General features: G+C 40.5%; 6 protein-coding genes and 1 pseudogene across 7 annotated transcripts; 6 read left to right on the forward strand and 1 right to left on the reverse strand.

Moving 5' to 3' along the window:
• The first annotated feature begins 12508 nt into the window (after window positions 1–12508).
• Window positions 12509–19000, forward strand: LOC106482644 (serpin B10-like). The gene is made up of 7 exons (XM_013940253.1): window positions 12509–12676; window positions 13970–14083; window positions 15730–15864; window positions 16273–16390; window positions 16775–16917; window positions 17489–17644; window positions 18518–19000. Exons 1-7 carry the CDS (start codon window positions 12509–12511, stop codon window positions 18920–18922), a joined length of 1239 nt encoding a protein of 412 aa, XP_013795707.1. The 3' UTR covers window positions 18923–19000.
• Window positions 19001–20839: 1839 nt separating this feature from the next.
• Window positions 20840–30367, forward strand: LOC106482632 (heterochromatin-associated protein MENT-like). The gene is made up of 8 exons (XM_013940245.2): window positions 20840–20879; window positions 22284–22460; window positions 23696–23779; window positions 24169–24306; window positions 24828–24945; window positions 25683–25825; window positions 26993–27160; window positions 28790–30367. Exons 2-8 carry the CDS (start codon window positions 22293–22295, stop codon window positions 29198–29200), a joined length of 1230 nt encoding a protein of 409 aa, XP_013795699.1. The 5' UTR covers window positions 20840–20879; window positions 22284–22292; the 3' UTR covers window positions 29201–30367.
• An 8402-nt stretch (window positions 30368–38769) lies between these two features.
• LOC106482021 (heterochromatin-associated protein MENT-like) lies at window positions 38770–46237 on the forward strand (annotated as a pseudogene).
• Window positions 46238–47173: 936 nt separating this feature from the next.
• LOC106484034 (serpin B6-like) lies at window positions 47174–58780 on the forward strand. 2 transcript variants are annotated; one of them, XM_067290779.1, is made up of 8 exons: window positions 47174–47312; window positions 49800–49912; window positions 50370–50547; window positions 53611–53748; window positions 53977–54094; window positions 54289–54431; window positions 56348–56515; window positions 57432–58780. In XM_067290779.1, the coding sequence occupies exons 3-8, from the start codon at window positions 50380–50382 to the stop codon at window positions 57834–57836; spliced, it is 1140 nt and encodes a 379-aa protein (XP_067146880.1). In that variant the 5' UTR covers window positions 47174–47312; window positions 49800–49912; window positions 50370–50379; the 3' UTR covers window positions 57837–58780. The 2 variants fall into 2 exon arrangements, with proteins under 2 accessions (XP_067146880.1, XP_067146881.1); XM_067290780.1 differs by having other exon boundaries at window positions 49803–49912.
• A 1054-nt stretch (window positions 58781–59834) lies between these two features.
• On the forward strand, window positions 59835–70258 carry LOC106482624 (leukocyte elastase inhibitor-like). Its single transcript, XM_067290781.1, has 7 exons — window positions 59835–59878; window positions 62413–62588; window positions 64885–65022; window positions 65957–66074; window positions 66779–66921; window positions 67749–67916; window positions 68648–70258. Exons 2-7 carry the CDS (start codon window positions 62421–62423, stop codon window positions 69047–69049), a joined length of 1137 nt encoding a protein of 378 aa, XP_067146882.1. The 5' UTR covers window positions 59835–59878; window positions 62413–62420; the 3' UTR covers window positions 69050–70258.
• Window positions 70259–79316: 9058 nt separating this feature from the next.
• Window positions 79317–107270, reverse strand: WRNIP1 (WRN helicase interacting protein 1). The gene is made up of 7 exons (XM_067290782.1): window positions 106698–107270; window positions 96469–96660; window positions 95152–95396; window positions 87961–88172; window positions 81265–81420; window positions 80577–80656; window positions 79317–80084 (listed from the first exon to the last, which is right to left on the reverse strand). Exons 1-7 carry the CDS (start codon window positions 107205–107207, stop codon window positions 79809–79811), a joined length of 1671 nt encoding a protein of 556 aa, XP_067146883.1. The 5' UTR covers window positions 107208–107270; the 3' UTR covers window positions 79317–79808.
• Window positions 107271–111839: 4569 nt separating this feature from the next.
• MYLK4 (myosin light chain kinase family member 4) lies at window positions 111840–180865 on the forward strand. Its single transcript, XM_067292160.1, has 14 exons — window positions 111840–112043; window positions 160521–160584; window positions 161114–161570; window positions 162431–162660; window positions 165416–165521; window positions 166380–166473; window positions 167572–167681; window positions 168846–168987; window positions 174709–174779; window positions 175528–175656; window positions 176187–176339; window positions 177407–177412; window positions 178422–178497; window positions 180773–180865. Exons 1-14 carry the CDS (start codon window positions 111840–111842, stop codon window positions 180863–180865), a joined length of 1935 nt encoding a protein of 644 aa, XP_067148261.1.
• Window positions 180866–288358: the final 107493 nt, after the last annotated feature.

A 288358-nucleotide genomic window follows, 5' to 3' on the forward strand; every position in this document is an offset into this window, starting at 1 on the left:
ACAGAACTGTCTGAAAGAACTACTCCTTTGAGAATAGCCAATGCACATTTCCACCTCAGAGAGATGTTGATTTTCTTTCTAATATTGACAAAGTTCAAACCCAAAAGCGAGCTGGTCATGCCTCAAAGGCTTTTGTGTTTGAAAGTGATTCTTGCCTCACTTTGGGGACCAGAGGGGAAGCAACTAAGGAAACAAAAGAGAGAAGCAGCTCAGAAGACTCACTCTATTCAAAGTCCTCAGCTGCCAAAGGTTCCCATTCTGGATTACAGAGTTGCTGACAGGGCTGCAGGTGTGACAAATTCTCATCATCCTAAATGAAAAAGATGATTGGTGGGAAGGCCAAGGAAACCACTGGTGTAACACTTGGGCTAATTCTCTCAGACAACACCATACAAATGAGGTGATGTAGACCTCAAGATTTTTGAATTGCTATTGCTTGATACCATGCCTCAGGTGCTACCTGAACACCACTCAGAACAAAATGGAATAACACAGTCCTGCTCACAGAGAGACAGTTCTGAAAAGGAGAGTGCCTTTAGATATTTTGACTCAGCCTGAAGGATCTGGGGAAAGGTGTCATGTAACAAACCAAATTGGACTCTAAGGATGGTTGTCCTTAAGCCCACAAGAACCAGTAAGAAGCAGGAAGTCCTGTTTCTAAATTAGAAATCTCCTGTGCACAATACATGTTCCAGCTATGAGCAATGGGCTTTGTTTCTCTTAACTTTAGGCATCTATGAGCAAACCAGTCACGCTGGGTAGTGAGCAGAAAGATACACTTATTGCATGGGTCAGCTGATCCTAAAAACCTGTTGGATAAGTCTTGCACTAGAACAGCTTTTTTACCTTCGTTAGCTATAAAATGAGACTAGCACCATGTCTACAAGGTATTCACTTATCTGGCTTTTCAGTGCTTGTTTTCTTTGGGCAGAGCTGGCTTACTGCCTGGAGAGAGATGAGGAGTGGGAGTCTATCCTAACTCTGGGCTGAGATGCAATATGAAGAGGAATTTTCTGCTGGAAGGGAGCAGTATAACCCCTTAGCCCAGGTACAGACAACTCCAACTAGTCAGAGATCACAACACTTTCAGCACATCATCCAGTCTCCCTGAAAGTGGAGCTGGCAAGCAGCTTGGGATACATGCAGAACCACACTGAGACGGAAGACTACTTTGGAGAATACAGAGGCATGGAAAATGGAAAGGTGTTTTCCAGGTCTTCTGGTGGTTTATGTATAAAGCTGTATAGGCTCTTGATTTGTGATTAAAAAGAATAGTCACAGTAAGAGAAACAATTTCTGTGGTGAGTTCCAGTTTCTCCCTCTAGAATGAAGTGTTCACAGAATCACAGAATCGCTGAGGTTGGAAGGGACCTCTGGAGATCATCTAGTCCAACCCCCCTGCTCAAGCAGGGTCACCTAGAGCATATTGCACAGGATTGCATCCAGGCAGGTTTTGAATATCTGTGGAGAAGGAGACTCCACAACCTCTCTGGGCAACCTGTTCCAGTGCTCTGTCACCCTCACAGTGAAAAAGTTTTTCCTCATGTTCAGATGGAAGTGTCTGTGTTTCAGTTTGTGCCCGTTGCCTCGCGTCCTGTCGCTCGGCACCACTGAAAAGAGTCCGGTCCCATCCTCTCGACACCCTCCCTTCAGATACTTGTACACGTTGATAAGATCTCCTCTCAGCCTTCTCTTCTCCAAGCTAAACAGGCCAAGCTCTCTCAGCCTTTCCTCATAAGAGAGATGCTCCAGTCCCCTAATCATCTTTGTAGCCCTTCGCTGGACTTGCTCCAGTAGTGCCACATCCCTCTTGTACTGGGGAGCCCAGAACTGGACGCAGTACTCCAGATGTGGCCTCAGCAGGGCTGAGTAGAGGGGGAGAATCACCTCCCTCGACCTGCTGGCAACACTCTTCCTGATGCACCCCAGGAGACCATTGGCCTTCTTGGCCACAAGGGCACATTGCTGCCTCATGCTTAACTTGGTGTCCACCAGCACTCCCAGGTCCTTCTCGGCAGAGCTGCTTTCCAGCAGGTCAACCCCCAACCTGTCCTGGTGCATGGGGTTATTCCTCCCCAGGTGCAGGACCCTGCACTTGCCGTTGTTGAACTTCATGAGGTTCCTCTCTGCCCACCTCTCCAGCCTGTCCAAGTCTCTTTGAATGGCAGCACAGCCCTCTGGCGTATCGGCCACTCTTCCCAGTTTTGTATCATCAGCAAACTTGCTGAGGGTGCACTCTGTGCCTTCATCCAGGTCATTGATGAAGAAGTTGAATAAGACTGGACCCAGTACTGACCCCTGGGGGACACCGCTAGCTACAGGCCTCCAACTAGACTCTGTGCCACTGATCACAACCCTCTGAGCTCTGCCATTCAGCCAGTTCTCAATCCACCTCACTGTCCACTCATCTAACCCACACTTCCTGAGCTTGTCTATGAGGATGCTATGGGAGACAGTGTCAAAAGCCTTGCTGAAGTCTAGGTAGACAACATCCACTGCTCTCCCCTCATCTACGCAGCCAGTGATTCCATCATAGAAGGCTATCAGATTGGTTAGGCATGATTTCCCCTTGGTGAAGCCATGCTGACTACTCCTGATCACCTTCTTTTCCTCCACATGCTTGGAGATGGCCTCCAGGATGAGCTGCTCCATCACCTTTCCAGGGATGGAGGTGAGGCTGACTGGCCTGTAGTTCCCTGGGTCCTCCTTCTTGCCCTTTTTGAAGACTGGGGTGACATTGGCTTTCTTCCAGTCCTCAGGCACCTCTCCTGTCCTCCATGACCTTTCAAAGATGATGGAGAGTGGCTTAGCAGTAATGTCCGCCAGCTCCCTCAGCACTCATGGGTGCATCCCATCAGGGCCCATGGATTTGTGGGTGTCAAGTTTGCTTAAATGATCTCTAACCCAATCCTCCTCAACGAAGAGAAAGTCTCCCTTTCTCCAGACTTTCTCTCTTGCCTCCAGGGTCTGGGGTACCTGAGGGCTGGCCTGAGCAGTAAAGACTGAAGCAAAGGCGGCATTCAGTAACTCTGCCTTCTCTGTATCCTTCGTCACCAGGGCACCCACCCCATTCAGCAAAGGGCCCACACTTTCCCTAGTCTTCCTCTTGCTGCTGATGTATTTGAAGAAGCCCTTCTTGCTGTCCTTGGCATCTCTTGCCAGATTTAATTCCAAACGGGCCTTAGCCTTCCTCGTCGCATCCCTGCATACTCTGACAACATTCCTATATTCCTCCCAAGTGGCCTGTCCCCCTTTCCACTTTCTGTATACTTCCTTCTTCTGGTTGAGTTTTGCCAGGAGCTCCTTGCTCATCCGTGCAGGTCTCCTGCCTCCTTTGCTTGACTTCCTACTCATAGGGATGCACCGCTCTTGAGCCTGGAGGAAGTGATGTTTGAATATTAACCAGCTCTCTTGAACACCCCTTCCTTCCAGGGCCCTCACCCATGGGATTCCTCCAAGTAGGTCCCTGAAGAGGCCAAAGTTTGCTCTCCTGAAGTCCAGGGTTGCGATCCTACTTGGTGCCCTGCTGCCTCCTCACAGGATCCTGAACTCCACGATCTCATGGTCACTGCAGCCAAGGCAGCCCCCGACCTTCACATCTTCCACCAGTCCTTCTTTGTTCTTTCCTTGGTCACTGAAACAAGCAGAGGAAATTGACCTGTGAGGAACTGTCATGGAGAAGCACCAGCAGAGTGACAGAGAAGGGCTTTGAGAGGTGAAGTTCCTGCAAGAAAGCTATGCTCTTTCCTAATTCCCGTATTAACATCATGGGACCAATGCTGGGTTGTCTGTGGTGTTGTGTTTGTCCAGTTCGACCACACAGAATTTGGCTTGTTATACTTATTTGAACTATTTTTTTCACATGAGATAACACACCTAGGCAGCTATGCCTAGATGGCATAACTTGCTGTTAGGAAACAAGATCTTGCAAAAGAAGGAAGATACCATGACACCACCTTTCCTGGTGTATAAATAGCTTGAATATTTTCCTTCGCTTTCCCGTATCTCAGTCAATTGCTGGTCAGCAGATAACAAGCAGAAGAAATTATTACAAGAGAGATATCCCCGTGTTTATTATTGTCCTGCAGTTTCTGTCCATCTGGTCATGGAAACAGGGCACTCAAAAACTTCAGATGAACAGGGTTTTCAGGTAGTTTTCAGCAGATTTCTAGGCCATTGTAGTTATTAAAAATTAAAATATATTTCTTAGCACACAAAATTGCAAGAAATGCAAAAAAATGCTTCTGCATGTAGACAGATAGATTCAGTCCTCCCTCTTGATTTTTGCTGACTTCTTTTGTCGGCATGGCAATGAGCAGTCAGGCTCTTAATTTAGTAGTCACTTCCTCAACCAGCAGTGCAGTGTGTCCATGTCTAATATACAAATGGAAAAAAGTACAAACACGCATTCTTAGTCCTATGTTTTCAGAGACTGAAAATTTTGGAACTGTTTTGAGACTCAGCAAATCACATACCCACTGAAGAATGGATGCTGAAGCCCTCCAATCTCAAACATAGAAATATTTGTCTAAGTCAAACCATTCAACAGCTTTCCACATCTGAGGCACTGTAGCTTCTGTAACAACACAAAGCACAGGCCTGGATGTAGCAACAAGACGGGTGACAGATATCAGGCCTCCAACACCAGCATGGAACAAGTCCTCTCCTTTGTGCTAATAGAGGAGGCTACAGCTTTCTCTGTCCATACCCAAAAAAGCAAAACAGCACCACATCCCAGAGCCTTTGGCTCTTCAGCTATGTCACAGAGTACAGCTGAATGCCGACCCCTTTTACCCCCAGGATCACTTTCTGTGCAATTACAGAACAAGTCTCAGAGTCACATCTTTAGGACCCATAATAAGACGCTTTTACTGCCCTGCTGCCACACCTCATATATATATGTGTGTAATTTCACACATGCAAAGAGACAAAATTAATTCAAAGGATTAGTGAGCTTCACAGAGGCAAGAATACACTTGTTTGACTCTCTACAATCTTACCCTGGTAGGAAGGTAATTCATATAATGAATTTGCATAGGAATGGAATCTGCCCCTGGGGTCCTATTGTTTAATCCAGTCCTAATTCTTCAAATATATAAGAATGTAAGTAACTTTGTTCATTTGAACAACGAATGGGAGAGGGAGAACAGCAAGGTGTCAGATAAGTTTCTGTAAGAAAGTGGGAGATAGGGGAATTAAAGGTTAACAAGGTAGGCTGGGGACAGACCATTAGGCTTCAGGGGACTGTGTGTAACAGCAGTTCCTCTTTCCATCTCTTCCTTCCTATCTCTCTCTTTCTGCCTCATTGCTCTTGGGTACAGTTCATTGCTATCCAGTAACTCTTTCCCCAAGCCAATACCAATCTCCACCCTCACCATATCCTCCACTTTCCTCCCCTCCCTCCAGCAATCTCCATCTACTTCTTGGGACAGTGGGGAAAGAGGGCAGGACTGGGGCCAAGTCCTGCTTCAAGGAGGAGAAATGGTAGGGAAAGGAAGGTTTGGGACTAAGGAAGGAAGCAGGAGGAGAGTGCTGGGGAGGAAAAGCTTTCTGCTCCTCCTACTGCCTAAGGGAGTCAGTCACCCACCACACAACAAGGCTGTGTGTTGCTCAACTAAAGAGCTCAAGCTGTATCTCAGCTGCGTCATCAGGAGAAGGGGTGAGGGCAGATGAACACCAGTGCCCCAGTCACAGAGTGATTGCTCTGCCTTTCCTTACACTCGGTCTGCTAACTTTCCTTAGGCCTCATGCTGCCTCTGTACCACTGAGTTCAAGTTAAACAGGTTTGGTCTATGTTTCCAAACAAGGAATAAGCAGCCCCAGAAGCAAGGGATATTGAGAAAGCCTCTGAAGATAAAGCCAAAGCTCTAGAAAATGGAGATAGACCAAAAAGAAATAAGAGTCAAAAGCAGCTGAAGGGGACAATCATGCTAGTTTCAAACCACACAGAGTGTTATGCTTTTGACTTTGAAAAAGTTAAAAAAGCACATGATACCAGTCCAAAAGATAATGCAGCCATCAAAGTTTGTATGACGATGAATCTCAACTGGAAAGAGCAGCTGCAAAGAGGTTGAAAATGCTTTGGTAAAGATCTGCAATGTACAAATGTCTCTAATGAAACACCCTGCAAGTTCACACTGCTGCAGGACAAAGAGCAGGGAGATGCAACTTTTACTCACAAAGGCTTTGCAGGAACAAAATCAGAACTTTCCATCTCATTGTGCCTGAGAGCAGAAGGGAACATGAGATCATCTTATCTGGCTTGGTGTGTATCAGATGTCATTAATTTCCACTCGGTTTCTGCTACGCAGAGCATACTAACTTGAGCCATGTTAAAGCACCAAAGGTCTCAAGAGATTAAGCTGCTTTGTGCAACAGGCCTAGAGAACATGAGAGATGGAAAGAGAGAAGGATCTTGCAATGGCAAAGGCATAACTGGGAGGTGTTCAAAGGATGCTAACAAATTATATACCCTCCAGTTCGCCCAAGGTCCTTGTCAGTCTGAGGGGGAAACTGCCTTCCAAGCCCCCTTTGTGGGGTTACAGTATTCCAGCAAAAGGCTTACTGCATTTGTATATGCATTTAACCAGGTAGTTCAGATCAGTCCCAATAATAGCCTAAAGAATGTGAAAATACAAAAGGCCACCGGTTGCCAAGTAGATCAGTAAACAGCAAAGGTTTCCAATAAACTTTCACAGGTGAATGTCTGGGAAATTTTCCCTCTGAAACTTTTGCAGGAAAATGCCAGCTGTCTGATGAAAACCTTGTCATTCCGAAAGGCAAGAATATTCGCTGTTAAGCAGTATGAAGAAATAGCAAATGCTTAAATCAGTTTCTTAAAAAGAGCCCTTCTTCCATACCCTGTTCGCACACATCAGCACATGGCTCCTCTTTTGGATGCCCCCTTGTTTAGAAAAGTGTTTTGAAGATGCATTAACTTGATATGCACATTCTTCATCCCACAACACACTTCATCTTGCGCTACAGCACTGCAACTTGGGAAACTCTCCCATTACCATAAAATAGGTATCACCTTTCTGATTCAGCAGTTGGGCAGCTGACGTACAGCTACACCCTTTCAAAGATTTGGAAAAAATGATAAGTTTCTGCTTAAGTCGATACAATCCGTATACATGTCATTACTCATAGTGTAGTACTTTGTATTGTGATTGAGAAATTCAGGCTACTCTTCATATTTTTGACATTAACTGCTACCTGGAATACTTCAAAAATGCTCACCAGCTGATTCATTCATGGGAAAACTGCACCCTTGTATACGTGAAAAGTGTGCCTATTCATTAGCAGATAAACTAGCTCTTTGCAGATACTGAGATCAGCCCTTCCTCAGAAGTGTTGCACTTGTTTACAAAGCTGAATTCCTCAGGACAAACAATACCTTTATTAATTACAGTGTCTAACCCAAAGCACATAGAAGTGATAGTGAAGTATGATGAATTGTGCCAATAATGTCAAATTGCACCACACCTTTGGTTTTTGCAGGTGTGGAGCAATATGCCTCAGTAATATTTATACAGGAACCTCACCACACCCTCTAGCAACTCAAAACGTTTTAAGTACTGTTAGATTATGTCAGCCAGAGTTGCTTGGCAAGGGAATGCTTGCAAATGTAGTGGTAGGATGTACATAATAGATAGCTATCTAATCTGTTTCAAAATAAAGACACGTGTGTTCTCAACCAAACCTTTAAAGAGAAAAGAAATCCAAAGGACTATTCTCTTATGAACTTAAAAACTAATTGATGGTGCAATATTTCAGGATAGTGCAAATTTACCCCACATAAAAATCTGTTATAACATAAACCAAAATCTATTATAAGCATTCTAGGTGAAGCACACAAAATACTATTTTCTGTTAGTTGCCAAGGAAGGTTAGAAAAAGCTCACAAGGTGCTCTCAATTACCGTATGACAGAAGCATCACCCAGAATAGAGTTCTCCATAACACAGAATATTTTCAGTAACTACTCACTCAGCACTCTCTGTTCCCTCTGTGTCCCTGCCCTCCATTCAGTTTTGGCCCCTCTCAATAACAGGACTGTTAAGAAACAACATTAAAATTTTAACCTTAAATCACACAGAGGTTAAAAAAGAAGGTATGTCAGACCTCCAAAGAGATTCCAGTATCCTCAGATTTCAAAACTCTTCCCTCCACCCCTTTTTTTTCTCCTGAAGTCTTTATAAAGGTTTGGGAATATTTAAAATCCTTGCATGTTTAAAATCTATTGGCCTGTTCTGACTGAGCCAAAAACATGAATAGAGTGCTCTGCTGGCTGAACTAGAAATCCTTCTCCCCCAAGTATTAACAGTGCTTATGCTGGTAAAAAAATATTTGAGATGTCAGGGAAACTGAACAGCTCTTTCTTTCAAACATCCTTTTTCTTTTGATCTACCTGAAATCTAGAATGTTTTTGAATTAAATCAGATTTCCAAGATGTAATAAATGTGTTTTGTTTTTATAAAGTCAAGAACTATACAGAGTTGATAGCTAAAATAAGTTACTGATTAACATGAAAACCAGTCATGGAAAGTTGTATGCTAAAATATTGTATGAAAGCAGAAGGTACTGTTTTTCTATGAGAAAAAACCTTTCTCTCAAGATCCTCAAAGAGTCTTTGAAGAACACTTTATAAATGTTCTGTATAGAAAGCAAGAATTTCACCTGCTCCTGAATCCCAGTTCTAATAAATAGATCAATCAACAGTGTAGAAAAGCCACAATGACTTATACTAAGTTACACTGAAAGTGGAGGGAAACAGAATGCATTTATATATAGCTGGGGTTTGGCCAAGACACTGATGTCCTTAATATTTATTCTGCCCAATGGAAACATGAATGACTACAGTGAACAAGACCACAAGTTTACCTCCCACAGGAAGGATACTACTAACACAAATACAAGTTTTTTGGTGTGCTGGTGTGTTAACTCAGTATAGAGTGGGAATGACAGTACCACTGCTACTGAGTCAGCAGTAGCACCTCCTATGGAACTGTGTCCCCTCTGAGGGTGATAACCCAACAGGATATTGAAAAATGTTATCACTCCATCTCACTGATTTAGCATATGTTGTCCTTGAGGCAAGTATAATTCTAGTTACTTTGTATGCTTTCTAGCTAATGCTATGCCATGCCAGAGAAGTTTAAAAAGGCAGCCTTAAAACCTTGTCCAAACACACAAGCCTCTCATTCAGTCTAATCCAGGACTTCTGTGTATGCAGAACACCCCAGCCATTTCTTATGTAGCAACAAGCAGTATTACAAGTTAGCAGATTAAATTTGTCCCTGCTTTAAAACCAGCAAATCCACAGTAATTGCTCAAAGGGATGAAGTCAACCTGGTCTATCTATCAGTTGTTCAGCTACAGGGCTAAACTTGCAAAGATGACTCAAATCATCATTTAGGCTTTGGAAATCATTTACAGGCCAATATAAACAGATTATAACTTTCCCAGGCTCAATGGAAGCAATTAGTTTCTGCAGTGAACACCTCTCCTACACTATGGTGCTCTGTGGAAAACTTAAGATTTGCATCTAATTACAGCTTTCACTGAAACATGCTTTTTTGTGTAGCTACAATTTCAAAAGACCTGGGAGGCAGGAAAACACCATCCTATTAAAGTTATGTGGTTCCTCACAAGTAGGAAAGCAACTTTAGGAAAGCTTTCAGTCCCTAAGCTATATTGCTGCAGAAGGTACACCATTGGTAAGGGGTCCCATGCAGCTTCCCCCACCACATGCTACATCGAATTTTGTGAGTACTCCCAGGGTTCCTTTCTCAGCATAGGAGCCTTTGTGCCAGACACTGCCCTACAACATCAGCCCATGTTAAAGGTGTGTTCATAAACAGCAGGGCAGAAGAAAGGTCTCAGGAGGCAGTTCATATGGAGGATACAGAGACCTTGGAAGTAGTCTTGCTCAGCATCCAGGAGGCAGTACAGGAGAAACAAGCAGCTGCTATCCTGGTGTTCAAGATTATATTATCAGCACAGCAGGGAGGTAAAGAATCAAATCAAGGACAAGGATAAGATTACACAGGCTTTGTAGTCAGAGGTGAGTGAAGATAGACAGCAAGAAGAGGGACAATAGAGAAAGGGAGATCATGGCTGTGAGGAGGATCTAGGAAGGGGATGTTTCCTTAGCCAAGGCAAGAGGAAAAAGAGGATTTGTGATAGTATCAATTTCTGGAATGGCAAATAAGGAATATATCTCTGAGGTGTTACATAGGTCAAATAGCATCTCTCAGATCAGGGAGGGAAAAGAGAGGCAAGAGAAAAAATAAGTCTAATCTAAGACCCCTACCAGGTTTTAGTGAGGTTGCCAGTGATGATAAAAGCAAAAGTCTGATGCCTGTTTCTCAACTTTCACCATCTAGTAGTGACAAAATTTTCCTGGTTGTACTTTTCTTAGAATCATCCAAGATTAATAAAATCCATTTTGCTGAAACAGAAACCTACCAGGAGTGAGAAATACTTTCTCAGTAGAAACCAAACAATAGAAAAGACACATATAAGAAGTCACTATCCTTTCTCTCATTGTCTGGTCCTCAGAAATCATTTCCATTAGAGGAATCATAAAAGAAGTAGATCAACCACTACATTTTTTTTTTAATCCTCCAAATACCAAGACAAATGTTATTTCAGGTAGTGTTGGCTCAAATTGTTGCTAGCCTGTTGCCACAGAAATGTTTATAGAAATATTTCTGCAGTCAGTTTTGTAAGGTTCTTGTGTGGTATCATTCTCACCATCACTTCACATCCTACTCCTATAAGATGATTCAGCTCTTCCATAGGGATGTTACCTTCAGGGTAAAATAAATTGCACAGTCATGAGTCATAAGAATCTATGCAGAACTGGTCAGACACACTATAAATTCAGCCTACACTTCATGTAAACTGCAGAATCCTTGGAGACACACAGAGGAGCTGTTACTTCCCACACAAAACAAGGTACTGTAACTATTTCTGGAGAATATTTATTTCATATACTCTTGGATTACGTTGCTTCATTGATAAATGATTAAAAAAAGGCAGCAGGGATCTGAATTGAAAACAACAAAGGATTGGGAATGTATTTTACTAAGATGATCACAGAATGATCTAGAAGTGGGAGATCTTAAAAATATACAGGGAAAACAATTTATTGTACAGAGTTCTATAATTTCTAGAACTCACTGGCCTGCATGTATATCATAGCAGAGTAGGAACCACTGTGTTTGCTTAAGTTAGGTAATTTGTTCCTGTGTTCTTTAGTTCTTATATCAATCAGGTCAGTTCCTGCTTTCCAAGCTACTCAGGGCAAAAAAATCTCTTTATTCTGTGGCCATCCTATACTGACCATAAGAGCTCCTAAGCCATGCCTAGGGCTCTCAGCTACCCCTGCAATGCGAAGGAAAATGGCAGCACTTGTAGTCTACTGAATATGGAAAATTGTCCTGCAGACAAGCTGGGAAGCAGCCTGCAAACTGCAGACGATCTGGGCTAGCACCATAGGACAGGGTTTCAAGAAGTTTTTGAAAGCCAAAAAGGGAATCTAGGACACTTGGCATACAATAGTTGGAGCAATGTTTACCCAGTGCATCAGAAAGTGTGTTTTCTCCTGTCCTAAAGGAGTAGTTTGACTGTGTTTGTTCTCAGTGTATTTGCTCACTGCAATTATGAGCATTAAGAGGCTCCTGCACAAACTGGAGCATAAAAGTTGTCATAAAAGACTGTATCTGAGTATTCTCTAGTGCAGGCATCAGTGTCTAACATTATCAACTGTCACTCCAAGATGCTGTAAAGGATGGTGTCTGGTGAACAAATACAAGAAAGGTTGGAGGGAGCTTTTTCCCTAACCCAGATGATAGCTAGTGTCATCAGTGAACCAGGAGAGGCTACCTTTTAGGAGACTTTATAATACATGTCTATATGAAGAATGAGGAAGATTAGCTATGTTCTTTCCAGACTTAAGTTCTTTTTGACTCCATTACATTGTTTACATAGAATTTCACTGGACAGTTATGAATTACATGTTTTCTTTATTTAGTACAACAATGTCACCATCCTGTTTCAATGAATTTTCATTTGTTCCTCCTGGTTGTCCCTTGCGCAGGTATCTGTCTTCCTAGGTGAACTTCTGCTCAGCCTACAAATATTCACACACTATGAATAACAAACACAGCTGGCAGGAATGAACAGTCTGCAGGCACTGACAAGTCAGAACACTTTTACTTAGTTCCTTGAGATCAGACAAGAACCAAAGAAAATACTTGACACAGTCCAGATTTTGCCTTTGGACTACCTTGCATACATTATCAGCAAGTCTCAGTCATACAGAGGATTACTGTGCTCCACCGTCAACCTTCTGAAAGATGGAAGTTTTGAAAATACTTTTAGAAAGCCTCTAAATCATGAAAGAAACTTCAGAAACTGAGAGAAACTTGGACACACATAGCAATCACTATTAGTTGTTAGCTTACAGTATCTATTCTTCCTTTCTGTGCAGGTTTAGAACAATGGAAGCTGTGAATACAGCAAACACGAGCTTTGCTCTCGACTTTTTCAAACATGAGTGTCAGGAAAATGATGACAAGAATATTTTGTTCTCCCCATTGAGTATTTCATCTGCCCTGGCTACTGTGTATTTGGGAGCCAAAGGTAACACTGCAGATCAGATGGCAAAGGTGAGTCTGGGCTCCAAAATGTGGTTTTCTAAAAGGTCGATCTCTTGGATTAACATCCTCTATGCAATAAATTTGCTATGATGGATCAAAGAAAAACCGTAAGAAGGCAAATTAATCTAACCCAAACCCTACACTCACACAGGGGAGACTAATTCATCTTACCTATCGGAAGATATAGCCTATCACAGTCTACCATAGCTTCTGCAGAGGCTCCCAACAAAGAGGAGAGGTGGCAGTGGTGGCATTGCCTCCTTTTAAATTACACCAGAAGAAATAAGGGATATTTATACCAGAGCTCAGTAACTTGAGCATTCACCAGGGAATAGGAGACCAGGATTCTCCTTCTACCGTGTCACAGACAATTCTAATTTCCTTGGAGATGACCCAATGCAAAAACACTCCCCCCTGCAGCTCTTGCAGATGTTGCACTTGGCTAACATAAGTCAACATCCACAAGGTCAGAGTAGAAACACTGTTGGGGTGAAATTACAATTCCTTCTTTGGGGGTGTGTATTTTAAAGGAAAAATCACCTATTGAAATGCCTAAACTAAACCAAACCCTACTTGTGTAAATGTCATAGCTTCAATAGGTGGCAGAGAGAACAGCTCCAATGCATAATGACCTAGCTCCTGTCCTAGGAGGTGAGGCTTGTGAGCTGGCATCTGCTGTGACAGAAAAAGTTCCCCATGCTAAGGCAGTGATCTATCTACTGAGCTATAGGATTAAAGAGGGCCAGCAGAGTTGCAAAGGACGGAAAGATCTTCTGTTAAGAAGAAGGAAAAACAAAGAAAAACAAGGCATAGGTCTTTTGAAGAATTTTCCAAGTTTTGAAGTCTATACTGAAGGACATATCCCTTTGTAGCCTGGGTAAGGTGCACATGCCCAGAAGAAGGGATTTAGGGTACACAGCTGTCCCCAGTGTTTTCCTGCTGGCTGACGTATAGTAGCTCTCCATTTATACTGCTGTTTTGATGGCTTCCACCTGGAGATAACTGGCTCTTCTCACGTTTTACCTGGTCAGCCAAAGGGCTAACTCAAAGCAGACTAATTCCTCTAGAAAGGCCAGGCACCTAAGAGTTTTGCCCAGCAACCCTCAACTTAGCATGCTCAAGCCATGTTGTGCACATGGGCCTAAAAGCCTAACCTAAGATCCCATGTTCAATCAGGAAGGCACGCAAGAATAAAATTTGAGCCTGACTATCCTCTTCACCAGTCCCATGACACCATTGCAACATTTTACTGAAAGAGCACATTTTCTATCATCGTATTTATTATCACAATTTCCACTATAGGTACTTCACTTTAACAAAGCTGAAGGAGCCAGGAATGTCACTACAACCATAAAGGTGCAAGTCTATTCCAGAACAGAAGAGCGTCTATCAAATCAATGTGCCTGTTTCCAGAAGGTATTTCACCAAGTCTAGTGACCAAGCTAAGGGAACCATCACTTCCTCTCTTGCTTTTATTTTCCTTCCACATTTGCATTTGACCAGGTTTACCTTCCTCAAAAATAGTGTACACAATTAATTGGTACAGCATCCCGAGAGACTTCCTGTAATATCTTCACCTAATGCAATACTTAAGACATGTTTCCCCTTTTTAGGCAGAATTGCAAAATTTAATCTCAAATTTGCAGAATTTAAAATTTAATGTGGCCACTCTCTGTCACTGAGTCTCTTGATCTTTTTCCTTTAGCTTTGAGGAGGGATCTCTTTTTTCATTATTACTGTTCAATAAAAAGCTATTTAACAACATATTCTTTGAACAGTCATCATCCCTATCTCAAAGAGCTAATCACAAGACCAGAGCTGCCTCCCACACATTTAGTTGCAGTATCAAGACTACAAAAACCAGAACATTAACTTGTGCAAGCTACTTATGCTTGATACATTTCAGAAATTAGTTTCCTTTTCAGTGAAAAAATTAACAAAATAAACTGACATATTGGAATTTCCTGAGGTAGACCAGTTTCTTGCAGTAACTGAGAAAAATGAAAATTATTATATTCACGAGGTATTTCTTTAACAGACTTTGACAGATATCTTTTATTAAAGTATACATAATTTAACATAGCAGAAAAGTCTGGAAAAGCAAACTGCATTCCTCTGAGTCAATAAAGGCATTTTTTTCTCGTTGACAGTCCAACTAAGATGGTGTGAAGCTCTTCTCCCTCCTCTTTACTGCCATTCTTATTTTTATGGGAGTGAGCCATTCCCCTGCAGTCTGCCCACAGAACCCCAGTGGCAGGGAGTTCTGACAAATGGGAATTTGGCTCTGCATCCCACCACCAAATACCACAATGGAAAAACTCATTTGGGAGGGGCTATGTCAACAAACCATTTACACTGCACAAATGTTCTTCATAAGTAATGCTTGTCTGAATCCTAAGAATTACAGAGCTCTGCCGGTTGAACAAAGGGACCATTCTAACTGTTTAGAAATTTCAAATCTCTGTCCATGCCTCTGATTCTGAAGTAATGATGAGATTAATACAGCACAGGTCTAAATTTTTAGTTTGCTAATTCACAGCTTGATTTCCTTGATTTGGTTTGAGAGTTCGAGTCTACATTCATTTAATCCTGTTACTTCCTCTGCAATATAAAGAATCTTCAAAATCAGAAAATAAAATTAAGAGTAAGATTTAGACATTTAGGGGCAAACTTTCAATGTAACATATTCAACTTTCATAAATGTTACGAGGAGTCACACAGCTAAGTCTTCATGTATTGTGCAACAATTACATTCTCTTGCTCTCTGGATATACTTAGTTTGGCAGTCGCCCTTTAGAAACCCTTAACTGTCTTACAAAGTTCAGGCTCTTACCACTTGTGTACTGAGGCTCATAGAGAGCCTATGCTATGTCTGCAAATTTTAATATTTTCAAATGATACTTTTAATAGCTCTCAGGTTTAGAACAGCTCTTGTGTTGCTATGTATGTAACAGATCACCTGAATATCAATACTTTACAAGGAGCTGAATGAGGGAAAAAATTAGAAATTCTGAACTATTTTACACAGCAGATGAATAACATTTTTTCCCCTTTTCTTCAAGACAGAAAATGACAAATCAAGTTATATCCATACTGGATTTAAAGCACTTAACTTTGAAATCAACCAACCAACTAAAAATTACCTGCTTAGAAGTGTCAACCAGTTATACGGAGAAAAAACACTGGCTTTCAGTACGGTAGGTAGGCCATTTACCCAGGTAACACAATGCCATTCAAATTTTATGATCTATGACAACATACCATAAAAGGTATGCATTTAAAAATTGTCATTACACATGCAAATTGTGTTGTTATTCTTAACATAAATATTTTCTGTGAGACTCTTCCTGAGTCTTCAGACACTAAAATTTTATTTTTATGGGGTGTGTATCTAATTTCAGTGTGATTTCTAAGTTTGCAGATATAGTTAACTGAAAGCACTTAAGTATTTCCCACTGAAAAAATACTTTGTTCCTTTAACAAAATGCTGTGCTTGTAGTCTATATCATATTAATGATGGATTCTCTTTACTTGGCTATAGTTATTTATTGGCATTCATATTGGCAGGCAACAAACATAAGGCAGGTGTCTCTCTTGCCCTGCAGGAATACTTACAGTTAGCTAAGAAATACTACAATGCAGAGCCAGAATCAGTTGACTTTCTGGGAACAGCAAATGAAATCAGAAGAGAGATCAACTCCAAGGTTGAACACCAGACTGAAGGTAAGCTTTGGTCTGTCCTTTTCCAATTCAAAAAGATGCCATGTTAGCATTGAAAAAAAGTTTCTATATAGGTGCCCAAGGCAGGCAAATAATCCACTTCAGAAAGGTACATTAAAGCAATTTTCCTGAAGTATTCATCTACTGACAAGCCCTCATTAAAACTAGTGTCTTCAATTTAAACACGGGAAGAATATGGCTTATTCCTCTTTATCAGTCAAGGTTACTCCAGAATCCAGCCCATGTGTTTGTGGATAATTTCAAGCTAGAGGCATGCTATACCAACACTTACAATTTCCCTGGCTTATATCCGCAGAAACTAGGCCAACATTTACTCTAAAACAGTAAAGCTGCACAAATATGTAAATGTCATTCTGTTTTCTATAGGTAAAATCCGAAATCTGCTGCCTCCTGGATCCATTGACTCACTCACCAGGCTAGTCCTGGTAAACGCACTCTACTTCAAAGGAAATTGGGCAACAAAGTTTCAGGCTGAAGCTACCAGGCAAAGGCCTTTCAGAATAAATATGGTATGGGAATATACTGCCATATATCCTAGACTGGAGATGGCAAAAATAGTGAATAAGATGGGGGAGAGAAAGTCCTGTCAATCTTTAGACCTCCATAGCATGAAAGTTATTTCCTTTAAAGAATACGGTATATTTTCCTCACCATATCTTCAGTACAAAGACTGCATACACATACTAGCACTGCAGCCATAAGTAAAATTGTCAGAAACTGACTCAAACAAACGTCTAGTCTTCTCTCAAGGTGAGAAAAACAAAGATGTGAACAAAACTGTATGAAGTAGTTCTGTACATTTTCATTTTTAACCATAAGACAAATCAGAGTAGAACACAGCTTCCTATAAATAGGTATCAGTTTAGACAGCATAGATATACTAGCCTCCAACTGCCTTTCCAGAAGACTGGGGGTCCTCTATAGATCCTGTGTCCCACCTCTTAGAGCCATGAGGGTGTCTCAGACACACTGGACAACTTATGTAGTAAACAGAGTAAACCTCTACTGTGCTATTTTAACTCAGTTCTTTACTGTTCAGTCAGAGTACAAATGGCAAACATTTCATTTTATTTGTTGCAGAATACAACTAAACCAGTGCCAATGATGTTCCTGAGTGATAAATTTAATTGGTGCTATGTTGAATCAGTCCAGGCTAACATTCTCGAACTTCCATATGTCCATAATGATCTCAGCATGTTCATCCTGCTACCAAGTGACATCACCGGCCTACAAAAGGTAAAGCAACTGAAAACTCAGATCATGTGAAAAACAAGAATGTCGTTATTTACTTATTTTTTGCACATCCGAAGTAAAAGACCAGGCTGCAGTCTTGTTTCTAGGAAGGAGGGTACTGATCAAGCTCAAGGAAAAGGAAATCCCGAACTCAGTCCAACATTTTGTGAACTTGAACCTCTTGAAATTTCGACTAGACTTTTAACTCTAGCAGCTGGCACTTTTGCATTTCCTAATGTTGATCAGTCCTGGAAACAGGTACCCCAGGACCCACAAATAGCTCTTCTTCCAGCCAAACAAAAATAAGGATGTGGTGGCAAGTGTGAAAGAAAGCCAGCCCTGGTGAGATTCACTGTATCTATTGACAGACAATTTCATTCTAAAAGAAAAGCGCAAATTGGATAGCCTCCATGACTTTCCAGGATGTCCAGACCTAATGTATATGGACTCTGCCATCTTCTGTGGGACTGATCCTACAAACTTTAATAAATCATGTAACTCATCTACATTAATAGATGTTCTGTAGAAAAAAGCTCTGTTCAGTCAATGCTAAGATGTAGGGAAGACAGAAGTGTCAACAGCAAATCAGCCAGAGTACTGCTATATGACACTGCTGTTATTGTACTACAAATATTTAGCCCTGAAAATACAGCTATATTCCCTGAAAATTACTGGGAAGAGTTCAAATACTGTGTTTACCACTGTGGAGCAGTATACTCCTTTCTGGTAGAAATGATCTCCAAAGTTGTCTTTCACTGCTGTTTTTTGTATTTTTAGAGCAGCTGAAAAGTTCTCTATTTAGGAAAAGAAATAGCCCTTAGGGCACAGGTTTTTGTATACTCTATAATTTTCTGATTCTGTTTTTACTAACTGCAGCTGGAAGGAGAACTGACTTTTGAAAACTTGTCTGGATGGACCAGCCCAGAATTAATGGAGAAAACAAAAATGGAGGTTTATCTGCCCAGGTTCACGTTGGAAGAGAAATATGACCTCAAATCTACTTTGAGCAGGATGGGGATACAAGATGCCTTCATTGAAGGCCAAGCTGATTTCACACGGATGTCAGAGAACAGTGATCTCGTTTTGTCACAGGTTTTTCACAAGTGTTATGTGGAGGTCAACGAAGAAGGCACAGAAGCAGCAGCTGCCAGTTCAGGAGTTTTGGCATCACGAAGTCTTGGTGCTACTGTTATTTTTGCAGCAGATCACCCTTTCCTTTTCTTTATCAGGCACAACAAGACCAAGTGTATCCTCTTCTTGGGAAGGTTCTGCTCCCCCTAGAAACTCAGCTATTACTAAACAAGCCCTTGCAACAACAATAACAAACAAAATACACATCACAAAGAGTATCTAAATAGTTTGGACTGTTTTTCTTCATTTTTCTGCACCTTTGATACATTTCTGTATGTTAGAAGAGAGCACATATTAAAAATAGCCTAGAATTCAAGTCTCTGGCTTATTTTCCTGGCCAAAGAACCTGAAAATGGTAATACTACACTATAAACACCAAACTATGCACTGAAGGACATTGATGCCTCTTTGCAGAGCTTTCAGAACCAGAACTGCCACAATGAAGGAAGACTAGGCTTAGTTCCCAAACTTAAAACAACACACTTGCTTTGGCCCACAAGAAGTTATGAAACAGGAATAATTCCTTCCTACAGAACACTGCTACATCTGCATTGGTTTCAACCCATCAACCTGGTCATCTGGCCATCTCACCCATACTCTTGTCAGATTTATACCAACTTCATAGACAGGCACAGCCAGTAATGAAATAACTTGTAAATTCCTGTGCGTTCCTGATTCTGTTGCTTCTTCCACCCTTGGAAGTTTTCAAGACTCAGCTAAACAAAGCTGCAACTGACCTTATCTACTGATGGTCCTGCTTCAAGCAGGAGGTTGGCCTCTGGAGGTCCCTTTTAACCAACAAGTCTACGATTCTCTTTCTTGTTCCTCTGTTGTCGAATACAACACCCATTCTGCCTTTCCACCTCCCCTTTTCACCCTCTGTAGCATCCTTGCATCTCAACTAGCAAATAAATTTAGCTCGCTTGCTCTCAACATACTTCTTTGGGACTTGGAGTCTCTCTGGTTTCTGTTTTACCACTGCCTAACCATCCAGCAGACCTTTCTCCTACCCTGCTTTCTTGATGACTCCACTCATCTTACTAAAACCACTGCTTGTTCAATTTCTGGCATTTCTTCATTGCCTTACACAACACTGATTTCTGCCACTTTTCAGAATACTTGACCCATTCTGTTCCTGTAATCAGGTTTGCAGCGAGGTCCTTAGCACATAGCACAGCATATACTTCCCTTCTTCCATCCCCCCTCCCCTGACCCCAGGTTCTTACAACTTTTGCTACTGCCTCCTCCTTCTCCTGTTACCCAACTGCAGCCCCCCTCTCTTCTCTTCTGGGATAGTACCAGTGACAAGCATTGGGCTATGTTTCTCCCTTGGTTGTATTATTTCACTCTATCTTTGCTTGAGCCCTCCCAGTGAGGTTGTTTTAGTCCTTGCCCTCCCTCACCACATGCAAGTACTGTGCACCAACTCAGTGTTTGGCATTATTTCTCTAAGTATTTCCCACCATGGTTGCAATGAGATTTCTTCACCAGCAGATTGGGTGTCCAGCCATTATCCTGAATGCTCCCTCCTGACCTTGCTTCTGCTCATGCTTCTAGCAGTCTTCAGTTTTAAGCTGGACTTGAATTCAGTCACTGGGCTCTTCCTGTTTCACACTCATGTGCCTCATTCAGAACTAAGGAGTCACAGCCATGCAAAGCTGGAGAATCAGGCCTACATTATTTGCTTATGTCTAGAAACCAAAATCATGTGTCCTAGTTCTGTGACTTTTTCATTAGATTCATGTATTTTTAACAACAGACTAGTTGTCTCCACAATACCAAAAGACCTTTGGAATGGATGAATCCTACCCAAGAAGTGGACTACTGTGGTGTTACAATAGAACTGAGATTATAATTCATATTGTCCTTTTGAAATGTCTAAGACTAAAAAGTGACCATCATGTCAACAGGGAGGGCAAACTTGCATAAGATCTTTTGGGGATTTAGTAGAGATGAGCTTCGGGTAGGCGGGAACAGCCTGGATATAGGGGAGAAGGAAAGGGAGGTGCAAGCTGTACTATATTTCTAAATTTATTCATTGCTTAACGCACAGACAGAGGACCTGACTAAGGACAAGAGTTAAGTCTTCTCTCTCACAGGATCAGAGGTAAATATTTAAATCAATTTAAGTAAGTTTTCTGATGCTTTTGTAAAAGTGATCTGTGGCTATATGACTGCATAGATACATTATAATATATCAATGTTATAGTGCAATTGCTGTTCTTGTCTCATGTTTTTCTGGATGTCAACCCTTAGAGAAAATGAACCTGTGAGACTACAGAAAACTGCTAGTTCAGGGCAGAATTAATCACAGGAAGAAACATTTTTTTTTAGGGCAGTAACTGCCACACTAATTAAAATCTTAATTTGATAAAGGAGTCCTATACTCCAGGTGAAGCAAGGCTCTTTTCATTCTGCAAAGGCATAGCACTGCACATTATCAAGTCTGGAACTCAGAGGGTTATTCATTGGGGGGAAAACAGAGAGATTTCCATCATGATGTTCTTTTAGTCATATTCTCCAAAGAAAGGAATCAAATATGTGGTACAGATTTGGGTACTCATTGACAGCACACTGTCAGAAAAACTGTAGTGATTTTGGCAACCAAACATGCCATAAATACACATAGACTTTCAGAGATCCCCCAGCAATTTCCACAACTCCATTACATAGATATCAATCTTTGTTTACATAATAATAATAATAATAATAATAATAATAATAATAAATATTTTCTGGTCTCCATAGCAGAGAAGACTGAGAATCAACATCAGGCAGATCCTACTGAGCAGATATCTTAAAGAAATCTGGAATACTCACAACCTCAAGGAATCTGCCAGTTTCTGAGAAAAATAAAATTGCCAGAACATAAAGAAGAGGTTGTAGCTAGACACCACTAATAAAACTCTAGCTCTCTAAAAGCAAATAGCATCTTTGCTATACACAGTATTAGATGGAATGGCCAGGGAAAATAAAAGAGCCTGAGAAATATGTTATATTTTGTTATGTTATATATATGTTATATTTTAAATAATTATATTTTTAGAATTGGTGCACAATTCTATACAGATCCAAAATGAGGTAGTAGGAAATTCAGATATTCTGCAGTGCCATGTACTAAAATTGCAGAGATATTTAAATTCCCCTGGGAACATTATTTTGAGAAATCATTGGTTAAGGAAGAAATAGAAGAAAATATGCAGTTTAGGAATCTGCATGTTTTTGAAAACCAAAGGCAGAAAGAAACCCAAAGAAAACTGCAGCTGCACACAAGAGAATCCATCTAGAATTATAAGGACATATTAGGTAGACAACAAAAACTTAAAAGAAACTGCTGATCCTAACAGGTGGCAAACAGTATCTCTCTGGAAGAGAAAACATACAGCTAGGCTATTAGCTTTAGTGGATGCCCAGGCAGCATATTGTACATGCAACATTTTTCACTGGTATGCACTGCATCCACCATTTTTAACAGTCAAGTTGTAGAATTTTGTTTGTTGCCTCTTTCCAGGCTGTAGCAATGGAGCTGCTCTCAGCATCAGTTGGCAACTTTACAGTTGATCTTTTCAACAAGTTGAATGAGACCAATAAAGGCAAAAACATTTTCTTTTCTCCTTGGAGCATCTCAACTGCTCTGGCCTTGATGTACCTGGGTGCAAAAGGTAACACAGCAACGGAGATGGCAGAGGTAGGTTGCTCTGTAAAGCATGTACCCTGATACAATGCCTGGTTCCTGTATTGGCTGCAAAATCTACTGTGTTAAATAGAAAAAAACTTGCCACCACAGTGACAGGGAAAAAAGGCAGACGAGAGAACATAACAAGTGAACAGCAAGTTTTATTTATTTCATAGCAGGTCCCACCTTCCTTCAGTAGGAGAAAGCATCCTGTGGTTATCACACACTCTGAGCACATTGAGCTTCTCTGAACCTGACTTTTTAAAAATTATTCTACATCTTCTAATTTATCCTATGATCCTGCCACAGATGGGATGTTTCCTTTGAGAAAGGGGCTCTCAGGTAGCAAACAGCTGGTGTCAGCAGCTCCTGACTCAATTAGCAAGAGGCTTGCAGATCCCAGCACTATCTCCTGCACCCTCCCTCGCTCCCCTGGCAAGAATGCATCTTTCTATCTTGACTTACACTTTCCTAAACATCTCCCTGACAAACCAGAAGGAAAACAAGAATGGCATACCTCCCAAGGGCTCTGGTGTCTCCACGTTTCTCGACCCAGTCCCTACTCTAATGCTGCACTGCCACAGACACATTGCAGGAAGATGCAAAGTGAAGGAACCAAGGCTTCAGCTGGGAGATCTCAAGATTAGAAGTGCACATGACTACATAACCGACATCTAGACAGTTAACTACCAAGAAGCACTTTCCCCAGCTCGCTGGACTCTTGTGCTTCCCATCAGGAAAAAGCCGAGGTGGCACATTTCAACTGCCAGCAAGCAACCAGTGGCCCCTAATCAGCTGAGGAAGTACTTGTCAACCCAAACCTTCCCACCAGACAGCTTCAGGCAGTGTATCTGCCTCTAGCCTTGGAAAGAAAAGCACATTGCAGCAGGTGAAAGCATCCAGACAAAAGTAGCTGTGGTGCTCAGCACTGCCCAGCACTCCCCTCTGGGTCACCACACTCCTGTTCAGAAGCCTTTATACATTTGCCCTGGGGAGAACCATTTGGGTTTGCACACATGCATTGCTATTACTGAGAGCAACAGCTATGGAAGGGAGTTCGGCCTTGCAGCATGTAGACTGGAGTGCTGCGTTGAATTAGCCACTTAAGCAACAACTAGCACAATGAGTTATCACAAGGAGCAAAACAAGACAGGGACAACACTAAAGGCCCACTTGATCCCCATTTGGTTTTAAAGCATACAAGTTCTTTTATGCCTGTTTCTTACCTTTGGAAAATCTGCTTGCAGGTTCTTCATTTCACTCAAGCTGCAGGTGCTGAAGGCTCTTCTGTGGCCAGACCTTCTCGGGGAAGACCAAAGAGAAGAAAAATGGTATCTGTTAGAATTAAAATCCCAAGAGAAAGAATCTTTGGGAACAAAATGCTCAGACACAGCTTTAGGAGTCCAGTATTTCTTGTCTGCATCACTCTATATATTTGAAGTAAAAAATCCAAAATCACAGCAAGTTCAGGTTCAGTTCCCTTCACACACTCAAACCCAAAGGACATGTTAATGGGATAGTTTGGAAGGTTTGCTATATGGCGAATCAGTTAATCCAGTGATAAACAGAGCCCTGCAAACTGCAGTGATGGTAGACTTGGAAAATTGAAAAGTAAGGGAGAGGAATCCAACTCCCTCCTCATCTGCATCACTTAGCATGTTTTGAAAACTTCATGCAAAAATGCAATTGCTAAATATATGGAATGGTGTCTCTTTCCAAGGATCCTGAGTACAAGCAAGCTGAAGACATCCACTCTGGCTTCAAAGAGCTCCTGGCTGACATCAACAAACCCAGAAATACCTACTCACTGAAAAGCGCTAACCAAATCTTCGTGGAAAAAACCTACCCATTAGCGCCTGTAAGTTGAATAGTTTTATCACAGAGAGGAGCAAAAAAGTTTTAAAACATATTTCTCATTTTAATTGCTTGTCATTAATAGAAGCTCTCCTTGAATACAGTTTTCCCCTGCAAATGAAGAGCTCTGGATTCCAGTGATAAAGTTCACTGGAAAATACCAGTTGGTCTGCCCACAGTATTTAAGGATGTGTTCCCCTTTAACTGCAATGTAGGAATTCCTTTTAATGCAATTTAGCTTTACTATTGGAACCCTCAAGATACACAGTTGTAAATGAGACATGAAAATAAGCACATCCATTGGATGTGCACAGTCTTCTTCCCTTTTCCAAATAAATGTTGGAACAAGGGCAGGGAATTTTCTGTTATTGTGTTATTTCTTAACTATCAGCTCAGCCCAGTGCAGAGTGAAATGTTAAATCCTGCAGTTTTCCATGCTATGGGAGGCTCAGGAGCTAAGAACTTCCCTTTCGGACTGAAAAATACAGTATAGTACAGAACTTTCTTTTGTATGACATTTTTCAGAGGTACTTACAGTTCAGTAAGAACTACTACAATGCAGAGCCACAGAAGGTTAACTTTAGGACAGCATCAGAACAAGCCAAAAAGGAAATCAACACCTGGGTTGAAAAACAAACTGAGGGTAAGCTGAGCTCAACCCCAACATCTTTTCTCTCTTATTAACTCAGTCTGCTGTTTCTTTTGGGCAGGTGGCCTTGTTTCCACAAGTGTTAATGCAGCAGCCAGGTCCTGAAGGACCTGATGGTGGAAACTGGGGAGATGGGCAGCAGGAGGAGGGAGAAAGAGCAGCACTTGGACAGCTTCAAATACCTGATCCAGAACTCAGTGAGTTCCCTGGGAAAATTCCCATCAACTCTACTGAGCTCTGCATCAGCTGCCCCTCAAACAGGACTGCCACCCTGGTACTGCACCCACATACCACAGGCATAGCAGAGAGAGGGGAGAAACACCTCAAGCTATCATCTTGGGTGCTCACACTCCAAGGCGGGTGGGAATGCCTACCTAACTGTACCATCCTACATAGGCCAGAGGTGCAGACCTCTTTTCACCTGGCATAACCAGCTGGCAGGGGAACTATCTAGCTTTCTTCTTCCAACTGGTTGCCATGAAGGTGTGACATTTTTTCACAAAGTAGTCAATTCCTGTCAGCCAGCCAGAAGAACTGGACAGGAAACAGCTTTAGAAACAGTAAACAGACCAATTCATTTGTGCCAGGGAAGCAATTCAGGGAGTTATGTACTGAAGCATGGATCTTTTTACTAGGGAGTTGAATTGAGGGAAAGCCCAGCTGAAACATGCCATGCACTGACATATATATACATATACTAAGATAAAACCTGACTCTTCTGATTCCAAAAGGCAAAATCAAGAATTTGGTGAATTCACGAGATGTGACAAGCTCCACCATGTTGGTCCTGATAAATGCTATTTACTTCAAGGCAGAGTGGGAAGAGAAATTTCAGGCAGAAAACACAGATCTGCAACCCTTCCGACTGAGCAAGGTAAGCTTCTCTGACATCCTTCTACAGTGAACAGCCTGGTGACAGCAGCCACTGCTGAAATCTTTCCATTTCATAAGTATTTTAGTTATCCCTGTGGTAACTAGACTCTCTGTGAAAAGCTAGTTACTATAAAGTGTGTCAGTGGTCAGCTCACCAATAACATTTATGCAACTATATGATAGCATGACTTGTGACTGCTGGTCACTAAATACTCATAAATTTTAGAAAAAAACATTAAGATGCTGCTCAGGTAAATGTTAACCAGCTCCAGCTAACAGCTACAGTTTCCAAAAGCACTAGAGTGACTTCAGACCTTTTTTGTAAAATGGTGCTAGAGGGATAGATTGTAAAAATATGATTTGGGGAGTCCATGCTCCATGGACAATCAAAAATACTTCAGGAACAACATGCCATGTCATAGTTGAGTACAGTACTCAGACTTCTGTACTGCCCAGTCTGACTAAGCATGAACGTACCATCTCAGAAGAGATGTAAATGTACCATCCAGAAGAGATGTAAATGAATTTACACCATAAGAGCTCTGTACAATTTCCACCCAACTGAAACTTCTGCCTTCTGAATAGCACTTATACATTGGCTGTTACCTGAATGAAGGGAAGGATATACTAAGAGATGTTACATACTCCTGCAGAGGTGACTACCTACCAGAAATTCCCCTCATTGTCCCTTTGCAGACATTAGTGTTATCTTCTGCCAAGAACTGTGAGGTACAGAGCCATCAGCCAGTTGCTTTTTATTGCCAGAGAGAGAGGATCACAGAAAAACTGTGCAAAATGCTCTCATGTTCTTAAACCATAGCTGGTTTTCTGCCATAGTGTTGAAAGTTCATATCCCATACCCACTCCATCCTCCAAATCCTTGCAGACTTTTCTAACTCTCTTCTTCCCTCCTCTGTGGGTTGCTATGCACACTCTGGGAAGAAAAGAAAATCAGGCTGTTCAGGCCATAACAAATTGGTCTGGGACAAACACTCAGATAAGCAATATTTTCTGCTCAAGAAAAGCTCTGGAAAAAAAATGACAAACTACTATTATAAAAGCTGCTTCCAAAAGTTTCCTCTCTTTCTACTGCCCTGAGTCGTCTTCATCCTTCATTTCAAGGAATAATTTCTTACTGCTTCTAAGTCAATAAATAAATAATTCACAGAACAAGACCAAGCCTGTGAAGATGATGTTTATGAGACATACATTTCCAATTCTCATCATGGAAACAATGAGTTTCAAAATGATTGAGTTGCCATATTTGAAACGCGAACTCAGTATGTTCATCCTCCTTCCCGATGACATCAAAGACAGTACTACAGGTCTCGAACAGGTAAAAATATATATATAACTTTCTCTTTGCTACATCCAAGACAAATTCCATATTTCTTTAAATGATGTATTTCCACACACAACATTGTAAATACCTAAACTGAAAGGTGCATCTTCAGCATATATATACCTTCTGGTGAGTAGTATGAGGACTAGCAAAGTTGACTTATTTTCCCAGCCAAACCACAAATGGTACAGTGTTATAGGGTTAGCACCAGCACCACCTTTTGCTCACATATTAACAGTGTCCAAAACTGAAATTTATTCCCACAGCCAATAGGAGAACTGTGTTCAAAATTTCATGAAATTTTTTGTCCAATGCCAGCTGTGTCCTAAGAACAGAGAAACAGAATATAAGGGGGCGAGATGAGGGAGAAAAATCCTTGCAGGAGTAATATGGGTGGTTTGACTACAGATATATCCTCTTGGCTTGATGAAATTTTGACAATATTAAAAGAATGAGTCATCAGGAGGAGACTGAGAGAAAGGAATTTACTGTCACATGGAACTGTAGAGTTGGCTGTTTTTTGACAGTTCCCCTGGACAGATAATCTACTTGCAAATGAATGGTCTGAGGCAAATTTGTTCATTTTGTATTGCTACCTAGTCACTAAAAAAAAAAAGAAATAAAGAAATGAGAGACTGGAGATCATATCTCCTCCTCTTGGCTGTGGGTTTTAATCTCCTCCACTAGCTGAATTAACTCCCTTTAAAACCTACCTAATTTTGTTCCTGACATCCTAAGAAGGTTTGTCCATATTGCATACCCTTAGTTTGGTAAGAATGGAACACAGCACTGTGCATAATCAGATGCTTAGCTCTGCAACAGCCCAATGCTTGTCACCCAATCCTACATGAACTGCAAGAGATAAATGTCCCTTCTCTGCACATTCAGGAGGGACAATACTGCACAAGTAGTCAAAGCCTCTTCCTGAGATAATGTGTGTGGAACGGATACCTCTTCTCTCTGACCTGGAATTTTGTTCACCCTCTCGTTCTGATACTGTTGGCTTCCAAACACATACATCTATCGTCTCAAAAACTAGAATTTGGTGAGACTGCAGTTGCTACAATAGTAGGATCTGCCATTGTAGTTACTAAAATTGCAAGGTTGCTAAATTCTTGGATCTGTCGTGTCAAGCATACCATTCATTGCTCTCCTCCATTTGATATGAGTTGAACCCTGGTGGCACAGTGCCCAGGAAGGAGAGTTGCAGTGACAGATCTTGCTGGAAGCAGCTTCTTTTAAAATTTCCAAGGAAATATGTGAAATAGCTGGTTCTATGGAACTGGACCAAACCATCTGCCAGACACCCAGGAATCTCCCAGCAATTTTGTTCACATTGAGAGAAAAGAAACATTCCCGCTCAAGACTGAATCAAAAGAGAGGAAAGAACTACTTCAGGGGCTGGCAGCTAAGGGCAGTTAAGTGCCCTGTCTTTCTTTTGCAATGAATGTAGCAGAGGTGCTACTCAAAACCTTGCAGCAGTAAGTCTCACGCTTGTTGCAAACCAAGCTTTTGATCATCAGTAATACCAATTTATATTTCATGCTTTCAGTTAAGTGTTAAATTCATCTTTTAACTTTTTTATTTGTAATTATTAAATCCCTCCTCTTTCTTAAACTGTAGCTGGAAAGAGAACTGACATATGAGAAGCTGTCTGAATGGTCTGATTCCAAGAAGATGACAGAAACTGTTGTGGATCTGTACCTGCCTAAGTTCAAAGTGGAGGAGAAATATGACCTCAGAGATACTCTGAGCAACATGGGAATGAAAAGTGCCTTCAGCAGTAACGCTGATTTCAGTGGAATTGCTGAGAAGGGTGGTTTGGTGATCTCCAATGTTTTACACAAGTCTTTTGTTGCAGTTGATGAGAAAGGCACTGAGGCAGCAGCTGCTACGGCTATATTTGTAGAACTAAGTTCACCTCTCACGGAGGCTCTGAAATTTAAGGTTGACCACCCTTTCCACTTCTTCATCAGACACAACAAATCCAAGAGCATCCTCTTTTTTGGCAGAGTCTGCTCCCCCCTAGAATGAGTTATTCCTTACTCCCAGACAGCACCCAAAGTTCTTTGTTCTATGGGAGAATGTAAACTGCAGCCTTAAAAGCTCAGCCTTAAATCATGTAGCCATAGGTACTGAAAATATATATCCTTATGTCTTTGCCCCCCATGTATGGCATCACACAGAGATGACCCCATGTCTCAAAAGCCGTCACTGTACTGCCCCTTTCCACTGTTCTGATGAGATGGTCCGTCACAGAAGCAGAGAGCAGAATTTTGCTCTCCTGCATCAAATCTGCTCTTCTGGCTTGTTATTTGAGAGTGAGGTGGAGGCATAGAGACTCTCTGCACACAAGCCATCAGCTAGCCCCAGGTCTGCAACTGAATTAAGGGAAGTGCAGTCCATCCTCTTAAATCTCCCAGAGAGGAAAAAATCCCAGAAAGGAAAAAACTTATCAAAATCCATATGCTCTCTTCCTCAATGGGAAAACTATATTTGAACTGCAATTGTTTCCTTATGTTCCTTTCAAATTTAAAGTCTTTTGGAAATTACCAAACTTTAATATAAATTCAGAATCATCTCAAAATGCCACTTATCTCCCTCTGACTCCCCTATATACACAGACACATGGCATTCATTCTCTGCTGCCCTTGCAGCTTCATACAAAATTGAGGCAGCAAGGGGAAAATGATCCAGCCCATGATGTTCACTTGCTGACTTCTGATCACCTTGAAAGATTCAGTATACTGGTATGACCTCACAACTAATGGTTCATCTCTGTCTGATGCACAGCCACTTGTCATCATGAGCTGCTAAGAATTTTTTTTTTTGGAGAGGTGGTACAGACCCTTCACACCCATTTTGTCCTCATTTCCCTAATCTGTATAGGTTAAGACTGCTAAAAGTTAAGTGAGCAAAATTGCTAGGAAATCTACCAGCGAAATGCTTTCTTGCTGACCCTTATAGATATTCAATCCAAAATCTCAGTATACAAATCTGCTGCTTCTTTTTAATTTGACCTAATTATACCTGTTTCCTGGCTAGTATCTGCACATTTTCCTTGCTACCTGTATCACTGTTCACAGTAAGATTTGTAATTTAGGAGTGCATCTCAGCAAAGATAGTCATAGTGTTGACAGGAACACCCATGGGATTTGGACAGATGCTTTACTTCATAATTTTGCTGTGATCTGCATTCAATCCAATAAATGAAATTTGAAGTTGTGTTTGTGCTATTCAAGACACCTGGTTCTCTTAGGGCATCCTGTAAGCTGCATGGCTGATGCAGGTTTCCATTCCTGCCATTCCAAATCAAGAGCCACATCACACCAACTGACAAGGAGCCAAGGCACTCTAACACACCAGTGTCTTGTTTCCATCAGACTCCAAACAGCATATGCTGTCTTAGACATTTACTAAACATACCAATTAAATTATACTCTGTGATGAGCAAGTTTTTGCTCACTGAGTTGAGGCATTTGAACTTTTCTTTCCATTTAAGCATTCAATATGCCATTTTGAACCAGTGCTTACTGCACTGCTGGCCTCCCTAGGAGCTACTGAGAAGGCTTACTTTCCTGTCACAACACATTAGAAATACAAAGTCTGACTAGAGCCTGCAGTCCAGAAGAGTGGCTTCCAACAAAGCCTTTTCCCCCTGCACAATAATGAACAAGAAATGCTGTATTGGCAACATCAGTCCTTTGACTTTTCCACTGACTTAAGTTCCTGATACAGGTGACAGAGGAGCCAATGAGAAGAGGTGCTCTGCTGGATCTTGTACTTAGAAACAAGGAAGGGCTGGTTGGAGACATGAAGGTTGGGGGCAATCTTGGCTGCAGTGACCATGAGATGGTGGAGTTCAGGATCCTGAGAGGAGGGAGCAGGGCAAAGAGCAGGATCACAACCGAGGACTTCAGAAGAGCAGACTTTGGCCTCTTCAAGGACCTGCTTGGAAGAATCTCATGGGATAGGGTCCTAGAAGGAATAGGGGTCCAAGAGAGCTGGTTGATATTTAAGGATCACTTCCTTCAAGCTCAAGAACGATACATCCCAATGAGCAAGAAGTCAAGCAAAGGGGGCAGGAGACTGGCATGGATGAACAAGGAGCTCCTGGCAAAACTCAAACAGAAGAAGAAAGTGTACAGAAAGTGGAAGCAGGGACAGGCCACTTGGAAGGAATATAGGGATGTTGTCTGAGTATGCAGGGACGGGACTAGGAAGGCCAAGGCCTATCTGGAGTTTAATCTAGTGAGGGATATCAAGGACAAAAAGAAGGGCTTCTCTAAATACATCAGTAACAAAAGGAAGACTAGGGGAAATATGGTCCGGCTGCTGAATGGGGCGCAGGGGCCCTGGTGACAAAAGATACAGAGAAGGCAGAGATACTGACTGCCTTCTTTGTTTCAGTCTTTACTGTTAAGACCAGCCCTCTGGAATCCCAGGCCCTGGAGACCAGGCAGAAAGTCTGGAGAAAGGAAGACTTTACCTTGCAGGAGGAAGATCAGGTTAGGGATCACTTAAGCAAACTGGACATACACTAGTCATGGGCCCTGATGGGATACACCCATGAGTGCTGAGGGAGCTGTCTGATGTCATTTCAAGGCCAATCTCAATCATCTTTGAGAGATCACGGTGATCACGAGAGGTGCCTGAGGAGGGGAAGAAGGTTAATGTCACTCCAATTTCAAAAAGGGCAAGAAGGAGGACCCAGGGAACTACAGGCCAGTCAGCCTCACCTCCATCCCTGGAAAGGTGATGGAGCAGTTCATCCTGGATGCCCATTCTAAGCATGTGAAGGATAAGAAGGTGATCAAGAGTAGTCAGCGTGGATTCACAAAGAGAAAATCATGCTTAACCAATCTGATAGCCTTCTATGATGGAATCACTGGCTGCGTAGATGAGGGGAGAGCAGTGGATGTTGTCTACCTTGACTTCCGCAAGGCTTTTGACACTGTCTCCCATAACTCTCATAGGCTAGCTCAGGAAGCGCAGGCTAGATGAGTGGATGGTGAGGTGGATTGAGAACTGGCTGAACGGCAGAGCTCAGAAGGTTGTGATCAGTGGCAAAAAGCGTAGTTGGAGGCCTGTAGCTAGCGGTCTCCCAGGGGTCAACACTGGGTCCAGTATTGTTCAACTTATTCATCAGTGACATGGATGAAGGGACAGAGTGCACCCTCAGCAAGTTTGCTCATTGATATAAAACTGGGAGGAGTGGCGGATACACCAGAGGGCTGTGCTGCCATTCAGAGGGACATTGATAGGCTGGAGAGATGGGCAGAGAGGAACCTCATGAAGTTCAATTAAAGCAAGAGCAGAGTCCTTCACCTAGGGGGAAAGAACCCCATGCACCAGTACAGGCTGGGGGCTGACTTGCTGGAAAGCAGCTCTGCGGAGAAGGACCTGGGAGTCCTGGGAGACAAGCTGACCATCAGGCAGCAATGTGCCCTTGTGGCCAAGCAGGTCAATGGTATCCTGGGCTGCATTAGGAAGAACATTGCCAGCAGGTCGAGGGAAGTGATCCTCCCCCTTTACTCAGCCCTGGTGAGGTCACATCTGGAGTGCAGTGTCCACTTCTGGGCTCCCCAGTACAAGAGAGACATGAAGCTACTGGAGAGAGTCCAGCAAAGGGTCACCAAGATGATGAAGGGACTGGAGCATCTCTTATAGGAGGAAAGGCTGAGAGAGCTGGCTGGGACTGTTCAGCCTGGAGAAGAGAAGCCTGAGGGGGGGTTCTTATCGGTGTGTATAAATATCTGAAGGGAGGGTGTAAAAAGATGGGGCCAGACTCTTCTCAGTGGTGCCCAGAGATAGGACAAGAGGCAACAGGCATAAACTGAAACACAGGAAGTTCTGTCTGAACACAAAGAAAAACTTCTTTACTGTGATGGTGACTGAGCACTGGAACAGGTTTCCCAGAGAGGTTGTGGAGTCTCCATCCTTGGAGATATTCAAAAGCCACCTGGACAGGATCCTGGGCAACATGCTCTTGGTGACCCTGCTTGAGCAAGGGGGATTAGACTAGATGATCTCTAAAGGTCCCTTCCAATCTCAGCCATTCTGAGGTGCTCTTTTGTGCCCATAAGGAATGGCACAAAGTTTTGTAGCCACTGTGGTACTCAGCAACCACATGTGAGAGAACATTATCTTAGGCAACAAGATTTGAATGCAGGAGAAAAATAGTGTAAAAACATTTACTCTGCACAAAATTCCATCTAAAGTTATAGTTCACTGTCCACCTCAACCAAAGGTATCCCATTTGGAAATATAGCTCCACCCAACAAAGTATACCCGCCTCTTGCTCCCTATACAAAGTGCTGCTTCTAAAATCAGTGCCCTCTCTTGCGTGTAATTTTCAGCTCAGCATTCAGCCGTCTGTCATCCAGAACCCAGATGGCGCAGTGCAGCTGCATGCTATTGACTTAGCTTTATTAAGAAAATTGTTGTTAAGATGTGGGAAAGCACACAAGATAAGGCTATGCAAAATAAGAAAAGTAAAAACAAAACCAGAATTTTTTGTCAGGACGGAATAGTCAGAATAGCAAGGATTCAAGGGGAAAAATACTCAAGCAAGAAGATAGATATAAAACCCTAATTAAAAAAACAAAATCAAGACTTGGAAGGCAGCAACAAGCAACACTGAGGCTCGGCCTGTTCCAGGGAGCAACAAAGACTTCTCCACTTGAGTGGTCTGCCTGGCCAGCAAAGACTCATCAGGGTTGTGAGCATATTAATTCTCAGCCTTGTTACATGTTAGTCCTAGCTCTCTGCTGTATGTATTAGCCAGCAACTACAGAAAACTCTGTGTACAAGTGTGTATACCTTGTTTGCAGAGTCACTTTGTGTAACAGTTGCCCAATGGAATGCAAAGAGTTCCATGCAAAACCAAATGAAAGTTCTTCCTATGCTAATTTCACGCAACCCCTCAGTCATACCATGCTACTGCATGCTACAAAGTAATACCTCTCAGGCTATCTGAGGAACTACAGCACAGCACCAGCCAGTTGGTGAAGTGCAAGGGGTCAAACTGTCTGGCCCTGGTATTGAGCTGGTCCTGGTCTCAGTTGTGCTTGGGAGATGCCACAAAAGAACACACTTTCCAATAGTAAGACATATTAAGGATGTGGGGACAATGGGGTCAGGAGGAGGAAGTGAAAAGAGCCAGTTTAAGAGAACGCTCTCTAGAGCTCATCTACTGTCAACACCACTGGAAGCTGCTTCATTTCTGTCTCCCTGTACTATTTTCACGGAAATCAGGATCAGGGTCTCAACTCAGGCTAACCCTTACCTCCACTTCCCACACTTGTCAATGGCCTTTGAGATCTGAAGGGTGTATCTGCCAGTGCTGGAAGATAAGTTATAAGCCCTTCAGTTTCCATTATTTCAGAATGATTTAATCCTGCTGGTTTGGGATGCCACACTGGATACAGCAAGGGAGGCAGTCCTGGGAATGTGAATTCCCAGTTCAGCATGCTCACCATGCTTGCTATGGTTTTTGCAGGAGGTCTGTATGCTCCTGGAGGTGACAGGCTGGCCAACTACAGGCTTGGATGGGGGAAGGGAAGAGGAGACAAGTCTGGGGCAGGGCAGCTCCTACAACATGCACAGGTCCTGGTGTTCCAATGCTCTTCTCAGCAAGGCCTCTCCCAAGCACTGTAATTCCTCTAGTGTCTGTCACAAAGTGTGGCTTGATGCTCTTGAAAGACATCTCCATTTTACTCTTCCATATTGGGGATAATGCTATCTAATTACCTTTCTAAAATACTTCAAGGGAGCCAGCTGATAGGTTCTACATAACAACGTTTCCAAATAGCTTCTTCCAAGACGCCCTGGGTTTGTTCTGCATAATCAAAATTTATAACCCCAGGTGCACAGACCCCTTCCTGAAAGGTTCCAGGACTCAGAATACTAAAGAAAGATGCACCTACAGAAAAGTGCTAAGATAAGCCTCAATAGAAACACATTGTGTGCATGGACTGCTTATTACACAGTGATTTCCTGCCTGTCAAAACACAGCAGATAACATGCTTTCAGTTTATCCTGCGCTGAAAGATAGGCCTTTGTCTCCCAGTGCAAATCTCAGTTTCCTAAAATAGTCCCTGGCATCTCTGTGGTACACTGATTTCATGACGAGCAGAAATGGCAGACACAAAACACAATAATAAAGACAAGGAACTTTACAGTGCTGTTGTATAGTCAGTATCCAAGAGAAGGATGCAGAAAGAAAAAAAAAAGAAAAAAAAACTGCTTCAGAAATAAAATGAAAATTCATCAATATTTTTAAGGTCTTATTTTGCCATCAGTAACAGACACAAGAAAATGACATTTAAAATCTTATTTATACTCTGATCCTGTCAGACTCTATTGCAATAGATGTGATATTTGCTCTCATTTTCTTCCTGAACCTGAACATGATTTCTTGTAAACAATGTAATGAAACCTAGTCTAGCACTGATCTAAACTAACGTTGAGGCAACTGATTTTTCACTGTGCTGCTTTTTAACCAGACATAACTGAAAGAGAACTGATCTTCAAGAAATGCTCAGATGATCCACCCAGACTACAGAGTAAACTGAGTATTGGTGCAGGAGTAAAAGAATCAAACAGGCAGAGAGATACAGCCTCACATCGATGCTGAGAAGGATGGGGTGAGAGACGGCTTCAAATGAGGCCAAAATGACACCTGGACATCAGGACACCTGCATAAAAGGATATAGGCTTATCACAAGACTTTTTTGTCAAAGCTCTATGCACCTAGAGCCAACAGGTCAGGTGTTCTGATGCTGTGAAACCTTGTTTCTATCATTCTGTTTGCAGCAAGTTACCATTTTTCTCCTCCATCTGGCACAGCAAAACCAAGAGCACCTTTTCTTTGGCAGACTTGCTCCTCTTTGAAACTCTGCTCTCTCTTACTAAACAGGATCTTGCAGCAGCTGGAATATACCACAAAGAGTGTCTACACAGTTTGGGTACTCTTTCACCATTTTCCTGTATTTTTGGCCAATCTTTGCAGCTTGTGGTATAGTCATTTTCATCACTAACCATTATTTTCTTCTATTAATTTAGTTAAAGAACAGATAACAGTAGTTTCAGATATGTAGCAGAAACATTTCTTAAGCATATTTACCTGATGCTGTTACACATTTAGTGTAATACTGTCAAATACAATATTGAAGTAAGAAAATAAGATAGATATTCCAGGCACAGAAAATGCACCTACTTAGAAACAGAAAATGTGAAAAAAGAGGTACATATAGCATTCTTGAAACCTCGTGTGGCATACATAGCAGTTAGATTCAAAGTGAATATATGCACAAAAATATAATTCCAGGTCAAAATATGGGCTTGAACTCTTGACACTGGTGCTTTTTCCTTTTATGTTGACTGCATTCTAGTAAGTGTTTTACTCTGCATGTGTCAAGCGGCCACTCAAAAGTAACTGTAAGTATAGTAGAAAAGATACAAAATGATTGCAAAGGATATTTATCAATGCAGTTTAATCTAAGTCCCAAGGATAAAAGCAGAAGAAAACAATGCAATTGCTAGTTACTCTGGTTTAAAGTAAAACATGTGTACACATAACTGCCTTGTATTATGCTTTTGCTGATCTCTAATTTTACACATTCTGCTGTTACAGGTCTCTAGTCTGGTACAGCAGACAGTTCCAGTAGAATAAATCATTTCAAGAAAAACTTACAGGTAGTTTTGCAACTTTTGATGGATGATCCTAACTCCCTCAATTGAGAACAGAGAAACAATAAACTGGGTACAGTGTTGGGCCTACAGGTATCTAAAACACCTTCACCTTCAGAATTTCTGCTAGGACCAGTGTTTTCTTAAAACAACATCCACCAAGTCAAATGAGTCAAGTGTTCATTTACATTTCATCATTTATTTTAGGTGACTGTATAAGTACCTTCTGAGCTTCAAATAAGATCTGCTTTCTGAACAAAAGAGCACAAATGTAAAATATCACAAAATAAGGGCTTTATGTGACCTGTAGGTCACAAGGATTTAAATGAACACTTCCCTCTGAAATCCCACAACAGGATGAATGGGAGTAACAGCCTATTTCAGTATTCCTTTTCAGCCATATCTTGGAGATTAGTTTCTATCCATTTCCCTGTTTGAAAAGAAAAAAAGAAAGTTTTCAAATTACTTCAACACGTCCCTTGTCAGTGCAGTGTGGTTGAATTTTTTTCTACAACTTCTACATTTTTCCAGGCCAAACATCAAGGGTGTGGAGAAGGGCATATTGCCCTTTATATTTCAGAACACACCAGCTGACAGTGGCCTTGAACTGAGAGGCGTGCTCTCTCTCTCTCTCTCTCTTTATTCATCTTCTAGAGTTTCTGCCCTAAAAGCCATATAGCAGGTCAGCAACCTACTTATGCTCTGCAGTGTAAGTTCTGAAAACAGATGATGGAGAAGAAAAGTAGGAATAAGTGAGGGAGCATGCCCATTAATACGAGAAGAGGATATAGAGGAGAAAAGGGAGGTGCAAACAGTTCTGTATTTCCAAAAGTATTCACAGAATCATACAGAATCACAGAATCGCTGAGGTTGGAAGGGACCTCTGGAGATCATCTAGTCCAACCCCCCTGCTCAAGCAGGGTCACCTAGAGCACGTTGCACAGGATCGCGTCCAGGCGGCTTTTGAATATCTCCAGAGAAGGAGACTCCACAACCTCTCTGGGCAACCTGTTCCAGTGCTCTGTCACCCTCACAGTAAAGAAGTTCTTCCTCATATTCAAATGGAACTTCCTGTGTTTCAGTTGCCTCACAGATAGCCACAGACCCTGACCGAGGAAACATCTTAATTCTTCCTTCTCTCAGGATTTCAGGTAGGGTACCTATTCATATCAAAATAACTAGCTTTATTCTGAAAGTTTTAAAAATTCATATAAGTCCTTTGGAACTGAGCAGTTTAATGATGGCATAAATGTCAGGCAGGGGAAGGAAGCATTCATTATTTAGCATAAACTGAAGTCCCTGGGAAAACAGTGTGCCAAAGCACAGTGATCAGAATGCAAGCCTAGGTTAGGCGAGACTTGAACAGCCTGAGAGGGCTGAAAGTTTCAACTCCTACCTGTAGGAAGGGTGCTTTAAACACCAAGCTAATAGTTGACTTAGGATCAGAGGACTGAATACAGAATGTAGGAGAGAGTACTTTCCATCTCTTCCTACTGATGTTGAAACTGAATGCACAAGATGCATGACTCTATAGTACAGCGTTTTGGACCGTCAGCATGGAGTAAATTGGTTCTAGTCTCTGCTTTATCAATATCAAATAACTATTGGATAAGGCATCTAGACTTTTCTTTTCCAGGATGAGTGATGTGGCCAGTAGACTGGAGAACCTCACACACACACATGCGCTCAAATTCTCAAGCCTGAAGAATGTTTGATTCCTCCATGCAGATTCGATTCAGGTATTGTCTGGGAATAACAGAGATGCTGGTTTGAAATTCTTCAGACAAAAACATTCAGCTCAGCTCTGTTCCCTCTTGGAGGGAGGCGGGACTGGGGTGGAGGTTTTCCGGGTTTTTTTAAGGCGTGAAGAGGAAAAGTCATCATCTCTCTCTGACATTCATTTTTCTCAGGCTGTAAGAATGGAGTCCCTCTCAGCATCAACTGGCAGCTTCACTCTGGACCTTTACAAAAAGCTGAACGAAACTTCCAAGGACAAAAACATTTTCTTTTTCCCTTGGAGTATTGCAACTCCTCTTGCCATGGTCTATCTAGGTACAAAAGGTGACACTGCAACCCAGATGGCTGAGGTAAGCTCTGAAATTAGCAGTATATGACCTTACAGCTAGTTGCCACATAAATTGCATTATTCTTCTGCCTATGTGAAACAGAAAGGAATAACACAGGAAAACAGTGACCTGCCATACTGTCAGGTACAGGAAATAACCCTGTTCATGCTGCCTGCAGTCCTGCAGGTCATTGTTCTTCCTCATTATTCCTAATGATATCCCTGCTCCACTACTACCCCTCCATTTAGCTTACACTTGTAATCCCCAGGGCAATGCAAGTGCCAGTGGGAAGTTACTGATCTGTTATTAAGCTGTAAATGTGACTAAAATCTGTATAATAACCATGCAGTGATAGAGTATAAATCAAGAGTAAGATCTTGTCTTCAGTAGCTGTAACAGACAGGTAACATGACTGGTAAATTATTCTAAGGAGGAAACCAATATAATTACATCACTGTGGGGCAAATTTATGTTCAAAAAAACAAACTGTCTTTATGAACATTTATCATCACTGCAGGTTCTTCATTTTCATCAGACTGCAAGAGAAGAAGGTTCTTCTGAGATGACAAGGCCTTCTTGCAGGAGACCAAAGAAAAGAAAGATGGTATTTATTGCAACAAAAGACTGAGAGAAGCAAATCTCTGAGAACAGAAAAGTTAAACAACTACTGCTTTACCCTTATAACATTTGCTTGCTTTCAGTCTACATGTATGCCTCACTTCAGTAAGAATTATATATAGAAAGAGTGAACAAGTAGATCCATTACTATAAAATTCATGAACTCAGACCTTCAAAAGCAGAACAGAGGCACTAACTGATCCTAACAATGCATTACTTGGTTTTAGCTGGTCTATGTCAAGAATGAACAAGTAACATGCTTAAGACAACTCGATCAGCTTATTTTTTTTTCTGCAGCAAAAAACAACCCTTGCATTCACACCTGCTCAACCTGACTCCAGTCCCAACCAAATACTCCCTTCCATCTTTCTCATGCATGAACACACCAGGCAAACCAAATTCCCCTTTAAACTCACACATGCTGATTCACCACTGTTCAACAGCTCCCCAAAGACTTGTCACCTGGAGGAACTGCCCAGACCTTCTTCTTCAGATGAACTCCCTAAGCACCCAAAGGCAGGTAAACTCAAACAAGCCAGGTTTCTTTTGCACAGAAACTTTAAGCTCAAAGAAACTACATCAGACAGACTAGAAATAAAAAGGGGGGTTATATCGTTCTCCCTCTGGATGGAGGGGGATGAATCTTGACGAATGATTCAAGACGAATCATTACTTCCACATTAATTCAGCAATTCACTGGCTTTTAGGCAGAAAAGTCTGCCTAATCAGGTCCTTCAGACATTTCTCTCTGTTTACTTCTTCAAGTCAGTTTCTTGTTTCTCTCAGCTCACTCTTTCCAACCCCACAAGAACTATAGGCTCCCAGCTATGCTTCATGCCTTCTCCTTCCTGCCGTACCCTTCCATGGTTGGCACCCTTAACCCCTCCTGAGCACATTCTGTTGCTTCCCAGGAAAGACACAAATTCCTTCCTGCTTTGAAAGAGGTCTATCTGACCTGGCTATTCTCAGAGGAATATAACTTACAAATAGAATGAGCAAAATCAAGCATATCATCTACCACAACTACTTTATTCTAAATCCGGGTGCCCCCAGCCTCAGCTCTCCCAAATCAGGACCTCTCCCATTTCCTCGCAAAACCCAGCCTCTGCAATCCTGTGTCCTCTGACTACCAAATTCTTTTCCATGTGGCCTTACAAGCAGCCCGTGCCTTAGCATGAGTGAGAAAAGACTGGAACAAGGAAGGCTGCCTGACCAACCTTGGGACAAGTCACCATAATTCAGCAGCACATTTTCTCACTGTCTCACATGCACAGCACAGTATACGCCATGAAGTAGGAGACTGCACCCACGTAGCTAGCGGGGAACAGCTGACAGATAGCAGTGTATTCCTCTGTCAGCGAGGCAACAGTTGGCAACAGCTGGCAACCAAACTCCCTATAACCATCAGCATTTTCATCCAGGACAAGTTCCCTCCAAAATCCAAACAGCAACAGCAAAATTCATGTGAGACAGAGAAAATCTGAATAGTTGGAAAGTCTATGCCCTAACATTAATGATTTGTCAGAAATGGGCATCTCCTCAAAAGCTGCAAGACTGCCTCGCTGGATCCTTGTGAAACTGAAAATTAGGCCTGATCATGAATGAAATGACAAGTTCCAACTTTCTGGGTGTACCATCAGCTGATGTCCCCAAAGGCCTCCACAGCACTGCAGAAACAGACATCTCCTTACAGAGACAAAACTATTTTGTCCAGTTATACATGGTGCTGCAAATATGCAACATACTAAAAAAGAGCTCCATCCCTGTAACTCTTTTCTAATTACAATAACCTGAGGCATTTTAAATAACTACAAAAGGTTCAATACTTCAGACAGAAAAACTATTTTTCCATATTAATTGCTGTCTCTTTCAAAGGATCCTGAGCACAAACAAGCTGAAGGTATTCACTCCGGATTCAAAGAGCTCCTGGCTACCATCAGCAAACCCAGAAACAACTACTTGCTGAAAAGTGTCAACCAACTGTATGAGTAAAAGACTTACCTGTTACTGCCTGTGAGTTGAACATTTTTACTTAAGCATATTTTGACACAAAGAGGGATTATCTAAAGAGCTGGTCAAAATTTTCCAAATGATAGCACTGTGGTTTTAGTAAGAACATTAGGACAGCCATCCTGAGCTAGCCGTACACAGACAAAAGGTCCATCTGTCTCCAACAGCAGGCAATAGCAGACATTTATAAAACATATGGGAATAAAGCACGTTGTGTAGTGACACTTCTCCAGAATCCCCTCTGGTCACCAAGTGATTTGTAACTCAGTGACTTCCTGTGCCAGAGGGAATGCTGCTTTATTTAATAGCTCTTAATGAGATTTTCTTTCATGAATTTTGCTGGTTTGCCTTCTGAATTTACCGCAGCCTTTAGCACCCAAGCATTCCTGAGCTGAAGTAAATTGTAGGAAGCTCCTGTTTCTCTTGAACCTTCCCCCTGCTGGTATCGTTACTGGTTCATTTTTCCTCTAAAGCAAGCTTCTCCATTTTTCTGGTCATCCTCGTCCCCCTTCTCTGTATCTTTTCTACTCTGTCATTTCTGAGATGGGGAGACCAGAGCTGCACAAGAATCCAAACTATGGGAGCACAGAGCTTTGCAGAGTGGAATACTGATATTCTCTTTGTGTTCCCTGCTCCTTTACCTATAACATCTAAAATTATATTTGCCTTTTTTGACAATAACTGGGCATTTTTTTTCATGCAACTGTCTATTATAGTTTCAAGATCTCATTTCTAGACATTAGTATCACCCTATATATACTCACCCTTTTATTGGATCATTTATAAATGTTGTAATATTTGTATTTCATTATAAATATTTATATCTATTCTTTATATTCTAAATATTTTAGCACAGATTCCAGCACAGATCCCTGTGCAGCTCCAATGATAATGTCCCTTCACTGTGAACACTATTTCCTCCTACCCTTGGTTTCAAATCTTTTAAACAAATGAGCACTTTCTCTGTAGTCCCATGGATGCTTGTCTTCTTCAAAAACCTTTGGTGAGAGGTCTCACCAAATGCCTTTTGGTAATCCAAATAGACTGCACAGGCTGAACCATCTTACCCATATGCTTCCTGACACCTTCAAAAACATTCCGACATATTGGTGATGTAGGGCTTCCTATTACAAAAGTGCTGTTGATTCTCCTCCAATAAGCCATGTGATCCATAGGCCCACTAAACCTATTCTATTCATTTGCTCAGTAAACTTATGAGTTTGCAATTCCCTGTGTCTTTGAAATCTTTTTAAAAACTGTAAGCATATTAATCATCTGGAAGGTGGTTTTAAATGAGAGAATACCATTCTTTCATCTTTGAGTTCATTTAGATCTCCTGAGTGATTACTAATTAGTCCTGGCAAATGCTTATCTCATTTCCTCCATAATCTCTTGTATGTATGCTTTGAGACTGATCTAGAGGATTTCCCACCGAGAATCTCTATGAACTCTTTTACAGAAGACAGCAATGCAAAAGTTAATTCAGCTTTTCTGCTATAACTTTATCTTACCTAACATTCTCTTTATACCTGACCCTCTACTGTCCTCACAAACTCCTCACAGGTTCCTTGACTCTAATCTAATCTAAACACCTTGTTTCAACTTTATATTAGACTACTCTTTTCTCTTGTACAGGACTCTACCTCATAAACCAGAAAAAAGTACTTTGATGTTATCAAAAAGGTTGTTTTGAGAAATCCAAAACAAACTTTTGAAGAACGTTTGTTTCATGAGATATTTCAAAATTACAGTTTTCCATCTGGAATTTCAAACACAGAAAACTTTCAAGTATCAGTCTCCATAAGGCACAAATTTTGAGTTTTGTTCAGTCCTTACTTCATATTTAGGATGGAATGCCTCAAACCTTAAGTGCGATCTAATTTCAAATGAATTGTTTCTTCTTATGTATTAGTAGATTGAATAATCTGATGAAGTGATTATATCTACCATTTTTATAACTTAAATTTAAATAAATAAGCATACACTTTCCAATTCTATCTTTCAGGAATTCGTACAGCTCTTTAAAAGGTATTATAAAGCAAAGCCACCAGTTGTAAACTTTAAGACAGATGTAGAACAAGCCAGAAAGCAGATCAATTCCTGGGCTGAAAATGAAACTGAGAGTAAGTTAAGTACCACTCTGATGGCTTTTTTCTTCTCTCACTTCCGTATCAATTGCATTTCCACATGTATTGCTTTTGCAGCCTTGGATTCATAGAAGAGGGAAACTCGGGAATGTAATGAGCAAAATGCAGTTAAACAGCTTGAAGAATGCCACCTTCCAAACCTGACTTCTGCTCCTTACAAAGTCCTTCCCTTGATTCTTCACATCGTGGCTTCTTCTGCATTATTTCTGTTCAGAGGGAGGCAGAAGTAGACACAGAATGGCTCTACTCTGATTAGGGAGGGTTTTACTTCTGTGTCCACCAGCTACTTGCAATCAATTTCACAGAACTTGCAAGCAATTCCAGTGCACCCACTTTATCCACTTTCCAATGCATCCTCTAGTACCAAAACTGCAATAAATGCAAAAATTTAAAAACAGGTATAGAAATACCTCAAAGGCCATTTTGAGAAAATTGCACAGGAAAAAAAATCTCCCAAGTACAAACACTTTTGCTGGATAATTAGGCACAAACAAAATTGGCCAGTCACATGTCACAAAATCCTATTTGTCTGATTTTGAAGGAAAAATTCAGGACCTGCTGCCTACAGGATCTCTTGATTCTCACACTGTATTGGTCTCGGTAAATGACATTTATTTCAAAGGAAACTGGGAAAAGAAATTTTTGGAGGAAAATACTTCTGAAAGACCCTTCAGACTGAGCAAGGTAAATTCCTTCAATATATGTATTAAGGAAGAGCAAGAAGCTTCCAAATATTTCACCCACATTTCATATGCCATTGTAACACTAGTGGTAGCTAGGCACACAGTATAAACTCAGTTAGAACAGCAGTTGTGAAAATAAGACAGCATTCTCTTATCTATGCAAATACATGACAACAGGTTTTTACTTCATTAACTCTTTGATACTAAATACTTCAAATACTTGAAAACACCATGGTTAAGTAGCTTAAGGACAAAATTACTGCCAAAAACAAGGTCCCATTTTCAAAAGTGACTAAGTTGCTTTTGAGAGCAGTGCTTAGGCATACAGTCTGAGTTCAAGCAAACTGTTCTTTCCTAATGTAGTCTTGGTGTTGTGTAAAACCTCAGATGGAATTTTCATTAGGGTTTGTCATTATAGCCAAGTGTGTGAGGACAACACATGCAGCATACATTGAGGGCACATGACTGAGCTACCAGAATTTAAATCGGTTGTGCGTTAACAATATACAGTAGCTGACCGCATGCATTGGATTGTGTCAAAGGTAAGTAAAATGATTTCTCAGTAGAAACTTATATCTTGTTTGACATAGATTACAAGTGCAAACACCTTTTGTATGTCAGGTAATGTGAAACAAGTGTGCTGATACTGCAACTGTGCATCTGAAACCTACTACATTGTTTGTGCGGTTTTAGGATCTGTATGGTAAACAGTGCACAGATAGAGTTTAATTCCGTTTAATTAAACTACTGTCCTAGCCTAATTTGTGTCCTCTTTTCTATTGCCAGAGTAGCACAACAAGGAAAGCAGGGATCAAATCTGAATCCCCATGCCCTACAGTTAATCTTCTAAGAGCTGTATTAATTCATTTCTATGTCATTAGCAATCTAGATTTGCACCTGACATTTTGAGGTGAGGTTTTTCAAACTAAGTGCTGACTACCCTGACCCAGAATGTGTCACAGGCCACTCATGACCATGCCAAGATCAGTTTCAGAATCTAAATGCATCAGGACAAACATCCTTTTATTTGTACCTGAGATCCCATGCATTCCACTTATTTACCATTTGTAAGAGAAGGTCTTCCATGTACAAACATATCAGGTTCCTGCTAACACTGTTGAGTCACATGTTTTAAAAAAAGCAATACTCTTCATATTAGAAAAAACAATGAACTGCTATGAGGGTTCAGGCCTATCCCTCAACACCACCTTTAAGGATGAGGCACTCAGAATTTTGCAGGATCATATCCTATGAATATAGAGCACATCCCAGCTGTACAACTGGAAGCTGGGCTTTGTTTTATGTTTTCTTAATGAACATTAGACACTGGTGTGTGCATGTCTTGTCTTTGTCCTTTTCATTCCGACTATTTTCTTTCTCACTGTAGCTGGAAAGAGAGTTGACCTACGAGAAACTGGCTGAATGGACCAGACCAGCCAATATGATAAAAGCTGCAGTGGAACTGTACCTGCCCAAGCTGAAGCCAGAAGAGAATTATGACCTTAAGTCCAGTTTGCGCAGCTTGGGAATATGAGATGCTTTTGACCCAGTTCAGGCTGCTTTCACAGGGATATCCGTGAAGAGGATCTTTTCATCTCATCAGCTATTCACAAAGCTTTTGTGGAGGTCAGTGAGGAAGGTACTGAGGCAGCAGCTGCCACAGGTGTCCTGGTGACAAGAACAAGTGCAATGACTGCAACATTTAAAGCCGACCACCCTTTCCTCTTCTCCATCAGACACAACAAATCCCAAACCATCTTCTTTGGCAGACTCTGCTCACCCTTGGCAGAGTTATTCCCTGCCCTGCAGAGCAGGAGATGCTTGCTTGCAGCTGAGACAAATACCAAAAGCTGAAGCTCCCCCTGCAGCTGAGAGGGACCCAGACCTGTTCCCCGTCATGCCGCACACCTCAGGGCGTGCAGCACGGCTTTGCCTGTGCTTCTCTCCTACCCTGAGGGGACAGTCCTCCACTGCAGCACATGGAGGCGTGCAAAATGCCTTGCATTGACAGAGCGGTCCTGGCCAGTATTTGGGTCAGGCCATCCAGGATAGTTCTGTCCCCTATCCACTATCAGCTATGGGCATTTCTAACCCTTTCTTTCACTGCAATATGCTAACATCGGCCCTGTTCTCACCCTCATGACTGGAGCCCATCATTCGAATGTGAGTCTTAACACCTACTACTGCCCCACCTCAGACCCTGCCTAAGCTCCCGTTTAGCACTTTCTTAGCTCCTTGCATTACACCTACTGGCACACCCTCTAAGGAAGGGTGACAACCCTGGGGCTACCATATGCCTTGCTTACAAAGCCATGGTGTAAGACTGAATCAGCTCTGAATTTTGCATCAGTTAGCGTCACGCTTATTTTTAGGGATTCCCTTTGTATGTATGTATTATGTATGCATGTATGTATATATATGCACTTCCACTCAGAGCCTCAGGTACATGAGGACAGGCCAGAACCGTGTGGCTCTGCCACTGCCCTCCAGCCACCAGAGAATCTCCGGGTGGCCCCGGCCTCCAGCTAGCAAACAGCTTGCCTGTGCTTGCAACAAAACCCCTTTTATAAATAAACAAATAAACCCCTCGCGCCCGGCTGCTATTTTCAGTCAGCTCTGCCCGGGAGGGGCGCTGAGGCGGCTGATTACGGCCCGCGGCCGCAGGACGCTGGCGGCTGCGGCGTTGCCCCGCCCCGCCGGGCGGCGCCCGCCGGCGGTTAACGGCCCTTTGCCCTCTGGCCGCCGGCGCGGCCCGGGGCGCGGCTGCGCGGAAGCCCGCCTCGGGGGGCGGCCTGGCTCCGGCACCCCTCCACGGCCGTGGGCGGCCCCGGGCGCGGCGAGGAGGCTTCCGGGTCGAGGCGGGCAGGGAGCGAGAGGGAGGGACGCAGGGCCCCGCCGCCGCGAGCCGGGGAGCGCGGCGCCTGGCAGGGTGAGTGCGGCAGCGGCTCCGCCGGCCTGAAATTTTCGTTTTCATCGGGAAGCTGGGTTTGTTTTGGAGAGAGCGGAGGCAGGGCGCGGTTTCTTTCCTTCCCTCCCCCCCCTCCCCCCCGCTTTCTTTACTGCAGTTGCTTCTTTTTGCCAGCTGGCGTTGCACCGATGTGTAGGAAATGCTTTTATGCGTTTCCGACGTCACTCCTTACTGCGTTACAAATAAATCTGAATAGTAACGGTGTTTATTGCGCTGTCCCCTGTCTAATTCCAGCACGGGGTCCGAGGGGGGTGTTGTTGCAGCTTCCTCATTCTCCAGCCTGCTCCCTGAGGGTCCTGATGACATGGCTGCCTGGGCTGGCCTTGCTGGGGCGGCGTCAGATCTTAGGCATGTTCGCTTCAAGCATCCTGCCTTCCCCCCATCCCTGAAAAACGCAGGGAGCAAGAGGCTGCTCTGGTGGGGAATAGCAGGGCTCCAGCCTCCCCGGCTTCGCACCAGCTATTCCGGGAGAGATGCGACGTGGGACGCCGCTGCAGGAGCTGGTGCCTGGCAGGCCGGTGGCTGTCAGGTTGCCTTTTGAATGCTGGCTTTGAGGGCCGCAGGCACCCAAATCCGCAGCCTGATGCCGTTCAGCATAGGAAACGAGTTGTAGGTGCTCAGGTGGATGAGTGAAGCCGTGGTGGTTGTCAGTAATTTAATTCTGTGAATGTTTGGTTGCTATTGCGCCTAACTTCAAATTCTAAACGAAGCCCCTCTCCTTCGGGGAAGTTCATTTATTTCCAAGCAGTTTCAGTCCCGGGGAGGCATGTGCTGCAGACCCTTAGGACGCTGCTTCCCCCGTGGTGTCAGGTGCTACCAGAGGTTCATCAGTGTGCATCTCCCCTCTGGCTGTGTCGAAATGGGTGGACCTGTGGGCTCTTCTGAGGCAACGGAGCAATGGTGGGGAGGCTTCCACATGTGCCAGCCACTAATCCACCTCGCGGTTTCTGAGGGAAGCATATCTGGGAGTGCGGGTCAGAGGAGAGCTGCAGGTTGCTCTGGCCTGATCCCCTCATGGCAAAACCAATAACTGGAGAGATGCAACAGCATGCATCCTCTGTTTAATCTAGATAGAGCCTTTGGAAGGTCCTGTTTTTTCAGAACAGCCTTTCTCTCCATAAAGTCTGTTGTAAGAGTAAGTGTCTACTGTAAAGAATATATGAATCAAATTCATAATGATATGAGCATGCAGGGTCAGGTCATCCAGAAACCTTTGCTCAAGTGCCTTGTCAGTGACCTGCAGAGCCCACAGAGAAATGGGAGTGAGGAACAAGCTGCTGCAGGTCGAATAGTTAATCTAGCCTCTTGTTTGCAGCTTTACCTCTGATCTCTGAGGGTATTGTGGCAAACAATGTAAAATCAACTGACAAATATGTGCTTATATTATGGGGAAGGGGGTTGTTGTTCCATAAAAATGTGGTCATTCTGCATCTTCTCTGTAACCACTTTGAGGAGAAAGGTGTCAATAGTTATGTTACTATTACTAAGCCACAGAGAAAGTGGGGATTCCCACTCCTAACCTTGTGTTTCCGTTGCTGAGATGTTACATGCAATTTGGTTAAATTCACTGATTTTCAGGCAGGCAAAAAGTGAGTTGTGTCCTTTGTTCTATAAATTCTTACTTGTCATGGAAGCCCTACCAAAACTTCCTAAATAATACTGCTCAGTGCTATCACTAGTGCTGTGTTGTAGATCAAAAGACTATTGCTAGTGGTTTGGCAGGGATCAGGACAGTAGGAAAATTCTGCTCTTCAGGATAGCTAAGGTGAACTTAAAACGCTAACTGCCTCTGGTTATGCTGAGCAGTAAGTATAATTAAATTACTGTGTTGTTTCAGATGGAACTGGGGGATTGTTTCCATCTAAGTTTTCTTTTCTGGAGTTCTGGGAGAAGAGAAACATAAGAAAAGTTGCTACCTGTATAGTCTATAGCAAAGCTGTTAGCAAGAATTTTTCTTAGGTGAAAAATCAGGCATGCAAAAACTTGTTCTTTCCACCCATTTGTTTGATATAATGTGTCAGTAATATAAATTAGACATTAGGTTTGTATTTTGTAGCAACAGGCCAACACTAGGCACTGCCTTAAGGAAAAAAAAGCACAGAAACCTTCCCTGTTGGCTGGTATCTTAGAGTGTTTGGTATCAGCATTTAACTCAGCATTTTAACGTTTATTGTTCCAGTTATAGATGTGTGCTCTGTAACCTCAGGTTAGTTAGCTACCTACCCAGATGGTGTCTGTAGGGTTTGACAAGTCTTTGAGTTATACATATTGAAGCGTGCATGTACTATAATGTTCTGTCTTTTGTGGTGTGTGTTTCTGGGGTGTAGGCAATAAAATGAAGCTTGAAATGGACTTTGATTTTTTTTTTTCTTTTTACTGCAACAGGAAATTACAATAATCTGTTGCCATGATGACTAAACAATAACTGTTGTGGTTTTTTTAATCTAGTAGGTCAATTCATTCTGCTGACTTCTGCCAGACACGCTGTTAGGTATAAAACACAGCCTGCACACTTACAAGTAAGCTGAAGATAATACTGAAGATAAACAGACTTAGAGAAGGTAAGAATTTATAATTCTGCCATTCTGACACTTAACTTCTGGCTCCTGTTTTTCTCTAAAGGCAAATCATTTTCCTAGAGAAGTCAGAGGGGACTTTTTTTATTTAAACAAATTCTAAACAAAATGCTCACTGCCATATATGATCAGCTCAAAAGATGTAATATATTTACTCACTGAAGAGCCTAATGAGTCCAATGGGAACTGCTGTCTCTGCTAAAAATATGGTACTGTAATACAGAAATAAACAAGAAATCCATAAAAAGAACCCTCAAGCGCCTAATAATGGGATTCAGGATGTTTGTTCCACCAAATCAGTTTTTCAGAGAGGTGATAATTTTCCAGCCTAATCATGACATAGACTGCAGAGTTTACACTGGGAAATATAAAGACAAAAACAATTTGTCAGTTTAGATTGAAGTAAATTTGAGGCATTCTTGTTTTGTATTTTATCTCTCAGGTTCTGAACCATGGACAGCCTCAGTGCAGCAAATACCACTTTTGCACTTGACCTCTTAAGAAAGCTATGTGAAAACAAAAGCACGCAGAACATATTCTTCTCTCCTTTTAGTATTTCTTCTGCTCTGTCTATGATTTTTCTGGGTTCAAAAGGTAACACTGAAGCCCAGATAGCAAAGGTATGTCTAAATAAAGTGTATCAAATTTGGCATGAACATGTGAACCACAAATCTGTCTTACAGAGTCTGTGACCTGCACTTAATGTTAAATTGTCATTGTCGTTCTGGCCTCAGTGAACAGAGGTCTTCCTTTAGTATGTACTTAAGCGGTACCTTTTATTTTTTAATTAGTATGTGTTTGTGTAGGTGGAGCTTTCTTCAGTATGCAATTAAGAGGTTCTTGGCTTTTTTTATTTTGTTTGTTTTGTTTGTTTTTGTGAGACAGTAGTGTTCCTTTTGAATGTTAGGAAAAGATACTGAGGTGAGGCGGTGGGGGTAGGTTTTGTGTTTATGTAGCTAGAGATGGATCTCCAGTTACAAAAAATATTTTCTTCCCCTTTCTTCCTTGGGAGTTATATCGGACTACATTTTGGAAATGTAGCCAGGCACATTTGAAAAAATAAAAAATCACCCTGTAACTGTGTCATGTCAGACACCCCAAAATTTGAAGAAATCAAGAAAAAATCACCAGTCACTTGTTTAGTATTTGCCTCTGTTTTCACAATCCCAAATTTTAATGTGTGAGCACTTGGAACATCTGGAAGAAAGAAGTGGTGCAGGGCTAAAAGCACAGCTCTGAAGTCCCGATGGATACCTGAGCCAAGATTCAGAACAGGGAAAAGCTGGATGGCCAATGAAAAGTAAAATTTATGATATTAGTATGTAAGCAAGTTACCAAAAGTAGAATTAGCAAGTGTAGTGAACAGTGTGCCAGTGGTATATCAGTAGGGTCTGCCCATGCGTGCACTCAACCCCCTCAGTAACTGCAGTACAGCTTATCCCACGTTCACTGAGAGGCTACCTACCTCCCCCTTCTTAGTGTGAAGAGCCTTCACCTAGATCATAATTTGGAGCAGATCATTTTTACATTTACATTTGTGGTGATGGTAGCAGTGATCAAGAATGAGATGAGAGCTGAGACATTGTTTTATTGGGAGTTTAACTCCTTGCCTGTGTTAACACTAGTTACAGCAGCCTGTTTTTCCCTTGTCATTTGAAGGGCTGGGTTAGGATTACGCCCATCCTTGTTTGCATCTAAGGTATCGGATAAAATCCTTTGATGCTACTACAAACAGTGTGAAATCATCTGAAATTCTGTTCTGTTTTTAAATTACAGTTTTCAGGTTTGGGGGTTTTAACACAGTTCTGCTAGGTTTTCTAGGGTGAGGATTGTAAATCCCCAGTTCTCCAGTAAAAACCGTATGCAGCATTAAGGAAAATGTAAGATGGGTCTAAACTCAGAATTCTCAAGAGGCTGGATGGATTTCTTAGGAAGTTATTGCTTAGATTTGACTCATCTTTTGTCCACAAAGCATCGTTCTCTGCATTGTGATTTTAAAGCATTATATATATTAGTGGGCAGGAACATTCGCTTGTTTTTTGATAGTGTCTTGTTCAAAATGTGCACTGTACAGTTCTCAAATGTTGTGGTATTCATATCGTGACATTCTTTTGCAACAATTATAATTTATTTTACTTTAACCAACCATTTGAGTGGTTTAAAATGTCACCTTATTCCATGTCACTTCATTTGAAACTTGCATGTGGATTTAAGGATTCTCATCAAATATTTAGCTGATATATTTTCACTGATATGCAGCTAAGAAAATGTGCTCTACTACCTTGGTGTCAGTCTAGAATAACTCCATGGACTTCTGTGAATCATTTCAGATTTAAATCTGTGTAGAGGAAGCAGCACTAGAGTTGTAAAAAGTTGATGCTGAAGTCTTATCGGGATAAGCCAAATACCCCAAATACTTATCTTGGTTGCTGCAGATTTCATTTCGTTGAGCTGAGTGAAATATATCCTGTGAGAATTTCAAACACTGGTCTATGCACACCCTTCTCATAAATCAGATCTTTAGAAAAATATGTCTAATGTTTTCTTTGACTACTAGGGCAGTCCAGTGTCATGGAAGCAATGAAACACTGCTAACTTGTAATTTGCATTCAGAGAAGCCTTCTCAAGTTGTCATCATACATTAAAGTATTTCTTTCTTTCCTTCAATTTTAATATAACTCAAGTGGAGGTTCTAATATTAATGAACAAGAATGCTGTATCAGTTTTAACATTCATTTATTTCATAAATGTTTTCATGTAATGAAAATACTGTAAAGATTTCATGTAAAGATTTCAAGTCAAGCAATAGGCACCTGTACTCGTGAACGTTTTCCTAGTAGAACTTATGCCAAGTGTGGTATGATTAGGTACTGTAATTCATTTACTTCCTCAATAAAATACGGATAAGAGAGCACAATGATGAAGACAATACAAAAAAAGGTCACAGACAGACAGAATTGAACATGCATCCCGTTTAGGAACACAAATAGCAGCAGAGTTTTATTGTCATAGTTAATTTAAGGCATTACATAAAATGTTGCTTTCAACTCTGAGGAATGGGCTGTAAAAGGGCTATTGTTACCACAGAAGAAAACGATAACTGCGCGTTGGTTGACATTTTTTAAACTTACCCAAGTAGCAAATGCCACTTGCATACTTTTCTATTTATGCAATTGGCAGCATTAAATGCATGATCAGTCATTTTTCTTCTTATGTGTACCTCTTTTTGCAAAGTGAAAGAGAAGGATAAACATATGTTTTGTTTTCATTTAAATCTATGAAAGTGATTGGACTTTATCAAAAGCAAGTATGGTGAATGATATTATTAAATTTATTTTATAAATACAGTAGTTTTTTATGCTGATGGTTTCATTACAGGTTCTCCAAAATTTTGTTTTTAACTGTATATCCCTTAATGCTTGGATAGAGTGAGGGAAGCTGTATGCCACTGACCCTTCTGCACCCTGACTTATTACTCATACAACATCTGACTGTGCACACATCCTGTGTAACTTGCATGATAAGCTCCAGAAGGGCGGTGTGATGAAAAATCTCCTGTCTTCCATGGCTTGCGCTGGGTGTTCAAGTCAGTTTTTGATCTCAAAACTGGTAAAAAGAATTGTGCTCAACCAAGTGTTTCAGAGAAGACGTGGACTCTGCTGAGGATGTTTGTCTTTCTACAGGTGCTTTCTTTGAGCAAAGCTGAGGATGCTCACAATGGGTATCAGTTACTTCTTTCTGAAATTAACAATCCAAATACCAAGTACACGCTCAGAACAGCTAACCGGTTATATGGAGAAAAGACATTTAAGTTTCTTTCAGTAAGTAAACGTTAAATTTGTGGGGTTTTGAAGTATAAAATACTCGCTACCCTTTCCCTCTGGAGGGCAGATAAAGGCATTGTATTTTACTTCACTAGTTCTTTCTAGACTGAGACCTACCAACCCGAAAGAGAGGGAGCAGATTTTCTCAGTGTGTTTTAAGAATAGTCTGTGACTGAACACGAGTAAAATACATTGCTGAAATTCTGTGCTTAATGTTCATTGTAGTCATTTACAGAATCAAGTCAGAAATTCTATCACGCTGGACTAGAGCAAACTGACTTTGTGAATTCTTCGGAGAATTCCAGAAAACAAATAAATGGTTGGGTAGAAGAAAAGACTGAGGGTAAGTGTTTTGCAAAACTCCATCTTGCATTTAAAGGCAGTCAAGGCTTGGATAAACTGCTATTTCAAGATAAAATATTTTGGATTTTTAAAAAATCCTGAGCTCTCACTATTACAGAGTAGATACTCTATTTGTTAATAATTAGATATATGCCTAGCTGTTAAAATTTGTTTTCCTTCAAATGTATCTCAAAGGTAAAATTCAGAACCTGTTGACTGAGGGAATTCTTAATTCAATGACCAGACTGGTGCTGGTGAATGCCATCTATTTCAAAGGCAACTGGGAGAGCCAGTTCAACAAAGAGGGGACAGAGGAAAGGCCATTTAAAATTAACAAGGTATGATATGCTGAAATGCTGACAGTGCAATGTTACATTTAACTCGTCAGGAAAAATATATTCACGCAGGGTTACCATAGGTAGGCTGCATGGAATTACTTCTATCCCTCTAATATGAACATTCTCTTTGTTTATTTTCTGTTAAATGTTCACATACTTTCTAAAAATTTTAATATCAAAATTAAATATTTCTTTTTTATTACCCTTATTTTCTGCATTTGAGAGAGGCAGTCCTATATGTAGTTACAGAATTTGAAACAACTTCTGAAGAGAACATTGCTAAGTGAAACTGTCACACTATTTGTGAGAGTCCACAAGGTGCTGGCACAAGAAATTATAAATTATTTAGCCTTCATGGCCTGTAGTCCAGTGCTTCTGCATACAGAACCCCCTCAGACGTGAAAATATTTATAAAGTCTGCTCCTTTCTCTGCCTTTACACAGCTGAAAAGTGGGCATAGTGGTTACAGTGCACAACTTCATCAAGGCTTTAAGGGCTTACTTTCTTGTCAAGAATCTGGGATTACTAATTCTTTTCTCACATGAGTGGCAAGTCAAGAACGACTTCACAAAAGTTGTCAGTGAACAGTTGTCAAGTGAACTTGACTATTTCAGCATAAAACTGGTGTGCATAAGAAAAGGATTGTACCTTTAGGCTGCAGGCAGAAAGGAACGCTTGTACATGTTCAGAAACCTCTGAATGTAACAGCCTTCTTCAATGAAAATGCTTTTTCACTGCATTTCTACCATGGAATTGATGCAAAATAAATGGGGGAGTAACCTTTTCTTCAAAGACATCAGTACTAGACTTTCTCTCTTTTGGAAGTACATCCATGCTATTCTAAGAAACGCAGCCGCTATGATTAGCGGGCCAGGGCTGCTTCTTGGAGATTACTAGTTCTTGTTAATGACATTTGGCAACATACCCAGAGTTTGGGGTAATGTGACTCCCTCAAGAATTCACCTGCTTTAAACAAACACTCTGCAAAATTGAAACCGTTGTGGCCAATTTAAAACCATCCCTCCCTCAGTGGTGAAATACATCCAAGAATGCCTAAAGGTACTAATACCACTTTTCAAATAGGGAATTTTGTAGCTCACCCCATACTATATACTACAGTACTTCAGAAACCAGCAGATTGACTTGGTGCCTGGCATCTTGTCCTCTCACTATTGATATATACAGTGAAAAAGCTATCAGAGTTGCAAAAACATTTCTGGGATATTCTCTGTGGGCATTGTTTCAGTGGGCTTTACTTTACTTTTTTTTTTTTTTTTAACTTGTTGCATGGTGATCTCATCAAGGTTACAGAGGAAAAAAGGCGATGGAACCCTTAACTGAAATGGAGGAAAACAGTAAAGTAAACAATAGTAACTGATGCTCCATGCAAAAAAGGAAGGAGACAGTGGAGAACAAAATTGAGAAGAAAAACCTCCCCTCTCCCTAATGTCTGTGTGATTTTTCAGGACTCAAAATATTTTAACGTGCCACTAAAAATGCCAAAAAATTGAGGGCACTATCTTAATTCCTTTATGCTATAGCACATAGAGCCGCATAAAAATGAAAATATCTAAATTGAAATTATTTTTTGTTCATATAAAACAAGGAAGACAGGCCATGCTTCCTACCAGCTCTGTTAAAAGGAATGCTAATTCTTAAGTATGTAAAAGCATGTTCTTGCCTCTTTACAGACACTTCACGCATACTTCCCCATTAACAATTAAAAATTAAATGCCAAGGATCCTTAGTTCTTATCCCTTGTTTTACTAAAAGCAGTGGCAGGGCTGTACCCCACAGCGTGTTCTAGTCCTCTGTACAGTCAAATTTAAAAAGCTCTGAGTAACTGGATGCCCGCCTCTTATTTTAAGACCAGCATACTAGCTTAGTATTAACTGTTGACATCACTTTATTTTTAGAATGAGAGCAAACCTGTGCAGATGATGTACAAGAAAGGTGAATTTAACATGACCTATAATGGGGACTTCCGGACCAAAATCCTTGAGCTCCCTTATGTTGATAATGAACTCAGCATGATCATCCTGCTCCCCGATGCAATCCAGGATGGATCCACTGGCTTGGAAAGTGTAAGTTGTTAAACTAAATGCAAAGACAGTTTGTATTGTGCCAGAGAAGAGTTTGATATTGCGTATAGACCTGCAAGTTCGGTTCCAAATCTGTTGTGTCACTGGTGCACAATACCAGCTGAAATGTCTCATACACCCCATGCCCAAAGTGATTGGCATAACTTGTGTCACTGCTGGTCAAGCTGCGTGCTGCCCCCTACCCAGAGAGAGACTCTGGAAGAAGGCCTAACCCTCAATGGGAGTAGGGGTTAGCTGTAGTTAAGGTGAAGATGTAGTATGGTGCCTGCCAAATGAGCGGGGGTTCTGGGAAGCTCTTAGGAAGTCCCTGTAGGAAGTCCTTGACCCATAGATGTTCCTTTCTGAACAGCTGGAAGGTTGTCTCTGGCCCAGCACCTGGAAACAGGCTCACAGGAAATGCTGGGGCCTCTTTTGTGCTGGAGATAGCTAACCAAGGAATTCATTAATCAGATTCTCCCACATTGGCTGCAAAGGATATGTGAGCAGGCCTTTTCATCAGGCCTGTCAACCTGAAGGAGGACCTTTTGTTTAAGACATAGAAGAGCTAGGTTCAGTTTCTTTGGGACTTTGAAAACAAGGATCAGTTCTTCTGTGCCTTAGTTTCCCATATGTAAAATAGGGTTGTTACAATCTAGCATGTTTTATAAAGTAAACTTTACAAAGAAGGGACTGATCCTTTCTGTATCTATCACAAAAAGCATATGGGCCTCCAAAACTGGGGACATAAGCTCTAGTACCAGATAAAACTTGCACTTTTGGCTTGAGAGCCTCTGAATTGTAGAAGATACATGCATGCACTGTTTAAACACATACAGTAATCACCACTTTTGTTTTTGTGAATCTGTGACTCTCCTCTCATTTGAATTATATGACTTCTGTGGGTTTGGGGTTTTTTTAGCTGGAAAGAGAACTTACATATGAAAAGCTGATGGAGTGGATTAATCCTGAAAGGATGGACTACACAGAGGTGAAGGTGTCTTTACCCAGATTTAAACTGGAAGAAAAATATGATCTGAAACCCATTCTGAGCAGCATGGGAATGCCTGATGCGTTTGACGTGATGAAGGCAGACTTCTCAGGAATCTCATCTGGCAACGAGTTGGTGCTCTCTGAAGTGGTTCACAAGTCCTTTGTAGAAGTCAACGAAGAAGGCACTGAAGCGGCAGCTGCCACAGCAGGAGTGATGATGCTGCGCTGTGCAATGATTGTTCCAGAATTTACTGCTGATCATCCCTTCCTCTTCTTCATCCGGCACAACAAAACTTCTAGCATTTTGTTCTGTGGCAGGTTTTGCTCTCCCTAAAAAGGAGATGTCCTGGCAGAAGAGCCACTATTACTCCAATAAGTTTATGTTCCTTTGGAATAGGATTGCTCTTTTGCACTAATTGCCTTTTTCAGCAGTGCCTGAATCCGCTTTTGTGGTCTTCATCTCAAGCTTGGATAGCATAACAGAGCCACTTAGAAATGTATAGCACCTGCCATTTAAAACAACCCTTTTATCCGGTGGGCTTAAATACAGAGTTCTCTAACTCCCTGAAGGCATAAAAACAACCCACTTGCTCAGTGAATACTTCTGTCTATGCTTGTGGTTGCTACTGCACTTCAGCTTTTCTGGCCACTGTACAGTGAGTCAGAGAGTGACGTCTCATAGAAAAGGAAGAAATTAATTTCATTTCTGACTAAGTTGGAGCTCATTTCCCAACCTCGTCCCTTTTTTCTTCCGATCCCAGTCTTTTTGTCTTTTTTCCCCGGACAGGTCCATTTAATGTTTATTACATTCCCTAGAGATGAAAGGAGGATTTGGCAGCCTGTAGTACATGTTACTAAGCATCCTAACTAGACGGATTTTTTGGATAATAACCAAACAAGCACTTAGCCAAGAGTGGGAATAGAAGTCTGACTGTCATAACAAATGTCCTTACAGATTTTCCTGGGGCCAGGATCAGTGTTTTATCACCAGCTGACACCAAGGTTTATTAGCTACTGTACATTGGAGCCCTCTCATGGAGTAGGAGAGATTTCTGTCCTAATATAAAAAGCATGTCATTTAATAAAAGGTATATGGGGCCTATGCAATATTTAAATGCCAAACCTTTACTTTTTGTAGCTTTATCTTTTTTCCTATTCATATTTTGTTTAAACATGCTTAGTAAATAATACCAAAGATACGGCTGAAATTACTTTCCAAATACAATGATTTGTTTTAGCTGTTTCTGTTCCTGAAAATAATAAAAGAACTAACCATGAGTGTTATGGGACTTGCATTTCTTTTCCACCCATAAATTCTGCCATTTTTTTTCCAGCTGTAGTGTGAAGAAAACTATTCCAGATGGATGACAAAGCCTCCCTGTAGCTGGTTAAGAATTCATTGTTTAATGTCAGATTTCCTGAACAGAGTAAAATCCAGCTATTTACTTGGATTGCCATGAAGTTTGGGGTAGACTTTATCCCAAACAGCCTGTAGAGCCAGGGGGTCCTAAGATAAGCATTGGTTTCTGGGCAGGACCCTAAGGGTGCGTATGTTTTTGTGCACAACTTCAAAACAAGTCATGGCTCCCTGATCATGATCCAAATAGTGCTAAATTGCCCTACTCTTAACCCATGACTGTGCACAGTAATTCAGCTATCTCCCGGGGAAGACAACTGAAGCGTTATTTGGAGGAATAAAAAAAAATAGCCAGTGGGATGCATGTCACATGCTTAAGCTAAACAGCTGGTACCGTACACCCAAAGACAGAATGGGCCAGGTTACTTTTACCAAACAGTAGCCTTTAAAACAGTGACTTTATGGGTGGGATGTCCTGGCTGGCCAAATCAAGCTGTGGTGAAGGAAAAAAATCAAGTTAAACCAAAAGAAAAGGTTTCCCTCCTGTTTCTTTCTTTACATGTTATGTAAAAAGAAAGTAAACAGAAACAACAGCAACCTAAAATTTGAATTTAATAGGCCTGATGAGGAAGAGAGCAGTGGGCTATGCTAGGCACCCTCAGCGAGCTTCCCACTGGACCAAAAAATGTCTTTTGTCATTTGCGCGCTGGGATTTTTTTTATCTTATTTTTCGGTCAGTTGCACTCCCGAGGCCCGCTGCGCCCTTCGCGCCGGCAAGCGCGGTTACCCCAGCCTCCCCTTCCGCGGCGCCCCGCGGGCCGCGACGGGGCCAGCGGCGGCGAAGGGCCAACGCGCAGCGCCGCGCCGTTTCGCGCGCTCCGCCCGCCCCGGGCCATACCCCGGCGGCGCGGCGCGGCGCGGCGCTGCCCTCCCCTCCCCTCTCCCCGCCCCGGGGCGGCCCCGGCGGCACAGGGGGCCCTTCCGCTCCGCACCGCGCCGCGCCGCGCCGCGTCGGGCAGGTAGGCTGCAGGCGGCTGCGCTGAGGCTCCGCGGGGCGGGAGGGCAGCGCGCAGGGGGTCCCTTCGGGGTGATTGCTACGGGAATGGGCCGATAACGGGGTGAAAAGGGGTCCGTGCCCCTCCACGCCCCACTGCCTCCCCGGCGCGGCGGGGTCTGCGCGGCCGCTGGTCGGGCAGCTATTCGGGCGGGGCGGGGTAGGGGGGATAAAACGCTGGGTTTCAGTGAAACGCTTAGGAATTGCCTGCGTGTGTGTGCACGTATGTGTTTAAGTGTAAAAGAACGCTTTGGGTTTTAAAGCGTGTCTCTTCTAGCAGGGAGCTAGATAGAAGTTGGTTGCAAAGATAGCGGCCTTTTTCCTGTCAGGTGGCTGACTCAGAAAATGTTTTAGATGATTGCCTGCAGAAAGCTTGTGCTGGCAATAACGAGGTTCCAGAACAAACTCCTTCCTGTGGCTGGGTGCAGACCACACAGTAACGATGCTACTGGGGTGCCCCCTGATTTCTAAAGGCAGATGCACAAGGTGTCAGAGTCTAAAATGAAAATTTGCAAGGAACAAAGCTAGAAACAGCCACATCTGAAAGTCACGCTGCAAGCAAGCAGAGAGAAGCAGGCATCTTAGTTGGGCAGGCAGGAAGATTTTGCAGTGCAGACCAGTACTGCCTGAATGGCTGAGCTCAGAGGGTTGTGATCAGTGGCGTAAAGTCTAGTCGGAGGCCTGTAGCTAGCGGTGTCCCCCAGGGGTCAGTCCTGGGTCCAATCCTGTTCAACTTATTCATCAGTGACATGGATGAAGGGACAGGGTGCATCCTCAGCAAGTTTGCTGATGATACAAAACTGGGAGGAGTGGCCGATACACCAGAGAGATACACTGATACATTCTGCCATTCAGAGAGACCTGGACAGCCTGGAGAGCTGGGTAAAGGGGAACCTCATGAAGTTCAATAAAGGGAAGTGCAGAGTCCTTCACCTAAGGAGGAACAACCCCATGCACCAGTACAGGCTGGGGGGTGACCTGCTGGAAAGCAGCTCTGCGGAGAAGGACCTGGGCGTGCTGGTGAGCAACAAGCTGACCATGAGGCAGCAATGTGCCCTTGTGGCCAAGAAGGCCAATGGTATCCTGGGGTGCATTAGGAAGAACATTGCCAGCAGGTCAAGGGAGGTGATCCTCCCCCTTTGCTCAGCCCTGGTGAGGCCACATTTGGAGTGCAGTGTCCAGTTCTGGGCTCCCCAATACAAGAGAGATATGGAGCTACCAGAGCGAGTCCAGCGAAGGGCCACCAAGATCATGAAGGGACTGGAGCATCTCTCATGTGGGGAAAGGCTGAGAGAGCTAGGACTCTTCAGCCTGGAGAGAAAAGATTGAAGGAAGATCTTATTAATGTGTATAAGTGTCTGAAGGGAGGATGTAAAGAGGATAGGGCCAGACTCTTTTCAGTGGTGCCCAGCAACAGGACGCGAGGCAACAGGCACAAACTGAAACACAGCAAGTTCCGTCTGAACATAAGGAAAAACTTCTTTATTGTGACGGTGACTGAGCACTGGAACAGGTTTCCCAGAGAGGCTGTGGAATCTCCATCCTTGGAGATATTCAAAAGCCTCCTGGACAGGGTCCTGGGCAATGTGCTCTAGGTGACCTGGCATGAGCAGGGGGAGTTGGCCTAGATGATCTCCAGAGGTCCCTTCCAGCCTCAACCATTCTGTGATACTGTCTCCAGCCTTTGCATATATTTCTGCAGCACAGACCCAGCCCTCACACATTCCACTCCACTTCCAAGTGCCTGGTGGTGAGGCTCTCACCAACATGAATCTGTGCTCTGGTTGTGCTATATCAACCCCGAAGCTTTGCCTCGCCTACGTTTCACTTCTGCTTTCACTAGCAGTTACATCGCCTTCAGTTAGTCCAAAACCTAGGCTCTCTGTCCATACATTTAGGATTTACACACAATCTCATTAAGATTCACGTGCCTTTTCACCTTGATCCAGTGTGGAGGTAGCTTGGCTTGTTCTCAATAGACTGGTAGAGTGGAAATAGCAGTGCTTTACACACCGCTAAAAATAAGTGTATACTTAAGCCTTTGGCAGGATTGGCACCTTAATGTGGCATGGTTTGTTCATTAAAGGCAGGCAGCTTGCTGAAAGGTGTTTACATCTCCCTTATTACCTAGCAGTTACTATGGATAGCCTCCATATAGGATTTATGTAGAAGAATGGGAAGCAAGCTGCATGACTGAGCTGTCTTGAGTATGTTGGGTTTGTGGAATTGAAAGATTAATTTACGATCCTGCCAGTACACATGCTTCAAATTTCAAGGTAGAAGGCAAGGAACTTTTTGAAATAATGTCTTTAAAATTAGTGTGACTGTGACTGCACTGATTTTTTTTTGAAGAAGAAGATGACGCATTGACAGCAAAATTTGTGCTATTCCTGTACACAGATGCACATTTTATTAATCCCATCTTTACTCTGTGACTCACAAAGCATTGGATTTTGTTGAGTGTTTCCTGGAGTCCTTACTGAATGTTTTATTTTTCAGCTGTAACCATGGAGAACTTGAGTAATGCAAACAGCAGATTTGCACTCGACCTGTTTAGGAGGGTTAACGAGACCAACCCAACAGGAAATGTTTTCTTCTCTCCTGTCAGTATTTCTGCTGCTCTGGCCATGGTCCTTTTAGGGGCCAAAGGTAATACAGAGGCCCAGGTGCTGAAGGTTAGCAAAAAGTTTTCTCTTTTGTTTTATATTTTGTTGCATTAAAATCGTAAGTTTTAGAAGAGAGGAAATGAAAGAATGGCAAAAAATGATAATATTTTGTCATGCTCACTGAGTCTTCCTTGGCCTGTTTTCTGCCATTATCTTCTGCCTGCCCTGCTTCAAAGCCCTCTTTCCATCTTTGCCATGGCCCTTGTTTCTCATTTAATTTCACTAATTAAGTTAACTGATGAAGTATTTCACTAGTTAATCAGTCTCAATTTAAACTGACCGGAGTTTCTAGCAGCAAGGCCTTGTTAGTTTTCATGAGACATTTCCATAAAGAACTGTTGTTTTGTAATACAGGCTTAGTAATGGTACACTTATTAAGTATATTTTGTAAGAAATCCAAAAACAATAATAAAATCTTATATATAAAGTATGATAACTATGATAATACATGATGATGTTATCTTAGTTCCAGGCCCCAAGTTTTGGTAAATGATGGGATTGACCCTTGATACAGGAAAGCATTCATATTTACAATACATATAAACATGCTCTTAAGTTCTTGGAGAGTTAGCCATAATGATAACATTAGATATGTTTCAAATATGTGTCTTTAATATGCTCTTTATATTCTCTGTCATATGGGTCTGCTTTGATGAGGCAGTTGCTGTTGTCGAGACCTTTAAATATATAAGAATGCAATATGAGCTAGGCACCCAGGTATCTTTGAGGAGCTGAGCCTGTTCTTACAATAGTCTTATGTTAGCCAGGCACAGTTTAAAAAAACAAATGATTTAATATGTTCACTTTGGATTTTGCTGTGAACTCAGTTCCACATTCAACAACCTGGCTGAAATCTGGAGCAAATAGCGTCTGTATTTTAAATTATTATTTTTTAAGAGTCGAGGATTTCACAGCACTGATTATAAAATGCAAAAATGGTGTACAGGGGAGTGTGCTAATTTCCCCTGAGGCCTCCTGCATGAGAGGAGCTCAGTCACTACTGCTTTTCATTTTGTTAGGCTGCTACCTACCAGTGTGAAGGAGCATATGAGAATTCTGGTTGCAGTGATCATGATGTATTTGTCTATGAATAATTTCACCTTTGTATTTTGGACTTTAGGAGGAACTGTTTTATACTATTACACAGTGCTGGGCTTACTGAATAGGTCAATAAAATTATTTTCTCATTATTTTACAAACAGACTTTGCACATATGTTCCATGTAATCAAACTGACAGCCCCACCCAGGATCAACCTATTGAGAGCAGAAATAATACAAAAAGCTTTAAAAAAATATGCATTTGAACACAATGATCTTCAGTAATGCATGTTCTCATACCATAATGCTTAGGAAAACAGCTATTGAGGAAGCAGTGGCTGATAACTGTCAAGGGCTGTTTGCAATCCTATAGAAATTTGTTTCTGTGGTTATGATCCTATTGCAGGGTGCCTCAGTGCTGTTCTTGCTCAACTGTTCATATGTACACAGCCTCAGTTAATGTGGGCAGTAAGACTAGACCAAAACCCAGTGAGATAAAATGAGGACTTTTCCTTTGCATTCAGTGTGTTCCACAGCAGTCTTCTGTATTGAGAAATATGATTTAAGTTTGAATGGCAGGTGTCCCTGCCTTGGTTTTATCTTCTCTGGCAATGAAGTCTGATAGCTTTTGCAGTCATGTCTGTAAACCTTGGCTAGCCAGCTTGCCTCTGGGAGAGAAGGTACCAATAAAGAGAAACTTCAGTAATGCATTTGATTTTAAGATTATACAGTTGTATATGAAAAGTTATATTTCCATTAAATCATAAAACATAATTGTATTAAGCTATTTCAGGAGCTCCTCTTCCTTGAGTGCTCACATAAGCCCTGTGTTAAGCTTCACTGTATGTTCTAAAAGCAAAAACAGAGGTTCTCTTGGGCCAAAGAGAGAAGCAAGAAGCTGAAGTGTCCTTATGACAGTTGTCTTTTCTGCTTCCCACCTGGGAATGAGTCCTAGTGCCCAACGGTCCATGGAGGGGAGGCATGCATGCACCTCTCAGGTAGGACTCTTAGGATTATAATCAACAGCTTCAGCTGTGACTAAATATAAACCAGTAGCTTAGTACAAGTGACTGACACAGGCAACCTAACACTAAAAAACAGTTTCATTCATTCTTAGACTTACTGAAATCTCTAATAGCTTCTGGCCTCTTTTTTTCTTTCCTTTTTTCAACCTAGCTACCTGACTGTTCAGACACATGCTAGAGATATACTGTACCTTCTTTAAAGACTGGATTAGCAGCAGTTGGTTCATTTCTTCTATTTCAGACGCTTCATTTTGACAAGGTCGAAGACATTCATTCAAGATTTCAGACTCTGACTGCGGATATTAACCACAGGGATGCTCCCTATCTCTTACGGTTTGCCAGTCGGCTCTTTGGAGAGAAGTCCTACAGCTTTTTGCCAGTATGTTTATGCAGAACATAATTGTGTGGTTGAACCCTGTGGGAAGTTTTGAAACTCAGTCATCAGTTTCTTTCCTATCTCCAGAACACACCATGGCAAAAAAACACTAGAACAGGTCTAAATGTAAAAATTGTCACTTTTGGCTCTCCTTTAGTAAGCTGTGCAGCTCACATGTTCCTGATCTATTAAAAATGCATTTGCAGCCACTTGAATATTTATAAAATAAAAATATTTCTAGGCATAGTTGTAAATGTTACTGGACAGTTGACAAAAGTGTTACATATGTGCATACGCGTGCCCGCATCTGTGGGCACCTCTACATCTCACCCAAAGGATGTTACTCAGCAAAATGCCTTTTCTTCACTTACTCAGTTCTGCTGATCTTGGGCTCAAGAGAATAAGCAGTTGCCTCAGTTCTTAGTGGAAAACAACTATCATAGCTTCCTACTCCTTCAACGTCTATTCAAAGTCTATTGCCAGCAGCTTTTAATGATTTTCTTTGGTGGGGTGCCACATTACTTAGATATTTTTGAAAACATCATATTTATTTGGGATGGAATATCCAACACGTCTACACAGCACGACGCTTTACGAGTGAATTGTACCTTTGTGTGAAGAGCACTCCCAAGGCAAGGCTGCTATTTATATCCCTCTTCAGCACCTTCTGGGAGTTTTGTGGTGTGTAGGCCATGCTGCAGCCTGTTTCAGCAGAATGACAGGCTGAAACGCCTGTAGCAAGCACCGCATCTCAGGTATGCGTGGCAGATGTACTAGGAGGCTTGCTCTGACACGAATGGAAAACAGACAGTCCAGTGGTAGGGCCCCACCTCTGGGCGGGTGATAAACTGTTTGACCTGGACATTATCTGCATCATAAAGAGATGTTTTCTTATCTACGTGCAATGAAAGCTATTCTTTATCATTCCAAAATCTAGGATTTCCTGACTAATACTCGGAAATTGTATGGAGCTGATTTGGCTACAGTTGATTTTCTTCAGGCGTATGATGAAGCCCGAAAGGAAGTTAACCAGTGGGTAGAGAAAAAAACTGAAGGTAAGCTATTTTGGTCAATGAAGTAAGTGACAGTGTTTCATGGCTTGGGAGTAGGAATAGGTTTTATTTTCTGCTGCCTTTAAAGCATTTTCAGTTTGCCCTGAGATATTCAGTTGTTTGACTGACACGCCAAGAGAGTACCTAAGCAAGACATTTAAAGAGTTACATAGGTTCAAAGATGTTTCCATTTTTGTTTATTAAGGCCAATAAACGCAGAATAGGTGTCTAAACATAGGTTTGTACTCATGAGTTGGGAAATTTGTTTCAGGTAGTCTGGTCAATATTATATATACTTCTAAATCCAATGATCCTAAATTTAGGTATTCTCTAGTTCTTGTGTAGTTGGTTGCAAGTACCACAAAAAATTTGACTGTCAAGTTATGTGCTTGTGCTCCTGCAGCTTGGACCCCACTGCCTTGTTTTCAGATTGATAGTGAGAACTAAATCACCAGAGATTGAGAGTCACATGTGACAGTTTAAGCTGAAAACATAACACTTTCATCAAATTACTGTACATCCAAAATTATAGTAGTGTGTACTGTTAAAAAGTGTGATGAAGTAAAAAGACTGGTCCTGGAATATACATTTTTTATCAGAGGGCTGGAGTTTTATATTTCTAGTATTTCTGTGGCATCGGGGATGTTTTATATGCAGCCAACATATAAGCTTTTGTTGTGACTTTTTTTTCCCCTTTCCCTCTGAAGGTAAAATCCCTAATCTGCTGTCTGAAGGCTCAGTTAATAGCATGACCAGACTTGTACTGGTGAATGCTATTTATTTCAAAGGGAACTGGGCAAAGAAATTTAAAGAAGCCAATACTGCTGACATGCCATTTTGGTTAAACAAGGTAAAATGGATACATCTTGGTAGTGTATATCTAATGGAAATGTCAAATAATATAGGTCCTAAATTGAAGCTTTATTTACAAATAAGATTTAAAAAACAAATATAAATGGAAATACTTTCATGAATGTTTTCAGTTCAGCTGGAAGGGTTTTTTATATGGATTTCAGTATTCTTCTGTATTCAGCAAGCTCTTTATTCTCGTAGTGTTTATTGGAATGGCATCAGGAATTCTTCTCAGACATAGACTAGGAACCTGACTATGTCGAGCAGAGATTATCTGTCCATGGGCTGCTATAAACTGTGCCTGTTTGCGATGCCAGTTTAGCAAGTGATTAGACATTTTGGTTCAGTCCCATTTTCTTGCTCTGTATTCCACTTATGCCAACAGCTTTACAAGGTATTGTATAAAGTCATCTGCTTTATGCTGAACGGAGTTGATCTTCATTGACTTTAACACACTCCCTGGTCATTTTTGTTGGTAAAGCAAAAGGCACAGCAAGTAAAATAAAGGCACAGAAAGTCAAAGAAGTTCTGTCCCAGCTTCTGCAGTGACTGTGCTAGAGAAGCCAAAGGAAAACCAAACATAATAAATCAGCATTTATATATCGTTTTGCCTTCAAAAAACCTATTAAACATGCAGTCAGAAGTCTGATGAAGAGGATCTTAGAACTGCGTGATATAATGGGGGAGGGGGTTTTGCAAGATTCATTTTAATCTTAGTTATAAGCAACAGACATAAAGACGTGATTTTTAACTTTGCTGTTTCCTATCACTTCTCAAAATTAGTATTTTCTTAACTGCTATTTTCTCTACCTTTTAACCACCCAGAATGAAAGAAAGACAGTGAAAATGATGTATCAGAAAGAGAAATTTCGTTTTGGGTACATCTCTGAAATGAAGACCCGTATTTTAGAGCTGACCTATGATGGACAAGAACTTAGTATGATCATCTTGTTACCTGATAACATTGAAGACAACTCTACTGGGCTGCAGAAGGTGACCTTTCTAAGCTAATGCAGTTATTTAATAGATGAGTTCTGCCATTCAAAATTAAAGCTTTAATGAACCTCTCAGAGCCCCATATCTAGCAAGCATATTTTTAGATAATGCTCTACAAACATTGCCGTAAAAAATACATGCATGCACTGCATCAGGAAGAGAGGTTGCGTTCTGGTTTTGTAGCTTGCATTAAAGCGGTGTTTGGCTTGCAGAACAGAACCATGAGGGAGATAACAAAAAGAAAGTTAACTATGAGACTTAACTTGCCTCCTTTTTTAATTATGGAACTTTTCTTTCATAAACTTTAAAAATCTTATTTTCTTAGCCTTAAGTTAGTGAGACTATTATTTACCATTTAATGACCAGGAACACATCAGCTTCTTTGAGATCTCTGATAATTACCTTCTTTTATTGGCTTTTAATTATATAGTTCCATTTAGTTAAATGAAACAGGAGGAGTGACTTTTTAGTTGCTATCAGTACATGTTATTCCCTTCTCTACACTGCAGCAAGAAGTAAACATCTGTGCTAGGTGAACACTGCACTGACTTCACTGATTTTAATAGTGTTCATTTGATCTACATGGTACTAGCAATGATATGGGTATGGTCATTTTTATATAGACACTTTGTAGTTGAATAGTGCTCTATAAAGCACTTTAAATGCTACTGGAATTGAAATATTTCTACACTAGTGATATTTGATGATCTCTATGCTTGTAATTCTAGCTGGAAAAGCAGCTCACCTTTGAGAAGCTCCAGGAATGGACACATCCTCAGCATCTGTACTCCACTGATGTTAATGTGCATTTGCCTAAATTTAAGCTAGAAGAAAGCTATGACCTTAAATCGGATTTATCTGCTATGGGCTTGTTGGATGTATTTGACAGTGGCAAGGCTGACTTGTCAGGAATGTCAGGGGCACGTGACCTCTTTCTGTCTAAAATTGTCCACAAGGCTTTTGTAGAAGTGAATGAGGAAGGCACAGAAGCTGCAGCTGCCACTGCTGGCATTGCTATGCTCTGCATGGTTATGGAGGAGGATTTCAATGCTGATCATCCTTTCATTTTCTTCATCCGCCACAACCCAACACAAAGCATACTTTTCCTTGGCAGATATACTTCTCCATAAAAGAGAACCTATTATCTGCTGCCCAGTTCCTGCTGCAATCAGTGAAAGCTTTGCTCCCGAATAAGCTGGATTTTGATGTAGAAATTTAATGCTCCTATCCCTGAGTTCATGGTAACTTTCACTGAGATTCTGCAGTTCCTATTAAAACAATCCCAGAGAAAATGATGAGTAATTTTTTTTCTTGTGATTCTGTGCCCTGTTCTTACAGAGCATCTTTAATCACTAGGAAAATCTTAACTGTAGGCAGAAGAATCTTCTTTTAAAATTGGGCTAGAAATGGAAATACTTTTGGACATTTAAGACACAGTATCACCCTGTATGTCTTCTTGCACAGGTTTCTCTGTGTTTACTGTTCAGGCTGACAGCCCCTGTCAGTCACAGCTGACTGATCCAGTCAGTCATTGTGCATGTGTACTAGGATGTGCCTGCAAAGCCATTCCTTCCCTCAAGCCTTGCTCCTGGAAGATATTTTAATAAAATACTTCTCAGCACCAAAAGGCATGCTCCTGAACAGCTGAGTTTGCCTAGCTTGCTCTTGGAATAGAAGGTCAGATAGCATTTGTTTAGAGACATCTATTATTAGAGAAAGGATTAAGCTATTTAAACAGAAGTAACCCCTTCCAGTCATGAGCTAGAAAACTTATAACATTGCTTTTGAATGAGGAGGATAAGACATGAATAATATCTTTAGGGGATATCTTTAAAGAGAGTTTTAAAATTTCTAGTCTACTATTTTAGTTGCTGAAAACATGTGAAAACTTTGTCAAGACTCAGAAGGTGGCAGAGGTTTTAGGTGCCTTTAGGTACCTCTCTGCAAGTTCAGAAATTTTCAACATGGCCTGGATTCCTTGCCAGAACCAACGTGATCCTCCTAAAACCCTTACAGCTTCCCGGCGGATGACTGTGTGTAATCTTCACCAACTAGCTGATGTATCACTGCATGCATAGGTATGCCATGTTTACTGAGCTCTGACTTGTACTACCTCTGTGTGCACTAACGGTGCCTTATGCCTGGGAGCTGCTGTAACTGTACTGTTAATGTTCTGTGCTTATTTCTGGTCATTATTTGCCTGGGTCACGTGTATCCTGGCTTTCGTTCCTAATGTTTACCTGTACAGCCTCACTTCTGAGTTGGGCACAATCATTTATTTAATTGTGAACTGTATAATAATTTTGTCTTTAAGCTACAAATAAAGACTTTTTCTTAAACCTGTGTTTTAAAAAAGGGAATGTCTGCACACAATTTAGTATTTCAGAGTACAAAAATAACTGTTTACCTTAAGGGCTAGCTCCAAAGAAAGCCACTGGCTCAGTAAGCATGATCAACTGTACGAAGTTCAGAATAAGTGGGAATACAGAAAAACAGCCTGGTCATAGGGGAACAGATTATGGGATCTGAACAGCTTTCTGCTGTGAACCATTAGCTTCCCCTGTAAACGTAACAACGCCTTCTGCTAGCAGTTAAAGGGGAAGGGAGAGAGTAACAGCTTATATTAAATGTCTTAAGTGTTTGGTCCTCACATTAGTAAATGTGTTTCAGTGTGTTATTGTTACCTAAATTTCAAAGGCTCTGGTCTCTGTTGTGTAGGAGTGTATTTCAGGGTGAGATGTGAGTATAACCTTTTCTCTGCTGAATGATTTGAAAAGCCAACACATTGTGAATAAGTCTCTGGAGAAATGGATAACTATACAGCCTTCTGTCAAAAATTGGAACTACTTGTTTTAGGTTTCTGAGCCTTCACCTTCAGCCTTCTGGCAAAAATGTCTGTTGACATTGACTTTTTTTGACTAAATAAGGGTTAAGAACTCTGTGGTATACATCCTTACCTTTATATACTTAAATTGGTCAACACTTGAAAGATGTGTCATGTCTGAGGTTTGTTAGGGGTGTAACTACTCAACCAGGAGATCAGAAGAAATCTAAAGCTATACTGCTGTGTACCTTTACATAAACATAATTTCCCCCCCTCACTGCAAACAAAAAGTAGAGTTGCACTTTTTTAGCTATACTAATATAAGTGAAGTAATATATCTTTCCCAGGTTTTAAGATGCAAAATACAATCAGATTACTGAGGTAATTTGACTCTGATAAATACCACAACTTTGAACTGTTATGTAAGGTTTTATGAGGGGACTCATGTCTTTATTACTTTGGTTTCAGTTATTTGTAATTGAAAAATAAATTGAATAATTTGGCTTTCTACAGACAGAATAAGAGATAAGAATTTCAATAAAGTCACTACTATTTTCTTCAAATTCAACCATTTTTTTAAAAGCCAGAAAACCTATTGGTGATTAATCGTCTCCTATATTTCAGGTCCCACAATAATGTGGTATTGAGTATTTTTCCATAATAGTTTTTTGCTGTGTTCCTGTCAAAACGAGTTATGAGGACTGACTGTAAAAGGGAAACTGGAATGCCAACTATATTCACAGGCAATGTTTAAAAAACAAAATACTGCTTAAAATAGCTTTTACAAAGGATATTATTTTCAGAACTACTAAATGACCACAGGTCTCACCAAGGACAAAGCTTGGTAATTTTCAGTATGAGATGTTTTAATCGAGAACCAAGGATGAAATTATAACTTTAATGAGTTAAAGATAAAATATGCAAGATGAGAGGATGTCACCTCAGAAGTTTGAATATAAAATCAGGAACCTAACTTTACTCTCAGTTAAGTAGCAGTCACTTATCTGCACACACAATATACAAAAATACTTTCCCTATATAAAGTATTTTATTTATATTAATCTAGAGGATTGTAACATTAAAGAGAAAAAGTCAGACTACCTGCAGCTAATTTCCTAGTAGGGAACTGATAAGTACATGAAATTGAACTTCCCTATCCCAAGCCAAACTGTAGTGAGCTTCTAGATTGGAAGGGCACAACATGAATTTCTTTCGCTGAAAGAGACAATTACTGAAGGTGGAATTCAGTCTCTGTTTTGGCCTCTCTTAAGCAGACCTTATTTTATAACGATCCAAAATTCAGAGCAATATAGGTTCACCTTATAATGCTGAGTAAGCCAGACTTTGTACTGCTGCTTGCACATTATAACCTTCTGATGCCATTAATATAATTAAAAAAAAGAAAAAAAAACTCTCTGCCATTTGAATGCTATCTGAATCGTATAATTTAAGTTGCCCTTCCTACAAAGTAAACATCACATCCTGGATAAGGAGGACAGTTACTTAAAGTCATCCTAGAGAGAAATTTACATGGATAGGTTGACTCACAGCACCTTTAATAATAGGATACTTTCACTATTAAATGTTTCTATGTATTTATATATGACCCAAAATATATAATAATATAGTATATTCTAGGCATTAAGTGAGCTTCAAAAGGTAAACCCCAGGCATTTAAATGCACAAGAAAAGACATATACGTCATTGTTTTTTTAATTTCATTTGTTCATCTTGCAATTTTGGTGCAATCTCACCAGGAGCTTGGCTTCTGCTTTTTGAAAGCAGCATTACCAACGCTAAGCAGGGACTTTATACATCAGCCCGAGAGGGAATGGATATTTTTGCCTGCGGTCTGTTACAGAGGGACAGGAAATGGTGCAAAGTGAAATGACAATTTGTGATTGCATCTGCTCCTGAAGAACTTGTTAATAGAGCACAGAGTTCTCCAAACTGCCAAGTGACCCTCTTTAGAGAGAGTATAAGAGGTATCGGGGGAGGGAGAGAGCTGGGAGAAGTTTACAGTGTAGGATCTTGCTAATTACCATAGGGAGGAAGGGAAAAGATAAATAACAGTTTGCTTGGAAAGAGGCCACAAGGCATAGTGACTTTGCTACATTAACTTGCTGTTGCCAGCATTTTAGTAGCTCCCTAGACTGCACTGCTGGTTTTCCGGGCCTGAGGAGCACAAGCTCTTTCCATGCAGGACTGACGGAGAAGCCCGTTGGAAGGAAGAATGAAAAAGTGCCACCGTACATTTTGGCAAGCTGTGCTGCCCTCTAAAGGCGAGCACAGGCTGCTTAGACCTACTTCAGCTCTGGAAAAAATATTGCGACTAACCCTGCTCCGAAATAGGGGCATGAGAGGAGATATAGAAAATTTCTAAGGAAAAGGAGGAGTAAGGGAAGGAGATTGAATACAAGGCATCCTACCTAGCGTACACAGTAAACTCAGCCACAAGGTAGAAAATAAGTGTGCATCCACCTCATGTAATAGATGAGCTATTGGCTTGGCTGTTGGCAATATCCTCTGGTCTAGACCATGTGTGTTCAGTGCATTAGCCACCCCCCATGAGCACTTTGTACAGAAAACTGAACAGGAAGAAATGGAGCAGCCCCATATATTTTCCTGATTGTTTATTGTGATAGGTGTTTTCTGTCCTTTTGGTCCTTCCACTGCTACTCTAAACAAGGCTGCAGTTTTCTTCCTCTTCATTACAGCCATTTGAGACAACAGATGCGCTGCCAGGAAACCCTTGGAGCCCAGCCATCCTGCACGACCTTCTGGTAGTGGGAAGGAGAATGACCAGGGTCCACTGAAGAGTTCATCTGCACAATGAATGAACCTGACTTAGGTTCCTCCCACTGCCCCACTGACAGCCAGACTATTTTTGCCACTGGGAAATTATTATGAAGTCTCCATAGTCAGGTCACCAGATGTTGGTTTTTGTTTGTGGGGAAAAAAGGGAAACTACCATACAAAGAACCATGGGAAACTCACTATATACATAGAAAAAAGTAATTCTGACCAATACAGGAAGAGTTTGATCAAATCTCCTTCCTCTGTTCCATACGAAATAAACAATATATAGCTTATGGAAATCCAGAACTCGGTCTCACCTCATGCTACACCTACTCAGCCCCACTCTTGCACGCTGAGCTACTCTCAGAGGTGTGCTAGGAGATCGAGGGAGGGGAAACTCACCACAGCTATTCTGCTCCAGTCCTGAAAGAGCTGCTCTGCAGTGACCTGCATCAAAGCAACCATCCTAATTCTCTGATTTCAGCCTTGTGGTGCTGCTGATCACAGTGGTCCTAGTTGTTTGGATTATTCTGATTCAATGTTTCAGGAGGGCCTCCTCACCCCATTGCTCCTCAGTGTGGATTCAGCTATATTCTGCAAACGGGAGTTTTGTTCCTCTAACTCCATCCTTTCCCTGTGTTCCTCCACACAGCACTCAAAAACACCCAAGTGAGCACAAAACAAGACCTCTTGCTCAAATCTACATGTTATGAAAACTTACCCTAACCTGGACTTGTACAGAATCAAAGTCCATTAAACTTCCAGGGTGACCTTCCCATGACCACCTCTTGCCTAATTTCTCCATATGTCTTTCAGAGGACTTGCAAAATAAAAATATTAATATAATTAATTACCACAATTAAGTTCCAAAGAAACAACAAAAATAAGTGAATTACAGATTAAAAAGAAAACTATGCAGATTTCTGTAAATGAAGATGGTCAAAGGACCTGATTGATTGTCTTTAGGAAGATGCTCAGTTCAAAGAGTTCACAAACAGCTATATTATCAGCTTCTTGGCCTCATCAGATGCCATGGAGGGATACCAAGACTTCTGTCAGTTGTGTAACCCTTTGTTTAGATAAGACATGGCTGCTGGTGGGCAAAACCTCTGGTGACGTGTCCAACCCCAGAAGAAAATCGTTGTGACATATTTTACAGCTGAATTATCTTGGTAGTTCCAAGCTCTCACGATATATAAAAGCTAACATTAGCAAGAGTAAAATTTTGAAATGTCTCACTAGTAACTCTAAACATATATTCACACTTTGCTGGTATTCTTCATCCTCAAATCCCCTGCCTAGCATCCACCATAAGCATGCACCAGGAATGCCCTCTAATATCTGTCTTGAATAGCAGCACCTATTGTCCTCCAAAGATTAGCACATCAAAGCAAAATAAATGTATGTTTTTGTTACTGTCTTCAATGTCTATTAGTAAGTATATCTTGAGTTAGACTGGTCTTGAAAAAATAATTATAACCCACTAATGAAGCCAATATATCCTCTTAGGCAGTGACTTCCCATATGCACTCAACATGTGAATAGTAATAGCTAAGCCCTCACAGATACAGTAAGCCTTACTTCTTGTGCTAGTAAGTGTACACCATTCACCCCAGTCAGTCACCTTGCATGTCATTCCAGAGCATCATGAATAGTGATTTTCTGACTATCATGCACTGTATCATGAAAGGTCCTGGAAAAGTTTTACAAAGTGTTGGAAATTCTTCCCCTTCAAATACGATCTTTAGTTTCATACATTTTATGATTCCCTGAAGGTCCTCATCTGCTTTTTTTTCCCAAAAGTTCAGTTAATCTTTATTACGGGACAGACATCATAATTATAAATTCAAAAAAAAAAAAAAAAAAAAAAAAGGATGCAGGCATGTTAAGGCTTCACCCATCTCAGCTACTTTTTACAAGGTAACACACAACTCTCCTGCTACACAGCTGAGAGGTTTAACATACACTATTTACAGTTATGGTACTATCTCTCTAATACCAGGAATGAGGATTTATCCTTCGCGTGCATTTAATGGAACTGACTCCTGCAACCTCTATTATTGCATAGCTCTATATATAGTTACAGGAAAGAGAATCTCTACTCTACATCTCCAACCCCACACTCCATTTAAGTCATACCTTATTTATTAGTAAAATTCACTTCAGTTACTACCTTCACTGTATGCCTGACTTGAACATTTTCTTATGCCATTCTTAGAGTTTGCACTTTGGTCCATGAATAGGCCTAGCCCCACCATCAGTAGGGAAGTACAGAGAGCAGAGCCCTCACCCTCTTTTCTTCATCATCACATCATAACAAAACAGTACTTACGTATCATCTCACATGTTGCAGTTGGACATGTGAGGCTGCAGATGGGGAAAAGACCCAGGCTCTGCACAGGGCTATGGGTTGACTTTGTCTCCTTTCAAACAACACACAGGGAGACTGCCAGGTTAGAGAAAACTAGCAGCGTAACCCTGTATGGAGAATGCACAAGTGCTTAGAGGCAAGATATGGGAGAAAGGAGAGTGGACTGAGTATTTAAGAAGGGAGAGCCAAAGCCTACACAGACCAGGGCAGAAAAGTCAGTGTTTGCTTGAACCACAATTCACATCGTGTACCAAGAATGCCTAAGTATCAACCCCAGATTGTCTTTGACTTGAAAACCAATATATTTGTTGCACAGATTATACAGCACTGTTGCAGTTCCTGGACACCTCCAGTTCTTGTTCTTAGCCCACAATTCTTAGCCCACATTCAAGGGGCCAAGCAGCTGCAGTCAATAACTGCTTTTAAATTACTTTGCTTTACCTGCAGGCTTTTTTAGTGCATCATTTCCACTTTCTCCATACAGCAGCATAAATTAATTTTCATTTCACCCACATGCCCAGAAATGCCAACTTCCTTCCTCTGCACCCTCCCAGTAGGAAAGAAACAGGACCATCACAGGAGTGCTGAGAACACAGCAGAGACTGTCACCACTATCAATTTTGCTACTGCCTGCAGCAACTCAGAGAAGATATTGCAGAGAAAGTAATCTCTGCAGAGCCGGACTGGCTATAGCCTGTACAGCCACAGACTTTCTTGGCTGACAGATACCCTATCAGCCAAATTCCAGCAAGTCTTGCCAAGTGCAGAAAAATACAGAGGATTCTCATCAAGTCTGCTTCAAAATGTCAAAAAGCTGCTTCAGAGCACAGAGTACTACAGTTTCTGATAGAGAAGGTTCAGAGCAATGTATGGGACAAAGCACACCAGTGAGTATTGCTCTGCAAAATTTCTATGCAACTTTTGCTACACCATTGGAACACAACTGGTCATAAGAAGGGGAGTTTGATCAAGTTTTAAACAACTGAATGAAGACCTTTAAGTAGATTTCTGTCAGCCACAGGCAAGAAACTTCAGTCTGGCATTTCAGTAGGGTAAAACTTGATAATGAATTCATTTTGAGCTTTACTAGGTACTAGCAAAGTTAAGAAAATCCAGTGATGTTTTCTCTTTCTTAACAGAAGAAGCCAAGAATGGGAAAATACCTCAGAATGCATTAGCCAAACACTTCTAACTGCCAGTTGCATCAAAGTGAAGTACACCAACCTCTCATATACCTGTAAGACAAAAATTGTCTTTAAGCTTACCAGGCAATGATTCTGATCAGTTTTGCAAGCTGGGGTAAGCACCTATGGGCCATTTAAAGAATTATTTACATCAATTCCCTGTGTCTAAAGAATTAAAATGAATGTTGGTTGAATGATTAATTTTGCCAAGAGTATTTTACATTAATATAAACCATGTTTTCTCCATTTCAATCTTTCTACATAGCTTTAAAGGCACAAAGAAGTACCACAGAGGTAGCTCTTGCTCTGCTTAACAATCCCACTGTAATCAGTAGTGATGCTCATCAGAGATAGGAGAACACATAGAAAGCTTTAAATAATCTGACTCAAAACCTCTAACAGTACAGAGTCATGCAATGGGTTTCATTTCTGAAATGTTTAAAAGTTACACTGGGATCCTTGGCTTAAATCCTACATTTTTTCATGGAAGGGAACTTATTAAGCCTATCAAGCTGGGAAGACACACAAACAACACACACAACCAAAATAATTTGTAATATAGATACCATTTGGACAAGAGAAGACAATAATAAAAAAGTCTCTTTATGGACTGGTAGCAAAGATTTAGGTTGTATATTGAAAACTTTTGATCTAGGCCAAGGTCAAGCAAAGTATCTTGAAACATGAGAATAGTCAACCAAATTTCCTGCCTCAAGAAAGTTACAATTAGCTTCCTGACTCAGATCCACACCCTTGTATCTCCTTTGGTCTGTAAAAGTTACACTGAACATACTCCAGACATGGAGGTGTACAGCCTTTCTGAACTAAGCTCCACACAGCACCAAACACCTCAACCATCAAGAAATACCTTTTTGCAATTTGTGTATACCAGGTAGCTAACCAGCAGGTGGCTGGGTTGGATCACACCTACAGCATTAAAAGGTGCAAATAGCTCAGTATGTCTCCAATACAAAACAAGTTTTCTTCCCTTGCCAAAAAAAAGATACTTATTTACAAATTGAACTAGGTATGGCACTATAAGTTTTTTTAAAATGAATGAAATACTAGAAATGCGAAATAAATCACCATTGTTCAGCAAATGTAATACATTAGAAAAGTCAGATGTTTCAATATTATAAGCAAAATGTGCAGTAAGTGGTCCTTACAGAAGAGGTTTAGCAACCCGATTTCTGACTTTCTGACACATTTATGGAACTTAGCAGAGCCACCTCCACCTTTTTGTGTGGACATGGTGTTCTCAGTTGAACAGCAAAAGAGGATCAGAAGTAACATACATAAAACACTTCAACATTTGATCTCATCACATTTCATAAACTAAGCGAGATCAGGATAGGAAACCTTGACATCTGTCAGGTAGCTAGTATAGGCCTGATACTGCAGGTATATTGGGTATTTAGCAAGTAACTCCTGAGTAACTACTGAGCAAATCTGGCTGTAACTGCACTGTGCTACTGTGTAGGTGGTAATTCTCAGCCAAGGCAAGACACATATCCTAATCAGTTGTAGCCAGATTATTCCACAGCACTTTGACAAATGCGGACAGTTGTCCCAGTGGCTACATAGCATTTCAGTACTGACATTTGTTTTAGCTAATTATCTGCTATAAGTCTAACTGAACATGGTCTTCTGCTACCCAACTACTGGATAGCACAGTCATATGCTGTTTTAGCAGTCACTAGCTTTTTAACACACTAAAACATTGCACACTTAAGAAAGATTAAGGGGTGGGTGGTGGGAGGAATTAGCATTTAAACAAAGGAATGTCGTCAGCATCAAGGCCACTGCCATGACCATATGTTCCACCTACTGGAATGTTTAAACAACAGCAATCTTGGATGTGGATATGTTTTCAGTAGGAAGAGGAAGCCAAATTCTCTAACAGCAGGAAGTCAATTTGTGCCTCTCAGCTTTCCAACTCAAAGCTAATGGAATGGCGGTTGCACAACTGGAAATATTTGGAGGGTATTTTGCTACCAGGAGTCTCCTTTCCAAAAGCACTTCCCAAAATGTCATCATATGATAAAAATTTTAAGCGACAGAAATTCAAAAACTAACATAATTCAGCTATTTTCATGACCTCTCTACTTCCAAAATCATTTAAACTTGTTGTGGAAAGTAGGGATGATAAAATTAAAGGAACCTCAAACTTCCAAAACCATACTGCTGTCATAAGAATACTTAAACAAATGCATAGACACTGCTTTCAACAACTTTATTGGTTTAATAAATGTTGTTGTACAAAATTAGTTTCTGGAACATCATATAAACAAGTATTACATTGTAATTACATTTTGTTTACCATATTTTAGCTGGGGGGGGCAACTTACTCTTTTTCTGGAAAATTAACATTCTCAAAATCTGAAATAGATACTGATTTTAAAAAGGAGCATGACAATATTCCTTGTCTCATAGAAAGAGCCAGAAATACAAGTCATGTATATATTTTCTCTGGTTAATTTGAACCAGAAGGTGACACTACTATGCTGATAAAGCTTACTTCTGCATTTCTATATTGCATAGCTATAATTATTTACAAAACACTTCACAACAGCAGTAGTACAACCAGAAGGGTAAGACAGTGTCTCAAAGGCTCAGTGGTTTAATACTTTCAACCCCAGAGATACACGGTCGATACTAGGTTCCAGTACAAACATATGCGTCAAAATCAAAAAACATTCAGAGCAAGGCTATCACGTTTCTCGTTCCTTGAAGAAGTTTGTTCCTTTCAGGTCTTCTGGCAGATAGTCCTGCTCTACAGGTTCCTTGTACATGGGGTTATATTTATAGCCTTTACCATAGCCCAAGTTCTTCATGAGCCTTGTTGGGGCATTTCTCAGGTGCAGTGGAACAGGCGGGAGGGGTCCCACGTGCATTCTCAGGCATTCTTTGACATTGCTGTATGCCTTGTATACCTCTATGGACTTTGGTGCTCTGGCAAAATAGACTACACATTGTGCGAGAATGACCTGGAAACAAGAAAAATAAAAATGTTAAATGACTTCTTTCAAGCTCTTTGGGAAGAGTGCTGCTGCCAGGTTGTTTGTATAGGACAGCATGACTGGGCTGATGTTTTTAACTGACTTCCATCTGCTGCTACAATATGAATATTATGATTTAACAACAAAACAGTTTGTGATTTTGGCTCCCAAAGAACAATGGCTAATTTAGAACATCAGAATATATTATTTTAATTATAACAGAAGGAAAACAAGACCGACAGAACAAAATGAAGTTAGTTAAAATATCAAATTTAACAGCAAATATGCAGTGAATTATATTTTAAACTACAACATCTATTTCAAGAGCTATGATGTTCTGCTTACTAGTCAGAGAAATGGTGCACTGAATGAATAAATAATTGAATTTGACTTCTTTGCAATCTCTGTTTCTTTTTATAATTACAACTAAATTTTGCAATTAACAATGCTCTCAAACCAGTGAATGAATGAAGCCTTTACCTCACATTCTGGCATTCCAATAAAGTGGCAACCTTGATAAGCAGCAACCGCTTGAGTTAAAGCCAAAGGATCTGCCAGACCTGCACAAAGGGATTAGATGAAAGCAGATTAAAATCAGTTTGCTTTAGTCACCATCTAACTTTTGTTTTTTCCTTCCTGTAAGAGATAAGGTTATCCATACACATTTTAAAGTAGCTTTTTCAGATGATGGAACTTCAGGTATGATATTTTGCAGTGCATAAGATGTACTCCCTCCATCTGCAACCTTCTCCGTTCTGTCCCCCCAAAAAAGAAAAGTGAAAGTCAGGTGTGATTTACAGACTGAATCTGTTGCCGCACAGTGGCAGCCTGAGTAATAGCAGGTGGTATGATATTCATTCACTTTTTTGGAAGGGGAAATACTGTTATATAGACATAGCTTCCCCAGATCTAACAACTCTTCAGCCATCATATCCCCATTAAAAATGTGCATCTATTAGTTTAGATAAGTCAACCAAGATGCCTTACAATTAGGTAGCTATCAAGTCTGAAAATTGCAAGGCAGGGTAGGTGGTGCATTTCAGTATTATGTTTCTCTTGTACCCAGAGCAGATTTTTTGTTTTTAAACACCAGCCTCTGAAAAGCAGAAACCTGAGGCAGATCTTAATTCACCATAATATTCCAGCACAAATGACTGTAAATACCTACCAATATCTTCACTTGCAAACCTCACCAGCCTCCTTGCCACATAGAGTGGATCCTCACCACCTTCAAGCATTCGAGCAAGCCAGTAAAGGGAAGCGTTTTCATCTGAACCTCTCATAGACTTATGCAGGGCAGAGATGCAATTGTAATGTTCTTCTCCTGTTTAGGAAGGGGAGGGAGGGGTAGAGATACACAGTAAATACATTTAAAGGAACAGAATGTACTTCACTAGATCATAGTAAACAAACATAACAAGCTTTTTCAAGTTCTTTTCAAGCAAACATGATCACAGCGTTCATGAATATCTTCAATACCTTCATATGTTACCATGTGGATCATTTCACTAAATACATAAGCATAACAGAGCAACTGCAGATGAAAAGGAGGGTGTTTTCTAAATGTTACAAGGCAAAGAACTTGTGGTTTTCTGATACCCTAATGACCTATCCTTCAAAAAAAAAAATACTGGCATTTTAAGCAATTAGGAAGGAAACCTTATACAAAATTTTTTAATTGACAAACAGTAAGTTATGAATACATAAAAACTAGTCAGGAAGCACTGTTGCATAAGGAATTAGTGAACAGATCTACCACACTGATGACCATTGCTTTCGGACACACAAACGCAATATTGAAAAGAGAACGGAAGAACCAGAGAAATCCAATTCTATACTAGTGATATTTTAGAAAAAGATTTTGCATCAATTAAAACCTGCAAATAAAGTGTGAAGTAAATCAAACATGAGTTTGCTGTGTTGTATGGGGAAAAAGAGAAACAACTTTGCTGTGGATTTACAATGATGGCAAATTATTCATTCTGGAGGAAAAAGAATCACATCATACAACCCTTGCAATCTCCTATGAAATGGTGGGTTCTGTTCTGGGCACCAGCACTGCTGGAAGGGTACTGAAAACTTTAAGAAGCTTAAACAAAAGCACAAACAAAACAAAATAAAAAAACCCCAACCACCTGAAATGCAAGACTGCTAAATACAGGGATCAGAGGAATGAATAATTTACAAGGGAATTTTTCTAACACTGAAGTTTAATATAAGATTAAATACGGACTCCAAGGAAAAACAATGCCACTCCACAGATCTTTTAGGTCTACAGCTAAAAATAGAGGGGCAAAATTAAGAACACTGAATGAGACCCTTCCTGCTTGCAAATTTTCTCCATGCTGGTGGCTGTGTTTCTTTTAATCAAACTTGTAAGCGTACTTTGCTGGCATATTGTTTTTAAACTTTTCACATAATCTCCTTTTTTATTTTTATAAAGTGCTTGGCATTCCTTGGCGCACAGCTAACTGTATATTATAAAGGCAACTGGCTGCATACACAACCATCTGTTATATTTCTCTTCCTCCTACAGCCAAAAGGATTTATAGCCCCAGGGCTACATCAGAACACGCTATTGTCATTCATAGGCTCTGCATAATAAAAAGCCATGCACATGAGTTTGAAAACCAAAGCCCCAAAACTGCTGCAACTGCTCCTTTTAAAGTCAATATGACTTTCACCCTTCAGGTCAGAAACTGGCCCCATCTTCCTCTGTTACGGTTAACATTGCAGTACGATCCTGCGGGGAATTCCGAGTGTGGTCTTCTGGAATACGCAGGCTTGCAGACAGCTATTTTTAATTGACTCCACACACAAAGAGCTCTGCGGTATGCAGTAATTATCACGCCAACATAAACAGCATGTCTGTGCTCTGTCATAATGCTTGAGTTCATAGCAATAAACCCAAGCAGCTGAACTCGCATCATCCTCTTGGAAGAGGCGTCTCTTGGTCTCTTAAAAGTAAAGAAGATGGCCTTTAAATACCTTGACAGGTTGTACTTGTCCATCACTTTTTGCTGAGGTGCTTTTATACACTTTTGGGGCTACTGGAACATGTCATACTTGGAACCAGCTGGACAGGCAGAAGGAAGCCAGCAGATAGGTTAGGTCTAGAGATACATATCTTTAGAGTATTTCAGAGTACATGGCTTAGAAAGAGAACAGATTTCTCCCTTTATCTCCCTTCTCACAAAGTTAGTGTGGGTGACTGAGTCATCTATATAATAACAGTACTTACACACCAGACTTGGTCTTCAAAAAAACTGTGGAACTGTACTTAAAATGCAGTTTCAATTAAAGGAAAAGAATACAGCTACATGCATCAGACAAAGGGCTTTTATGTTTCTTTTTTAAATATTCAGTTTTGATATTTTCTCAGTCAGATGCCTGAAACTGCTAAAAAAAGATTTAGACAACTCTTCTTTTTAGACCTTTGTTTCTTAACTCTGTCTCTCAGGCTGGTTAACACAAGTATAGATTTTGGCCTTAAGAATTTAGTTTAGAGACAGACACATGCAAACTGATCTATCACTGCTGTTCTGCATCCTGGATGCCTCCTGAAATCAAGACTTTGAAGAGTTTCTGGAATCAAAATACATTTGTTCTAAGAGGTTCCCACATAGGCTCCCACAAATACCCTTCCTAAGAGAAACAAGACACTTCACAAGAGGCTTGGTGGTGGATAGGATTTCTAAAGTGTCTAATGGACACTGACGCATAAATCTTGCTGACACTCAGTTTTGTGCCCCTAAATCTCTTAACGAAGAGCTTCCCTGCTGATTTATCTAAGGAGATGGTAGATTTATCTAAAGCCTTATTTGTAATAGACAAGGAAAAGGCCTCATTCACTGACCATATTTAATGTCTGGACTTCTTAAGCAGTAGGCAAAAGCAAAAAATAGTTCCTATCTCCCATTATTTCCTGTCCTAGCCAAAGGTAAACATCAACTGCTCTTCGATAAAGACTAGAAGAAAGCCTTGGAAGAAAGACTAGAGCAACAACAGCATGGGTAAAAAAAGTATCTCTTTCAGGCCCAGCAGAAAACAATGAAGCTGACCTACAAACACTATGAAATGAGACATGTTTTCTTTCCTCCTTTGTGTAAGAGGAAGGAACAACCATCTGAAGATGTTTCCAGTTTACAGAAGTAATAACTCTCTATTCAGCTTAATATATTCACAGCCTTTACCATAGCCGAAGCTACACTACCACATAAATAATGAGACAAAACCCTGCAATTATTCTGATATTTATCTTTGCTATTTGCTACTAAAACACCATTAACACTAAGCCACAATACATAAGAAGAAAAGGAGACAATACAACTCTATCTTAAAAATCCATTGTCTGTCTGTTGGATGCCCAAAGGATTGGACAATCCTTTGTCCTTCTGTTGTTAACATTAATTGAATTCAGTCACGGCATCATTTTCTCTGAAAATCACAACAAAAAACAACTGCAATTGAAAGCTAAAACATAACTAAAGAACTTATTTTCACTCACACTGAGGGTTGCAGGCTGCTGCCGGCAGTAAAGTCTCATTAGAGCTGTGTCTCTGTCCTACCAGTTAAAACACACAAATTGTCTGTGCAAAGATCTTGTCTTTATACATGTGCACACAGATCAGCACAACAGCCTGATGACTGGATTACAAATAATTTCCCTCCTAGACTACTTGGTAAAAGTTCACAAAAGAATGCTCAACTACATACCTTTGGCAAATTCTGCCTCAGATGAGTAAAAATAAATAACAAAGTAAAGTCAGAATTCTGTATTTACACAGCTCTGACTGAACACCACTTCCATGGTGCTTGCTAGGTGAACACACTACATTCAAAAGTATGGTGCTGCTATCATGATTAGACAGCATCATATCCCTTCATTTTGTGAGGCTGAACCACTTTATTGGAGGATTGTAGATTCCATCACAAGGAACTCTTATTCAAAAAGCCTTGGATAAAACACACTACAAAATATTTTTATTTACACAGCAGCCTCTATCCAGAAGCACTTAATACATGAAGCACCACTAGCTATCTCTAGTGTGGACAGAAGCGGTCAACTAGGACACAGGCTACTCTGCAGAAGAAAAACATTTTGTAAAGCAATGTAGGCAGGCAACCTACTACTGTGACAATATTTACCACAGGCTCTTTGGCATTCATACATTCAAGAAAAACAGAATTCTCCCCTCTAACACCCACCTCTGGAAAAGTTTGACAAAAAAACCCTATCCAAAGCTCGAAGGATTTCTGCCACAGAGAAGGGGCAGAACAAGTGCTACTTAGACTGGGTGCAAGCCTCAGGAAAAGGCACTCTGTGACACCTCTAACTGAGGGAACAGGCAGATGAGACCTGGGAGCAACGGCCACAAAAGAGAGTCCTGCATGTCAGCCACCACAAGGCGACAGCAAACACACAAGGGAGCTGACAAAAACCTACAAGGCACAAGCAAGTCACGCCCAGTAAACTGGTCAGGTTTTCCCCTTCCTCCTCCCTAATCATGATTCTTTCCTGCCACAAACCCCATATAATTTTTCTCCTCCTTCCCCCCCACTTATCCTCTGCTTCCCCTATCAGCCACCATATCAGTATGTGCCTAGCTGACCTTTTCCAAACAACGAGCCATCATTTTCTTTCTGTAATAGGAAGGCTGAAAAGAAGCATACATGTATGTTACGAATATTCCCTAGAAATCTCTCATCACAGGTTTTGAGTAGTGACAGTTAATCAAGCATATCAAATACAGCGAAAAATAAAAATGAATCAGTCCTGCAAACATTGCTTGGCATAATCACTGGATACTAAAACGCACAGTGATTCAAGTTTTGCTGAAAAACTAGCATACGCATTCAAGGGGACACTCCTAATCCCTAATATTCAATTCCTAATTTTTAACCCTATCACTTAAAAAGCTATAATGGCCAACTTCTGTAATGCCTAAATTGCCAAGTCACAAATTCAGTAAGAGTTGGTATCCTGTGTGTGACCTGCACTAAGCAAGCTACAAAATTCTTTGCCTTAAAAAATAACTCTAAAAATAAAACAAACTGCTCAGGTTTTCAAATAAGATATTATTGTGAATGTGAGCGCTTCCAAGACTTTCAAAGGAATAGCAGTGCAATGGAAGATTTCCCACCCTCCAAAAATAAACCTCCTGCTCTCCAAAATACCTCTTCTTCTTTACCATGCAATCCCTCAGATCTTAACACTCTAATGACCTTAAAGAACAAATAAGTTCACCATGCAACCTTCTGCAGATGAACCTGCACCTCCTAAGTGGTGAGCGGGAAGCCTGCTTGGAAGGAAGTTTTGGGTCAGACTCTTTGGTATCTACCCTGTTTGTTCTGCCATGGAACCAACAGCCTGGAAGCTACCAGGCGGACGGAGTGGGGGTGGGAACCTTAGAACAGAGCTACAAACTAATACAGTTTGAGAACCACTGCTGTACTGTGAAGGCAAAGTAATTTTTAGGCCAACATTTCAGTACAACCACTGCTTCATCACAGCAACTGGTATGAAAAAGAGAGAAGAAATATAAATTATAAAGTACTTCAAAATGCTGCATCTCAGAAAGTGTTTTTATCTGGCAGCACTATATATATATATATATATATATATATATATATATTTAACATCTACAGTCCTCAGAAGGAGCTGACATCTATTTTATTATCCTCTAAACTTCAGTTTTTAATGCCTGATAAGTGCAGAGAGAGACTTTCTCTCCTACTCTTCTGTCAGTCACAGGATTCCCATTTTACTCCAGGGATCCTTCCGATGGGGGAAGCAGATTCCTTAAGCTGCAGAAGAGCAGTTCAGGCAAACAAAGGACCAGGTCTGGAAAGACGCAAGGAGAAGGCGTGATAGTGGTTATGTAGGGTCTGCTTCTATCTCTGTCCTCATGTCTACCTGTCTGCTCTAGACCTTACCCTGCCTTTTACCGCCATGACCCAGTGTTTCCCTAGGGCTCTGAAGTGAGTGGGAAAGAGGGGGGAGCAGTCCCTTGGTGTACAAACGTTTCCTAACTCTTCCTGAGCACCTGCAGCAGGGCTTCAAGTATCAGCATTTCTTAGGAGAGAAATCCCGGCAGATGTGCAGATGTTCACTCTCTGAAGAGACCTACTGCCTGCTGCTTTAGAACCCCATATGGATTTCAGACATCTGAGAAAGACAAACAAATCAGCTTCAGCACACACACAGAAAACAGGAAGCACGCTCTGCAGCATGGAACTGAGCATGCAAAAGTCACACCTTGATTTGCCCAACAAAATTTAAAAAACTCATACAATTCTGATTAATTGGAACTATTTGGCAAATTAGAGTATTTTTGCATGACTACTGCAAATCGGCCAACTGACTGCCACTACCAACCAAGCTTCTAAATCTCATCTTCCATTTTGAGTTTACATGGCTTTTGCTGGGTGACACGGGCAGGAAGGGCTTCTTGTAGCTCATTTGGTCCTTCTTTGACAAGTTTTCCTCCTCAGAGGTCCAGAATTTATGCAAAGTAAGTCTTTGGTAAACCAAGCCTAAGTCTGATAACACTGTGCAGGGAAGAAAGGTTAAACTGAGGGAAACCATCTTGACTCTCAGTTCAAGACAAATTTGCAGGCTTGACACTGGGGAAGAAAAGCAACAGTTCATATTTGATTAGACACACAAATAGGAAATTCCACACGGACTTTTACACATATACATAAACTGGTACAATGACATACCTTCTTCCCAGTTAAAAAATCATTTTTCAAGACCATTATTTAAACAGCAACTGGAAAAGAAAAGAAAAATACCTGCGCAGAATTAAATTATTTCCCCAGTTCCTATTCTGTGGCACAGTATGTGCCGTCAGGTACTCACCTGCTCGGTCATAGAGTATATGAGACCGTTGTAATCCTTCCTTTACATGCTCTTCTGTTATCAGAACTCCATCTGAAGAACAACCTTTGGTAATCCCTGCTGCTAATCTGGCCTGAACTGCTAACTGAAGTCCATTCAATCCAGTCCTTGCATCACCATCACAAAGATAGGCTAGGGTACTTAGAGCTTTCTCCTCTATGTACACAGGGAATCTGCAATAGAATAATCCCACAGATTTATCCCACATCACATTCCTTTCATTGTGGCATATTATCTGGAAGTTACATTTCTTTACAAAGTTTGGTGAGAGGCAGCTTGGTTTAAGTTTTGTTCTTAACTCATTCTCTCATTTTTTAGTATTGCAGAGCCTTGGAGAACACTATGTGACTCGACCCCTCCTCCTCCTGCCCTGATGCATGTTAAATACCACGGCGTATGTAAAAGGTGGAGCAAGAGCTCTCCTCTATTTCCGCACTTCCTTGTTTTTCCTTGAGATTGCCCAGTATCATTAAGTTCAATGGAAAGCAGGGTTAGGGTTCCGCCAAAAGCCCAATTCTGGCACAGTTAGTCAAACGTTAAAAGGTTTTACTTTGCCAGCACTTCATAGCTAGCACTTAAAATTCCTTGGCGAAAGGACAATGAAAAGGTAGGAAGCTATCCAAATACATGCAAAAATACAGTGAGGTACAAAGTAATTAACATCAGTTCTTAAACTAACAGCTACCACCAGAGAGAGCCTTCAGATGTCCTTTTAAAAGCAACAATTAAAGGTATTGTTTACATTGTAAAGCATATACCCATCCTACACCCTTTTTTGAAATGGTAACAGCTGTTAAGACTTAGTCATTGGAATACAAAAAAAAAATACTGGAGTACAAAGAAAAGGTATCCCAGTGCATGGAAGTCACTATTCTTGCCACCTACTGCTTTAAGTGTGCCAATACTACACAAACTCGTAACATAAAGGCCAAACTCCTGTGAACCCACACGATAAATAAACAAGACGGGAAGAATTGAGAGGTGCAGCAAAAGGTGAAGGACTTGCTGAGATCTCATAGCAGGTTTACGGCAAAGCTGGGAAAATAACTCAAGTCCTCCATCTTTCTCTCCAGGTTTTCATTCACTGGGCTGCAGTCTTCACTGACACAGTGTACAGGCAAACCGATTCTGCTCTACACACTTCATACACATACTGTTGAGGATTTGACCCTCAAACTTTAATTATATGGACAAGCTAATGGGTAAGGTGTTTCCCATCAGAGGATACAACTAATTTATTTTGAAAACAGAAGCTAGTGGAGCTAAAGCATGATAAAAATAATGGCCCTAACTACACCATTTCCAGTAACAGGACTTAAAATCAACAGTGGCATGTATCAGCTGGGGATTAATGCACAGAGCTTGGAGAGAGAGGTAGTTTCTTACAGAGCACCAAATAATTGGGAATTCACCCACATTGCTGCACTTCATTCACTGGAAAGATTTACTGCTGTTATTACCAGTGATACACACAGAAGCAATGCCAAGGTTCCCAGACACATAAATCCACTAATCTTCAGCATTTGGCCTGCCTCTTTATGAGGTTATGAAAAATGTCTTTGTTAAGTGTACAACAGCTGCAAGCAGCTTTGCAACTATAGGTACACGAGAAGTCCTGAACTTCCCCTCTTATTCCATACTAGTCAGAATTAGTCAGAATGGCAACTTTAGCTGCTGGTAACTTTTCTCTCTCTATTCCTGTCATACTAAATGCTCACTGTGCAAGCCTAAACAGAAAGAGCCTTCTGCAAAGAAGTAAACCTAATCTACTTGCCTCCTCTATGAACATCTTCCTCCCTGCAAACAGACTTTGCATTCATCACACAAAAGAAAAAGACATTAGGTGCTGTAAAAACTTCAGCAGACAGTATTTGAGCCCTCTCATGTCCATCTGGGACAGAGGAAAAGCTTGTAGAGTTGCAATCTCATTCTAGATCGCTGCAAGTGAAAGTTGACAAATGCCTTCTAAGGCCATAAACCATGTTGGAGAGAGTAGGCAGCAGGAATCACATATCCTGTGGGAAAACTAAATATCTTTATCTATCTATCTACACACACTCACACCCACACACCACTTTGTATTTTTTATTTTCATCTCTACTTCTCATGTATTCAATAAAGCTACTGAAAAAAAAAAAAAAAGATCACACACACGCTCAGTTACTCCAAGATAACCTCACTTTCTCCAAGACATTTCAAACACCTTCTTGGTGTTTGAATGGGGAAGCAGCAGAATACAATAACACAGTGCCTTTATTCAGTCAAGTATCTCATACATCAAATTCCCTTAAAATCAAGGAGCAACATTCACCCCCCTCAGTGCTACAGATGGACACGAGGTTTTGCTACATGCATTGAAACAAGCCAGCATCTTATTACCTGCAAAGAAAGAAAGGGCTATTTTTAAATATCCAGCAGGCACTACACAGACATCCTGCTGCTAATACCTCAGTCAACAAGGAACAAAACCAGACATGCTGTACACTGAGCAAACAAACACTTTGGATATACCAGCAGAGTAGATTAGAGAGAAGGTTTCACATGAGAGTCCCACAAGGACTAAGTTCTTTGCCTGCAATTTGCAAACAAGAATCCCAAGCACTTGAAAATTCCCCATGCTGATACTGGAAGGCTACATCTGCACTCAGTGCCTGAAGATGGAGGGGAAGCACCGAGAGCACTCAAGGGCAGCAAGAGAATTTACTGTTTTTGTAAGAAGCTAAAAACAGTCTATCCCAAACCTAGCCGAGGTTAGGCAGAGTCCTATTGTCATTTAATTGCATCATAAAAATCAACATAAGAAAGCTGAGTTATATTTCTGTCTCTTCAAATTCCCTGCAAGTGCTCTATTGACCCAACACAAGCAACTTGTATTACATGAATTAAAACAAAAGCTCACAAGGAAGTACTGAAAATCTTCCACGATGAAATAGAAGTTACAACATATTGATAATGGAAATCCCACTCCAAATAATGTATTTTATATTAGGCTGATCTAGCCCACATCTAGCATCACATACAGGACAAGAATAAATGAGAAAATTGCCACATAGGAGCCACTTGCTTGCCCTATATATTGAAGACAGTCAAGGATTTGAAATAATCTAGTGCATCTCTGTTCTGGAATCTCAGTTCCCTTAACACTCAGTATTTCAAAATAAGAACATTTTACACTCAGAATAACCAAATTCAGTTAATTTTTCTGACGAATTAAAATCTTAAAGTCAAATTTTTGATGATTTAAATTCACTAGGCAAGAGCCTGATTTCAATCACTATGACAATTATTTTAATATCTTGGCTTCCAAAAGATACTTACTATACTTTACATTTTTAACCCAATCCCATCCTCAGAAGCTCAGATCACCTACACTCCTTCACTTTATCCCAACTTCCACACCGTGGAACTGCAAGACAGAATAACTCCCACATTTTCTGACCTCTTTACAAGCTCCTGATCATCTCGCAGATGGGCAATCTCATATTTTTTCCACTCTCCAAATTTAACACACAACACACACTGGATGCCAACACTCAATGTTGGTACCTTGTAACCGATGATACTTAGAGACAAAAATATAAACAAGCCAATAGGGATGCCCCAGAATCTATCATGCACTGAGCTAAAGATGACATACTAGCTTAAGTAGTGGAAAACTACCAGTACAGAATAATAAATCCTCTTCCCCATTCCCCCTTACCTCTATATCCTCAAGAGAGTTTGTGCCAAGAACCAATGTTCATAGCATGAACTACCCATAAAACCTGTACATCACCACCGTGTTTGATCCAACAACAAGACAGTGTAAGCAGTATCACACAACAGATATAACAAAGTCCAAGCAAGCAGAACCTTTATGATGAAAAGTTTAAAAATAATTGGGCAGAAGACAAGATAAAGTAGTCCATTGCTTCTTTCGCATATAAATCAGTAATTTCTTACATTCTCGGGGCAATTTTTCTCACTATATTCACTCCTTGACAGAGTGCAACAGCTTACAGGCAAATGTAAGTCTTCATTTGAAATACTGCAGGATGAGATGTGTTGTCCCCTGCTTTATAGCACTGCTATTGAATATGTCCTCTCAACCCAGCAACCCTATAACCAGCAAAGAAATTGGATGGATGTTGCAATAAGAAGGGAAGCATTTTCTAAAATGGCATCCAACTCTCAAGACCAACAGGCCAGTGTTAAACACTGTGATTTCCAAACCAGTGAATTCAAAATCCCGTAGTACTTGTAACACGGACAGTAACAAGTTGACTTGCGTGATGCATAGTCCTTCTAACAGGAAACTGGGGAGCGTTCATTTCACTCAGCTGCATGCCTCCTTTCCTATCTAACTCCAAATACATTAATCAAACATCCAGCCTACTGTCTGACTTCAATTAGAGATACTATTCTGAGGGCAGCATTTACATGATAAAAAGCAAAAGCCAAGAACAAAAAAAAGAATTTGGTTTCCTCCATGAATGACACAGTACAAGTGTAGCATATAAGTGCATGGCAGGAACAAACTGATGTTAGTGAGGTAGCATTTGTCTAAACAGAAGAAAGCACCAGCAAAACTTGAGCAATATAAAATGTCTTCACTATTTACTTCTCTTTATTCCTCCTCCTCTTCATGAGTGTACGTATGTTTCTTTCGTATTCCATCCTCTTTTAGCATATTTTACTTTTAGCCTATCTTAGCCTAAAGAAATGCAGTAACTATAATACAAAATGATAAAGTAGCTTTATGAATGTGATAACATGACAAAGAAGAAGATATCGAAATAGGTAATACCTCCTGCTAGCTCTATTACAGCTTTATAGCAAGAAAAGGCTCTACAGCAGCCATAGTGGGATAAGGAGGAGCCAAATGATGTAATACTATTAGAAACCTGCATCTATGGTGGAAGCAGAACAGGAAAGAGCCACCAAGAAAACATAAGGAAACAGATTCTGGTAGAGCCCACTTTCCTTTTGATTACCGCTGCATGAGCATGCAGAGTAGAAACGACAAAAATCAGTGTGCCATTCAGCAATAGCTATGGTCTTGCTCAGCACAGAATATTCCTGAAGAAACTAAGGGAGATTTGCCCTCCCAGCAGGCTTATTCCTCAGGTTAAGAGGAAACACCACCAAGAATCATTCCCATCTTCAAATTCTCATCTAGGTCAGACATCATGTCAGACATAATGTGATACCAAGCCTGTCTGAGGCCAAGCAGTACATGCAGAACTTCATACTGCACTCCTGTGGTTTGAAAAGGGAGACTCATTCCTTAAGGAAATGAAATCTTAATTCAACATACACATCTCTTGTGCCTTCTGGCTAGCTCTCTGCATCACTTCCCACATGGTCATGTCCCACACCCACAAGCATACTGTGTTAGAGCTCCATTTCCACCTCTGTAACAAAGGTGACCAATTACCAACAGTAATTGCTGACATACTTTTATTTACTCCTTAGGACTGTCACCTGCCTGCAGCTAATGCTAGCTTTTTTTGACAGAGGCAGGATGATAAAGAGGGAGAAAAGAGACACAGCTGCTCCTGCAGAGCAGTAGGCAGAGAAGAAACAAATGAGCAGAAACGTTATGGACAGTCAAGCAAGAACAAGCAATTAACAAGGAGACCAAAAATTAAACCACAGGTAAGGGGCAGGATGGCTAAAAAAAGGAAACCCAGCATCAAGAGCAACAGTACGTATCAACTACAGGCCAGAACCAGATAGTGGCAGGAAACACAAGAAAGGCCAAACAACTGCAGTAAACAGTCTTAAATCCTTAATTCTGTTTTTGTTTTAAAATGTTTGGCTCCTGTGTTAGTCACTGGTGTGTGGCACTCTCTCTTCATGGACAGATTTCTGAAACTGTGCTAGTCTGACAGTCTGCCTGCCAGACTTCTCTCAGTTTGATTAAGCACCGCGCTGTGCTGTTTAAATCATCCATAGCTAACGGAAAGTTACAGATACAGAGAAACCCAAACCCAGACAACTGCAGCTGAAACTATGCCTTGTACTTTAATCCCATACAGAAAGGAAAGTCTCAAAACCCCAGGCAGGGGTAGCTGCAACCACAGCTGTGCCATTACATTAATGTTGACATGCAGTACTGCCCTCTCTTCTACAATTCACATCACTGCAATATGTAAAAGCTACAAGTGGTTAAGCAATATGAGGCATGATACCCTAAAAAAAAAAGGGGGGGGAGAGGGAGGCAATAGCTTCCATTCCCTGCCCTGACCTCCATATCCTGGCTCGTAATTCTGAGTACTCACATTCTGTGATAAAGCTGAAGTGCACTGCCTAGGGCTACCTTTTATTTATTTCATAAACAGTGCCAGCCTAATTCTCATCATGGCAATGAACCAAATTACTAGTAGTATGCATAAGCACCAACATGAAGGAACTGTAATTACAACTTGCATCACAGTAGCACAGTACTATGCATTATCCTTATTAGCTAGCTAGCCATTTCATAACTGAGATAACATTCCTTAAGGACAAATCAGGACTTCAATTTTTTCAAAATCTCTATTTGGTTTGGACAACAAGAAATGGAGAAAAACAAAATCTACCTTAAACTGAACTATTAACTTCTCGCAAAAAAACACTTCCCACCATCCCAAGCATACCATAAAACATACCATAGCACTTACTTCTGCAGCTAAGGAAAAGTAGTATCCTTCTGCTCTTATTAAAAAAAAAAAAAAGATACAGTAAATAGTAACCTTTTGTCAGGTGCTTCCAAAATAATTTATAGGGGATGCCCCATCTACCACATAATTGTAATGTGATGCTTTTTACAATGAGTAAGAAAAAGTAATGCACATTAGAACATGACAAGGACCCAGTTACAGGCTTCCACAGCAAATCCTCAGCAGCAGAATGGATTTAAATATCCTGGGGGTGAGTCAGGAGCTGCAGATCCAAGTATAAAACTTGCCACTAATCCAGATGGTAAGATTATTTTTTGGATGGAGAGCCAGGGCTTTGGATTCTCTCTCTCCCCGCCACCTGCTCCCCACCATATGCTGCTACTTCTTTTCTTTACTATCAGAAGTGGCTAGGGTTTCTCTTCCCACCCCCAGCTTCATTCTCTCCCTGGCAGGCACTCAACTCCTCGGGTTGTGTGCATTAACACACTGCAGCCCATAAAGTACTCACTCTGAGCTCTTGCTGTTGCTGCCAGACGCAGAGCTGTTGTGCTGTTCACCTTGGCCCAAAACCTGGATCCCTAAGGACCTGACCGCTCGCATGAGAATCGCTTCCATCGCCTCAACCGAGAGCTTCTCCAGAACGATAACCCGGCATCGGCTCAGAAGAGCAGAATTGACTTGGAAGGAAGGGTTTTCTGTGGTTGCTCCAATCAGCGTCACAGTTCCACATTCAACGTGAGGAAGGAAAGTGTCCTGAATATGGGAGGGAAGCAGAAAAAGCTGATTTCAATCGATGACAACCTGAAACATCCTATGTGAGTAGGCTATCTGGCATTTTCATAATACATTTTTCATGTTTTGTACATCTTTGGGTTTCCTGTTGATATGGCAAATAACCTCACTGACAAGGCAGCTAATCTGCTCAGCTAAATGTTTTAATTTCATGCACGCAGCACATTACAGCTGTTCACCTTAATAACCCATGCTTGCACCTACCTGTCAAAAAGAAACAGTGCTAAGAAACTGAAAATTTTTAGCTTATTTATGTGACTGTTTTATTGTTTGGCAAGCAACACATACCATGAAAAACACCTTATCAAATCTACAAATAATGAAGCTACTTTCTAACTGCTCTTTGAACCAAGCATTAGGGCTACAATTCTCTATATAGTTCTATAGGATGGCTCAGATAACTATGGGAAGATTGGAATACAGTTCCATAGAATTTAATAAAAACTGTCACCTGTAGTACAGAATTGAAGCTTTCCAGGCTATGACTAAAGAAAATAATACCCAGGAAAGAAAAAGAGAAAAGAAAAAAAAACCCACCCAAGTGATGGCTGCAGCAATATATTATCCCAAAGCACCATGCCATGCCTTATTTTTCTCTTTGCCAGCAGAGACAAGGGGGTAACATTAAAACAAACAAAAACCCTAAGTCCCTCTACATTCCAGACTTTTGATTAATGGAAATGAAGAATGCTAACCCCAGGGCAGAGAGTGAAATAAAGATATCTATGGGAAACATTACTAAGGCGACTTTGGAGAAGCAAAATTTCAGCAAAATGTCATATAAAGCCCTGCATGTAAGTCTTCTTAAGTATAGCTCAGCCTTTTATTTAAATACTTGAATCACAGTAATTACACACTGATGCCTGAAAGTTAGTTATGGAATTTAATTTCTAAGTTTCTCCTGAATTCAGTTACCAAAAACATTTAAATTAAAAACAGAAGTCCAAGGCAAGCTATCTTGTCAAAGAGAAGAGGTGAATTTTACAGGAAGTGCTGAAAAACGATTTTTCCAAAAAGTGACGTAGTACAACACCTGCTGAGATTTATTGAAACGATGGATCTCGTCAATAAAGAGGATGGTTTTTCTCTTGAACAGTCTTTTTTCATTCTGGGCTTGGCTGATGACATCTCGAACATCATTTGTCTTGGCACTTGTGGCTGATAGGGTCACAAACCTCGTGCCGTTCTTTTTGCTGCTGTTGGCTATGATGCGTGCCAGGGTAGTCTGAAACAGTGGAAAGAGCTGGCTTTGTAAGAATCATTTTGGACAGACAATGTGCTGATGTGAAGGAAATACGTAAAGAACAAAGCTATATTCTGGACATAAATTGAGTGTTGACAGTTTAGAGAATAGGGTGTTAGGGAATTCATTCATGCTATTCACGTGCCATTCATGCTATTCTAGCACACAGAAGACTTAGAAACTTTCTGCTAGGGGCACCTGCCAAACCCAGTGCTGCATTTCTAAGTACTGCACTTGAAGCACCAGACCTACTCAGTCTTAATATTGAAAAGGCAAGCAATAATGACAGCTGCTTCCTTTACTGCTGAAGGAAAACTCTTTCCCAGATATGTTGTTGCCACAGAAGGCAGGCAGACAGCAATTCACTGAGCAATTATTTTGTACAGTATCTTAGAGGATAAAGAGCTGGACTATTCCGAAATACTTGCAGAGGAGTTTATAGTGCAATTACATTTAAGAAATGAAAAGCTACATAAATGCTGTTCATCAAACCTTTGGTATTTCCACAGCACATAAAAATGGAATTAATCAAAAAGCAGTGCTCTACAAAAGCATGAGAATTTTAGTGCTGAAAAAAAAAATAACTCCTTACATTTGTTGTCTAAATAGTCAACAGTAATCAAAACCTGGCCAAGAGAAGTAGAAGGCAGCTGACTGAACAAACTGTTGGCTGGTTTTAGTGAGCAGTTATCTTGTTTTTCCTTCCTTGTACACAACTCTTTCATATCACAACTTATTTATAGGGAATTTCACTGCACCCACTAAAGCACAGGAGCAAGCTCCACTATCTCGCACACAGATTCACTAAACCTGAATACACATTACAGGCATAATTTTCGCACCTTTACCAAGGGGACTGAAGGAAGGCAGGAGTATCTGCACGTTCCAAGCACAGTATATCTCTATTTGAAAGTACTGCAAGGGAAAAATGGGTGATTGTTTCCTCAGCCTCACTTCTTCCATTAAAGAAGGAGCCCAAGGAATCTGAAGACAGAAATGCCTTAGCAGCTGAGAGGGAGGACAGGTGCTGACAAGCTCCAAAATCACTTCAAAAGATATTCCAAGTATTGAGGTTAATGCAGCAGATGCTCCAACCCTGATCCTCTTGCAAGGAGACAGTGGAAACAACCACCTACCAGACCCCTACCAGTGGTGTTGGTAAGACCTTGACCAGTTCCCTAACAGCCTGCTCTGTCTCTTGATGAATCTCCTTGTCCCTGAGATGGCAACCAGCCCAAGACAGGAGAGGGGAGGCAAAAGGGAAGATATATTCCTATTTATTCTCTCTTCAGTTTCTGTAATAGCTTCCCGATTGTCTTTAGAAGAGGTCTCATTCCATGTCCTGACATGAGACTTGCATCTCACGTCAGACCCATCTCACCCCCAGGAGCTCAAAATACCGACCCTTTCCCTCCTTGGAACACTGCAGAAGACAAGACTGGAAAGACACGCAGGAAAGTGCTCACAACGACACCTACAGAAAACAGGAAAATCTGGGGACAAACAAAGTGACACGTTTATCTTTGAAACTAAGCTAACAAAATGAAACCAAAGTTGGTCTTTTTCTACAAAAGTGACTTGGTACAGAATGTACCTTTGGAGGAGGTACCCACCATGTCTTAAAACTACTGAAAGCGTGGAAACCCCCAACATACCAAGCCTGAAGGTGAAAAAAGAAAAATGCACCTTTCCTTGCTTTAAAAGTAGCAGAAGGGGGAAGGAAAAAAAAAAAAAAAAAAGAAGAAGTGGCTCTTCCTCTAGGAGCTCCACTTAGCTCATACTGCATCCTGGCCCTCACTTCCCAGGTTACACAGATGAACAGACTTGTTATATTTAGCGTAAGTTTAAGAACACAGCTAAATCAGGGCATTAGGAAGACTGCAGGGCTGTTTTTCTGCCTTCAGGCTGAATATTTTTTTAATCAACAAGTACACCCTATAGTGAAAACTGAGATTCAGAAGTGTCACATTTTTGCAAGACATAAAAATATTAGTCATGAAAATTATCTTTGTCTGCCAAAAAGAGCTAGAATCCTTGTATTTTTCTGTCAGTCAACTCTGATATACAATCTTCAGATAGGCAGCTTTGTTGTTTAAAAAAAATCAGAGAGGAATTATTTTTAAACACATAGATGGGAGGCTGTGGTTTGTCTACTTAATTTAGGAAAAAATTACAGAGAAATCTGTTTGAAAGTTACTTTTAGAACAAGAATCTACTGGAAACCTGCTACACAGTTCCCAGCCAATATACGTGGCCATCTCTCCCACCCTGTCAACCTCTGGGTCAACAAAGGTTATCATAAGAATAACATACATTGCATTTCAAAACCAATGCTCAAGGCACACAGGCATGTTCTTGGCTTCTTCCTTTTATCCTCCACAATCAATCTTTCAGCCATGCAAACTGCCCATCATATACTGGTCGAGCTTCCCCCGTTCCTCTGTAAGGTTGTTATTTCCCACAAGCTCAAATTTTCATTTCTGCTTTTTCATATAATGTCTCTAGCAAAAGTCTACAACATGTTATACTTTTTCTCCCTCTTTACAATTATCAAGTTACAATGAATCTAGAAAACATGCATCTCAGTGGAGACACAGCATAAGCATAGTAGTCTAAGAAGGAAAGCATTAGCACAGACAAACTGGGAGAAGTATGCTCTACAGTTTCTGTCACTAAATTAAATGACAATGTATTTGGGGGATAAGAATAAATTTTTAAATCCGATATGGAATAAGGTAAAAGAAATCACACTGAATATCCTTCATCATCTAAAATGAATTTAAGTTTGATCTTTATAGTAGAAAAAAACTCTTAAAAATTAGTTACACTGAAGTTGTTATTTAATATGAACCAATATGCCCATATCAGAAAAAGCATAATATGCAGCAAGAGGAAATCTAAACAAGACTACATTCTGCTCCTTTTACTATACATGTGTTTCTTCTTTAGATCAAGTTTTTTCCTAATAGAGAGCAGGGAAAGTATTCTTCTCCATAAATTAAATGACATTTATTTCAGTGAGAACAGAAGTGATCCTGAAATCTATCCTTTTGCTAAATTCAGTGAAAATTACACCTTACAAAGCTCAAAGTGTAATGCCCATGCCCATTCCAGAAATCATTTTGAGTTCTCTTCCATTATCCCAGCAAACTGTCCAAACTCACATCTGTCATCTCAAGTTTTATGTGGAAAATTGCAGTACCCTATCAAACCTATCTGTTTAGCCAGGCTACAGAAGTGCCACATCCACCAAGAAACCTATGAAGAATGCATTCACCATTCCTCAGAAATGAATAATACTTTCAGCTTGAGCCTATGGCCACTTATTTACAGCTCTATTACACATACAACAAGCACTTAAATACTGAAGCTCTCCTTCACTGTCCTGGAATTTTCTTCATGTCAATTCAAATGAGAATTTTCTTTTCCAAACGCTGCAGCAAACCAAGATTTAAGAAACCAACCAACCAACCAAAAAACAACCAAACAAGCTACTCCCAGCAAGTATGTGACTGGTTCTTCCAAGCTTTGGTACCAGTTATGGATGAAATAAAAGTAACCCAGAGCTGAGCACAACTCTCATTATCAGAACAGATGTGTCAACCAGATCTGCTGGTTCAGTTAGTAGGATACCTGTTATAGGAGTTAAGGATTTTCTGTATATCTACAAATTTTCTTGATTTAGCTTCTCTCTGAATGTATTCTGTTTCCCCATTCTCCGTGTTGTCACTAATCAACGCAATCTCACATCCAGGGCAAGAAAATAGTTAAAAGCAAGTACAAATTAAGCCTGCTCTATTGATGCCAATTCTTAGTGACATAACACTACCACTTAGAAAAAAGCTGTTGGTTTCACTTTTTCCGCCCTTTTGTAGGTTATTAAACAATGCCCACTACATTAATCCACCAAAACACTTTTCAGGAAGAGTGGTATTGCCTAGCTCTCTTCAGAAAGCAGAAGTGAAATAGTTGGTCAGAGAATTGCATACATGGTCACATCATAGTAAAGGAAACCCCAGCTGAGAAGTTGTCTGTGAAACCTAAGGTCATTCTAACTTCATTTTAGTGGAAGATCAGGTAGACGTTGTTTAGGGATACACCTCTGGTTGGTTGTTCACAGAATCTTTTCATATTCATCCCTGAATTGCTTAATTTTAGCAAAACAACTGTTGTAGGTGTCAGTCAAAGAAAATAACTGTGTCATCTTCGTAATCTCTCAGGTTACATCTATACTGTCTTCAGCAGTCCTGCGGGAGACCTCCTGCAAGGTGTGCAGAATAACTCATGTTCATTCCTTCCAGGCTCACAGCACTTTTCATGAAGAGCTCACATTCATACCATGCATTAATAGGAGCACACGGTGGTGCAAGAGGTCTCCCTCACACCTTGACAAGTCCTTCCAACATGCATGCTAATCCCAGTGAGTTTGGATGGGTATAAGGCCTGCTAGGACATCTCTGGATGACCAGAGAACATCTGGCACAGATTATATCTGCACTATGATATAGACCGCAGCATTGATTATTCCCCAGCAGGAATAATCCAGTTGGCATCCAGGCTTCCCCAACAGGGGACTTTCCTGGTTTGTTCCAGAGCAAACCCCAGCATCAATTAACACATATGCAGCAGGGATGACAGAAAGTCTGAGAGTCTGGTGCAAAACACAGAAAACAAGCTCAACAGGTTAGCCATACCCACAGACTTGTAGGGGGTTTAATCATATCATCAAAATTGCATCCTGCTTTTTTCTGCTGACCTCTGACCATGATTTCCCATGTATTTTTGCCTCGTCCTTTGTTCTTGTCAGGATTTCCGTATCTTTGCTTACATGTCATCAGCAGCCTCTTCTCACCCTCAGCCCTCCTTTTGAGTGCAGTCAGTAGGAGGCAGGCTAAACTGTGGTTGAGGGGAAGCCAGGAAAGGCCATGCTTTATTTCACAGCTGTGACTGAGACACTGTGAGTGCCAGCATCCTGGGATGCCAGCCAGGGGAGCAGTTCCCCGGGGTTGTAGTTAAAAAAGCTGCAGCCTGTCCTAGCCAACCCATAAGTGCTAGTAGCTATTGCTGAGCTGACCCCATGGCACCACACTGTGTCACAGGAGACACAGGCAAGGAGTCAGGTTGTACCTAAAGGAAATTGGCAGGATAGCAGATGAACAGGGCTCAGGGGCACTGACTATAAAGATAATGCAATCAAAAGTGGCAACAGTTGGCACTTATGTAAGGGCACATGCTATTCTTACTTGTCTCGTTTGGTTCCTCACACCCCAAATTGCCCACTGCAAGACTACTGGAGGAGTAAGGTGTCATTCAGTGTGAACAACAGCAACAGCATGAGTTTTATAGTACTTCCAGAATCCAAGTCAGACAAAGCATAAACAGAGGCAAGGTCATTGCATAATATTTACTGAAATGGAGCTGTGCCTATTTTTGCTGGATCCAAAATTTTCCTTATTTTCCAAACACTTTACAAATATAATGGACAACTCCAGTTTTGCTTTCCCAGAGAACCCTCTAAGTTATTGCTGACTGAGGATGTCGTAAGCAAAATCAAGCACAATGTATTTGAAGATTTCTCTGAGGTGATTGCAACGATGACCCCATTTTTCAGAATTATTCTCAAACTTCACTCTACACTACTGTAAAAGATACTATGCGTTTTCAGTTAAAAACCTCAGGGGAATCAACTGAGACAACTCATTATTTCAACTGGCTTCAAATAAGGCCCCAAGGAGTATGAACAAGAGAAGATAAAATATACCCAAGTAATCAAATAGGCATGTAGGCAATCACTTGAATTAGCAAAAGAGAAAAGGCTGGAAAGAAGGGATGATATATACATAAAGAGAAAAATATGCATATAACTTAGGCAATCAGAATACACTTGCCAGCTTTGTTTCAATGTCTTGTGGCAAAGTTCTGAATAAAAACAAAGAAAAGAGATATAATGGACTCCTAAAATTAAATATAAACTCAGTGGAGGGTAATGGAAACTCCAAGGACAACTTGTGGGTTGATGTTTTGCATTTGTATCAACTTTGCCTACTTTAACTTAGTACTAGATTGCATACATAGACCTAAGAAAAATATGGGTAAATGTTCTTTGTCCCACCTTTTACAAGGAGTGGGCTACAGATACTTTCTGCCTACTTTTTTTCTTGTTCAGTGGCATATGCAAGACAGAATGTTTACCATACTTAAATACAGAGTGTTCAAGTTTATAAAGCTTAAACCGTATCTGTGGCAGCAAAATTATTTTGTGCTCAAGTTACCCTGTGTTCCGCTGCTAACTCTTTGCTAAAATTGGTGCCCCATGGCAGACAAGCAAAAATCTAAATTCCTGTATTAAGGGGTCATAAATCACAGTACGGCTTACTCAGATTACAGTGGGATTCATACAGGCCTTTTAAAAGTTGCGTAGTCTGGATGAACAAGCTAACTGTTCATAAATTGATAACCATGGCATCTCTTCGAGGCAGTGTTTCATCTTATGCCCTGTGTCTGGTCAGCTTCTTAAAAGCAGAATACATGTCCTTGTGCTCAACACTTCGTGGTGCCATAAGTAAAGGCAGAAACAAACAGCCAAAGCAAGATCCTCTGAAGCTTTTTTTTGCCTTCATAAAAAATTAGGATGACCAGTTAATGTACAAAAAACTTTCTCTCTTAAAATAAGAAGGCTAAGTACACAAGAAAACTTTAAAAAAACCCTCACAACAGAAGTATCCTGATTTTGTCTTTTTAGTTTGGATTATGCTTCCCTGACAATTCAAGTGCAGCTGGCGCTGCATTCAGCTTGATCAGAATAGTACAACACATATACTTTTCTAGTCAGGTACCTGGCTTTGTTACTTTCATAGCAAAGATACTCCAAAAGTATTCTTGACCTACAATATAAAATATTGCCTTTATAGCACCTTAGTAGAAAAGATTATTTTCTTCCTGTTCAGAAAAACTGCCTGTGGAACTACCACTTCTGGTAAAAGCCCAGATTGAAAAGAAATCCGTAAATTCATTTTAAACCAGGCCCAAAAGACTTATTCAATCTCCATTTATTTTTCACTTACTCCAGCTCTACCCCTTAAAAAAGAAATATCAGTTAGTGTGTTATTTGGCTGTGGAAATCGAAGAAAACATAAGTGGGTTGCAGTAACTACATTCCTCCAGACATAGGTAGTTAGAGCATAAAGAAGTTTAAGGAGTCTACATGACCACCTTACACAGCATTTCTGAATTTAGACCAGCATATCTAATCATATTCCTATTTCAGCACCCACCCTCCAATTTAGGGCTATTTTCTTTGACAGGTGGAGCTTAGCATGCGGCCTTGTTATATTTGAAGCTAGACAACGTGAAGTTGTCTGTTAATATTTTTCCCTCTAAAAAAGACTGTGCTTAACAGAAAAAGGGTTTGCTTTAGTCTAACCAATTCCTGAAGTAGTGAGAATTTTTTTTTTCTCCTTCACAAGATCTTTTTGGCTTCAAATGTTAATTTAGGTGGTTCTTCACATAAAAAAAAGAGATCTCCTTCCTACCCATTCCCCAACTGTTTCATGTTAGTTCTCCATGAAATATTTTCTTAGATGTGTTATGCAAGTACATCCCAAATAATAAGTGAAAAAGTCTGGCAGGCAACCACAGACTTCTTTTTCCATCTGCAGGTGGACTATTTTGCCTTGCATTTTAAATCTGAAAGGACAGGAATTTAATAAAAATACACAAGTAAAGGAGAGAACTTTCAGCCACTCAACTGAGACACATAGTACCTTTTATAGGCAAGAAGGCTTGAGATGAAACTATATTCTAGCACTGCTCTAGAAATATTAATACGCATGGACAAAGGGAAAAGCTCAACTTTTTGAAGTAGGAGTTTCTGTTTCAGCAGTTTCTGTTTCAGCCAGGAATGGATGGTTCTGATACTTAGAACATGTCAAGAGTTAGCTAAAAAAGCGTAGTCTGAACATTATTTGTTAAAAAGAAATAACCTAGCAAGAAGATGAGCTATCCAACAGTCTAAAGTATGTGGGGAGAGAAAACATAATCCATGGAGTTTTGAACTGTTCCCTGATGGAAAGTGTGATGGGGGTGAAATGCATAGTGTTTAGGAAAGTCAGATGATCGATCAGCAAACAATCTTAAATCCAGTGAGAAGCAGGCTTACTAAATAAAATTCCACTTAAAGTATGGGTGAGGGTGAGGAAGACAGGTCATGACAAAGCAGAGTGGAAGGTGCATCTATATGGACATGAAATCAATCACCCAACATTCAAAGACCCTGTTAGCACCACAGAAGTTTCCAAAAGACCTGAAACATAATAGTAAGCTGCCATAAGCTCACAAAAAAGCTTTTCCATAGCCTTGTTCAAAAAAGGAGGGTTCATCAGAACACAACTGAAAGCCCACTAAATTCAGTCCTCACTTCCAGAGACTTTAGACTGCAGGCAGCCTTCACTTTGTTATTACTTTGTAATAGCATTTCTTCTTGAAGACTAAAGGCCTTCAAGAGAAAGCTGACACTGCTGACACAGATGATAACTAACCAAAGACAGAATAACATTAAGAAATCCCTAAACATGTTATTTATTAAATAAATGGTCTGCTCAGCTACTTAATAAGTTGTTATTTATTACAGAAATTAGTTTCTCCTCTCTCCCTGGCCACCTTATATCCACCAATCCACCCACTCATTGATGAATTTTCAGAAATAGACCTTTGCATCATCTCCTCCATTTTTCTGACATTACCTTATTATTTTATAGAAAGTAGAAATTTTCTAAATTTACCAGCTGGTTCTTTTCAGGTGCAGGTTATCCAGACAAAACAATTTGTCACATCGTTGCTAACAGCATTCATCTATCAATCACTCCCCTAGATGTTCCTTATTAATGGTGGTTAACTGTTATTATTATTCAAATAACCATCCATATGCAGTCCCTTTTCCTCTTGAAATAAATATGCTAAGAGAAAGGTACCTCTCTGCCCTCAACTTCTCTGCTAGAATTAATACAGTAGCCATTATTTTCCCTATTCCAGATTTCCCACATATACCCTAATGCACATACCTCATGCATACACCTACATATAAGCAAAACTTAGCGCTGTGCACCTCTTTGGGTTAAACTGACAGAGATAATTATGTATTTTGTTTGCTTAGCTTTTCATTTAAAAAGCAAAAACAAAAAAATGAACTTCAGGGAAAAATGACAAAATTCAGCTGAAATCTTTGAGTTGTCCCTTTTGAACATTCTTGAGGCATTCACCTGGTGCTCAACTCTCTAGAGTTGCGCTGTAACTACAGTGCCTTTCAGGATTCACCAGATTCTGCCTCTGGGATCTTAAAAGCAGCAGAACAAGAGTTTTTGAGACAGAACAGCCGTGAGAACCCATAACTGGAAGGGCTGCTCAGTGTGGTTTTGCTGTGCGTTTGTTCCTGTGTTAAGGTGGATGGGTATTTAAATATACCCGGGTGCAACCTTACCTCCCTTTCACACCAAGGCCTCATGTGTCAGCAGCTAGAATTAGCGGGCTACAGCAAACCCAGTACCCTCAAGTTATGTTTTAGTAAGCTCCCAATATCACTCTGTTTTCTAGACATTTTTAAGCTTCTCGATTTTTGTGTTTATTAATGACTTTGGGGTTTAGTAGAGCAGGCCTATTACCAGAAATCAAAAGGGGGCTATGTAACCAAAGTACAGGCTGTGCGTGCGTGTGTGTGTGTGTGCGTGGGGGGGGGGGGGGGGGGTTTGTTAGTAACTTATATTTTACTCCAGAGAGGTTACGTTCTCATTTTTATAAATGAAGTGGACAGCCATCAACATAAAGGGATTACGGGAGAAGCCAAAAAGACAGAAAAAAAAAAACAAACAGCAAATCCCGAAAACTAAAAAGCTCATGAACCTCAGAACACGTGTTTCGGCACGGAGCGAGGAAGGCACAAGCTCGCTCGCAGCCTGGGCCTGCTCCCGGCCGAGCCCCGGCCGCGGCTCGCAGCAAGGCGGCGGCGGGCCGCGCGCGCCACTCACCTTGCCGCAGCCCGGTGGCCCCCAGAGGATGAGCGAGGGGATCTCGTGGGCCTCCAGCAGCGACCGCAGCAGGGTCTGCGCGCCCAGCACCCGCTCCTGCCCCACGTAGTCCCCCAGCGAGTCCGGCCGCAGCTTGTCGGCCAGCGGCTTCCCCTCCAGCTTCTGCGCGATGCTCCCGCCGCCGCCGCCCGCCGCCGCCCGCTCGCCTCCTTCCTCCGGCTCCTCGGCGGCCTCCCGCCTCGCCCCGCGCCCCCCGCCGGCGCCCTTGTGGAAGAGGGAGAAGACGGGGGCAGCGGCCGGGCAGGCCTCCCCCGGCCCCCCCGCCGCCTGCTCGCTGTCCTGCGGGCCGGCGGCGAGGCGCGTCCTCTTGCAGGGGGGCGGCCACCCCCGCGCCGCCTCGCCCTCCCCGGCCTGTAAGCAGCGGTCCAGGTGCGCGTTGATGTGCGCGCCCGGCAGCTCCCGCAGGCACACGGGGCACTGCACCAGCGGCTCCCCCGCGGCGCCCTCCATCGCCTCCCGCCGCCGCTCCGCCGGCCACGGCGCGGCCGCGGCGGGAAGCGAGACCGCCGGCGCCCGCAGCCCTTCGGGAGCTGTAGTCCGCCCCGGCCGCCCGCCCCCGCGGCGCAGCGGCCTTCGCCGCTGCAGGACAGCGAGCGGCACTGGCCTCCCCGGCGGAAAGGGGGGGGGATTTTGCCTCTTTTTGGTCCAAACTGCCACCAACTCCTCCCGCCTTGGCGCCTTCCTGCCCTCAGCGCCCCTGCGGAGCGAGGCGGGAAGGCCGCAGTGAGCGGGGGCAAACATGGCGCCGGCAGCGCCGCGCCCTCGCCTTGTGCCTCTGTCCCCTGTCGGCCTCTGCACGCGGCGGCTCGGGCAGGCGCCTCGGAGCGGGAGGCCCCGGAGGCGGGGGAGGCCCCGGCCTGCTTCGCCGAAGCAGGGGAGAGCGGTCCGTAGAGGGGTGTCAGCCGGCAGCTCCTTGTTAAGGGCCGGCAGACGCCATGCAGGAAACCTGTCCTGTTAGTCGAGCAGGTGGGAATTGACCATAACATGGGAGCAAAAAATACCCTTTGGTTATTCTTCTGATGCCTCGCTCAACATACTGGACGCTCTTCTGAAGTGGAAGAATCCTTGAAAGTGTTCTGGCGATTCCTTTTTAAAAAGATTGCTCTTTTGAAGGAATTAATTCTTGGCGGGCACCCTGGGAAAGTTGCTCCAGGTGTAAGAGTGGCATCTTGGTGCATAGGGCATGCTTTGCACGTGGGACTGGCTCCGCTGGAACCCTTGGGACTGTTTGCATATATATATCTTTATAACACCCCACATCCCAAGTCTTTCTCTTGTCTTTTAATCTCAATTCTTTTCCTGTCTCATATTGTGCATTTCTGATCCATAGAAGATAACCATTGTCCTTTTGTCTTTCCATTTTGTCTTTAGTCCATATTACTCTTTTTATATCCTACTATAAGATACTGAAAATCTTTAGCTTCTGTCTTTGAGATAGGCAGTATCTCCATGGTCTTCTATGCTGTGATTATACAGCAACATAAGCTTTCACAGCTGCTTTTTTCTTTTGAACATTTTCAGCCAGTGTACTGCCTGATCAAAGCAGAGGCAGTGCTGGCTCAGTCAGGTTGTACAGCCAGGCATGGGAAATGGGTGTGAAAAGAGTCAGGCCCCTTTAGATTGGCTTCAAGTGTTGTGAAGTTGCTTCAGCTTCGCAATGATTTCTGTTAAACCAGAATCTGTGTATTTGGGATTCATCTGGTCATTGTTGAAATATGTGAAAACCTCTTTTTGAGTTGAAAAGATGCAAAACATTACTTTTTTTAAAAGAAAATATGTCTCTTGTATTACACAGAATGCAGCGCATGTTGTATTTTATAAAAAAGCATAGTAAGCAGTACAATTAGCATCCTAATTTACCAGCTGAATCTGACCCACTGGTAATTCTTTCCACGTTACGTCTTGTTTTATTTCTTAAATTATATATTTAGATTTAATTATATACTATTACATAATAGTTCCCAGCTTGTAAATTTCAGGTCAGTCTAATGTCAAGATATACTATGCCTGGATCTATGAGGTCAGCAAGTGTGGCCACAGTGTAATAGTACCTGTCCTCATGCTTAAATTTTGAAAATGACTGGTTTGCAAATGACCAATTGTTCAGAAATAAAGTTTTTGTTTGAACTCAGGATGGAGGTTGATGGACTGAGTTTTGAGCAACGTACTTTACGGACTGAAGGGATTATGGTCTAAAAACAGACTGTGAAAGAAAATGGTTGTTTTTGGATTTTTCTGTTTGTCTGATGCCTGTTTGCCTGCCCAGTTCTATTTCTGACCAGTTCTAAATACATTTACCTTACTGTTTACTTTTTTATTGTGCACGTGTAACTATTGTGCAGACATAGTGGTAGGATTATATATATATCCCTTCTGCATACAGCTAAGCAAGTTTCTGTGTTTCTATGACATCACCTGTGGTTTCTGAGTAGGTAACTGAAAATGTGGTCCATGAAGCATGCTATTTTCATTGAAGTGAAAGATTGGCTTGCTGAGGAAGACCCAAGATAAAGCATTTCCCAGGCTGAAGTTCAAGAATGTAAATTATACAAGGAAGTTTCACCCTCCTTTGGGGGAAACAGCGCTCACAAGACAATTGAACACATTTTTGTCTTTTTAATGAATTGGAGGACCACAGCCTCACATTGCTCAGTGGCACATAACCAGGATGGGATTGCTTGCCTGGGACTGTGGAGGAGGCAACTGCAAACAAATTTCAGTGTGTGCACCTCAAAAACTTTCCATTGTTTAGCTTATTGTTTCAGGGAAATATTAATGTAATAAAAGGGGAGAGGGCAATAACATTTGAACTAAATCCTCGTCTCTGCTTGGTAACTGAGCACAGTAATGCCTTCAGGCTTGCCATCCCATTTATATTTTCCCAGCTAACTGTCCCATCGGTCAGCTTGACAGACATGCCCTTTCAGTAGGACATGTCATTCTCATTAGATGGATGGTCACATTTGGTGATCATACCCTAGAGAACGATGTGCTCTTTGAAGAATCAGCCTGAATCAACTTTTCCTTGTTGCAGTCACGTCAGGCCGGACGTGGTCTTCACAGCCAGGTAGCTCTAAAAGACTTTACGCGCTTTGAGTAATTGGAGACATGGAGGCAGGGGAAGGGAATCTGGAAACCTCAACTAGTTTTCCTAACAACTTTGAAATGTGTTCCATCATCCTTTGATATGGACTAGGTCAAAGGATATATAAAATAGCTTGAGGATTAGATTGCATCCTTATATTATGTCACCTGCAATTGTTAGTTTGTTTAACAAAACTGAACCCCCCTGCTGTGAAAAGCTGGAGAGGAAAAAACTCTTAAAATGTCTTTTCTCTTGAAGGGCAGAGAAAGGGATGTCAGAGCCATAAGAGCTGGTGATGGAGGCTGGAAGGAGAAGACCTGGCATTTTTACATTCTAGGTGTGAGACTGGTGCAGCTGATGAATGTCTCACAGTCCCATGCTGGTGTCCCTGGATCACACATTTAAACAGTGTAGCTCTAGGATGTCTCTCACACTCTGGGCCTTTCCATGCCAGTGGATCTGTGAGGGGCTGACATACAGTAGCAGAAAGAAGAAAGGCTGTGAATGTGTGCTGTAGTAGGCAGCGTTTGTACAGCTTCATGGGACCCTGATGCTCCAGGAGTCTAGAAGGCTCATTTGTAAGTTGCAGCCTTGCACTATAGGTCCTTTGCTGTCCTGTGATTTATAAATATGACCATTAGCATGCGACCTCCTGTGTCACATGTGATAGCATGTGGCATCTTTAATGTCTGGGAAGAGTTTTGAGGTCTAAGTATGGGCAGTGCAAAATTAGTTGAGATAGGTGTAAGTCTAATCTGTTGCATGGACACAGATGTGGGATCAAAATACAATGAACATTTTCTATTGGAAGGTATTTAGGTGAAAATAGCTGTATTAATTGGGTCTCTGGTTGTATATTGAAAGCTGTTTCTCTGTGCAGCTAATGACTGTAACGTTGTGTATACATTCCTAATTATGCCATATAGTTTATAGTATTTATGCAAGTTAAAACAAAAAACCACGAGCTGTATAATGAGATTGACCAGATTCAGCTTTCTTGAGCTAAAGCCATAGCACAGTGCTTTTGTAGCTCAGTTTCCAGTATGGTGAGGGAAGGGTTGCAATAGTAACAGTGAAAACATTTTCTCCTTGTATTTCCTGGGTCTACACAGAGTGTCCTCCCTTTGCTTGCTAAGTGAACTTTTAGAATAGTTTCTCCTACTCTTTCAAAATTAGTTGTGCAAAAGGACATATTTTCCATATGTAGCCAAGTAATACTTAGGGGAAAAAAACCACTTTGCTCTTGAATAGAAGCTCTTCTACAGAGAATTACTTAAAACCAGTAACCAGAGATCAGCTTGACTGCAATAGCTTTCTAGACAATATTACCTTTAGACAAGCCTTGGGGATCTTACAGTATGTAAGTACTGAAAACAGTGAGGACCTACAGCAGGAAAGAGCCTAGCTGAAAAATGTGCTGTTATACAGCACTCAACAGAGGGGCTGAGATCACGGTCATTTGGCAATCATGTATTTCCATGGTATAGGATAGTGGAAAGAGAAGGACTGTATTTAGGCCTAAACCGCTTTAATTCCTAAGATTTCAATTGGCTTAATAACAAGGTACGCATGTGTTGCTTGCTGAAACGGCAACAGAGAACACATCTGAGCAATGTGGAACCACTGAAGTGGTTAAAAAATGGGTAATGATCCATAAGCAAGGAAGGTCTACCAGCAACAGCAATATATTGATTTGTTAGAGCTAAATAGTCGCTATGAACAACTTAAATTACAGTCTTGTAGACCACTTGAATTATCTAGAGTTGAACACAGACAAATGAGTTGAATATCATCTGTTAACAACTAGTGCTGTTAACTCTGTATTTGCATATTTAATCAGAATATATAAGGAGAGATACTTGAAAACTGCAACAATGACAGTTTTCTAAGCTAAAATGCATGAATGACATTGATGCTTCTTATTTATCTGTCTTTTGTACAGACAAGAAAAAGGAGAAGTCAGAAGTTATGAGTGTTCGCTGGTTTATGAATCTAAGATGGAGAGGAAAAAAGATAGTAACATAACTGAGCACAGTATGAAGCTACTTAAGATTAACAGGCTGGAAGAAATCAATGCACGATACAACAGTAACAGGCTGGAAAAAACATCCTTTTTTCAGAGCATGGAAAAAATGGAGAGGACTAGAAGCTTTCAGGAAGAAAAATTCAGTGAATCAAATGCGGGAACAGAAGATGAAGAGGTAACTAACTAACTGTATAACTAACATTGTGTTCCCACAAGCACTCCCCTTTTCTTCCTTCAGCACGTTAAAGAGTTTACTTTGTATATCTCCCAATACAGATGAACTTTGCATTATTATCTGTGAAAACGTACTGTAGCTGTGAAAGAAGTGAACATATTTTAATCTTTTGGATTCACAGAAGCAAGCATGTCTTTATTCTGGAGTTTATTTACAGCTGGCCTTATATTCAGAAGTTCTAAAGAAGTTGTGTGGTTCTGTATCTCTCAAAAATCAGCAGTTAAATATGGATTTTGTTGGACCTATATTTTGAAAGCATTGGTGCTCTCTAACAGCACTGAAGTTAGTGGGGACTGACTGAATCCAATGGAAAGAGCAGATTTCCCTGAGGAGCTAAGACAGCTTTATGCTTTGCTCCCCATTAACACTGCCTGGTGCAGGGCACGTTTCCATGCTGCGTGCCGTGCTTGTGTGGCTGAGCAGTTGTCCTGTGTAGCTCTGTGCTACATCTGTCCCCAGTGAGAATGGCACTGGGCACCATATTATGTGGTCTCTGGCAGGAAAATGACTCTGTGTTCAACCAAAATGTCTTGAGAAATAGCAAAACATTTCCTAATATGCTTTTTTTATGGGAAAGTCTAGAGGAACCACTATTTGTACTGACCTGTCATTTAGACAAGAACTAAAGAAATGTGCTTGCAGCAGTGCAATCAGAAATTAATTTTACACACCGGTTTGTAAAAAGGCTTGACGAAAAGCTTGTGCTGTGGCTATTGTCTGTGCTGATACAGTAGAGCAGATTTTCAAGTATTCTGATTATTTTCATATTCAGATGATACCCTGAAGCACTGGTGTAAAGCAATTTCATGATGTTTTGATCTGTATTCAAGACTCAAGGAGTTGAATTTTTCATTATGTATTTCTTAATTTGCTGGGTCATTTTTGTACAAAATTCTTCAAGTCTTTGTAAGCTGCCACTTTTCTTTTACAGAAAGAAAGTGAGCTGTATATTAAAACAAACCAAAGCAAACAAGATATAGTTTCATTTATTGTTACAGTGAAAATGAGAGTTAAAAAATATTTGGGGTGTTTGGGGTTGTTACTGGCTCTTTTAAGGCAGGTTTTTTTCAGTGTAAAAATCACAACTTGCACATGTAAGAAAGTAAAAACTAATATTGCTGCTATATAACTCTTCATATTCCTTTGAATTTTGTGCCTTTAGGGTCAGGAAAAAGGAATTAAGCCTGAATCTTCATCCATAGCTTCCAGAGCTGCTTTGCCTATCTTAACTTTCTTAGTCTGATGACAAATTTCAGGTAGTAGCTGGGATAGTGCAAGATTTCTTCTCATTTTTTGAGGCAAAAATCTCTAACCCATTGCCTTGATGTTTGCTTCTTCATTCTGGTGGTTGGAATTGGCTCTTTGTTAGGAGTGCTGTAAGAGGAGGCAGGAAGAGTTTGGAGGTACGCTAGGAGAGGGGTAAGCAGATACAGGCTTAGAAGAGGAACAGCCAGTTGGTAAGCTAGAGAAATACATTTCTGTATTCCCATTTTAGCTGATTGGTCTCCTGGAGACAAACCTTGAAAGGTGAAAGGCACTCTAACTGAACTCTGGTAATATGCCAGAAGATCACTGGAGTGAAGTTTCCAGATACATAAGCATTAGCTATGTTTCTTCTACGCTTACAAGCTTAGAAGTTAATTGCAAAGCTTAACTTTCATACAAAATTTTTAGGCATATCTCAGTGAGATAGAGTATTGGGACCTAGCTGCGCTGTCTGTGTTGGTTAAAGGAAAACCGAGACCTTACTTTGATAGTTCTTAGCTTGGTCTGCTTGCCTGACCAATAGTTTTATTATACTGATCGGAGAAGGAGGGAAGGAAAATTGTGCTGGCAGGAAATACAGTAAACTTTGCTCAGGTGTATGTATTTACATGTGTAGCTTGTGGGCGTTTGTACATAATTTCTGTGGATGAAGTCCTGCTAACTTTGAAAGCAATGACAAAGCATCTATTCACTTCAATGGGAGTGGGTTACAACTCAGAGAGACCATCCAACAGAAGGTGGTCAAAGTGTGTGCTTGAGTGAAGAAATTAATGCTGTCTGAGACTAATTAATTATAGTTGCAGAAGAAAATGATCGCCCACTCCAAAACAACTATTTTTCTAGATTTTTTTCCTAAATTAAGGAAACACAATTTTCATCTTTCAGTGCAGTACATTCTTGCAAAACCAAAAACCTAATCTAAAAAAAGACTCTCTGGAGCCATTAAAACACAGCTATGGAAAGCAAACCCACCAACTGTTGACCATCAATCATATATAATGACTTTAAGGTATAATGTATGTCTAGGTATTGTCAAGAAGCTGTCGTGTTGCAGTCCTCTAGATTGCACTCTTTGCTACATTAGCTCTCCACCAGGACCATTTGCTCTTGGAGAAGATGAATCAAAATAACTCATCGCAAAACTGCTCTTTATCCTGATGTACATGTTTTTTATTTAGAATGTCCTGTTGCCTCCCATTGCACAGTCAGTGGCATATGTGTCTTTATCTCAGCTAGGTTCTGTCCTCAGAAACGAACACGAAGTTTCACTTCAGGTGATACATTCATAAGTGAAAGGCATTTTGTTTTATAGAAACAGTTTCTATGTCTGAGGATAGATGAAGAAAAATCCAGGTCTATTGTTGATCCATTGCACTGCATAGCCACACCAAGTGGTTGTGCAGGTTGAAGGGAGGGGAAGGCACAGGGTAAGGAACAAGCAGCTGCGAGAAGGTGAGACCACCTCTTTTGGCAGCAACACCAGCTTATGTGAATGAAAATTGATTGTGAAACCACTGCACAGTTTACCCAGCTGCATTAACTCCCCAGCTAGATGGCTCAGCCAAAGCTACGTTCTCTTAGTGGACAAACTTGCAGTTTCTTCCTTCTGGCTCTTACCTGGTTAACAATGGGTGTGGGAATGGAGTTCAAATTGTTCAATTTTGAATCACCATCCAAAATGAGGGCACCAGTTCCCCCTCCCTAATGATTGGACAGTTTTAAATGCTGTAGAATTGTTTTCTTTAGTTTTAATAAAAAAATTATTAACCTTGATTCCCTGATTCTAATACATGCAGCTTGAGTCTTTTCTATCAATTATGTTCTGTTGAAGCTGCTAGACTTGTATTTAGAAAGTTAATAACAGAATAAAACCACCCATAGTGGATAATAATTAAATGATCACTTTTTTGGAAAGCAGTATTAAATAAACATTTGATAAAAGCTAAACCTAGTCTTCAGCCATGCTTCAAAGCATTCTAAACTCTGGCAGACCACCCAGGGGAACAGATTTGAAAGTCAGAGTCTCTCCGCAAAGGTAATACTGTTGTTCTTAAAGCTCTTGCAGCCTAGAGAGCTACAGCTACAACTGCAGTTCTTGTGGTTGAAGCTGTTACTATTCCACAGTCTAACTGTAGGTTTTCTTGTCGTTTGCATATACAAGGCTTGACCATTGCCTTGACTTACCATCTATCTCCTTTACTTATTTGCTATGCAGTGCCAGTGCAGCGTTCATTTGGGCAATATGCTATGACAGGAAAGGTACCACCTATGCAGCTGCATGATCAAGCTTTCCCTTGGAGGTGTAAGCATTGTGAAGGACCTTTAGCAGGAGCTCAGATACAGTTGAATTACTCTTGGTAACGAGTTACTAGCTGTCCACTGAGCCATGGCAACTGATTGTTTGCACACTCATAGTCTGCAGCAGAACAGAAAGAAAAGGCATTGGTAGAGGGCACTGATTTAAATGTGTTTTTTTTTACTAAGATTTTACCTATTACCTTACATGTGCGGATTTGTACAGTAAGGTACTGCAGTTCAATTTATAAGTTGGAATGTATTAAATTTGCTAAACCACAGTCTTCTGTAACAGAAGAGAGTTTCTACCATTATAAGTAAACATGAATGTGAATCCTAACACTTGCTAAAAATGTGACTGTATCATTTATAAATTATTAGTGTATAAACAATAACTCTACTGTCCTTGCTGCCCGCCTTGCAAGAATGAAAGTGGCAGGTACCAGAGCTGCTATTTCCTCATTGCCATACTTCAGGGCTTCTTAGCCCCACGCTTCTAAGGAAATAGGACAACAAAGATCAAAGGAGATTAAAACTCCCATTACCCAGGTTTATCTGAATATGTAGTTGCTGTGTCAGATTATTATGAAGAAGCTCTAGAGGCATTTGGAGTATTTTCAAGACAGGTATTTTGTTCCTTGATAATTTTTTTTTGAAGTGGAAAAAATACTTCTTAGTATTTTTGCAAAGAAAATGTTAGTATTTCATCAAAAATAAGAATTGATTTTTTTTTATAAATCCTTTATTTTTCAAGATGAGCTTAAAGTTTCTTTAGTTGGCAATGTAATTTTCCATGGAAAAATATCTCCTTGATGATATTTTGAAAACAATTTAAGGCCTGTTAATTATTTAGCCCAGCTGGCACTGTTGGATATTTGGTCTTCAGTGGTCTGTTAAGCTAGGTCTGGGGGTGGCGGATTGTCCTCGTATTCCTTGTCTCCAGTCAGAATATTATCATTCTTGTCTCCTTTCAGCCTTCTTTCTCCCTGTTGACCACCATCACAAATTCTCTAAGTTATTTTCTCTGCAGTCTCTGCATACTAAGGAGAAAATGGCCTTGGTGGTAATGATATCTTTGTACATTCCTGTTTCCAGGGGAAGCCATATTCATGGCAATATTTCAAACAAGGAGCAAAATGATCATTGTTGATCATTTAACCAAGAGTAACTTTCTTCACCCCCAAATGCTGTTCAAGTCTGAATATTTTGACAGAAAACTATTTCTTATTTAACCATAATAATGACACTCTAACAAAATCCTGCAAAAGATTCTGTATATTTGCAGTGAGGCTTCTTAACTAGTGAATAAGAGATCAAAAATTGCAAGGCTTCCTTCAGCCTCGAAATCAAAGCACATGTCAAAAGTTTGGCTTGGAGTAGATCAGAAAAAGGTAAGTGGTCTTTAGCCAAGTTTGAGCCTAGTTCTTTTCCCAGGTTCCTTTTCAGCTTGCTTGAAATGCTGTCATCAGGCATCACATTACCAAGCTCAGGTAAAGCCTTGGTACAGCCTTACAAAATACCATTTCTGCAATACACTCTTCACATCCCAAATTCATGGCAGTCTGTTGTCATGTGTCTGTGTGTGATTCCATGACTTTAGGCAGTTTTGTTTTACTTAGTGCCCCCAGTTCCCATACTTGCAGGATTATATGGGGATCTCAGAAAGAGAGAGAGGACTATGAAGCTTTCCCAATTATAAATAAACAACCCTCACCACATGACAACTACATAACAACTCAAAATGTGACCTGAGGGTGCTCTAAGTCTCAGACGCTGGGAGATGACTAAGGAAAGGATTGCAATGATTAAAGTTTTTAGTCTCTTGACTTTTCAAATAATGTCATAATTTTCGTAGGTTGATTTGTGAATTTGTAGTACTTGAGATTTCTAGTATTCAAGTTATTTCCCCATAGCGAGTGTGTTAAATTCCTTGCTTGCTCACCTCTGATCATATAAATACTCAATCAGAGGAGGTATACACTGCTTCATCTTCCACCATGACATTTGTGCTCCATAATTATGGGTGCCTGCTACACAGAACTGGTATAATCCTTGTAGACAGTCAACCATGACAACACCCTTTGTTTCTCAGATTTTTAGTTTTCTGTCTCTAGAAGTAAAACCGATTTCCTTGGCTTATTGCGGAGCTGGTAGCAGGATCTTTTATTAAAGTTGCTTACTGTTTCCAGTTTTAAGATCCTGTTTTCAGTTGTTTATAGATTTGCCAGGTTTTGACTGCTTGAACCAAAATTTTCTATGCTGAGTTTGCTTCACACAGAATTGTTTGGGAAAATTCAGCAAAAGCTGTCTGTTTCTGGAAATTTTAGGGAAAGTATATTGTCTTGTCGATATTGAAAATCTCACACCCATTTGGTTGAAATGATCCAGCACCTCCATCCTTTGGATCAAGGACTTCGTAGTTGATAGCGAGGTGATACCGGATAAGAGTTGAGGAGGCAGCTAAGAACTTCTCTGTGCATGGTGGTGTTTTGGGTCTGAGAGCAATAGAGATAGACTGTAAGCACAGGAAGAGAAGGGACCACAGACAGTAATATTACATCATTTCAAATTTACCTTCCTGTGCATGTGCATGCTATGATGCATTTTAAATGACTGCCTTGAATTTTGCTTTTTGGGTAATTTTTTTCTTTTCTTGCCTATTAAAAGGAAGAAAAAAAAAAAAAGATATCCAGTAGATCACCTGTTGACCAGTGGCCTGAACTACTAACTGTAACGGGATTGTGCTAATAGTTTGCTTTCATTTCATAAGTTCTGGGATGGTAGAATAATTACCTTTCAAGCCAGTGCTATACACATCTCATGTAGATCCCTGCACCTGTTTCACACTTGTCAGTAGGCCATCACTTCTTTTCCTTATAGGTTCAGGGAATGCATTGAAGTGTGAGATAGGATCCTGCTGTGTGTCCATGCCTTTTCTAGCTAGGTGGTACTTATAGAGCTGGGGAGGGTTTTGAGGGTGCCTGCCAAATTGCATCCACTAGACCGGGAGACCCAAGTTAATCAGTTGATAAAGAGATGGATCTAGCCCTGCAAAGAAATGTTGCTCAGATTGCAGGTAGTTTCTGCTTTTTTGCTTCGTATCTCTGGCACACATTATGGACTGTGTTAAGCTGTGGAAGAAAGACAATGATCCCTGCATCTGTAAATACACAGGTAGTAGACATACTTTTAATAAGTTAGATATATTTCACTGATCAGTATTGATATTGTTTAACTGGGCGAATGCTGCTTGTGAGCACAGTTAGAATGTGCATTTAGATTTAGCTATTTAAATCTGTGTGTTCTTTCAGACAGTGGGGAAAAAAAGACATTTTGCCCTTGGATCATATTTGTCTCTTTTATGAGAGTAAGCCCTGCAGTAAATTCTAGACAGTTGTTGATGCTCTTCTCAGAAAGGTGCATCTCTTTCCCATCAGAGTGCTTTGTCTTGCCATTAAAACATTATCTATCCTCTAGTGACCTCTACTGGGTGCAGTACAAAGGATTGCTTAAAGTCTACCCTCTTTGGCCACGGTGGGAATGAGCTAGCCAACCCCTCTTGCTATGTGACTCTGAGATCCCCAGTAAGGATAATATCCATTATTTTCTTGTTGTTGTCAAGTGAACATTATCTTCCCAAAGAACCAGCAGTTAATTGTTTTGAGTGGTTTATTATTGCATCATTAGGTGTTGCAGTCAAAGATAACATGTACGTTTGCTGTGTTTGTATTGTACTACAGTGCAGTGATGACTGGTCTTGTTTTAACTCAGGAACTTCTAGGAGAATTCTTAACAGGAAACACTGCTTCAACAAAAAGAAATATTTGACTGTAGAAAGACAAAAAGGAAGACAATTGTTCTGAAGTAGCTTCAAGGATGTAGATTGCCAGGATGGTTAGGTTTTTAATTAGACTGCTGCAAATGTTGATATTCCTTTTGTGAAAAAATTCATCCAGAGAATCTCAGAAATGATTTCATGTAAAGAGTTTGAGTTCTGGAAGGTCTGCAACCTCACTTTTGCATATTCTTCCAGTACTATAAGCCAAAAGAGCCATGACTGTGTGTGAATACAGCAGGATTTTTTACATTTTGCTCAAAAGACAGTGCTAAGGAGGATAATTTAAATATTAGTATGTATATCAGGAATCAAGATTAATGCATTTCATAAAGAAATAGAAGAAAGCCAAAAGATAACTTAGGAGTCTTTATAAGCATTTTTGTGATAACCTGAGAAGCTCTTTATGTGAATGTCTTCTAAGTCGTCAGAAAAATTGTTCTGTCGAACTAAGTACTAATGTTTTTTCTCAGTAAAAGTTAGTAAAAACAATAAGGCAGACTTTACTAAGGTTTTTGATGATGTTTCCATTTATACCGATTCTGCTTCTATGACATAGCTATGGATAGATAGAAGAAAGAAAGAAAAATTAAGGAGATGCTGAAAAAGTAAAAATATATGTTAAAATGTCTTTATGTTGTTAATTTGGTAAAGCATCAGTTACCGAAGGATGATTTTTTGAAACATTCACTTTGAGTAATGAACTTTCAGTGTGTGCATTCTTCGACCAACTTGATAAAAGAGGAAGAACTAGCTTTTCAATATCATACTGTCGGAGAATGTTATCCATGATATAGAGCTCTGCTGAATCTAAGGTTCAGTCACATTCAGTTACTGAAGTCATTAACAGTGTAGAATTGTACATTTCAGGCAAGACAGTCAAACAACAGTAGTAAAGAGAAGACAAGCTATTAATATGCCTGTCAATAACATCATAGCACTTTGATCTTTATAGAATGTGGCTTCTGTAGTTTCACTGGCAAATAAACCAAGTCTGTGGTTGGTGATGTGCAGTTTGTCTCTGATGCAGTCTGAAGCTTTTATTTCACTTGGAGCTGAGGCTGAAAAAAGATCCACTTTTTTCTTTACACCTAACTTTCATTAAAATTGTACATTCATTCTTAGTTAAATTGTAGTATTTAAGCAAAACAGCTTCATTTCATTCCACTGTCCTGTTTTTTGCACTTCTATTGCTTTGCTGATGTAAATTTATTTTCCAGTTGCTAAGACCTTTCTAAGGCTAGTGTATTAACTGGTATTTGTCAGCAAGAGCACTGTATCCATTGTGTTGCAAAGGAAATGATTTAAAAATATCTTATGTTAAGACTGTTTAGTCCTTACCTGAGCTATGTTTTGATTGCTTTGAATCTTACCTTGCCTTTGTATCTTACCTTGCCTTTGTTCTTTTGAGTTAAAAAGATCTCATATGAAGTGCAAGGTTGACAGGCTATCTCCTAAGTCCTTGTACATAAAACGTAGCATGGGCTCAGAAGTATTTCAAAAGCAGGGCAAGCTCCCTTGCCAGGAACTGGCAGTAGGACTGTGCACATTCAGGGACTCGTGGATAATAGGAATCCCAAAGCCAAGGATTTGGGAGAAAATGAGCCAACAGCAGGCTGACACCAAGACTGCTGTGTCATCTCAGGACCCCATGGCTTGTCCATTCCAGTCTCATCCTTCCTCCTCTCCTAGAAAAGTATTGTTGTCATCTGCAAGCAAACCATTCCTTGAGCTCCCTTGTTCCTCTGCATGCTGGTATGTGTCTTGTGGCTCTCAGACCTGTGAAGGTTTTGAGCAATTTGCTGGTGTGATCAGAAAGGCTGGTGATCTCTAGCAGAGTTTGTATTTGAGAATAATACTTCTGTAAACTCTTAAAGTGTGGAGATAATGGAGATGGGATCTAAAGAGCTGTGCATGTCTTGCTCACTTTTTTGTGATTCTGGAGGAAAAGGAAGTTTGGCTTCCTGAGGGAGCACAAAGGAACATTGCTACCCTTTGGTCAGGTTGCATCTTCCTCAAAGCGGTGATAACCAGGGAAGACAATTTAGAGCTATAAGACCCATTTTCTTTCTGTATGTGATGTTGCAGCAGAGGAATGGCACCAGCCGGCAGGTAACTCTCCTTTTGGGAAGACTTCAACCAGCAAAGAGATGAGCTTTGCATTACTCTTTTAATCCTATGAATATTATGGATCTCATGAAGGCTGTAAGATCTTACTGTACCTGTGCGTGTTGCTCTTAGATATTTCTCTTTTTCATGTGCCAGATTACACGTAGTTTAAACACAGAGTTTGTCTTTGAAAGACTTGCCTCTAAACAAGTTAAATATGCAGGCAGGAGAGTGTCACAGCCCTGACATGTCATGTTGTTGAATGGATAACAGCTATGACTGAATGCAAACATGCACCTTGTTTCCAGCCCTGTGTCTGGTCTCTGAGAGCCCCATTCCTCAGTTATCAAGCACTCAGTTTCAGCGAAGATTATAATGAATGTGCAGCATTGGAAGACATGAAATGCAACAGGATAAATGAACCTCCAAATAGTTATCATTTCCCTCATTAGCTTTGCTTTTTCATATCTTTTCAGCAGGTTGTAAAGAGGCTTTGATACTATTTCTGTTATTATGAGCAAGCAGAAATCCTAAGAGACTGTGCAAGGCACTGGACAGATAGGATCCTCTCCAAAGAATTCATTGTCTGAACAGCTGGATAAGGGAGCAGTGAAATGAGAAACAGATACAGAGATGGATGAAGAGTCTCCTCAGGTCACACTGCCCGTCAATGACAGAGACATCTGTAATATGGAAATGAAATTGCTGACTCTCTGTCTGCTATCCTCTTCACATAGTTATGTGCCAAGATTTGGGAGGAGGCATGTCTCAGAACCCTCAGCCTACTGGCTTCCAGCCATTTCGTGAAAGCTAATTACTTTGTATAGGTCCCTCACACCATTTGATCAGAAATATAAAATTTCAAAAATCTGTAGCAGCTTCCTACATGTTTTCTTTATTTTTCTGATGTTCATTTACATGCAGTTTCCCTCTTCTTCCCCCAGCTCTTTCTCCTTAGTTTTTATTTAGATCCTAAGAGTCCTTGGTAAGAGGTTTATTATAACCTTTGGAATTAGTGGCTGTTAAAGCATAAGAGAGTAAGATCACTTTTTGATACAGCAAATACATAGATACTTATCTCTGTACAAAATATCGAATCTTGGCTGTTTAGAAAAATACCTTCTTCCCTTAAAAACTCCACTTTGATCATAAGAGAAGTAAAATACAGTGTTGTCCTTAGATGCATGGCTTAGCAAAGAATTTTTTGGCCATGATCATTTGAAGGTGTCTTGTTACAGCTTACCTAACCAGCCAATTTGTAATATATACTGAGATGCAGGGAGATGTACCCAGATTGCCCCTGTGACCTTTCTCTTCTGGCACCCATTCTAGCTGTGCAGTGTCTAGTGGACATGTTTAGTAATAGTCACAGTGCAATAAATATGACTTTCCAGTGCTGAGCACAGTGTAAGGATTCCAAACAAGGGCCTTTGCAATGGGGAGATTGCATTTCTGTTACCTTCAACAGAAACCTTACGTGTAATGAGCATCTTGAAAAAGCTGATCTTCATTTTTCTCCTTACGTGGATAATCCAGTGTAATTCTTGTTTTTTTGTTCTTCTATGTTTACTGAAAATCCTAACTTTTATTTTTCACTCCCAAGTTAATCAAATCCCTTAATTATTTATACTGAAAATGTAACTGTTAGGTACACATTGTATAGTAGATAAGGGAAGCTGGTCTTTTTTTTTTTTTTAAGTACTTTCTAGTACTTTTAAGTGTTTGATTGGCATTTACAAATGAAATTCTTGAGGGAAATGAAAATGTGGTTCCATAATATGTAGTTATGGTAAAGAAAGCACACAGAATGTTATTATAATTCACAGAAAGGAATTTGTCACTGGTACTCAGAAGAGAGAATATTTTTCCATCGCTCTCTATCTTCCAGGCTAAGCAGAAATACTGGTACATGAGATCTCCCTAGCTCCAAGCCTGCACTAAACAGTGATTGAGCTGATATGTGGGCAGACAGATTTAATTTCAGCTAATGACCCAATCCAGTTATAAGCCTGTTTAGTTGACCTCATATGTTAAATAGTGACTATAGTTGAAGATGATGGAGGAAAATTGTGGCCTTTTATCTTAATTAGCTATTGGCAGTGAGACAACAAGGTGCAAGATGATTTTCTGTTGACCTTTGATGCCACAGCCCTTAACATCATCATTATATTTTAAAGGAGGTATTTGTTCACCAGGAGAAGTGCTGCTTTTGCCAAACCAAACACCTTCTCTTCTCTTTCTGAAATTCATCCAAGACCCATGTTTGGTGGGTCTGAGCTTGGAGAAATTGCCTAAAGCATCTGGGTCCTGCCTGTTTTAGACCATCCCAAAGGAATCATAAGTCTCCTGTTCACACTGTGTATTCCCTCCAACTCATACATTAACAGGGCTTTATTAGGTTCCATAACTTGCTGGTGAAAGCATCTTAAGAGTTGGAAGGTCTGAACATGAAGCCATATAGCCCCACTAATACATAAGAGTGACCAAAATCCAGACAATTAGGACAAACTAATCAGGCAGACAAATTGACTATAAACTATTAACTTATGTTCTCATAAAGGGGTATTTTTTCTTTAGTTACTCCAAGTCCTGCAAGCTGTCCTTCTTTCAGGACAATATTCTATCCATTAAAAGGCAGAAGATGTGTCTCCTAGTTGCAGCTTTCCAGCACTACATCCAAAATCTGTATCTTTAAACTTTCCTGTCTACAAGATTAATTTTTAGTCATAGAGTAACTTGCTGTCTTTTAAAATAGAGATGCATGCAAAAGTGTTTAAGTATTTATTGAAATACTAAAACTACCCAGATTTTGAAGGCATTTTACCTTTGTTGTCTTGCTTCAACGTGGTGAAAGTGAGGTATATACAACTACTACCTCTCCTGTCATGTTATGTTAGTTAAAGACAGTATTTACGGTGCTTTCCCTGCTGTAAGGAGAATACCTTGTACACATAATAATGCATAATAAAATCTTTATTACAGATTTTGTAAAGTTGTACAACAAACATAAGTCATAAATTCACCTACAAGTCGCTTATTAGAAATTGTTTCCTTCTTTCAGGAAGCTACACCAGAGAACAAGCATGAAAATCTTTAGCCAGGAATAATTCACAGTTGGAATTCCTAACAAGTCAAACAAATTTTATTTAGAGATCTTCTTATCAGAATCCCTATGAAATATTTTTTGACTGCCAAAAGTTGCCAGCAGATTGATTCAAAGTGTATGTGAAGGTTAGTGTGCGACTTGTAGAGAAAGCTTGTGTGATGCCTTTTTGCACCATTCCTGGCTCAAGCCTGTGCAGTACTTGGTCCCTCTGCTTCATTAGCAGTAGTTTCTTGCCTGGTTGGATAGTTCAGGGGGCCAGCTCAGGATGCACTTGTTCCTTATGTCCTCAGGCAATACAGAGTTTCACTGCATTAGAAATTATTTATTGTAAATAAATAATTTTTATTTACACACTGTAAATGAGTGGCAGCCCTCACATCAGAGGCCTGACAGTCTAAGCAGGCAGACCAGAACAGCAGAGAGAAGCAGGGGCTCAAGAAAAGTGCAATGAAACATCCAAGGTCACCCAACAGATCTGTGGCACAAGGCAGGCTGGAAGCCAGACTCTCTGACTTCCAGGCCAGGGTCTGAGGCATACCGCTGCCACAGCATGACACTCTTGCAATGAAGGAAATGTCTTCCTCATCACACCCGTTTGTTATATCTGGAAATGAATTCTTTAACACACATTGTATGAAAGCCTTTATGTTATTAGCTAGCATTTGCCAAATATGTGGGAGATCTTTTTTTTTACAAAGTCTTCGGTCATCTCCATTTCAGCATCACGTGACTGTGGTAGAGAAAATTGGCTTCTTAGCTACCTCTAGGTTCCAAAACCAGTAGAAAGCTTAATTGAAATAATATGAGTTGGCAATAATGATCTAAGCTGTATTTCCAGGTTGCCAAGTCTCCTGTAGTTCCCAGGATCTCCTGCATCTGGAATAGTATCTTAACATATGCAGTGCCTGGAATTACTAATGGTTTCCCAAAATCCTCAGCAGACACCAAAGAAAAAATTAGACTCTTAAAAATAGAAAAACATTGTTTTTCACTTAGATTTGACTTCAGAAACTGCGATTTACAGTTCAGTTGGAAATCATACACATGGTAATTTATAGGGATACATCAGTACATGGAAGTTCAAGAAGTGAAGTGCATGTCTCTAGTGTTATATACAAGTTTTATCAGCATGGATTTGGAATGAGACTTTATATTTGAGTGTCAAATGAATGCAGGTTTATGCCATATGTTTTACAGAAATTTTTAAATTGCTTTGGAGTATTTGTTCACTCTCTGTTAAATATCTGTCCTGTTTTTTTCTTGTTGACCTATAAAGGCAGGCATGCTTCCTTAGGTCTTCATGGTTCTCCACTATAGTTCAAAGGAGTCATTCATTCAGTACTAGTGGGAATTAGATGAAACTAAAGGGTAGCTTTCTGAACTACATAAAACATTTAAGGTACTGCTATCTATTTGTCAATTATAAGTGCAGACAAGCAAGTACTGTTTATTCTAGTGGAAAGCTGAGATTTTCTACCTTCCGGTGGGCTAAATCCTCATAGTAGAGGATATGGCCAAAGACGCTTCAGTTTGTGTGTGGTCCTGGATTACACATTATTTACAGTGATTCTAATCATGTGCTTGTAGTTAAGTGTGTTCTGAAATGCTTTGTTAAATCAGGGTCGTTAGGTATTATTAATAACATATGTATTTTTTTACATTGAGGTGGTGAGTAGGACCCTCAGTCCAGCATATATCCAATACAAAGACAATTACTCTTTCAAGGAGCTCATATTCTAAGTGAAGATAAAATACTACAAGTGGTTAAATCAAAAGGAGAATGACATGATGAAGCAATCAAGCTATTGTTCAATGAACTTCTCTTTGCAGCTAGCCTTTGCTTAACCAGTACAATCTTTACAGGCATAACATCAGAGGATTTTTTTAAGCTTCATCCTGACGGGTTTAGTTTTTGTTAGCATTTTGCTATATCATTGATTGAGAGATCAGTATTCTGTTGCTAATTCCTTGAAATAGGTTAAAATGGATAAGAATAAAGAGAAAGCTAGAGGATAAATCAGAGAATTGAAGAAAGACTGGCCCCTTTCTAATTTCTTCTTACTTTGCCAGGGACCCAGATTGCCTCTCTTTTACAGAAGTTCTCCAAGTAGATCAAACCAGGCCAAACTCTTTTGGAATTATTCCAGTTGACACAAGCCAAGAACTGGTTTGCTGTGTTACAGTGAGTGGAAAATAAAGAAACCTCCATTAGGATGATTCCATCTGCCCCCCAAAAAAGTGGAATTTCAGGAAATAAAATGTATATTTCAAATAAAACTGGCCCAGCTGCCACTGATGCTAGTAAAATGAGAGTTTCAGTTGTTTCCTTGAAATGTAAATTCTTTGGTTTATGAAGCTGAATTTATTGAAAGCCATTCAGAACTACTTGTGGTCTTTTTCCTTTATTCTTTTCCAATGCTTTCATGCTGATTTTCTCTGAAAATGACCCAGCATCTCTCTTTTCTGAAAATCATGTGTTTTTTCTGATATGCATAATTGTAGGGCTCATACAATGCAAGAGATAAGAGCTTGGACTAAAAGCTCTTAGCTGCCTAAGCATCAGTTTAAAATCCCTGATGTACATTTGATTGAGTAGAGCCGGCTAGGAATTGTTTGAAAGACTATTCCCAATAATAGTCATCCTAATGCAATGAAAAGAGAAAAGAAAATTGCTTGAATTATGGATTACACAGGATCTTGAAATCTAACATGCTTATGTTTTTATTAGGAACTGTCACCGACATTTGCCTTTTTAAAATTATCCTAATCCAATTAACCCTTACATTCATTTTCTAAAACATTGGATTTTTATGAGCTGCAATAGAAGATCTCCTGTTTTGTTGCCATCACCTATGTGTTAGCTTTCTGGTTTTCAGGAGGAGTGTCTCTAAGACCAGTAGTAAGAGAGGCAGACTGACAAATGCAGCACTGAGCACTGGGTATATGCAGGCACATGTCTAATCTCTCAGCAGTCTGCCCATTGCTTTGCTTGGAATAAGATGGAACAGGAATAAGTTTGCCTCCAACAAAGAGAAGTCCTCACCAATTAACTAAGGGTATTTTTCAAATATCCTGCAAATGATACTTAAGTTATATCTCACCTCAGAATATGAGTCCCACAAACTTTATGTACAGCTTATTTGCTATCAGGGAACTGATGCAGAGCAACTGAAGTTTACAGTGACCTCCAGTGGTGAAAAACCTTTTTGGAAGAATGACACGACTGATGTCCCAATTCTGCCCGAAAATTATTTATCTGAGGGTTTAGGTAAATGCAGGGTCCAATCTCATAAAGCATGTTACATTCAGATTTATTTATTTATCATTTTTTCTGTCTTGTATTTGTTGTCCTTTTTTTATCTTGGATTTTTCTTCTTTTTTGTTCTTTCCCCACTCAGCATCCTCCTGCTTTCTGAATTCTCAGTAAATACAACTCAAGTGACAGTAGTCATATTGGAGTCCTGTTATATATAAGCTGTGTGAGGCTTTGCTGATTGTGTGTTGCCTAGTGTAACAGTATAAATGAGTTCTGGTTGTTCTCCCCTCAAAATCTTCCATTTCTTGTTTTCTGTAGTCTCCTCAATGCTCACAATTTTTTTCAGCTCCTTCTACATTTGTCTTTTCCATGTTTTTCAAGATTTCCCCTATGCTTAGAAAGTCTCCTGTATGTTGTTTATTGAGGACTTTCTCTGTTTCACTTAAATTGGCTTTTTCCAGGAAGCCTTCATAAACTGGTCTCTGATTTGCTCCTCAGTCTTCTATGTTGAGGGTTGATTCTGCAGTGTCTTAGCGATTTGGCTAGCCCAGACCCCCACAAATGCTACGTAAGAACAAATTTTTGGAGTTGTTGATGTTAGAGTATAGATTTTGAGAAGGGGGAGAAAGATATTTCTGTGTTCTACAAAGCAGCATATACCTTTATGCTTTAGAGTACTTTATAGCAATTTTTATTAATTAAATACTTGTCTTTGCCAACTCTGTGGCTACTGTGGGCAGTATAGATTAGCCTGATTGCAGTCAAATTATTGCTATTGTTTATTTCCCTTTTGTAGCATTACTGATCTTTCCCTACTCAAAATATAGAGCTATCTTCACAAATGAAAGTGAAGCTGGATTCTGCAAAGAGCTGTCAAGATGACAGGTCTTTTGTGGTTTTGAAGGGAAGGGAAGGGAAGGAAAATGTTGTCTGGCTATGTGATATAGGAATCACTTGCTTTTCCCAGATGATTGTCATTCTCTTACACTGTATATACCAAGTAAATGTTCTCTGTGGTAGGCATGCAAGGGATCAGAATTCATCAGACTTCAGCCAGCTGTTGTGAATGTGAATTCATGTGTGCATGACTCAAAGTGGACATATGCTAAGTTGCAGATGAGCTAGTAATAAGAGCTGTCTTTTCATAGAAAAATGTAGGTGGAGAAACCAACAAAACTTGTGAAGATCAGGTCTCAGAATTTGCAAAAAAGATCCTGTTTGCTGTCTTTCTGAACCAGGTTTTGCTGGGTATAATGGGTCTTTAATTCTCAAGGCCTTTCTTTGAGATGATATTTGAAAGATTATCAAAATGGAGTAACTTGTCTTGCTTGAGAAAAGCTAAAGTTTGGCAACCAAACTAAGTAATTAAATGACGCAAGAGAGCAGCCCACTGAAAGATAAAGCATGAGACATTCTCCTGCAAACTCTGCGTGGGCTGACTCTAAGTCTTTCCTAAAGAAACCAGTGCAGTGCTGTTGTATTGCCTTTAGAGAGCCTTACAAACATTTAAAGAGATCAGTGGGGTGCTGTTGTATTTCCTTTACAAACATCTGCCATGACCACACTGCATAGGTGTGAAAGATTCTATCATCCTTGTAAAAGAAAAGGGTGTTTCCCTTCTCAATCAGACTTGTGCCTTCCTCAGTCTGGTCTTCAAAGGGACAACTATGCTTGTAAAAGGTAAAATTCAAGTTCTAACAGATACAAAGCTTTGGTACCTCACTGGCAAGGAGCCTGCTTAACTTTCTGGGAATTTCTCCTTTGCTTACTCCTTGTGAACATTGCAAATTCCTGGAAATTGAGTGCATGCATCTTATATGCTGTGGAACAAACATGTATAAGAATAGCCTGTTCATTTGATTTTCATGACTGACAAAAAAACAGGGCTCACATTGGAGTTAGGATGATGACCTGATAATAGACCTGGCCATGGCTGGTTCTGCAGTGTCAGATGTGCTGCTCACCCTGAAAGGTTTTGCCAGTAATCTCTGGGCAGAGGAACACAGACATCATGTTTCACACCCCTGTAAGAGCTCATGGACCTCTGAAGAGATGCTGACAGTGTCGGAGCAGCTTTAAAAGTTAGAAGACTATAGTTGTCAGCAGCACAGCAGGTGTTGGTGTGACGAAGGTTCAGACCTGTGACACTGAGTGTAATGGTGCAATGGCTGTAACTGGCTCCCCTGTTCTGGCTTATAAACCCTTTACATCAAAGCCAGCTGGGAACCAAAGTACCTGCAGACAGCGATGACTTTTCTGGGCTTAGAAGACTTTCTAAACATGATGTACAGTGAAATGAATGTTAACTATAACAAGTCCACCTCTCTCCAATTGTTTCAGCTCCTTATATGGCTCCAGGCATGTTCTTTTATCCCTGCTAATAATAGATGGGATTTACAGATGGCTCATATACCAGGGACTTAATACCAAGCACTATCAAAATGTGTCATTGCCTCAAACCATAGTTTTGAATGTACTTTATGAACATAATTGTGTCAGTGCTTCCCAGGAGCACTGAAGACTATATTGTTTCCTTTTTTGGTTCAGCAATAGTAGAATATCTTGACAATGAGCTGTTTTCTGAGGGGTTTTGTGAATCACAAGATAATTTTCAGGAATTAATGCAAACTAATTAGAATATATGATCATAAATGGCTCCTCCCAGCCTAAAATCTATGTATCTGTGACTCTGTGTATTAACATTAAAAAGAAAATAAAGCAGCTTGCATCTACCAGCCTTATTCCCCAGCTCAAAATGGAGCAGGGCAGAAACAAGATTTGGCTCTCCAGGTGATCAGTGTCTAGGTAAGGAATGAACAGTGTCACTTTGCTAAGCCTTTCTGATGCCTTCCTAAGAGACTTTCATCCAGCCCACTTTGGATGAAGGAAAGACAGGATGCAAACCACTGAGACACTCTCCAGTTTAAAGACATTTGCTGGCTTTCATGTTGCAAATGATTATTGTATCCATCTACAGATTGGTGAGGCAAGGTGGAAAAGGAAGGTGGAAAAGCCTGACATCTGTTTTTTTTATTTTTCTCTCAATCTAGCTGTCTCTTTCACCTCCTTAATATTTTCTTGGCTCAAATTCTTCTATTGAGTGTTTTAAAAACAAACGGCATTTTAGAACAAATATACTCCAATAGTGTATCCTAAACTAGAACAGAATAACAGTAGTGCTGCGGGGGGAACTGTAACAGTCTGTAGCACCAGTGGAGCAGACTGAAACTGAAATATTTTACTTTGCAGTCAGAGTTGAGTTAACTCTCTATCTGCAATCTCCAAGGATCTCTGAAAGCCTAAGAAACAGAAAAGTGAATTGCACTGTTTACTCGGATCAAAACATACCTCTAAGTCTCTATTTGGGACATGTAAATCATTTTCCCCAATAGAGAAAGGTTTTTCCCATCACTCCATAGTGGAGGAAGAAAGATAAAGACAATCTTATCTCTTTGAGAGGCTTTGTTTTAGCCTATATGATTTCCATTTTAGGCCATTCTCCTTCAGGAGATGTTAACAGTCATCGAGGTTCATATAAATTGCTTGCTATGTATTATATTTTCTCACTGTCCCTGTCTAGTGAAATTTTTCCTTCATCAGGATTGGTCTATTCAGGCAGGTGAATGCATGCTAATGCACTGAAACAGTGTGAATTTAGAGCCCACCACCAACTCCCCACTCCACGTACACACTGTTAGTGCATGGATAAAGTCAATAATTCTTCTTTAAAAGTTCTTTCGTACTTACAGGGCATAAGGAATGCTGGGCATGGAGTTAGTGTGATGCAGTAAGTGTGCTGTGAATAGGCACTCTGTATTGCTGTGTCTGACTGCCCGGGTTATAGGATTCAACAGCTTTGCACAAAATGCTTCCCAACAGGGATCTGAGCATAGTTATATGTGTTCAAGAGGAGGGGAAGGCACTGACAGGTCCTTGAGATTCAAATTGAACCATTTCAAGAAGTCATGGTCCTTCAGCTATTACTTGTGTATTTATGTCTATGGGTTATTTTTCCTATAGTGGTAACCAATCATGTGAGCATTCCCTAGGAAAGTGGAACTGGTTAACATAAATTACTGACTTTAATTATCATTACTCAGAAGAGGCATAATTGTTCTTTCTGTTAGTCTGGAACATATCACCCACTCCAACTCTAATTAGGTCTGTGACAGTTTAAAAATTGAAGATGATCCTGTGAATAGCTTTTATTATAACAGGTTTTTGTACTTTTATGGCCTGATGCCTTTGTCCAATTTCAAAGCTCTCCAAACATCTTATGACTCCTCTGGTTGATACTGCAGTATTATTATCCCTATTTGAAAAATGGAAAAACTGAATCAGAAAAGTATTATGCAAATTGCTCAAGGTGACACATAGCAAACAGGTACTGAGCATAGACCTGACCTTAGTTTCCCGAAATCATATTGTCCCCTTGATCTCAAAAAAATTAAACTTGAAACAAATGAGAAGAAATCTGTTTCTTTTCTTGGATTATTTTAAAAAGTTCCTAGTAGTATTTTCCAGTTCTCTTTTCTTCATGTTCCATTACAGTTCCCAGTTTCAACTAAGCTTGGGAGTAAAGGTGCACTGTAAGTTTGGGACTTTTCCATGGCACTGTGTGCATTCAGTGCATGTTCTGTAAAAGTATATATATATATTTTGAGCAGCAAGTAGAATGCACTACTAGCAGTTTCTGAAAAGATTAACTGCACAAGCTGTACTGCTTGCCCAGAGACATGCCTGTACAAAGATACTATAAGACTAAATCAGTGTTTGGCAAAGAATCTGTGTGCTCACCTAAGAGAACAGTCATTTAACCACTTTGTCTTTGCATGCTATGCTAATCTTCAATGCCAGTGGTGAAGCTCCCAAGATGCAGCAACTCTGAGTTTGAGTGTGGCATCTGCTCCTGCTCTGCAGCCCGTGACACTGGCTTCCTTGCAGTTACAGTCCTGATCCATGACACCTGATTCCAGACTGTGGCAATCCTGACACCTGATCCTTCACACTTGATCTCTGACACTGGATCTCCATTAGGAAAATTACTGATACCTGATCTGCCTTGATCACAGCTACTTGATATATAGTGATGTTTACCACTGAAAGTAAATTTGAAACAGCCAGTACAGCAAAACCAAAGAACTGAAGGATTTGCCTGCACTCTGCAGATACTGTGGCCAAAACATGACATTAAGAAACCATATCTTTTAAGGAAAATGGCAAGGAGAAAAAGGGAAGCAGTAACAGGAGGGGAGGAAAGAATAAAAGGAGAAATACATCATAAAGAAAAAAAATCTGTGCAGAGCCCAACAGATACCTCTGTTGTCAGAGCTTCATGCTAGTATTTTGCTTGAAGCTATTCTCTGCCTTAACTCTGTATGTTGTGTTCAACGTGTCCTAGTATTTAAAACAAAATTGAAAGCAAAAACAGATTCCCCCAGCTTCACGTAAGATCATCTTTTTATGACAAGTTTAGTTGATCCTGCTTCATAATTATAAGTATACTTAGGTTCAGTCAGTAGATTTCCAGAAGCTAACAAAGCCTTTGACTGAGCAAGCTGGCTAAAATTAGAGTTTCCAAAGAAATTTATAATCTGGCACATTTCATGAGATTTTCAGTTTCCTTGCAGTCATTTTGTGCTCCTGTAGAGAGGGGACTGCAATAAGCAAAGCTAAACTGAACTGAAAAATAGACATGCTTTATTCCAGTAGGGTTACAAACCTTGCTTGGATTACCTTCTTCCTTAATTAATTTTATCTGAAACTAGCACATTCTCATGTGTCCATCAAAGTCTTCTGTTTTCATGTGTTTTTCAACACATCCCAGTGTTTTGTTTTAAAACTCTTTGACTATCACTAGTGAGTTAGTCAAAGTTGTATTGAGTCGTATGTTTTAGTCAGGCAATAGAGACTTGCACTCCTGTTAATCACTACTAATTTTACACAGTGTCAGATGAAAAATTTAGGTAAAACAATGCATCAGTCACACAACAGAATCCCTCAGGCAGAAAGATGAATGAAGTCACTGCAAGGCTTCCAAATGGTTCCAGGTGCATGTAGGACTGCAGAGAAACCAAAGGGCCTGAAATCTTCCATTCTGTTGGTTAAGACAGACTTAGAAGTAATGAATATTTCCAGTATATTCTAGTGGCAGCAGGAAAGCATTACAAGCAATTAAATAGGGGCTTTCATTAGAGTATTCTGGATTTAGAGCAAAATTTTATCTAGGCCAGTATCCCAGCTACAAATGGCTAGTATCAGGATCTAAAATAAAGGAACATGAAGTGAGATTCTTCCCCTGTAAAACCCTCTCAGCTTCAGGCAAATCGGTCAGCAGCATAGGGCCTGAAGTTACATCTTAACCATTGCCACTATTGAAACTGTCTAATTTGTCTACTGCTTTTTTTGTCTCATTTACCCTGATGCCTCCACAACATCCTATGGCAGTAAGTTCCACAACAAATAATTAGTGTGAGAATCTATTATTTCTCATTTGAAACTTGTTTGCAATAATTTTGTTGAGCATCTCCTGCTTCTTGCACTGGGAGAAATGGCAGTAATTCCCCATTCATCTTGTCACAGCAATCGTGATTTCCTAGAGCCATTACACTATTTACAGGCATACATAGAATTTTTCAGTGAATACTGAGATTAATGCAAAAACACTAGTTAGAAAGGACATATTTTTTAAAAAACACATGCGAAGAAAAAAGAGAGCAAGAAAGAGAAAAAGAAATGAACTGTTTTATGAGACCATAAAGCCGTCTGAGCAGACTAACAAGAAACCAAACAGTGTGGCGTAATTGCAAAGTGAGATTGTTGTGGAAAATTACCGTACCTTTCCAAAGAGCGTAGTCTTTTGCCAGATCATGAAAACTGACGTTCTAAAGAGCAAAAGGTTGATGTTTTGAGTGGAATAATCCCTTTCATAATGCCGGTCTCTGTTTTGTGGGCAGGGTGAGGAAATAATTTGTGTTTTCTGATCATTCCTCATATATTTCACACCCTTAGGATAATGTCTAGTCCAACATGATTCCCGCTAACACCATTTCTCCAAGAAGGATTCGTGAAAGATACATTAAAAGTAGTCATGATAAAAAATACCATCATCCAGATCTCACAAAATCAAAGCCCAACAACTTAGTATTTTGTGCCAAGAACAGACTGTTTTATTGTTCACTCTCATTAGAGCATAACACAATAGCATAGAAGACTCAAGTGGGGTTGAAGAACTGGCTGTTACCGAAGACTGAGGCTAGAATCTCATTTCAGAATGCATTAGACAACTACATAGTTCCACTCAGACTGCCCTTAACAGAATTTAAACTATGCTGAAAGCCACAATTCAAGTTTCTGCAGTGATGACGGTCTATTTTCTGAGTGTAGTTGAGTTTAGAAGTGGGGACAAAAGGTGAAATTAATCATCTCTATCCATAGCCTTTGAAAAGTCAAGTGTTCTTCTTTAGTCAGAAGGGAGAGAAGTACAACCAGAGACAGTTCTTCCCATTTGTCCTGCACTCTGATGTGGGACAAATTGCCCTTTAGAGATGTCTTTCTCTCTCTCTTTGCTGTAGGGGATGCTTAGGTTAGATGATCACCATAGGCAAGACATCTTTTTGGTGACTAGAGTTAGATTTATAGTTTTTACAGATTCTGTAGCTTCATTTTCCTTATGTTTATGTCTGGCTTTAATCAGTGTAACAGTACAAATTCGTGGTTACACTGCTGAGGTGGAGATGAAAGCCAGATAATAATGTCAGTAGGGTTTTATCTACTTATGACTTCTCTTCAAATAGAAAAGAGAAAAATTGTGTGACTTATATCTGTGATCCCAAAGATCTGTTGCAGTGTTTAAAAGAAAAAAAGCCTTTAACATTATCTTCCACCAGCTGCATAAAGTGAGAAGGGACCATTTTGGTCCTCCATTCTGCCCTTCCACAGGGCAGAGGCTGTGGAATGCAGCCAGGCAGTTTCTGTATGAAGCCCAAGAACTTGTGATCAGATTAGAGTGAGTAACATTACTTGAGTTCTACAAATAGAAGAAGTGAGCAGATGAGGATAGGTCAGGGGAAGAGACAGAGGGCTTCTGAGGTAAGTGGAGAGTTGTTTCATAACAAGACTGCTCTTCTCATGTTTCCCTGTCCCAGAAGCAGAGTCACTAGACACTCAGGAATCTAGAATTGATCTTCCATTAATGTAAATACAACAAACTTATTCAAAGTAATGTTAAGTTTACTTATTTTCTTTATAACAAAAAAGTTAATAATTTAGGCTGAAAACATCTGGAAATGCAAAAGATCTGACTTCTAGAGAATCTTAGTTTTGTTACATTGCATAGGTATAATGTTTCTCAGTCCTGCTGCTTTTTCAAATCAGTTTCCTATTTATGAGTGTTTTTGAGATGTTATGCCACTGCATAACACAGGATGTTCACTGTGACCAGCTGTACAATGCAGCAAGAGTCCTAACCTTTCTGTTCTCTGTTTATTTTCGTTTTAACCATGCAAAGTTTGCCTGTGGTCCCTCCCTATGTAGAAGCACAGGGAGGTTACAGGTGCAAGCAGACTGCACTGGTTAAACATCATCACCACCTTTCCAGTTCTCAAATAAGAAAACCAATTAATGATTGGGCCAACTACATGGGGGAAAAGTGGGAAAGGCAAGGGTAGAGGCTTTTACCCTGTCTCTCTTTTTGCTGGACAAGCTTCTGAAGAGCCCTGAGGCTCTCTTAAGGGCAACGCTTGCTTTAACCACCTGCTTCGCCAAGAGACTAGGCCTGCTAACTAGTGTATGTGGCTTTAGTCCTGCAAGAGTTGTTCAGAGAATGGCCAGTTTCCCTGCAGCTTTAAAAAAGTTCCTGCTCCGATAACATAACAGCACAGTTTTTTTCACCTGCAAGTTCAAGCAGGCACATCAGAATTTCACAAGTAAGAGTAAGCAGGATGCAAAACTTTTCCCGAAAGACCTTTAAAGAGCAGCCAGAAATGCTTCTGTATGCACATAATCTCAGATGGTAAAGCACACTGAGACATGACTACTCTTAGCAAGGGCTGCCTTGCACCTGTTCTGGCTGTCTGTATGGAAGTTCCTTCCTAAATGTATCGTACTTCAATTCTTGTGCCTTTAACATAAAATCCTCTTCATAAAACTCACTCTGAATCCCACAGCATGGACTTAGCAAAGGCTTAAAACTTCCACTACAGTAGTCTACAGGTGTGCACTGCAATTAAATTTTAATTCAATTTAATTTTAATTCAGAGCAGGTGACAATAAACAGGAAGCACAATGTATGCATTTTGGCAAAGAAGTGATAAAACTGCTGAGCTCTGGAACAGGCAGGTTGAATGTATTGGTTTTGTCCTCTTGTATTCAGCTGGGAAAAAATATACCTTCCTTTAGACATTTGTGACCTACTTTAAGCTATGCTTAAACCATTTTTTTAACATGAAGCTTTTATTCTGGACCTTGGTTTAAAAATGCTGACTAGTAGAGTTTTTGAACATCTAATGAAAGACTGCCTCACGTTTTCTCGCAGAAGAATAGAAGAAAACTCATGGTGTAGTCACATGAGATCAGGGGTTTGAGAGGGAGGACTGCAACTGCATAAGTGATACAGTGTTGTAGAGAGGCAAGGCTTCTCCTACAGACAGCATAGCTCTAGTAAAATATTTATTCCTAAAAAAAAAAAAAAGTATTTCCTCAACTTTTTCAGGCTGTGCCGAAACACACTATTTCGGCAGTGGAATATTAATGAATCAATAAGGCCAGACTCCATTTTATTTAGTCAGCTTCTGTAACACTCATTTACTTTATTGTTTATTCAAACCAGACACTTAATCAGTATTACATGTTGATAAAATTTCTGTGAAAAGAAACTTCTGTCTGGGACAAGCTATGCTGGCCAAAGGAAGCACTGTTTTTCCTCAGCCAGTTGGGCTTCTCCCAAAGACCAAGCAACTTAAATCTTACATGATTTTACATATCCTTCACATTAAGGTAGGGAAATAGTGTTTTGGTTCTGGGGGTTGTAATCCAGCTGTGTGTCTTGCAGGTCTTTGTGCTCATGAGATGCCCAAACTGACCTCTGACAGCAATTTCCTCACAGCATTTCTGTGAAGTAAAACCTCAGCTCATCTTCTTTACTGAATGATCAAGCTGCTATTTTATTCCTGACCTGCCTTAAGGAACACTCCTTGCCAAGAAAAGTGCTCAAAAATTGAAAAATGGCAAATCTACAACCTCAGAATTTCTCCCCTAGTTTTTATGGGCTGTCCCATAATCTGGTCTCATACTATTTTTTAGTGGCCCTCCTGGCTAATAAATGTAGCACACAGTGAGGAGGACATTCAACAGAATCTTAATTCTCAGGATTTTGTTTCTTCCCATTCAGTGTATCCTTCTTTGCATGATTCACTTTATTCCATTTAAACTGATTCTTTACCCATTCTAGACTGCCTGAATAATGTCATAGACAGAAGTGAAAGCACAGGAGAAAAAATGTCTGTGTGCAGGTGCATCTGTCAGTGCCGCAGCGGGCTCTTGAAGCTAAGAGGAGCAACTGCGAGGAAAATCTTGCCTCTGTGCCATCCTGGAAAGCATGCTCCATGCAAATAGAATATTAAGAGAATGTAGCTACCAACAGAATCTGTAAAATCTTTTGCATAAGAGTCTTAGAAGTTGGTGAGGTCTGAGTGATTTTTTATTCAAATAGCAAGAGCAGGTAATTGTCACCAAGACCCCTCTCCCCAGTTTTTATGTAAATGACAATAAAAATATATTTAACACACACAAAACATTTTTTTTAGTTTTTTTTTTTTCCTGGAAATGAGCGAATCATTTAATTTGGAAGTTCTAACAACATTAAACCCAAGACTGATGTTCATTTTTGGGAGTTTCAAGTTGAACAGGTAAAGCTTGGCAAATTAAAAAATAAAAGGCTTTATCATAAAAGATATTTGGATATTTGTTTATTTGATATATTAGTCTCCTGCCAGCTACTATGTCTCTTTCTAGATCTCATTAGTTAATTGAAAATTGAAGAAGTACCACAAAGAATCTTTCTAATGGTTGTTGATATTGTTTATTTCCTGAGTGTTTTTGGTTGGGTATTGAGTGTGGCTAATCTTTGCAGCCATGTGGGCAGGCATCTGGAATGATCATTTAGTTGGAATATGTGGGGGTTAAAGGAGACAAAAATAGGTGGTGATTGTGATGACTTTCAAAGTTCAACTATAAGGTTAAAAACTTGCCATGTTTCATCTTGTTGTGATGAAGTACTCCACGGGAAAGAAAATAGTGACAAAAGAAGACATGTAGCTGAAAGTCATTTCTGCCCCTGAGAATATCCACCAACGCAAAAAGCTATTTGCACATGTACCCTGAGCTGGGCCAGGACACAGGGAAGAAGATTTCTGTGACCTTTATCTCATGTCCATTCATGCTGTCATATAGAATTGAGCAGAGTATGCTATTTATATTGGTTTAAAACAAGCAGATCAAAGGGGAGAAAAAGTGAAATACTTAGTGTAATTTCCTGGATTTTAGGGCATTTTAATATAGTTCAGAAGTTAAATTTTATGTAACACCCTTTCTTTAAATTCTCCTCCCCTAAACCATAAACATAAGGTATGGTAAGTTGCCAGGCACAAGTTACGATCTATTAAAATATCAACAAATACACACCAAAATCAGTAGACCCTGCATATAAAGTCAGCTCCAATTACCCCTTCCCTGAAAACACTGGTCTCCAGTATACACATCTCAGGCTTCTTTTCCTTCTACTTAATCAAAGATTTTGACATTTATGTTAAGTATGAATGTACCGTTTATTTCACTTTTTTGATACTAGATTTTCTAGAAGAAGAAATGGATCAAGGTATTTTCTGCACCCAGCTTTTCATGCTGATTTATTTAGTTAAACCTGTTCAATCCCAACTCTGGTTGCAGTCATGCTGGCAAAAAATTGTTTGCTTTATTAGAGCCTGTCTGGGTAAATAAACTACCAATCCCCTGGCTCACCTGCAGAATGAGTGAATTCCTGCTTCTGGTGCAGTGCCTAGCACTGGAACAGGAAAAAGTAATTTGTTTGTGAGTATATTATGCAGCTATAGGCAAGTAGTAGTTTTAGAAGAATTTACTGGTATTTTAAAAAACAAACAAGCAAAAAAAACCCCAAAGCCTCCTTCTCACTTCTGCACTTCCATAACCAGTCTTCCAGTAGAAGGCAGCAGGGAACAAACCACCACAGGTGAAAATGAATCAGTAGTAATTTATTAGAAGAACACTACATTCCCCTACTTGTCATACTGGGACCCTCACTAGCCTGAGCACTGAATCTTTGCAGTGTTCTCACAGTAAAGAAAACAGGAGGTCAACTCATAATGAATTGAAGGTTTACCTTTGGTTACAAAAGGTTAGTTTCTCAGAGCTAGCTGGTCATGGAGTAGCCTGAGATGCACAGGCATCCTGACTGTTTTATTGATATTTCCCCTGTTGGGTGGGCAGCCACCACAGAGGATGTCCACAGAGTCTGACCTAGGCTCTGCTGACACGGATTGGGCTGTAGATGAGTTTCACAGATATAAGGAAGGCCTGAATCTGAGCAATCAATATGTTTCTTCTGGGGAAGATAATACATCCTTTGTAAAACTTCTACGTCCCAATAGGCCAGGCAGTTTGGGGCTCTTCTCCACATCTCGTTTAAAGAACTTTTAATCAATACAGTTTCCCTTTCTCACTGAAATTACATTTGCTGTATTTTTAGTATGTTCTGGTGGAGTAAAAGGTGTTACTTACATCCAATTTTCCATATAACCACTTCTGATGACTGTCCCTTTCAAGTCTTTTCAGGCTATCCATCCTGAATTAACTTTTTTGTAAGAAAAGGCCTTTCGTGGTTTATAAATTTTAATACAGGATGCTAGCTGCCAGAAAGTTTTGGAATGCTACCAAAGACTTTAACCAGTCTACCCAGCAGATGAAATGAGGTACAGCTCCTGCTGCACCTGGAGACAGTACTTCTTTCATTGCTGTTTCAGAGTTATGACACTTTGCTTTAGCCTCAGAAAGTCAGGAATTTTCCTTTAAACAGGCTTCCTGGAAATAGAGTTTTAAACTATTAATGGGTTATTTATCACATAGTATTTTTCAGCCTTAAGAAATTCTGAGTTTTGAGGTTTGTTTTGTTTTTAGTATAGTAAAATAGGGACAGCTAGTCAGAAGTGATACCTTGACAGCAGAAGGTGATAATAGTAGAGACTAACCCTTAATGTAAGAACATTGTGCACTTTGATGGTGAAGTGCTTTAAAATTTAACTTCAGCTGTTAAGCTTATGGACACCGATTATGGTGGTTTCTGTGTGCACTGTGCAGTTCTTATTCACCCAAAGCAACCCATTAACAGTAGGATGCCCTGTGTGCGTTATTTGTGCTTGACCTGGATAAATGTTGCACCATGCAACTTGCAGTAGAATGCCTCTGCTGAGCAAATGCTTTTCCATATGAAAGAAGTTTGCAGCACCCCAGAGTACAAGGAGTATCACTCCCAGAATATGGGTAGTGTCTTCCATTATCATTTCCATCTTCAAGGAGCTAGATGTTTCATACAGTGAGATATACAGATCAATTAAGTTTTTTCTGCAAAAAGTGATCATATGAACATTTTCAGAGAACTTCAGAAATTGAAGGTGAATTTCTCTGCATTTTGTCATAAAGTTGTGTTATATTTCCCATTCCAAGATAATCCAAGTCTATAAAGACTCTGTAAAGGTTTGGGGGAATGAAATGAGCTTGGTAGAAAACAACTGTTAGACACTACACCCTATTTGTTAGTGTAATGCAAAATGCAGTGATTTTTCATTCAAAAAGCACTTCCAGCCAGTACATGTTACCTACAGACTGATCACTGAAGTGCAATGAGGATCATCACTCTGTAGTGTGCTTTAGGGACTTGCTCTCAAGATTTATCACTAGGGTATCTTTAGGATACTTAGTTACCAGGGAGATTATACTGAAGGAAGTCAGCATTCATAATTAATTAACAGGCCATAGAGTAGTTGTATGCAGAGAGCCCTGTGGAGCTGTAAATTCCCTAGTTCTACCTCATGAAGTTCAGTGCCAGAATGTTCTTGCTGTATGCTCCTACCCTGTATAAAGCCGTTTCCTTTTCCAATCTTAAGCAGAGTTCCAGACTAATGTTCTGGGCAGACCCCAGGGGAACCATAAATGTATATCACTTATGACACAGTATGTCACTTAATCTTAGGCATACAGTTGTTTCAGCCCCCATGGTGAAAGAGCCCAACATGACTGCCGATTGTAGAAATGACTCAGTTTGGATAAATTCCCTGATCCGTGTTGATCTATCATTTTTTGGTTGGGAGGGTGGGGAGGAAAGAAGGTAGGAAGACAGAATGGGTTTCTTGTTTCTACCATCACTGACATTTGTGGACTTTCAGTAAACAGCATGACTTTCTGAATCTGTTTTATACCTTTCATGCTTGCTCTTTAATCTCTTTCAGAGCTGAGCAGCTGTAAGCTTCTGTTGTTGTTGTGTACTAGAGAAAGAGCAGACATGCTTTAACTGTCACATGTGCACTACTGTATGCAGTGCTTTTTCTGCTCCATGACTAGCATATGCAAACCTTGGATATTTTAGATAGTGGCTCTCCTGTGCCCCAAAGCCTAAATTTGTTTCTTATTTGAGGCTGTGGAAATTTCTACAAAAATATTCTGTAAATGATATGAAGGTTTTCTTCAAAATACCTCATTTGCAAATGATTAAAGGAGGCAGCCTTCTTCATTAGGGACATCTACAGTTTATAACCAAAGTCACAAAGGGGAAAAAATCCAAATATGTGATTTATATGTAAAAAGCAAGTGATGTTTTAAAAGATATTATTAGAACTTCTCTGCTAAGTCCTATGGCCACTCCAACAAAAAAAGTGCATCTCTTATGATCAGAGGTTCCAAAAAAGATGATTTTTTTTAACTTATTTGTAAAAGATACAGCATTAGAATGATGAATTTGTACTAGAACTTTATAAAAGTAGGATAACATATATTCCCTGCACTATCTTAGTTTATTACTGAGTTTTCTTTAAATGAATGAATACAGATCAACCATGGGATAAAAGCTAGAGATAAGGAGGTGATTACTGGAAAGAGTTAAGTTTTAAGGAAGGAAGAGGAACATGACAGTTCCAGCTATATAGGGCAGTGCACTTCGAAGGCCTTATAAGGCACAAAACAGAGACTAAAAAGAATAAAAGCAAATAAAAAAAAGTGAAAAGTCAGCAGAAAATAAGAAGAGAGTTGTAGATGAGGATAATCTAATAAAGGTCTTAATTTAAGTCATTAAAATGTAAATCAGTAGATAATCTTATTATCTGAGTTTCTGAAAAGTTCACAGCTGCTGTATGTTTCTAAATTGCTTTTTTTTTCTTATATCGATCCTGAGATCTAATTTTTGGAGTGGAGCAATTTTTTATAGAAGAGGAAGTCAATATGTTCAAAGGAAAGACAAATCTTACCTTGTTACATAGGAGATACAGCATAACGTGTTGAACTGTACCATTTTCACAGAGGAATTTATTATACATTTTCCCCACACTTTGAGTACTTTCACCTGCTTTTCTTATAGGAAGGCATTTTTTTCAGAAAAATATTAATAAAAAATGTTCCCCTTTTTCTGACCACTTCTAGAAAATAGTAATATATTTATGTGTGCAATATAAATATATAACAGAGAGAGGACTGAGACGGAGATGCAATAATAAACTTCACATATATAAAAGGCATCTGCAAAGGAGGCAAGAATAAACAATTCTTTTTGTCATCCATAGATAGGACAAGAAGAAATCAATTTCAATTGTACCAAGGGAAATTTAAATTAGGCTTTAGGTAAACTTTCTAACAGAGAAAATTGTCAGTATTATAACAGATTGCTTAGGGAGTCTATGGAAATTCCAGCAATGGAAGTTTTTAAGAATAGTCTCAGTGTATGAGTCAAGTTTGCATACATGTTCAAGAACTTTATTTGCTACACATTGACTTTTAGCAGCATAAAAGGCAGTGAACTTTTCTCCAGAGCTTCCCACTATTTTAGTAATAAATGTGTGGGATAGATCAATATGGATATAACTCAAAATACATCATGCCTTATCCCCCCTTACCTGGATTGTATAAAATTGCATAAAATTCATCTCTGGGTGATCGAGGGAGGTTGTTTTCTGATGTCTTTTTTCTGAAGGCAGAGGTCACAGTGGCATGGTGTAACTTAATACTTGTAAGTCAGAGCTAATTGTACACCTTTTTTTTTTTTTTCTTAGTATATACCCTATCCAAACCTGATCCTTGCCAGGATGTAGGTACAGAAATGTCAGAAGGACCATATGCTGCTTACACATATGACTAAGCAATGACTGGAATGTGGAGTGTGTGCCGTACACGTGCTGCGAACTCATGCGTAGCAGGTGTTCCCATTTTGTTTCTGGGAAAAGAAAGGTGGAAAAGCACCCAAAGTCTCCATAATAGTAAAATATCAAACCAGACATGGGAATTTTGGAGATATCTTCTCTAGAATGGTTTGAGATTGCTTAACATGTCATTGCATTCTCTTCCAGATGAAGTTCAGTGATAGCAGTTCTCCATGAAGTGCAGTATATCCCAGTACATGGCTTACAGCCCAAGAAAACTGGAATTAGACTCTACGACTCAAACATTTCCACTTGTGCTCTTGTTTATAATGTTTGATGCCAGCAACTACAAATTTATGAGGTGCTCTGTCTGGGCCTTTAGTGGGTAGGAAATATAAAGAACTGATCTGAACTGAATTAAACTGAACTGAAAAGGCTCAGGCAAAAAAAAGTGGGGGGGAGAAGAAGGGGAGAAGAAAGGGAAGCCTGCTTTTAGTATGGGTCCAGCTGAAGGAAAAAACAAAAGACAGGGCAGTTAACATCTCAGCATTATGGGCAAAGGACCAAGAGTGCTGAAAACTAAGTGAACAACTTTTTTAAACAGGCAGCTCTTTTCAGGCTTTCCGTGTACTTATCACTTGTCACATGAAGAATAGAAAAAGCAAATATTAGGTCTTTTTACTGATTTTAGACTATTTGGATATTTTGGTCTTGTCAGGATTTTTTAATGATGTGTGGCCGTAATAAATATGAGACTGACATCCAAATGTCATGGAACACAAGGTTCTTTTGTCTTTCATAGGCTTTGGATCAGAGCTTGTTAAAGCATGGTCTGAGCATCTCTGAACCTGAGACCGGTCATTCAGAAGCAGACAGCTACCAGAGCTGGGCTAGCAAACTGACTTATCTGTGATAATTCCCTAATGATAGCCAGCTGCTCATATTCATGTGTGCAAAGAAAATAACACTGATGGCAGTTTGCGTTCAAGAGAGAAAGCAAAAAGAAGACTTTTTACTTTTCTAACCTGTCCATTGTCCTTTAATCCCTTTTTCTATATCTGTACATCTAATGGCAGAATTTGAATCTAAATATGCATCTGTTCACAAATGTAACATTAATTCTAAATATGGAGTTTTATCACATCCTTTACAAACTCATTGTATCATGTCCAGAGATTGCATAGTTAAAAATGTGAAAGCCATAATAGTAGCAATTTATCCGTTGCTACTGAAATTTATTCATTGCTGTTTCTTCCAACTACAGATAATGCCTGTATACTCTGAAAATTACAAATGCTGCTTTAAGACCTGTTTCAACTGAATTTGAAAAAAAAAAAGGAAGAAATGCAGTGGTGTCCTGAAGTAATTTTCTTATATAAGAGCCATTTAAAAGAATTCAACATCAATTGACCAGCAATTATATGTAAGAAATGAAACTCTTTTAGCAGTTTATTAAATACCATATTTTTTCACAGTTGATTAGCACTATATTATATTAGTCTTTGGGCTGATATCGTCACCTCCATGATGTGTTGGCCTAGTGTTAATATTCTGAAGTGTAATATTAAGCATATGGGAAATTGTGTTATGTTCAAAACCTGTTGATTGGGTTTTTTTTACAATATTTCAGTTGAGCGTGTTTCTTTCCTTTCATAAAGCACAACCATTACTGCAGCTCGTATCCTTAATCTCTTTTTAGCAATTTTGGTGCTGAGCTAATCTAATAATTGACTAGGCCACAGCAATACTGAGAGTTGAGGAGAGAAGGTGAAGATGAGGAAAATATCACCCGGTCCAGTTGGTGACATTTTTTTCCTCAAAAGACAGAATTCAGCAATTTCAAAACTCAGAATCATTCAAGGTGCTTTGATACCATCAAATCAGTGTTCCTGAAATCTGACAGATGAGGTAGTAAGGAAGTAACAGTTCTCCTCTGCAGGTACCAAGTAACAGCTATTGCAATTCTGCATCCATTCTTGCTGTCAGAAACATGGTGTCACTCCATGCTGTGGATTGGAGGGCAGATTTATGTTGGTTTATAAGGGATGATTATAACAACAGGATTAAAATTTGATAGGAGCATTTTTAAAGGGACTAAGTGAAAGCTTAACTGATTAATGAAACAGCCTATGGATACTTGAAGAATGTAAGAATAAAGGAAGCTGTTGTAATAGACTCAGACATCACTGAAAGTTATAAGATGAAAATACAAAAGCTGTTATACAGGCTTACTTTGCGAGTTAGTGATATGTATAGTTGCTAAGAGATTGTTTCAATTAGGAAAAGTGCATCCACATTTTTGGCTACTAAAAATATCTCTACTTATTAACATATAATATTATTCAATTTCATCAAGTAGCTGTAATAATAATCCCACAAAGAAAAAAAACCAGAAAACTTTATAAGTAATAATAATTTTTTACAGAAGACTTCACCTTAAGTAATTAACTCTCACTGAACTCCTGAAAGGTATTGGAATATGTATAATTATTTCCAGTTTACAGGGCAAGAGGCAGGGACCATAAATTCCCAGACCTGAAGAAGTTACTGGCAAGAGTTTTCCAAGACCAGAAAAAAATCTGAGATTAGATTTCTTTCATTTGTTCCTCTTTTCTAGCTACTAGAAAGCAGTTCTCTCTTCCATTTCACTTCAGACTCCAACAGAACTACTAACACATACTGATGAGTTTTTAATAAAGCACTCATATAGTTTGCTTTCTACATTTTAAAAGCATCTGGCATTTATTTATGTGATGGCATAATATTAAATCAGTAGGACTGTACAGAAGATGCTTGATAATAGGATCTTACCTCAGAGAGCTTAACATTTTTGTTAGTGTTTATAGTATTGGTTTGAGGTATTTCGCCTAACGTTTCCCTGGGCAACTGTTAGGAGAGCTTTAAATGTTTAACATGTGTGGCCATTCACACTAATATAACACATGATTTTACCATTACTGTCTGTATGTCCTTTTTTATCATTTCCTTGCTTTTACAAAATAATGTTCATTTTGCATAAGAATCTGGTGGCTGACAGGCTTTCACTAAGAAATCCACCAGACCAGAAGTCCTACCTGGATGGGTGTCAATGTACAATAAATGTTTAATCTTTTTTTGTGCAGGGGGTAGAGTGTACTGGGGGAAAGCTCCCAGTGAACTTCTGCATGGATGTTTCATCCAAGATAAATAGTTCTTCAGATCTGGCCATTTCGCAGACAGAGCAAACACCTCTTCTGGAATTTTGTGTGTAACAGGGGCTTCTGCAGATGTCAGGAGCCCCTGTTATACACAAACTGTCAGGAGGGTTTAGTTTATGTTTCTAACAGAGATGAACAGAAGACCGCTAAGGGCTTTAAACATAACTGTTCTCTGTTGGAACCTCCATGATGTTCTTTCCTTCAGTATAGTTTTCTTTTTTTAGCTGCTGTCCTGTATATTATTCTTTCCATGAAAGACAGATCCCTAAAGTCTGTCTATTCTTTTCTGTCCCATTTCCAATTTTAAAATCATTTTGCCTTCTCAGTCAGTTCAGAGAATATGCTATCTACAATGACACATGTTTTTCACCTCTTGGTAATGTCTGTTATGTAAAGAAGAGATTTCCATCCACGTTTTAGGACCATGAATGGACACAGTTCACCTTTCACTCAGTGACAGGCTGACAGGCTGTTCTCAGAAGGTGACAAATGTACCTAGAAACATTTTGCCTTTATTAACCTATGGTAACCTGAGAGCAAGTGGCAGCTCCTGAATTAGCTTATCAACACTGACTACATGTTGATTCATAAATGACTGTGCGAGAATGTCTTTAGAAACTTTTTAAAACTTCAGCTGTGATTGATTGTAAAAGAGATCTTTGGCCCCTAAAAATAAAGAGAAGCCCTTTCAGATTTTTCAGTCAGCTAACAGAAGTAATTTTAAAAGGATATTTAGTGCATTACATACTCAAAACTTGCTACATGCTTTACCTAAATATCCCTCATGTTCCCCATTTAAAGGATGAAGAATCTGAGGTGTGGAGAAGAAATTATTCCCTGGTTTCACAAAAGAAGCTCTTGATCCTTTGAATAGGGCAACTGTCTGGCTGGTTTCCAACTAGTTGGCTGACTTTATGTGTTGGTTTCTGTAAGAGATAGAGCATAAGTGCAGACTAACCTACATGTGGTCAATCTATAACAGACATTTGTCCAAGGTGGCCTTTTCTTTGTATTTCAAAGGCAGTTTTCTTTCAACAAGGTGATCCATGCTGGCATGCTTCTTGCTTATATGGAATATGGTTGACTTGAGATGAGAAGGAGTTCAAGTTTGTTTGTTTTTTAATTCTGTTTTTCTTCTAACCAACATGCAAAATGAACAGCAGTTCTGACCTACACCTAAGGGGAGTCATGTTCCCGGTCATGACAATTCTTGTTTGTCCAATGTTGTATTTCTGAAAAAATGAAAGCCTTTTGCAAAGCAGAAAAAAAGCAAACAAACTGTTAGACTTATGACTACTAGCTATTGGTTTTCAGGGAGAAGTTTACTGGCAGGCGAAACAAAGCACAGTACTGAGTCTCTCTATCAAACTTAATATATTGGAATTTGTATGAACAGATCGTAGTAAAACATATAACCATCTTAATCTGTGAAAAGTTAGTCCACTCTTGATAACTGCAGAAGTAAACTAAGATATTGGCTATGAAGAAAATTTCTGTGCATCTGAATTGCTTGTGTATATAAAGAGCTAGAAATGTCATAGTCAAAATACAGGGTAGAGGAAGTGACTCTGAATTTTTTCAATATCTGTATTCCAGTGTCTCCTTCTTTCACTTTCTTTAATGTTTTTCTTGTTTATCAACTCTATCAACTTCCTTCCTGGTAGAAGAGGCTTTTCAAGCAATAGAGATTTTGATCTGAAAAGTTTACCTTAAAATGTACCAATTTCAAGCAGCCACAGTCAGGGTCCCTTTAAGAGCCCTTATTCTCTTCAGAACAGTAATCACATTACATAGTAGGCTTTTGAAAAGCAACAACCACTGCCAAAGTGTCTCTGCCCTTAGATACTTCTCACATCCTGAGTAGCCTTTTTGCTGTCAAATTCCATTGGAGTGCAAATAGTTCTGCCCCTGCTAGGCTGATGTCATTGAACCGAGTGCATTTAGGATGCTCATCTCTGTATTCCCTTGATTTGGAAACAGATACATAAAAAAAAGAATGGATCCAAGGTGTTATTCTTCCTAAATAATTTAGGTGTCTTCTTCCTCCATTTTAGTCAAATATTTGAGAGTAGTTTTTAGATTACTTAAGCTGGAGTTCTCAAACCAGGCTGTATGCCTGAGCAGACTGGATGGGAAGCCTTTGCAACTGATATTGTGCTCAAGCAGCTGATCATCAGAGCATTTCCTCCCCATAGCTATACCAGCAAAATAATGACATCCAGCAGGCAGAGCTCTTCTACATCTATGGTCAACAACTTGGCCAAAATATTTGATCCAAATGCTTTACCATACCACAGGCCTGATAATGAAATGGAATCCCCCCCCCCCCAAATTCTTAATGTTGCAAGCAATGATGTCAGCACATCTGAAAGTTTTAAAATCATGGATATGAAGTTTGCCTCCCTTGAACAGAAATTAAGTAAGCTGTTGACTCTGCAAGACAATGTTCTTAAGAAGCTAAACAGTGTTTCTCAAGAAATCTGTTGCGTTGAAAAAGACATTGAGATTGTAAAGGCAGAAGTATCTGAAACTGGATCCAAGATGGAAAGACACAAAAATCTGAGAAGTGATGAAATGAAGAGAATTTGCCTAAAAATGAAAAAATCCCTTTCTGATATGAGCAGGAATGCAGACCGGCAAATTAAAAGACTAGACAGACTGGAATAAAGTGTTACTGGATTACAGAAGCTTGTAGGGCCTTTGATTGAGAAGGTTAAAACATTAGTAATCCATCATTTAAGTGTAAAACACCATGCTCAAAAACATAAGCTTTGCAAGGCAGGCGATCATACAAAGGGAGCTGAACATCTTTTTAGGATGCAGATACTCTTGGACACAGAAGATGATGACCTGCTCAAGAAGAAAAGTGAAGTGAGCCTAGGTTTGCTTTTCATCTTGTCAAGAATCATTGCAAGCTACAGATACATTTTGCTGTATGCTTAGCATTTTCATTTCATTAATATTTAAGAGAGAACAATCCATATGCTTTAAAAAATGAAATGTATTTGAATAAACTGAGCAAGTTTTAGGGGAAGAGATATAGAAAATCATTGATAACTACCTTCATTTTTTTCTAATGATTTCATTGCAGTTATAAAACATAATTAAGGTCACTGATATCAGTGACAAAAATCGATGCAAATTTCAGTAGAATTGGGTCCTGGCCATCCATTTTACTGTGATAATCTCTGGATTTATAATCATCTGGGAAAAACCAAGTGCAGCACTTATGTTATATACAGTGTGGTCCAGATCTCAGTGAAGCTGATAAAAAGCCTTCTAAAGAGTACAGTGAACTTTGGATCAGGCCATAGATAGGTGTCTGTGTCTGTCCTTTACTTCAAAGAACAACTTAAGTGTGCTGTTCTGTCTGGTATTTCTGCTGACATCAGTGAGGAGGGAGGGGTTCAAAACTGGGGTTTTAGGTAAGATTACTGTGACTAGAGCTGCAGTTTGTATAAACTTCCTTGGGGAGAAAAATAATGCCCATGTCACCGTAACTGGAGTTTCATTATGTTCTTTACAGGCCAGATTAAAAGACCACAAAAATCTCCCAAAAGGCTCCATTGATTGTAATAGGCTCTTGTAAGATAATTTGACTATTCTGTGTGTGGCAAATAAGACCAGTAGCATTAGAAAATGAAGATTTTTTTTCTAACAAAGTATTTTGATGTTTAATTAACATAGAATGAACCAAAAGGCTGCTTTCACCTTCTTTTCTGCTTTGCTTTACATTTTTGTTTAAAGGCACAAATAGGCTTCACTGTTTGATATATTTAACAAGTAATTTTTGAGTATGTTTTTCTTAAGTTTTTGAGCAGGAAAAGTATTGTGTGATGGTATCAATAGGAAATGGCATTCCTTGAAAAAATAGGTGTCCAGTATTACTCAGAGTGTTCAGATCAGCTAACCAGATGCTTTTTAGCTTGGTTATTCTAAGGCAGACACACTTCTCTGTAAGACAACAAGTCTTAGAGCCAGCACAGGAGACTTAACAGTTGTCAGTACAATCTGAATAGCAGGAGAGGAGCATCTTGTAAAGCTCTGTCAGTTGAACTGACTGATCTGCCACTATGTAAGGATATAAAATGCTGCAGCCTCATTTCCAGAGCATCAATAACTGAGTGGAAAAAATGCTGCCTTGACAATGGATAGAAACAAAACTGATTTTTACAGGTCCTTTTTGAAAATCAGGTTGGACTGGTTTCAATAAAGGAATTTTAACAAAAGAGAAGTTTTTGTCTTTTGTACCATTGTCTTGATGGGAAAACAATAATTATTTTGCGTGTCTGAGTTTAGGGCTTCTTTTTACTTTTTAACACATCAATGAAAACATCTGTTGTAAAAGCCCAAAATGCAGTGAGATGCACAGCTCATCTCTGTAATGCTTTGATCACTATAGTTAAGGGTAGAGCTCTGTCCGTATCAGTGAAACCACATATTCATCTAAGCTGTTTATAAATACGAACTGAATCAGGTCTGGGATGTTCATGGATTGGTAACTTCTGGAGGCCCGAGTAGATATGAGGCTCCATGGTAGAAACATATAGTAAGAGAAAGAAGGAAACTGTAATGGATTCAGTGATTAATTTGTGGGCGCCCAGTGTGTGTAGCAGAGGGCATAGATGAGAGCTGGCAGCAGGAGAGGGAGGACGTGTTCCTGGCAGACTGGAGGTCGCCAGCATGACACAGAGGTCACAGATGCCCAGGAAAGAGTTAAGAGCTGTGAAGAGCCTGGAAGTGGAGGGTGAAGGGCTTGGATTTCCTAAAAACAAAGGGAATCACTGCAAAAGACCCAAAGAGGAGAGTGGCAAGTGGAGTCTCTTTATTTCAACAGCAGCTCCATTTGTAATTAATTAATCACTAATTAATTTTTGTTTAGGCAGACTTTCATTTGTGTTGAGTGGAATTAGTAGGAATTTGTCCAGCATGAGGACTTAGTAGAAGCAGCACAAGCACATGTGGAATCACACTGGTGATACTGTTACGTTGTTAATATATTTTTTTTGTTTTATTAGCTAACATACATATGTTAACTTGTCACTGCCTTCTTCTCTGTGTGTTTGATTTATTATAAAAGGGCCATCATAAAATTGTTAAGCTATCCTGTGAACAACAGCTGGCTTTAGTAAACACTTAGTCATCCTGATTTTAAGTAAAAACAGACTTGAATTCAGCTCTGCATTAAGAATAATGGAACATGGTATGATATCCTTCAGCAGAAACTGCTGAGCTTGGCTTCAGTTTAGTAGAAGCCAGCATTTATCAGTGCTGAGGGCAGACAGACTCTCCTCTGCCTGAGGGGATAGAAATAGCATCTCTGAGCAAATTAGCAAAAAGACTGGTTCATGAGATACTCTGAAGTTGATGGCTTGTGCCCCTGCCTGCTACATATTCAAAATGGATTTACAAATGGGGTTTTATATGGTTCTGGCAAAAGCAAAAAGAAAAGCAAAAGAATGGAGAAATAGGGGGTTAGATTTCTTCTCACCTATGCAGAAGCAGAGTTTTATGCCTGAAGTGTACTCTTGATACCTGTGGCATAGCAATGAACAAACCCAGCAGGCTATACTGAAGTAAACCCTTGCTTATGTTAACACAGTCCTTATCACTGTCTCTAGTCCCCACTTGAAGATACTTTGAACAATACCGACCTTGGAGAAGTGCTGGCCTCCAGTCAGTAAGGCCAACATCTCTTTTATCCCAGGTAGACTCCATACTGCAATACTGAGCAACCCTGCAATCACTTCAGGCGTATGCTGTCCTGTTGTTTCCTTATGGCAACAAGTGAGGTAATCCATTCACTACGGTTAACGCTGAAGGACACTGTGCACTGCTGGAGGTGGTCAGATGTTTTGTATGAGTGCCCTTTCATTTTCCACTCTCCCCTAGCTACCAGCAATTGGCACCTCTTAGTTCTGATGGCTGAGCTGTCTAATAACTATCTGGCTGTCCCCCGACTGGTTCTGCAAAATAATCTAATTATTCTTGGTTACTAGTAGGCTGTGTAATGGGTGGCTATGGATACATCCGAATAAGGCAGTACACTGTGTTTGCATATTGCTTAGTCACCTGCCCTCCCATCCTTCTGTCTTTAGAGAGGTGCTTTTTCCTTTATTAATTGTAGGATTGTTTTTGTATTTTTTAACTGGCTCATTTTACAGAACCAGATTAAGTGGAAAGCAGTTGAAAAGGCAGAACAAAGGGGATATTCACCTCTGTCAGGAGGCAAGAGGGAGAACAGGAGACAGGTAAAGAGGTAGTGATAAGCAGCTGGGGTATGTGACCTTTCTTCCAGTTTCAGCAGCAGCTGGAACAGTTTCCAGATCACAGGCTCCAAAGGGACTTCATGAGCTCTGCAAAATATAGGGATCACTCTCTTCTGAAGCAAAATTTCTGCTTTCCTGCCTTTTACTGCCATCCTGAAATACTTCCACTGCCCTGTACAGGATGTTAGTTTTTTTCTGTTTTGGGTTAGAGTTACAATATTGTGTAGCCTGCAGACACTTCATGCTTTGTCAGTCCTGCCAAATATCTCCCAGCCATTTTCCACCAAGTACTGCACAACCCTATCACCACATGGCTGAGAAGAGTAGCATGCATTACTTATCATTGTAAATCATTTTCTCACTATTGCCACCCAGGGAAATCAGCAGTTCTCCTGTAAGCATCTTTAAAAGTCTTGAGGTCTCCCTCAAATTCACCTATTTAAGCAGTCTGTGATAATCCTGTTGTGAAATGACTCTGCATAACTCCATTTTCAGTTTTATTCTTTCCATTTATAAAGAAAGGGGATAAAATAATACTTCACTTATTTCCTCCAAATTAAGCAATTTAGATATTCTATACTATTAAACTGCAAATACTCACCTGGAGAGTCAGAAGGCCCTTGTTGGTGCCATCATAAAGTGGTGCTGAACTTTCTGCATTTGCCTGCAGGTTGCTGTAACTTCAGTCTTTTGCCATTTCTACCAGCTTCGCCATACGACTAATAACTATTAGCAGCTTGAGGCTGTTTCCCATACTAAAAACACCCCAGCAGTGAGAGCTATGCTTTCTGTTTGAACCCTCTATCCCTCCTGTGCAGGTATCACTGTGCAATTGTAACTCACTGGCTGATTTAGCAGTGGTCTGCAGTGAAACTGCAGTTTGCCATGTGTAAGATCGATTCAGCCTCAGTCTATAATCATTTTTTGATTCCTTCATTTTGCGTACAAGTACTAACTGATCCCTAATGCGTTATTTAAATTCTCTCCAGATTGGCAGTACTCCGTTAACTTTTCATATTTCAGCCAAATAAGCAGGAGTTGTTTCATTATCTTTTTCATTCTTTCTGCAGGAGTTTCTGCAATCCTCAGCAGTTTCAGGGGTAGATTCTTCATGTAGAAACTCAGCAAATGTGTTGCCTGCTGCTTGGGCAATACAGCTAGTCATCTACTTTAGCTGCCATTATAGTCGGTAATGCTTTTTTTCTTCTCAAGACTGATGGCTTTACCTAAATATGTTCTCTGTTGAGGTATTCCAGTTTTTGAATGAGCTATAAAATATTAGAGTTAGAATTCTCTCTCTCTTTCTTTGTCTATAAAAGCAGTATTTTTTTCTCCAAATAACAAGACATTTTCATCTTGTTTTGCCCTGTTTTCCCCCTTACTGACAGTCACAGGAGAGCTGTTCATGCACCTTCAAATTTCAAATGCTGTGTTAGCTTTGCTTTCATTTAGCCTCTGAACTTGCTCTCTGTTCTACTGTGTTCCTTGGGTAGGATCCTGCCCTGCACACCGTTGTTGTGGCTTTGATCTTTCTACAGCACTGAGGGACGTATGGAATCAAAGCAGGCACAGCTGACTTCTAAATACCTGCACACAGGCCTCAGACTACTTATAGGCATGACATTAATACCTATGTGTTACACCCACCATTTTAGGAATCCATTACAATTACTTTGCAAAACTAGAGAGAACTCCTGAGATAAAGGGGTGACTGGTAAGTGCAAGAGAGCAAGGCATGTCAGGTCAGCAGAGAGCAGTCCAATAAAAGCAGAAGGTTCCTTAAAGAGATGAGACAGTGGTAGAAGGGACTTGCTCACGCAAGAGGTCTTTGCCCACTCCAGTGATCAAAAAGCTACCTTTTGTCATCAGATTTTTTAGCCAGTTAGTCAACTTTTAGGTGAGGACTCCTCTCAGCCCCTATCAAGAGTCAGATACATCCATCAGCAGTAAGGATACTATGCATGAATGCCTCCTTCAGTATGAAAGTGCCATTGCAATTAAATGCTGGGTCTCAACTATGCTGGCTTTTGATGACAAGAGTAACTGCTCTGGAATGAAATTAATTTGGTGTCATCCTGGCAGCACCCTGTGTTTTGCACACACACGCACCAGTGATGAACAGCAATGATGACTGGCTGGGCAACAGCCCCAGCAGAGCCTGGGATGAGTCCAAGCACATTCCATTCAGTGTGTGCTGCCTTCATGGTGAGGTGCCACAGGAAAAAAGTGTGTATATAACAGTGAAATAAAGAAATCTCAGATCTTTTTTCCTCACCCCCCCACCTCAAACCCCTTCTTGTTAAATGAAGTGTGTTATTAGGTAGCCTGCATTTTTGGAATCCATTTAAAATCAGTCATCAAAGCTGTAGGAGATGATTTCTGAAGTTTGTAATGCTTTGCAAATCTCCCAACAATGCTATTTTCCGAAAGCGGCTTATGAAGGGCAGTTCAAGAAGTCTGTACATATTTGCTGTGCATGTCATTGTATGCTTAGCTCAAATAAGTTAGAAAAGCTAAAAAGTATTCTCTAACAGTGAGGCCACTTAATTAATATAGTAACAAAAAATTGCCTGAAATAGTTTGATAGGTGAGTGGTTTATGCCCGCAGTTGGAAAATGTCGGTTAGCCACAGATTTAGTGGTCGTTATTGCAGGACTCCATGTATTCTGGAGATGTTGAAATTATGCCAATCAACAAGTTAAAAATCTGCTTTCAAAGCTCTTCTTCTGCCTGATCTTGTATCTTTTATAAGCTTGTATCAGAAATTCATTCACTGATTATTTTATGTTGCTGGGTCTCTGAGGAAAAAAAAAGGTGTATATTGAAGAGGAATACAAAAGTAAAAGAGGAGATGGATTCCAGCTTTTGGGGGATAGCACAGGAGGCATTAACATGCATTCTAACGCCACCAGGTCTCTGTCATATACAGTACCTTCTCCCATATACCAACGTGTAGATGCTGAGAGCATCTACTGTACTGTGCTTGGATGGCAAAACCAATGGTATATTTTTGGCTGTTAACAAAATGAAATCATCACAAAGCTCGGGTAACTTAATCATGTTGATAATGGATGAGGAGGAGGTCTTATACAAAACCTGGATAACGTGTCATAAGAGAGCTTTGCAAAATATCTTAGGAACCTAGGAAACAGACACTAAGTGAGTAAGAAACATCCTGTTTACATGTACAAATTTCTGTGTCTTGATATCAGCTAATTGAAATTGAATCTTCAGAATAATATCTTGGCATCGAATGAAACATGATGGAGTGATAAAGGAGATCTAACTAAAAGCTTGGGGCTGCTTCATGAGGCCATTCATTATAAAATTTTTTGCAATAAGAAAAAAAATCAAAGAGTTTTATTAGGTGAATAAAAAAATTGAAAGTTAGCTAGAAAAACATTCCAAGGTTAGGCCTGATACTGTACAAAAAAGGAATTTAACTAAGTATGGCTCATTAAAAAGGAGTCAGATGTCTACAAAAAGCATTAATTACTGACTGCATTTGAAATTGCTGTTAAAATATATGCATATATATGATTGCTTATTGCTTAATTTCTGCTGGTTTTATAAATACTTTCTAAAGTTAATTTAAATGATTTCCAAAAGTGTTTTTTTCCACTGGTCTATACTGAAGTTTTAGCCTCTTGAGTAACATCATCCTGTTATCACTGTATGGTCTTTTAGTCTGTCTCTATTAGTTAGAGTCTAGCAGTGCTCTGTATGAAAGCATATGTTTAAGTCTGGAGAATGTCTTTTTGAATACACAGTACCAACTTGTGTAGATACACACACCTTTTTGCTTCTGTATGTTTTGCAGGCTCACAATGTAGCCTTAGATATTTAACCTTTTCTGGAATTAACATGAAAATTTTGGGCTAGTATGAACAGGAAAAATGGCTGTAGTGCCATAAACCTCATTGTATATATTCAAGTCCTTAAAAGAAGGGAAAAAATAAAGCGGAGGCTTGATTTCCACTAAGAAATGTTGTTTCCTATAATTTTAGAAATTACAGACTAAAGAAATGTCTCATATCACCAAAATACGGGAAGATAAATACATAAATAAATAAAACCCCATAAGGATTAAGTTAAAAGGACCCTGAAGAAAGCACTGTTAACAGATTGAAGGAACAAGAGTGTTATGAAGAGTAGAGGGATGACTGGTTTTTTGGATGTCATTAACGCGCCACCATGCTTTTCAGATGAGATTTTCAGAAAAGTTTGATCATCTTGGGTGCTCGCAAACTGCAGACTGTCAAAGTGGCTGGTTGGCACCCCTGCCTTGAGGAGGTGTGGGGGAAGGGGGTCGAATATCACAGGGACATATGTCGCAGGCAAATTAAAGGGGGCTCTTTGTGCCTCCCCCAGGGTGCAGCCGGCCGGCCCTGTGGAAGGAATCCCATGCACTGACTTCAGTCAGCGCCGGAAAATCTGGCAAAATACAGAGAGAAAGAAATAATGAGTGAAAGTTCATATTTTTATTGCTGGATTAAGATTTGACAAGTTGAAGTTACATATTGCTGCTAAAGGCAAAACCCTCCACATGGAGAAAACTGGAACATGCATATGTAGACTGCTGCTGTGTCTACAGGTACTATCAATCAAGCATCTAGTCCTTACATTAGTTTTTCTTATCCTAGTGCACTAAATGCTGGCCCTATATTTATTGCAAACAGCCATATGTATTGATTCTGAAGGATAACAGTAAATGCTCTGAGCTGTTTTGTTTTGTGTTCATTTTTTGTCTCATTTAAATTAGTATGAGCTCCTCATTGGCTGTTAAAATGTAAGCAATCAGAAATGATGCTTGAATAAACACTGTAGTAATTTATGTAACTCTCTGGCAGTTTCAGATGTTCAAAATCATCCAGTGTTCCACTAGACGGATTTTCAAAAGTTGACTTCTGTGTTTCCCACCTGCAAACTACAGGAATATTTAGTAGGAAGCACTGTGTGCCTGCAATTAATTTTGACTGCAGAAATGAAATCTGGCCCCATGCATCAAGGAGCTTGGAGACTGTTTCTCTGGTTATTTGCTCAGCTGACTGTATTTGATTGGAGTTGATGTCCACAGCAGCATGGTGAGGTTGACACACTTACAGGAATCCGAGTGTGTTACTAATTGTGGTCACATTGCAGAATGAATCAGTCCAAGGTTTTGCCCTTCTTCTTTTAGGACTTTTCATCATGAAAAACAAAATGAGCACCAGTTGTTTAGTTATGATCCATCTGGAGCCACGACATTTACATTTAAGTTCCATGTGAGCAAGGCTCCAATGTATGTTTCAAGGGTTCTTAGGTGCTGGTGTTTAGACCTTTTTCAATTTGCAGCTTGTAACTTCCTAGGACCCACTTCATCCCAAATAACTGTTGGTCTCAATTCTCATGCTCATAGTATAGTTTCTTTGACCCTTGTAGATCAGGATTTTCCAAAGCAGACCTGCTGAAATTCCTTCAAGCAGTTTCATCCAGTTTTTCTTACTTCTCTTTGCTCCTCATGGAGTTTCCTTTCACTTGAACTCAGTGTTTGTAGAGGATACACATTGCTTTAATTTCGTGTTGGTTTTCTGTGTAGCCTGATAAATTAAAAGCAAAAAATAAAGCATAAAAAATGCAGAGGGAATACCAGAACATATATTTAGCAATGGAACTAATTCATGCCTAGAGTACAATCATGAATAAGCAGCAGGACTGCTTGCATGATTAAGACACTCAAAATTAGGTGCCTGGCCATGTATATTTTCTTGAAATAGGCATTATGCTGTTTCAGTTGGTGGCTCAAAGAGAGAAAGCAGTCTCTCTGGAAAATACTGGAAGGTATCTATTTTTCACACCCTTTGGACCTATTACTGTTAATAATGCCTGATGTATAGTACTGTAAGAGGAGGAAGGCAGATGGAAAAGGAATACTGCAAAACAACAGGCGTCATTGATTGCTGTGGTCACCATTCTACTACAAGTCTAGGATTGGCCAAAGAAAAAACACACTGAACAAATTGCATAGAAATATTAGCAAATAGTCATAAAGGTAACACTAATAATGAAAATTTTATGAGGAGTCAGCTTGGTATAAAGCTCCTCTAGATGTCACTATAACATTCTAAAATGTAGACAAGAATGAGCTACAAAGCTGACATGGTTTATGCACTCTGATTCCTGCTAACTGTTTTGGTCACCCTATAATAAATTATTGGCTCATTAAAAATGCTGTTACCAGATGTTGATTAACAGCAAAAATCTTTCTGAAATCTGTCAGTAAAACAGTTTGGGATATTTTACTAGAATATTAAATATTCATAGCTGTGTTTTAACCAACCTAGTTTTTAACAGCAAGAGACTGGTGCAAGGAAACAGCTCATTCCTGAATGGTTGTTTTTTTTAGTCCTTGAGGCTCAGTTCTGATCTTTTCTGGGCTGTGTTTATGCTAACAGTGGTGTTGATTATAACTGAGATCATTTCTCCTGCTTTACACTGGTACCAATCAAGTCCATTTAATAGTGATTAAAATAATCATTTATAAGAAAATAATAATTTATAAGAAAAGGTTGAGTTAGATCACATAGAGTACTTATATTTGACCAAACAAATCAGGCTGCAGTTCCATAAGTAACTGTTTAATATGAACACTGTATACAATGACTAATGTATCAATTGTCTTATCCACAGGTCATCAAAGAAAGTGAAACAGGAACAAATTCTACAAAAGAACAGAAACCGCCAGATTCCACAGGTTAGAATATTTTTTTCTGATCAGTTTCTAATTCCTAAGGGTACAGCTGCAGAGCCCATACTTCCTCAAGAAACAGGCCATTACTCTCCTGAACAGCTCCAATGAAGGTGGTTGGCTGAGGTGTGTGCTTGCTAGCATGAGTAAGAATTGTTCGAGCAGCAACAAGCTGCTTTTCATGCACCTATGCATTTGGTATCAAACTGCTCAAAAAAGTACTTTGTATGAGTTTATTAACCTTGACTTGGCTGACAATAAGCTTGAGTGAGAAAAACATTTCCAGTGCCGTGTCTGAAGGTGAAAAATCTCTGATCCATGGTATCCTGATTTTAAAGAAGAGAGTACTCTGCTGAAGCTTATAGCCCTACTGTTGCTTAGAAGACTTACACTGACCTTGAAAGTTGGATAGAAAAGCAAGTACCTACTTCAGAAAACAACAGAAATTATGCTAAGTGTGCAAGTCCTGATTTAATATGGTTATTAACTATCAGAGAATTACTGACAGATTCCTTGGTAATTTGTTTGCTTACAGAGGGGGCCATCCAGAAGAGCCAGTCCTGCTCTCACAAAGTTCATAAGCTCAACAAGGAAAATGCTGAGAAGGCAAGTTCTGTTCTGCTTCAAATGGATTCTGCCAAATTTTGTACTGAAGGGCCAAAGAAGAAGGGAGAAAGTTTGGCTTTTGAAAGCTATTACAATTGCAGGAGGAGCTCAATTCAGAAATCCTTCACTACAGAAAAGCAACAAGAAGATGCTGTTGATGATGGTTGTCAAAGGGTAACTGGGCAGGAGATAGAGAGTGAGTCTCTAGCAGGTGGAAAGAGGAAGGAGAAATATCAGGTGTCTGAAGATGAAAGACAAGAGGAAAGGGAAGATGAAGAGGAGGGAGGTGCTGGCGAGAATGAAGAAGAGGATGATGAACCACCAGCTGCTTTGCAAAATGAAGATGAGGCAGGAGAAAGCCACAGTCAAGAGGCACCACAGGAAAGGTAAGATCTGAAACCCAGGCTGCTCATTCTTAAGGGACCCATGCTGTAGAAAACCATATAGTTCAAGTTTCACATTAAAGTGGCTAGTTAATATAAATACTGGTGAAAATCCAGCCCAATAGCAAAGCTAAATGAGTTTATCAGTCTGATCTGAGCTCAAAGCTGAATTTATACCTTTAAACAGACTGGCGAACAATCTACCACACACAGTACAAGCAGACTGTGTTCATTGTTTGCTTGGAAATAAAGGTTAGGAACAAGGGAATTATATTAGGCCATTCTTCATCTCTGAGGAGAATTCTTCCTCTCTGTGTCGTGTTTATATTCCAGCACCATGTAACCTGTGAGCAAAGTAAGGTTATATTAGACCATGTACCAAGTGGGACTTAAGTTACTACAAGATTTAGTAACTTAAGTGGTAACATAACACTGTGACACTTTTTCCTGGGGAATTAAACTGATAAACTTACTTACTGTAACTCTGTGCTGCATTTGTTCATAGCCCTTCAGGGATAAACCAGTTTAAGCTCTTGGGAACCTTTATGAACAGAGTGAAATTCCAGTGCTCTCCCATTACTTTAAAGGTGAGATCGATGATAGCCAAATACTAAAATCAGAAGAATTCAGGCAGTCATTTCAGCAATGGAGAATCATTTTGCTGTCATGGTTAACTTAGCGGTCATTTTATTGTTCAAAGTGAATGTTGAAGCAGTATATTTAATCTTATTATTTTACACCATGAAGTAAAATAACCTAATGTTATTTGAATGCAATATATGTATAAGCATTTTTCACCTATGTTTCTAAATTTGCTCTGCTTTAAGTGTACCCTGCTCTAATGCCATGTTTTGTCCTTACAGGTGTAAAGGCTGCGAAAAAGGTACAGGAAATTATAGTTCAGTCACTGAGCAGACCTGCCATTTTGAGCATAGTAGTAGCAGTAAGCATCGAGTGAATGCTGAAGGCCTAAACAAAGATGACAACAAAAAGAGCAGGCTAGATGCAGAAAATGCTGATGGCATATGTAAAACTAAAAAAGCTCTTACGGGACGTGTTCCTAAAGGCAGAAACAAAATGGTTAATTCCACTGGTATTGACAGTGTTGATCAGACAGAGATATCTGTAGAAGAAAATGATTTTGTGACTATAATTGGCAGGAGGGAAAGGAGTGCATGGTAACTGCAAGGGAAAGCAGTTGTTCACGGGCCACATCCTAAGCTCATGGGAAATAGCACGGTTCTGTTTGCTTCTGACAAGCTATACCAGTGTTTATTACCTAGAAGTTGGCTTATATTTTCTTAAAGGCTTCTATTCTGAAGCCTGATTCTGAGAATCAGGGAATTAGTTGCAACTAATTTGCTTCTGCCACAACCACTCCACTAATACCATCTACTTTCCCTCTTCTTTTAACAACAGAGAGCCAAAAGCTGTAGACATAGAGTGGAAGGAGAAATTATATCATGCGTGGCAAAACCAGGAATATAATTGGTTGACCTACAGAAATGTTGCAAACGTTAAAATGGAATCCGCAACATTCTGGATGCAGCCCGCAAAATCAGCTTGCTCGTATTAATACCATTGCAATATGAAGTGAGAACAACTGCAACCTATAAAATAGTGGAAACCTGACTGATGAACAGTCAGATAAATGGTGTCCAGGCACTGAACTCTGATACAGTGCTCACCAGGGTGAAGCAGAGATTTCTAACATTAGATCTTTTTCTTGAGAATTTCGGTGGCTTATCCCTGTAAATGAAATGATGGCACATAAAATGGTGGCCTGAAGGATCTGAAGATCTGTGTGTGCATGTGTGTGCATGTGCATGCATAAGACACAGAATGAATTTCTTTGCTTTAGGACAGTGGGGAGGGTGGAAAAGGGAAACTTTTATTAAATATCTGTGCTAGGCTCCTGGATTCTGTAATAGAAACAAGAGATAGTATACTAAAATTCTCAGCTCTGTAAGCTGTCCTTGGGTCTGGCAGATATCAAGGACGACATTATAGTGGCAACCCACTTGAAGCATCTTTAGATCTGTAGCAGCAGGTCATTCCTGAATAAGGAGATGCCCCCTTTGGTGTGCAGGAAAGGAAGAATAAAGGGTTTATCACTGGGAAAATCTTGAGGACTAAAACTTAGGTTCTACACTGAGGTATTTTTCATATTCCTTAGGAAAATAATGAGATGAAGGGTCAGATTAGAGGATCATACTGATCCCTTCAGGCCTCTTTAAATGAACACTTCCTTGCCAAAAGTTTGGTAGCATTTGAGAGCTGAGCAAGATTTTTAAAAAAACTGTTTTCTTCTCTAACTTACATGCTGGGACCTTTGGAGCCTGTGTCCTTAGGGTCAGATTCTACCTTTAGGGTAGAGGTGTTCATGGCATTTTTTAGGTGTTGGTAACAGGCAAAGGCTCGTACTTAAGGACATGCAGTTCAAGCTCTGCAGAATCCCAAGTAGGTGGCAAACTTCCAGGAGCCCCATCTTTTCACAGTTCCTTGACCATGAACTAACTTCCTGGCCATGTAAGTTATAACACTGTCAAAAAACTCTACGTACACACCTGGCCTCTTGGAAAAATGGGTGTTCACTGTGAATAAGGACAATCCACTGTTACATTAATGACCAAAGTGTTCTTGCCAGCTATATGCTGTCATGTTTTTTTTGTTTGTGTTTTTAATCATTTTCACTGAAGTAATGTTCGGTTTTAAAATTGCTTCACAAGCTCTACACAAAAGGGAGCCGGCATTCCAAACCAGAGAGCTCATATTGAAATGCTGTGGCTCTAGCCCTCCCAACCAGTTGAAGAAGTATTTGTCACCTCGGTCAGCCAAAGGTCTCCCTCGGGAATATCAGTCAAATGAAAAACAATGTGGGTATGAAATTGAAATCGCAACACCCTAAAAAAATCTGAAGAGAAATTAGGCATGCAGGGCTAGTCTCCAGCAGGGATTTTGACACCAGCAGGCAGTATGGTCCGGCATGTGGAGGTCTGGAGAATAATACCAGAGATCTACATTTGTGCTGAAACATCATAGCTGCTGCTGTGTGATCTTGGGAACCCATTCTCCTCTTTAACCTTTATCTGCCTTCTCTTTTTAAGCACAGAAGCTCTTCAGAGCTGCATGTGACGCTTATTGTGTGCCCCACCACATTAGGCCCCCCTGAGTCACACAGGAAATCCCAGGTGCTACTTGCCAGGGTGAAACTCCATCATGTACACAAGCCATAAACATGATCTTTAAAGATGATGACCACACTGGGGAGAATGAAAAGTTGTGTCAAATGACCAGCAGAGAAGGGAATACTTCACCATGAACAGCATAAGCAGGCAAATATCCTCTTGTAGCTGACCCTAGAAGAGAGCTCAGTCACTCTTCCTACCCCACAAGAGAGTTATAGTACATATTCACCTATCAGCAGTCCCAGAGGCAAAAAAAAAAAAAAAAAAAAAAAAAAAAAAAAAAAAAAAATCAGCTAGAGAAAAAGAGGTTCTGGCCACACCTTCCAAACAAATTGCTCAAGCACTCTCTGGGTGTGAATCTGCACTGGCTTAGTTTGTCAGTCTTCATCTGACTGGGGCTCAGAGGGCTTCTTGCTACCTCTTGTGCAGAAAATGCTACCCTATTAAACCTAGCTCCCCTACAACACCCTGTTTTCTGAGCCAGAGCTCCTGGAATAAAACCCTTGATAAATAGCAGAGAAGGACCTATCTATACAGTAGGTGTATTCAGTTTTTAAATAAGCTTATCTGTAGGAAAGAAAGATTTAAAATAAGAGATAGACAAGCACTACATGTGGCCACTCATATGCTGTGGTTTTTTGTTTGTTTGTTTTTTTGTAGATGATAATCTCACTCCACCAGCACCATTTGATCACAGAATTGTCTCAGCCAAAAGGGCAGGGATCAGCAGTTACTATAACGTCAGCAAGAATGAAATCCTGGGAGGGTAAGTCAAGCGAACCCAATCAACATGAAAAGCAAGGCAAAGGTTTACAGCCAAGCACCCCGGGAGGTGAATGGAAGCAACATGCCTCACTAGAACTGAAGTCTTGAAAGTCTAAGCTCTAACAGTATGTTAGAGAGGGATGAAAACAGGAGGCTGATTTCACTGCGTGAGTGGATTTTGGCTGCAGGTTTGGCACCATCAGGCTTGGCTTGTATTTGGTATTGTTCTAGGCCAGCCAGCTGCCCTCAGGCTTTATAATGGTGCTCCAGAGGATGCTGTAGTACTTTACATTGCAGCCAGCAGGACGTAGAGATATACTGTAGCCTTTCTTCCCTCAGTGGATCTTATCCCTGAAAATACATAGATGATTTCAACCAGATCAGGGAGCTAATTTGACAGGCTATGTAGTTTCCTGGTCTCCAGTGCTGACATAACTTAAGAGAGAGTCATCATTTCTGATGGCAGCATGATCTTGGGTAGGTGTTGTTTCATCATGAAATTACACCTGTCCCTTGGAGGAGAAGGATGAAATGGAGAGAAGCAGATTGCTCATGTGAGTGAGTTATTATGCATACAGTATATAATGTTGGCTTCCCTGAGATTACACATAGCATGTTAAAAGTAGGTAGAGGTAATGCAGTGAGTATTAGTGAATCATATATGTTAAATATCAGCTAGAACGGTGTGTGATTTTGGTGTGCTTAAATGACTAGGTCTAATTTGCACAACAAAATAGCAGCACAACAATTCAAATGGAACCCAGAAGGGAGAGGATAATTTCCTTTGTGTATAACCTAGATTACATTCAGGGTCAACATCAACACCACTAGATGAAAATTTTTTCGCTTTTTTCCCTAGAGGGCGATTTGGCCAAGTGCACAAATGTGAAGAAAAAGCAACAGGTCTCAAGCTGGCAGCCAAAATTATAAAAGCCAAAGGTGATAAACAAAAGGTTGGTAGAGTGTGATATGAGTCTTTTCTTCCCCAATGGATCCCACACTTTTCTTCAGCTACAGAACAGAGCATGACCAAGTGGCTCACAAGCTATCACACTTACAGCACCCACTGGATTACCATTGGCTGCAGTTCTATTTCCCTTCTCCTCCAGAACTGCTAGCAACTCATCAAAATCCTCTTTAGGTTTTCTGGGGTGTTTTTCCAAATTCCTTTCAGCTCTTTGTGTTTCTTCAGCTTTTCTTTTTTCCTTTCTGCTGCTGATTCATTAGTGTTTTCTTTAACAGTAAAAAATATGTGAGACTGTGACATAGTATACTCCCTCCTGAGCACACTCCAGGCTTTCCTGCAATGACTTGGTGTCAATGACTTGGTGAGGGATGCTGGTAGCAGGGATGGTCTGGGCTTCAGACATCAACACAAATGCAGATGAGAAGAATTTGTCTGGCCTGTTTTCCAAACCTCCTGGCCATCTGGGTCTTGCTTTCACAGCAAAAGTGTGCATAGCATCCTTTTTGTGACAGCTGTGTCATTAATGGTATTCAAGGGTGGGATTCAGTTCAGCTAACTGTGGATGTCTAAAGTGTAAGTGTCTGTGGCTAAGCTGGTCACTGAGACTCCCCTTATAGTCAATGGAGAGAGACTGGCACCTCCATCCTAAACTACATGTCTAAAATAGTTGCACTGCACCTGTGTCTTTCCACTGATGGCGAAGGGAGGTTTTGAGGACTGTTCTAGATCTCTTCTACACAGCTTCATTTTGTATACCCAGAGTTGGCTGAAACAAATCCCATCCTCTCTTTTTCCCACCACTTGTCCACGTGTGCTCTCCCTCTTCCTCTCCCCTTCCTTTTCCCCCTGCCCAGCTTATTACTGGAGCAGTCCCCAACTTGAGCTATGAGTTCAGTCTAGCAGTGCCTGTAGCCTTGACATCTGCCACCGCAGGACCAATCAAAGGAAAACCTTGGGGTTGTTTGCCAGGAGTGAAAACATGAAGATAATGTTGGTGTCCAGTTCAAACACTAATAATATCCTAGTTTGTGCAGCTTTCTTTGATAAAGGCTGCTGAAACAATAATACTCATTATTCCTTACAGGATGAGGTAAAGAATGAAATCAATGTTATGAACCAACTGAACCATGTGAACCTCATCCAGCTGTATGATGCCTTTGAATCCAAAAATGACATTGTCCTGGTCATGGAATAGTAAGTGTGTTGTTTTCTTTCCCTTTCTATATTCAGCACTTTTGCTAGAATTGTCCATTTCCTTTTTACTTTCTCCTGAAATTAGAAATGGAGCTACTTACAGGTGGAAAGAACATGTGAAAGAGGTTCCCAGGACCCAAAAATCGAATTTAAGAAAAAGTTTTCCTGTGGAGCCATTTACAAATATTTTTCCAGTGATATTGTCAGATATTTCTGATGATGCAAAGCTACTGCCCCATTTGAAGATAGATTTGTGTAATATAGCTTCTCTATAATTTCAAGTGATATTTTGTGTCAGCTTAGAAACAGACCTCTCAATATCTCTAGTTCTGTGAGACAAATAGAAAGGCACCTTACAACAGAGAGAAGCCAGCTTTAGGTGTTGAGGATAATCTTTGTACTGGGTACTTTAATAGATTAAACTGTCTTTCATACTGGGTTATCATGCTACTTAGGCACAAAATAGCTGCCTTAAAGTCATGTCAAATAGATGTTATTTTAAGGAAGCCAAAAGATGTAAATAAAGTATTTAAAGAGGTGGCAGAAGGTGCAAAGTTACACTGAGTTTCATTCTTCTGGACCTTCTCGGACATTCCTCTGAATTTGGCCTATATGATTAGTGTATCACAAAAGCTAAAATTCTACATAGATTTGAATTGGTAAGCTGGAGGCATTCTGAAATGGGTCAAGAAATTAAGAAGTCATTTCCATTGTGATTTTAGATTGCTTCAGACTGAACCCTTGGATCATGTCCCTGTTAAACTCTGAGGGAGGAGAGCACAGATTTAAATGAAGATTGTCCAACGTGTTGTCTTGGTTTTCCGTGTAACATCATTAATTTCACTAATACAAAATTATGTCCAAATGAGCATAAGGTCCAAAATTTAAGACTTTGTCATCTATCAATGAGTGGAAGACTGGACACTTTGAGACTGGACCCTCAGATGCTGGAGAAGTTCAGGCCGGTACACATCAGAACGCAGTACTTGGGAGGTTCAGATCAGATTACAATCTCATATTGTAGATCCGCCTCACTCACCCGGGCTGTGAATGATTAAAAGTAAGGGCATTTCAGACAGGTTGCTAGTATATATTCTGCATTCCTCCAACATCATGGGATTGAATTTGGACTTGGTCACCACTTCATTGTCTTTCTCTCAACAGTGTGGAAGGGGGAGAATTATTTGACCGAATTATTGATGAAAACTACAATTTGACAGAGTTGGATACCATCTTGTTCATAAAACAGATCTGTGAGGGGATTCAGTACATGCACCAAATGTATATTCTTCATTTGGATCTCAAGGTACAGAATTGAGATGTGTGTTTTGTGCAATGACAGCTTGGATTATACTGTGGAAATTCATTTCCCTGAGGGTAGGCCATACAGTTTAGCAGATTCCCTTGGAGAGAGCCTTATTCTGATTTCCTTAAACCAATATGTATTTACTTTGACCACATTAACATCAGTTAAATCACTACAGGAGTAAGTAAATTAGATGAGAATTTCAGTCATATCATCAAGCTTCATAGCTCTGGAGTATTCTGCAGGTTGATTTTACAGAAAGTCCGCAGCTGACCATAGTATTTTACTATTTGCAATTTTGCTGTTTGGATCTCAAAATATTGTGCAAGTATTATTTATTTAACTGCACCAGATCTCTGTGTTATATGTCAACCATGGGGGAGCATTTATCCCTGTTTTTACAAATCAGAAGGCAAAGCATGACTGAAACTAAATTCAGGGTCATTCAGAGTCAGTGGAAACCCAGCACACCATTCTAAGGTCTACATTACTCTATCATGGTCATTAAAAAAGCATCAATAGATAGCCAGCTTAAGGGAAAGTACATTAAAATGTGCTTGTAGAAATGAAAGTAATAAAAATAGGCAGTGGCTGATGTAACAAATACAGAGGTTAGGCAATAGCTGCCAGTGCAGCTGGAAGCCCAGAAAAGGGTGGCATATTCTGCATCAGGTATTTGCTTAGTTATCTGAATTATGCAACCATATACACAAAAAATCCCCTCACTTTTTTAAAAAGCAAAACAAGTTGCACATTCATATGCTAGTTGATTACTAACAGTTAACTGTCACCCTTCAAAAAACATTTATTGAAAAGATATTTTTTCATTAGACTGCACATTTGAAATGGCCTTTCTCCCTCTCCAAGTTTTTATCAAATAATAGACTTGTTTCTTAACCTCTGTTTGGTGTCAGAATAAAAAGGGATGATGTCTTTAGTTTTATCGCTGGCTATAAAGCTCCATGATGATCCCTGAGTTTTACAACAAAGCAAAAAGAAAGAAAATGTGCACAGGAGTGTTTTCTCTTTGGTGAGGTTTTTATTACCACTGCTGTTTTTGGCATGTAATAACTGAGTTAATATAGTACATCAGTACTGTACAACAGTACATACATTTATAGAATCACAGAATCACAGAATCGCTGAGGTTGGAAGGGACCTCTGGAGATCATCTAGTCCAACCCCCCTGCTCAAGCAGGGTCACCTAGAGCATATTGCACAGGATTGCATCCAGGCAGGTTTTGAATATCTCCAGAGAAGGAGACTCCACCACCTCTCTGGGCAACCTGTTCCAGTGCTCTGTCACCCTCACAGTGAAAAAGTATTTCCTCATGTTCAGATGGAACTGTCTGTGTTTCAGTTTGTGCCCGTTGCCTCGCGTCCTGTCGCTCGGCACCACTGAAAAGAGTCTGGTCCCATCCTCTCGACACCCTCCCTTCAGATACTTGTACACGTTGATAAGATCTCCTCTCAGCCTTCTCTTCTGCAAGCTAAACAGGCCCAGCTCTCTCAGCCTTTCCTCATAAGAGAGATGCTCCAGTCCCCTAATCATCTTTGTAGCCCTTCGCTGGACTTGCTCCAGTAGTGCCACATCCCTCTTGTACTGGGGAGCCCAGAACTGGACGCAGTACTCCAGATGTGGCCTCAGCAGGGCTGAGTAGAGGGGGAGAATCACCTCCCTCAACCTGCTGGCAACACTCCTCCTGATGCACCCCAGGATACCATTGGCCTTCTTGGCCACAAGGGCACATTGCTGCCTCATGCTTAACTTGGTGTCCACCAGCACTCCCAGGTCCTTCTCCGCAGAGCTGCTTTCCAGCAGGTCAACCCCCAACCTGTCCTGGTGCATGGGGTTATTCCTCCCCAGGTGCAGGACCCTGCACTTCCCTTTGTTGAACTTCATGAGGTTCCTCTCTGCCCACCTCTCCAGCCTGTCCAAGTCTCTTTGAATGGCAGCACAGCCCTCTGGCGTATCAGCCACTCCTCCCAGTTTTGTATCATCAGCAAACTTGCTGAGGGTGCACTCTGTGCCTTCATCCAGGTCATTGATGAAGAAGTTGAATAAGACTGGACCCAGTACTGACCCCTGGGGGACACCGCTAGCTACAGGCCTCCGACTAGACTGCATCGCTGATCACAACCCTCTGAGCTCTGCCATTCAGCCAGTTCTCAATCCACCTCACTGTCCACTCATCTAACCCACACTTCCTGAGCTTGTCTATGAGGATGCTATGGGAGACAGTGTCAAAAGCCTTGCTGAAGTCTAGGTAGACAACATCCACTGCTCTCCCCTCATCTACCCAGCCAGTCATTCCATCAGAGAAGGCTATCAGATTGGTTAGGCATGATTTCCCCTTGGTGAAGCCATGCTGACTACTCCTGATCACCTTCTTTTCCTCCACATGCTTGGAGATGGCTTCCAGGATGAGCTGCTCCATCACCTTTCCAGGGATGCAGGTGAGGCTGACTGGCCTGTAGTTCCCTGGGTCCTCCTTCTTGCCCTTTTTGAAGACTGGGGTGACATTGGCTTTCTTCCAGTCCTCAGGCACCTCTCCTGTTCTCCAGGACCTTTCAAAGATGATGGAGAGTGGCTTAGCAGTAATGTCCGCCAGCTCCCTCAGCACTCGTGGGTGCATCCCATCAGGGCCCATGGATTTGTGGGTGTCAAGTTTGCTTAAATGATCTCTAACCCACTCCTCCTCCACCAAGGGAAAATCTTCCTCTCTCCAGACTTTCTCTCTTGCCTCCAGGGTCTGGGGTTCCTGAGGGCTGGCCTGAGCAGTAAAGACTGAAGCAAAGGCGGCATTCAGTAACTCTGCCTTCTCTGTATCCTTCGTCACCAGGGCACCCACCCCATTCAGCAAAGGGCCCACACTTTCCCTAGTCTTCCTCTTGCTGCTGATGTATTTGAAGAAGCCCTTCTTGCTGTCCTTGACATCTCTAGCCAGATTTAATTCCAAACAGCCCTTAGCCTTCCTCATCGCATCCCTGCATACTCTGACAATGTTCCTATATTCCTCCCAAGTGGCCTGTCCGCCTTTCCACTTTCTGTATACTTCCTTCTTCTGGTTGAGTTTTGCCAGGAGCTCCTTGCTCATCCATGCAGGTCTCCTGCCTCCTTTGCTTGACTTCCTGCTCATAGGGATGCACCGCTCTTGAGCCTGGAGGAAGTGGTGTTTGAATATTAACCAGCTCTCTTGAACACTCCTTCCTTCTAGGGCCCTCACCCATGGGATTCCTCCAAGTAGGTCCCTGAAGAGGCCAAAGTTTGCTCTCCTGAAGTCCAGGGTTGCGATCCTACTTGGTGCCCTGCTGCCTCCTCGCAGGATCCTGAACTCCACCATCTCATGGTCACTGCAGCCAAGGCTGCCCCCGACCTTCACATCTTCCACCAGTCCTTCTTTGTTTGTTAGTACGAGGTCCAGCAGCACACCTCTCCTTGTTGGCTTCTCCACCACCTGTGTCAAGAAGTTGTCACCAATGCTCTGCAGGAACCTCCAGGATTGTTTGTGCCTAGCTGTGTTGTCTTTCCAGCAGATATCGGGGTGGTTGAAGTCCCCCATGAGAACCAGGGCCTGGGATCGTGAGGCTACTTCCAGCTGTCTGTAGAAGGCCTCATCGACTTCCTCTTCCTGATCAGGTGGCCTGTAGTAAACACCCACAACAGTGTCACCCATGCTAGTCTGCCCTTTGATCCTTACCCATAAGCTCTCGACTCGCTCTTCATCCACCCCTAGGCACAGCTCCATACATTCCAGTTGCTCTCTCACATAAAGAGCAACTCCCCCACCTCGCTTTCCTGGCCTGTCTTTCCTAAAAAGCACGTAGCCATCCATGACGGCACTCCAGTCATGCGAGCTATCCCACCATGTCTCTGTAATGGCAATGAGATCATGGCCCTGCGACCGCACACAGATTTCTAGTTCTTCCTGTTTGTTCCCCAAGCTGCGTGCATTGGTGTACAGGCATTTCAGGGAAGTGATCAAGCATGCAGGTTTCCCAGGAGGGGTAAAAGAGGGTCCTCCATAGCCACATCCCATGCGCACTTCCCTGGCTGCATTCACCTGTTGGAGGCATCCTGACTTGAGCAGTCTTTTGCCAACTACCCTGGCACTATAACTCTCCCCTTCCCCCATCTTTCCTAGTTTAAAGCCCTCCTTACCAGGTTGGCCAACCTGTTGGCAAAGACCCGTGTGCCCCACCTCGTGAGGTGGATCCCATCTCTCGCCATCAGTTGTCGATCTTCAAACAGGGTCCCATGGTCGTAGAAACCAAAACCCTGTTGCCAACACCAGCGGCGCAGCCAGTCGTTAACCTGGAAAGTCCGTCTCCTCCTCTCATCCATCCCCCTCACTGGCAGGATTGAGGAGAAGATGACCTGGGCTCCCAGACCCTTGACCACCATCCCCAGAGCTCTGAAATCCTGCTTGATGGTCTCCAGTTTGCCCTTGGTGTCATTGTCATTTAATGCAGTTAATGTTGTTAGTTTATATATTATTGAACTGATTAAGCAAATGAACAGATACCTGTTGGTATCTGCTTCAGCTGCTAATCAGAGACCAGATTCACATTTCTCTTTCTTTATAAATATCCAGTTACCTAGAAACCTGTCAAGCAGAAGTTTGCAAAGTTCTCTGGGATGTGTTTTGTTCTTGGAGATGGCACAGTTTGAGTATGAAGTCAAAATGCGAGCAAAAAGACACATACACATCCAAGAAATTCTTCAACAGAGATCTCCCTTTCCACGTGCTAGGCAACATGGCTTCTCCCTTCTATTTTGCTTGTTCACAGATTGTTGTCAGTAACAGATGAGTTTGGGGAAGGAAGCTTGAAACCAAAAGAAATTCATCCCAACCGTAATAGTCCAAGACCACAAAACTATGGACGTATGGTGTTTGAGAGTCCTACATGTAAAATGAATTAGTAATGGTGACAAAGCTTAACTAATGTTTTAAGTGTTGAGGGCTGTTTTATTTCAAAGAGGACTCAACAAGCAACAAGGCAGAGTAGCTATAAAACTGCTGGCGGTGAATGAGAGACTCTATTTTAGGTATTACATTTCAAAGACAACTGGCCAAAATCTGTTCTCAGTCTCTTCTGTATGAATTTGGAGTAATTCTATGGAAGCTAATGGATTCCTGCAGGGAAGTGAAGAACAGCATTTGGCCCTATGGAAGTTCACCGGGATTTAACCTGTGAATCCCAACTTTCGCTAAAATATCTGAGAAAAGCATAAAGTTGATGTGATTACAAAATGTATCAGTGTTGAATCAGACAGTTACTGCCAGAATATCCATGAACTCAGAAACTTAAGGCTGTAAGATAAACTTCAAAGCCCAGCAAAATCTTTTTTTTAAAAAAAATTCCAATGTCAGCTCATTAAGGTCTGTAAAATCGCAATGCCAGCATCCTTAAACCTTCTTTGGAAGCTTGCATTCTCTGTCCCACTCCCCCTAATGAGTTCTTTGTCTAAACTGCTGCCTTATGTCAAATTGAAAAGCTAAGAAGAAAAAGCAGTTACAAAGCACAAAATGTACAGCCTCATCTGCCATGTGACAGCAGGGGGAGGTACCCATGCAGAGAAATCTGCCCAAGGAGGAAAGCAAAAGGTGCTTATGAGATGTTTGCAGTGTTTTTAGTGTTTTTTCCCCTGCATTTTACTAAAAGTCCAGTTTGTCACCCTTGTTTCTCATTAAAGTGTCTTCTGGTTTCTCTTGGCAGCCTGAGAATATCCTCTGTGTGAACCGAGCAGCAAATCAAATAAAAATTATTGATTTTGGATTGGCAAGAAGGTACGTGCATGTGATCTTGCTAAAAGTAAATGGATTAGGAAACAATGAGAAAAGTATTACATCTCTGCAATGACACATTTGATATACAACAGTCTTCTACTGTTCTTGGAACAAGTTTAATGTGACTCTTTTAACCAGGGGTATCTTTTAGTAAGGAATGTTTCATGTTGAGTGAAAAATACTAGTTTTGAAGACTTTTTTCGGCTGGAAGGTCAAAAGAGGGCTGATTCTGATTGGTCATGCATATAGGTATACTGGAACAGATAGAATGGACAAAACCAATGGTCAATCTTGCCTGGTCTCTTGCCTCCGAAGTTATGAGATTCTTGAAGAGAGAGTTTAAGGGACCATCGGGGCTGCTAGGATATAACCCATACTATATCATTTGCTAGCTTAGTCAGACATCATAACCTTAGTGAAAGATTTAGTGGTTAAATTTCCAGGCCTGTTACATGGAGAAGGCTCAAAATGGTAACAGCTGTCCTGAGGAGTCCTTGAAATCTGAGTTTCTTCCTGTCTCCTATTGTGTAGCGGTTGGTTTAAGTCTGAAGTATGAAATAAATCTTGCAAACATTTTTCATTTGTAGGTATGGGCATATTTATTTTTCACTTTGTACCTCTGTCTATCCTTGTTTTTCTTCTGAAAGTTCCAGATGCTTCTGAAATCCTGTGAAGTGCTGCATAACTTACAATACAACTCAAATTAGAGCTGTAATTGATGTCCTCTGTTAATTTTTCCATTGCCTAGATATAAACCCAGAGAAAAACTTCGAGTTAACTTCGGGACTCCAGAATTCCTTGCACCTGAAGTTGTGAATTATGAGTTTGTTTCCTTTCCTACAGATATGTGGAGTGTAGGAGTCATTGCTTATATGCTGTAAGTAGGATTCAGTCTCTTCTATGTAAACTATTTCTGTGTTGAAATGTGTCAGTCATCCAAAATTGTTGTTGTATTGGAAGACTGACAAAGTTTGTACCTAAAATAGAAAACATAGGCCTCTTTCCAAATTCCTGGTTCAGGAATTGCTTCCCTCTTCCAGTCACCATGAACTTTACTGTTTCATTGCACATCTCTCATGACCATTTGGGCATCACACTTCCAGAATAATATGGACCACTTGGAAAGTTCCCAGTAGGTATCTGTGAGAATAATCAGAGGTCTAGAAAATATTATCTGCCATGAAAGATAGCAATGCTTGGTTTGTTTAATTTAGAGGGAAGAAGGGTGATTACTTTATTTAAACATGTAAATAGAAGAGAGAATGGGAATGGTCTGGAGACTTTCTTAGCCAGTAACATGTTGCAAGATAGGGCCAGGAGTAACAGAACAATCTTAAATGGAACATCAGAGATCATATGCAGGAAGAGGAAATGACAGAAGGAGTAAAATATTTCTTTTTAATTTAGGCTGAGTGGATTGTCTCCTTTTTTGGGTGATGACAACAATGAGACTCTCAACAATATCCTGGCTTGTAGCTGGAATTTTGAAGATGAGGAATTTCAAGATGTTTCTGATGAGGCCAAAGATTTCATCTCAAAGCTTCTCATCAAGGAAAAATGGTATATAATCCCTCTGTCTTTGAAATGTGCATTCCATGCCATCATGTCACAGGGGTGTCACTAGTACTGCTCCATTGCAGACCTATCATGACTTACCTAAGTTTTTGTACGTCCAGGAAGAATATTACAATGCCACCTCATTGATGTTGTTCATTACGTACATAAAATGCTCAGAAGTTACCTGAATTTGTTTTTTCTGTGAAGCAGAAAAACCTTTCTAACCTTTCCTATTTCATGCATTAGCTGCAATCTGGCATAAAGTGTCCCTGCAGCCACAGCATTACGTGATGGCAGAACGCATGACCAGTAGGAGATAACTGTTGAGTTGTAAGATTCTAGGAAAAACACTTAATAGCTTTCTGGTTTTCCTTTAGCTGGAGAATAAGTGCAACTGCTGCCTTAAAACACCCATGGTTATCAGACCACAAGCTCCACTGCAGACTCCAGGTCCCTAAATTTAAATATCCTTGTGCATTGTAGGTCTGCTGTTTTCTTTTTGTGTTGCCACATGACTATTTGCTTTGACATTTTTCTCATATGTTTTTGAGTCTGTGCTGCTGCTGTATTTCTTGCCACTGTGAGCCATATGTCTCTTTGCTTTTATTTAGTTGTTATAGTTTGCATGCTCACACTTGCTTATGGGTTCTTGCATGTCTGGCAAGAAATATAGGGTCATGTGATTGTTGTTTGTTGCCGAGTGGATCCATTTCTTAGCAAAATGAGGCTGTTTACAAAGCAAGCACGGAATTACCATATGTTCAAAGGAGGAGTATCCAGTTTGGGGTGGTTCTGCTTACTGCTTTGAAAATCCTTTCAGGATCTCCTGAAGTTCTATATAAGTGCTCTTAGATTTTTTCCTACCTCTTCCCAAAAGATACTTTTCCTGGTAGAGCCTAGAACCTCAACCAGTGCATATGTTTGTACTTAGGCACCTTCTTGTCCTTTGAAGATAGCCAGCTTAATGGTCAACACAAAGGAAGCAGTTATTTTTTCAAGTGAAAAAATCCATTTGGTTGAGTTGGAGGGTCAACATGATTTTAATTAGTTTTGATTATTCCTCTTTTAAGGAACCAGTAAGTTTGGGAGATTCAGACTGTTGATGAGCTTGCTGTTGGCTGAATCTAAGTCAGTCAAATCTGATTCAAGAGAAGATCAATTTAAGCAGGTTCCAAAATTTTTATAGCATTTGAAGCACAATATTCCCTTTCTCCTTTGCAAACAAAGCACATCAGTGTTAAATAAAATGACAGCTGCAGTGCCTAGGATGTACATGTCAAGGTGCCTTTTGAATTAGAGCCATCATTAAGAATTAGTAGACCACATTATTAATTAATAAAATAATCTTACTAAAACAAGAACAAAGATTATGACAATAATACAACAGCAGTAGCTCTTTTGATGAGGTGGTGTGTTTTTTGGGCTGAGTAGTGTCCTGGAAGTTATGTCCTTGAGAGATGCTTCTGTTACACAGAGTAAGGATAACAAGCAGTAGTATAAAATGGGAAATAATAAGAATCAAATAAATTATTATAATTGTAATTGAAGTATAATTTTCATGAAAATCTCCCAGAACAACAATGCCCCTGAGATTATTACAAGGCTTATAAATGTGCATATATGCTAAAAATATGGGAGTTTGTCACAGGTAGGTATCTCTTTAGAAGGATCCATAGAATACTTGTGATTCTGTTAATAGGGCTCCAGTGAAGACCTGATGCCTGAAACCTGGGGGACAGGCTGTTTTTTCCAAATGTTGCAAGAACATGAGCTGCTCACCTGGTGGGGCGCTTGTCTTCTCCAGTTCTCTGCTGAGGAAACCCTACCCTAACAGAAGCCTTACAACTCATTCCATCCTTATAGCTCCTCTCCTGGTATTTTCTGTTCAGGCCTCTTCTGCTTTACCAGATAGCTTTACTAAACATGCTGATGTTGCAGTGTTCTGCCGTTATCTTAATTAGAGGTAAGATGTGACTGATCCTCAATTAATGTTTCCTATAATGGCATCTTTCTTTCTTTCTTTCTCTTTCTTTCTCTCTTTCTTTCTTTCTTTCTTTCTTTCTTTCTTTCTTTCTTTCTCCCTAGAAGAAGGATAAAGGTGGCTGTGTGTCTCCAGCACCCCTGGCTCAATAACTTCTCTGAAAGAGCTGCCAAACAGAAGGTTTGTTTCAGGTCCCAAGTGTTTCTTCAGACATAAATGCTGTAGTCCCTGTGGAGGGGATCAGTGGGAGGTCAAAAACCCTGCAAAGTCCAAACTGCACGGTCCAAAGTGTACTCACCACCACCATCCTCACTGTTGTTTGAAAAGCATCCAAAATATAAACTGGCCCTATCACTTATACTAAATTGCAGCAATGTGCAAAACGCCTTATGTATATGAAGCCATATGTGCTGCAAACCCTGGCCATTTTAAGGAAATGGTTATGCTCCCACTGACTCTCATGAGGCAGGATTTCACCCAGTAACTTTTCAGTGCTGAAAGCTTTCAAGTTTTCATGTTGTGGTTAGGAGTATGGTTTAAAAAGGATAGAAATATGAAAAGTAATTACTTTTTAGCAAAGGCATGGGCCAGACCCTCAGGGCAGTTCCAGTAACTGTAGTGGAATGAAAGGGAGGTATCCTCTGAAAGAAGCTGCTCCACACTTTTGAGGAGTGCCAATCAATTCCAACAGGGCACCTCTTTGCCCTTTTAGCCTGTAGCTACCAGAGCAATTCTGACAAAGTGTTGTTTCTCTCTGTCCTTTTTCTGGGTCCCTGTCTTTGCCCTTCCTTTAACAACCATTTCATTAGTGGTTCTCAGGCTAGGTTGGTTGCCTCTCCCAGGGGGGGTCAGGGCGACACAAGTCTGCTCTCGTGTTCCGTCTGTGGTCTTTGACCAAAGTGTACTCACTCAGCCACTATGAAATAGGGCTACTTCAGACAGCACAATATCTCCATAAACTAGTACACCCATTCCCACAGCCCATTTTATGAACTACCACAGAAACTGGTTCCTCTGTTGAAGAACCATGGGAACCAGTTTCTAGAGGCATCTCAGGGCAAAACTCAGTGGAGGGTCAAGATGTGAACAAGACTGAGAACATACACATTGTAATAACCGCTTCCTTTTAGCCTTGCATCACAAATAATAACAAGGATACCAAAATAAAAGTAGTCCACTTTTCACTGTGTACAAGTTTTTAATGATGTCATCATCCATGGTCTGCTTGATGGTGCAATGGATGTGCTAGGTTTTGCTTACAACACGTTTTGTCCAGAAACATCTAAAAAAGAAAGATTATTGTCAGAGACTGAAATCTGTGTTGTTTCACTAAGTATAAGATCAGAGCAGATCTTATACTGTGTAATGTAGTAACACAAGTTAATGAGCTTTAAATGAGCTATCTCAGGTACTTAAAGCTGCCCTTCCATGGCAGGCTGGAGGTCAGTGAGGGCTAAGGTACCATTATTGTCTCTTATACTTGCTATCCGAAGCCACAGGACCTCCTGGTACGATCATGTCACAGCATCAGCTTGCCTAGTGGGAACCCAGCTGGGCTACCTCTTTGTGATGCTCAGTGTTCATCCCCACTTCACTGGTACTAGTCCACATGACATGAAGCTTTGGTCCACTAAGCTCTGTGCTTCCACAAAGTAACTTTCAAAACTAGTCCTATCTTTCCCATTTCAAGCCACTAACTGTGCAGCAATGTTAATGTTAAAAACCAATGTTAAAAATTCTCTATCTGTAATCCAGGAAGCACTGTATTACACAATTTTCTATTACAACCAAGATCAGCTTTGAGATAAATGGACTGTCCAACAGCAGGCAAAATAATTTTCAAATAAACCTTTTATAGCTTTATAATATAGTAACCTACCCATGATCTAACCTGCAGGAAAATCTGGTTTCTGGCTTTTGCAGTGTTATTTCCTCTGCATGTGTTTTTCTTTTTGGAGTTTATTTCAGTTTACTTAATGAGTGTATCTAGAGTCATAGCAGTGCTTTATTTTTAAAGAATCCCTTTGGCTAAGTGTATCAGGCAAGTAGAGTGGTTACCACATTTAACCCAAAATAATATGCTCAAGTGCCAGCTGATTTAGAGCTGGCATCATAAATGCTTGCAGTGGTAATACAAATAAATGGAGAGGTTTGTGCCCTCCCTCTTTGTGCTATGATCTGGATGACAAGAGCGGCAAAAAAGCAGTGTAGGTGCATTTCAAGAGAGACCTCCAGGACCATTTCTCCATTTCACAAAGAGGTCTTGTCTTTTAGTATTGTATAAAACATTTCACAAATAGGGTGGCTGCAAGAACCCTTTGTAAGCAAGAAGTTTCAACACTGCTTTCTTTTCCTCATGCACAAAGAAACCACCGTGTGGTTGTCCTAGAATGCTTAACCAAATAAAAAAGTATACTGCTGAATTAACTGCATTCTTGTTTTGTTTATTTTGCAGAAAAGCTGCTGTGTGGTTACTGCTGCTAAAAGATTTGAAAATATCAGCAGTCTTGGTGCTTTAGCCGCCTGTCATGACCCAGACTTTTACTAAATGGACCAACAGCACTTTAGCTGCAGGACAAGTCCAAGCATTGCTGAGCTGCTTCCTCTCTATTCAGCTATCAAAAGATGGAAAGTATTTCAGCAGTTTGTAGGAAGGTGTTTTTGCTTGAACACCATGTTTTCCATGGCTGATAGTGCTACTTTAGCTTGAATTCACAATGATCTTTTTTTTTTTCTGTCTTATATTTCATCCTCATTTAGCTATCAAAGGCTCCTTAAGGTTCAAATTAGGATGTTAAATTAGCTGTTTCTCATCCCAACCCAGAAGGCAGCCTGTCACTGCATTATATTTGTAGTCAAGATCAATTTGACGCAGAAATCAAATTGCTATACAAAAAAAAAAAAAAAAGCAATCAATTTAAAGCTGTGTTATGCAGAAGATCTAAAGTTTGATTTTCTTCTCACATAAAAATGAGCTAAGAATTAACTTGACCAAAGTTAAAGCCATTTTAATATAATATCAATAGAAGTGAGAAGTAAGCTTCTCCTTGCACATAGGTGAATTTTCTGCATCCATGATACGCTTTAGGTTTCCCTAGTCTTATGCATTACTGTTGTTTTAGGTACCATTAGGTTAATTAAACAAATAAGAAAAAGTACTGCTCAGTCATACCCATGCAGACTGTGCTCTCTAATACACAAGCGTAATTCAAAGTTATTTTAACAGAGGATGATTTTACAGCAGTTACTCTGTTTAATGCTAATAGGACCAGTGGAGACTACTGGCACAGAAGAGAGTCAGTCCTCTGCTCATTATGACCTCTGGGTACAGGCCCAAATGAAAATCTTCTGTTTTTCTGAACTGTTTTATTTTCTTTTTTTGCTCCCAGGCCACTCTGATTCATAACTAGGAAACAAAACTGGGAGTCAAAACAACTGAAATCTACCTGATATTGTCTGAGTATGGCCCATCATCAAGTCAATCTGAGTCTTAGTTGCCTAGGCTGTGAAGTAAAAATAATGAGTCTTATTCCCTGCTGTATATGGCTTTCTAACTGCTTGGTTGCAGTACTACACAAATGCAGAGTATAGTGATTATTTTATTTCATGATGCTGATATATTGTGGTGCCTTTAGGTTTTCTTTGATTAATCACGTTCTGGTCAAACTACACATTAACATAGCTATCTCAATATATTTATCTATACATTACATATATATTAATATTTAAATAATGTATTTTATTAAAGGGGATCAACACAAAGACAAAACTCAATAGTATTATTCACCACCACCCAATGAATTTTTTTCATACCTTTTTCCTTTCTGAATTGCATTCATATATGAAATAAAAGGGGCCCATTAATGGGACATCTCTACAGCCAATTTGATCTAATATTTTAAAGTCATTGTAGTAGCTGTGTTAAGACTGCTCCTGTAAATGAATAGGGCTTCTCACAGTTGTGAAACCTCAGAAATACTGATGTGTTATATAACCTGTTGCAACTGTGTGAGTACCATTACTACTATCGCACAATGAAAAAAATCACCATGTAACTGTAGGATACCATATAGAGCACTGCCACCTTCAGATCTTTATTCATAGTCTTAACTAAAGTAAAATTCCACTAACTAACACAAAAGGAAGTTTCTCTAGGAAAAGACTAAATAGCTTCAAAGCAAGGAAACCAGGATATGACTTCTAGCTATAAACTGGGCTGCTTATGTTTAGTCACCATTCATGTTTGTTGGTGCAAAATAAATAGAAAATCTACCAGGCACCTTTCTGTTAAGGCTGGAATTCCCACTGCTATTCTGAGTGCCTGCAAGATAACATTAGCTTTTTGTACAATCAACAACTCCACAATCAGACTAAAAAACAGTAGGCTAACTTTGGAATGGCAAGATCTCATTATGCACTTTAGTGCCAGTATTATAGGATTGCATTTGAGGTTTTGTTTTTCCTGTGATGGGCTTTTACATGAGTATAAATAAATTGCATGTTATTTTGAATCTTGGTAACTATGCTAAAATAACAGTGTGTCTATAGTCTTATCTGCTTTATTGCTCAGTTGAATAAAGAGAATTTAATACTTGTGGATATGTACTTCTGAGTAGTTATTAAGAGTTTAGTGCCATAAAGGTCAGGCCCATGTTAGAATGCATTGCACTGCGTCAGGCACAGTTCCTCCAGGAGTCATAGGAGAATATGGGCTCTGTTACACACATCCACAGAGTTCATCAATACAGCCGGCTGCCAGAAATACGTACGCATGAGTTACTAGGAAGGGTGGAAAAGCTTGATATATTTCACGCACTTGGGGAGGCTAGGCCCTTTCAAAAGGCATGAGTTGAGGAGGAGGTACCTCACTTGCCCCTTGCTTGTGCAAATCCACAGGGTGCTAATATATTCTAGGGATTTAACTTTCATTCTTGCTAACACGTATAGTAGTTGTCAAATTCTTAGGTCTTGCCTATAAACTGCTCCACTACTTCATCCTTAGAACAGGATAAAGTTGAAGGGGGGGGGGTCAGTTGCAGGAGGCTTTACTGAGTGAGTGTCTATGGTACAGCTGAAGATGCCAGTTGGTGCCCAGATGTGACGGTGTGCTCCTTTCCCCCCCACTGTTGTGCTCTCTACCCCTCAACCTGACCTTCCTGTAAACAGCACATATGTAGGGGCTAGCTGAGCATGTGCCAACCAAGGCCCGTCTAGTATGCAAATATGACGATGAGTCAAGCAGGGACGCCTCTCAAGGTTGCTCCTCGAGGTCAAGAGATTCCTTACCCACGACAGATCCTTGGTAAGTGATTAATAGCATGCTGAACTTTTGCAAACTTCATGAAACTTTGCTGAGTTATATCTCTGACTAATTGCACACATAATCCCTTAGACATAAACCGTTGAACAAGTCTGAGACTAGGACTGGATCCAGCTGCACCTAGGCTCCTCTCCGAAGGAGTTTAGAAAGCCAGGGGGTCCAGTCTGAACCTCGTCACTCAACGGGAGGGTTTCCTTCGCACACACTCCTTTAGATATGAACCGTTGACCAAGTCTGGGACTAGGACTGGATCCAGCCGCACCTAGGCTCCTCTCCGAAGGAGTTAAGAAAGCAAGGGGGTCCAGTCTGAACCTCGTGACTCAACGGGAGGGTCTCCGTTGCACACACGTCTGACCCTGTCCTTCATGCAGTAAATAACTGAGTGAACCTTGCCAATCGAACCTCATTAAATCGTTCTTATTTACAATTGAACTTTTTTAAGTTGCTGTCTCACTGCAATGAACGTAGTGCTGCTTCCCTCTTACGAGCGAAGTGCATCGCTCCTTTCACGACACCAGAGACTAGCACAAGCAAGGGCCTTACAGGTATCTGGCAGAGGAGAAAAAAACCCAAGCATGCTTCTTGTTATTGCCCCAAACACTCTAGATCAGCAGCAGCATGAGTCAAAAGGGAGGTATGTGCATAAGCAAGATCATTATTGCTAATAAGGCTAAAATAATCATACTGCTGTATAATTCTTACTGCTATGTGTAGCACTGTGTCTGAGAAAGATGTCTCCAGAGATGTTTGTGTCTTTTCTTGCTGTTTGTAATTTAGTGAAATAATACTTGACACAGCTCATTTTCAGTGGCTTTCTAAAGGTTAGTTCTGTCTCATTGCACTTTGAGCAGCATGGTGGTTTGTGTGTGTGTGTGTGTGTGTGTGTGTGTGTGTGTTCAGGTTTGTTGTTGGTTCTTTTTTCCTTAAATACATTCTATAATGACTAATAACTAAAGACTGCTATATTAAATTATTGCTTTGACGTATCATCATTGATTTTCTACTAGGTAAAGAAAATGCATTTTCTAATAAGCTGAGTGTGTCTATGTGAGTTTGCGTATTGATCTTTTTTGTTGCATATTGGTTTAAGAGATTTCATTTGGAAACTGTGAATTACTTGTGCCTGAGAGCAGGTTTGGGTGTGAAGGGCACTTTACTAGCTGTGATTACTCCATTTAGCTGTATATCCGCAGATAGTCAGAGATGGCTGCAGGTACTACAATCATAACCAGGGAACACAGTGATATAAAAACATCAGTTATGGTTGAAGTGGTAGAGTGTCAAAATGCATATTTGGTCTGTGTATGCCATTGTATTTTTCCTGACACAAAAATTAAAGGCCATATCATGAGGATATGGTGATTTATCCTATGTGATGATTTGACTCTCAAGTTTGCATACAGTCTCCCTGCTGGACTGCAGAAAGGAAAGCAGCTTTCTGTTCGCATAGGCAACTTTATCAGTTATATTATACAGTGACTGTTTTACAGTGATGACCTGTGGGAAGTCACTGGAAGTTGAAAGTGCTCAGTAACTGACAAAATTTCCCAGAGTCTCAGAGGCGACTTTACTCAGAGAGCATGAGTTTACATTTCAGGCACTGAAAGACAGGTATCATCTGATGCCTATAAGAATTAGGATGCTGTTATTCCCATTTTTATAGATACAGCAGAGAGATTAAACTAAAGAAAATCTCAAAGAGATTTGCCCATGGTATATTAGAGCAGGCTAATACTAGCATCACGATTAGAACCAAACTCATTTTGGCTCAAGGTGGGACATTAGCAGCTTTTCAGCTTGTTTTACATGTTGAATATCCTGGAGGTTATGAATGGGTAAATGTGCTTTACCACAGGAAGATATCCATATTTACCATATTCATAGTTGTTAGAACCTGCAGCCATTCACTCCCCCTGAGCACCCTCACGGCATAAGCAGCTAGCAATCTGTGATAATCCAGTCTGCAGATTACAACAGCAGCTGTTTTCAAAATATTTTTTCAGATTCCTTCTTATGTCAGAAGCTGAACAAAGTTAAAGCCTAAGCTAAATTCTGCTATAAGTTGTTCCAAGCGGTAATAACAATGCAGCTTCACAGAATTAAATGAGGGAAGTGCTTGGTCTGCCTTTTTGACGTGAGTAGCACAAGAGCCCAGTTTAAATACCCCCTTCCCACCAAAAAAACTACTTTGTTCCAGTATCAAGGAATAGTTAAAATAAAAGGAACCTTTATTTTTAATAGTTAAGGAAGTTCAATAAGATACAGTTTTTTGCAGTGGTAAAAATGCTACAGTAAGAGTCAAGGTATTTTACCATCTTCCTGTTTGCAATTTAATGCTGACATTACAAATTGCTGACAGCTTCTTTCAGCAAAATAGCCCCCACCAGCAGGAGTTCTGAGAAACACAAGTGTTCATCAGCTCTTCTTCACTGACAGGGGTCTGAAAACATCCCATCCCCTGCCCCTGGCCCCTCCAGTGACCTTCTTAGCTTGTGAACTTTCAGTATGTGGTAATGATTGCAGTTTTGCTTTAGCATCTAAACCCACAGCAGTGATAAATGAACCCAATGTTCCAAACTCTTTCCTGCTTTCCAGGAGGATGCTGCATCTTTATGTATTATTTTTACCATCACCAATATATACTTTCCATGGTGTTTTGCATGAATGAAACTAAACATTGCATGAATCCATTTAGGAACATTAGATTGTTTCACCTTCCATGAAGGCTTAATAGCTGAACAACTAACTACCTGTTTTAAATATTAAACAAAAACTGGTAGAAATAACTCTTTGTATATATGTTGTTTAGCTACATCAGTAGAGTTAGTGATCACATTTTGATGCAGCATAACTCATGCTTTTGTACCCCCCAGCAAACTTCTCTTAAAGTTAAATGACAGGCATATTAAAAGTAAATGATGAAGCATGTGGATTTTTACATATTATATCATTTTGGTTTGCACATCTGGTTTTGTAAATTAATGCATATATCTCTAGTATGTGTTCTTTTGTGAAAAACAGAGCATTCTTGTAAACAGATGACTGAAGAATAAATGCTGACTTTGTTTACTCCAAGGTTGTTTGTTGGCTGTATTCAATGTGCTTGTCATTTACACTAGTATGTAATAGAAAGAAACAGGGCCTTTTCCCCAACTACTAGCTTTGAAAGTCTTTTTAGACACGCAAAGATATAAGAAGAGTAATTTCTATTGAAGCAAATATAGATACCTAAGCCAAAGGTCTGTTCAAGCTCACAGCTTATACTCATCCCTCAGCTCTCTCTGCAAATAACTAGGGCTTGAGGTACCCTCAGCTGAAATCTTGCTTCAAGTCCTTAGACTAGGTCACTAGAGAAGAAAAAGAGATTGCTAAAGTTTCTGATGCTCAATCTGTAAAAGGAGCTGATGTCACTCTTTCTTCCCTAAATCACACTTTTGACTGTTGGCTTGTTACTAAGTATTGCTATCTGAAGAACATATTTTAACTTTACACCATCAAGGAGTTCATTGACTAATAAAACAGCCTCAACAGAAGAAATGTTTCCTGCAGACCAGCTCTAAACTGGCCTAGCTAGCAAACAAATGAAGAACAATAGCAAAAAAAAGAGAAAAGTTTTATGGGATGAGAAAGCAGCAGCAACTTCTTACTGGCCCTAGCCTACATTCGGTAAGCATCACTTTTTCTACAGAGTTTGTACACAGCTCTGATTGCAACAGTTGAGACATTTACCATCCTTGAGGATCACCCTTGGTTTCTCACACTGGAAGGCTCCCATTTAATATCATCCTGTATTGGATGAGTCTGAGCTTTCCTGGGCTAAGATGTAAGGGTGCAACAAAAGAACCTCCTAATTAAGCTGTGTTAAATACACCAAAGAGTCCCACTCATTCCCTCATGAGCTCAGCACTCCCCACAAACAAGGAGCAAAGCCAGTATAACTTACCTAGTTGAACTTAGGGGTTGGAGGGCAGAGAATACTTTTATAACAGTCGGGCATAGGACACACAGCTGCTGCCTCTATACACCAGCTCAACACAGTGCTGAGACCACCAATCATTTCAGCAGAGCTGCACTGGTTGATATAAGCAAGGCCTTTTCTTGGCATGCTCTCTAAGCAGGTAGGTAAGAGATTTTTCTTCCAAATTAGTGGGCTATATACCTTTGTACAAAGGCTTTGCTTTCCCTTCATCCTGAAAACATCTTCTAGTGATCTCTAATGTGCAGCATCACTACAGTCACTGATAACTTTTGGGAATACTTCAGTACTGTATTCACAGCTTGAATTTGAACTCAGACTCTAGCATGTGTTTCTGTGTCCATATGGGACTCCGCTGAATTCAGTACATCTCTGAAACTTTGCCAGGTTTTATATTTGTGAACTTCTATGCTTGACCAGGTCTTACACATTTGTTCTTCATTTGCTTTTCTGAAGCCAGTCACTGTGTTTTGGGGTATCAGTGCCTTTGACCCTGATGTAGGAGACTTCTGAAAATATTAGCATCTGTGCTTTATAACTGATGAGGAAGACTTTGCTGTAGTACCTTAGTCCTCTCAGCAGCTCCTGCTAAATACATGCCACTGGCAAAAATAAAATAAACGTGGATAGAATAACACTCAGCTCCCTGTATGAGTCTGTAAAGCAACTCCACACTTTTAAAATGTGTTCACTAAGTGCATGTGGTTAAAAATATGTTGACTACAGGAAAAAGTCCAACAAGGGATATTCATAATTCTTCATTAATTAATAGTCAACCATTTTTCTTCCCCAATTATTTTAAACACCTGCTCACAGTAAATTTCCTTTGCAATTTTTTAATGCTACTTTAATATTACCCAGAACTTGGAAATATACACTGGACTTCTTCTTTTTAATTATTTTCAAATTAATTTTAATTTTCTGAATATTTTCAGTCCTGCCCATTTGTTCAATAAAACTGAATTTTAATTTTAATTTTTTTTCTTAAAGGCCTCCTAAAGTTTCCAGAGACTGCTTTTATGGGCTGTTTTAATGAAAGGTTTTGGAAAGGGACTGGAGATTCTAAATTCCTCTTTTGAAGCCTCCTTGTCCAAAAAAGAAAAAAAAAAAAATCACTTCATCAAGAGTGACTCACATCTCTTGCATACAGCAGGTATTCATTTGGGAGCTAAGCCATCTTGTACTAAGAGTACAGACTGGAAATGTATATAGAAACTATGGGCCAGATCCCCCTCAGGTCTTAGTGACTTCAGCGAGAAGCTAGGGTGCTTGGCCACTGGCAGGACCAAACTCTCACAGCTCTAGGCTATGCCATTTCAGGGCCTACTATAAAGCTTGCTGAAAGTGAGGAGTGCTTTTCGCCATCTTTGGATCAGACCCTAAATCAATGAAAACCTTGGCAGGGATTTCAGTGCGTACAGATCTGCTCCCACTGCCAGTGGTGGAACTAACTACAAAATGAGGCAGTGTTGAAGGGTTTATTCAGTGACTCAAAATTTTCAGACTTTTCTGGGTGCAGCAGTACTACCACCCTCAGCAGTGCCTCTCTTGTGCTGAAATGACGGTGTCTTCCCTCAGGCTGAGCATGTGGCAAAGCTGTGGCCATGAAAAGAAAACACTTTGACCATCTAAGGTCAGAAACAGGTTATTTACTGCCCTTAAATATTATAAGCTGTTATAAGGAAATAAATGCAAGCCAAACAGCACTGGTGTGAGCCAGGTAACCTGTGGATCATCACTGTGCAAACTGTCCTGTCCTCAGTGCTGCTCCTCATCACTGCTGCACTCTTGTTTTATTCTCATTCTTCACAAATAGCTCAGGTTTTGAGGCACTTAAGCGAAGCCCAGAGCATCCCAGCTTGCACCCATTACCAGTGAGTACATGATAAACATACTCAGTTCTACCAACAGATTAGATGAGGGACTACCTCCAGGGCACAATTTATTCCTGTTTATTGTGCACACAGGGCTCTGACCATGGGCAGAGATCAGGATGAGGAAGGGAAAGTGAATGTCTTTCTTTCACTCCTCTCCAGCTGATTTAAATGCATCTCCCTTCTTTGCTTTAGGTGACCAGTTCATGTTTCATAAAATCTGGCTTTGGCTATCTCTATTAACATATTTAGCTGTGATGTCTGACCACCGAAAACAGTTCATAAGAAGTGACCCTCGGGGTGCTCTTGATCCTTCAGAAACAGCTACTTTCACAGAGTGGGACCCAAGACACCCCACTCTGAAGCAGAGAAAATTCCTTGAACATACCAATCCCATTTGCTATTGTGTGGGCTCCAGGTGCCTTAGAGACACAAGGCAGGTTCTTAGCCGTGTTAAAATATGATTGACTCAAAGCGGCAACTGAGCGTTTGCTCAGCAACATCGTGTCGCCCGCCACTTGGTAGCCCCCTGTTTCTTGAGGCTGTTTTTTAACTGGGCTATGACCACTCACCAGCAGCGCTCACTTCACAGGTAGCACCTGAGTAAGCCAAACCACCAGACTGTTGAAAGGAGCTATTTAACTGGCACTAACATTTGCTGGGTTTTCTAGTTTTGCTTTTAACTTTATTTTTTGTTATTGTCCAACTGCGCAGATTTAAGAAAAATTTATTGAAAGGACCTTTATGGAGAAGTTCAGCTACTCTGTCCTTCACCTCCTCAAATACCCGTGTTTCAGGGACTGGGGGAAGCTTTTCAATCGTAGGGAGTCTTCTCTTTCTTACTTTCTTTCTCCCTGTCGTCCCCCCCCACACACACACTTCTGTGAGCATGCTGTCTAAGAGCTATTTAGAGGCCCTGAAATGTTAGACTTAGTATCATTGGTGTTAGTAGACAGAGACAATATCAAAGCTTAGAAGAAAATTAAAAATGTGATTTTTCACATAAAGCTGCAGTTTGTCATTCAGGTAGCACTGCCACATATAAATGATCCAAAAATTTTCTGTAACATATTTAACTTCAACCCATGATGGAATTTTATCTTTTTATAACTTCTTGTCCCAATAATTTTTGTTATTGCTCTTGCATTGCAATTGTACATTCAGCATGTGCAGCACTTAGCATACTTAGTGCTCCAAAACTGCTGTCATCCAGATACGGCAGTATGCAGCACCTAAGCACATGTATGAATACCATTTGATTTCAGTGCAATACCAGCAAGTTGGGTTCTGACCATGGATGCCTTCCTAAACCGAGGCCAAAATTAACAATCAGTAAGTACCACCAGGGTAAAGCTGGTGGAAATGAGAGGGTGATACTCCCATTATTTGCATCTTAGGAGATACTGAGAGAGTCAGGAGTCCGCTCCCTTCCATGTTTCCCTTCCCCAGGCTTAGGGAGCCAAAATTTTTAGTCCTGCTGATACCTGATAGAGCGCTATATTTATATTCAGCTGATGCTAGGCAAAGAAGCCATTTGTGGTATCTTTCTGCAAATGGCTAGTATGGCCACGAGAGGTCAGCAGTTTCTTATTAATAAAATAGTCGCTTCAATCTGCTTATTGAAGGGCTGCTTGGAAAGTCAAGTTGTTTGCAGAACTGTCAGGCCGGGTTGGTGTGTGCAGTGCTGGGGCACCCTAGACCCCAGGTAGGGGCAGCCATGTTGCTACCTTGCCAACATGTGCACGTGGGGGTCCGGCAGCCTTTAATACATCTCCGACTGATTTTTCAGGCATAAAACCCGGTAAAGGCAATTTTTGGCCTCTCCCCACAACCAAACCTTTTCTTTGCACACCAAGTAGAAGGACCCAAGGAAACGTATGAGGTATGGCTTAGAAAAAGGTCAGAGAGTTTGTGCAATACAGACATTTACCAAGGCCAATGTGGGGAAAGAAATAATGGAGGAGCTGGGAACACTTCTTATTTATTATTGTTTTATGTCTTTCTCTCTTTAGCAAGAGCACTACTTTTGGCCCTGTGCAGAACATGAGAAAAATAGGTCTGATTTAGGATTTGCATGTAAATCAGCTGACCTAAGTAAAAAAAAACATGAAGAAACTTGCACGTTCCTGTTATAAATAGAAAGCTCCACACCGTATGGCTTGTAGATTGAAAGACAGATTCTGTAAGATGTTAAAAACATCTAGTGAGATGGCAAGTACTTTTCTGCTGGCTTGAAGAGGATGTGAGGGCATTAGACAGCTGCCAGGATTGACTGTTTATGTATTAAAACACCTATTCTGACTTTGCTCTGTGCACAAAAGTCCTACTGCTATCCTGGGGGAAAGGGGAAGAATGGAAGCCTTTGCCCAAGTTCCATATATTGTCTCTTACTCTATTTGTAACAGCTAAATGGTCATTAGTGAAATAGAATCAGAAATTATATGATCAGAGAAAACCTCTGTGATTACCTTGTCTCATGTTCTGTATAACAGATGGCATAAGATCTCCCTGAATTAGTTCTTGTTTGAACCAGAGCTCATTGAAAACACAAATCTCTTCATAAAAAACCATTTCAGTACAGCAACAATGGGGTACTTGGCTGATGCCTCAATAAGCTATTTCCAGCTGTACTCACTCTTACACCTTATTTCTTGACTGAACTTGTCCACTGTCCAGCCATTGGCTCTTGTTATACTTTTGCCAGGTTGAACAAATCTCTGCTAGCCAATTTCTCCTCCTCACCTGGGTACTTCTAGACTGACTGTCCAAGTTTCCTCTTTGCCTTCTCTTTCAGATGAGCAGGATTGCTCATTCATGTCTTTCACCACAGAATATTTTAAGCATTTCCATGAGGGTTTTTTTTGTATGGATATGTTTTTCCAAGGCCATTTTTATATTGCAGATATTGTAATACAACACAGTATGCCAGTAGCTGTCACCTCAGTCAGGTATAACAGGAGCATTCCCTAGTTGCCTCTTTACATGCTCTTGATCACAGTTAGCCTCACTGATCATGAGGTCACTAATTTTCAGCCACAACCTGCAAATTCCCAGTCCTCAACTTTTGCTATTTACCAGGACAGAAGTTCCCATTCCATGCACAGGACTGGCATTTCTTTGGCATCTGGCTAACAAAGTTAATAAGTATGTAGTAGTCACTGGACTCCAGCAATAACGTCTGTTCAATGTGAGTGGCCTTGCCTTCTCTCTGCATATCAGCTGCAAACCTCATATGACAACACTGTTTTGGGTCAGTCCAAAGGTTTTCATCCCAGTGGCTGATGGCTGGAACTATACATCCTTTCAATCAAAGCTTAAATTCCAAGGAAATCAATAGGGTCAACAGAGGAGACTTGATATGTAAATACGGCATAAATCAAGGAAAGCTCTGTTTATGAGGGTCAAGGGAAAGAAAACATTCACAACTAGCATGGGAGCAAGGTAGGAAGTAATGCAGCCTCAAGAAAAGTCAGAAAACTGCCTTACCGTGAGCAGATGATGATGATGGGCATGGAAGGGGGGAACTTTAGCAGTATTATATTTGCCAGTGAGGAAAAAATACTCATTTAGCAGAATGATTTAAAGTAAGACCTGTAAGAACTGAAAGCAAATTCATCTGCTATCATTACTTGTTTGTTTGTTTTTTTTCCATTACTTCTGCTACTGCCATAGTATAGTAGTATCCAGAGGTCCCAGTCTAAGATGGAGGATCATTTTGTTCAACCAACCCATATGTAAGCAAGAGTCCCTCACCTGCACAGTTTACAGTCCAAGCAGACAGGCAAGACAAAGGCAGCAAGGAGAGCAGAGGTGCAAAGTGGCTTGCTCAGGGTCCACCCCAGTTCCAGGCTTGGTCTCATATCCACTCCCAGGTACTTCTAAACAGGCCGCATCCCTAGCTGTTGGCAACCATCCATACATACTGCCACAGCCCCCTGCCACCCAGGTGTGCTGCTTTACCTTCTGCATGAGGCTCCCCAGCCTTTCCCAGGCAAAAAGTGAGCTCAGACAGTAGATCACTGCTAAACCAGCTTATGCTGACAGAGAGCAGCTAATAAACACTCACAGAAGAGGCTCTGGCAGCAGGGAGAAAACAAACAGCCATGGGTGGGGTGAAGATACTAATGTCCACAGCCAGCTCAGCTGCAGCCTGAAGCGGACCTGAGAGCCCAGTTTGTGGAAAAGCTTCAATCTGAGTCTCTCGTGCTTATCCCAGCTGCAAGGTCTTGCTGCCTGCAAAAGTCCCTGGCAGAGACAGGGAATGTGGCTAGGTCACTTGAAAAAAGTGAATAATTGATTGAGGACATGAATGTGAGTGCCACGAGCCCAGTCAATAATAAATCCACTAGTCAACAGGAGGAAAAAAATGAGTGCTGGGGGGAAGGAATGCAGAAAGTAGTTTGTTATAAATATGCAAAATCAAATAGCAGAAGGTGGAGGAAACAGACAATCCCTTTCACCTTCTGTTTCCTGACAGGGTGACTGCTATTAAAGTTATGGCATTACTGGTTACTTTGCTGGACAGGATCAGGGCATTTGTTTGCACCAGACTGCAGGGAAAGAACTCACCCCAGTACAGCAAGAGATCAGCCATTGGCCTGATTCTCCTGTGAATCCCAGCCCTGCATTCACATATTTCCATTTAAATAGGAAAACAGCACCACACTGTAGAGTGTATGCTGAAACCAGCTTTCATGTCAGCAGGTGAGATTTCATGGATGTCTAACTAGCAAAGGCACAAGGGATGGCCAATATCAAAAGGCAGTGAAGGTGAGATGAACAGGGTCTTCTCTCTGCTGCCACATGAACCAGGAAAGTAAGAAACAGAATGAAAGTACTGGCAAAGCAGGTGGATGGAGTCCCTACCCTTTAATTTTGTGAGCAGTCTTGTACATGGTGGCACACAAAACACAAAGGAAGCACTGTCAGTTTTAGGCATCAAAACTTGGACCCTCCCAAAATCCTGAGAGTGGTTTAAAGATTCTGAGACTCCCTAAAAACAACAAATGTCAATTTCCTTTTGTTTTCTCTCGGGTTTTGGAGTCTTTTGGGGAGAATTTGCTTCCTTTTTGTTACAAAAATAAAGGTTTACCTTTTGCTCTGAATGAATGCAAAGGGCCTTATGGGCTCCCTTGATTCCAGCTGCTGGGTCTTTAAGGGAAACACCAAAAGTCATTAAGATGTGCAATTAAATCACAACCATGGCTAACACAGCAAATATAAACCCAGTCCCTGCCCAGGAGAACAAAGACCCATTCATTCTGCCCAAATTAGTTTTGAGTCTTTCTTGCTGCTTCTTTTTTTTTTTTTTCCCCCCCTCCCTCCTTATTTCTTCAGGACAAGAGGGAACTTTCTTGGCTTATGCCACATCCTGGATACTTAGAAAAGCCTGTGCTCAGCTGCCTGAGTCCATCTTGCCTCCTGTCTGCCATTCCTCTAGAAAAGTGAGGTTGCAGGCAAATATCAACAAAGAGTAAGCAAAAATAAAGAGCCTTGATAACTGAGGCAAAGTAGCCATTATGCGACTAGGAATAGTGGGGCAGAAAAATAGGAGCTGGAAATGTCAAAAGGCAGCTGAGGTTGCATTCCTTATTGAAAGTAAGAGGTGAAGGAATATCAGTTGGCAGCAAGCACTCTTACTCCATACGTTGAGAAGGATTTGCCAGCAAAGGATATTAATGATCTGAGAGTGGATTGCAAGTCCACGAGGGAAATCTGACCTGAAAGTGGAAAAGACAGAAAGCAAGGCAGGGGGATTTGTATCAGGTTAAAGTGTCAACATTTAGAGATGGATGGATCAATACAGCTCAGACAAAGAGGAACAAAAAAACTCTCAACAAAGAAACCAAAGAAAACAGCAAAACATAACGCCAGTGTCTCCCTTTGTCCCAAAGTTAAGGCTCTGCCCAGATTTCTTTGATAATCCCCTTTTGCTTGGTCACAAGTATGCAAGAGGATTGGATCAGAAGTGAAAAGTGATAGAGGGGGGGCAGATTCTCTCTGACACTTTTCAAAACCCTTTTTTGCCCCATCCCCTTTTTTTAACTATCAAAAGACACCTCTCTCTGGTATTCAGTGAGATTCATCTGATCAGATCTCCATTACCAGATGAAGCGGGTTCAGAAGCTAATCCATCTAAAGTAATTGTTGGCCAGGTAAGTGGAAGGACCCATGGTGCAATATTTGGGGATCTGGTTTTTTGGAGGCCTGGGTCTGTATTGGACTGCTCTATTTTATAAGCCTATCTCTGTATCTGTCATGAATATATTACAAGATGTAGTTTGTGAAAAAATCTATATACTTTTACTCATCAGAAGCTCTCTTCTTAAACACAAAGACCACACATTTGAGATTTTAAGTGCTGTGCTAGTGCTGCAATTTACAGGAGGGCTTGGGGCTATGAATTTTTTTCCCCCCTTCTTAAGAATCAGTTGAAATCCAGGCGTTGCCACTACTATTTATGCCCTTCAGTCCCCAGAAGTTGGCTGAGAGCCTTGTATTTGTCTTCCTTTTTTGCTGAAATGAGGCATGGTCCACTCCATTCCTGTAGCTTGCTAATGAAAAAGTGGCAAGGTGTGAGCCAGGATAGAGGGTGCCAGGCAAGAACTGGAAGGTCTGTGCTTCTCCCTTGACTCTGCCACTGAACTGGGCAGGTTGCAGATGCTCACTGCTCGGAGATTCATGAGCCTCTCATGCCCAAGGAAGGACACTTCAGTGTAGATCCAAAGAGCAACATAAAACTGGCACAAAATTCCTTTCTCTTTCAAACTACAGGACTTTTCAATCAACTACAGATTTCAGCAGCAAGATGTGAATTTTGGCTGCCCCCTATGCTTAATTTATTAACAGTTCAATCCAAACATTCAGGTGATTAGCCAAATTTATGTTCCTTTACTTGGCCAAACTAGAAATTGGTCTCAGTCTTGCTGAAGAAAGGGATTCTTGTAAATTCCCCCAGATGTCTTGGTTTCAGATGTATGAGAAGCAGAGACCCACCAAAACCTGTTCACCCCCTCTGGTTTCAGTCTTTCCTCTCCCAGTTCTAAATGTATGATATGTTGAAGTGTGTGAAAAAAACACTTAAATAAATTTCCCATACTTTCCCAAACCTCAGCCTGTATTCCAGGAGAGCGTGTGAGTTAGTTTTTATTTTCCCCAAAGCCACTCACCCACTGCTAAATAAGATGGAAAAAAAGAGTAGGGCTACTTCAGGATCTCGCAATACGGTGTTACAATTGTAGTTTTTCATAATAACTGGAAATGGGTCAAAATTTCCCTAATGTTACCTTTCTGATGGCATTTATCCTTGAATCCTCAGTTGTCTCTCAGAAGCACCTCTCATGATTTTTTCCTGACAACTTTTGTAAGCTATGGAGCTGGTCAAAAATGTTCTACAGCGTTAAGATTTTCAGACTGTTTAAAATAAAATTTAAAAGTTTAGACAGTAATAAAAGTGTTCTGAAAGCCTCCTATCTATTTTTGCTGTTTTAAGCAAATAGATGGATAAGATAAAGCATTTAAAACATCTAGGATCCAACATGCTTATTCCTTAGTTCTTACAAGAAAGGCTTAAGACATTAAGAAGTCAAATCGTTGAGGAAGGTTCCCAACTTTCATCGCTTATTTGGCTCAGTGAATTGTCAGATCTCCATGGACTGCCTGCTTTGTTTTTATGGCAGAAAGTTAAGAGCCATGTGTTTTCCAGGAAGTCCAGGGAGACTGGCTCATCTCTGGAGCATTTCTTCCATCAGGATGTGATAAAGAGCAGAGTATTCGAGAAGGGTGGGATTCAAAAAAAGGCGAAGACATTTATTAGCTGACAACCATGGCAGAAGGCTGGAGGAGCGAGCAGTGAAAGCAGGTGGTGTCTGCTTTGAGGAAATCCCCCCCTTCCTCATATTCCAGTGAATCTTGGTGCCACTGCTCTTTTTTCCTTTTTTGTTTAATGTGATTTGGGAAGAGAACTGGATTTTCACTGCTCTAGAAACTGCCAGCCACTGGTTAAAACACACCCTCAGTCAACAGAAACCAAAGTCCAGGTGCAGAAAGGTTTTGAGGCACCTAAGCTGGAATGAAGTACTTAAAACCCCCTGTAGGCCTGGCTTCAAATCATTGCAATCCAGGCATGTTAACAGGGGAGGGGCTGCTGATTCACACGGCTGAGGACTTCAAGGGGCCAGCAAGCTCCTGTCAATAAAAGGAGCCAAGCTGAACTACACAGCAAAAGGAGAGCCACGCAACACAGACAAGGAAGGCCAGGTGCGAAAAGTCTTCAAAACCACACTCCTTCACCTGGAGTAAGAGATTTAAAGCCAGGGGCTATACCAAGGCACCTGGTGTGGAAGGGTCACACAGGCTGTCACATATGCTTTGGCCTGGCTCTTGACTTTTAGAGATCCTGGCTGAGTCACTGCTTGCGAATGATGTCCCAAGGAAGTCACCGAGACTGCCTTGTGCGAGTAATTGCTCACTGGTGCAGACCTCCCAGCCTGTCTCTCCTGTGCTCTTGGCAATGGTGTTCAGAGCAAAAACAAATAAAGAAAACAAACAGCTCCCCACCCCCAACCTCCAGCTAGTATTCTCTAATGTGTTCGAAGCCTTTAATAAAATATATTTGGAACCTATTTTCAGAAAAAGCTCCAAAGGTTTCCCAAAGCCCAGATTTGTCTAGACTCTCCCATCCTCAGTGCAGGGAAACAGGGTGAATGGATAGGGTGTGATACGGATTTTTTTGAAAGTTTGTTTGGATTTCAGGAAGTGAACAAGATAAGCCAAATGGCCCTTTCCTGCTTTTGCTCTTTTAATTTTTTTTCTTGGTAAGTCCTGACAAGAGTTCTTGAAATAAAGAAAACTCAGATGAGTTGTCAAGCCCCGCCCCCCCCTTTTAAAAAAAAAAATCCACACCTGAAAATGGGAGATAGTACCAAATCAGTCTTTACAGTTGGAGCCCCTGGGCACACATGAAAGCTGTTGTCATGAAAGCTTTGTCGTTTCTACAATATAGAACTTTTTTTTTTCTTTTTCCATCTCTTTCAAAACTTTTAGGGAGAAAGTGGGAAATAATCCACAAGGGACTTCAGAATGCAACACAGACATGGAGTATCTGATTAGAAAGAAATGAAATAATCGTTATCACATTTAGAATCACAGGTGCTGAAGTACAAATGGGCCCTTTGGTGTTGCATCAATCTTACTGCCAGAGCAAGGTGTATAGAAAAGCCTGATCAAAGACAAATGGGAGAAGCAGTTCTCTCACCCAGCTGCCCCTGTGTCCGACAAAGGTGCAGGGGACTGCATAATGGCCAACTACACAATTCACTTCTTCTCTGATAAAAGTTTCTTCCTAAGCTGGCTCATTTGTTTGGCATAAGGTCTGATGAAGGAAGTTTACTCTCCTTCTGTTTTCACGTGGTCTAACATACCCATGGAAGTCCAATTTGCCCAGAAACATGTTTGAACTGAACATAGCGCTTAGGGTCCCAGTTTGGACAGCCCTCTGAATTTCAGATCTAAGAGTTCTGGCTTTCATATCCAGGTATATATATCCACAAGCCGGTGTCTGTGAGTGTCCCCTTCTGAAAGAGTACATTTCTAAGAGAGAGAGAAAGTCAGGTGTCCAGATACAAGTTCATTTTCTCCCTCCCATGCCCAGCACTACCATGTCATTCTCCTTTCTTCCAGCTCTCTGGCCTTGCTCCTGCACCAAATACAAACATTTGCCAGCACTGCTTTGTAGAAAGCAGAGTTTTAATACTTGATCAGAAAAATCTCTGGAACCCTGAATACTCCTGTAAGCTTGAGGCTAGTGAAATAAATTCTGCTCCTCTGCTAGAACATGCTGACCTTCCTCCCCTCTTGTTTATTTGTGTGATCTGAACTAATTCCTTAGTTGAAATGTACACCACCTAGAAAGCATTTCCTAGAAGTATTTTTTTTTTAGTCAGCTTGCTGAACTCTGGAAGCTGCTTAGCGATTGTTGATTATTTGAGGGTCATTTACTGTAATAGTGACTGTTCCACCAGCAGATGTTACCATAGCATAACAGAAATATCAAGAAGGATCATAGTAATAAGGATATTAACACAACTAAAGGAATGTAGAGGGTTAATGCACCAAATAATAGCCTTTGAAAAGATACAAGATACATGCTCAGAACAATTTGAAATCTGTAACAGCCAAGTGATCGGCATGTACTATAGGATCTGCGATGACAAGACGTTGCTCCAAAGCAGTGTTTCTCTTTGTAATATTGGGAAGTCCATTCCATTTCTGTAAGAGTTTCTGAAACACTTCTTTTTTTGTACAGGCTTGTAAGTGATTTGATGATAGTTGGTGGTCCTTTTTTTTAAGGACACATCCATATTGTGAAAATGTACATTTTGAAAAAACCTTAATAAAGCACATGTAGCACATGTAGCACATGATGAGCATCTCCCACCTATTGCAGGGGTCTTCATCTCAGCTTTGGAAATCTCTGAAATGGGGGAAGAACAGTTTATTTTCCACATTTAAGTCCTTAAACTTTTTGATCAGTCTGTCAACAGTGAATTATGATAGTTAGATATTATCTAGATTCCAAAAAGACTCAGCTTCTACTTAGTTGCCCGAACACCTTTCTATAGCTGTTCCTACCAACCTAACCCTTTTCTAACCTGTCCCTTATTCACCAGGCTGAATGTCTCTGTATCTCTTTTTCTGTAAAATAGAACTAATTCTGTGCCTTAAAGATACCAAAAATTTGAAGAAACTAGTGTTTGAAAGTTATCCAAAACTTCCAGGTAAAATGCACTCTAACCATGGTGTTCCTGCAGTGCCAGTTAATGATGGCGGTGTTTGAGGATTTGTGTATGTCAGTGTGTGGTACTGTTACCGCTTAACTAAGCTGTCTCCCATGATGGAATTGCCATCAGATTATAAAGCTGTGACCTCCCCTGCAGACCAGCTCTTCGCAAACTCAAACTTCATAGCTATAAAGCCATTTCCAATGAAGTGTTGTTAAAAAATAATGTATATGTTTCAACAGTCATTCTTCCACAGCTCCTGTTATTGCCTTTTCCCTCATTTTGTTTCTTTCCATTATTCACTTGTCTCCCTAGTGGCAAGAGGCATGAGACGCTAATGTATAGAAACCATAAACAACCTTGCTTTTAGGATAGCTTGAACAAAGATGGAGGTGGTGTAATCTGGACAGACCAGGGCAGCCTAAATAAAGAGGATCCCAAAGAAATTTTGATCTAAAAGTCAAATGAAGGAAAGTTATTACTGCAACTAGTCGATGTGCATGTATTTTGGGGTGCCCAATTGCTAGTCACATCTGATTGGGTCAAAATTTCAAAAACTAAGTGCATAAAGTTACTTTAGGGAGTCATACCGAGTGTACACTACATTGTAAAAGCATCTTCCTTATGCACTTAAATATCCAATAAAAAGTGCAGAGATTTTACCAGTACTTGTTTCAAATACATGTCTTCTTTAAAACTGTGACTGCTCCAGTCATACTTAAAGTGGTTGAGGGGTTGTGGGTGGCTGTGCAAAACTCAGACCAGCCTGGACAGCAGTTGGACTGCAAGTCTCAATTTGTCACGCCTAATTTCACCATTTATGGCTACAACACATTATGTCTGGAGAGGGAGTATCAGCAGCATACCATGCATTAATCGAAAGGCTGAATTCCTTAATAGATTAAATAGCCTTCATCTCTGATTCATGCATTTCTGTTGCATGAATGGTGCTGTGAACCACAACACAGCACAGTTGTAAATAGCTGGGAAAGAATACAGCATGAGAAAGTCCCTTTCCAGACTCACTTCCTCAGGATGTCATTTGGATTTAGAAATATCTGTGGGCTGCAAAGCTTCCACCCACATTTCTAACTTCAGTCTTTCCTGGATGCTTGAGTTCCCTTAGGACCAACATGTCATGGTATACCAAAAAATATTATATATAGCTTTGCCCTCTAGATCAGCAATGCCCTCTGGAAGAACCCTTTGTTTTACTGGCAGCAGTGAATAGACATGTTATCCAAAGCTGCAAGGTCAGCAGAAACGAGGAGCTTTTCTCTTTGACAGCAGCTGTAGTTGTCTGGTCTAAAATACCTCGGATTAGAATGACGGTTTACCACAAAATATCCCCATCCTGGCCTAGAAGCTTGCCCAAAACATGCCCTTTCTCTCCTTACCTTCCAACCTTGGCAGCCTGTTAATGCTTATTTTCTCAGTCTATCACATAAGAAGCTATTAAGAAATGTTTCTTCCTCAGTCATTTCTGCTAACTCTGTAAGAAAAGGTTAAAATACAAGGGGACATAAAACTATACCAAGGGAACAGAGCAAATTATGTTTCCACAACACAGAAACAATAGAGAGCAGTTGATAACCAAAGGTCTAAGTCAGTGCGGCTTTTAGATCTGAGATAATCACCAAAGTATTTAGCAGAGTAGAATGCCATGCACTCTCTGCATGAAATGTGTTACTTAGTGGCATGAGCTGACAGTAAAAGAGGAAGCAGAGTTTTAAGAACTTGCATAGCACAATTATATGCTGAAAAGTAAAACATGAATTTGTACTCTGAAAACTGATTTAAATGTGCAATTAAATTTTATTCATTTACAAATAAGAAGACATTTTTTTCTAACTTTAGCTTTGAATCTAAAAAATCAAATTGCAGTCTTGCTGGATTATGAGTCATTGTTAATAATAAAGATTTTGAAAATCAAGTTCTGTACTTTATTTTCTGTCACATCCTCCAGTTCCAGGTATAAATGAAGGCACACTTTGGTCTTTTTGCAGAACTTGAAATTCTGTTGATGATGTGAGAGATAGAAGAGACTCTAAACCATTCCTCTAGAACTGTGTGGTTTCTTGGAAAAATTATCAGAAGTAGAAAGTAGTCTCAAGTTATTGATGCTACTGATGTGAGACATCAGATTAATTCTCCTTGTCCAACTAATTTAACATGTTGTTACAGCTCATACAGTATCTACCTTGATAGGGCCTCTGGTTCTACTGCCTTGGCAATACTGTATGTTGGGGTACTGTTTTACATATATATTTGACACATGCACCCTCTTCAAGAATCACTTGAAAGGCTTTTGCGTTATTCTGTTCTCTTTCTTCTTCTCAAATAGTTTGTAAATTTCCAACCATGACTATATTCCCAATACATACCAAAACATACATCACTTTTACTGATAATAGGCCATGGGGAAGGAATTCTTCACCGAATTTTCTGAGGAAATTGTGTTCTCTTGAACTCCAGGTGCAGGATAAAGTATCCAGGCTTTACCTCTCAGTGGTATTTTACCCACTGTTATTGATGGCCTCTGATTGCTCATACTGGGACAAGAAGCAGGATGTGATAAGGACTTCCCTCAGGCATAGCTTCTGTATGAAGGCCTCATGTATGAAGGCAGGAACAAGGACCTGGGTCTCTTGTTCTCTCCTGCATCTTGTTGCAGAGGAGTGTATTTCCACCTGGAATCACAGAATCACAGAATGGTTGAGGTTGGAAGGGACCTCTGGAGATCATCTAGTCCAATCCCCTGCTCAAGCAGGGTCACCTAGAGCACGTTGCACAGGATTGCATCCAGGCGCGTTTTGAATATCTCCAGAGAAGGAGACTCCACCACCTCTCTGGGCAACCTGTTCCAGTGCTCTGTCACCCTCACAGTGAAAAAGTTTTTCCTCATGTTCAGATGGAACTGTCTGTGTTTCAGTTTGTGCCCGTTGCCTCACGTCTTGTCGCTGGGCAACACTGAAAAGAGTCTGGCCCCATCCTCTTGACACCCTCCCTTCAGATACTTGTACACGTTGATAAGATCTCCTCTCAGCCTTCTCTTCTCCAGGCTGAACAGGCCCAGCTCTCTCAGCCTTTCCTCATAAGAGAGATGCTCCAGTCCCCTAATCATCTTTGTAGCCCTTCGCTGGACTTGCTCCAGTAGTGCCACATCCCTCTTGTACTGGGGAGCCCAGAACTGGACGCAGTACTCCAGATGTGGCCTCAGCAGGGCTGAGTAGAGGGGGAGAATCACCTCCCTCGACCTGCTGGCAACACTCTTCCTGATGCACCCCAGCATACCATTGGCCTTCTTGGCCACAAGGGCACATCGCTGCCTCATGCTTAACTTGGTGTCCACCAGCACTCCCAGGTCCTTCTCCGCAGAGCTGCTTTCCAGCAGGTCAACCCCCAACCTGTCCTGGTGCATGGGGTTATTCCTCCCCAGGTGCAGGACCCTGCACTTCCCTTTGTTGAACTTCATGAGGTTCCTCTCCGCCCACCTCTCCAGCCTGTCCAGGTCTCTCTGAATGGCAGCACAGCCCTCTGGTGTATCAGCCACTCCTCCCAGTTTGGTATCGTCAGCAAACTTGCTGAGGGTGCACTCTGTGCCTTCATCCAGGTCACTGATGAATAAGTTGAACAAGACTGGACCCAGTATTCATCCCTGGGGGACACCGCTAGCTACAGGCCTCCAACTAGACTCTGCGTCGCTGATCACAACCCTCTGAGCTCTGCCATTCAGCCAGTTCTCAATCCACCTCACTGTCCACTCATCTAACCCACACTTCCTGAGCTTGTCTATGAGGATGCTATGGGAGACAGTGTCAAAAGCCTTGCTGAAGTCTAGGTAGACAACATCCACTGCTCTCCCCTCATCTACCCAGCCAGTCATTCCATCAGAGAAGGCTATCAGATTGGTTAGGCATGATTTCCCCTTGGTGAAGCCATGCTGACTACTCCTGATCACCTTCTTTTCCTCCACATGCTTGGAGATGGCTTCCAGGATGAGCTGCTCCATCACCTTTCCAGGGATGCAGGTGAGGCTGACTGGCCTGTAGTTCCCTGGGTCCTCCTTCTTGCCCTTTTTGAAGACTGGGGTGACATTGGCTTTCTTCCAGTCCTCAGGCACCTCTCCTGTTCTCCAGGACCTTTCAAAGATGATGGAGAGTGGCTTAGCAATAACGTCTGCCAGCTCCCTCAGCACTCGTGGGTGCATCCCATCAGGGCCCATGGATTTGTGGGTGTCAAGTTTGCTTAAATGATCTCTAACCCGATCCTCCTCGACCAAGGGAAAGAGCAAATGTATTCACTGATAAAAACTATGTGATGTGAAGCAATGGATCAGTCCTGAGGCTTGTTCTCAATGCTTGTTTGATCCTTTTTTCATTGAACTCAGTCTCTGGGGCCATGTTCCAGGGAGTCATGGAGAAAAACAGTTCTTTAGAAGGTTGGGTAGTAGATGCTGAGTGAGAACTGAAGTCTCATTCCTCCTTTTGCTTACACAATCTTCTTGCACTGAAAATAATATGGTTAAATGAGGAGAAATCAATGGAGTCTGAGGTTCTAACTCACAATTGGCAATTAGTCCAGGGAAGCCATGAACCTCTCCTGTTTGCTGAGAGCTGCGTAACTTACCAGAGGCAGTGAACACAGAAAACGCAATAGCTCTTTAGGAGCAACATTACACATAAAAAGACAAGCCTTTGGATTTCAGTTTGGTGAAATTCATTCTGTTTACCTTTTCTCCCATGGGGTTTCGTTGTCATTCTGCATTAATCTGTGAAATGATGTCATATTAAAAAACAACACTCTGAATTTTACATATTAACGAGGTTGATATCTGTTGCCCACCACATTTAGAAAATGAAAATGAGATTGTCTCCGTTAGTGTCACTTTGGCACTGCCTTTCCTCACAACACACTTACTAGTCAGTAGGCAAACATCCTTCTGCAAAAGGACTATACTTTGTAAAGAATTTGTGTACACATGCATAAATAGTCTTTATTAGTGCACAAAAAGCTTGAGCTAGGGGCTTTTCCTCCCAGCCCATAAGGATTATAGCTGTATTCATGTGTGATCCTAACCTGGAGATGCTGGATACTCAAGTAAAATGAATAGAGCTAGATTATACCTAATTGGGACACAGCCAGCTTTCTGGGGGGCCTGTGCAGGGGCAGGTGCACAGGGATGCCCAGAAGACTGTGTAATGGTAAGTCTATCATCACACTCACAAAAGACGTAAATTTGAAGAGCAGCAGAAGCATGCATGGCTCCACCTTTCTGCTTCATTGTGCTGCTCCTAGAAGGAGATATTGCAGAATCTGTCTTTGCTTGTCTTGTCCCAGCGCTCCCAAAAGGTCCTCCAAAAGATTTCAGTGCCATAGTGTTCAGGACTGTGACTTTTAAGTTTCAGGCACTTTTATAAAAGTACCTCTCAGTTTGGGATTTGTAGCTCTGGATATAACCACCTAAGCTAGGCCTTTCTCACAGGCACATTGCTGAAGTATGGGTGGCAATCCGTTGTTCACTAATATGTGACTGGTAAGCAGGCCAGCACACTTGTGTGCACTGTGTTAAGGGTTTTGTTACAGGACTTTTAAGATCATCCTTAGCATTAAATGCTGTGATCATTCTCCTAGCCATGGTCTTGAGGAACAGCTGGGGCAACCAGAAAGTCCTCTGGGGTGTGTCAGACCTTAGCTTAATTCTTGCTTCTGTTTGAGGGGATTTGAACCCATCTCTTCCACCTTCAATGTAAGAGCTCTAATGACCAGGTTCTGTGGTATTCCACGCCAGGCCATTCCCACTACTGAAGCTATTTCACTTTGTTGGTAATTCCTCTTCACTGGACTGGAGAAGGTGTGGTCTAGAGGTCAGGACATTTATGTGGGAATAAGGAGATATGCATCATTCATCCCAAGGGAAGGCTTTGTGTGTGGCCTGAGACATTATCACTCACTTTCTCTCTGGCACATTGACTATTTATGCAGGTTCAAATTACCTCAAACAGAAGAAAGATCTGAACCAGGGTCTCCCAGATCTTCCATGAGTGCTTTAACCTTTCAGCCATTGGGAGCAGACTGTGAGCAAGGACTACCTTCCCTGGCTGTGTTTTGTGTAGGCTCCAATCTAGTTGCGTGTCCTGGAAGTACATCCAAGATTGACTTCAAAAGAGAAACATGCAAGAGACAAATTTTTGTGGATCATGGAAAATCTCAGGTATGGAAGTGGTGCTTTGCAACCTAGCACAGTAGATGAGAGAAGTAAACAATGTTAGGAATATCCCAAAGCCTGAGCTCTAGGTGGCTAGAGGATGTTAGTGGTGGAAACACAAGTGACGAGGAACTTCACCCACCTCCAGAATTAGGCAGTAGCTGAGCAAGGGTTTTAGGCACTCACAGGTGAAGCGTTTAGCTGCTGAAGCCTTTTGAAATCAAGACCAATGTGTTGGTCTGAGTTCCCAGACTTCACCAGGAACCTTATCATGCAAAGCTAAATCTTCAGTGCCAACTACAATTTCAATAGCATCCAAAATGACCCCATCCTCATCTCCAGACCCATGCAAGCTCCCTTGCTGCTTGGCATGGATTTGGAGACAGGGTGTTATTGACTACTGTGACTACCTTTATGGGAACATAAGAGTTTTCTGGCCATCTCCGCTCCATCTCTCCCTCCAAATGGAGAAAGAGGCTCCAGGGGATCCCATACCATAATGAACCTAAATCCTTGGATTAGCTTCATCTGACCCTGGCTACAGTAGAGTCATTATGTAAGTATGATAGCTGTATAATATATTGGTGAGACAAAGAGCTCATAAGACAGCACAGTAGGGAGCAGAGCTAAAAATGGTAAAATATGTTTTTCCATCTTCCTGGAAAAAGAGAGGCACATTGGCTAGAGGTCTGCCAGAAACAAACGTAGGTATTGAAACCTATGCTCTCCTGCAGAGCTTGGTGCTGGGCTAAGTCATCTCTACTGGTGTCTGGCAAGCGGTGGTGAAAGTGAAGAGACTGAAAGGGAGCAATTATTTAGTGCCAGCAGGTTTGTGAGTCTCCAAAGTAGAGGGTTAACTAGATATGCTAGCAAATCATGGGATAACGCTGACTCTGCTACTTTGGAATGAGAATCTCAGTCACAGGCGTTATGCAAGCAAAGCTATAATCAGAGCTCTGCTGTTACTATCTATGGAGGACTGAATTTGACAGGGAAGCCCAAGAGTGTCCCAAGCATGGACATGTTGTTCCTACTGAGTCAAAGATCTTCGTAAGTTTTTCTCAGCACTGGACTGTGCAACCTTTAGTAAGATAGCTGAGCAATTACTCATGGATTGCATCCCAGTGTGGCCAAGCATCTGCTTAAGTGCTCACAGGCATGCACAAAGGATATGAAAACTAGCTTATAGCATTTGCTGTGTTCTCACATATATAAATTCTCACTGAAATCAATGGGGTATTTTTGCCAAAGACTGAATGAATACCTACAAATTTGGTTATTTTGGCCTGTTTCTTATTTACACTAATGTTCTCTTGCACAGTTGTGATATCGCAAAAGGAACTGAGATCTAAGTTATGCAGTGTAAGGTCCTTCTAGATTGGCAACAAAAGGTAAAAAAGTCACCACATAAATAAGGATTTGCCCCTTTGCAGTTTACATTGATGCATTTAGTTAAGAAGACTGGAAAAGACATACCCCTTCAGGAAAAAAAAAATCAGTATGGGTACAATGAAGCTCTCTCAAGCTATCAAAATATTAGATAGTTTGGAAGCTCAAGTTTAAAATTCTGCTTGAAAAAGAGAGAGCAAAATTTAATGCAGGAATACATAGATAGGGATAAGTCTTTTGGGGACATAAATGTGTCCTGCCTGGAAATCTGCAGTGGTATGAAAGCAGATAAACCCTGCTCAGTCACCCAGCCACCACAATGTTTTGATTAAAAGCTCCATGGGGGAGCTGGGAGTGGATGTAGGCACAGGCATTAGAGTTACTGAATCCCCAACCTCAGTGCTGTCAGGGAACAAGACCAGCAACTGGAAACTCTTGCAAAATGAGCCCACCCATTGTCTTCTCCTGTCCCCTGCACCAGCCCTGAAGCAAACTGCGAGGTAGCAGGCACCTGTTTGGGCTGTAGACAAGAGTGTTCGTGGTGTCTTTTGTAGCGTGTCATAGTCAGGAGAGTGCAAACTGCTAGTGAGCTGCGAAAAGGAAAGGAGCAGCTGGGACACTGAAGGAGGGAGGCCATAGTCACCCAAGGGAGCGAGCCCAGAAAGGACTACAGAGCAGGCAAGCTACTAAAAGCAAAGACTGAAATTTGGGGACAAGGGAATAGCGGCCTGGATAAAAAATGGTAGACGAAAAGGGGCGGCTCTGCAGATTCCACCTCGGGTCTGTGCTCCGGGGCCCATCTGGATATTGTTAGGCCCCCTGCCCACCCACCCACTATGCCTGGAACGTGCAAGTACCTTATCTTGCATTTCTTGTAATGCAGAACACCAACTTCTTTTTATGCTTCTTGGCACAGTTTATGACCTTTTTACAACTCCTTCCCTGTCAGGATATAGGCCATAAAGATATTTTAAATGGCTTCTCTTGGTGGTGATCTATGAGTTGGAATAATGGCTCCATATGCAAAATATGAACCCATAACCACTGTAAGCTAGTCCAATACCTTCACATCATTCAAACCCTGCCTTGAGAGCCACTTGTGCTTTGAAGCTACAAGAAAATAGCCAGCAAATAATTAAGTAGAAGGACTGTTAAGCATAATTTATGTAACCTTTACTATTTTTCAAGCTGCAATTACCTGGAAGAATAGCGGATTTTCAGTTCAGTTGCTGAGTAGAAGTATCAGAGAGGTTTGGCTTCCCTAAACCTATTGCTTTAAAAGACTATCAAGACAAACCTCTTTAATAATTTTAAATCTTTCCACAAATGCATTCTCTTTTGTCAAAAATTATGGTTCCAAATTTGCAAAAAGTCTTGTCCTGGCCCCCCAAAATGCATTTTTTCGGCTAATTCATTGTTCAAAAAAAGAAAGAAAAGATGGGGAAAAAGTGCTGCATTTGCTGCTGACTGTTACACTGACCCCTCTCCTCCATTGCTATGTTTCTACCCTACCCCATCTATGCATTGTATACTTTGTATCACAAGCCTTTGGGGTTGTGTTGATTATGTTAGTCTGGAGCACAGCCATCACTGTGGGTATTCCCACCATCAATGCATCAATAGAGATCCATGTTTTCCCCCCAGATACAGGCATACAGCAACATGTGTCGAGTGGTTGAACTCCTGTCCTGGAGAGGAAAAGTTTATCCCATGGTATGTAAGGGTGGGGGAAAAACAACAGCAGCAAAACTTCATCCATTCATCTAAGTAACTTAATCAAGATGCAATTAGCATAAATATGGTTCTTTCCTGTATTCATAAAGGTCTCAGAGGAGAGGAGTAAAAGTGCCAGAGGAGTAACAGTGCCCATACTTGGAGCTTATTTGAGTTGAACTTTTAAACGTATTTGTTATCTGAAATAGACTTTGTTAGTAGAGTCTTCTCTCAGGCCAGACTACCAATGCTGTCCCTGATCTCTCCGGTTCATCACATTTTTTTCTGTGCTACTCACATGCTTGAGATTTTACACAGTCCACAATATTCAGACTAGCAAGAAGGAGAATGTATGTATCCAACAGCATGAAAGAGAAAAGATATCAAAGGCCTGTGGAACAGCCAGGGCAGAAAATGATGGCTATTTACACCTTTTGTAGGCCTTCTCTGGCAATTCACAGCACAGTCAAGCTTTGCCGTGGAAAAGTTTCTCTTCCTAACTTCTTGTGCCATTCATTTAACCACTACACAAAACATACTGCTACAATTTCTGGAATAAATAACTGCAAAAGTTAATAGCTAATATATATATATTTTAAAATCTATACAAGAGCATTGCTGTGGGTTATCTGCCTCAAAGTTCAATAAAAAAAATGCCAGTTGCTAAGTGTCAGACACTGATGCCTTTAGTTGTAAGAGAAACACTCATCAAAAGCTCTTACGGAGTTTAGTGGAACTACTGAGAAAATGAGCAGCTATATCATGAGGTGACACACATCTGGTCCCAAACAGTTGTTTGTGTGAGGAAGTATTTCAGGCTGATCAAATTGTGGGTTTGGTTCATAACAAATGTAAATTGATATCAGGTATGTGCATTTAAGTAAACTTGCACCAGCATTCACCCAGTTACCTATAAAATTTATGTCTATAAGTGTAAGTCCAAAGCTGCCACTGCAATGATTTCCTCAAATGTTCAGAAACACAGAGGAAATAAGAGATTTTGCTAATGATGACGGTACATAAGGTTTACTCTGCATAGCACGTTAGCAGCAGAGGAGTCCCCAGGAGCTTTAGCAAGGCTGCGTGTGTCTGCCTGAGGGACATGCGGACATTCGTGTTTCAGGCATCAGCATCACACAGAGCAGCCCAAAGCCACCGCAGAGGGCAGATATCCTCAGGGCACATCAGGATGATGCAATCACACAATGGATCTGAGCGGGACAGGGTGAAGAATGCCATGACCAAATGTGGCACAAAACTTATGGCCAAAAACTTCCAAAGTAACTCTGAATGTCTCCTGTTTGTGAGAGTTGGTGAAATGCCTTCATTTTCACACCCATGAAAGTAATTCAAACTGCAGGAGTCCAAGTGATTTTAATGGCAGTCACGTGCCTTAAACGTCTCTGCTTGGTGCTTTGAAAGCTTAGTTTGTAATTAGTTGATCTTCCCTCAGCTTTCTTCACCTGCTTAAATAGGAAATAAGGAGGTGTGGACCAGACAGGAAAATTTTTTCAAAAAAGAGAATCTGCTATATCATATCAGCTCTCCATCACCTGCTTTACCTTCCCCATACAGAGCACGGGACCCGTTGGAAAGTTATGTATCATTACAACTGGTTTCTCCCATGTGCCCTCTCTCCCCTCAGGGAAGTAGTTGTGAAGTTAAAATTTAGAAAGTGGTTCTCTGCAGCTAAAAAATGTGCGGTTTTATCCTAACCGTAAAAAATCTCAAATCATTGGGATTAGCCCTTTTCTCCTTTCCTGTGTGCCTTCAATTAGCTGCATAAAAGCAAACCCATGGCTTTAGAACCGAAAATAGCTGGAGCGAAGTGACGCAGACTTCACCCGAGATGAAAGAGTGGATTCCAGAAGCCTAATTAAAAGCAACTGAGAAACCAGTATTTGATACAGAGTTTACTCACCTGAAAAAATAAACCAAGAACTGTAGTGAGGCTTTAGTGCAGCGTTGTGGGAAAGAGGCTGGAGGGTTTCGCTCAGGTCACAGGAAGGCCCAGCTCCGCTAGAACACAGAATCTTTCTGTTTCTCCATGCTCAGAGTCAGGGGGAGGTCAGCCAGTGAGGTGAGGCCACCACCGTATCAGCAGTTTTTCACACTATATTGAATAAAAAGATAACAGAATCTACCATAGCGGTAACCCTTTTTTTATTCCCCATTTCATTTCTCCCTCTCGCCATGAGATAGGTGACCCGATTAGTTAGACTGAAGATGAATGTTATGTTTCCAGATCATACAGGCTGCTTTATTCCTTTTCAGCCCTCACGGTCTGCATTACCCTGCTCCTGTCTCCTGCCTCTTCTAGCAATCCCTTGCAGAATTTAACAGAGAAATTTAACTTTGGATGAGTTTTCCAAATGTTCCTGTGGACTTCTGTTAATAAGTACTCATACCCATACTATGATATATTAATATACTCATCATTTTGAAAACAATTGAGCAAACCGACATATTACTGAAAAGTCCTTTTTGTCTTTTAAACTTCATGGTTTTTAGAATTGTCTTTGTGAAGACCCGCTCCATCTCTATAAGACTTCAATAGTTTTGTCTTTTTTGTTTTTAAATTCCACATGCTTTTTTTCTATCAAATATCATTCTTTTAATTTACCTACAGTCAAAACTATGGGGGGAGTAGTGCCAAAAATGTTGCAGACATTTTTAATCACAGTTTAAAAGTACTTGCTGCAGCCATATTCCAGATCTTCAGTGTTTGTTCTCTTTCCCAATTTTGGTGAATATGAAGAAAAAGCTCTAAACAGAATGTGAGTGGGCTTAACAATTTTAATTTGACATTTTTAAGCTAAAATGACTCATTTTTTCCTTTGAATAAAAAATATTTCAAGATATATTTTACTGAAATGAAATACTAATTTGCAAGAAGTCCCAGAAAATGAAATGTCTTGAACAAAATATTTAACTCACAATTAAATATTTACCTTGATAAAATGGAAAATTATTATTTGCAGAGTAAGATGAAAATAATGAAGGAAATATTGTGGTTATCACTTATCTATCACTTGAAAAATGAAATAGATGATCAGCCTTATGGTTGCAAACTAATTAGGATTGCTATATATGCACTGACATAGGCATCATTCAACAGTTTATACCCTAAAGTGAAGAAGTGATCAATTGCTTGTAATATACAGGTTAACATCCTATATCACAAGCATAGGAATGGGACAACATATTTGAGTAGATTTTAAATTTGGGAAGGTAAAACTGGAAGCAGCAGAAGGAAAGCAAGCAAGGTAAAACTTAAAATTTTGTGATGTTTATTTGCAGTGGACTGTTCTTTTCTCATTCTTAGAAGATACATTCGTTTTTGGTCACAGATAGTCATGTTTTTTTAAATTATCTTAGTGGGGGAAAAGTGTGACCAGTTGATCTCTACAGAATGCTTCTGTGCATATCAAAGACCTCCTGAATTAGGAGCTGAGAATCTGGCTAGAAATCCCTTTAGAAGAAGCAGTATGTTGCAAAGAAAAACAGAATGCTTACAACTTAAGCCTGATTCAAAGTCAACAGAAGTAACTCAAAAGTTATAGCTCAGACCCCTGAGCAGAGATCCACAGCATGTTCAAATGGATTGTCACACACGGCATGGAGATTTCTTAAATCGTATACCAAGATGAGAAATAAATCTTTTTCTCTTATAACAGTATAGAACAAATAGCTTTGACAAAATTAAGACAAAAATAGGCAATTGGCAATTCTTTCATTAGGCATTTTCTGTAATGTTCCATGTTACTACTGCTTAAACTGGTAGTTAATAAGAAGGGATCTATTTGATTGATATATTCCTGTTCATGCCACATGGGAACAGATATATGATCTATGACTATTGTGTATATTCTGCTATTCTGCTGAAGCTATGAGTTCAAAATATATGAGAAACAGAAAATGTTAAAAAGCCCCAACAAAATGTTTAAAGAAAAACAAAGAAAAAAATGAAAAACAAACCAAGCAAACACCAGAAAAGAGGTAGTCGGGTTTGAAAAAGACTTGGCGGGGTGGGGGAGGGGGAACCAGCAAACACCAAAAACTCAACAATAAAATCATAGTTACATGTGTGACCAGGGTGACTAGGAGATTGAAAAATAAAGGTAAATAATTCACACTGAAGAAAAAAGAGTCTTATGGAAGCAGGGCTTAACAGAAAGCATTTCTGTATTTTACAAGACTCTGTGAGAAACTCTTTTCTTTAGAAATCATTTGAGTAAAATGTAACTCTTTTCTTGAGTTAGCTGAAGTGTGAAACTATCCCAAAAGCTGTTTTTTTATGAGCCCTCTGCAAGGCACATAGAATTCTCAAGGACAAATCTCTCAATTTCTTGTAAAAAATATTTGAAAAGCATTTCAGAGGCCTCATTGCACCTTTGAATCAACTACTACTGGCTCAATTGCTGTACTCATAGAACAGAAGCATCTCTGGGGCTATTTTGAAGTTACACTGGAGATGAATTTTGCCTGGGTTGTTTTGTACAGCACTCAACACAAAACAAGCTCAGCCTACACAACAAAGTCTGAAATTAGCATAGAGCTTTAGTGTTTCAAAATTGAAGTCTAACTTTTATGTTTATGGCAACAGTTTCTGTAAGCACACATAGAAATAGAGCACAACCTGCCTTCAGTAGGACCAGGCAAGACTGTCAAACAGAATTATGCAGGAATTCCTTTATAGATTTTCTTGAGGGCATTATTTTTGTTCTTAGCTAAAAAAATAATAATAGTAATTGATTAACTACTGAAAGACTTAATTGTGTCTTTTACCTTTTCAAAACAAGTTCTCTAGAAAATATTCACAGTTTCAATTAGTACCCAACTGTGATATCAAGTTTGTGTTTAAATGTGCAGTAAGTAATTTAAATGGCATATTTCAAAAATATAAGGACATTCAGAAGACTGAATTTATAATGGTGAAATTTCCTCTTTAGTGAGAATTTTTTTTAATGCTTTTTCATCTTGACTTTAGGAAAAAAGCCTACTTTGCTATTTCTCTGTTGTTCTTTACATCGATGTGTGAGGTGCAAGTGAGGGGTTGTGTGTGGGAGGGGTGAAGTGTGAAAAGGAGCTTTTGTGTATGATGGGGAGAGAGAAATAAATAGGTATGTGATGAGGCACATGTTTAAAAAGCAAATTGCCATAGGGAGACAAAATTGCTAGCAATTCTGTAAGGCAGACGTAATCAACAGTCTTAATGTTTTTAAAAATACATGTAAAGATTCAGAAGAGGAAGAAAGCACGTCATTTACACTTTCTGAACCACATTATAAAAAAATTATTATTGCTCATCAAGCTTATCTCTTACAGAGTACAGATTTGAAGGTCAATATATGTTCTTTATAATGTTGCTGCCACTCTGGGTATTTTCCATTCCTTTCATAGTAATACTAATAGAACCACACCACTACACTTCAACTGTCAGATGCCAGTTTTCTTAATGTAATTGTTGTCATTCTTTATTCTTAATTCTTAACACATTAATCCTTCATCATATTTTTATAAAGCTACATTGTCATGTGTTTATGAAGTGTCACTGTATGTTTTGAAAAATAAAAATGAATACAGGAACAAAGGCCCTATTCAATGTTCCTTACATCCTTGTGAGACAAAGCTTGCATTGACCTCAGCTGAAGCCAACAGGAGACTTGTCTGTGCAAAGCATAAGTAAAGGGGTCTAAATAGGATCCAGAAAAGCAACTTTTAATAGTACAAACTCCTTTAAAACTCCGGTCGGTCTGTGAGGAAGCGGTGGACAGACTGTTCTGCTGCTCTCTTTGCTTGCCCCTCCAGATGCGTGGCTCCCCAGGCACAGAAACTGGTTTTCAGAAACATTAAAAACCATCCGTCACAGCGGAGATTAACACAAGATTTGGGTGCTTAGCAGCATCTCCAGCCTGGAAACTTCTAGGACATTGTGCAAATCCCAGTGAAATTGTTAACTTTAAATGAGTTCAGGCCAGGCCCACCTGGAGGACCAGAATTCGTATGAGGTGACCACTCACCCGTGGGGTTTCTCTACCCTGGTGGGGATGCCAGGACCTCCCCGTCGGCTCTTGCCTTTGGGCTCACCCCGTGGCTGGGCAGCCGGCAGCGCTGCAGCTGGCAGAAAGGGACAGGAGAGGAGCCATAAGGAGCGAAAAAGTAAAATTTAGTAGCTGGAGACAGCTCAGCTATGGTGTTCTTCTGCAGGTGAAGGCCAATGATGTGACAGCGAGCAAGCGTGTCTGTCTGAGCCCTGCCCTTTGCGATCCCACAGCCCTGAAGCAAAGAGGGGACTGGGCTGCCCCTCTTTGCGCTACCCAGCTCACGCAAGAGGAGGGGGCACGCGGCGCTGTGTTTCTGAAACTAAGAGACGTGTTCAGTGCTTTTATTCTGGTAGAGCTTGATCCGGGTAAAAGAAGCCAGGCAGCAGCAGGAAGATATTCCTTTTGATTGCACTTTGGGGTGTCAAGATATTTTTCTTAGACTGTTCTTAATTCTCTGAATTAGGATCCAAATGTGAAAAGATTAACTTTTCTCAACCTGCCGCTTACTTCCTACCTCCCCAGTGTCTTTTCCACTAAGGAAAATCAGGAGTAATATTTACCCTCACAGGAGGCAATTTATGCTTTGCATGCCCCAGCATAGGGGGAAAAATTAAGTTAAAATTTAATTTTAATGTCACTAGTTAAGCCCCTAAATTATCTCCTCAAAATCAGCCTAATAATCCAGAAGGGAAAATCTCTCTCTCTAGGCTTAATTGAGAAAACAGTTAGATCTCGATAAAGCTGGCTCTTGCTGGATGACACAGTCCTGAGCACACTGAAAGAAACCAAATCATCCAAAGCAGAAATGAGAAGAGATCATTATGAAAGGTGCCTTTTCAAGGGTTCCCTGGCATTTCCCTACGATCTCTTGCAACTGCTGTGTGGAGCTTCCTGAAAGTCGGAACAAATTGACAGTAGCTGCTACCCAGGCTGGGAGCCTGAGGCACAAGGTGCCAGTGGTTTGCTCAAAGTCCCACGATGGCAAGCGCAGGGCTGAGACTCAGGAGCCCTGTGCCAGGGCCCTCCCTGCCATCCCGCTGCACTGGGGCAGGGACGCTCCTACGTGGCTTTACCGACCCCAGGACACGGCTCCCTCTTAGCAGAGTCGCGTGTCTCCTGTGAGCCTTGCAGCCTCCCATCCAGAGTGCTTACAAATAAATCAGCTTCACCAGATGAAGTGCTGGGCAGAGCAGAGAGATAGACTTAAATGGCAGGGACGCCTAAAAATGAATTAGTGGTCTTCTGCTGAAGTCAGGGCTGGTTTTTGGTCTGGGGGTGCCAATTTCCCTCAGGGCTAGCCCAAGAGCCGAAAACGTCCAGCGATCATCGGAGCAGAAAATTAGTTGTAAGGCTTTTTGCTAGAAACGTTCATTCACACTTGCTGTCCAGTTGCCCGGAGTTACCCGGCGGTGGCAGCAGCGATGCCCCGGCCAGGCTGGGAGCGGGGAGTGTTGTTCCAGCTGGGCTGGGGGCTGCCAGCAGCTGGGACCTGCAACAAAGGGGCCATTGTCAAGTGGCCCTGGTGGCCCGGGGGGCCACGGCACCCCAAGCCAGGGGCGGCAGAGCAGCGCGGGGGTTCCTGCAGTCCAGCCTGGCATCATGCCTTTGGTCACATCGTGTCATCGGCCTGTCCGTCTTTGCTTCTATTTGTCCTCTTTTTTTTTTTTTCTTTTTCATCCGACGAGCCTTGCCCTTTTTTTTCCCTTTGTTTTTGAAAACAGATTGGGCTTTTCTTTTTTAATAAAATGAAATAAAAAGTCTGTCACCTTATCAGTTCCCTTCTGACTAAACACTTCAGCTATTTTCCTCTCTCTCTTCTAGCCACAGCACAGAAAGGCAATTTGCACCCTTTCGTACTGCTTTTGTTTGATAGCTCAGCAGCACAAAACATTTTGGTGATTGTCCTTACTTTCCATACATTTCAAATGTCATTTTGTATTTCAGCATGATGATATTTTCCAGGAAACTGTGACTTACTTGAGTGAGAGCTGCCCCCAACCACTGCCAAAAAAAGAAATAATGTTTTATGAACCATAACCACACAACTACATCGTGATCATTAGTGTGTTAATGGGTATGTATGTGCACGTGTATGTTTGTGAGAAAGACAGAGTTTGGGGGAAGGGGGAGAGAATTAAATACCATACATGCCTACAGCAACAAGAAGCTTTTATCCTAATGCATAGTCAAGCTCTTTGGAGAATATAAGTCACTTAAATTTCAACAAAATAGCAAAAGTTTGTTTACTTGCAAAGCAGATCACAAACAGTGCATGTAAGACTTTTTATGTTTATTCTTTATGTTCACCAGTTAGGAAATGCCTTTTTTTTTTTTTTTTTTTTTTTTTTTTTTTGCCTTGAGCTGAAGCAACTAGGCTGCAGGGAATAAAAGGCATCTCTTTCAAGCTATGCAAAGTCCAATGCATACTGCAAAGAAAGGTAGTTCCTCCAAAAACCACTTCATACTTTCTCGTTGCTGTCTGCTGGAATGACTATAGCATAGGCCAACTGGCAACTATTCGTGTGCATTCTTAATTCAGTGGGGAGTGAAACAAGGAAAACATTTTTATAAGACTGTTTAAAAATTATGTGCGAGGGAAACAATTAAAAAATTGTGTAGCCATTTTCTTGATGGTGCAGAAATGCCATATCCAATGTCCAGTTCAAATGGGCCAATTTTCTCCAACTAGATTTATGTAGCAAAACCTGCCAGGCAGACAGAAAGCTAACTAGTGAAGTGTTTCATTTTAATATAACTTTAATTTAACAATAATGCCAAAAATATCCAGACAGATTTATAGTCCACAAGTTATACTATTCCACTATTTCTCTTCCGGCTGCCTTGGTATGATAATCGGGTTCTTGTACACCTCTTGAAAATATTGGTAACCAGGTATCTGGTTGGATCTGGTTTGGATTTAAAATCTTCCAAACCTTCTTAGGATCTGAGTTTTCAACCTTAACCTCTCAAATGCCATGCCTCTGGGCATATTCAGGATCACCTGTCACTAAGTTTAAGGGGCTTTTTATTGTTTCAGATTATGTACCTCACAGAGTATTTTCAATATAGGTCCATCTATGCTTAATTTTTGTAACATTTTGACTATGCAAACCTGACAGTAGAAAGAGCTCACTACCGTAGAAAAGTATCAGCAATTATTTTTGTTTGAGTGTGGGAATGATAAGAAACTCCTACACCTATATCCTGCTCCAGCCTATAAACCTGTGCTACATTTCAGTCAGTGAAGTCAGTGTGACTGCTTGTGGATATGACTGCTTTTCTGACATGCTTAACTTTTCTCTTTGAGGAAAAACATTTGAGGTGTAATGAAAAAAACTTATTCTTTAATTGGAATAAGGCTGTCAAGTCAAGTTGTCTTATAACTCATTTAGGAGGGTCAGGCTTAGATGACAACAGTGTTCCCTTCTGGCTTTAAAATCTGTGATCTACAAATCTTTCTAAGCCCTGATTCACAAGTGCAGATAATATTTGTCAAACTGGAAGATTCTGCTGCCTCCACCTTCCTTTTACAATGTAGATGGCTAACCTTCTTGCGAAAGAGCTGCTGAGCAGCTGCATCTTAATATATGGTATTTTAAGGTAAACCATCACCAACCTCACTTTGCCTTTTAGTGCCTCACTAGAAATTGCAGTGAGTCAGTGGCTTGCTCACACAAAGATCAACTATCCTCACACATAGGGCAGGAAATGCAGGAAGGGACAACTTTCTTCTCAGCTGCAACAAGCCATGCCAGCCCTTTGAGAATCAGAGCCTCAAGGCTAGCTAAGGAAACCTGCCAGCATAGCTTGAAGTGCAAATATCTGGGTATCCCTTGACAGCTTCTCTGAATGATACACATCCCTGAATGTGGGAAAAAAAAAAATCTCTCTTAATAAATATCCAGTAATAGGTAACTCCAAGGAAGCTAGGAGCACTCAAAGGGAAAGCCTATATTTTTGGTTAATGCTTTCATGTGAAATGTCAACATGGGTAGAAGGTAGACGAGAAGGGTTGCAAAGAAAAGGGTAACAAAAAAAAATACGTACATACATATTTTTTAAGTCAAAGCATCAAGGAGAATGGACTGAAGGTGGGTAAGGAATAGGAACTGAACAAAATTCATGTGTCCGTTGCATGTAGTTTCCAAGCCTTTCACAAAGGATGTAGGTGAGCCCGGGACCCAGGTTCCCACCTGAACCTCTTCTGTAATTGTAGATGGGACCCTTTCCTTTCCTGTAATAGCTCCTGTGGAGATAAATATTTATGTCCTGTGGAGATAAATAGCTCAATATCTTACCCAATCATAGTGTGATTTAGTTTATTCATATAGATAAAGCAGTTCAATATTTGGATATTCTGCAGAATTGTTTAACAAAGCTAATTTTTCGGTGCATATTCCCACATAACTGGGAGACAAAGGTTGCTGTTTGGCTACATGTTTGGCACAGTTCATTCAGGTCAGTGGAGAAACTCAAACATTTGACTGTGAAGATCAAATATTTTTGAGGAAAGAGGTATCTACACTATAATAAAGATCTCCAGAAGTAAAGGATGAAATTATCTACTGTAACCAATGGACAAAATCCACACTGACTCACAGTCAGTGTATGGATTATTTGTGGGCTGAGAAAAGGGAATGGAGAAAAAAATAAAGTGATAGAAGGGTAGATTCTGAAATTCCTAAGACTAGAAGATTATACCAAAATTATCCATACTTAAAGAAACAAAATATATTTCAAAATCCATTTCTTTTCTTCCTTTTCTACTCTTTCAGAACTTAAAACTTGTTGGTCTTGCAATAGAGTATTTTCTGTTGAGATATTCTTTTTTGATTGTTTTTTAGCTTGGAAATATTAAATTACCTGTTGACTTTTTGCTACAGAAGAGATGAAGAGCAAACAAAGAAGATCAATTTCATTTTAGCTTTCTGGATTTCTATTATTGTGAAAATTGGTCTTTTTTTTTCCAAAAACACGCTCATAATTTACTTTAAACCTTCTAAAAAATATAAATCACTAGAACACTAATTTCATTTCAAAATATAGTGATGCTTGTACTTAACTTTAAGGACCTATTTTAAAAATGGAGAAAAGTAAAACTTCTACATATTTTAGGAAAAAAAAAAATCCGAAGTGAAATTTCTAAGCATTTTCTGAAATCAGGTCTATTAAAAAACACTAACATAATACTATTCCTGCATGGATCCTTCCATAGTATGAGTAACTATGCGTGCCTTTTTTACTACTCTTACTCTGTCTCCTGCCGTTTCCAACATCCTTCTGACAAATGAAATTATAACACATTATTCTCTTTATCTATTTTTAATTTTATTAAATGAAAAATTAATATATTTATAATTATGAATTAACAGAATTTCAGACAAGAATTCTATGATATGTAAACAGCAAAAATCAAACTGCACAAGATTTTGTAGAGAGAAATATCTAGAAACCAGTACCTCTAAAAAAAAGACTTTATTGGTCCCAACCTATTTTGTTCACCTCCTTCATTTTCTAAGTATGTCTTCTGAAGTTTTGACATTCTTGCTGCTCCTGTGTGTTTTCTGTGGCTGTGACCTCTTACAACCAGTTACAACTAGTTACAAATCTGATTTTTTTTTCTTGATACTTCAAATATTTTGCTTTTATTGTTAGACTGCTGCTGTTGCAAAATATTTGGGGGAAAGACAGATGAGAAGGTAAAAGAAGAAAAGCATGCATCATTATAAAATAGGTTACTGAAAAAACAAAGATATACTAAGAACTGCTTTTTACATGAATTCTGCCTTTTTGTATTTTAGCTGAGAAAATAGAAAGAAGTTTGGATTAGGAGAAATTGTTCTGAACTGTGTGTGAGAGTTCAGGTGGGTTTTCAGAGATGCCAGATGACAAACCATGACTGCTCAAGTTGTATCAGCTGCAGCCCAAAGACCCAATCGTTTGGCTACTGTGACTCCAACTCCTGTATGGAGGGAAGGAGTATTGTGTTTCCAGGGCTTTATTCTTTCCTTGTCTTCTTAGTGGAAACTGCAAAAATGCATGCCAGTTGGCATCAGTTTTGCTTGTGGCTGTGCTGTGAGCACCTACCCACGGTGAACGATGCTCTGATGCTCCCACTGCTGCTATTCAGCTGGTGGCATTTTGTCACCATGACTTCAAAGGCAAAAGTCCCCAAGTTCTATCACCTTTCCTTTGACCTGTCTGTTTCCTAAAGATCATATGGGGTCGGCCAAGATAGGGAAACAGTACAGATATTAATTTGATGGTGACCTTGCAGTGAACTGCTTTCCCCCCGGCATCCTGCCACTGAATCCGCTGTATGAACATTGCCAGCTTAGAAAGAGTCACGTTCTGTGCACGGCAAAGAGAAGGCCCTATGCAGGCCCCTGCTAGCCACCTAAACAAGGCCAATGCTGGTGGAGAGAAGCATCTCACTGGTAGAAATTATGTGTGTTTTCTTTCTTGATTGTTCTCATTCTTTTATATGATGCACAGCTTAGAGAAACAACACAAGAATGAGGAGAATTTCTGTAGGTTGGGAGCAAAGGCAAGGCAGGATGTCAAAAGTGGACAAAAGGCAAGAGGTTACATCCATTTAGAGTTAGGACTGGCAGTTTGATAAACAACTAGGCAGAGGTATTCAGGACAGCAACTGTGGAAATTAGTGATCAGATTTTTACCACCCAATCACAAAGGCTGCTGCAATGACTCTTGTCATTATGGTGAACAATGCCTTACTTCTGTCTGTAAGAAATATGGGTGGCAAGATGCTAAAATGTGGACTGGTATGAACAGGGGTGCCAGAACCATGTCCTGACTTGGTATGCTATGGGTATGCATTCATCCAGTTTCTGCCTCCATGTCTCTGGGTGACTCACTACCAAGTAAATGAAGAAGAGTGAAGGAAAATCATGACCTATATGATACCATGGATTCAGTCAGCCTGATTACAGACTCAGAGTGACAGCCCTGACGATATAAATGGACATATGGTTAAGAGCAGTGTTCTGTTTTTTTAAAGGAAAGCTACATCCTGAAGAGATGAGGTACATCTGACAGCTTTGTCTCTGTGAGTCTGATGGAGTGGGTCAGCGACCTTCCTGGTGGTGGCAGAACAGTCACAGGAAGTAATTTCCACAGTGCTCCCCAAATGTCAACAGACATCTCATGGTATTGCATTTACGAGACTGCAGATTCCAGAAAGAGGCAGAATCCCTGCCTGGTAGAAAGCTGCTAGAGAAAATACCTGCAGCCACAAAGAAGATGAAGAGAGGTCCCTCAGATGTCCTCAAGCACCAAAATGGCCTAAAAGCAGCTGAAGGATGCTTCTAAATATATTGTAGCTTTCCATCACGGTAGGCCTGCCTAAGAATGTGACACTCACAAAAGTGGTCCCTTAAAAAGATCAACTTGATGGGCAGAAATACTTTGGTTCTGTCATTCAGTTCCTCCTTTGATTTATAGCCAGTGGTCTTCTTGCCATCCTCCAAGTCTCTTCATTTAGTCAGAGCTCAGATACACCAGTGGACACTGGGCCATTTTATATACTAAGCAGAAGCACTCACACCATGGGAGTTCAGGAGGCACTCATGAGAGCAAGGAGCTGTAGCTCCTTTAAATAGAAGGGACCACGACAAGTTATAAGAACTCTTCCAGAAGCCAAATTCCTCTCAGACCTCTTGTAGGCAGATACAGTGTGCAAATGGAGTTACCTTTCTTGAAGACCCTAAAGAGTACATGAGTTACAAGGGTTAAATATTGGCTAAGTGCAAAGGAGTACCAGGCAGCTCTTTGCACTTTCTCCACCTTTCATATCACTGAGAAGAGTTTTCTTGCTCTGTAGGTTTAGGAGAGGGAACTGGTATAGCTGGACACATTTTTTTTACAGATGTTGACATCTAAAACATCCTAAGGGAAATTTGGTAATTTTTTCCTTAGGATTGAGACCCTTCTCTCCAAAAACCTATAAAGATGGTTTATATTTTTAAAACATTTTTGTTTTGGAAAATGTAGAGAAATACCTTTGAAAAATGGAATCGGAATCATTCCTTTTATTCCTTCAATTGGATCTAGGTTAGGGAATTGCTTTGATGCAATTTTTGAATATTATCGTCATATTGATTATTATTTTATTTGAAGGGTTTTGTTTGTTTATTTTGTTATGAGTCTATGTATATTTTCATGGCATGACAAATATGTATCACAAATGCAGTTTCTTAATCTGCACAGTAGGTGAAGCTTTTTATAAAATGAGACATAAGAGAAGCCACTGCAAGGAAAAATACAACAAAGCAACATAAAATGAAATGGAAAGGGATGTGGAAAACTGACACTAAACAAACAACAAAAGCTCTGCATTTTGTCCTGAAAGTTCCTGAAGCTGAGCCTGGAAGAATGACAGGATGAGGAGTTGCAGAGTACACTTTTATGGTATCTTCTGTCCAATAGTTTCCCAGAGTGTTTTACACAGTATCTCACATGAGCAGGAACCACTGCTGGAATGCCACGATTTATGGGTAATAAAATTGTTGCCAGAGTGGCGTTAATTAGAGATGTCACTGGCCTTCATTTGGGGCCAGAAGCCTCTTAAATTCCTTCATTTCTAAGTTTCCTCAAGAGTTTTGCTTGTAAGCCATGAAAGACACTGACTGTGAGGACATGATGATACACTGTGACAGCAAATGGTGTCCAAAGTGTGTGCTGTTTCAAACTTTACAGCATCCCAAGAGCTAATCACTGAGGCCCCATCCTGCCGTTGGAGGCAGCTGTAACTGAAGTCAGGAGGACTTATGTTGCTGAGGCTCTGAAGCAGTCCTCTCGTGAGGGCCAGAGCATCTGGTGGGGCTTCCCTATCTAGAAACAGGGGCAAGTTTGGTATTGGTGCAGACCCTGAAATGATAAGATGGTGAACAACAGCAACAACAACAAAAAAAACTTCCTCTCTTCAGACCGCAACTTAAATTGCTTTTCTAAGCTGGATTACGGACTCTAACAGGTCTTTTCAGCCAAGTCTCTTTGCCAGCCTATGATGCCCAAGAATAAAGGAGTGGAGAACCAGCAGCCTCTCTGTAACTAATTTACAGGGACACAGGAAAATATTTGACAGACAGGGTTGAGAAGAGTTCACCTTTCCCCCCTCCTTTTTTTTTTTTTACATCAGAACACATGCAGAGAAATATCTGATTGCACTAATAGCTTTATTACTTTTAGCATGTACTCACTTAGCCAAACAGGTGAAACTGATTTGTGCCAGGTTTTTATGAGCCCAAGGGCCGAGCAAGCAAAACGGGAGTTTTGTGTGACAGGGCCCAGCTTCTTCTGGTTCTCATCCCAGTTTGAAATTTGTGAGAAAATTCAATTTGAGCAAAGCACCCTTTTCAACTCTGAGACAAGCTCGCGGCCACCTGAATCAAAACCAGATGTACTTATCAGGCCTAAAGATAACAAATAGCGGCTTGAGATCCTGTCAGCAGAGGACCACCAGAGCAAGGGCTACAAAACTCGCTTGCCTCATGAAATTCTAGCACGATGCATATTAATGCTCACCAGATCTGGAGGCAAGTCTCCTCAGCTTTTTTTTTTTTCTTTAATAAATTCTGAAGAACATCACTGCATTGTAAACTGGTTATTTGAGACTGTTTAAGTAAAACCAAAAGCCCTCACATCTCTCTAATTCCTCCCCCTTCTCCCTTCCCTCTCCCTCTTCCCCCAGGCTGACAAAAGCAGGTCTTTTCAAGTATGCCCATAGCAGGAGATGGTTTGTTTTGGCAAGGGAGCAGGTGCCTTCTCGAGCTCTGAGATCTGGAGTGTCAGCAGTGACCCCGAGGTCCTGGGTGGCCAGCTTCACACTTACACTTCCCCGTGTCAGCCGATACACCTACCACCCACACTCTGAAAGCTTCCAACAAGCTCAGAAACTCTTGAAAAAGGGACCTGACCTTTCTCTCCTCTCTTCTCCTCCTCCTCCTCCTCCTCCTCCTCCTCCCTCTCTCCCTAGCCCTTTCCTCCTGTCCCTTTGGAGCAGCCAGGGAACACTATGAATGTCAGGCCTTACTTCTTATAAACAGCTAGGTAGGGGATCGCTTGAACGCTGGGGTTGTGTAACATTAGCTTCTTGTAGCTGATTAAAATATGACTGTGTAAACAAATGATGCCTCAAATCCCTGTAATATTCTGTGCTGCTCTTATCTAAAGAAAAAGAGAAGATGGGAGGATTACATGGATATTTTTCAGGCTAATTTTATTTGGTGCTCCTAAGCCAAGGGTGTCTGTTTCAACACTAAATGTACCAGTCTTCTGTTACCTTTTAATTATTCTTCAGAATCATTCTTTTCTATTTGCATCTTCCAAACAAAATCATTTTCCCACATGGTGTCCTAATAAGCTTCAAGTCTCCACAAACAAGGCTTCAAAATTATACTGCAAGGTTTCTTCTTTTATTTCCTTTTTAATCTGTTCTCTTCATTGAAAGTTGCCAAATTCCTACTCTCTTCTTTCCATTTTGCCTTTGCAACAGGGGAAAAAGAAACCTACTCTGAAGTCCTGCAGGATAACAGAAATGCTGTATTATGAAGGGGAAATCCAGTCTTTCTCCTGGCTTTTGCTATTCAGATCCAGTGGGCCTGATTTTCAGCTGCACTAATAATCTGAAAACCAAAAAGATCTCAGAAAGTGTGGAAAGGCCACAGACACAGCGTTTGTGCCGGCTTGTGGGACATGGAACATGATAAGGCAGGAAGAAGGTGTATCCAATAATAATGATTTTTAAAGTATGAACTCAAGTAGTCCTTGGGCTGCTGTAGCTCACACTGATATGTAAGCAGGCCCTGGAAAAGCTCTAACTGCCCATGTTGAAGGATTTCTGACCCATGACAAGATGGGTACCTTTTAATTGATAAATACATTGATTTAAGGTGCTAATTAAACAGAACTAGGGAAAATTACACTTTGGCTTCCCAGCATTTTGGTAATACAACCATAAAATATGTCAATTATGAAATTATGAAAACACTGAGTCACTATTTCTTATGGCCTGTGTGATCCTGAATGTAATAATGATAATGTGTATGGTACTGTAAATTTTTGTTTTAAACACACACACAAAATTCCTTGCCCAAAAGAGGCTCTCAAGACATAATGCACAAGTTCAGCATATTTAATAGTTACAGACTGACAGCCACTGGACATCACAGGCCTGGATTCTGCTCTCAGGTATGCTTGTGCAAACCTTATCCCTTTCCAAATAGCCACTCAAAGGTAACAGAGGCAGATGATGACCCAATAAGGAGCTCTGAAATGGCTTTTTGGGAGAAAGTCACCAAGGGCTCAGTGTATGAAGAAAGTTAAGATTTCTTATTCAAGGAAAATTAAGCAAGTGGTGTGAGACTAAGTTTGATTCAGCAGTTTCTTTACCAGTTACTTGACTTTCCACTTAACACTACCAATGTGGTTACTGGAGCAGAGGGAGCAAAGTTCCCACGATTATAATCAGGCCAAATAAGCCACTTCCTCTGCTAAGTGCTAATCAACATTTTCCTTTTGCCTTCCTAAGCAGTTGCAGGAGAAGGAATTGCCTCCTCCATGGAGGCCAAAAGAATTAGGCAACCAAAACACGACGTAACAGAAATTCCACATCCCCCTCACCATGGCCGTAGAGGGCTGTGTATAACACCCGGGGCAACTTTCTGAAATGTACCAGCAACCCTTGTACTCCCACCTAGCTTCTGCTTTTTTTCTCCTATCACTCACTGTAATCATGTCATGCCCTTCTTCTGACTGCCTCCTGGTCGGGGGGGGGGGGGGGGAAGCTGAGTTTCCAAAGGCTTTTGGGTCATCTGTCATGCTGAGGCTTTTCCTCTATGTTTACATTTCCCTGGTTGATTTTTGTTCCATGATGTTCTGTATGGTACTCAAGTCAATGGTGGCCACTTTTGTTTTTTCCTGAAGATTTCGAAGCCTAATATTCATTTCCCTACTCCTTTAAGTGCCTTTTCCCCCTACCTGCATATGAATATTGTTTAGATATTTTTCCACAGCCCACTGCGTCATAAATCCAACTGCCCTTAAACTACAAGGGTTTGAAAATGCAGTTGAATTTGCATTTTTCTAGCTCAATTCCATGCCCATTATAATGCCATATTTTGCGGGTGCCATGCAGTACCTTACTTCTCTAGAAATAATAGCGCTCAGTTCACAGGAGTTGTTTTTGAAATACCCTCCTCCTCACGGTCGCTTGTGCTGGCAGGATCTGGCCACAGGATGGCAATATATGTATGAAGCCATACAGATGTGCTGCTGTCCCACTCAGAGGTGCAGGATGAAGGCTGAAATTGAAAGATAGACATATGAAGAAGCAGAGAGAGTCCACAGTTTCTGTGTTACACTGTGTTTTATAGCTGCTGTTTAGGTCCAATACACTAGTTGCTGAAAAGTACCTCTATCTGGTATTTAGCTAATTATCTCAAACCAAAGCTATATGTAATTACAGCTTCTGTTTTCAAAGGCATTTGTCAGTTTGGGCCAGTTGCCATTTTGTGAATAATTCTTTGTCACAAGTTTGCTGGCAGGCTGATGCAAGTGGTTGCTATGCATTAAATTGGAGAGGTGTGATTGGTCATGTATTTTGTAATGAGATATAACTCTCATCTCTTTTGGTGACTATAATGCTTGAAAAGAACCTGTTAGGGAGGAAGAATGGCACAGTGATTAAAGCTTCAATACAGACTAGAGGAGAGCAGAGGTTCAAGACCTTGGACTGTTGCAGCCTTCCTATGCAATCTTTGGCAAACCTTGTAAGGATGGATCCAAAAACGACCTAAGCGTTTGCAAATCAGCTGCTGAAATGCTTAGCTTTTGGCACAAGTGGAGTCCAGAATGGTATATTAAGAGCCAATGCTCTCAATCCAGTGTGTCTCAAGCCAGAAAAACCCATCTCTTCCAAAAAAAAGGACATTGCCCCTTCCTCCTGTTCCCATGATGAGCAGGGAAATACCTACACCTGGCTGTTAGGACCTGGGAAGGAGTGGGGTCAGCCTTCAACCCTATTCCTCCCTCCCGGGTGATGGGAGGTGACTCTGTCTGCTTTGGAGCTGCAGCCTGGAGCCTTTTCCCCAGGTAGGCAACATCAGCCTTTCTTTCCAAGCAAGGCTGCTGTTTCAAGTTCTTATGTGGTGAAATTTCTGCTCCTCCCTGCCCCAACTCTGGATTTTGTCCTTAATCTCCCTGCACTTCTCCTTGCTGCTCAAGCAATAGCACATGGGGGCATTATATGAACGTTTTTCTTTTTCAGGATAACAAGATACTGAGGCACTTTAGCAAGGAGGGATTGTATGAGAACTTTGGGTGATTGTATGAGAACTTTGGACTGCTTTTGGCAATGCAGTTTGTATAAGTGCATAAGATGCTACAGACCTCTCAAAGTGTCTGTTGTGCTTTTAAATCCTACAGTGGGCTTTACACTACTCATGCATTCAAATCTTCAGACTCTTCAAGTGTGGGGGTAATTGTTATAGCATTCAAAGGGAGTCCTGCTCTAGGAATTGAGTAAAAGTACACTACACTTGTTATTTCTCAGCAATCTCCCTATTAAAGTAATTCACTTTACAGAGAATGATTTCTACCCCTCCTGCAGGAAGCCCTTGTGCTCAGCTTGCAATCAAAAAGTCTGTTTTATTTTGGCTTTTCTCCTCACATAGCATATGGGGTTCTTTAGGCCTCCCAGGGAACTGATGCCCTTCAAACCACAGCTGTGGGGATGCCTGGCAGCCAACTGGTGTTTGGCTAAAGTGCGTTCGAAGGTCCTGTGGATCCTCGGGACACAAAGCGGTGCAAGAGGCAGTGCCCTGCACGTTGGCTTAGAAGAAGAACGTTAGCAGTTTTCTTGTGGTCATTGAAACAATGCGTTGGATCTCCACTCTGGGCAAGGGAAGGTTAATTCAACTTTAAATATTTGAGGCTTCTACTTTTAGTGGCTGATTTCGGCATGTACTTGTTGCTGTAAGTATGGCTGGTTCAGAAATAAGGCTCGGCGTTTGGGGGTTTTCCCATCTTGCCTGCTCTTTAAGATTTTCTACTTTCATCAGTCCACAACTGCTGAAATAATTCTCTTTTTTGTGCACTTTTTTACTGAAGTGATTCTTCTGTTGTGGTGTGTTATTACCCTCGACAAGAGCTTTCATCTATGTTGCTTGCTACATGGTAGAGTTGTGACCTGCTGGTGAAGAACAGGACCCCTTGAGATCCTGTTGAGGATAACATATAACCCCCAACTGGGCTGGGAAACCTTGGGGAAAAGAACCTACGGCAGAGGCCGCTGATAGGAAGACAAAGACTCCACTGGCTTCACTTGGCTTTGAAAATGAAGGATTAGGGTAATTTATAATACTGCTAACATATCCTGCAGGGTAAATACAACTTACATTTGAATTCATTCAGAACCCGGAGTCCTTCCCAAACAGGAAGGATTGTGTGTATCTAGGTGGACTGAAAACTATTTCTTAGCTAACCTGAAAACATGGCAACTTCACTAAAATATCAGTGCAATAAACATAAAATGACCACTTTTCCATTACTGCATTTTCAATCTGAGGCTGAAATATCTAAACCTGAGGTCTTCTCTCTGTTTCCCACAGAATCAGATTAAGTCATTTCCTATATTTTTTTTTTTGCAGCCTTTCTAGGCATCAGAATTAACTGGTTGTAAGCTCTATTTGTATGAACTATGTGCATATTTTGTCCACTGTGGCATTTGATATGCCCTGTGTGATGATAATGGCTTGGATGATAATTCCACTGTGTATCCACAATTTAAAATTTGTGTTACTTATTCTAATGAACTTGTCAGGAGTATAATCCTTAGGGTGGTAGGAATCTTTGCTGGATATTAACAGCCAAGTAATTGGTGTGTTTTGGTTGCTTTATTTTACCAAGCCACTGAAAATCACTGGTGTAGCGTATATCAGTCCTGCATGATGCATATTTGACTGCTGTCACCCATAATGTTAGGGTAGTACATGCATCTCTACCATATTTGCACAACCTGACTTGAATATAAATTCCAAGTTCTACCTTTGACAACTCCTCCACTCTCAGCCTGTAGAGTCCTGAAGTCTTCTTGGACAAAATTGTGTTAGACTCAAAGGGGTTTTAGCCTGCATGTGCTGAAAGACTGAGTCCTCTAGGAATAAAGCCCACTTCAGGAAAGCAAGTCTCCTTTACATTTCTCCCTCTTTTTTCTCCTTCAGATTTCTCCAGTGTCTTTTCCTTGCCTGAAGGGCTGAGTTTGCAGTGGTTCTACCCTTCCTGCCCTGAGGGTAGGTGCTCTGTGTGTATCTGTGTGTGTGCATGCACACATGTGTTTCTCCCTTATTCTCTACTAGTTCTTCCTCTGTGATTTTCTCAGCTGACATATGCCACCCAAGGGATCCTGCCCCAGGGGAGATACCAAGGAGGTGCCTCTGTCTTGTGAAAGGGAGTTAAAAAAGACTGTTGGGTAGCTCATATAGCAATAAATATGCAATGCTAATAGGACTTGCAATGCAATGCAATGCTAATACTAACACACTATGTGTGGGCTAAGGTAAACTTCTGATGTTGATTAATTCAGGTCAGGTTAGGGCCGATGCTTTGAAATAAGTATCTCTGCCTCCAACTGCTCTACAGAGGTGGCTAAGCTTTGCTGCCAATACAAAGCAATAGGTAAGGCTGTCAGATTGACTTATCATAAGGAAAGAATTGAAGGTGATATCCTCCAGAAATAAGTTATTCCCATAAGCCTGAACATCAGGCAAAGGAAGGATTATGGTGAAAGTTGCCCTTGCTTAAACTGAGGAGAGAATGAAATAATAAGGCTATATGCATTATAAAGAACAGACTTATTCATTCCTATTTTGATTTCTTTCTTTCTTGTTTCCTTTTATTTTTTTTCTCCATACCCATTCTGATTGTTTAAACCTTGGCTTGTGATGAGACCTGATAAAGCGATAGACCTAGCAAAATTTTTCTGCCTTTTGGTTGAGCACTGCAGAGGCACTCTTGGAGTTATTGTTTTATGTATTGAGGAAAGGGACAGTTGGGTGGAGAAAAGGTTGAACCATCTCAAAATCGAATGTTGTTCACATGTTGTGAGGTTAAAAAGTTGTAGGACCTGTTCCTAATAGCCAACTTGTCTGACTCAGGATTGAATAATGTTGATGTTAAAAGGTCTGATGGGTCTGTTCTTCCAAATGAGATCTGGGTAGTCAAGCAAACAACAGTTCATTCTGCGTGTTTAAAACAGTGACACAAAGACAAATAACTTGGCGAAAGAGCCCTGAGACTGATTGTGGAATTACCTAATTGCGGATAAATAAGAGTAGAGGTCATCAGCATCCCAGCTTTTGCTAAATTTAGGTTGACTGCCTAAGAAAGGAAATAGCTTTCAAGAAAATGTAGAATGCTCGCCAAGATGTTAGGTGGTGGAAAAATCAAGCATCATAAAGAGACTTTATATTTTACATTTTAAGACTTAAGGATAAATTGAAATTTCTCTCACTGTGCAACAGCAAACTATAACAGACAATCTCTAGCTGTGCTATCATAATTTTGCAAATCCAGAGACTGAACAAAGAAGTTTCTTGAAAATCCAAATGTGAAAAATGCAAATATGCTTTTATATATGCACATCCTAAGCAGAACATGAAGCCAAGTAAGGTGAACAAAATCTGACTGGTTACAGTTAGTTTGAACTCAGTTTGTTTGATCACGTTATATGGATCTGTTAAAAATTTCATAGTTTATAAAAAATGTATTTACCTCTTTAGAATTACTCTTAGAAGGACCCATCTCCCTTTCTGCTCCTCTGCCCGCATCCTTTCTCCATCCTGTGGAAGGGAGACCATCCCTAGGTTATTTTTTCTCCCTTAGCACACAGTCACTCAAACAATTGACTTGGCATTTAGTGCAACTGAGAGGATGGGAACTTTGGGGGAGAGGGAAAAGCAATACAATAAGAAGGGAGAAAAGAAGCTGAGATAAATGGTTAGTGGCAGGGAGTGTGGGGTGGGAGGGGAACGGGACCTTTCTGAAACACATTAGCCACTGATTGAAAGCATTCTCTGTCAGTAGGTCTGCTTTAGGAGACACTACTCCTCTCTCCTGGAAATCCCAGTTTTCTTAGGATCTTCTTGTTTCAAATATGTTCAAAGAGGTTGCACTGATGAATATATGAAGGGTATTCCCTTTACAGTGTAAAAAAAAACAAAGATCCATTCCTCTCCTTCCATCTTGTCACATAGTATAAGCAAAAGTCACCAGCTCAACAGTATGGCCAGGTAAACTGAAAAAAAATAAAAGATAGAGAATGCCATTCAGAGTAAAATTCTGTGTCATGTTGTTTCAGTGTCATACCCAGATTATTTTGTTTAAATTGCTAAATGCTTTGTGATGAGTAATGACTTCTGTGATGAGTAAGGTGACGAGGACCACCCAGTCTCCTGCATCGTGATTAAGCAATAGTTATTTTGTGCCAGTCAGGAAGGTTTCTTATGCCTACAGACATCTTTGGATACCACTTCTTGCTTTCTGCAGGTACATACGGATGGGTGTTGTGTGCAATCTTAGTGGTATAAAGAGGTCTTCTTAATCCTCAGTCCCTCCTGAACAAGTGGCACAGGGAACAACGTGGAGTCTACAGCAAATGGGCAATTCAGAGATGTGGCAACGGACTAGTCAATCACATCAAATTATGAGCCCTGATCAGGATCTCAAGATGTTAGATTTGGTTTAGCAGGAGCCAGTTTCCCCAGTGATACCTGCAGGGCTAGAGAGGATGGACTAATCTGTCCAGTTTGGGATCCAAACAGAACTGGCAAGATTTGTGTAATATTGGCTTGAGACACACAGCACAGCTTTGATTCAAAGCCTGGTGAGAGTGGCAGTGGGAGTGAACCCACAGATTTAAAGAGCTTTGGATCAGGCTTCAGGTTTGTACTGTGAATAAAGTTTAGTCTCATTTAGTCCTAACTAGAGAATAACGTGCCCAGACAATAAACACACCTTATGCATGCTTAGGAACTGAGGGGTTTAGATACTGAGGTCTGGGTTTTCTTCTTCTTCTTTTTTTTTTTTTTTGATGTGGGTTTTCTTTTTTTCACCCCACAAACCTTACATTACTGCACAAGAAAGAACTAGGTGGAGAGATTCTCCAGACAGACATGGGAGGGGAAAGGAGGAAAAAGTTTCTTGCTGCAGTCAAGGTACAGAGCTGAAATTTTTATCTTCAGCATGTGAACTAGAGAGAGTGTGTGCGTATGTGTGTGTTTCGAGGAAGCTGAGTTGGAACGGAGAAGGTGGAGCAACAAATCAAATTTTAAAACAGCAATAAAAAAGAAAAAGAGAATTAGACTGCCAATCAGACTTAAGTTGCTTTTAGTCACTAGCTTGTTGTTGATCTACTAAATGGTAATTTAAGTAGTATCACACAAGTATTCCACAGTCTGCTTTTCAACAAACTTTTTTTTAAACAGTGAGACAGTGCTGATGTGATTATGGTAATAAATTATTACCAGCTTAAAAAAAAAAGAATTACATTGCATTTTGGATGCTGTAAAGCTTACAGTAAGTCTGTGGTTTCGATACCAGTGAATAGTTCTTATTATATTACAGAAGAACTATTCTTTGTTTGGAGGCTGAAAGCAGAAATTAAAAAATATGGGTCATATATGAAAACTTTTTTTTAATGTCTCATAAGGTCATATTATTGCAACAAAATGGCTGAATACAAAAAAGCTCAACAAGGACCCTGTTTCAGGGTATGACGACTGGTGTGATGGAGCAAGCTAGATGACTGTATATTGCACCAAAAGCAATGAAATATGAACCAGGTGATTTCAGATCCATTGCTCCATGCAGGCTACATCATTGCTATAACAGCAGGCTCTTGGTTATTGTAAGGCTCATGGTATGCAGAATGATCAGTCCCATAAGCTGTTACACGTTGGTGCTTAGATCTGCTAAGACTTAGCATAGTCATATGTTTCCCCTGGCATCATGACATTAGTTATCATGCTGTTCAAGGTCTTGTCTCTGGGCTGCTCTGACCTGTCTCTCACTTAAGCAGTCCTGTTCTTTCAAATGGTAGTACTAGTACTCAAAAGGATGATCGTCTCAAGAGGTTTTCTGAAATATCTTGTGCTTGGATACAGTGATGATGGGTGAGATGATGGGTAACTGTGGAAGAATGTAGCTTGAGTGTTACAGGGAGAACTGGCTTTTCACAATGGTCAGGTGTTGAGATCATTGTGAAGAAGGTGGCAACATATTTACTGAGCGTTAGATCATTGTGATGGCGTACTGAATTACCATTCAGTGCCTTAGAGATTGCTCAAGTGTTCTCAGGAGGGAGGTACATATGGCTTGGAACCAGACCGCCTGTGTAATTATTCTTACCCTTGTGCAACACTGCTGCAACTGGAAATAATTGCTGCAGTACTCCTAGGGCCCCGAGGCTTGGACATGATATTTGCAGGCTTGGTTTCCTTGTCTAAAGGCTCAACAAGAGCTTGGATTTGATAAATCTTCAGGCATGGTTCCAGTCGTTTCCTGGAAAGGTATAGGAGGAGTGTATTGAGGACCTGGCATATGTGAGGAGGCGAGACAGTCTGATTCAGTTACTGCAGGGCACAAATGAAGCGGTGCTCAGCTATTGCAGGATGGAAACTGCGTGGGATTCAGCTCCATGTTAAGACTCAGATTAAGATTTTTGCATGCAGATGTGTAAATGTGAGCTAATGTCTAAGCTCCTGTCATAATCAATGAAGATCTTATCAATACAGCCAGTGGAGCATGGAAAGTGAACCAGTTTACCCTAAGATAGACACTAACTACTCAACCGAAGAGCTCTTGTGACTCTGTTGGTTGTACTCTACATGGTAAAAACGTCTTAACAAAGGTGTTAAGGTGATCTAACACACAGTCAAAGCCCACTCTGTGTATTGATACTGTCTTAGTTCATTTGAAATGCCCAGAATTTAAAAAGAATATATAACATTCTTAAAAAAAATGGAGAGACAATCTGTTCATTCTTAGCTGTAGTAACTCTAGGTAGTAAGACTGAAAGTGTGTACAGTCATACTGATGAGATAATGCGATCGTTGCCATTGGGTAGAGAACTGTGTAAATCTACAGGTCTGTGGTAGAGCTGGCTGGAAGTATGAGTCACATGCTAGCCGTGGTAGAGAAACCTTCTTACTTGCAATGAACTGCATGATTTGTGCGTGACTGGAGTACTGGGAGAAGCTTGATTTGTGTCCTTAGAAATGAAGACCATTTGGTCTTGATATGATGATGCGACAGATATGATTGCAGATATCTCTGCTATTTTTCCCATTGTCATGGAAAATAAGCAGGGACTGACACATTCCCTTTCAAAACTCTCATTGTTTCTATTCCCATTCTATTTCAGTAGATTTGTGTGTTATCTAGAGTTATAAGAGGCTCCCTATCTGGGATATAAACATTCATTCCTGTTTGCCTTGAAAAGCCCTCTGAAAACTGCAAATAGCTAAAGAATGTTTTGTGCCTGTGAAGGATCAGTCACTGATGGGCTGGCAACTGGTTGATACTTTTTAATTGCTATTAAGAGCAACACAGATTTTTGAAGTCTTAGCAGAGGGTACAGTCTTGCGAAAGCTTCCACTGCTTATTTGAATGAGAATTACTTCTTTTTATGTCAGTGAGCATTTGTTGGAATTGGATCTATAGCTCACTGCTAATTTTGCAAGCAAAATGCCAGTTCGATTGCTCATTGAGCTTGTTTCTAAATACTTTTAAGAATACACTGAGAACTCGCTTTGGGATTTTACATAAATAAGGAAATATCTAAACTTATAGCTGATAGAGATGATTTCCTGTAGACTCCAGAGTATTTCATAGAGTGAAAAAAAGGAACGATAACTTTCCAATTATATTCATCTGCAAATGTGGAGGGGGAAAAAAAACAAAAACCCAAACATAGTATAGTTTGGGACAGACAGTATAGATATAGACAGAAAAACTGAACAAGATGTGAAAAATAAAGTTCAGTAAGATTACTATGAATTCCTTCTTTCTTATATATGATTTGAAACTCTAAAGATGAGCCGTGTGTCAAGGAAAACTAAGAGGCCAAGGAACAGCCCAGACTAAAATGAACAACATATTCAGTCCTATGCTCAATGAGTAAGGAAGAATAAATCAGCTGAATTCAATTTTCTTCTCCTTTTTCTTTAAGCTATTCCTGTATGTTTTTTCCTATGGCAGTCCATCTTTCAGTGAGTAATGAAAAGTAATATGCATGTAGTTGTCTCTTTTTTTGCTTAATATGTTTACCTTGGTGCATTGTGAGCTGCGACTTCATTAGCCTATTTTTGTGGTTATCTTTCAGTCTGAGCATTATAAGGTTAACGCTTCTTTAGTTTCCTTTCCTGACCCTTCAGGGGTGAAATCCTGGCTCCACCAAGGTCAATATCAAAGCTCATGTTGACAATGTCAGGTGGGAGATTGAATCCTCCTCAGAGAAGGCAGTGGAGGGAAGAGAAATATTTCCAATTGGACATGATTTTTTCATGTAGGTATAAGTAAATTTAAGACTATTTAGGTGTCTAAACCCAGAATCTTTATTGAAACGGCTCTATAATAGTTTTGGAAGAGAAGAGTTGCAAGATACTAACCATCTAATAATGGCTAAGCTACGAGATAGTCAGCTATCTGGTATTCAATTTTCTTTTCTTTTTTTTTTTAATGCTTTTAAACAGCATGGAGCCAAGAAGTCATGAACACTGTTACTTAAACATGAGCAAATTGTTAAATGTTTTACCAAACCAAGGCCATGATGTTTCTTGTATTACCTAAATTTTGGTTTTAACCAGAGCAATCTCATGAAAACGCTTAGAATTTTGCATTGACAGGTTTTCATGTGTATTCGAAAACAAATTGTTAATATTTGGTCTTCACTCCTAATCCACATCCTTAAGAGGTGAACACTGGCAGGTGGGAGAAGCAAAATGTTTTCCATAGAAAAAGTGGTGGAGTTGAGTCATCAGCAATCTAAAAGACATGCAGATGAGCAGCACTATTTTCCCATGATGATTTTCATGTGTCAAATTATTCTTTCATGGTATTGCGATGAAGAGATGAACAGAAAATGTTTCACACAAACAGGATGGCTGGAAGCAAGTTCTGTTAAGAGTTATTATTACCTGCATTTTTATAACAACAAAATATCTGGATCACTTTGTCACTTCTATTTTTTTAATCACTTTTCCCAAAAATAAGGAACATAAATCATGTATCTGGCAACTCCCAACAACAATCAACTGATTAGTTTGACAGGCCTAGAAAAAGAATAAATTTCTTAACAGCTGTTATTCATCCAGTGCTATTAGACTGAACAAGCCTGAACAAAAAGGTGTATGATTGGCCAAATTATATTGAAAAATGTAATATAAAATAACAAGAAGTAACAGCAACAATCATCCAAACTTCATGGCAGATTGGCATTATTGTGCTGTTAAGCAAAATCATCATTATTAGCCAAGGTTTGTGTTGAGGTAGAAAGTGTATTACCATCATTAAAATAATTAAAATGTGTGGAGAAGTGAGGGGAAACCCCAAATCCCTTACTGAAAATATTTGGTGTTAGATTAGACCAGACGAATCTTAAAAAAGGGATCTGTGTAACACATCTAAATTAGAATTGTGGGATGTTGCATGTGTTGGGGGGGGTTCCCCTTTAACTTATTTCAAAATATTGCTATTTCATATCAATTATTTATTTTAAAACTCCCTAGTTTTTAATGTGCTGGAGATTCTTACATGCAGTCTCTCTGACAACTTTTTTCCCTATTTAAAACCAAACAAAAAAAACCTTTGGGAAGGAAGAGACAGTAATCATAGTCATAAACACATAGAGAAAATGAAACTGCATACTGAGTTGAAAACAACTCAGCTGCTGAACAAAAATTTCCAAAAATGTTCAAGTATTGTAAGGCTTTTTGTTATTTTGTACTTTTTTATCTCTCTTGAAGGAATCTTAAAGTTGCCCTCCATCACTTAATTGTTCTTAAAGAACAGATTCTTTCAACTTTCAATAAGGATTATTTTTTCTTTATCTTCTTCAGTGCTTTGAATTTCGTGTCCCTAAGGCATAGTACATCATAGCCTTTTATGCTATGAGTCCACTCCAATTGACTCGAAGGGAGCCAGGGCTTTGTCTTTTTTTATACTTTACATAAAAGCCGAGATTCTTATTGGAGCCCAAAGGATGTTTTACGTTTGCACAGAGCTTTCATCAAGCTGTGGGATATTTCCCACGCTAATCAATGTTATCTCTCTAACATCTGCTTCTGAGAATAAGGAGCTCATGGAGGTTTTTGGTTTAGTTTTTCTGTTGTTGTTTGGGGGGGGGGTATTTGGAAGATACAGAGAAGTCTTTATTAATATTCTTGGATTTAATGACTCTCTTGCTGAATGGATATTATTGCTGATCTTCATCATTTTACTATCCACATCATCGGGGTGGGAGGTGGGGAGGGTGGGAGCTTGCCAATCTTCTCTGCTGTTTCATCCAAAGTAGAACACTTTATAAATGCAGACATAATGAGTTCCGAAGTTACTAATTACATTATTTTTCTTTCTGGTGCTTAGTTTTTAACACCTCTGTGACAAAACCCCTCCTGCGTTTATCCAAGCAATGTTTTTGTTTTCTGTTGAATCCAGGAGTATACGGAAGACAAGTACATCATTAAAGCAAATGGCACCTCTCTGAGTGTGCAGGGACAGTAAACTACATCAAGACTTTTTAAGAATCGTGCTTGTATAAATACAAAATATTAGCCCCTGTGATTCATTATATACTATGAGATATCCTAAAGATGTGACTTGAACAATCACATAAAAGGAAGCAATTTAATAAAGTTCATAGATGTATAACTCTGACTAGGACTAGATACTCATTAAATGATTTTGTTAAAAACAAACCAAGAGCCAGATGTTTCGGTTTCCAAGCTGTTTGATGTACTGTCATCAAATAGTATATCCTTCTCTCTTTAGGAAAGTCTCATGCTAGAGTTATATATTAGGAAAAGAATTAAAATTATTAATTTTGTATTAGAGCCACATATTTGGCTTCAGTGTATACGCAGGTAAATATTTAGTGGCATTACTGCTCAGTATGTGACTGAAGGAGCTGTATGATTTATAATCTTGTATTAAGCCATGAGATTATCAAATGTAAAAATATACCTTATTGGCCCTGATTTGTGCTAGTGAAATTCTATTACAATGTATCCAGGTGGGATTTGTTCTTCCCCAGTTCTTGACAGCTCTGACCCAGGTTTTGGAATTTTTTTTTTTTTCTTAACCAATGAACCTCTAGTGATAATGAAGGTTGTTGCTTTCATGTGTCATTTCCAAAGGCCACGTTTGGGATCATCCTGGACCCAACTGTTTGCAATGATCATCTTTGCACTGAAGGTTTGGGTAGTTAAGAGCTACTCTATATATGTGTGCACGCATGTGTCCATGCACATGCACATGAAAGCATAAATGGTACAGTGAATTTCACTTTTAAATGCTAGAAGCTAATATCGTACAATACTTAGATAATTATTTTCAGTCACCACTCCAAATCAGTCTGTGATTAGAGACATGGGCAAAAGCGTGGGGCCCCTCTCATAGGTCCTTAGCATTGTTCTGCCATTGCACAGAAGGCCTTTTCACGGTGTAAAGAAGCCTTTAAATGCAAGAATCAAGATTGGTGCTCTGGATTGGAAAGGATTCGAATATTCTTGTATTTCCAATAGCCCCCACTTCTAATTCATTTTATTAACCATTCCATTATCACCAGAGAGAGAAAAATGTGCTTTAAGTAATCCTTTTTTTGTGTGTGTGTTCCACTCTGAACTATTCCATGCATTCAAACAATGCCAGGGGATAAAATGATGAGTATTAGATATTAAAATATATGCCCTATTAAAAAGTTTGCCATGAATCAACTAAGTAGATTCCACAACATTCTTGTTGCATTATAAACTGTTATTCAGACAGGCAATCTGCGCACTTTTAATCCTGCTGTCATTAGTGACTGGATTTCACTGTGGCAGCTTTTTGGACTTCTGACAATCTCCATAAAGATATGAATTTGGCAAAGGAAATTTTTTGGCAATTAAAACATTTCACTCTGCAATTGCCATCAGGGGCCAAGTAGGGCAGACCTGGTCCATTTTTCTGTCTGTTGTTTTTTTTGTTGTTTTTTTTTTTTGTAGTGTTCAGAGAAAATAGTCAATTATTCTGGTAAATGTTCCTCATATATTTAAAAAGGCATATATTTCATTGTTAGAAGAGGGTTTTGCTGGAAATTAAAAATGGAACTAGGGACAGATTCATAAATGGTGTAAACTTTAGAAGCTCCAGTGGTTGCCCTACGGTCACTTAGTTACCTGTGCAGTAGCAATGTTTCCCAAAATGGGAGGTTTATTCTTGGCAGTTAAGAATGAGGTCATGAATTTGACTGGGAAAATCAAATTCATCCAGTGTTTACATATTTGGGTCACACAAATGTGCCAGTCTATAATATTGTTGCAATGGCCAAACTCATTGGCTAATATTTTAGACTTGAGATGTTTCACCCTCCTCTCCCTCTCTCTCTCTCTCTCTCTCTCTCTTTCTGAATCTGAGGACCTCAGGAGCTTCTGATATTGTTTTGTACAGCTCCTGCTGCCATGAGATCAAGATCCCTGACAGGCTTTTTTGGTGATTCAGGGACTAGGTCATTCTAATAAGAAACACAAAATGAGGGGCAGTGTTGCCTCAGCTGTGCTGCAGACTCAGTTCTTTCTGTTCTATGAAAGTCCCTCTTGGCCAACATTTAACACTGTGGCTGACATTGCAGAAAATGCTCTGAAGCTCACACACATTTGCTCCATAGAAACAGCTGGACTCCTCTTTTGTGCTACTAATAAAAATTCTGCATGGTTAAATTGATCTTGCTCTCAGAAATGATTTAAATGCTCTATAATAAAGTGCCATTTGAAACTCATGGGGTTTTTAAATCTGCCTTTATAGAGAGAGTGTATGTAATAATGCACAGAATACCCAAAGGGAAATTTAGAGTGACATAGTTACAAGAACTTCTAGGGGCTTTCATGATTTATGATGTCAGTACGACTCAGCTGTAATTATCCACATCTTCGTAGCTTTCCATTTTTTTATTTACTTTGTCATATATGAATTCTGTTACAAATAAAAATTAACAAGAGTTGGCCACAGTCTAGTGATTTGAACTTTATGTGAAGCATTTATTATTTTTTATTATTATTTTAAAGATTAACATTCTGTCTTGATATTTAAGGTTGTTTCTTGCCTGTTAAAATGGATGGGGAGGAGGAAGAAGTGAGGTTTTGAAATGGGACCATCTTGTTCAGTTGCAGTATTACTTCCTTCTGGCCCCATCCCTAGTCATTCTTCATGCCATGTTTGTACACACAATGAATGTTCTGTTGAGAACTTTTGAATGTGCAGTTTGGTGATCAAGTGTGGACAACCATCTGGTTGAAAAACAGCTGCAAAGATAGTCCAGGAACTCTGACAGCAGCGCACCAGGAGTGCTATGTTGGGGAGGCACCCTGAAGTGTGAAGAACCCTCTGCTACAAGTCAGCACTGTTGGTCCTCCGTTGTGTAGGACAGCAATGGAAAACAGCTTTCAAGATGGGGCAGGGGGATGCTTTGGAAGGGACTCTCCTCCGGAGGAAGGATGTGCATGTACTGATGGAGAGCTTCAGACACGCAAGCAGTGGTGTGCAAATCAGTTTTCTGCAATGCCACTGTGAATGCATCTTTCTGCCCTGAAGCACAATTAGAACAAGCTCAGCTTCTCTTTTTCCTTTCTTTTTCCCTCTGTTGAATATTTTTATCTTTCTTATTCTTTCTTCTTCATCTATGTTCAAGGCACAACTTCTGTTAATGGTCTATAAAGGCGTCAATCAATAAAGTCCTTAAGCAGCTAAGTAACTTTAAATAGTTTCCTTGAATCTCAGCTGTGCTGAAGTATGTGCTTCTGTGCTTTGTTGAAATGGCACCCAAGCAGGCAGCAAGCTGAAGATTTTGGAGTTAGGTTGCCTTTTACAGAAAGCAAAAATGAAAATGTATAAGGTCTAAACAAATTTCTAAAGCACCTTCTAGGTTTCAAAACAACTAAGAGGAAATTTTAGTCAAAGGATAATGGAATAGAATAGCTCCAAGCATACAAAACTACTTTTTCAGCCATAACTATGTTATTCCTAGCACAACAGTATATTGCCTCTTGGGGCTCAAGTGCCATTTTAAATCACCTGAGATGTCTGTGTCCAAGAATGAGAAGTAAAACATGGCAAAAATATTTTGCCATCCACAACTGTCTATTCCTGTCTGTTTTTCTTTTCTTCTCTACAAGTCTTTCTTCCTTCTATTTAAAACCTTCTCTGTAGACTGTTTAAAAACAGATATTATCATTAGTGGAATGTTTCCTTACCACCCCCAGTGCTGACTTCACTGTTTATTCCTTTTGTTCTACTTTGATGATTCAGCTTAATAACAACGCAATAGATGAAATAGCTATATTTAAAGTGGTGCTATTCATTTTGGAGCTTTCTTTCCAGTCTTGGGTATAATAAACATTTTATTTTTGCTTTCAAGATTACTTTTAAAATAATTCAGTAAGATAAGAAATTTACTTATTTTATGAATTCTTTCCTGAACTTGATTAGATAAAGCATGAATGAAGAGGGGGTCAGTGCAACAGTGTAACTCCATGAGATGAATTGCTCACTCTAGTTGGATAAAGTATTAGAGACGAGGGCAATATGAATAATTTGAGGTTTGGAGGATTTGGTGTGCTGGCCAACTGGGGAAAAAAAGAAATTAATGATCTTGGATTGACCTAAAAATGAATGTACATTTTTGGAATTGTTGGCAAAACAGAAAGCAGAAGCTGGAATTCTGTTATCTATGTCCTAACCAGTAGGCTGTGGTTACTCATCTGGGATGAGAGAGGACCCAGGTTCGTATCATGTCTTTACCTGATTCATAGCAGAGATTCTTCCTTGGGAAATGTTATAGTGAATTCCAGGATGGCTTTCCTTGTCTTGTCCTCTTGAAGCTAGTTCATATTCTATGATCATTTAAATGATCATAGAATCATAAAAAAAAGAGTAGGAGAAGACTTATTTATTCTGGCTAGGACTTTCACCTTGAGTGCAGGGGAGACACTGTTTTCATACAAATTGTAGTTTGTACTGAAGTAGGATCTGTTTATCTGTCTCTACCTAGAAAATCTGTGTATCCTGTCATGGTTTTGTGGCCTGTACTGGAGTGCTCTTGGAATCTAGTTATGTTAGTTAAAATATTTGAAAACTAGTAAAATAACATGTTAGCACTTCCAAAAAAGGTTATTTTCTTTCTTATTTTTATCCATCTTCCAAGTACAACTAAGATTTGTAAATGGTTTTGAGTAGAGAGGATTTGAACATAAGATTTTTCTTTTCCTTTTTTTTCTTTTCTCCTCCTCCCTCCCTCCAAAAGCAGAAACCTTCTTAGCCATCCTGAAAACACTGAAAAGCTGCTTTATCACAGGTTTTCTGTAGTAAATACAACTTAAGCAATACAAAGTGAGGAAAGTTCCTTGGTGCTTTGTGCTGGCTTGACAGCGGCCAGACCTGTGAGCTGATGGAAACATGCCAGGGATGGAAGTACTATCAGGATTTCATCCATGTGACAAATTTTCTTTCTTTCTGATTTGAGAGGCAATAGCTGAACTCAGCTGGAAATCTCAACTCTCCTTGAACCTGGAGCAGCCAGGATTTTATTCCCAGTAATATTCATCTATATATGATTCCCACCTATTCAAAGAAAGTCCAGTATGCCCACATGTGCAGAGCACTAGATCGTTCTATATTCCCTCCAAGCATGCCTGAAGGCATATATTGCATGTATATGCAATAAAGGTACGCAGCACTTCCATTAGCAGCAAACATCATGAAGTATTTTTATCCTCAACGGGAGACTATGGGGCAAGTCCTTAGGCTGTGTAATTTGGCAGCAGATGGGCCTACCCTGATGCACATCATCACTGGAGTGGGGTTAAAATCTTCCGACAGTGGTCCCTCAGTTCACCATACCAGCCATAGACTTATTAAGCATCCACTGAAGATGCAATACTTTAAAGAAAATTGGTTTTCTTTCAGAATGCCCCAGGGGCTTCTACAGGACTGCCCATTATAATGCTTTGCAGTTCCCAGATCTTTCAGGTAGCTACTGGGGTAGGTTTAGTATGAATTGTAACTGAGAGGACAATGGTGAGAGGCAGTATGGGGGGAATTGTTCCTATCTGTGTAAGAGGAACTGGTTTAGAAAAGAACATGAAAGTAAGTAACAGATGCTTTAAAAAGACATACTCTCTCAGGTGCTTTGAATACTGTACATCATTCAGACTTCTCTTGAGACTGTTTAAAGTTATTATTTTCTGCCCCCAAATCCTTTAGAAACTATTACCTTATATGAAATGCAAAGCCACTAAATTCTTTCCTAATGACAGTCATTCAAAATGGATAGTTTAGAAGAGTTATAGCTAGCCTTGTGCCAAGGACTTTTTATAGTGAAACAAGACCTAAGCGGTACCTTTCTTAACTATACCTTTCAATCAGTGTAACAAAAACTGCCTCAGAGTCAAATGGGGGAGAGAATCACACAGGAGAAGGGTAATGATTTTCTTCTCTCTCTCTTTGCATAGTGATATCTATACTGACCATTTTACGCTGAAGTAGAAAAGGTCTGACAACAGGGTGTGTTAGTTTTAGTAAGAAAGGCATTTGTAAACAAATTTTTTGTGTTCTGAAGGGTTGGTTAGCTCCACCAGCCTTATGATTAGCTGGTGATACACACGTGAATGGTTTCACAAAGACTTTATTTGCACAAATATTTGCACCATGACTGTTTTTAAATTAAAGCAGAGCGTTACTGTGTTTGGAAAGCAGTGTTCCTTGTCTGTTCACTATTTTTCACTTGTTTCATACTTATGCTCCTGTTTAAATGTGTTCACAGGACTATAAGTGTTTAGTTACTCAGCCAGGAAGCAGACACAATATTATGGGACCTAAGTGATGAATTAGACAGCAGAAATGGTGCATGGAGAATGCAGTTCCCTTGTGAACAACTTACAAGCAAGAAATTGTTGACTCACACTGCCTGAACACTTATAAGTAATTAATTCAGTCACAAACATCTGGATTAATTTAATCTTTTTATATTGATGTAAATTTTCCAACTATTTAAGACACTGTACCTTAATAGATTGCTTCAGATTTGTAAGGTCCTCCTCAAGATCATACAGTTAATGGGAAATATGGGTGTTAAACTTGCAGCAGGCTGGCAGTGAGGTGACTTTTCTTCAGCATGAAATGTTCTTAATCATGGATGGATGGGATGGGAGCAGGTGTCAGTGGGTTTCCTTGCCATGAGTCTACCTGGAGGAGCAGACCATTTCCACAAAGTTCATGTCAGCGGAGAAACCAGCCTCTGATGAATTTAATCAGGCTATGTATGTGTAGCCTCCAAATGCATGCTCCTTTCCTCCAGAGTGAGGTGAAGTCCAGAAAGCCATACTGGCTGGCCATCCAACATCTTGTCAGATGTCTCTGATTGGTTCATTTGCATAAAATGAAAGCTGAGGTACTTTCAAAGCCAAGCATAACACACACAGGCTAACAAGAATACCTGTAACACACAGGCTGTGACAGTTCAAAGTTTATTAGTATTCTTTTACTGAACAGGCTCTGGCACTTAGATTTGTTTTCCATTGGCAAGGGAGTGTAAAAGTAGCTGCCAGGCACAACTTTCACGTAGTTGCATATATTCAGGATGTTTAGCAAATAATCTCTGCAGCTGGCCAGTTTTTTTTTTTTCAAGCAGCTGTGAAGTCTGGGCCTGAAATGGGCACAAGGCTGGAGAGGTGAAGGCCACAAGATTAGAGTACCTGCTCCGCACATCTTGGAAGATGTGGAGGTCAGCTCTTTTACTTTAAAATGAATATAAGGTTCTTCCTGTGTGTAAAGTTTGAGACTGTGTCTCTCATCGCATTTTGCAGTTTCCCTTAGTACTTCAAACACAGAGCAATGGTTTGTCAGAGTTAAATTGTTCAGTCTCTCTCACTGGTAATGCAGAAGCAGTTGTATGCTAACAGCCAGCCCAGTATCACACATGGACTCCAATAGGCGCATATTTGCATGAAGTGTAGTCAGAGCAGTTCGACAGTTTTCGGAAGGTCCTGAACTACCCATCGGTTCCTATAGGACAAGAACATGAGATAAAAGAAAAGGATATCTGGTCAGTTCCTCATCCAATAAATGTCGCTGTCTGGAATGAGAGAACCATGCTTTGCAAGACTCATACCTCTAAATCCATATTTGGGTATTGAAGAAGAGACCTCATTCCCATAACAGGTGCTCAAATACTTAGCTTTCAGTGTGGGGTTGATGAAATTTCACCTCTTTATCTAAGTGTTGAAATGCACATATTGATTAACCCACAGAAACAGATCTGAATTTGCCCTGCTTCTTCTGAGAATATTCGTTTGGCCACAGCACTGCTCACCAAAATGCTGTGGGATCTCCATGGGAGCCACAGGGGCAGGACTGACTCAGGACAGCAAGGCTATTAGCCTTTTCCGGTATCCTGAATTGCTCCCAAGATTGACTTCTTTCCTTTATTATTTATACTACGATCTGTTGGATTGCAAGGCTTGGCAGGGCAACCATACCCAGGCTTAGTCAATAATAATCTTTGACCGATTAGCACCTGTGAAAAGAAATGGGCTCAGACGCTCTGCTGTTTGTGAGCTGCTCTTGTAGCACAGACCATATGAGAAGCCCATTTGCAGCTGCCTCACCTGGTTCATCCTACACTTGTGGAAAAAACACAAGGGGCATGCTGTGAGTTCAGCTGTGGCATGACCTTGTTTGCATAGCTGAAGTCAGCAGCAATCTGGCTGTGGAGAAACTCAGAGGAGAGCATCAGTGCTTCTGCCATGCTCCATCATGGGAGGATGGAGCTGAGCAGTCAAAGGTGTGAAGACAATGTGATGAAATATGTAACCCGGACAACAGACCTAACAGAAAGCCCCCTGTCCGGGAAGGCACAACCTCAGTCACAGTGTATCTGGCATATGTGCAGGTGGTATATCTGCTAAACACCCTCTGAAACAAGGAAGGGGGCAATGGGGCCAGAGGTGCCCTCTTTGGGGACGGTAGCACTGGCACTGGCATTCAGACACCTGCAATTTTTCTGCAAACAGCTGCTTGGCAGGGAGCAAGGGGAGGGAGGTCACTGTTTTGCCCCCCATATCCCCTTTGGAAGAGGGCAGATAACCCAATCACTTGCTCTCGGCAGAGGAAAGATAGATCATCATACTAGAAAGCACTGCAGCTCTTGCTCATAGTAATGAATTGCTCTATTCTTTCCCTCCCAGCTCTTCTTATATCTACTGCCCTTGAATGATGGAGTGATTTTTAAATGGTTGCATTGCTCTTCATGAGAAAGAACAATTCCCAAATCTCCACTATTTAAATATCTGGAGTAAGACACATGAATTCTTTACTCTATATCCTCAATTCACAGCATATTGATTCACTTTAATGTTTTCAGTCATCTTCCACAGGAATGCTCTATAGTTTCTGTTAAGAGTTGAAGGAGACAGTAAGTTATTTATTTCCATCTCTGAGCTCTGCAAAGACCAGTGTTTTGAGGATCTGGTGTGTGCATGACTGCAACACCAGCTAGTACTCTGTCGCTGACCTTGAGCCAGACTACGGGCAGAACTAGTATCTTTTATCAGGCGAACTTTTTTTATTTTATGAGTTTAAAATAAGGTATTACCTCTCCTTACGCACTTCATCTCACCTCACCTTTGATCCTTGTACTACTGTGTTTAAAGAAAGATAGTAAAAAAGCATTCCTTTCTGCTTTCCCTGCCCTGCCATCTTTAAAAGTGCAAAGAGTGATAAAAAAAATGAGGAAGTATTGCCAGATAGTGTTGGCAGTATGTCCAAGCTTTCTCTAGCTAGCTGTGTTGTTCATCCTCATTAGCAGCAGCCTTTCCTTTTCCAGTCAGAAGTCTATTCAAAATAGATTACAGATGATGATGAATTGTGGAGGGATTTTGTAATATGGGCCATTACTCACTAGACAATAGATTCAGAGACCACCAAGCTCATTTGTAGGTCTAAAGAAACAGTGAAACTTATTATCTACACCAAATTATGTACTGGTCTTCCAATAAACACAGCCTAGTGGTCTCTGGTAAGGTAATTGCAAGCAGCAAAGAAATACACCAGTACAAAACACTGATTCTGCATGTCTTGGTAATACAATTTATTGGCCCATGGGATTCAAAATTACTCTAGTTCTCTTCCCCAACACAGACAGCTATGAAAATGAGGATGGCCTTGTGGTTAAGGATTTGGATGTTGAAGATACGTTCTCAGTTTCCAGCCCTCTCTCAGGCTTCCTGTGTGGCCTCAAACAAACCATTAATGCATTTGTGCTTTTCTTCCCTGTCAGTAAGATGGTGATTATATTATCAGGACTGAACTGGACTGAACCCAATTCTTTTTTTTCTTTTTTTTGTATTTTTTCCCCCAAATCTGTAGTTTCCTTACAGCTCAATATTATTTGGTTTTGCACCATTAGTTGGCTGACAAGGATGCCTAATCCATTCAATGTTTACAGAGGAGTGGTGGCACTTCACTTTGGGGGTTTCCTGTTGTGTTCTTAAGGAATGCAGATAACCCAAACACCCTCTGAATTCTATGGATGTGTGCTGAACTGCTCTCCAAAAGAGTCAAACATCTGACTTGCTTTCTGGCATGTGCACCTCTCTCTCCTTTGGCTGCAGAGGGAGATTAGGATGACAGCTCTCCAAATTTAGATGGGATGAACACAGACGTGCTGGCCTGCAGCCACGGCGGATCTGCCGAGGACGCAGGCAGGCTCCTCTCTCTGAAAACTGCTCTAGAATTCTAGATGTCTTGAGGAAACATGTTGTGCTCTGCAAATTTTTCTATGACACTTTGCAACCAGCTGTCTATATAGAAGCGCTTAGCATGAAAAAAGTCAGCATAAGAAGCCTGTTAAATAATCTGCTGAAAGACTTCTGTCTTCTCTGTTTTTCTGCTCCTCAAGGTCTCTGGGATTTTCAGTATTTGTTGAATAGAACGTAGACCCAGGTTCCTAATAATAAATATTCTGTTTTTTCGTTGTGACTTAATTGGTTATTCTTAGTATGGTATGTGAACTCAGTTCAAACCCCTAATTTTTCATACTCTACATGAGGAAAATTACAAACCAGATCTGCATCTGAACTTTTCTTAGCCCTTAATTTGATGACGTAAACCAAGCTCTCAATCTGAAGACACATGAACTCTGACAAACTCTGGATGAGAGTCCGAGCTTTGTATCTTGGTCTTATCTTTCTGGTATCAATCAAATCAAATACAGGAACAGCTTCAAACATAATCCCTCTCTTCCCATGCCCCTTCTTCATTCCTGCAATGTCAAGACAGTGTTGAGGATATTCTGACATGCTGCCAGCTGTAAGACTGTAAAGAATGGCTAACCCAGGTTGTACTTGTGACCTCCTAACAGCATACAGCTAGTGGCAGAAGAGATGTACAAGTGGTAGAGATAGTGGGGTATGCATGATAATCCCCTTACCTCCTCCAGGTCTTTCCAGTCACTCCTCAGAGAATAACTGATTTAAAAAGCTTTTCTATAATGTGGAGAAGATCCTGAATGGAGTCAGACTTTCTCAGGCACAGACACTGTCTCCTTGCTCCTGTACACACGCACACTTCTGTTTAAATGCCTGTTAATGGCACTTATATGCTGAACTTCCAAGCTGTTCCATGGAACAAGTTGAAAGCCTTTCCTGGAGATCAGACCAAAGAAGATGGATTTTTTAAAGTCCTTTTCTATTTCTTTTTCTTTCCCCCTTTTTTCTTTTTTTACACATAGCAGGGCGCCATCAGCTGGGTCTCTCTGTTGGCAACAGTATGATAGATGGTGATGTATCTCACATTTACAGCAAAGGCTGCTTTGGCTTACGTCTGTCCGGCTAGCAAAACAGAGGAAGCTGCCAAAAAAAACAGTCCAAGGTATGAAAGTTAACAGTTAGCATTAACTGCGGTGTGAAACATTCCCATGAAATCCAGACATCAAGGATGCTGCTTGGAATAGCTTGAATGTCCTGCATTCTTTTCCAGTGAAAACAGAGTAATACACCAGCAGCGTGGGAGACAGCAGCCAAGGAGGAACACACGAGCCCCAGAGAACAGGCCATCAATTTTCTTGCTGTGGCTGACTGAAGGAACCTGAAATGCATATTGCAGTGGCTTCTGACGCCAGCCAATGCTATGCACTCCACACTTCAAACTCAAAATACATTACCCTAAAAACTAAACAAAAAAATCCCCAAGCTATTAATAGACTTGTATAAAGAAATCCCTTGTAGTTTTTAATCATTTTCATATGGGACAGAGAAACCAACCACAAAATGTCAGTATGCCTATTACATGGGTCACTGAAACAGGTTTATGTTAGCTAATATGCTGAAATAGTAGATTAGGAAGAGGATAGTTTATGGCCTTTAGTTCATTTGTTGACAAGAAGAATCAGGAGCAGATTTATTTTATGCCTGATCCTGTCACAGAACAACTAGGAAAGGAGTAGTCAAGGCAACTGGAATGGGGTAATGGCTAGACTGCATATACATTTTTGTGGGTGAACTTGATGCTTGTGAAAGGGAAGAGCTAATGAGATCACAGAAGCGAGCAGAGCAGAAAGGTCCGTGTAACCCTCTGAAGTGACTCAGCAAAGAACTATTACTTGACATCCCACTGCAGAACTGATAAGTACTGTACCCCTTCAGGTGCTGCAGCACTCTGAAGGAAAAGACCTTTCCGAGACTCGTAGGAAACAAATTTATTCCTGGAAGGAATAAGTGTGACAGCCTATGCTGTGATGCTGGTATTCTAGCAGGTCACTAAAAGTAGCTAAGACTTTCCAAAGCTCAGCCACTCTAACTCATCTGTTTTGTTTGCTTGCTATGTATGGCAATTCCTAGCTCAAAGATGTCTCTTTTCACTTGACTGCTATTCCTTCTGTGTCTGTTCCAGCTTTATTGACAATTCTTTCATGAGACAAAGCTCATCTTTGAAAAGACCTGGTGGACATACATGATTTGTATTTTCAATGTTTAATTAGAACATTGTGAAAATCAAATCAGTCAAGAAGACCATGGTGATTTGTTTCATAAATGTGTATTTGACTCCTAAAAGTACTGTAAAAATCTGTCAATAATTACAGTCACTTTCATCTTGCCTGGAACCAGGCCAAAACTCAAGTTGTCATAGCAGAGCAGACCATAGCCCTTATGGTCTGGCCTGATCCAAGGCAGAATAGAAAGGCGGTGTTCTGACTCTTACCTTGGTCACAACACTGCAACAGCTTCCCTCCTCTCCCCTGCCTATTTGTATTTTCCCACATATTCTGCATACTGCTTAGGCTGTGTTGACATCTTCTGAGATGTCTGGAATGCTGCTTTGGGAAAGCCACCTGTAGCGAGCTTTCCTGGTCCAGGTCAGGGAGGTAGCAAGGAGCATCATATTCCATCTGGCTCAAGCAAGAACAGCAGATGTCTCCTCTTGATGGGGGTATCTGACCAAGATTAAGACAGCTCTGTGTTGTCAGTTTTCCCACGGCATGTAGTCAAAGGTTTCTGCTAAAATTGTCAACAAGCAAAATGGAAGAGGAACCCCAAAGAGAGTGAATGGTGTAGAGGAATAAACCCTAAAGTGGGACAGGTATGGTACCTGCCTTAGATCTGTGTATAGCCAGAAGCAAATCTCTTGTGTTCTTCTGACCACAACAGGTTTTACATTTACTATTTTGCTTTAGCTTTAAGCAGTATAAAGTTTTTCAGCTTCATCTGTCAGGCTGGGGCAGCACATGTCATACTGCACAATTTGCCAGCACCAATAAAAGTACAGCATGGGATTTACGAAAATGAGCCTAGATGTGAATGCAAATACTTTTATAAATGGGTGTTAAAGTGTGGCATCCTGCTCACCATCTCTCATGGAGAATATCTTCTACTCTGCTTTTTTTTTTCTTCTGGAATCCAAACTTTCCCAAAATTAATAGGAGGGGAGAGTTTGCATCTAGTTTTCTTGGTTTCATTTGAAAAAGCTAAGCAAATGAAATTAATTAGGCATAATGTTTTATAATCAGTCATAACTTTGCCTTTAATATGATTTCACTAACAACTTTTCACCCCCATCCTCAAGAAAACTTTAATCTGTTCCATCACAGCTCTATTTCCCATATTAGCTTCAGGCCAAGCTGTTTCTTCCCATAATGAATCCTAACAGACCATCTAGCTGTGTATGTGATTCATCCATATGTTCGTAGGTATTTCTGTAACACAGTCTCAAATCACCTCAACCAGCTTCTCAACTTCAGTAGGCTGATGAAATATCTGTTCTTTCATCCCTTGTTGCTTTAACAAAGAGATTGTGGCACTTCTGCCTCCTGCTTTCTCTTGCACATTCTATTCTGACCGCTCACGTTGTTCATGTTTTGAGACATTTTCTCTGCAGAACAGCATATGTTTTTTTACTGACAGGCTGGGGATGGTGGCATATTCCTGAGGAATTTTGAGATCAGGCACTTTTTTAAAGACAAAGGGGTAGAAAAGGAGGAAAGATATTTTGATTAAGTTTATGTGGTGTTCTTCCCTCCCACATCCATTTTTTTGTGTCTCAAATCATATCTGAAATGACCCAAACTTGAGGGAAAATTCTTTTTTGACCTCTCCACGTTTCCGAAATAAAGCTGTCTTTTTGGAGGGTTTGTGTCAGTGATGCAAATCATTGCTTTCATGATTCTTGCCAATTCTGCAGCAGATCTGCAGTATCCACCTTGAAAACTGACCTCTCATCCTGTTCTATAATGCTATGAATATTAAACTGATACCAAAAAGATAATCCAGCATTTACAGCATGTTCCTTCCTATCATTATTAAAGGCAGAGATGAAGTACACATGAATATTTAGGCCATTTTGTCTGCAAAGCCTGACTGATCTCTGCTCATGTCAAGGCTGACCTTTCTTAAATGGTGTTGTGTAATCCTGGAGCATTTGAGGGTCTATTTTCAACAGTTCAGGACCAGTAATCTCTCCCAAATGGTTTTGACCCCACTGAGGGGATTAGAGTATTCGTGCAACTATACAACTCCAAAGTATGTCTGAGACCTCCAGCAGCAGGAGGATGAGTGGGGTGCTCAGTGACATCTCAAATGGCAGACATTAGGCAGGCTGAACTGAGCCCCGGATATTTTACTTGAAAGGTAACTACCAAACAGACCTTTACCTTTCCCTACTTTTGCTAGACAGAAAAGACTTATTCAGATCAACTGAAAGAATAATTCTACAGTGGAAGCGAGAAGAATTAGGAGGTGTCAATGAAAAGTGCGTCTATATGACCTTTTTCAAGAAATCAGTAGCGTTAATTAAAGCCTGTGATTTATTCTCAGCATTTTGTACTGCTTTTTTCTGAGGAAGGGTATCTCAGGACAATAGTTGAGGTCATGTATGCTTACTGAGGTTATGCTGGTTTTTAATACCTTCACAGTGATTATAGAAAGTACCTCACAGAGAAATTGTTTTATTTTATTTATTCCTTGCAGGTTTCTTTTCTCTTAAAGCACCCTGATTAAAGTGATAATTTTAACCCAAAACCTCTGTTACTTAGAGATAATACTTCTGTCCTCCCAGAAAGAATTAGGAGAGATTTGTTAAGTTTTGTATGGAAGGACTGAAAACAACAGGTAATATCAGTGGCGTTGCAGATGGTTGGAGCTCATTCATCTGCTCTATGCTGTAGAGTACAGTTTGTTAACTGAGATTTTTTTAATAGATACTTGAGCTGTATTGTTAAACTTCCCCACTCTGGATGTTGGATGGGGTACAACTTCCACAGAGCAGGGAAAAACTCTCTTTCACAGTATGCTGATCTCTCAGAAATGTAACCTTACATCCTTTCTGTGATGCTACAATTCAAGCCTGAAGCAGAACCACCATGCCTCAATCCAAGAGAAAACAGCAACATTTCTGATGGAGGTGTATTTGCACCACAGGAGGAAGTAAAGAAAAGAACTATGAGAAAAATATCATCAGATATCCTGTCTCTAGCAAGCATTTGTTAAGGTATGTTTATGTATCTGCTATATATTTCGACTGTTTTATTAGCAGCTTTCGATTTAACCAGCTGAGCAACTTTACCTATGAAAGAGGAAAAGGTAAAAAAAAAACTACCAGGGGCATTTCTTACAATGATAAACTTCAGAGTAAAAATATAATAAGAATAAGAAACACTATGGATGTTGTTAGAGCTATCTGTCTTTGTTCCCCTTTTTACTGAAGAGCCCTGTGGTTCGGATATACTTGGCATTCTCTTAACTGGTTCTGCTTCCCTCTGGTTCTTTCCTCCTACGAATTTCCCTCTAGGATTAGACAGAAGTACAAATATTATTACACTCTGCAGGCTTTGCCTTCTGACCTACTCTGCAGAGACATATGTGATGGAGTCAGCACTGCTGAGTAGAAAATGTCTTTCTTAACTCTGTAGTGCTGGAGGGGTGCCAAGGTCCAGTAGTTCATAAAGGAGACCTGGCTGGTAGCATTCATGAAGGAAGTCTGACCAAAGAAAGAGCCATGGGTATTTGAGGAAAAGGGTCAGCAAAAAGCTAAAAAGCTAGGGAGGGGGGAAAGGAAGGTTTGGGAAAGAAGGGGGTGAGGAGGAGGTAAGGATGTTAGCTGGGGTCTGATTTCCCTCAGCGATGCGACATGTGCTTCAGCAGGAACTATGTGGCTGCAACTCTCCGTCTACTACTGTTGGCCTTGCAGACCAGCCATGTTTATTTTACTGTTAGCAGACAAGGATTTGTGAAGCGCTTGTGTATGTATGTATGTATGTGTTAAGTCTGTTTCTCTGGGAAAGACTTCTTGGGAATAAGTTGGATCCGTCAGAAGTGCTGATAGACGGGAGGGTTTTCACTGCCCAGTGCCCCATGTAAGCAGCTCTCCCCCTGCACTTCACAGCAGAGCTCTCGGGGCTCGGGTGAGAGCCTCGTCTGCATGATTTCCCCACCGTCACTAAAGGACCAGGGACCTCTTTGGGGGCTGTTGCCAAGGCATCTCATTACAGCGAAAAGTCTTCTGCGTCAGAGTAATGCTAGTGAAAAGGAGGGGCTCGGAGACTTGCTTGAAGCCAGGCAGAGAGGCAGCGAGGACCGTGCCAGCCTCCCACACAGCTCTGCTAATGCGGCTCCATGCTGACCTGCAGCAGCCCTGTTATTCCAGTGCTGTGGGGAGGGAGTCGGAGACTCTCCTATACCTTGGCTGCCAAATACACCAAGCTGTATGGTGGGGGCTGCGTGGGTGAATGACATGGACAAAATTTCTCCATGGCGGAGGCATAGACCACCACTGTCATTCTTCCTTTTGACCTTGGCCAGGGTTTGAATTCCAGTCGCCAGAGGTGGAAATGTCTGCCAAGGCATAGGACTGTCCTGGTATGCGTGCCACACCACTGGAGATGCCAGGAAGGAGGTTCAGCTAAAATAAAAATCAACAAGAATCTTCCCTCATGAATGCAGCCCAGTCAAAATTCAGACACCCTTGAGGTCTGCAAAAGGCTTGTCAATTCTGCTTGCTTTTTGTTTAGCATTTCTTGATTACTGCTAAAACTTTCTACTCCCTCATCTCATAAAATATCTGATGCAAAAATACTAATGTACCATGATAGCAACACATCTTTTGTTTATTTAACGTAAAAACTATACTAAAAATATCTCACTGGGGCTAAGCTGGTTCTTAGCATTTTGTTAAAATTAAAAATTTTCTTCAGAAATGGCTAGAAAAAATTTTTTTTCCTTGTCATTGGTATCAGGAGGTGCAAGAAATTTTCTCAGGGGGTTGTTTGATGTGTAGCCTAATTTCTACATCAAAAAGAGTTAGTTCACTGGATAAACTTTTTTTTTTCCCCAGCTTTTTTTTTCCCCCATTAATGATTTTTTCAGCTCTTCTTCAGTGGATATTATATTTTCTGGAGAGAAGTGCTGTGTTTATAGATTTTTCTTCCTGTTTTCATCCAAATTATGCAGTTGTAGTTGTCATTCTAATAGGCACTGGGTCCCAGAAGGGACAGATATTTTCTTGAATTTAAACCAAAATGTTAATTGCCATCTTCCCCCTGTGAAATACTGGGTGGTAAACACTTGCTGTGTGTGGATCATTCACACTGTAAATACAGCATATGCAAAAACCACAAGAAAAGAACATGCTTTGGATAAACAGAAGCGGGTGATCACATATGGCTGATTTGCATCCATATTATTTGGGAGTTATACAGTCAGTTTCAATTTGAAGGATATCTTACAGACCTCAGTACCTCTTGCCATAGGGACTAACCTTTGTTTTTAATTATTGGACTTTGAGAGCTTGTGCTATAATTTGGTGTTAGCATTTATCTGTTGAAAGAAAAGAAAAGGCACAGCCTATAAACCTTCTTTATTCTAACACATCCAACAATAGTCTTCTGTGGTCTGATCTACAGTAATTCACTTCACTTAAAGAAAAAAAGAATGCAAAGCTTGTGTCAAGCATGATACCGGGCAAGAACAGTATAAGTGGAAATTGCTCAGTGAAGTCCCTGAACTACATAAAGTGTATATAAACAATGTAATACAGTCTAATAGACAATGAGGGAAAAACTGCATCTCTACAAAGCAGGGCTTCTGCTTCATGCATCAGCACATTTGATAGAGCCAGTGATGGGAGAGACATCCAGAATTTTTACTTTAATTGTTTTATTTTTTTGCTTAGCTTGCCTGTTTGTTGAAAAAGCTGTATTTTATTTATCATTATTATTATTTGAGAGGCAAGGTTCCAATTTTATCAGTTTGTAATTCTGACAAATGGGATTCCTCATTTTCCTTCTGAGATTTCACATGACCAGCTAACTTTCCTGGCAAGCTGCGTTTCTTACTGAAGGCTCACTCCTTCTGGAGCCGGCTGGATGAGTTTTCACTGAAACTAAACAGGGACAGCTCCAGTCTGCAGGGGAAGCATACCAAACTCCTGAGCTGAACATGTCTGTATCTATTGCTGTGTCTGTGCTTTTGGTAACAGTCGATGTCTGCAAAATGCCACCATGACTTTCCTGTTACAGATGCAGGGGCAAAGCGGGCGGGCTGTGCTCAGAGCACGTCTTTCATTGTGCCTGAGTCTACCTCTCACTGGGATAATTCAATACCCTTCTTAAGGCTGCGGTTGAGAAATCTTTTGTTGATTGACCCCTGATAATCCTAGCGATGACTGTGTGCTCTCTAACATCTCTGCTTTTCTTCTGAGACTGTGAGGAAAGCAGAAAGAGGGTGGAGAAGGTGGCAATGAAGCCGCTTTGGCAGATTCCTGGGGTCATGCCTTTTCGTAATACGGAAACCACAGGGGGACTGTCAGCAAATGCTCTCTTCCTGAATATGGATGAAAAGGCAGTGTCGGAGCTGATATTTTTAGGATTCTGTAGCTTCTTTTTTCTTTTTTAAAGACTCTTATGGCCATGAAATTTGCAACTATAATATTCATGCACACATAGTGGCAGGAGAAAATAAATAAAAACTAAACTCACTAAAGGAAGAGCAAATGATGGCATTAGAACAGAGGTGTTACATTGTTGCAGATAATGTCAAAGACTATATCTACTGCTTTCTACCTGTCTTATTACAGAAACTGTGAGAAATCTTAATGTCTTAAGCTAAAACTTTGATCACTATGGCAAAATTTAGATTGCCTCTCACTCCAGTAACTCATAGATGGCTTGTTCCTGAAATGTTATCCTTTGGAGCTACGGGACAAAAGCACGAGGGCTTTACAGGATCTATGGGCATTTACAAGACATCAGAGAAAAAGGGTCTGGCTGAATTTACCTCTGGAAGTGTAACATGTAATTCCAATTCCCACAACTTATGTGAAAGAAGGAAGATGACCTACTCTCTTTATTTGAGTCTACACTGGATCAGTCTAGCCTGGGACTTTTTAAATTTAAAGGGCTTCACTTTTTAGGGGGATCATCTTGAGATCCCTATAGGAAAGGAAATGGCTAGTGTGCTTCAGGCTATTTGGTATAAAGAAATGATTTTTTTAGGCAGGGAGGGAAAAGCTGTAATTCACATGTTGAAGGACTAATCAGATTAACTCCATCTGCACACCTACTGCTTGCTCTTCCTGCCCTTCTGCTTTTCAGTTTTTAAATGTTTGGCCTCTCCTCTCAACCCCTATGTCCTCTTTCAGGAAGACAAAAATGGGCAGGTTTTTTGCTCCTGTAATGTATGTTCTTAGTATTACTGAATCATTACTGATCACTATTGAAGCAATATTAGAGATGGGACAGGAAATCAGCTAGCAGTTTCTTTCACCTGAGATAGCCAGGGGTTTTTTTTCTCCTCAGGTGGGAATATTGTGCAGTATTTAATGCTGTGTTTCCTTTACAATATTGTAATTAGTTGTGTTTCCTTTACTTGTAATAATGCCAAAAAGGGTGTGCTGTTCTGTTCAGATAGAGACCCCCCAAGCCTCCTAAAAGCATGTGAGTTCCCTGGAGATCACTTGTGCTTTCTGTGCTAGGTTAGAAAATTGCCATTCTCAGAGCAGCCATTCAGAAACAAGTCACTTGGATGCTCTTTGGACACCAGTCTTTAAAAAAGCCCTTGTGTAGATAGTCAATGTTTACCTCTTCATTCACATTTGATTCCTGCTCCCCTTAAATTCCTGTAAGCAACCGAGCCCTGTCTACCCTGAATTTGGTATTTTTATTTTTTTCTCTTTCTGTCACATTTGAGATGCTAACTTCGGCAGCCCATAGGGGAAAGTGGCATGGTCTTGTGATTGGGATTTGTCTGTGCAGACACACTATACAGTACAAGAAGAAGCTTTGTCTCTCCCTAGGAACGTTTGTGCACGTCTGTGCATATGCATAGACAAAGTGTGGTGGAAGAATAGCACTTTTTTAGGACATACACATAAGAATATTGTTTCCAGGCTTGCCTGTAATTTCTGTTAGGCTGATCAAATTTGCAGTCTCTCCAACTGGGACTCAGTATCCAATGGCGAGGAGGGGGTCCTTCTTTGAAGAATTGACATCAGATGCAGAGAACGTTTCACTTTATGGCCCTGGGCAGCAAACACCAACTTCAATTGACAGGACCCCAGGACTGCTAATTAGAAACTGGCAAAACCGGGACATCTAGACACCTTATCAGAAGTTTATCAAGATTACTGGTATGATCCATACAAATGCTTAATGGGAATCAGCTGCAAAACAAGTGAAGTAATTTAGGCAAAGATTACAATTTTTTTGTTGTTGTTACTACTATAATATGTTACAAGCTGAGTTCTTAGAAGCTGTAATGAAACTGCACAGTTTCATAACTACCAATTTTTCCTCATTGTTTAATGTCTTAGCCAAAGGGACTCTGGGCCAAATTCAGAATGTAAGTGCAACTCTGAAGCAGCCAGTGCAAACTCCTGTGCCTATACTGGCTCTGAGCTTGGCCTTCAGCTACTAGTCTGCCTCTCTCCACTACCAATATAGTTTTAAAACTGTTCCACTGCAGTTTAAATTATAAGAACTTTGCCACATCACCTTGTCTTTATATGGTCAGCTAAAAAGGTTATAAAAGAATGTGGGGGAAAGATATGGGCTAGTTAAAAAGATAAAATGAAGTGTGTGGTCCTGTATTTTCCATTAGAGAGATTGGAAAGAGCATAAACTTCCTCAGATTACAAAAGCTGAGAATTGTGACCATCGTTTAGTCAGTGTATTTTATTCAGATGAAAGAATGAAAGCCATCTACACAGAGGGAAGATGGGCTTGGGTGTTATGTTCTGGGAAGCTCTAGGTGCTTTGATTCCACATAGCTGCACCTAGGGCACAGCTGAAATCAGAATGTCTTTCTTACATACTTTAAAACCTATTATTTCTAAGTCTTCTAAATTTCTAAAGCCATAACCAAAGAAAGCAATAAACAAAATGTGAAGGAAATGCACCTGATGCTTGATGTAAGTCTGCAGACTGTAGGGAACACATCTCACTGCCTTGTTCTTGTTGACTCTGAGATGTGCTAAGAGCCTAAAGGAGGCACAAGTCCATGGTCAGGCAAAATAGCCTAGAGAAGTTGCATCTGGAGCACAGTTGGGGTTGCTGAACATCTTGTTTTGTGCTTTGATCTGTTTTGAGCCTCCATTTTGAGGAAACCAGCATTATATATATAAAATGAAGTCAGTTTTACCAGAGACTCACCAAATCATTTTTTACATGCAAGTACATTTTCACTGCCTTAAACAAGGCTGGCAGGCACGTCTGTGAGCAAAACTAAGCTTTCCGCCTGTAAAGCATTAGAGACATTTAAGGTTTTACAGTGATCTGATTTTTGTTTCTGGATACAAACTTTTCTTTGATTGCATTTTTTCCAAGCAAACGACACAGTGTTGGACTTAAATATTTCTCAAGAACGAAAAGTAAGAATTTATTGTACTGCTGAATGCTTGCATATTTTGGCAGGTGTGGGGGGACCTGCTAAAAGTGGGGCTGGGAAGGGATAGAGTTAGTACAGACATGAACAGATGAGAACCATTAGCTATGCATAGGGCATGAGACGATCTTATCAGTCCTATGGGCATAAATAATTTGACAGCATGTCCCTCCTTTGTAAAGACTGGACTTTTTATCTTGCCTTTAAAATGTAATGTCCAGGCAAGCCATAGGGGGCTTTGAGGGCCCCAACAGTTGTGGTTTAGTTAGCAGCTTACCTCCTTCAGCAATCTTCACTGGAGCAGGACTGATGCTTTAAATATGGACCAGGGGGAACGCTTTGGTAATGACCAGATGAAGCCATGGCTCATTTACATACACTGTATATGTGTTTTGATTTTTTTTCTATTCCGCATAAAATTTATTTTAGTATTCTCTGTGTTTTCCCATACACAGGAAAGAATACCCCAACCCTTCTGCTTAGAATCACTTTTAGTTTGTAAACAGATGACATGCAAACATGAGTATCTCCAAGAGAGAGGGCCATAGTGACCATCAGATTACTGTACCTTAAGTCATTAGGGTAAAAACTTGATGAAACAATTCAGCTATCTCTTGAAAGATCACCGTTTGCTTTTCTGGAAGTTATAAAACTGCTCTAAAAGCTCCCCTAGGAATATTACCTGCACAAAGGGTTTTCTAGACTGTACAGCTGATACAAAAAGTCCCTCAGCCTACCACCCTCCAGCTTGGAGTACTGCTGCATTAAGGCCTCCCCAGGGGCTCTCACTGTGCTTAGTTTTGCTTCTTGGGAGCTACACAGAGTCACAGGAAGCAGAGCTTATATCTGAGTAGCCTTAAGGGTCAGAAAACCCTTGGCTACCTCAAAATATTTCAATAGGCTCAGATACCTCTCAGGGAGGCAGAAAAAGCTGACTGGCAGAGCTAAAATGGTGTAATTGCACATTATAGCTATGCTGCTACCATTGCTTAGGTAGATACTGTTCTGGTATAATTGCTCCACTTTGAAATTTTATCAGTGTTATTCCTAAGCAACTTACCAAGGATGGCAAATAAATAGAGTGTACTAACATTTTTATTTAATTGCCCCATCCTTGTTGATCTTAAGTTGGATCCTAATTCAGTTTCAAAAGCAATATTATTTTTAAAAAGCCCTAAAATATTTATATGTTCTGATAGGAAGTGTCTCCATGCTTTGCTTTACTCCAAGCTGTTGTTGCTGCTAACTGCTAACTGAAAATTAATGCTATTTTTGCATATGTGCCTCTTAGTGAGTAGATCAGCATGGCACTGTACTGGTTAAAAACACACCTATAGTTTAACAGTTAACTGCAGAGTCTCATAACCTGCCAAAAGTCTCAAGTGCCTCCTAAGTATCAGACTGCCTGTTACTAACAGGCAACATGCATCAGTCACTTTCCTGTCTGAATTAATGCTGCAACCAGTTTAAAGATGAGTGTTCACAAGAGGTGATCTTCCTTCTTCAATTTAAAAATCTCTCCAGTACAGGAAGCTGGTTAATGTTGTCCAGACTGATAAAGTTCTTGCTAACAGCTGGGTTTTCACTGATTCATCTACAAGTCTCTCACTTTGTAAACCGTATCTCATTATTACAGTATTTGGGAGAAAATATAACAATGTTGATGGTGTTCAGAAAGGTATGTCAAACTTTTTGGCTTTAGCAAGAAAATTAAATATTGTTTCATCAACTGATGACTCCAGTTGCCTTGTTCAGTCTCAAATTCCATTAATTTAATGTTTAGAACTGCCATGTTTGAACCTTTTTGTCTAGTTCAGACATTCTGGTAAACAGTGCTCAGTGCTGGTCCACACCAGCTTGACCTCAGGTCTAGGCACACAACAAGCAGGAGTCATAAGGCCTGAAAAGCTGTCTGAAAGAAATAAACTTCCTTTTAGTACTTTATCACTACCCTTTTGTGTGACTGGCCTGTAGAGCTCTTACTGTTGTTAAGCTCTGACTTGTGCATAAAATGGGAAGATTCACTCATTGCAGTGTATCCAACAGTATGTATTACTAATTGAAGAATGAGAACCACAATCAGCTGTGATGTTTCATTGACATGTATTCAATAAATAACTGTGAATGATCTCTGTTTTAGTGAATAACTGATAACTGAATTAATAAATAGTCAACCTTCTGCAATGCCAGTCCCAACTTCCAGAAATTTGTTGAATTTCTCTTTTTTTCGGCCTTTTGTACCAGACTTTACCCAGGTTATCAAGGACATCAGTGACAGTCATTTTGTCTTATACCAATCTATCTGTTCAGACACTGCGGATGTGTGTGCTTTTGCACAAACGCAGTCTCCATCACCATAATGTCTAAATGCCAGGAATAGTTAATTCATTCTGCTGTCTGCTTTCTTTCCCTGCTACAAATAGTTGTCTCATGATACATACTTTGCATTTCCAAACTGGGACTCATGGCTTTATCTTTGTTCGATCTTGCCCAGATGTTGATCCCAGCATGCAGTAACTCAGACTATTGACAGAAGCTGAGTAAAGAATCATAGTGAAATCAGAAGAATAAGGTGGTTTGCAGGCAGTTCTGTACGTATGCAGTTTTATAATAGACCTGTGTCAAAGATGCATGGAAAATAATTCAGTAGTGTAGTGCAGTAGACGCTAGTGGAACACTAACTGAGTGTCTAGTATCAAGATTACATATCTTGCTTTTTTTTAACATCTACCTAACAGTGTATCAGGTACTGCCTTTTCAAGCCATTATTTATCTGAGTGTGTTGATCTTAAGGCTGTGCTCAAAGAATAGCTCTCAAGAAAAGAAATATTTTTGTGAAAAACAAAGTGTTCTTAAGTCATGACATTGATTTTTTTTCAATATGTTTCTTTTAAGGATGACCCAGGCAAAATACTACAAAAAGCTCCACACTTTCTGGAAATCTGGCCCCTTGAGCAGAACTTGATGTGGGAACCCAACATGAAAGTGTTCCAAATCACCAGCCAACTGAGGAACTTGGACTGGAAAGGGCCTACTGAGTAGTCATTTTTGACTCAGTCCACTGTTAATGCCGGCAATTATGTCACATAATCCCTCTAGTAAACTGATCAAGCTTCACGTTTCAGCTACTACTAATGTTTTACCAGAAGTTTGCTGTTCTTTCTGCTAGAAATCTTGTCAAAATTTCCAGTCGGAGTGTATTCACGACCAGTCTACTGCTATTTGTTCCTGTGACAACATCATTCTTTAGCTTACATAGTTCATCAGCCCCCCTGGTGTCTACAGCGCTGATGTATTTATAAAAAGTGAATACATTTCAACCTTCTTTCTGTGAGACTAAACAAGCCAGGCTCTTTTGGTCTCATCTGGAAAGATAGGCTTTTCTTTCCCTGTGCCTGGAAACTTCCACAGCTGTCCCCATCTGAAAAAAAATTGTTCTTAAACGTGGGTGACCTGAATTGTACACATTATTCTGGATAAAGTCTTGCCAAAGCCTTGCACAATGGCATTTTGAAAATTCAGGCTGAGTCTGGGGTTTTCTTAGTTACATATTTTGCTTTTTGTGTGGCGGGAAGTAAGTTTTGGATGCATTGTGTATGTTTTTGTTAAAGGCTTCTGGAGTGTTAAATTGGACACTTCATTTTATGCTGACAGTTTTGGAAGAAGCTTAGGGGAATTGTATTCCCAGCTTTCTCCTGCTTTCTATGGGAGTTTTGGTTATTAGCTCCTTTGGTAATTCCAAATAGAAATACCCTGCAAATAGGGTATATAACAAACATTAAAGCAACAGTCTTGAAATCTGAATAAAGAACAATAAATAATAATAATAAATTAAATAATAGTAAGATAAATATTAATAAAGGTTTGGCACAGAGATGCCCTATTTCTCCTTGGTATCAGTAGTAATCTAAGCTGTGCCACCACTGAGGTATGAGCTAAGAGCCCCTTTCCCCTGTGCCCTCTCTGGCACAAAGCAGCTGTACCAAGCCCTACATTACCACAGCTGTTACCCCTGCTCTACCCATACCTTGAGTCTCTCTCTGCTTTGCAAAGAGCTGAAACTGCTCCCAGAGTCTTTCCAAAGCTCTGCAGGCAAAGCCGTGGCTCAGGCTTCAAGAGTTGTTGATATGATCCTCCTGGAGCTGAGGGTGAACAGAGTCCCCAGGCGAAGCATCTGCTTCCCAAAGAGAGAGAGCGAGCCAGGTGCTCACTGCCTTTGGCTTTTGGGAAGGATTGGTCCAGCTGCTCCAAACTTCTTGGAGTAAGCCTCACTATCATTGCCTCATCTTTCTCCTCCTTTCGTTTGTGCCCACTGGACCCTTTCTTTTGCCTCCTCTCCCATCTCTGCCCAATTCCCTATTACCCCCTCAGCCCCCTGTCGCCAGCTCCAGCAGTGCTAGTGTGGAAGACAAACTAATAACTCTGGAAGATCTTCTTCAGCTTTCTCTACACACATAGTCCAACTGTGGCAGTGTGGAGTCTCTTCCTTGTGTTTCCCTGATTCTGGTATTGGGAAGCCTCCCCAGCGAGATGTGTCTGGCTTACTGGGAACTGAGGCTCTGTACTGGAAATCAGGAAACTTCTGAGGTCATTTGGGCAGATATGCAGTGTCTGTGTTATGCTCCCACTTGGCCACTTTGGGAAGCTGCTGGCCTACTGTGTGTTGCAAAATGCACAGCATGTGACTTTTGGGCCTTGGATGCAGTGCAGCACAAATCACAACCAAAAAGAGAATTTTCAGGTCTGACAACAGGAGATAAGAGACTCAGTCCACAGACCTGGAGGAGGGATCTGCTTTTTTCCTCACTGTATCCTGCATCTCTATCATTTCCCTCTTCTTCCCATCTATATTGGTTTCCTGTCACTCTCAGCCCACTCCTCCTCTCTGCAGAAAAGAAAGATTGCAAACATTTTCTGTACATGTACTTCATTTCCTGGGAGCTGACTCTCCCAGCAGCAATTCTGTTGCATTAGTTTACACCAGGGAATGCTAATGACAACTTTAATTCAGTTTTGGTTTTCTCTGTTACAGTTGTGTCATGCAAAATCACAGTAGATTGTATATACACATGTGTATATATATATGTACTTATATATACATATACACATTTCATGTTGTATGTTTACATATATATGGGACTTTTATATTTATATATATTATTATATGGGATTTAGATGTATATGTAAAAAGACACATGGGCATACAACCATGCATTTTTGGTGGGGAGAGAAAGAAAATATGTGGTCTCTGTGACATATAGCAGTGACAAATGTGCTTTCAAAGAGAAACAACATATGTGAAACAAAAAGAAGAAGAGTAAGAAAAATGGATGGGAGGGAAAGAAATAATTGGGAAAAGAGGTCTGTTTACCATGCCTTTTCTTCAAATATTCCAGTCACTGTTGTTCCAAAAAGGCCTCTTAACATAGAAATAGTAGCTGGTGGCTCATGTTTACTGTCCTGCATTTGTGAGTGAAAGGAGCCGTGAGTCGTAAATGTGTATAGTCCTCTGACTATAAGCTACTCTGACTTGAAATGGCTGAGGTTTACTGTGAGAAAGCACATCTGACTTGTATTTTCTTGGGTCTGAAAAAGTATCTTCAAATAACAGCATAAGGGAAAAATACTAACCATAAAGAATTTTGCATTCCTTGGAATGATATCATAGTAGAATATACTTAGTAGACTAATTACAGTTTCGTCTTTAATTATACTCCAAAGTTGGTTGCATTCTTTTGAAATGTCACTCTTTTTTATTTTTTCAAATAAATGGCCACATTCCAATCGCTTACTTACAATCATCTATATTATTTTGTGTTCTTCAAACAGCTGGATAATCTGTCGTAGTCAGAATGATCTCTGCTGGCTGGGTTTTATCATCTTATCAGAGGAAACTACCCAGGCAGATTTCTTTTTCCTTCTAGCAAACAGTGGAGGGTGCTGTTGTATTTGATGTGTTCACCAAAAGGGAATACATATCAGTACAATTCGCTGATCTCATCTGCTATGCCCATTTCACTCTTTTTTAGATAGAGTTTACATATACCAGTTTTCAGTGTTTGCATTAGTGGGGTGCCAGGGAGTTGCAGTAAGGAGCTAGGACCCACAGATAGCTCAAGCTATACGATGAGGCTTCAGCTCATATAATTCTCAGGGCAAGTGAACGCAGGAACAATATGTAACAATGTGAGTTTAGATTTTGAATGAGCAACTTTTCATAATAGTTTGATTGCCACTTGTCCAGAGATGATATTTTGTATTAAATTTCTTGAGGAGAGAAGGTGGGAGTGGAGGGGGGGGGAAGAAGGAAGGAGATGGGGAAGCGGGGGAGCCTAGTTTTCTGCCAGAGGAGCTCTGCATGTGTCCATCAAGCACTCACTGCTTTTGCAAAGTATCTTCTAAACTATGCAGAGTGCAGTCCATCTGCTTCAAGGTGCTGGCCTGAAGTCGTGATAACCGCATGGATGACAAGCCTTACTCTCACCTTTGGGAGATTGTATTAGGAAACCCAAAATCAACACTAGTGCTCTTCAGCTGAGTTTGCATTAGTCAAATGCGATTTAGCAGCAGAAACTGAGCAAGCACAGCCAGTCTGCTCATGGTCCCTGCAAAGGATGCAAATCAGTTATTGAATTTCAAATGCTGTATTTCATTGTCATCAGGATACTGTGACTTTATTAGTAAATATGTCATTAATGATATGGCATGTGGTCAAAGGATGTGTCATTCCTTAATAGTGTAGAATTAACAATTGTATTTCAAAGAAGCCCTCTGAGAACTGCAAGTATGAATTGCTGCTACTGCTATTTAGGCAATTGTTTTCCCTTTGTGCTATTTTTCCTGCAAAAATTCAAGTAAAAATTCTACTTGAGCTTCACAGCTAAAATAAGAGTAACTGTTTTATGTACGAGTAACCGGAGAAGTCAGAGAAGTTAAATGCTTTTCCCAGGATCACAGATTGAGAATGTCACCAATCTGTGAATTAAAGTCAGAACTTGAACTTCCCAGAACAGCTGGAAGGGGCAGAGGATGCATCTCACAAACCCTTGCTTCCCCCTGCAGCTCTCCCCCATGCTCACAACCGTGGAGGGATTCCAGCTTTGCATCCTGATGTGACTGCACTACCCAGGAGCTCTGAAGGATGCAGACTGCTCTGCCAGGCAAATTCAGGTTACTCCAGCTCCTGTTTGTAACTGACCGGTATAACCTGATCGTAATGTTTCTGCATTGCTGCAAAGATGGAGAGCACCATGTATATCAATGATAGGAATTACTGTCCAATGTAATTTTCATCCCACAGGATGTAAACCACTCCACTGAGTTAAGAAAATGTACTCTGTCACTTCCTCTGCTGCTGCCCCACAAAGGAAAAAAGCTCTGCCGAAAAAGTAATAAAAGTGTAAATGCAATAAACCTCCCTCCCTCCATACAATTCTGAATGAACTGAGAACTTACAAAATAAAAGAAAGGGAGGCTGTCCCTTTCTGAATAAGTACCGTGAGAACATGGATGAGTTGCAAATAAGTATGAAAGCAACTTTGGGCCAGTCATGCAGTCCTATGAGCAGTGCTCCTCTCCAGGCCCGTTTGCTGAGCACTGATCTGCTAATGGGAAGTGTTCTTACCTATCTTGTGTTCAGTTTACCTGGATTTAATTTTCTTAGTTAGAATTAGTAGAGGAGAGTGTGTTTATATCTGTATCTATAGATGGAAAGACAGATAGACTCCTTACTTGAGCACACAATGTTTATTTTATCCTAAAAGTTTGTTTTCCTTCCCCCCCCCCCCCCGTTACAGTGTCACTGCTGCTGTATTTTATTAGACCTCTGGTTTTCATTATGCAAAAAGTCAAAACTGGAGCGTTGTAAATCTCTCTTCTCCTCTCTGCTTGCTGTTCTGAAGCCAGTCCGCCATTCCATGCCTAACAGCTTCTCCTACCAAAGCGTGCTGTTTCCAGGGACGTTGGGGAATAGGAGGTGAGAACAGGGAAAGGGGGGTGACTTGCCTGCCCAAGGCTTGTTACCCTGAGCGCACACTCTCTTTCTCAAATTTGTTTTCTCAGCTGGTGGCACAGTCGCTGCCCCAGTGCCATCAGTCCAGCAGAGAGCAGTTTCATTCGAGATCTGAAGGTAGATTTTAAAGAAGTGGTTGGGGCAGGAGGGCAGGGGAGCTTAATAACAGCTTAGAGCCTGACTCTCCATGTTTTCTTAGTATATTGAAATATGAACTGTGTAAACACTCTACATTCCACCTGCTCAAGCATCTGCCAAAAAGCTCACAAAAGTCCTTTGCTCTTTTTCACATCCTCCCATTTTGCTTGCCCTCCTCCCCACGAGTTCTCCCCCACCACCCCGCTGTCCTGCCCCCCACCTAGTCTCCACAAACACATGCTCTTTTTTTCCACTAGATACATGCACTTACAAAGTCACTTTACACATAACATGCGGTGCCTTCTCAGCCTCCTCTTTCTTAGAATTATTGACTCGCTTTGATTTCAGAGCACTGTTCAGTGGTGGTTCTTGTCATATTATTGCTGTTCTTTTAATATTATTTACTGTTATTACACATAAATGTGACCATAATCACCCCAGAGACTGAATATTTTCCACATGAAAACTCAGAGCAAAAAAAGAGTGCACGCACATGCACTACATTTTACTTGTCTTCCCCTGACTGGGGAGCAATTTCCATCCAGATGGCAAACCATCAAGGGTTTTTACACTTTTACACTTAGTAAAAATGCTGAACAAAGAAGTGCATTTTCCATCATGTTTTGAAAGAGACCAGATTTTGCTGGCTTTTCTGTGAGAGCAGATTTCCCCTTGGCATGACCTACCACCAGTCTCCAGGAGCAGGACATAGGCAGCTACCACATTTCTGCCATGCTGTGGCATTCCTGAAAGGCCTCAGAGGTGGTGGCAGTGCCACATGAGTAACGCAGAATTAGTTGAATAACCTCCATCAATCACTCCTTGTTTCACGTGCCAGGAGTGATCATATCAACACCTATGATGCTTAGGACTTTGTGGTGTTCCTGGAAGTAGACGGGTAGTGCGTGTTAGGAAAGCATGGTACTTTTGATCCTGGAGGTTCAAAACAGCCTGCTTTTGATTGGATAAGTTAAAGCAGCCTGCAAGTGTTGTCATGATTACATCAGACTGCAAGAGGATGTCCTGAAAATGAGTGGAGAACTGTGGTTAGGTCTAAGACAAAACTATTTTTTATTTGGCCATGGAGAGAAGCCCTCTAGAAATCAAGAAGGCTTCAAAACGCTGCCAAAGTCAGACAGCTTCTGAACTGTCATATAGCATTCATACCACCAACAAAAGTGACCAGCTGGATTCCCTAACCTTCCTTTACAGTCGTTGAAAAAAGAGGTGGTTTCATCCTTCTCCTATGGAGTGTGCTCTTACTGCCCTTTGCCCTTACCTCTAAATATTTCACACTGCCGACACAACGCTTATATCTCAGCTCCTACCCCCTTGGGATTGTGCGTTATGAGGAGAACAGTTCTGACCAATTTGAAGTGTGGCAACAAAGTATCACCAAAATAAAAACGTGGTGGCAGCTCACAATTTTCTTCAACAGCTGTTGTTGTTCAACGCTTGTGACCAAGGAAGAGCCCGTATGGACTCTGCCCCGGGGCAGTCAGGCCGAGGGGGGTCATGGTGTCACAGCAGCACACTGGTGGTCAGAGGGTGACATCCTGCAGAGCGCTGGTGTCCCCCTGAGAAATCCCTCTTGTCTCAACAGGGCAGGGCCCAGCAGCTCTGGGAAACACACAGGCCCCAAACTCAGAGTAGGGGATGCTCGTGCTTCTCTGTCCCAGAAAGCTGCCTGGAACTGGAGGGATCACTTTGTCATGACAGCATGGCAGCAGAGATGCAAAGGATTTGACAGCCCTCTAACTGGGAGCCAGGCCCTAGACTTCATCTCTGGGAGCTGATGGCAGGGATGAGCCCTGCTGCTAGGCTTTTGCTGGTATCTGGATGTCTCTGGTGTTCCCTGGGCTTCTCTGTGGCTTCAGCATCTCACTGGGGCAACGAGATGGAGACACCTGTGTCTAGCAAGGTTTAAGGTGAATACCTTGCTACATAGGTCTTACAATGTCTTTAATTGGATTTCTTTGTTCTTTGAATTTATCTTCACTTCTTGGGGGGGGGGTGTGTGCAGATTTGTTTGTTTTGTTTTCTCTTCCTCCTGCCTGTTGCTACAAGAGAATCAGACATTTTGGGCAGATGACTTGATGCAGCATGTACTCACACTGTACTTTCCTGGGACTGGGGTTTGGATTTTTTTTCATTTTGTTCTTTCCTGCCTTGTGCTTTGCTTCTGCATAAATTTCTGCCTGAAACACGAATCATGCAAAATATGTTCACAGTCCTTTTCAAGCTCCTGGCTTCAGAAACACCCTTCCCTTCCGCCTCTCAGCCAAGTGATCTGTGCAACAGAGCTCACAGCAGAGAGGGGAAGGGAGGAGGAAGAGGAAACCATTTACCCCACCCTTCCAACCAGAAGCAGGACCCCAAAGCGGTCACTCAGATGGAAGAAGGTCACATTTAAAATGAGAGAAGAAAAAAAAAAAGACAAAAAAAGGACAAAAGGTGTTCCCTCCACCCAGCCCATTAGGACTGGAGTGGCTGGGTGTAACCTGCACACAGACACCAGCCACTCTTGCCAGAGACATGTAAGAGGATGCCATAAACTGATGCCACAGTGAGAGACTTTGTAGTCCCTGATGAGTCTGGTTTTTGCTCTTGGAAGGTGCCCTGACATCTTCATCAACAAATTCAGTTTCCTTACAGCTGTCCCACAGTTCTCAAAACTCATCCCATTGGAAAGTAAAGCTAGAGCCAAGTATTTATAATGTAGTTAGGACAAATGCTGTACTGTCTCCACATATTTTTTGGAAGGTGGGTGTGAAGGACCAAGTAACAGGGATATGTGTGTGTATTTGTTCCCTAAAAGGAGGAAGGGTCATTAAACTGTAACATCTAATATGCTTTTGAAAGAATTACATTACACCAGAAGGAGCCAGAAATAAGATACCATTTGTTAACTTTGCTAATCCATTAAAAATACATTGGGCAACTGAGCTATTATTTGTAACTCTCTGCAATATCTCTTACAATAGGGAAACAATGTCCTACTGCATTTAGGTGTGGTGTGTTCTAAGCGCACATAAAACTTTCAACAGCTTTGTATAAAGCTGATTTTGATATTAGGTAACAGCACATATTGAATGAGCTGGGGAAAGAAAGTCCCCGAGCAGAAATCTACTAGTAGTAAATCACCTGGAATTTCAAATGATCCATGGATATATGTATCATATTATTCCTGTATTTATGAATTTGTGTGTGGGAGGGGCAGAGGTGTTCAAATTGCAAATTATCAATCCACGTTCATTACTTCAAACTGAGCCACGTTGTTCTTGCCTTTACTTATGAACTGGACATAACTAGAAAATAATTGAGTGGCTGAAATGAAAGATTTTACCTTGGTAGTGCTTTATTTTACTTACTACTCCTATGTTAGTAAGAACAAGTTAACTGCCTTGTTCTCCATCACTACAGTAGAATAAAGAGAGGACATAAATGAACTGATAAAATTATTCTTCTGTTTTAATCTTACTAATCTTTTTTTCTTCTGTTCCAATTAAAGCAAGAACAAGAACTTTGGAGACAGATTGAGCCTGGAATAGCAAAAGCATATTTCATTGAATCTTTAAACCTAAGAGTCTGCTTGGTTTGTTCTATAGCTCTGAAATTAAGATGACTCTTTTAGGTTTCAAGAGAATGACATTGCACTCTGAATGTGAAAATGTACTTTTGAAACAAAAAATCTAATTTTATTTAGGAGGCTTTTTATAACGCCAGGCTGTCTTACAGCAGAGATGCTAGCTAACAGCAGAAAATGTATTGTGGGCATCTAATGTTATTAATCAAGGGCAACAAATATCCTGAAAGGATTAAATTTGCCTGAAAGGACAAGAAAGGACAAACTGCCTGAAGGGCGATCAGAGGCAAAGCTGTATGCTTGTTCTGTGGCACACAGTGGTAACAACACATGGTTAATATTTCTCATCTTGCTGGAGTTAAGGTTCTAAATTTAGGCCCCTAAATAAGTGATCTCACATGCGAAGGACCTATACTGCCAACCAAAGTCAATGGGAAGAGTTGATGCCTCATGTCTTTCCAAATGAGGGCATTTAAGTTTAAACTAAATTCTGAAAATTCAGCCTTTACTTCTTGGCTTCAGTTTCCCCATCTGAGAGATGGGGCTGATGGAAGGCACCTACTCCCAAAGGTGTAGGCCAGGGTGAGTTAAACAGCAGGCTCTGTTAATCCCTCCTGGTGCTGGGAACTGGAAATGGGGATTCATCCCTGGAAACACCAATATGATGTGTCTCCCTGAGCTCTCTGGGTTTTCCCTTGGAGAACACCGCTGTTATGTGGCATGGCGAAGGTTGCCCACGGGAGATTTGTGTACCTTGGCCATGTTCCTCCCTCTGGTTTGCACTTTTCGTTTCAGAGCCTATTTTGGCCGATTGGAGTTGCCAGCATGTGTGCCCACTGGCACTATAGGTAACACCAGGCCAGCCTGTATTAGTTGTCTGAATGTAGAAAAAGCAGTTTATTACATGTTGGCAGTTTAGGGGGAGGGGTGTAATATGCCTACTTATTATTCTTTTGCCTTCTGTCTATCAAATCTGGGCCCCAGTCCTTTACTGAGATTTGCTCATGAGGGCCCCTGTACCTTTGTCAAGACTGATGGGGACCCACAGAGACTATCCAAGCCCTTTGCCAGGACCAAGCATGGGCATCTAGCCCAGTGAAATATGTTTTCAGGAGCTTACATGAAAAATGATCATCCCTTTGCTTTTAGGGAAAGGCCTGCCTGACTTCAATTGAAAAATTACTTCTGCCTAGTGAGACACCACTTACACAGCTGACATGTCTCTGGGTAAGAATTCACTTGGAGGCCAAAAACAGATTTTGTGGCAGGATTTTGGAGCAGACTTAACTTCTGTCTACATCAGGAAATCAATAAAAGCAACTGAATAGGCTGCATAGGTAAAGGCCTCCAGATACAGCGAACCTAAGGCTATTACTTCTCTGCCTCTGGCAAACACTGATAAGAGTTAGAGGGCAGGACAGAAGAGAAAAGAACACAAAGAAAGGATAGGCCTTCACCTCTATAGCTGCCCTACAGTGGACTAACTAATTTTTTTCACTATTAATGTAGAAACATATCCTAATCAATTATGAGATTACAATACCAAAACACTTACCCACTAGCATGAATAAACTGTAAAGGGAAATGGACCATGCTGTTTAAAATGAACTGTTTTTTCCTATTCGCAGGCAAAGGCTCTGCCCTTGCAAGCTGGGAATGATACAGGCTACATGCAGGAGACTGCCTGAGTGCAAGGCTCTGCAGGAGCAGGGATCTGTGAGGAGGGACTGCTTCCAGTCCTGTGGCCCTCTCCCAACATATCATCTGCTCATGTAATTAGCAAAGTACCAGCAAGGAGAGATAGCAACGCTATCCAGAAAGAGAGACAGTCTCACCAGTAAGAGCTCTTCCCTTGAATAGCTTCCTCATGGCACCCAGAAGAAAACATCCACCTCCAAACACCCTTCATATCTAAAATGCAGAGTAGCAGTATGGCATCTTCCCTCCAGATCTGACCTGGGCAAGTTCCTTCCATCAAAACTTTCTTCTGTGGCAAAGGCATCTCAATTACCCGTCTCTAGAGGAGCCTTGTTTCCAATGAAATGCTCATCTCAGGTCTTCTGGGGGCCTTCTGGGGGCCACTTCTTCTCGTACAAGAACTTCTAGAAGTACCTAGCCCCCACAATTCACCCTTGCCTCCCAAGGTAGTCCTTCAAAGCCCTTCTCTGAGCTTGTGCAGAGAGATTTGGAGCTAAAAGACCTCTGAGAGAAAGCAGCTTAGGGATTTTCCTTTTATGTCACATGTGAATAAGGGACAGAGAAAGGGACTAGTGTTTTTGTGTTGTTCTGCTTTTTCTGGCACTTTGTGCCAAAATGCTCCAAGTCAGATGCTATGAGAATGATTGCCACACTGCCACTGTGTGTCTGAAACATTGGCACATTTGCCACTTTCCCTCAGAAGAAGCTGAGAACAAGCCTCTGCCTCGCAGTGGGGTGTGCAGTGTTGGTAAGAGTCAGCAGCAGCAGCATCTGCTCTCATCCTCAGAGCTGAGGCTTCAGCAGGAACCAGAAGCCTCTGTCTCTCCCGGGAGCAAGATAACCCTGATCCTCTGTGGGAGCAGGGCCACTTGAGGCACTCAGAACTGTATTCCTGTTTTTAGGCTTTATTCATGCACAGATTAGGCTTCCACGATCACAGTATTTGTCAGTTCCTCCCAATCCAAATAACTTTTGAATTCGTTGTCCATTTTCTAGCCAATGTAAAAGAGGGTTAGGAATCTCACAGATATGAAGTTTATGAAAACTGACAGCTGGATAGAGAAGAGTCCACCCTCTCCTCCCATTCCTGGCACCCCAAGGGAAAAGCATTCACTATTCAGCCAGTATGTATTTTGCTTGGTTGCAGCCAGCTGGTCAGTCCGCACATGCATTGATGTGAACTGGCCACAGTAGCTGCTATTTATTTTCTGGTATGGCTATCATAAGCAATATGATGAGCAAGTTTTGGGGGTGATGGGCAGAGGAGGAAGGACAATCCTGTAGGAGACCAGCTTTGTTAATTCTGTCATGGGACAACTTGGTATTTTCTTACTTTTGAGCATCACCAACGTTCTGTTGTTCTCATCTCCCTTGAAGTTGAGCCTCATGAAAAAGAAAAGTGATTGCAAAATGGGAATGGAAACCTTGGTCCATCTGGTGTGTGTTTGAGCCCTGTCAGGCAGGTGGGATAATCAAGAGCTGTGAGAATATACTGACAAGGGAAAACAGAAAAACTTAGATGGAGACTTTATCATTTCAAGAAAAAAAAAGAACATTTTTCTTTTCCCCTATGTTTTTGTGATTTTCTTCTCTCTTTCCAATTTTTTTCAGTCATCTGCTCTAAAAGACTGGCTCTTTTTCAGAGGCTGGAAATGGCCTCAGCAGTTCAAAGAGGAAGAAGGAGATACTAGGGACTTGGGGATAAGATTCTTGCAAGTAACTTTCAAGGAAAATATTACAGTCCTAACAGTTAACAAGGGGGCAGAAATCCACTCTGTCTAGGAGAATGCACAGGGGTATTGCCAGAAGCATGTTGCTGATAGTGGCTGCAAATATATCTGTTGATGAAATGTTGTTTGAAAGAGCTTTTTCATTTACAAAATGACATTTTTCCATGAAAATTTACATCCTAAGAATTTGAAGTGGGGTAAAATTGGAACCATGTGTTAACTAAATCTGGCAATTGGTTAAAAAGGAGCTCAGAACCAAAGTGTCCATGCATATGAAATGCATCACTAAAATTAACTAACTGTCATCTAATCCAGCTTGAACAGAAGAAAGTGTCTGAACATTAGTGTCTCCTCGCAGAATCAGGACCAAGTTTTGTTAAAGAAAACTACAGCCCATTATGCCTGTATCTGTCAGGAACAGAAATTATAGCACGGCACATTTTTAGTTCACTGAAATTCCTGGCAAAATCCAACTGGCTTCAAAAGGAGCAGAAATTAGACTCAGTAAAATCTCCTTTGCTTCTTGGGCCCAAATTGAAGGAATTTCTCCTCTTTCCCACAACCTCTTTCACCCATTATGCCTTCTGCTTTCCCTTTCAAATCATCTGCACAGGGATGAGAGGGGGGAAGATGAATGTAGCCTCAGGAAAATGACAAAAAAGATTAATGAATGTCTAGATTGTCTTCATTGTATTGAATGTCTATATTGATTCATAATCAAAGAAACAAACAAAAAAGAAGCAATGCACTTTCTTAGAGGAGGGATTCTGGTCATGTGAAATCTGCTGGCAAAAGTCCTGCTGATTTTAGTGAGTGTGTGTTTCATCTTCTGCCTTAGATGCTTTATAAAGATTGTAGCAGGTTTGCATGCAAACAGAAGGGACTTGCATGGTGTCAAAGACTTAAGGAAGGTATGAAGCCTAATTGCAAAAATAGCAGCTCCAGTTTTTCTGTCCTCAGCTTTACTCATTTCTACCAAATAGCTTCTTTGGTCCCAAAACTGCAAGCAACTACACACATGGTTAACATTAGGCATATCAGTAGTCTCATATCCATGAAGTCAAAGAGAATATTCATTTGTTTGAGGCTGGTGTGTAGCTGTAGGAAGGACTGGGACCTTGGACAGTTTCAGTATTGCAAATGGTGCTGATCGATTGTAATTATCTATCCAGCAGAGGAGTTCTTAGTATCACTCTAGAGTAAGGACTTTAAGTCATAGGCAAAGAAAAATATAGGAAATTTGTACTTCAGAGAACTACATGAAGGAAAAGCTGATACTCCTAAACTCTCCTTTAGTTAACATCCTATAGTACTAAATATTCATATACTAAACCTGACTTTCTCTTTGACAGTTTCTAAATATTAAATGACAGTAACTTCTAGATCTGACTTCAGAAAACAGCATGCCAGCAAGTATCCTAAATATAATTACTTTTCTGTTGCACAAAACTTATGTAGGAAAGCTTGAATTCAAGAACGAGAAAGCCCTCAAACTCAAACTTATCTAAAAGCTAGCGTAACTTAAATACATGAGTAAAATTAAACAAATGATTAAATGTTTTCCTGAATCAGGGCCTGAAGGAGTTGTTTTTGCTGAACAAGCATTGAAGGACCATAGGTCTCCAAACAAATTATTTTTAACTGTTACCAGTAAATAGTCTCTGCTTACCTTGTGCACCACTGCCAGCTATGATGGGTTGAAGCCAGATTCTTGCAGAGAGGAAAAATGAGTGCACAACTGTACTGAAAAGTGATCTCTGCTGTGCTGCCCTTCCGTTTGTAAAAACAAAAACAACCAAAAAAGTGTTTTGGCATTTTTATGTATAAAGCCATGAACAGCATGTTAAAAGATTATATTTTAAGGTTGTATACAAATTAACAATTTAAAAGTTACAGCTCAGCGTTCATTTATATCACATGGTGGAACAATCAATCATAATAATAATAAAACAGGAGATTTTTAAGCTAGCACACTTCTGAGTATTCAACCGAAATGGAGAAAAATGGGGAAAACACATAATATATCTTAGGAGTAGTAATGTCCTGTTATTGTTAAAAAACTGCTGGGACCTCATTAGTGACTATGAAAACATCATCTGTGAATACTGTGAGGCAATAAATCTACAATGTCCAAGGAAGACAGCATGGCAGGGGGCGGGGGGGGGGGGGGGGAGGCAGGGGAAGAGAGCAAGCACAACATGTGTATTTGCCATTTTTTCTTACCCAGCTGTGAGTTAGCAATTTCCATATCTGCTTGCCAAACAGTTTCCAGAAACTATTACTGATTATGTGAATTCAATAGTCTGCTAATGAACGATAAGATAATGGGTCTGTGTTCAAGAGTGTAGGAGACAAATAGTTGTTTACAAGTCAAAAATTCCTTTTTCATTTGAGTCATTACACACACACACACACACACACACACACACACACTTTCAAGGCAAGACTTTACAGCAGTGTATTTCCAAGCCAGGGCTGCTGATGCTGCAGGTATCACCCCTCAGTCTCCAAAGAAAATGCTGTTTTTTGAAGTATTCCATAGATGAGCAATTTTCCATAGTTTTAAATAATGAACTACCAGTTATGTGGAAGAAAGAAAGGTAAATAACTTACTGATAAATTCTGAAATACATCTATGTAAATACCCAGTATTTTGCGAGACTGAATGCAAGACCCTTAAACAGATTTGTGATAGAACTTAGCTACCATAGCTATGTTAGCAATACTTTATAATGCTTTTCACCTCAGATGATTTTATCATTTGTCTGCCTAATACAGCCATAGGGCAATCAGGCACAAATCCATTGGTGTCATAAATGCGTGCTTTTGCTCTACAGTGGAATTTGGCTCTGTATTTTCAGAGCTCACGTCAGACGTCATTGAAATGAGGATGCTTCTAGAGAGTAAAAGCAGCACTGCCAGCAAGACTGCTTTTAGCAGAGGAAGCAAAGGGTAATATAGCCAACTAAAATGGCTTGAGACTTTAGGTAGGGCATTGGGTCTACATGTGTGAGAAACGATACTCAGCCCTAAAAGACCACAAGTATGACACAGACTGAACAAGTGGAAACTATTTGCTGCCATGAAAATTACCGATTGGCTTTGCACAGAACTTTGCACTTTTTTTTTTCAGTGTGAACTTTCACTTTAGATTCATTTCCTCCATTTGGTTTCACAGCACTGGATCCTTGATAGGTCATGATCTGCAACTGGATTGCCTCTTTTGTGCATTTTACCTTCTAAGGCCATGAGGAAGCAAATAGAAGGTGATTTACTGCGCAGCATATTGGTTACCTTGTCTCTCTAATGAAAATAATGTCACTGGGAGGTAAATGTCGCTAAAAAGATCTAACATTCCCAACACCAGCTTCAGGAATAGGCAAAGTTGGTGTCTAGTGCAGTGGACTGCCAGGGGCAGCAAAACAGCTCTTTCCAGTATTTTGCTTATGCTAGAGCTTTGGACACTAAGGCCTACTGCTGGGGGAAAGGCAGGGTTTAGGAGACATTGGCTTATTCCAACTTTCCTGGGGTGGCAGGAGGAGAAGCCCAGTTCTCCTCAACTCTCTCCCAGAACTTCCCTTCCAAGCGCTTCCTTTCCCCTTTTGTCATGGAAGGAGCAGCCCATTCCCAGGCAAGTCCTGAAGGTTTGCTCTTGAACAGCTGAATGTTGCTTAGTTTCTGAGAAGACTTGATCCAGTTCCATCCAGTCCCAGGACACCAGGTCAGTTTACAAAGATTACTTGAGATACACAAATAGTTTTGTTATTTGTTTCCAAAAGCCCTTGTTGATTTGGTGTACTGCATGAAATAACCTGGAATTCACTCATTATCAAACACAGCCTCCACAGCCTGTGAAACCTGTGTCAGAGGAAGTGGAACTAACTTTCTGCAATTAGATTTAGGTAGGTTATAATTAGACAGAGATCAAAAAAATAAAATAAAAGGTCAGTGTTATTCTTGAATCATACGTTAGGGCTAAACATGGATGTTACATTCACATGCAAACATTCTGTTTAATCAGTGTATTAATACAAATGACTCCTGTGTTCTTATCACCATACTTATTGGGGTTCAGAGTTCATATACCCTCAGTGTCATTTCCATGCTCTAACTACTTGTGACATTCACAAATACAAAGCAGCCTCTACAGGTTCTGATTTCATAGTGAATGTGATGACTTATCTACTCAGTCTTATGGGACTTCTTGGACTCTGAGGATCAGCTAAGACTTCTGCCTGTGATTACAGACTCTGTGGTTTTAAAGAGTTATTCTGGACTTGTACCATATAATAATAATCAGAATATGACCTTACAGAAGAAAATTGAAATGCTATGGCTATTTCCAGATGTCTTGAGCACCTTTATCTCCAAGTGATGTCAATAGAAGTTTGGGGTTACTGAAACCTGAAAATCAGGCACACAGGAAAATCAGATGTTTACATTTTTGAGTTTAGTTCTTTCTTGTATATCAGCAATCTTTCCTCTTTTTTGAGACCCCCAAACTCTACCTGCTTGTTCCACTTTCACCATTGGAGACCACACCCTTTTGTATGGTCTTCTCATGTCTTTGCTCTGCAGTGGCTAAAAACAGCTTTTGAGCACCCATGGAAGCATCAGAGAGGAGAGCCTTTTCTACAGAAGCTAGAAGCAGTGTTGGTACTTGGTGCAAACAGAGCCAACAACAGCAAAAGTCAAAGCAAAAATCTGACCATGTCCAATCAACAGCCATCTCCTGTATCACAACCCATTAGTTGAGAGATAGAAAGGCCCAGTCATGATTTACAGTAATCTGATATAAAGCATTAGTGCTTGGCTTGGAAGGAATTCCAGGTTTTGTAATGGATCTAGCAAAACTGTATGCTAACACGATCTGTATTAATTTATGTTTTGTAAATGTAGAAGAGCTAATGGGAAAGCAATAGGTCCCTGCTGAGCTGTATTTCTGGGAAGTAAAATGACATGGGATGAGATTGGACCTTATAAAAACCCAAAGGCAGTGGGGAAAAGAGCATGCGGTTATTCATTAGCAAGAGTTGGTAGCTTCTTCCTTCTACTGGGCTATGTATGCCCAACCATGAAAGGTCAATTCAGACGTATACATAAATGTATATACAGCAATGCGAAACCTATGTAGCGTGTATGTAGTGTATAGGCAAAGGACTCTTTCACAAATACAGAATTAGCTATTAATTTGCACAAAAGCTGGAATCACTAGGTCAGATGTACGTGTGGGCAGTCTTTCTACTACAGCAGGAGCTCAGCTTTGCAACAGCAGTTTCTGCCCTCTGCACTGTGTGTGTGATCATGTGGAGAAAGCTTGCAGCATGAATTTTTGAAACTTTTGTCACAGACGTATCTTGCCTTTTCACTCTGTCCAGTAGCTTGCAGTCCTTTAAAATCAGATCAGAAGTGATGTTTTCACTGAGACCTTGGTCTATCCAATATGAAAGAAATGGTAAATATGAAGAAAATATATACCAGTTATATTTATACATGTATATATCAGTGCTTAACTTCTGAAAACCTAAATCTATACCCAGGCTGGACTGGCCACTACAGTATTTGAGTTGAAAGAAAGACTGATTAAAAAACCCTAATTGCTTAAATAATTTAGTAGGAAATTCAGAAGAAAAAAAAAAAACCCTGCTGTTTCTGATACTCCCCTTATTGACCATGTATGTGCAGTATTACACTACAACATGAGCTGTTTGGCCTGTCAGGGTAGCTGAATACTTTGAGCAGGATTTTCAGATCCCTTGAGGGAAATTTAAACAGTCAGCTCCAAATAAAAGTCACAAGAATGTGCATGCACATCACTTAAGGAGCTTTGAAAATCACAGCTTTCTTATGCAATGTTACACCGTATAAGCATTAGATGAATGTATGCCAGTATTGGACTTACATTCAAATTTTCCCTTCTCCTGGCCTCAGTAACTTAGTTTATTCGACTGAGAGTTTGTAATTTGTTGGTTTACTCTCTTCTCATTACCCTGTTACTTTTTCTCCTGTAACTTTTGCCTTCTGTTGTTTTGATATCATCTCCTCCTTGTTCAAGAAGGATGAGTGACCTGAATGCTCCATGTTCATATCTTTCAAGTTCTGAATTGCAGTCTCAGTTAAGTTGCCAACAGTTTAGTAACTAATAGAAAAGGTTATCTCTATTTCAGAGGAAATGTATCTAGAATGTTGAAAAATCTTGCCAGAAACCTATGTTAAAAAAAGGTAAAATAAAACCCATCAGAGTGGAGCTAGAAAAATCGGTCCAAGGACAGAGCATATTAATTGGCCTCCGGTGCCAGTTATTAACCATCAGTCACTTAGACCTCTTGGAGTAAATGAGTATTCCTAATTATTGCCAGAGTTCTCAGTCCACTCCCTGGTTATGCATGAATGCATATCTACTGCCAGACCTCCAGCTCCACCATTCTGGCAGGTTCAAAGGCCTTCAGATGTTTCTGGCAGGTCAGTCGCTCTTGTCTTAGACCATTGACAATGCTAATGGTAAGAGCAGATCTTGATCTCATACTTTGTGAGTCAGATTAATTTTTTGCCTAAGTCTGTGCAAAAGGAGCACAGGGAAGATCAGAGTCCAGCTTGAAGGCCACTGAGGGAAGCCTTGAGTTCCACTGGTTGCCAAAGAAAAGGCGACAAAAAGATTTCCAAAAAGTGTTAATTTCTGTGGAGATTACCACTCTGGAAATCAAAGAGGTGACTCATGAGGGATATACAGCTTTTGCATAGACAGATGAAAATTGTCCCCAAATCCCACGAAAGAGCAAACTGAGCTAATAACAACACTTCAGAGTCCCAGCTGTATGCACTGAATTGCAAGCTAGATAACTGCTGTAACCTTATTGCAGTTTTCTCTTGTGGCACTAAGGAATTCCAGGTCACAGGGTAAAGCAGTGTTTATCAGTGACTGAGATTTCATCTTACGATCTGCTCTGTCCAGGCAGTTCCTGAACTTGAGTGGAGTGCCACACACAGTTCTCCTCTCCTCCATCCTGGGGTAAGGAGCAAGAGAGAGAGGAAAGAGCGATGGCTGCAAAACAATAAAAATGTGTAATCCTTCAGTTTTTGGTCATGCGTTATTCAATATAAAGATTCTAATAGAGACAAAGCCGAACTCAAAGCTCAGTTACTTTTCTCTGTTATTAACCCCAAAGTCTTTTCCTTTTAAGAGGATTATTCACATTGAACTTTGGAACATCAAACAGCATTGCTAATGGAAAGCAAATATGCAAAATATATGCATAAACATTCACATAAATAAAACCATGGAAAATAAAGATAAATATTACTCCTTTTCTGTTAGCTTTTTGAAAAATGTTTATGAACACAGCATTTGTCAATAGAAAATTGATAGGAGGAGGAAGCTCACACAAGTTTTCTGAGCCATAGTATATTCACATCAGACACTTTTGGATGGTCATTTTGAAAGTTCTAACTTTATTAGTTTAGGTGTTACTTAACTGAGGGCCAGAACACTTCCGTGAAAATGAGGTAACCAACAAAGTCGTACAAGCAGAAAATTCCAAGGAGCTCTCATCAGGAGTGAGCATGAACTTGAAGTTTGATAATTGAACTTTAAAATGGATCAAGTGATATCTCAAAAAAAGAGTAAATCTTGAAGTCAGTGTGGCTAATTCATGCAAACCTAGTTTTCAAGATGTTACTTATTGCTAATTAATGGGCTTTCATTTTACTTTTTATCCCTTGCTTGTCTCCAAATTGTAATGAAACCAACATTGTCAAAATTGTCAGCAAGCTAAAATACTTACATGATTTGATTCTATTTTTTCATTTCTTCTATTGCACAACTACACAAGGTACCTGATTATGGGACTACTAAGCAGTAAGGTACTAAAGTACTATGTTAAATGCCATTGCCTTCAATAGGACCTAACCGCATGCTCATGTTTGAACTTCTGCTTACATGCTCCATTGACTTTGGAACCTCAGTTTTTGCAACATTTGTTATAACCTGTATAAAACTTTTCCACTTTCAATCATAATTCACATTACCAACTAAAGATGAGTCACTGGTAGCACAAGGATGCGTTATGCATCTAAGCCAACTCTATCAGTATCACATACTGTACATGACATCTTCTCCTTTCTTCCTGTTTTCATTAAAAAATATACCAGGAGAAAAAAATAGTGAATTTTCTCTCCCACTCATTTCCTCCCTTCTATACTTGTGATTCAAAAATCTAGTGAAGCACCTGTGTGTTGAAGCACTAAAACTAAGTTTGCCTAAACATTTCCATTCTAAAAGCCCAGTTTAAGTTATTTATTATTTTCATAAACTTTCGCCTTTTTGGCTGAACTTTTTCCAGGACTGTTCTCTTTCCAAGAGTGACTATTTTTTGAAAGTTTGAGCATGAATCAAGCAAAAAAAAAACTTAACAAAAAATACACTTTTCCCACCATTTCCCCCAAATCTTGCTGCTTTCTTTGGAATAGATATAACGGCGAAATCTTTTCAGATAAAAAAAGTTGATATTTGGCAGGAGACAATCTGTAAAACAGAAAGGTGCCCTCCAACATCCTTCTGAAAACATATTCAGATGTACTTCAAGCTTAACTTCCACCTACATGAAGTTGTTTTGTAATAAGAACTTATAAATAGTGATTTTTCACAAGTAGTCAGGGGGAATCAGAATCATTATTCCCATTTTTTCAAATGCAAAAACCGAGGCATGGGAACAGTGATTGGACCTGTTTTCCTATGTCTTTGCCTGGTATTCTTTCCATTCATTTCTATTTCAATTAATAATAGTCTCCCATGTTCTAAATGACAGTGGCATGCATAATTTATACAAATATGCTGTGCAAATAAGACAGACTAAGGTGGTAGTAAAAACTGTATGCACAGTCTAGGCATAAACTGTATAACTGTGCAACAAGTACATAGAGACCCACTTACTGAATCGTCAGCTTACAACAAAGTGAATGCCGAAAGCGCTTGCACACAGATTTTTTTTTCTTCTGTTCTTATAAGTCATGGCAAATAAATATTTCACAGCTGCCTCATTCATTTAATAGCATTAAATCTAACCACTGAATCATGGTGTACTGGCATGTAGTTGAAAACTCTCTCTTGGACCTCAACCCAGCATTGCGGGGGTTTTTAAAAGAGAGTTATGGGAGTCAGATGCCCAATTCCCACTGGCTTTCAGTAGAGTTTTGGGCCCTTCTCCATCAGGCTCCTTTGACAATTCCACCCACATCATGCAAGTACCATTAATTTTAAAAACATGAGTAGTGTCCACTGAAGCCTGAAGTTAAGCATATGCATAGGTGCTTTGTTGGGTGCATTCTGCTACGTAACAATAAAAAGTCCCCATTTGGTGGGAAAAAAATTGGACCTTTCAGCCAATCTAAAATGCTTGAGGAAAATACATGCATTTTCTGAAATTTGGGGGAGGCCAATACAAAGCTGGGAAGTGAAAATGCTTGACTAGTGTTTCCATCCCCTTTTATTGAAGGAATTCATAGCTGAGGTGCTCTTGCCAGCGCAGGAGAATTTTTGTGTAACCTGCTGCTTCTGTGAAGTACTATTTCAGAAAATACACCTTTCTGGTCAGTGTTCTTTGTTCTGTTCCTAAGAGACTTTAAGGAACAACATACTAAATTAGTTCTGAGTAGCCTTAGTTGAACACATCACATGTACATCAGCTAGGAGGAAGTTGTCTGTAGTGAGGCGCTTGCATGCAGTTTTTTTCCTTGCTGGATTCCTCCTTCATTCATTGCACAAGGAGACACCTACACACAAATAAATAATAATGCATCATCAGTGAAGCAGTAGAATGGCAGCTTTGTTTTCTGAAGAAGAAAAAATGTTTATATTGTGAGAAGAAACAAATTAAAGGAAGAGGACTCTCTCACTAGAACAAGGTAGTCCTTGTGCAGTGATTTTACCATGCAACCATACTGCTTCCAGTTCTAGATATCCCCACATAGTGCTACGTCACTTGCTGTTGACCTATTCTCTGTGTCTCTGTCCACCCCTGTAAACTGTGGGTGACAAATTTTACATGGAGGCCTGGATTAAGTATATGCAATACCAGATTCTAGAGCCATTTTGCCATTTAAATGCTCAGAGCCAAAAGTTAACATCAGAGCATTGTCCTTGGAGCACAGCCTTGCTGTCAAACTGCAAGCTGCATGTGGGTAAGGCTGTCATGGAAATTTTCATCATTTTGAGTCTGAGTCACTTGCAAACAAACAAGACCTAAGGATATGCGTTGCACAGTGAGGAAAAAATATTGAATAGCTGTCCAACAAGTAAGTTTGGTGATCCTTCCTATTGCCACCAAGTAACTCTGTGCCTGCATGACTTCTGTCTCAAGAAGGAAGAAATAGCTTGTGATGATGTAAATAAAGGCCCTGTCATAATCAGTCCATGTAATGGAAGGATGTCAGTGTAGGCTGCACAGTAATTTCCTTGCTTTTGAGCCCTTGCTTTCAAAACTCAAAAATATTCTTTTAGCCAATCGGGCATTTTTGTCTACAGTTTCCCTGTGCACAACTACTATTGTGGTAGTGGTAAATAGTATCACTACAACAGTCTCATGACTTAATGTGATGTATGGCAGGGACAGTGGTGCAGATCTGCACCCAATGAGAATCAGACACAGATTTTATCTATGGGTTTCACAGATTTTTACTGAGAAGCAGAGGAATGACCAGGAATTCTGGGTTACAGCCCAGACTGTGGAAAAGAGTATGCTCTAGAGGTCATTGCCCATTTCTTTCTCATTCTCCTCCTCGTTTCCCCTTAACCTCTTTTCCTCAGACCTGGTACTTCTGCCCTGATCTCTCCATGCTTTTTCTTTCTCAAGACTGGCTTAACAAAGGCACAGCTGCTTCAAGCACATTTAAGCTTTGAGGCTTCCAAAGGTCAGGCTGGCTGACTGGCTGCTCTGTTCCTGAAAAAATCCCGTGTCGACCGAAGCCATCTTCTGCTTGACCAAAGATGTCTCACAGGCTCCTCCTAAGACTGCACAGCTGTTGGCAACAGCTCCACTGAAGTGGGTCAAACCATGGCTCATCTGGTGTCAGTAGACACCAGAAGCTGCAGCCCATAGACAGGTTTGCTCTAGCACGTCTAAAATGTGGTCTGTTCTTTTCCTGTTCCTGCTCTTCTTTGCTCCTTGGCTCCTGTTCCTCCCCACACTCTCTCTACCAAGATTAATCAGAATACTTTGGTCTTTCTCTGCGAAGGAGAGGGAGGGGTCATTTGCTGACCAGACACAGTGTTTTGTTACTTGGCATTGACCACATTTGGTCTTTTGTTGTTTTCCAGAAGAAGTAAAGTCTGTGCAAAAAGTCTGTGTGTGATGCAAACAGAATTCTTGGGCCCAGCCCGCAGCTGCCGTACTGCAAAGGTCAGATCACCAGCCCAGCAATAACGCTTAGTATTATCGCAGCTGCCCCAAGAAGCTCCCAGGAGAAGCCATATCATATGTGGAAAAGGAAGGAGGTAGAATTAGGTTATTCGCCACCTATAACCCATATCACACCACTAATCTGACCTGTATCACAGGAGTTTCCGGATGCATGGCTCCTGTGTCTATTCTCCCTATTCAGTGCGATATTTTTCCAGTTCAGGTTCTCTTCAGCCTTGGCTGTGTAATGTGTTATCCACCAAATGTACTCCTTCAGGGCAAGGCTTAGACACAGAAAGGAGAGAATTGGCACTTTATGTGCCATATCTGTTCAGTGGAGAGAGTACTTTGATCTCTGTTGCTACCCATCTAACAGCCCCATACAGTAGTAAATTCATACACTCTTTTTTTTCTCCCTTAAAAAAAAAACTGCCAAGAAAAAAAAAGTGAAAGAAAAAAAAGCAGTAACTCCAGGAAGAAACCAA

The sequence above is a fragment of the Apteryx mantelli genome, chromosome 2 (genome assembly GCF_036417845.1).
Source record: "Apteryx mantelli isolate bAptMan1 chromosome 2, bAptMan1.hap1, whole genome shotgun sequence".
Lineage (NCBI taxonomy): Eukaryota > Metazoa > Chordata > Aves > Apterygiformes > Apterygidae > Apteryx > Apteryx mantelli.

Bases quoted from the DNA above. Each gene is read 5' to 3' on its own strand.
- LOC106482644 (XM_013940253.1), top strand. From the start codon at position 12,509: ATGGAAGCTGTGAATACAGCAAACACGAGCTTTGCTCTCGACTTTTTC. The intron at 15,865-16,272 runs GTAGGTAGGCCA...CTTGCCCTGCAG, and splicing joins AAACACTGGCTTTCAGTACG to GAATACTTACAGTTAGCTAA. The intron at 16,391-16,774 runs GTAAGCTTTGGT...TGTTTTCTATAG, and splicing joins GGTTGAACACCAGACTGAAG to GTAAAATCCGAAATCTGCTG.
- LOC106482632 (XM_013940245.2), top strand. From the start codon at position 22,293: ATGGAGCTGCTCTCAGCATCAGTTGGCAACTTTACAGTTGATCTTTTC. The intron at 23,780-24,168 runs GTATCTGTTAGA...TCTCTTTCCAAG, and splicing joins GACCAAAGAGAAGAAAAATG to GATCCTGAGTACAAGCAAGC. The intron at 27,161-28,789 runs GTAAAAATATAT...CTTAAACTGTAG, and splicing joins GTACTACAGGTCTCGAACAG to CTGGAAAGAGAACTGACATA.
- LOC106484034 (XM_067290779.1), top strand. From the start codon at position 50,380: ATGGACAGCCTCAGTGCAGCAAATACCACTTTTGCACTTGACCTCTTA. The intron at 50,548-53,610 runs GTATGTCTAAAT...GTCTTTCTACAG, and splicing joins CTGAAGCCCAGATAGCAAAG to GTGCTTTCTTTGAGCAAAGC. The intron at 54,432-56,347 runs GTATGATATGCT...CTTTATTTTTAG, and splicing joins GGCCATTTAAAATTAACAAG to AATGAGAGCAAACCTGTGCA.
- LOC106482624 (XM_067290781.1), top strand. From the start codon at position 62,421: ATGGAGAACTTGAGTAATGCAAACAGCAGATTTGCACTCGACCTGTTT. The intron at 62,589-64,884 runs GTTAGCAAAAAG...CTTCTATTTCAG, and splicing joins CAGAGGCCCAGGTGCTGAAG to ACGCTTCATTTTGACAAGGT. The intron at 67,917-68,647 runs GTGACCTTTCTA...TTGTAATTCTAG, and splicing joins ACTCTACTGGGCTGCAGAAG to CTGGAAAAGCAGCTCACCTT.
- WRNIP1 (XM_067290782.1), bottom strand. From the start codon at position 107,207: ATGGAGGGCGCCGCGGGGGAGCCGCTGGTGCAGTGCCCCGTGTGCCTG. The intron at 96,661-106,697 runs GTGAGTGGCGCG...CCACTGTTTCAG, and splicing joins GGCCACCGGGCTGCGGCAAG to ACTACCCTGGCACGCATCAT. The intron at 81,421-87,960 runs GTGAGTACCTGA...CTTCCTAAACAG, and splicing joins TATACTCTATGACCGAGCAG to GAGAAGAACATTACAATTGC.
- MYLK4 (XM_067292160.1), top strand. From the start codon at position 111,840: ATGGAGAGGAAAAAAGATAGTAACATAACTGAGCACAGTATGAAGCTA. The intron at 167,682-168,845 runs GTAAGTGTGTTG...TTCTCTCAACAG, and splicing joins ATTGTCCTGGTCATGGAATA to TGTGGAAGGGGGAGAATTAT. The intron at 178,498-180,772 runs GTTTGTTTCAGG...TTTATTTTGCAG, and splicing joins AAAGAGCTGCCAAACAGAAG to AAAAGCTGCTGTGTGGTTAC.